Here is a 231,847-nt window from a genome sequence, read left to right as displayed (position 1 = left end):
GCATTGTCTCTACCCTCTGTATACTTTGCTTCTAACTTGACATAGATTGTGTGAATATCTAAATTCTTTGCAAATGAGGTGGACACGTGGAGATTGTGGAGTCCACAGCTCTACTCTGGCTCTGCCGTTCACTGGCTGTGTAACCTTGGACAAACCACATCTACTCTCTGGATTATTTTTATTTATTTTATTTTATTTTATGAGACGGAGTCTTACTCTCTAGCCGCAGCTGGAGTGCAGTGCGACAGTCTCGGCTCACTGCAACCTCCGCCTCCGGGGCTCAAGCAATTCTTGTGCCTCAGCCTCCCGAGTAGCTGGGGTTACAGGCGCCTGCCACCATGCCTGGCTAATTTTTTGTATTTTAGTAGAGATGGGGTTCACCATGTTGCCCACGGTGGTCTTGAACTCCTGAGCTCAGGCGACCAACCCACATCGGCGTCCCAAAGTGCTGGGATTACAGGCATGAGACACTGCGCCCGGTCACTGGACCTTATTTTGCCTCAATCTATTAGATGGGGGTAATAATCCCTGCTTTGCTTCTTTAATTCACTACAAGGTTGTTGGGAGGACAAAGGAAATAACAGATGCGTAAGTGCTTTGCCGACTGTAAATCACCCAGAAATGTCGTTTCACTGCATCTGCTTTTGAATGCAGGCACATCTTTTGCTGCTGGCAGCCCCCACCCATCTGCTCCTCTTTCGGTGAAAAATTGACTGTCGGGTGGCAGGGAACGTCGAGAGGGCCGCAGGATGGATGATGAGGAAGTAACTATGTCTCCTGAATGGCGTGTGGCACTCGGGCTTTGTTGTGGCGGGTGTTAGGTGAAGCGGGGACACTGTCTTCTGAAAGGCCGCTATGAGGAAGGGAAACGCCTGTGTCCAGGCAGCCTCGACTACCAGCCTAGTCCCAGGGTGTAGGTTACAGGCAGTCAGGCAGTTTGGGAAACTTCTCAGACTCAGAGCTGCAGAAGTTGACATGGGCTGCCTGAGGGAAGGTGTGGGCCCGAATGCTGTGCAAGCACGACATCAACTTCCACTAATAAGGGTCACAACAGCCCTTCAATGTAGAAGCGACCATCTCAGTGCCCAAGGTCAAGAGAGACCCCGAAGCCCGGAAATGCCCTAGGCAGGAATCTTCAGAGCCTGCCCATTGGCTTCCGCTGAACAGGAGGGTGGGCCCTGCAGCGCTCCGCTTACTGATTGGTTCGATGCCGGATTGGCAGGTCCCCGCCCGCAGTGCGTGTGGTGAGGCAGGACATGGCGGAGGCAGGAAAAGTGCCCTTGAGCCTCGGGCTTACCGGAGGAGAAGCGACAGAGTGGCCTCTGCAGCGGTACGCCCGCTGCATACCCTCAAACACCAGAGACCCACCTGGGCCGTGCCTGGAAGCTGGGACAGCCCCCTGCCCGACATGGAAGGTGAGGCCCGAAGGCAGAAATATCCCTGAGGTGCCCACAGCCCTCAGGAGAGGAGGCTCCACATATACACGGGGCCAGTGCCCCGAAAGCGATGCCGAGGGGACACCGAGTGACGACTGCCAGGCATGTTGGGGAATGGACAGGCCGACAACTAAGATAGGAAATACATACATAGCAGTAGGAGACATGGTTGGAACCCTTTACAGTCTCAACATAATTATGCAGGGGAGTAGTAAACATTCATATATTCAATGTGTATTTATTGAGCGTCAAGTATGTGCTAGACTCTATTCAGGGTGCTAGGGATGGAGCAGTGAGCAAGATATAAACGCTCCCCACCCTTATTGATGTTTTTAGTGGAGGATACACTATTTAACCAAATAACTAATTACAGAAGGGACAACTGAGTCATCCCATAACCAAGCATTCACACAGGACTAAATTTGAATCCTCGTGTTGCCAGTGAATTTCTGTGACCTTGCTTCAGTTTTCTTAACCTCTCTGTACCTTATTTACTTTGTCTTAAAATAGAGATAATAATATAATGGTACAGGCCCTCAGAAATATTGGGATTCGGTTCCAGACCATCACAATAAAGCAAGTTACGAACTTTTTGGCTTCTCAGTGCATATAAAACCTATGTTTGCACTATATTGTAGTCTATTAACTTGTCTAAAAGAATTATGTCTAAAAGAACAATGTACACACCTTGATTCGAGGATACTTTATTGCTAAAAAATGCCAGCACTCACCTGAGCCTTCAGCAGGTCAGTCTTTTTGCTGCTGGAGGGTCTTGCTTCATGCTGGTGGCTGCTGTCTGATCAGAGTGGTGGTTTCCCAAGGTTGGGGTTGCTGTGGCAATTTCTTAAAATAAGACAACAATGCAGTTTGTCACATGGATTACCTCTAACTTTCAGGAAAGATTGCTGTGTAGCATGCAATGCTGTTTAATGGCATTTTTACCCACAGTAGAACTTCTTTCAAAATTGAAGTTAATCCTCTCAAATTTTGCTGCTGCTTTATCAACTAAGTTTATGTGATATTCTAAATACTTTGCTGTCGTTTCAGCAATGTTCACAGCATCTTCACCAGGAGTAGATGCCATCTTAGGAAACCACTTTCTTTGCTCATCCATAAAAAGCAACTCCTCATCTCTTCAAGTTTTATCGTAAGATTTTAGCAATTCAGTCCCATCTTCAGGCTTCACTTCCAATTCTAGTTCTCTTGCCCTTTCTACACATCTGCAGTTCCATCCTCCATTGAAATCTTGAACACCTCAAAAGTCATCCGTGAGGGTTGGAATCAACTTCTTCCAAATTCCTGTTAATGTTGATATGTTGACCTCCTCCCATGAATCACAAATGTTCTTAATGGTATCTAGAATGGTGAATCCTTTTCAGATGTTTTCAATTAACTGCCCAGCTCCGTCAGAGGAATCACTATCTACAGAAGCTATAGCCTTATAAAATGTATTTGTTAAATAATAAGACTTGAAAGCTGACAATTACTCCTTGATCATGGGCTGCAGAATGAATGTTGTGTTAGCAGGCATGAAAACAACATTCATCTCTTTGTACATCTCTATCCAAGCTCTTGGGTAACCAGGTGCCTTGTCAATGAACAGTAATATTTTGACGGGAATCTTTTTTTCTGAGGAGTTGGTCTCAACAGTGAGCTTAAAATATTCAGTAAACCATGCCATAAACAAGTGTGCTATCATCCAGGCTTTGTTGTTCTATTTATAGAGCACAGGCAGAGTAGATTTAGTACAGTTCCTAAGGGCCCTAGGACTTTCAGAATGGTAAATGAGCATTGGCTTCAATTTAGAGTCACCAGTGGGATTAGCCCCTAATGCAAGAGTCAGCCTGCCCTTTGAAGCTTTGAAGCCAGGCATTGACTTCTCCTCTTTAGCTATGAACGTCCTAGATGGCCTCTTCTTCTAAAAAAAGGCTGTTTTGAATAGTTAAAAAATCGGATCAGGCTTTGGCTTAAGGGAATGTTGTAACTGGTTTGATCTTCTATGCAGACCATTACAAATTTTTCCATTTCAGCAATAAGGCTGTTCCACTTATCATTCCTGTGTTCACTGGAATAGCATTTTTAATTTCCTTTAAGAACTTTTCCTTTGCCTTTACAACCTTGCTAACTGGTGTAAGAGGTCTAGCTTTTGACCTATTTTGGCTTTCAACATGCCTTCCTCACTAAGCTTAATCATTTCTAGCTTTTGATTTAAAACGAGAGATGTGTGATTTTTCCTTTCACCTTAACACTTTGAGGCCATTGTAGGGTTATTAATCGGCTGGATTTCAATATTGTTGTGTCTCAGAATAGTGAGGACCAAGGAGAGGGAGAGAGACAGAGCGAAGGCTAGTGGATGGAGCAGTTGGACTCTACATATCATTTATTGATTAAGTTCACTGTCTTCTATGGGCATGGTTTGTGGCACTCCAGAACAATTACAATAGTAACATCAGAGATCACTGATCACAAATCACCATCAGATATAATAATAATAATAATGAAAAAGCTTGAAATATTGTGAAAATTACCAAAATGTGATACAGAGACATGAAGTGAACACATGCTGTTAGAAAAATGGCACTGAGAGACTTGATTGATGTGGGGTTGCCACAAACCTTCAATGTGTAAAAAATGTAATATCTGTGAAGTGCAATAAAGCAAAGTGCAGTAAAGGGAAGTGTGCCTGTACTTACTTCATAGGATTATTTTGACCATTGCATAAGCTAATACATATCAATCACCTAAAATAGTGCCTAGTATATGTTAAGTTAGGGGTTTGCTCTTATTATCATTTTGTTCTAGTGGTATGCTTTAACACCATGGGTTGCCAGTCATTCAGTTCCCTTTTGTCTGGTTTGACTATTGGATGAGGAACCTGGGATTTTGGATTATACACATACATGTACATCACATGTGTGCACACATGCATACATGTTTGTGTATTTTGGGCAGCAGTAGATAGAAGAAGAATTAAAGAGAATAAAGGTCCCAGGTAGCTGGGTGTGGTGGCTCATGCCTGTAATCCCAGCACTTTGGGAGGCTGAGGCGGGCGGATCACCCGAGGTCAGGAGTTTGAGACCAGCCTGGCCAACATGGCAAAACCCCGTCTCTACTAAAAATGCAAAAATTAGCCAGGTGTAGTGGTGCCGCCTGTAGTCCCAGCTACTCAGGAGGCTGGGGTGGGAGAATTGCTTAAACCTGGGAGGCTGAGGTTGCAGTGGGTTGAGATCATGGCACTGCACTCCAACCTGAGTGACAGAGCAAGACTCTGTCTCAAAAAAAAAAAAAAAAATCCCACAACATGTACAGAGGCCACAACATATCTGAAAAAAACCTCACCATGTAATGTATAGTGAGAAGGCTAGCAAATCTGATGCTTAGAGAATAAGGGAAATGGTAGCTTGAGATAAGCCTGTCTGAAGAGGTAGGCAGGTGCCTTGTGAACATTATTATAAATCCAGTGGGAAGCCACTGAACAGTTTTAAGCAGAGGCATTTTCATCTTTGAAAGATCACTCTGGCTGTGGTGTGAAGATGGAATTGGAGGGGAATATGAGTGGATTCAGAAAGATCATTTAGAATGCTATTGCAGTGTTATAGGCAAGAGATGATGATGGCTTAGACTCAGGGCGTGGCAGTAGAGATAGGGATATTGGGAATATATTTTGGAGACCAAAATGAAAAGACTTGGTGATTGATTGTATATGAGTGGCGAGAGTAAAGGACTTCTGGGTTTCTAGCAGAAGCAACTGAGTAGATGGTTGAAGAATGGGAAACACTGGAGGAGGAACAGTGAGGGAAAAATCCAAGATTTCAGTTTTGGATGTATTGAATTTCCTAAGATTGTGAAGCATCCAGGTGGAGATATTGAATAGGTGGTTGGGTATATTGGTCTAGACTCAGAAGGAAGATCTGGCTGGAGATATAAAGGTGTGAGTCATCAGCATAAAGGTCATATTTATAGTCATGGGATTAGGTGAGATTCGGGACCAAGCTTAAAGGCAATCCAACATTTGTAAGTTGGGTAGAGGGGACAGAGCCCCAAAGAAGATTGACAAGAGGCCTGGCACAGTGGCTCATCCCTGTAATCCCAGCACTTTGGGAGGCCAAGATGGGTGGATCACTTGAGGTCAGGAGTTCAGACCAGACTGGCCAACATGGTGAAACCTGAGGCTACTTGGGAGGCTGAGGCAGGAGAATCCCTTGAACCTAGGAGACAGAGGTTGCAGTGAGCCAAGATTGTGCCACTGCACTCCACCCTGGGCAACAGAGTGAGACTCCATCTCAAAATAAATAAATAAATAGGAAAACACAACAAGATAGCCAAATAGGAACAGCTCCTATCTGCAGCTCCCAGCAAGATCAACACAGAAGGCGGATGATTTCTGCATTTCCAACTGAGGTACCTGGTTCGTCTCATTGGGACTGGTTGGACAGTGGGTGCAGCCCATGGAGGGTGAGCTGAAGCAGGGTGGGGCATCGCCTCACCTGGGAAGCACAGGGGGTCAGGGGATCTCCCTCCCCCAGGCCAAGGGAAGCCGCGAGAGTCTGTACTGGGAGGAATAGTGCACAGATACTGCTCTTTTCCCATGGTCTTCGCAATCAGCAGACCAGGAGATTCCTTCTCATGCCTACGCCACCAAGGGCCCTGGGTTTCAAGCACAAAACTGGGTGGCCATTTGGGCAGACACCGAGCTAGCTGCAGGAGTTTTTTTTTTCGTACCCCAGTGGCTACTGGAATGCCAGTGAGACAGAACTGTTCACTCCCCTGGAAAGGGCACTGAAGCCAGGGAGCCAAGTGGTCTGGCTCAGTGGGTCCCACCCCCACAGAGCCCAGCAAGTTAAGATCCACTGGCTTGAAATTCTCACTGCTAGCACAGCAGTCTGAGGTTGACCTGGGATGCTCTATCTTGGTGGGGGGAAGGGCATCCACCATTGCTGAGGCTTGAGTAGGCGGTTTTACCCTCACAGTGTAAACAAAGTCACCAGGAAGTTTGAACTGGGTGGAGCCCACGACAGCTCAGCAAGGCTGCTGCAGCCAGACTGCCTCTCTACATTCCTCCTCTTTGGGGAGGGCATCTCTGAAAAAAAGGCAGCAGCCCAGTCAGGGACTTATAGATAAAACCCACATCTCCCTGGGACAGAGCACCTGGGGGAAGGGGTGGCTGTGGGCACAGCTTCAGCAGACTTAAATGTCCCTGCCTGACAGCTGTGAAGAGAGCAGTGGATCTCCCAGCACAGTGTTTGAGCTCTGATAAGGGACAGACTGCCTCCTAAAGTGGGTCCCTGACCCTTGTGTCTCCTGACTGGGAGACACCTCCCAGTAGGGGCCGACAGACACCTCATATGGGAGAGCTGTGGCTGGCATCTGGTGGGTGCCCCTCTGGGACAAACCTTCCAGAGTAAGGAACAGGCAGCAGCCTGTTCTGCAGCCTCCGCTGGTGATACCCAGGCAAACAGGGTCTGGAGTGGACCTCCAGCAAACTCCAGCAGACCTGCAGAAGAGGGGCCTGACTGTTAGAAGGAAAACAAACAAACAGAAAGGAATAGTATCAACATCAACAAAAAGGGTGTCCACTCAGAGACCCCATCAGAAGGTCACCAACATCAAAGACCGAAGATAGATAAATCCATGAAGATGAGGAGAAACCAGCACAAAAAGGCTGAAAAATTCCAAAAACCAGAACACCTCTTCACCTCCAAAAGATCACAGCTCCTTGCAAGCAAGGGAACGAAACTGGACGGACAATGAGTTTGATGAACTGACAGAAGCAGGCTTCAGAAGGTGGGTAATAACAAACTCCTCCGAGCTAAAGGAGCATGTTCTAACCCAATGCAAGGAAGCTAAGAACCTTGAAAAAAGGTTAGATGAATTGCTAACTAGAATAACCTGTTTAGAGAAGAACACAAATGACCTGATGGAGCTGAAAAATACAGCACCAGAACTTCATGAAGCATACACAAGTATCAATAGCTGAATCGATCAAGCAGAAGAAAGGATATCAGAGATTGAAGATCAATTCAAAGAAATAAAGCGAGAAGACAAGGTTAGAGAAAAAAGAGTGAAAAGAAATGAACAAAGCCTCCAAGAAACATGGGACTATGTGAAAAGACCAAATCTATGTTTGATTGGTGTACCTGAAAGTGATGGGAAGAATGGAACCAAGTTGGAAAACACTCCAGGATATTATCCAGGAGAACTTCCCCAACCTAGCAAGGTAGGCCAGCATTCAAATTCAGGAAATACAGAGAACACAAATTCAGGAAATACAGAGAACACCAGAAAGATACTCCTCGAGAAGAGCAACCCTAAGACATATAATCGTCAGATACACCAAGGTTGAAATGAAGGAAAAAATGTTAAGGGCAGCCAGAGAGAAAGGTTGGGTTACCCACAAAGCGAAGCACATCAGACTAACAGTGGATCTCTTGGCAGAAACCCTGCAAGCCAGAAGAAAGTGAGGGCCAGTATTCAATATTCTTAAAGAAAAGAATTTTCAATCCAGAATTTCATATCCAGCCAAACTAAGCTTCATAAGCAAAGGAGAAATAAAATCCTTTACAGACAAGCAAATGCTGAGAGATCTTCTCACCACCAGGCCTGCCTTACAAGAGCTCCTGAAGGAAGCACTAAACATGAACCAGTACCAGCCACTGCAAAAACATACCAAATTGTGAAGACCATCTATGCTATGAAGAAACTGCATCAACTAACAGGCAAAATAACCAGCTAACATCATAAAGACAGGATCAAATTCACACATAACAATATTAACCTTAAATGTAAATGGGCTAAATGCCCCAATTAAAAGACACAGACTGGCAAATTGGATAAAGAATCAAGACCAATCAGTGTGCTGTATTCAGGAGACCCATCTCATGTGCAAAGACACACATAGGCTCAAAATAAAGGGATGGAGGAATATTTACCAAGCAAATGGAAAGCAAAAAAAAAAAAAAAAAAAAAAAAAAGCAGGAGTTGCAATCCTAGTTTCTGATAAAACAGACTTTAAACCAGCAAAGATAAAAAGAGACAAGGGCATTACATAATGGTAAAGGGATCAAAGCAACAAGAAGAGCTAACTATCCTAAATATATATGCACCCAATACAGGAGCATCCAGATTCATAAAGCAAGTTCTTAGAGACCTACAAAGAGACTTAGACTCCCACACAATAATAGTGGGAGACTTTAACACCCCACTGTCAATATTAGACAGATCGATGAGACAGAAAATTAACAAGGATATCCAGGACTTGAACTCAGCTCTGGACCAAGCGAACCTAATAGACATCTACAGAACTCTCCATCCCAAATCGACAGAATATACATTCTTCTCAGCACCACATCACACTTATTCTAAAATTGACCACATAATTGGAAGTAAAACACTCCTTAGCAAATGCAAAAGAACAGAAATCATAACAAACAGTCTCTCAGACCACAGTGCAATAAAACTAGAACTCAGGATTAAGAAACTCAAAACCGCTCAACTACATGGAAACTGAACAACCTGCTCTTGAGTGACTATTGGGTAAAGAAAGAAATGAAGGCAGAAATAAAGATCTTCTTTGAAAGCAATGAAAACAAAGACACAACGTACCAGAATCTCTGGGACACATTTAAAGCAGTGTGTAGAGGGAAATTTATAGCACTAAATGCCCACAAGAGAAAGCAGGAAAGATCTAAGGTTGGCACCCTAACATCACAATTAAAAGAACCAGAGAAGCAAGAGCAAACAAATTCAAAAGCTAGCAGAAGACGAGAAGTAACTAAGATCAGAGCAGAACTAAAGGAGACAGAGTCTCGAAAAACCCTTCAAAAATCAGTGAATCTGGGAGCTGGTTTTTTGAAAAGATCAACAAAATAGATAGACTGCTAGCCAGACTAATAAAAAAGAAAAAAGAGAAGAATTAAATAGATGCAATAAAAAATGATAAAGGGGCTATCATCACTGATCCCTCAGAAATGCAAACTGCCATCAGAGAATACTATAAACACCTCTATGCAAATAAACTAGAAAATCTAGAAGAAATGAATAAATTCCTGGACACATACACCCTCCCAAGACTAAACCAGGAAGAAGTTGAATCCCTGAATAGACCAATAATAAGTTCTGAAATTGAGGCAGTAATTAATAGCCTACCAACCAAAAAAAGTCCAGGACCAGACGGATTCACAGCTGAATTATACCAGAGGTACAAAGAGGATCTGGTACCATTCCTTGTGAAACTATTCCAAACAGTATAAAAAGAGGGAATCCTCCCTAACTCATTTTACAAGGCCAGCATCATCCTGATATCAAAACCTGCAGAGACACAACAAAAAAAAGAAAATTTCAGGCCAATATCCCTGATGAACACTAATGTGAAAATCCTCAATAAAATGCTGGCAAACCAAATTCAGCAGTACATCAAAAAGCTTATCCACCACGATCAAGTCAGCTTCATCCCTGGCATGCAAGTCTGGTTCAATGTACACAAATCAATAAACGTAATCCATCACATAAACAGAACCAATGACAAAAACCACGATTATCTCAATAGATGCAGAAAGGGCCTTCGACAAAATTCAACAGCCCTTCATGCTAAAAACTCTCAATAAACTAGGTATTGATAGAATGCATCTCAAAATAATAAGAGCTATTTATGATAAACCCACAGCCAATATCATACTGAATGGGCAAAAACTGGAAGCGTTCCCTTCGATAACCGGCACAAGACAAGGATGCCCTGTTTCACCACCCCTATTCAACATAGTATTGGAAGTTCTGGCCAGGGCAATCAGGCAAGAGAAAGAAAAAAAGAGTATTCGGATAGGAAAAAAGGAAGTCAAATTGTCTCTGTTTGCAGATGACATGATTGTGTATTTAGAAAACCCCATTGTCTCAGCCCAAAATCTCCTTAAGCTGATAGGCAACTTTAGCAAAGTCTCAGGATACAAAATCAGTGTGTAAAAATCACAAGCATTCCTATACACCAATAACAGACAAACAGAGCGCCAAATCATGAGTGAACTCCCATTCAGAATTGCTACAAAGAGAATAAAATACCTAGGAATCCAACTTACAAGAGATGTGAAGGACCTCTTCAAGGAGAACTACAAACCACTGCTCAAGGAAATAAGAGAGGACAAAAACAAATGGGAAAACATTCCATGCTCATGGATAGGCAGAATCAATATCATGAAAATGGCCATTCTGCCCAAAGTAATTTACAGATTCAATGCTATCCCCATCAAGCTACCAGGACTTTCTTCACGGAATTGGAAAAAACTACTTTAAAGTTCATATGGAACCAAAAAAGAGCCCGCATAGCCAAGACAATCCTAAACAAAAAGAACAAAGCTGGAGGCATCATGCTACCTGACTTCAATCTATACTACAAGGCTACAGTAACCAAAACAGCATGGTACTGGTACCAAAACAGATATATAGACCAATGGAACAGAACAGAGGCCTCAGAAATAACACCACACATCTACAACCATCTGATCTTTGACAAGCCTGACAAAAACAAGCAATGGGAAAAGGATTCCCTATTTAATAGATGGTGTTGGGAAAACTGGCTTAGCCATATGCAGAAAGCTGAATCTGGATCCCTTCCTTACATCTTATACAAAAATCAGCTCAAGATGGATTAAAGACTTAAATGTAAGACCTAAAACTGTGAAAACCCTAGAAGAAGACCTAGGCAGTACCATTCAGGACATAGGCATGGGCAAAGATTTCATGACTAAAACACCAAAAGCAATGGCAACAAAAGCCAAAATTGACAAATGGGATCTAATTAAACTAAAGAGCTTCTGCACAGCAAAAGAAACTATCATCAGAGTGAACAGGCAACCTACAGTATGGGAGAAAATTTTTGCAATCTGTCCATCTGACAGAGGGCTAATATCCAGAATCTACAAAGAATTTAAACAAATTTACAAGAAAAAGTTAACCCCATCAAAAAGTGGGTGAAGGATATGTACAAAAGAAGACATTTATGCCGCCAACAAATATATGAAAAAAAGCTCGTCATCACTGGTCATTAGAGAAATGCAAATCAAAACCACAATGAGATACCATCTCATGCCTGTTAGAATGGTGATCATTAAAAAGTCAGGAAACAACAGGTGCTGGAGAGGATGTGGAGAAATAGGAATGCTTTTACACTGTTGGTAGGAGTGTAAATTAGTTCAACCATTGTGGAAGACAGTGTGGCAATTCCTCAAGGATCTAGAACTAGAAATGCCATTTGACCCAGCAATCCCATTGCTGGGTATGTACCCAAAGGATTATAAATCATTGTACTATAAAGACACATGCACATGTATGTTTATTGCAGCACTGTTCACAATAGCAAAGACTTGGAACCAACCCAAATGCCCATCAATGATAGACTGGATAAAGAAAATGTGGCACATATATATCATGGAATACTATGCAGCCATTAAAAATGATGAGTTCATGTCCTTTGCAGGGACATGGATGAAGCTGGAAATCATCATTCTCAGCAAACTAACACAAGAACAGAAAACCAAACACCACATGTTCTCACTTATAAGTGGGAGTTGAACAATGAGAACACATGGACGTGGGCGCGGGGCATCACACACCGGGGCCTGTAGGGGAGTGGGGGGCTGGGGGAGGGATAGCATTAGGAGAAATACCTGATGTAGACGACAGATTGATGGGTGCAGCAAACCACCATGGCAAGTGTATACCTATGTAACAAACCTGCATATTCTGCACATGTACCCCAGAACTTAAAGTATGATAAAGAAAATAAAACACAAACAAAAATAAATAAATGAATAAATAAAAGATTGACAAGGGACAGAGAGTTGAGAAGCACCCAAGGGAATGAAGGTTTATCAGTGCTAAAGAGAGTTATTTCCAGGGGAAAGAGTGATTAACTTTGTTGAATGATGCTGCAAAATGAAGAAACATGATGACTAAGGGATATCTATTCCATTCAGCAGCATGAACGTCCTTAATGGTCTTTACCAAGAGAAATTTAAGTGGAGTGAAGGGAGTGGAAGCCAGATAGGAGTAGGGTAAAGAATGGCTGATAGGTGAGGAAGTGGAGCCAATGTGCACAGACAGTTCTTCCGAGAGGCTTGGCTGTGAATGTGATTAGAGAAAGGGCACAATGAATTATTCACCACATTCTAGAATATTAGAGCCAGGGGCACTCTTTTAAGATTGAAATCAGTATATCTACGACCATAAAAAAGGCATTAAATTCCTAGTTGTACTGTTTTGAAACCCTGTATCCTGAGAAATGATATAGGCTGAAATACAAAATGAGGCGAAGAAAGAGTTAAATATAAGGATGACTGACCTATAATTGGATCTTATAAAAAGCTGGGAATGTTTGATGACATATTTAATTTTTGAGACTGCTCCACAGGTTCCTTGATACCTTCTCATAACACACTTTAAACCCTTTCTCCTAAAGCATCTGTGTTGGGTGCAGCTGAATAATTCTTAAATTCTTATCCTGCAACCCAGAGGCCAGGACATTTGACCATTCTAAGGAGTTGGTTGTTATTACAATTTTTTTACTTCTCTTTGCAAAGCTCTTCATAATTGCTTATAAGGAACAGTGCTTTTAACAGTTTTCAAATGTTTGGCATAAAGCCACAGCTACAGTGACAAGAGATGAGGTTGGCTTTTGCAGTGCTTTTGAAAACTGAACATTTGTACCTTCCTTTGAATCTGTGCCGAACCATCCTACCCGCTGTGATCAGTTTCAGCCTAGGTCTGTCATTTTTTTTTTGGAAAAAACGAAAGAGAAAACAAGATTTGTTCTATTTTATGGGCACTAGGACTATTGTGCAATAATAATAATAAAAGATGAGCCATCTAAAGAACTGTACTCTCTAAGTCTCATGTGAATTTTTTATTTTAAAAATATGTGGTACCTGCAGTAAAAAAAGAGGTTAGGTAAAGCATAAAAATACATTACTGTGGAGGATAGAGTCATTCTAGTTGTTTTTTCTTTAGGGAACTTTCGCATTCAATCTTGGTTGAACCTATTTTGAGTTCTTTGACTTTTTCTGATTATGGGAGAATCTGTTCTCCTGGTACTGTTCTCTATAGCTGTTTAATTACAGAGAAAACATTCATCACAATGGTTCTATATGCTGAGACAAAAATGTCAACTCAAGAGAAAAAATGAATAGTACAACAAGACTCCTAAGACTCGAAGTCCTAGTTGAGAGGGAAGATCAATTCTGAGACAGAAAGAATGTTATATATAAAATATCTAACATATTTTATAGAATAATATACTTCATTATGTATACTGATTTGATTTACTTCTTTGAATTGAATTAATCTTGTTAAAAGACACTATCTAGAGATAAACACAATTTGGAAGCAAATAAACTTTGTAAAACACACGCATGCACACTGAAAACCCAATGGTTTAGAGCTATGCTACCCAGACCTTAATGTGCATAGAAATCATCTGGGGGTTTTGTTAAAAATGCAAATTCTGATTCAGTCAGAATAGGTCTGGTATGGGGAATGAGATTCTAGTTCTAACAAGCTCCCAGGTGACACAGATGCTGTTGGTTCAAGGACCACACTTCGAGAGGCAGGGGTTTAGAATATCTTGAATGAAATGATAGCCATATAGTACAATTGATAAAATGAATTTATAGAATTATGAGGTAAGGCAATCAGATTCATAATAACTATGCAAATGTTTTATTAATAGGGTTAATATTTAAGCCATCTGTCATCATTTAAGTGGAATGAGCAAACGTTAGTTCCTTACATCTGTTGGCTCAGTCTTTCTGAAAAGATATAATAACAGATTGGTCCATTTTATGTATTTTATGTCTGAATATAATTTAGTCTGCTAATAAGTAGACTAATTTGAAAGGTGATGTTAATTGCAGGTTGCTTTTAAAGTTTTACCATGTTTTTCAGATTTCAAGGATTTCTCAGACATGCCCTAATTGGTTGAACCTGACAACTTCTTAGATTTTTTTTTTTTCCTTTCAAAGGGAAAACAAATCCTTTTTTATAGGAGGAACTTAAAATAATTGCCCTACTTAGAAATTAAGAAATAGAATGTGAAGTTTGTACTTGAAATGAACTTTTAAATGTGGATTCAACATAAGATATATTTTGGATCTTCTCAACAGTGTTCTTTTTTCTTTTGTATTCCTAGTGCCTACCTAATACCAAGTATATGATAGGTGCTCAGTAAATGCTTGAATGTATGATGTGGTAATTTTCCTTATGATAATGTGATAATTATTAAATGATAGGTATTATTTATCATTTGCTTTGGTATATTTTTTACAGGAGCCCTATGAAGCAAATATTATTATACCCATTTTATAGATAAGTGAACTGAAACTCAGGTTCAGTGGCTTTCCCAGGAACACAAAGTTGAAAAGAAAGAATTTAGACCCTCCTTTTCTTGTCTCTAAAATCTGTGCTTCTAAGCTCTATGCTGTTTGCCTTAAAAGTATTAATGTCTTATGTGGAGTGTAGCAATTCAATTATGTGGATGAAGAATTTTGAGATTAACACACAGGATAAAAATGACAAAAATAACAGGTTTTTTATTTGTTTTTAAGGAAAATTTAAAATAGTAAAATAGTTCTTTGTATGCTTGATAATTTTTTATTGCAGGCCTAATGTTGTGAATTTTACTTTGTTGGGTACAGGGTATTTTTGTATTTCTGTATTTCTGAGCTTTTTTTTTTTTTTCTTTTCAGATAAGTTATTTGGAAACAGTTTGATCCTTTCAAGTCTTGCTTTTAAGCTTTGTCAGCTGGGACCAGAGTGGCTGGGACTAGGGCCAATTTTTCCCACTTCTGAGGCAAAGTTTTTGAGTATTCTACTCAATGTAAATTGTTTTCTCTACTAAGAACAGGCACTATTCCCTGTCCTGTGTGAGCTCTGGGGATTATTCCCTTAAATTCTTTCAGGTGGTCCTTTCCCCACCCTCTGGCAGTTTCCTTACGCGCATATATATATATGTTGATCAGTACTCAGCTGAAGCAGAGGAGGAGGTTCTGCAAGTGTCTGGCGTTCTCCCTTTGTACAGGTCTCTCTTCTCTGGTGTTTTGTCTTGCAAACTGTAGCTGCGCTGACCTCCTAGGACTCCAAGCTTCATCTCCTCAACTCAATGAGACCTCACCAGGCTCTGCCTGGGTTTGTCATCCTCGCACTCTGACCTGGAAACTCGCGCCAAGAAGTAACCTGGGGCAGTGGTAAGGGCTCACTTCCTTCATTTTCTGTCATTTCTCAGGAATTACATCCTTTGTTACGTGATACCTATTGACTTGAGAGCTGTTGCTTCCTTTGATTTGTTCAGTTTTTTATTTCAGTTAGGAGGTATGAAATAACCTGTTAAGGAGGTACTTGTTAATTCCTGTTGGCCAGAAGAGGAAGTCCATAGTGAGTCTTTTGATTCAGTTCCACTTTGTTTTTCTACTGCAGGTCATCAAACAAAGCATTATTAAATTATCTGCTAAGTACTTGACATTCAACTAGGCATTAGAGATGCTATGGAACTGTGTGCTTCACATAGTCTTAAAATATTGTTACTTGAGTACAGGATTACAAGGATAGGTGGGGCTTGATCACTGGAGCCAAGATTCCTCCTGGTGAGCAGACAACTTTCGTCAGTCCTTTGGGGTGCTTCTTGAAAATGCAGCTTCATTGTTCCTGTGCTAGGCCTACTGAATCAACTTCTGGGGTGGCTCTCTAATTGATTCTATGAGCTGTAATCAGTCTTCATGGCCCAATTCTGAAGAAAGGGTGGTAGGGAAGAGGGGACAATTGACAAAGTGGTACTGATACTACATGGAACTTTCAATTTACAAAGTATTTTCATAAGCCTCTTTCCATTTAATTCTCACATTAAGACTTCCTGGGTCTCATTACCATCTTATAGACAAAAAGCTGAGGCCTAATTAGGGTAAATAGTTTGCCAAAGGGTAACATAGGTAGTGTAGGAAGTGGAAGAATGAATTCTAAAACTCAGGTTTTCCTCAAGCCATTGCTTCTTCTGCCATACACTAACACTTACTACATTAGTTATCTTCTCATATGCAGATATAGGAGTATCATCAAGAGTTATTATTCTTTCATGTAGCATGCTTTTTTTGAAGAGTTAACAGGTAATATTTTGCATTAGGATTAAGATAGGCTCTGAGTGACATGTAACAGTGGATTAAATAAGATGAAAGTTTATGATTTTCCACATAAAAGTCCACCGCTGGTGTGGCACTATAGTGATAGGTACTGAGGCTCCTTCTTTGTTCTCTGCATGGCCATGGTCTCACAGTCTGAGATAGAATCAGTATCCTAGACAGCTTGTGGAGGAGGGGATAAAGAAATGGACAAAGCTATATGATTGCTATCTCTTAAGGAAGATTCCTGTAAGCCACCACGACACTTTCCTAGAACACAGTGGCCAGAACTTAAGACCTGTGGCCATCCTAGCTGCACGGGCAGCTGGTATATATGGTCTGTATTCCACAAGTTCATATGTCTAGCTAAAAAACTAAGGGTTCTATTACCCCATAAGAAGGAAAAATGGATATCGGAGGGTAACTGGCAGTCTGCCACACAGTTCTCTTCTGAATCTAGAGACTGCTAAGAAATGAAGACTTATTCTTTGAGTCCCTGGTTGGAATAACAAAAACAACTATTTAATGAGTAATTATTGTATGTTAATACCTAGAACACTGCTTGGCAGATGCCCCCAAAATATTAATTGAAGGAATGAAGGCCAGACATTCTGCTAAGCATCTGATCTCACATACCATTTAGTCTTTCAGATGATCCTATAAGGTAGTATTACAATTTTTATTTTACATTTTACAGATGCGGTAATTATACTTTTTCTTTCTTTTTTTTTTTTTTTGGAGACAGTCTCACTCTGGCACTCAGACTGGAGTACAGTGGTGCAATCTTGGCTCACCACAATCTCCACCTCGCAGGGTCAAGCAGTTCTCCTGCCCCAGCCTCCTGAGTAGCTGAGATTACAGTTGCCTGCCACTACCGCCTGGCTAATATTTGTGTTTTTTCAGTAGAGACGGTTTCACCATGTTGGCCAGGCTGTTTTTGAGCTCCTGACCTCAAATGATCCATCCGCCTCTGCCTCCCAAAGTGTTGGGATTACAGGCATGAGCCACCGTGCCCAGCCCTAATTAAATATGCTTCTAAATGGCAAAACTGGAATTTGATCCTAGCTGTAATTCCAGATATTGTCTTTTATAAAGTAGTAGTCGTTAGTGCTGTTCACCAAATATGCTCAGATTGTACATTCCTGGCCTCTTGAAGTTAAGTTTTATATATGACTGGTTTTGGCCAATGAAATGTGAGTAGAACCAACTGTCATGGGCAGAAGCTTTAAGAGCCAGTGCATGATTCATCTTATTCTTTTTCTTTGCCAGTGTTGCAGATATTGGCTTCTCTCTTAGCCTAGGTCCTACAGTGAAAACATAGGTGGTGTGAGGTAGAGTATGAAGACAGGTAGAATAAGGGTGGATAGGTAATGTAAGTGAGAAATAAACCTTCGCTTTTGGGGGTTGTTAATTTCTGCAGCATACTGTAAGCTACAGCTGACTGATATGGAAATTTTTTTTACTTTCAATTATGTTTAATTGAATTATGTCATGTACATTGTAGAGTGCATGGGCTTTTGAGGAAGAATCTTATAACTGATGTTCTAACATTTTTTTTTTCTATGACAAAATTATTGGTTGTTCCAAAGCATTAGTTTATAAATGTTTCCAACTTGGGACCAGTCTTTGTTCTCTTTCTTCAGTAAACAAAATCTTAATTTTATTGTGTAACAGACATAGTTTTCATAGAGGCTATGGCTTGTTTATGAAACATGATTTAAAGTAGAATTTATCTGGACAAATAACTGAAGTTTTTTTCAGCTTAGTGGTTTAAGGAGTCTAAGAAGTTAGTTTAGAATGAGGCCCAAGAGTATTAAAATTCATTCATTTTTAGGATTTATTCTCTACCCAGTATGTGCCAGACACTATGCAAGGCTCTGTTTAGAGATGGTTGAAGCATCTCTACTCAAAGAGCTAGCCAATTAAGCTCAAGTACCTGCTTATTTCAATATAGGGTGTTTTTGACTTCACAAATGACAGCACTGTATCTGAGAAATAAAGTAAGGTGTTTCCTTAACTCAAATTTGAAATATAATTTGAATATTGGAACTGTTATGAGCTTAAGTGGGCTTTGTGAGTGAATAGAAGAGCATGCCTATGAAGATACCAAAGGTGAGTGTGAGAGTTGCAGAGACCTAGGATAGGTTTGGTAATGGGAAGTACCACTTTCTGGTATAGTTAGTGATTTTTATCAGATTTAGTAGTCTGGGAAATGTTTAAAGGATATTTTAAACATGTTGGAGAAATGTTGTGGGAGTATTTGTTATAGAAATAACCAGAGTGGCCTTGACTGGTAATTTCAAAGACATAAGGAACTTATTCTTCTGTTACATGGAAAGTGTTTTGAGTAAATGTAGTCTATTTATAGCTACTGATAGAGGTGATCAAGTTAATTCTAGTAATTGTGTTTAAAAAGACTGGATAATTTCATGACCAGTAATCTTAGGGATATGTGGTAAAAGTAGGGGAATTACATCTCATGCTTTGATACGTGAGATAATTTTTGTACATTGTAAAAGAAAAAATTCATATATATATATGATTACATTTTGGTGGTGGGAAGGTCTGCGTGTTATTGCTATTGTTTTTTTTATTGTTACAGTTAAAACTTTGTATTTCTGTGAAACACCAAAAAATGCTGAATTTTATTGTTTGGTAATTGGTATTTGGCAGGACCATTCTTATTAGCATAATACACTCTGCAAGTTTGTTGAAATAATTTATGAGACTCTTGCTACCAAGAGTCAGTGGGAAGGCAGTTGATAGCCTACTTAGCAATTTTGCACATTTTTCATATTTTATAGTGCATAAAATAGCAGCTTGAGCCAATAAAGCTGTGACACTTTTTGAGGGGTCTTAAAAGCAGAAACCAAAACCCTTAATCTAGTACATAATTTAATTCATCACAATCTGAATAATAATACTATTTTCACCTTTCATGTAGATATAATTTAGGGTAAGTACATTTGGAATACTTTTCTGTATTTTCATACTCTTTTGACTTTTTTCTACCTGATTTTAGATTTTTCTTATTTACACATGCATGTAAATTTTGAGAAGATTCTCTGTTTAACCAATATGTAGGTTGTGCTATTGTTGTTTAACTGATGTATCAGCTTGTGATAGGGAGGTTCCAAATAAAGCTGTGTGTGCTGCTGTGTTGATGGCAACATACTGCCATAGGCGGAGGTCATGTTGATGTCAATGTTAAGCTACGTTTAGATTGGCAACTGGAACGAAGAGAAGATATAAACTTTATGTATGTTCTCTGTGACCCCTTAACATTAATGTCTTCTGTTATGATTTGGTCATTAGAGATAACATTTTTCTTTTTCTTTTTTTTTTTTTAAAGACAGAGTCTTACTCTGTCACCCAGGCTGGAGTGCAGTGGTGCGATCTCGGCTCACCGCAACCTCTGCCACCTGAGTTCAAGCGATTCTCCTGCCTCAGCCTCCTTAGTAGCTGGGATTACAGGCACCTGCCACTGTGCCCGACTAATTTTTGTATTTTTTTTTTGTAGAGATGGGGTTTCACCATCTTGGCTAGGTTGAACTCCTGACCTTGTGATCCACCCACCTTAGCCTCCCAAAATTCTGGGATTACAGGTATGAGCCATCGCGCCTGGCCAACATTTTTCTTTAAGCTTTCCATATTGTGTTAATGTGAACATGCCAGTAGCATAAAGTTATCAGTCATTAAAGGTATTTCCCAAGGGCCAGAAATAAGCAATTTTTTTTCTCAGATACCTGGATTATGTTAGGTGTTATGATATTGGAATGTCTCGGTAGAATTAGGACATTATATTCAAATCCTAAATACAGTATCATTGTCCTTTGTGGTAAGCTGAATGCTTTTCTTAACCTTGATTCTAACTAGTCGACAAAGAACATGGAAGCCTCTAACAATTTGTATTCTAAAGCATTTCAAGCATAATCAAAGGTAGACAGAATAATATAGCGATACAAGTATGCATCATCTAGCTTTAAGAATTACCAATCCGGGCCAGGTGCGGTGGCTCACGCCTGTAATCCCAGCACTTTGGGAGGCTGAGGCGGGCGGATCATGAGGTCAGGAGATCGAGACCATCCTGGCTAACACGATGAAACCCCATCTCCACTAAAAATACAAAAAATTAGCCGGGCGTGGTAGCAGGCGCCTGTAGTCCCAGCTACTCAAGCGGCTGAGGCAGGAGAATGGCGTGGACCTGGGAGGCGGAGCTTGCCCTAAGCCGAGATCATGCCTCTGCACTCCAGCCTGGGCGACAGAGTGAGACTCCGTCTCAAAAAAAAAAAAAAAAAATTACCACTTACAGCTAGTCTAATTTCATCTATACCCTATCCACTTCCTTCTCATCATGTTATTTTGAAGCAAATCCCAGACATGATATCATTTTCATCAGTAATTATTTCAGTTCATATCTCTAAAAGAAAAAGGACTTTAAAAAAGCATAACCATAATACCCCAAAATTAACAATTCCGTAATATTATCAGTGTTCTTCAAATTTCAAGTAGTCTTATAAGTGTCATAATTCTTTTAAACATGGCCAAAAATTGTGATTGATTGGTGTATCTTTTAATTTTTAGGTTTCCCTGCAGTATTTCCCTGACCTCACCTCTCTCTCTTCCTTGCAGTTTAAGAAATCAGGTTGTTCTACAGAGTTTCTCAGTCTGGATTTTGCTGACCGCCATCTCTGTGGTACAGTTTAATGTGATCCTTTGTGCTCTGTGTTTCTTGTGAACTGGTCATTGAATCTAGAGGCTTTGTCAAATTCAGGTTGGATTTTCTTGTATTTTCTTTATATATCATCTGGAATATTTCTGTAAAGAAAAAACATCCCCTTATCTATTAGAGGTTACCTGGTGGTTGGTTTTTATAGCAGAGCTAGGATAAATTCTTGATTGTTTCTCTTCATTTACCACTTAAAAAATGAGTTAAGCTGGGTGCTGTGGTTCACACCTGTAATTCTAGCACTTTGGGAGGCCCAGGTGGGTGAATCACTTGAGGTCAAGAGTTTGAGACCAGCTTGGCCGACATAGTGAAACCCCATCTCTACTAAAAATACAAAAATTAGCTGGGTATGGTGGCGCATGCCTGTAGTCCCAGCTACTTGGGAGGCTGAGGCAGGAGAATCACTTCAACCCACGAGACAGAGGTTTCAGTGAGCCAAGATCGTGCCACTGCACTCCAGCCTAGGTGACTGGAAAAGAAAAAAAAAAAAAAGAGTTGGTTCCCTAGATTCCTTCGGTGTTGAAGGAGGATGTTTTTGTTTTTAACTAGAAGCTTTTAAGATCTTCTTCTATCCATGGAATTCAGGAATTTAATCCGGATATGTCTAGTTATTGATTTTTTAAAAACCCCCATCCCCATTAACGCCTGGAACTTAAACCCTTTCTGTCTTCAGTCTCACTTCTTTCTGCAGTTGTAGAATATTTCATTATGTTATTTTTAAAATCGGTTCCTTTCCTCAGTCTTTTTTTCTCCCTCTACTTTAGCCCCTCTCACTAACGTTTTTTCTCCTGGATCTGAATCTTTGCTCCATGTATCTTATATTGTTACACATGATTTCTTTCTCCTAGTTTTGCTCTACTTTTCTCCCACTTGCTCTTTTAAACTATTAATTTGGCCTCAATAGTGTCCATCCAATTCTTCAATTAGCTATTGAATTTTTGTATTCATAAAATAGTTTTAGCTTCGAGATTCTCCTTGTGTGAATAATAATTATATTTATTATTTAATAAGAAATATAGAAATATATATTTATTATTATTATTATTATAGTTATTATTTGGTTCAAGCTGTTGTCAGTCTCCTCTAGCAGTTTGTTCCCCCAGGAGCCTCATGTGTTGGGTTTTCTGTTGTTCTTCATTGCTTTAGCCCATTGGGTATGTAGCTATTTTCCTTTGTCTAACTTATGGCTCTTTTCACTCCTGGGTCTCACCTCCAAGAGTGGACACTTTCAGTGGTGAGTGTTGGGAGATGCAGAAGTCACAGTGCTGTGGGCCTCCTGTAGAGAAGTAGGAAGGACTCAGTTAACTTGGCCAACTCCTTTGTGACTCCTTGGAGGTTGAGAGACCACTAGGAACTTCAGAGCACACAGTCTGGTCTGCCCATCTTCATGAGGTCCACAAATTTCTAGGGACTAGGCTCTCACAAGAACTGCAGCATTGTCTTTGCTTCAGGGCTCCTTGCTTAGTACCTCCTTTCTCCTGTAGGGGGAAAACATCCTACTAGCTCTTTTTTTGTGGACCCTGAGACCTCAGTCTACCCTTCTGGCTCTCTTGGATGATTTTTTTTTTTTTTTTTGAGATGGAGTCTCGCTGTGTTGCCCAGTCTGGATTGCAATGGTGCAATCTCAGCTCACTGCAACCTCTGCCTCCCGGGTTCAAGAGATTAACCTGCCTCAGCCTCCTGAGTAGCTGGGATTAGAGGCACCTACCACCATGCCCAGCTAATTTTTGTATTTTTAGTAGAGACAGGGTTTCGCCATCTTGGCCAGACTGGTTTCGAACTCCTGACCTCATGTGATCTGCCTGCTTCGGCCTCCCAAAGTGCTGGGCTTACAGGTGTGAGTCACTGTCCCCTGCCAGATGCTGGTCTTAATTGCTTAAGGAAAGGTAATTGGCATTTGGATTAGATTTGGAAAGAGAAGACTTCAGGGATGCAATGAAGCTACCATTTTTTCTTGAACCCCTTGGAAGTTCTTAAAATGGATATTTTCTAACTATGTGAGCACATTATGTAGACCTTTTGGATGAGGGATTGCAACAGACGTCTGAAAAATCATAAGCCTGGAATTCTCCTCCCCCAGATAACTGGTTAACTCTCATACCTTTGGTCTTTGCTCAAGCCTCACCTTCTCAGATGCCTACCTTAACCTCTCTATTTATATTGTAATATCTGTGTCCTGTCTTTGCACTTTGATTCCACTTGCCCTGCTCTATTTCTTCCCTAGCTCTTAGCATTATCTCATATACTAGATAATTTATTTACTATGTTCAGTGATGTGTCTAGAACATCTGACACCTAGAATGAATATTTTTTTAACATCTTCTTCCCCTGAATGATGAAATTATTTTCAGAAATAATCATTAAGTTAAATGAAAAATATTATGCAGCAGACATTTTCTCTTACTGAGTTTTGTTATAATAATTATGCCAAATAAATAAGAAAAATACAGTATAAGGCAGGAAAAAAATCCACAACTAGCCCATTGTTTTTATTTTATGTTATGTTATTTTATTTTATTTTGAGATGGAGTCTTGCTCTGTCACCCAGGCTGGAGTGCAGTGGTGCGATCTCAGCTCATTGCAACCTCCGCCTCCCGGGTTCAAGCGATTCTTCTGCCTCAGCCTCCTGAGTAGCTGGGACTACAGGCGCGCACCACCACGCCTGGCTAATTTTTTCATTTTTTTAGTAGAGACGGGGTTTCACCAGTTGGTCAGGCTGGTCTCAATCTCTTGACCTCATGATCCGCCCACCTCGGCCTCCTGAAGTTCTGGGATTACAGGCATGAGCCACTGCGCCCGGCCACCAATTGTTTTTATATCTAGTTAATTGTTTGAACTTGGATTCTGCAGTTACAGACTGATATTTTATGTAATTGTTCATTAACTAATAAGTGAAGTTTTTTAAAGTAAAACTAAGCATTTCCAGCTGGGTTCGGTGGCTCATGCCTGTAATCCCAGCACTTTGGGAGTCCGAGGCAGATGGATCACGAGGTCAGGAGTTTGAGACCAGCCTGGCCAACATAGTGAAACCCCATCTCTACCGAAAATACAAAAAAATTAGCCGAGTGTGGTGGTATGCGCCTGTAATCCCAGCTACTCGGGAGGCTGAGGCAGAAGAATCGCTTGAACCTGGGAGGCAGAGGTTGCAGTGAGCCAAGATGGTGCCATTGCATTCTAGCCTGGGCGACAGAGCAAGACTCCCTCTGGGGGAAGGAAAACAACAACAACAAAAACCTAAGCATTTCCAAAACGTACAATTTACGCAACTATTAATAAAATTGCTGATATGTTTTATCCCCTCTTAATGTTCTTCAGTTTCAAAACACTTAATTTGAAGAGAATAAATTTCAATGTTAAAGATATTGTTCAAATTTAGTAAAATATTTTGTGAACTAAAATTTGCACTTATAAAATAAGTTACATCTTGCTATTCACACTTGTAACAGTGTTTTAAATTTTAGACACAAATACCAAAAGGTCCCATAAAAATGACAGAATTGGAGTGCCTCAAGTTGTTTCTTGGTCTTTACAATCACTGTGCTATCTTTGTTTTATTTTGAATCTATCATTTAAATGCACAAGAATGTAGTACCACAGGGATGGAAAAGCCAACTGCATCCTAAGAAAGGGTTGGAATTAAGAACTTCATGTTAAGCAGTCTTCAGGTTTAACAAAGCATGGTGCACTAATTTTGAAACAAATGTATGTGCCTAAGTTTGCATGGATGGGGGTTAGCTGTAACTGGGAGTTTCCCCAGTGAACTTATATGTAGACAACAATTTAAGAATAAATAATAAATCTGATAATTTGAAGCTTACATATATATTATTTAAACTCAGCAGTAACTGCAGTAATTATTTGGAACTTAGACCAACAAAATTTTTTTCAGGAAGGAGTATTTTTATCACTAACATTGATTAGAATTACTGGCACATGGTGGTAATAAACTGATTTTAGTCAGCTTTTTAATTGTTTATAAATTCTCTACAGACCAAGCATTCCTTTATTGCCAGCACCTGCAGTGTACTGCTCCCAACATCCCACCTTTGATATGTCACTAATTATATTTGTTGTTTATTGTCTGTATCCTTGCTCTGCATCACCATTTCATGCTTGCTCCATTAGGATGAGGATTTGTGTTCTGTTCAGTGATACTGCAACCATATTTGTTGAATGGAAGAAATGAATTAATGAAGTTAAAGTTCAGAGACTTTCTATGTCTTTTTTTCTTCTCCAAATTATAAGAGGGATCAGTACATAGTGGATACTTTGCTATTGTTAACTCACTGACTTAAATGCTTGGCATATAGTCTCTTTGGACTCTTGCATTTCTTGAAAAATTTGGAATTTTGATTGGGATTGGATAGATCAACTTGGAGAATTGGCGTCTGTACTAATTTCTTACTGCTGCTGTAACAAGCTATAAACTTAGTGGCTTAAAACAATGCAAACATTAGCTTATAGTTCTAGAGGTCAGAAATTTTAAATGGGTTTATTGAGCTAAAATCAAGGTGTCAGGAGGACTGCATTCCTTCTGGAGGCTCAAGAATCCTTTTTTTTTTTTTTTCCTGGCCTTCCCTAACACATAGAGGTTGCCTGCATTCCTTAGTTTGTTACCCACCTTCCATCCTCAATGCCAGCAATCACATTCCTTCTCTTTCTGCCTCCCTCTTTCCCTTATAAGGATGCTTCTGATTACAGTAGGTTCACCTGGATGATTCAGGGCTATGTCTCCAGCTCAAGATATTTTAACTTAATCACATATGCAACATCCCTTTGCTATGTAAGATAACATATTACAGGTTCCAGGTATTAGGACGTAGACATCATTAGGGGGACCATTGTTCTGCCTATTACAGCATTTTAATAATATTAAATCTTCCTATCTGTGAACAAAATATTTCTCTCCATATATTTAAGTGTTCTTAAATTTCTCTCAATTTTCAATGTGCTGGTCTTCTTTTGTCATATTTATCCCTTAGTATTTTGTATTTTTGATGTTGTAAATTTTGATGCTTTTAAAATTTCAGGTTCTAGTTCTTCATTAGTGTATGTAAATACAATTGGTTTTTATTTATTGATCTTATGTAACCTTTCTAAAATTCACTTATTAGTTCTAGTAAAATCAACTGGATTTTCTACATAGATGATCATGTTGTCTGTGATTAAAGACAGTTTTACTTCTTTCCAATCTGGATGCTTTTTCATTCTTTTTCCTGTCTGATTACAGTGGTAAGAAGTTCTGTTAACAATGTTGAATAGAAGTGGTGAAAGTGGACATCTTGTCTTGTTTCGTAGGGAGAAAGCTTTCAGTATGAAGTTAACTGTAGGTTTTTTTTTTTTTTTTATACATGCCCTCTATCAGCTTGAGGAAGTTACTTCTATTCCTGGTTTGCTGAGTTTTAAAATCAGGAATAGATGTTGGATTTTGTCAAATGTTTTTTCTACATTCTCTCATATTGAGGTGATCATATGGTTTTTTTTTTAATATGTTAACATGGTGAATTACTTTGAGTTCACAATATTTCTGATTTCCCTTTTAATTTCTTATTTACCCATGAGTAAATAAGAATATTTGGGTTTTTTTTTTTTCAGACCTTTCTGTTATTGATTTCTAATTTAATTCATCTGTGCTCAGGTAACATTCTCTTAAATCAACCCAAACTTGTTCTGTGGCTCAGAATATAGTCTTTGTGAATGCTCTGTGTATACTTGAGAAGAATGTGTTTTGTGTTGGTGTTAGATGGAGTGTTGAATAAATGTCGATCAATCATGTTGGTTGACAGTTGCTCAAGTCTACTATACACTTGGTGATTTGCTATGTGCTTTTTCTATCAGTTATTGAGAGAGGGGTATTAAAATCTGACTGTAATTGTGAACTTGTCTATTTCCCCTTACAGTTCTATCACTTACTGCTTCGTGTATTTTTAAGCTCTTTATTGGAGGAATACATGTTTGGGATGATTGTCTTTCTTGATTAATTGACCCTTTTATTATTTGAAATGACCTTCTTTGTAATCTTTTGATATTCTTGTCTAATATTAATAAAACCACTCCAGTTTTTATTTTTTATTTTTATCTTTTTAGTGAAAGAGTCTCACTGTGTTACCCAGGCCTCTGGGTGCAGTGTGCAGAGTGCAGTGGTGCAGTCATAGCTTACAGCAGCCTCGAACTCCTGAGCTCAAGTGATCCTTCTGCTTCAGCCTCCCAAGCAGCTGGGACTACAGGCATGTATCACCATGCCTGGCTAATTTTTAAAATTTCTGTAGAAATTGAGTCTTGCCATGTTGCCCAGGCTGATCTCAAATTCCTGGCCTTAGGCAAGCCTTAGACTCTTTTTTTTTTTTTTTTTTTTTTTTAAAGACTGTCTCCCTCTGTTGTCCAGGCTGGAGTGCAGTGGCGCGATCTTGGCTCACTGCAAGCTCCACCTCCCGGGTTCACGCCATTCTCCTGCCTCAGCCTCCCGAGTAGCTGGGACTACAGGTGCCCGCCACCATGCCTGGCTAATTTTTTGTATTTTTAGTAGAGATGGGGTTTCACCATGTTAGCCAGGGCAAGCCTGTGCTGAGATTGTAGGAGTGAGCCGCTGTGCCTGGCCTTACTCCAGCTTTCTTTTGACTAGCATTAGCTTGGTATATATTTTTTCTATCCTTTTGTTTTTAACCTGTTTGTTTTTATATTTAAAGTGCATTTCTTGTAGGCAGCATATGGTTTGTTTTGTCTTTTTATCCAATCTGACAACCTCTGCCTTTAATTGAGGTATTTACATTTAAATGTACTATTACATTTAATATGATTATTGATAGGGTTGGGTTTAAGTCTGTTATCTTGCTATTTGTTTTATAATTTTCCCATCTGTTCTTTGTTCCCTTTTAATTTTTTTTTTTTTTTTTTTTTTTTTTTTTTTTTTTTTTTTTTTGAGACGGAGTCTTGCTCTGTCACCCAGGCTGGAGTGCAGTGGCGCAATCTCGGCTCACTGCAAGCTCCGCCTCCCGGGTTCACGCCATTCTCCTGCCTCAGCCTCTCCGAGTAGCTGGGACTACAGGCGCCCGCCACCACGCCCGGCTAATTTTTTTGTATTTTTAGTAGAGACGGGGTTTCACCGTGGTCTCGATCTCCTGACCTCGTGATCCACCCGCCTCAGCCTCCCAAAGTGCTGGGATTACAGGTGTGAGCCACCGCGCCCGGCTTGTTCCCTTTTAATTTTGATCCTGCCTTTTTTTGGATTAATTGAATATTGTTTATCAATATAATCCCATTTATCAGTTATCTTTTAAAGATAAAATTTTTATGTATTTGCCCATGTAATTACTATTTCCAGCACTCTTTATTCTTTTGTGGAGATCTTAGTTTTTATATGGTATAATTTTCTTTCTTCCTGAAGGACTTCCTTTCACATTTCTTTCAGTGCAGATCTGCTGGTGATGAATTCTTTCTGAAAACATCTTTACTTCGTTTGAAAATTTTGCATTTTAATATGGTACCTTCGTTTAGAAGTTAATATTTACTTAACCATCCAACAAAATATTGGGTGTCTCTTGTGTGCCAGGTACTACCCTAGACATATGAATATAACAGTGTCCAAAACGGGGAAAAAAATTCTGTATCTTCGTGGAGCTTGATTTCTGCTCAGGGAAAACTGGTAACAAGTAAATATAACAAAGTGGTAAGAGCTATGGATAAAAATAAAGCTGGAGAAGGCAATAGGAGTAGTGTGGTTTAGGTAACATGGGGGAGTTTTCAGTTGGATGGTTAGGAAAAGTTTTACCTGAAAACATGATATTTAAGCCAAGGTTTGAAGATGGAGTGAGTCATGTGGTACCTAGGAGAAGAGAATTTCAGATAGAACAGCAATTGTGAAAGCCCTGAGGTTTATAATAATCAGTGTGCCTAGTGGGTTCAGGGAGCAGGAAGGAGGCTAGTGTGGCTGATCAGAGTGCACAGTGGGTGGGTGCTAGAGGACAAGAGCAGACAGGCAGTGGAGGGCCTAGACCATGGAGTGCATTGCAGGAGCTTCTGAATGAGATAGGGAGCTATTGCAGGACCGTAAGCTGGAAATGACATGATCTGACTTATATTTTTAAAGGATCACTGTGGCTACTGTATAGAGAATAAACTCTGTGTTGGAGAAGGGAAGCAAGAACAGAAATGGAAAAGTCAGTTAGGAGATTATTATAATAATCTAACTAGAGAGAATGATAATTTAGACAAGACCTGTAAGAAGTGATTGAATTATGGGTATTTTGAAGATAGACATGAAGGATTTGCTGATGGATTGGATATGGGTGTGAGAAAAGGAGCCAAGAATGATTCCATGGTTTAGCTGAAGAAATGGAAGGAAAGAATTAATTTCTTCAGTGTTGCATATAGAAACCTGAAAAAGAAGAAAATTATTTTCTGAGGTGAAAATATTGTGGGGTCAAATGTCTACAACAGCCTAGCACAGGGTAGGTACTTTGTAAATAATGAATGAGAAGGTTAGGAGTTCAAGTTAGGGACTGTTAATTTTGAGATAACTATTAAACCTTTACATGGAGATGTTGATTGGGTGATTAAATATAGCAATTTGGAGGGCAAGAGAGTAGTCTAAACTGGGGCTCTCCTGGAAGTTGTTGGCCATGATTTGAAAAAAATAAGATAATTTGGGAAAAATAGAAATCTTTATAATGAGTGTTTCTATCCAACAAGAGACATATGTAAGAATGTTCATAACAGCATTATTTGTAGTGAACCTAAACTGGAAAAAATACCCATCAGCAAAAAAAAAAAAAAGTGGTATCGTCATAGAATGTATTCAAGAATAATGAAAATGAATACACATGCAACAACATTGATGAAGCCAAATGTCAAATAATTCTTTATGATTCCACTCATATAATTAAAACTAAAGTATAGTGTTAGAAGTCAGGATGGGAGATTATTTTAAGGGAAAAAGAAGCAGATAGTGATTTTAAGACGGCAAACACTAGAGGACCTTCTGGAAATCTGGTAATGTTCTATTTCTTCATCTGGGTGATGTGTTTGCTTTGTCATCGTTCATTGAGCTGTACACTTATATTTTGATGCTTTTTGGTATATATGTTACATTTCTTAAAACATTAAACTATCATGTAACACATTGCCTTCCAAAGAATTCGTTGACCAGACTGTAGTTGTGAAAGCTGTACTTGACTCCTAGCTATGCTTCTGGTTCTAACTAGTCATAAAACACACAGGATAATTCATTTAAACTGTGACAGGAAGAGTGTTGTGCCACTGACCAAGTTCCAAATACTGGGAAAGAGGGAGAATTACAACCACTGAAGGAATTAGTGCAGGTCTTATCGTATCCCCTTTGATATCTAAAATGTTATTCACTTTTTAAGTTTGGAATTTAAAATGAATTAGAGAAAACACAGTAGAAATCTTGGATTTAAAAATAGCATTAAAACTCCAAACCCCACATATGAAACTATAAGAGCATTATTAGTAGAATGCAGTAACCTCATAAAAACATATCTAAGTTGAATTAGGTATCTGTTAATTATTTTGAACTTTGGGCATTAAGATGAGTCTATAACTTATTGTTTATATAAGGATGTTTACCTTACAGTGTTAATTAAGGATATGAAAGCCACCTATATAGTATAGTCACTTAAGACCCAGATCCCACTCTAATGTATCTATCAGTCATGTCCTTCCTGACATTTTGATTTAATTTCTTTGGTTCCTCACTACATCTCAATAGGTTGGAACTATAGATCAAATCTAACAAGATAAAATATAATGGGGCTAATCCAAGGTTTTATGTTGAGGTTCAAGATGAATAAAGGGAAGTATCATTTACCAACATAGGTAATGAAGTGTCAGGAGGTTATATTGATTTAAGATCAAACTCTTCAGTGTACTACCCTCTCAAAAAGTTAATGTGATTATAGGCAACACTATTGCAAGTAATGGGAGATAATTAGACTACACCAAGCAGATTACGGTAAGTTTATGGCACCATATTTTAAGAGTGACACTGACAAACTAGAGCTCATCCAAAGGAAAGCATCAGATGTTAAGGGGTTATGAAAAATGGATGGCCAGGTGCGATGGCTCACGCCTGTAATCCCAGCACTTTGGGAGGCTGAGGTGGGCAGATACTTGAGGTCAGGAGTTCGAGACCAGCCTGGCGAACATGGTGAAACCCCATCTGCACTAAAAATACAAAAATTAACTGGGCATGGTGGCGCATGCCTGTAATCCCAGCTACTCGCGAGGCTGAGGCAGGAGAATCGCTTGAACACATAAGGCAGAGGTTGCTGTGAGCCGAGATCACACCATTGCACTCCAGCCTGGGCAACAAGAGCAAAACTCTGTCTCAAAAAAAAAAAAAAAAAAAAAAGAAAAGAAAAATGGATTACATGGCGGAAGAAATTGGGACTGTGAAGTCTTACAGCAACTCTTTAAGGTGCTATCTCCATTTTACAGAAAGAATACTGAGGCTCAGAGAGAATAAATTATTTATTAAAATGTAACTAAAAAGTGGTTGGCTCAGGACCCACAACTCATGATTCTTAATCTGATATTCTTTCTGTTTCAAAATATTGGCTTTTAATTTTATTTTTTAAAAGTCTGGCTGTTAGCCTCTATATATGGGGAAACTTAAAGCTGTAAGGGAGGGGTTACAGATTAAATGAATGCAAAAGTGAAGAGAATGCTCGGAGTAGAAAGATCAATATGAGAAAACAGCTTGGTCATCAGTATTATAAGTTTATCAGTTATAGAAATGTATTCTCTTTTACATATTTTTCTCTTTCTCTCTTTCAAGGTTTTTGATTCCAATGAAGAATCTGGGTATCTTGTTCTCACCATAGTTATATCAGGTCATTTCTTCATTTTCCAAGGACAGACACTACTGGTAGGTTTTATGCATAATAGTTTAATATGGAAATATATCTTTGTCTTCTTAGCTTTGCGTGAATTTTTGTATCCTCAAGCTTCTTCAGTCTCACTGAAATTCATCAAGGTCAACACATTAAGCATTTATCAAATGTGCCATGACAGTGGGAAATACAGAAACGTACTGAATATTGCCTGACCTAAAGGGGTTTAGGATTTTGTTGGGAGTCAGAGTGGATCAAAAGATTGAAATTAACCAGTATGATAAAGGATTCTGCAGTAAGGGAGATTGAGTTAAGATAGGCTTGTTAACAGAGACAAGTGTGGAAGGTTTTCCAGATAGGGAAAACAGCATATGCAGGGGGATAGATTTTCAGAAATAAAGAAAACAAAAAGGTGTTATTGTTAATTGATAGAGTCCTCTATAAAACTCTAATTCTATGGTGATGCATGTGTTCTTTATTCTGAATATATGTACACTTTAGGAAATTTTGAAATGAAGAAATATGTAAAGAAAATAAGAATCAACTTGGTTGAAAGTTTAGGTTTTATTTGGTACATAGAAACCAAATGAAAGAACAAAAACAATTGGTAACTTCCAATCAAAGGAATTGTACAAGAAAGGAACATATAATGGAAAGTTATTATATCATTTAGCTGTGAATGGGGTCTACATTGACATACATTCATACAACAAATATTTACTATCTACATGGGCAAATTTAACAAATATTTATTGAGTAATTATATATGCTAGGCATTTTAAGGGATTCTAGGGACATAGCAGTGAACAGTGAAGACAGAAATCCCTTTCATCATGGGATATCATCATTCTAGTGGGGGAAAAACAGCAATAAGCAAATAGGTCAAATACATTTAAAAGACATTAATTTTTTTTGGATCGCTTACATGTTCTATCATAATATGGTAGGATCTCACATGTGTATATTGTGATGATTCATCTTTCCGCTTAAATATAGCCTTCTCATTGAATGTGAAATGACCTGCAAAGTCATCTTTGTATTCCTTGTGACTTTTAAAACTGCAGCATGAGTTGTACTATTTTGCTTTATCTGCTACTGTCAGGGTCTGCATCAGTTGCAAGAGATAAGGTTTCTTCAGCTGCTAATGAGTACTGGAAATGGTAGACTTCAAGGATACCTAATGCACAGCTAGTTCTCCCTGCCAATATCATGGGTCTTTGCTGAATGGTGGCATTAATGCAGTTTGGCTTCCTCAGGCATAGGAGACCACCCCATACTGTGTCTTTGCTCCATCTTTTTGCCCCAATGGTAACTATTATGAACAAATGGATAGAAATTTCTTTGTATCACACATAGAATGATTTTTGCGCTGTAGTCACAAAACCAAGTTTATCAAATTCCAAGATACCCACTACTGAGAAATGTAAGGATAACTCTGCAATTTGGTGCATGTTGCATATACAGTCATGTGTCTCATCACAACATATTAGTCAAGAGAGGACCACAGATATGATAGTGATCCCATTAGATTATAAGGGGGCTGAAAAATTCCTATCACCTGTGACGTCTTGATGATACTGGCCCTTGTAGGCATAGGCTAATGTGCATGTTTGTGTCTTACTTTTTAACAAAAGGTTTTTAAAATACAACAATTTTAAAAATGTAAAAATAGAAAAAATATTGTATATGTTTTAAGTTATTGTAAAACAGTCCAAATGTTTTTTAAATTTTTTTTGAAGTTTATAATGTAAAAATGTTACAGTAAGCTAAGGTTAATTTATGATTGAAGAAAGATACTTTTTAAAATTTATTTATAAAAAATAGTCATTAAGGAAATGCAAATTAAAACCACCATGAGATAACACTACACACTTATTAGGATAGTTAACTGAGTGTACAGTGTTTATAAAGTCTACAGTAGTGTACAGTAATGTCCTAGGCCATCACATTCATTCACCACTCACTCACTCACCCAGAGCAATTTTCACCTTGCAAACTACATTCATGGTAAGTGCCCTATACAGGTGTAATGTTTACTGTACCTTCTCTATGCTTAGATATACACATATTTAGCATTGTGTTACTGTTACAGTTGCCTACAGTGTTCAGTACAGTAACATGCTGTACAGGTTTGTAGCCTAGGAGCAATAGGCTATTCCACATGGCCTAGGTATGTAGTAGGCTGTACCATCGAGGTTTGCATAAGCGTACTCTATGATAGTCACACAATGACAAGATCACCTAATGACACATTTCTTAGAACATATCCCCATTTTTAAGTGACATATGACTATACATACATAACTTAAATATTGTAATTTGTTTAATCTTTTTTAAAATTATTTTTAAAAATCACTTTTTTGAGGTATAATTTACATAAAATTCACTGACTTTAAATGTTCAATTTGATATGTTTTAATAAATCTATATAGTCATGTAACCATCACCACAATCATGATACAGAACATTTCAATTAACCCAATTTCCTTGTGCCTCTTTGCAGTGAGCTTCTCTGCCCACCCTCAGCACCTAGAAACCGTTGATCTCCTGTCACTCTAGTTTTGCCTTTTTTAAAACAATTTTTATTTATATATATCTTTAATTGACATAAAATTGTACATGTTTACTGTGTACATTATTTTGAATTATATATACATTGTAAAATGACTAAATCTAGCTAATTAACATATGCATTACCTCACTGTAGTTTTGCCTTTTCTAGAATTCATGTAATGGAATCATATGATATGTAGTCTTTTCAGTTGGGCTTCTTCCATTCATTGTAATTTGAGATTCATCTCTGTTGTTCCATGTTATCAGTAGTTGATTCCTTTTCATTAATGAAAAATATTCCATTGCATAGGTAAACCTATTTTGCTTATCCATTCAACTTTTGAGGGACATTGGGGTAGTTTTCATTTTTTCAGCTGTTATGGATAACACTACTGAATATTTGTATATGAGCCTTTGGGCATGTTTTCATTTTTCATCGTTAAATGTCCAAGAGAAGAACCGCTGAGTCATATGGTGTGTCTGTGTTTAACTGTATAGGAAACTGCAAAACTGTTTTCTAAAGTTGCATTCTCATAAGCAACGTAGGAGGGTTCCACATGTTCCACATCCTCACCAACACTTGGTATTGTCAGTCTTTTTAATTTTAACTATCCTAATAAGTGTGTAGTATTATCTCATGGTGGTTTTAATTTGCATTTCTTTAGTGACTAATACTGTTGAGCATCTTTTCATGTATTTGCCATTTGTATATCTCATTGGTGAAGTGTCTGTTCGTGTCTTTTAACCATTTTTGAGTTGTTTGCCTTCTTATATTCGAATTAAGAATTCTTACTCTGGTTACAGCTCTTTTATCAGAAACGTGTTCTTCGAATATTTCTACCAGTTTATAGCTTACCTTTTCATTTCTTTGTGTCTTTTGAAGAGCAGAAGTTAAAAATTTTGAAGTTCGATATTTTTTTCTCTTATGGTTTATCCTTTTTGTATACTACTTAGGAAATTTTTACCTATGCCAAGATTGCAAAGTCGTTTTTTTTGAGTCAGGATCTTGCTCTGTTACCTAGGCTGGAGTACAGTGGTGTGATCACAGCTCACTGCAGCCTTGACCTCCCAGGCCCAAGTAGTTCTCCCATCTCAGCCTCCTGAGTAGCTGAGACTGTAGGCACACACCATCATGCCTGGCTAATTTGTTATAGTTTTTGTAGAGACAGGATCTGACTATGTTGCCTAGGCTGCTCTCAAACTCCTGGACTCAGGCGATCCTCTCACCTTAGCTTCCCAAAGTGTTGGGATAGGCATGAGCACTGTGCCTGGCTGCAAAGATTTTTAAAAATGTTTTCTTCTAGAAGTTTTATGCTTTCAGCTCTTCTATTTAGGCCTCTAGTTCATTATGAACTTTTTTAGTATTTAATATTAATATTTTTTATTTTTATTTCATGTAGTGGTCCTTCTTTCCCACAATTAAAGCAATGTGGTATTGATAAAAATTACTATATTATGGAATGTAATCATGGATCTTAGGCAATTTACTTCTGGAACCATTGAATTAATTTTAATATATGGTGACAGTTAAGAATTTGGGTTTATTGGCTGGGCGTGGTGGCTTACGCCTGTAATCCCAGCACTTTGTGAGGCCAAGGTGGGTGGATCACCTGAGGTCAGGAGTTCGAGACCAGCCTGGCCAACATGGTGAAACCCCATCTCTACTAAAAATATAAAAACTAGCCTGGCGTGGTGGTGGGCGCCTGTAATCCCAGCTACTCAGGAGGCAGAGGTGGGAGAATTGCTTGAACCCAGGAGACAGTTGCAGTGAGCCGACACGGTGCCACTGCACTCCAGCCTCGGTGACAGAGTGAGACTCTGTCTCAAAAAAAAAAAAAAAAAAAAAGAATTTGGGTTTATTTTTTGCACATGGATATCAATTATTTTAGTACCATTAATTGAAAAGACTAGCTTTCCCTCATTGAATTACCTGGGTATCATTGTTGAAAATTAATTTGCTAAGTATGTGTTAGTCTATTTCTGGACTCTTTTGTTCTGTTGATCTATGTGTCTATCCTTACTCAAGTAACACACTGTCTTCTGCTTTGTTGTAATTTTTGAAATCAGGTAGTTTAATTCTTCCAACTGTGTTCTTTTTCAAAGTTGTTTTGACTATTATAGGTCATTTGCATTTCCATATAAATTTTAGAATGACGTTTCCTACAAAAAAGCTTGCTGGGATTTTGATGGGACTGATTTGAATCTATAAATCAATTTAAGAAGAATTGACTTCTTTTACCATCTTCTAACTAGTGAATATATTTAAAACTCTCCATTTATTGATTTCTCTCATCAGTGTTTTATAGTTTTCACAATACAGGTCTTGCATATACTTTGCTGAATTTATCCACACGTATTTCATGTTTTTTATGTTCTTGTAGGTAGAATTTTAAAATTTCAATATCTAATAGTTTGTTGCTGATGTGTAGAAACATAATTGATTTTTAAATATTGACCTTGTATCCTGTGATCTTGCTAAACTCATTAGTTCTGCAGCTTTTTTGTAAATTCTTTAGGGTTTTCTACATACATGGTCTGTGTTCCGTAAATAAAGATGTTTTACATTCTTCCTTTCAATCTGTATACTCTCCCTGCCCGCCTCACCTGCTTCCCACAGATTATGCTGGCTAGGATGTCCTTTTCAATGTTGAATAGCAATGGTGAGAGTTGATGTCCTTGCCTTGTTTCCCCATCTTAGGGGAAAAGCATTTAGTCTTTTCACCATTAAATATAATGTTAGCTGTAGGTTTTTTTTGTAGACCCAATTCATAAAACCAAGGAAGTTCCCTTCTATTCCTAGTTTGCTAAGGGACTTGTTTTTTCCCTTTGAGCTTCTGGTATTTATCTATTTTTAAATAAAAATTATATATATTAATATATATATAATTAAGGTATACAATGTAATGTTTTGATATACATTGTAAAACGATGACTAGTCAAACTAATTAACATATCGTTACCTCACAATTACCATTTCATATATGTATGGTGAGAATACTTAAGATCTATTCTAGCAGATTTCAAATATACAGTATAGTGCTATTACCTATACTTATGCTGTACATTAGATCTCTAGAATTTATTCATCCTATATAACTGAAGTTTCATACCCTTTGACCAACATCTCCTCATTTCCTCCACCTTCCCTGGCCCACCCCTAGTAACCACTATTCTACTCTCTGCTTCTATGAATTTTACTATTTTAGATCTCATATATAAGTGAGATCATGTAATTTTTGTGTGTCTGGCTTATTTCACTTAGCTAAATGTATTCCAGGTTCATCCATGTTGCTGAAAATGGTAGGATGCCTTCTTTTTTGAGGCTGAATAATATTCGTGTGTGTATATGTACCTATATACATAACAATTTTTTGTCCACTTATCCACTGATGGACACTTAGGTTATTTCTGTATCTTGACTATTGTTAATAATGCTGCAGTGAATGTGGAGTACAGATACCTCTTCAAAATACTAATTTCATTTCCTTTGAATATATACCTGGAAGTGGGATTGCTGGATCATATGGTAATTCTATTTATAATTTTTTGAGGAAACTCCATACTATTTCCCAAAATGGCTATACCAATTTACATTACCACCAACATTGTACAAGGATTCCTTTTTCTCCATATCCTCACCAATACTTCTTGTCTTCTGTCTCTTTAATAGTAGCCATCCTAAGAAGTATCCCCTAAGAGGGGATAATGTCATTGTATTTCCCTGATGATTAGTAATGTTGAACACTTTTTCTTATACCTGTTGGCCATTTCTATGTCATTTGTGGAAAATGCTTATTCAGGTCCTTTGCTAATTTTTTTTATTTTTATTTTTTTAAAATGGAGTTTCGTTCTTGTCACCCAGGCTGAATAATAAATAAACAAATTTATTATTTAAAATAAATTTTAAATTTTATAATAAAAATTTTCAATTATTACTGAATCAACCTTTATTGTAGAAGTATTTGATTTTTAAAATTATGTACATGTGTAAGTGTGATTAAAAAAATATATATTTAAAATATATTTTGCCCCCTAAATTACAGAATAATTTTCATCAGTTCATGCCATTTATTCATAATCTTTCTTGGCCTCCACAAAAAGCAACACATAGAAGAGCAAACACATTTGGATTATAAAGCATTTATAACACATGTAATTTTATGTTGGTATTACATTTACACACCCTCTCCTCTCATACTAATCTGGGTCATGATACATTTTTAGAACTTTTTTTTTGAGACGGAGTCTCACTCTTTCGCCCAGGCTGGGATGCAGTGGTATGATCTCAGCTCACTGCAACCTCTGCCTCCTAGGTTCAAGCGATTCTCCTGCCTCAGTCTTCTGAGTAGCTGGGATTACAGGTGCCCACCACCACGCCCAGCTAACTTTTGTATTTTTAGTGGAGATGGGGTTTCACCGTGTTGGCCAGGCTGGTCTCGAACTCCTGACCTCAGGTGATCCACCCACCTCGGCCTCCCAAAGTGCTGGGATTACAGGCCACCGCACCTGGCCTTAGAACTTTTTTCATAAAAGGTAGAGACAGGACAGCCATGGAAAGTTTTAGCCATTTCTGTCTTAGTACAATAATTCAATCACTGGCATGGATCTAAATATCATATATTTATATTTTCAAAGTTGTGTGGAAGCTGCATCCACAAAACCCCTCCAAAAAGTAGTAACAGCCTAGTAACAGCTTCATGTGTGTGATATGTTTATGTAAAACTCAAAATAGGTCAACAAGGTTTTGGGCTTTCTGCTTGGTCCTGGGAAGTTATTTAAATTTAATTTCCCTTAACCATCATAGGTCTTTGATTGTCACTCCCTGTGAGATCCATGGGAACTTAATGCTTCAGATTAAACTGCATGCATGGTATCTAGTAATACTACAGATTTCCATCTTGCTTGTTCATATGGCACCTGCATTCAACTGGGGACGTCACTGCCAGAGGGCTCCATGGAAACCTACCACTAGACTATTCTATTGTCATTTATGTCAAAGGGTTAGTACAGCAAGAAGGCTGAGATATCTTGACCCCATCCTCAGTTTACCTTGGACTTGGGCTCAACTGACTTCCCCTTGCTAGTCTTGAGAGTTTGAATAGATTCTCCCTTGGCGGTTTAGGGCTTTACATTTTTTTTTTTTTCTAATTGTGGTAAATACAGGTAACATAAAATTTACCATCTTAGCTCCCCTCTTTTTTTTTTTTTTTTTTTTTTTTGAGATGGAGTCTCACTCTGTCGCTGAGGCTGGAGTACAGTGGAATGGTCTCGGCTCACTGCAACCTCTGTCTCCCGGGTTCAAGCGATTCTCCTACCTCAGCCTCCTGAGTAGCTGGACTTACAGCTGCATATCACCACGCCAGACTAATTTTTGTATTTTTAGTAGAGATGGGGTTTCACCATGTTGGTCAGGCTGGTCTCAAACTCCTGACCTTGTGATCCGCCCACCTCGGCCTCCCAAAGTGCTGGGATTACAGGCATGAGCCACCACGCCTGGCCTATCTTAACCATTTTTAAGTGTACATGTCAGTGGCGTTAAGTACATTCATATCATTGTGCTACCATCAGCACCATCCATCTTCAGAACTCTTCATCTTGCAAAATGAAAACTCTGTACCCATTAAACAACTGCCCATTATTTTTCCCCCAAGCCCTTGGTAACCACCATTCTACTTTCAGTTTCTATGAATTTTTGACTATTGTAGGTACCTCATATAATGGTGATATAGTTTGGATGTTTGTCCCCTCCAAATCTCGTGTTGAAATGTAATCCCCAGTGTTGAAGGTGGGGCCTGTAGGAGGTGTATCCCTCATGAATGGCTTGGTGCTGTCCTGACGATAATAAGTGAGTTCTTGCTCTGAGTTCATGCAAGATCTGGTTGTTTAAAATAGTGTGGCACTTCCCCCTTCTCTTGTTCCTGTTCTTGCCTTGCGACATGCCTCTTCCCCCTTTGCCTTCTGCCATGATTGGAAGCTTCCTGAGGCCTCATCAGAAGCTGAGTAGATGGTGGTGCCATGCTTTCTATATGGCCTGCAGAATTGTGAAACAAATAAACCTCTTTTGTTCATAAATTACCCAGCCTCAGGTATTCCTTTATAGCAATGCAAAAACAGCCTCTAATACAAGAGGAATCATACAGTATTTGTCTTTTTGGACTGTTTCACTTAGCATAATGTTATCAAGATTGCTCCATGCTATAGCATATCATAGATTCCTTCCTTTTTAAACAGAATAGTATTATACTTTAGGTATATACCACATTTTGTTTACTGATTTATCTACCAATGGACATTGGGTTGTTAATACCTTTTGCCTATTGTGAATAATGCTGTTATGAACATGAGTGTACAAATATCCCTTTGAAACCCTGCTTTCAATTAATTTGGATATGTACTCATAAGTAGAATTGCTGGATTATATGGTAATTCTATTTTTGATTTTTTTTTGAGGAACTGCCATACTCATTTCCACAGGGGCTGTACCATTTTACGTTCCTAGCAATAGTGCATGACAGTTCCAGTTTCTCCACATCCTTGTCAATGCTTATTATTTTCTGTTTTTTAAAATAGTATTGATCTTAGCGGGTGTAAGGTGGTATCTCCGTATGGTTTTGATTTGTGTTTCTCTAATGATTAGTGAGGTTGAGCATCTTTTATGTATTTGTTGCCCGTTTTTGTATCTTGTTTAGAGAATATCTATTCAGTTTTCTTTTTCAAAAAAAATATTTAACAATTTATTTTCTTTGAGTACTTCTGGTCAGGCTTTGGCAGGGCTCTCTGGATTCCTCTGGTCTTGTTTTGAGCTACTGCTGCTGCTGCAACTTTTAAAGCCTGTTTTTGCTTCTTCAGCTTTTGAGTCTCTTGGAACATCCGGAACGCACAGTCTTCTCAGTCAGGACTTGGCAATGGGCTGCTCCATCAAAAAGGTGTGCCCAATCCCCAGTGTGTCTTCTCAGAGACATCATATTGGTCTAACGAAGGTTTTTGAGCATCTTTTTCCTCTGGACAGTGCCCATCACCAAATAGTATTTGTGAGTTTTGTTCTTTCAGTGTTTCTGCGTGTGTTCTTCATAATTATGGGCTTTGGTCAAGGGAATGATTCGAGCCTCCAGGAAGCTGGTGTCCTTAGGGTTTGCCACGACTTTGTTAATCAGATGTTCTTGCTTGATATTTAGCTTCTCCTCTTGGTCGGTCATTTCCAAAGACAAGGATCTTTTCACTGTTTCATTGCCCTGCTCAATTCCAGGGATGGTCTGGTGGTCTTTGAGCAACATGGAAAGGAGGAAGGTCATGGTCCTGTCTAGGCCAGACTGGTTTCTGGATGGCGTATCTGCTGCAGCCTGGAGGAGGAGACTGCAGGCCCCTTCATTTGGGAGGAGACTGCAGGCCCCTTCAGCTGGAAGGAAGCCTGGCATTCCCTCAGCCCAGCAGCCCAAGGACTGGGGTCTGGGTCACTGCCTGGGTCCAGTAGAACTCGGCACTCTCTATGTGGCCCTCAGCATGGTGACTTCTGACCCCCACCAACTCCCCTGGGGCCTGCTCCACAGCCCCCCTTCACTGTAGGGAATGGGTTACATAGACCTCTTCAGTTTTCTGATTGGGGTTTTGTTGTTGTTGTGTTGTGGAATTGGTGTTGTTTTTTTAAAATGATAATTCCCTTTACACAGACACATGCACACATATCCTCCACCTAGTGAACATAGCTTTTAAAACATTTTTGGCCAGATCTCATGTGATCTTCTCCACTTCTGTTTCTTCTTTCAGCTTGGATGAGGTGTAGGATAAGCACTGTGAGCCCTTTTTAGGGTGGGGACTAGAAAGTGTGGCTTTTCTTAGAGCACAGAGCTCTGTGCCATGTTGTGCCCTCTCCCCAGTCACCCTTAAATATCAAGTTGCTTCTGCCACCTGCTTCTTTGCTGCCTGCTCAGTCCTCCTCGGCTTCTTCTGTCCTGGGGCTGGAGCTTCTGATTATTAGCAGGAGGTACACTTACCCTTCAGTGGGCTGCCACCTTTTCCTGGATATCAAATTCATTCTTTAAAAAAGTGGAATTCATAACTCCTTTGGGGATATTTCTCGAAATTTAAAAACACATTCTCTTACATATCATTGTAAACCTCTAAACATTTACCTTTTGTCAGCATCTTCCTTCTCAATCCAGAAGTTGCAGAAGCCAAAGTTTCAAGCCAGGTTCTAAATATATCCAAATGGGAGAAGTTATTTCCCAAGGCTTTAGCCTCCATTTCCAGCCATTCCTTTTTATCTCAGTTGGCTTTGGTCCAGCATGAGTGTCTTTACCTAAATATAATTATGCCTGAAACACAGAATGGTTTTGAGACAATTTTAATTCTATTTGTCTGGGAAACATGGGTCATTCTAGAAATGATAGAGTTCATCAAATTTTGTTTTGTTTTAGTTTCCTTTTTATTTTTCACACCTGGCCCAAATGTTCTTCCAACAGGAATTGTCTTTCTGTTTACCAGTGAAAATGCTATATTCCTATTTAAGTGAACTCTGAAACCTTTAAACACTAATTTTAACCCAATTTGTTTTAAAAAATGTCCAAATCAGTCTTAACTACAGAATCTTCTAAAAGGAAAGATTTCGCATAAACTTTTAAAGTCAAGTTATTCACCCCATTAAACTCTTCATTTATTTAATATTTATTTTGAGATGGAGTCTCGCTGTGTCTCCAGTGCAGTGGCACGATCCCTGCTCACTGCAACCTCTGCCTCCCAGGTTCAAGCGATTCTCCTGTCTCAGCCTCCCCAGTAGCTGGACTACAGGCGTGCGCCACTATGCCCAGCTAATTTTTGTATTTTTAGTAGAGATGGGGTTTCGCCATATTGGCCAGGATGGTCTCGATCTCATGACCTCATGATCTGCCTGCTTTGGCTTCCCAAAGTTCTGGGATTACAGGTGTGAGCCACCGTGCCCGGCCAACTCTTTAAATCAGAACCTGTCTATTCTTTGGCCACTGATATGGTTTGGATCTGAGTCCTACCCAAACCTCATGTTAAATTGTAATCCCCAATGTTGTAGGTGGGGCCTGGTAGAAGATGATTGGATCATGGGGGCGGTATCTCATAAATGGCTTAGTACGAACCTCTTGGTACTGTCCTTGAGATATTGAGTGAGTTCTTGTGAGATCTGATTATGTAAAGTGTGTGGCGCTTCCTCACCACCTTGCTCCTGCTCTTGCCATGAGATAAGCTCCTGCTTCACCTTCTATTGTGATTTTAAGCTCCCAGAGGCCTCCCCAGAAGCAGATGCTGGTGCTGTGCTTCCTGTACAGCCTGCAGAACTGTGATCCAGTTAAACCTCTCTTCTTTATAAATTACCCAGTCTCAGATATTCTTTATAGTAATGTAGGAATAGCCTACTACAGCCACTTTTTCAGGAAATAATGAGGGAAAACAAAGCTTGTCATAACTTTATCACCCCCTCCCACATTTAAAACCACTGTGATCAATTTAATTCCACTTTTGTGTGTTTTGTTATTTCTCATATAAAGACAGTTGGGTTAGCAAGAGTTAAAGCATTTTACTGTTCTACGTTTATACTGTCCTACATCTAAATAAACTTCAGTCTTATGCAATACTTGCTTGCAAATTTGCTGATTACTCAACTGGGAGAAATGTGAGGCGATCTTCTACCATACCTTTTTTCCTTTCTTTTTTTATTTTTTTTGAAACGGAATCTTGCTCTGTCGCCAGGCTGGAGTGCAATGGCGCAATCTCAGCTCACTGCAACCTCCATCTCCTGAGTTCAAGTGATTCTCCTGCCTCAGCCTCCTGAGTAGCTGGGATTGCAAGCACGCACCACCATGCCCAGCTAATTTTTGTATTTTTGGTAGAGACAGGGTTTCACCATGTCGGTCAGGCTGGTCTCGAGCTCCTGACCTCATGATCTGCCAGTCTTGGCCTCCCAAAGTGCTGGGATTACAGGCATGAGCCACTGCGCTTGGCCACCATACCTTTCTTATCTTCCTGGCTTTTCAGCTCCCTTTGGGAATGTGTGATGTGAAAAACCAGGGAATAATGCCTTAAGCTACCTTACCTTTCCCTCTTTTACCCATTGGGCTCAATTTGTCAGCAGGGGGTTCTTAGTCCATTTGTACTGCTATAACAAAATACCACAGACTGAGCATTTTATAAGTAATGGAAATTTATATCTTACAGTTTTAGAAGCTGGGAAATCCGAGGTGCCAGCAGGATTTGTGTCTGAGGTATCTCTACTTCCAAATGGTGCCTTGTTGCTGCATCCTCCATAGGGGAGGACTGCGGTATCCTTACATACAGAAGAACATAAGAGAGGTACTCTATTCTGGCCGGGTGCAGTGGCTCATGCCTGTAATCCCAGCACTTTGGAAGGCTGAGGTGAGTGGATCACCTGAGGTTGGGAGTTCACAACCAGCCTGACCAACATGGAGAAACTCCATCTCTACTAAGAATACAAAATTAGCCAGGTGTGGTGGCACGTGCCTGTAATCCCAGCTACTCTGGAGGCTGAGGCAGGAGAATTGCTTGAACCCAAGAGGCGGAGGTTGCGGTGAGCCGAGATCGCACCATTGCACTCCAGCCTGGAAAACGAGTGAAACTCTGTCTCAAAAAAAAAAAAAAAGTACTGTATTCCCTGAAGCCCTTTTCTAAGGACCCTAATCCCATTTATGAGGGCCCTGCCCTCGTGACTTAATCACCTCTTAAAGGTTCTACTTCTGTATACTATCATATTGGCAATTGTTTCAACATATTAATTTTGAGGAATACATTCAGACCATCAATTCCACCCGTTCCCAAAATTCATGTTCTCACATGCAGAATATATTCATTGCATCCCAGTACCCCCAAAAGTCTTAACTTGTTCCAGCACCATTTCTAAAGTCTTTAAAGTCCAGAGTCTCATCTTTAAATCAGATGTGGATGAGACTCAAGGTAAGCGTCATTCTGAGGTAAATTTCTCTTCAGCTGTGAGCCTGTGCTATCAAACAGGTTATATCCTTCCAAAGTACAATGGTGAGATGGGCATAGGTTAGACATTCCCATTTCAAAAGAGAAGAAATGGTCAGGAAGAAAGGGATAACAGGTTCCAAGTAAATCTAAAACCTAATAAAGCAAACATTAAGTCTTGAGAGTAATCTTCTTTGACTTCATATCCTACTTTTGTACACACTGGGGTGGAGTTGGGCTCCAAGGGCCTGGAAGGCCCTGCCCGTTAGAACTTTGTGAGCATGGCCCACACAGAAGTTCTCGTGAGTTGGAGTTGGGTGCCTGCAGCTCTTCCAGCCTAAGATCACACTCTGGTGGCCCTACAGTTGTGAGATTTCAGGAGTGGCCCTGCTCCCATGGGCTCACTAGACATTGCCCTAGTAGGGAGTCCTTGCAGTAGCCCTGCGTCCATGGTTCCACTAGGCATTGCCCTGGTAGGGGCTATCTACATTGGCCCCACCATGTGGTATTTTTTTTTTGCCTGGGCCCCTGGGCCCTAAGGCTCTCTGAGCCATCCTTTGAGATCTAAGTGAAGGTAGCCATGCCTCCACAGCTTGTGCACCCTACACACCTGCAGAATTAGCACCATGTGGATGCTGTCAAGATTTATGTCTTGTGCCCTCTGGAGTGGTGGCCAGAGCTGAACTTGGGCCCACCTTAGTCACAGCTGGGGTGGCCAAGGAACACTGCACCAGAATTCTGGAAGCAGAGACTTGAGGCAGCCTGGAGCAGTGAGCCCCAAGGTCAATGGGCACCCTGGGTCCCTCCCTTAAAACTGTTCTGCCCTCAAGGCTCTGGCATTGTAGACCTATGATGGGTGTGGTAGCCTCAAAGGTCTTTGAAATACTTTTGGGGTTATTTTCCCATTGTCTTAATGAATTGTATCTGGCTTTCTTCTATCCATACTATTCTTTTTATCAAATAGTTGCTTGGTCATACCTATAGGGTTTTCTTCCAAACACTCTTTTATATTCTTTACAAGGCCAGGCTGAGAATTTTCCAAATCTTTATGTTCTACTTCCATTTGACTATAAATTCCATCTTTAATTTATATCTCTCTTCTTGCAGTTTATTATAAGCAATTAAGAAAGTCCATACAGCACCTAGAGTATTTTGCTCAGAGATTTCTCTACTAAATATTCTATTTCATTGCCTTTAAATTCTGCCTTCCTCAAAGCGGTGGGACACAAACACAATTCAACCAAGTTCTTTGCCATTGTATAACAAGAATGGCCTTTCCTCTAGTTTCTAATAAGGTATTATTTATTTTTGTATAAGACCTTATCCAAATGGTCTTTACTGTCCATATTTCTACCAACATTCTATTCACTACCACTTAGATTATCTCTAAGACTGAGGCTTTCTTTATAGCCATCCTCTTCTAAGCCCTCACCTGAATCATCTTTAATGCTGTGTTCACAGCAATATGGGACTTTTCCAGCATTCACTTCAAAACTATTCCAGCCTGTACTCATTACCCAGTTTCAAAGCTACTTCCCCATTTTCAGGTATTTGTCGTAACAACACACCTTTCTTGGTACCAATTTCTTAGTCCATTTGTGCAGCTATAACAAAATGTCACAGACTGGGTAATTTATAAACAATAGAAATATATTTCTTACAGTTCTGCAGGCTGGAAAATCCAGATCAAGGCACCAGCAGGATTGGTGTCTGGTGAGGGCTGCTCTCTGCTTTTGAGATGGCATCTTGTTGCTACGTCCTCCACAGGGGAGGAAGACTATGTCTTCACATGGTGGAAGAGTAGAAGAGAGTGAACCCATTTTCTGAATGCCCCCACCCCCACTTTTTTTTTTTTGAGACAGAGTCTTACTCAGGCTGGAGTGCAGTGGTGCGATCTCAGCTCACTGCAACCTCCGCCTCCCAGGTTCAAGCAATTCTCCTGCCTGGGCCTCCTGAGTAGCTGGGATTACAGGCAGGTGCAACCACGCCCAGATAATTTTTGTATTTTTTTAGTAGAGATGGGGTTTTATCAACATGGTCAGGCTGGTCTTGAACTCCTGACCTCAAGTGATCTGCCCACCTCAGCTTCCCAAACTGTTGGGATTACAGGCGTGAGCCACCATGCCTGGCACCTGGAGCCCTTTCCTAAGGGCCCTACTCTCATTCATGAGGGTTCTGCCCTCATGACTTACTACTTCTTAAAGGCCCACCTCTTAATTATATTATTATTAACTTATTATGTAAAGGCCTACCTCTTAATTCTATTATATTATTATTAACTTATATAAGTTTCAACATTTGAATTTAGGGGAACACGTTCAGTCCATAGTGAGGGGAGAGTCTGTACTCTTATATGGCTACTCCAGAAAAAAAAAAAAAAAAAAAAAAACTCAACTCTCTAATCACCTAGCCTTCCTCAGGCAGCAGTTCCTTTATTTGCCTTCCTAGCACTCCTTCCAAACTCTTAAAAACAGTGGTGATTTATCTGTGCCAATCTCATGTCTGATGCCAACTGTAGCATTTCAGGTAGTGGAAGGAGTGAGTACACTCAAACACAGTGGAGTTCCTTGCTTAATTGTAAATGTGGAATCTTTTGAGAGTGAGGTGACCATCCATGACTGGAGTAGGTACAGTGAATCTCAGGATAGCTTTTGCTAACCCCATTTTCTGATGACACTTTTTGCTAGGCTGTAGCCCTTATGTACTTGGGAGCTAGGTCACCATTCCAGAAGAATTTCACTAATAGCTTCGGATTAAGAGAATGTTTACAAGCACTGGATTTACATTTGCCTTGTTTTCAAAGATAGAAAGTTGTCAGTGCTCAGATGTCCATGAAATTATTCTTTTGCCAAGCTTTTCACCATTCTGGAAATTTACAGTGCTCTTCACATTTTCTGTTGGGATACTGAGGTTTTGTTATATATTATTGGCATTATCTCTATAGAATAAGAATATCACGTCTTTGAATATATGTTGAAATAGTTTTGCTTGGTTTGTCATTGACTATTCTTAAAATGAGTTTTATTAGAGTACAATTTATATATAATAATAAAGTGGCTGGGCGCAGTGGCCCATGCCTGTAATACCAGTGCTTTGGGAGGGTGAGACAGGAGGGTCTCTTGAGCCCAGGAGTTCAAGACCAGACCTGGAAACATAGCGAGACCCTATCTCTACAAAAAATTAGCCAGGCATGGTTGGCATACACCTGTAGTCCCAGCTATTCAGGAGGCTAAGTTCAGAGAATTTCTTGGGAGATGGAGGCTGCAGCGAGCCCTGGTCGCACCACTGTATTCCAGTCTGAGCAACAGAGCAAGATCTTGTCTCAAAAAATAAAGAATTTATATATATAATATACTCACTGAGTTCATTGAATTTTGATAAATGTATTCAACTATATAAACCATCACAATCATGATATGAACATTTCTTTCATTCCTTCGCCCCCACCAAAAAAAAATTCCCTCATACTCGCCCATCTTCATCCCCAGACAACTACTTTCTGTCTGCTTTCTGGCACGACAAATTAGTTTTGCTTTTGCTGGAAATTGATTAAATGCAATTATTGTAATATGTGCTCTTTTTGGTCTAGCTTCTTTAATTCAGCATGATGTTTTTGAGCCTTGTCCACATCATGCTGAATTAAAGAAGAACATTGTACATGTTCTTTTTTTGTTGATTTGTATTTCATTTTATGGATGTACCACAATTTGCTCATCTATTAACCTGTTGGATATTTGGGCTATTTCCAGTTTGGGGAAATTATGAGTAGAGCTGTTATGAACATTTATATATAAGTCTTTGTGTATTATCTTAATTTCTTTTGGGTAATACCTTAGTGTAGAATTATTGGGTTGCCCAGTAAGTGTCTTTATAAGAAAGAAGTAACTTCATAAGAAACTTTTGGGGCCAGGCGTGGTGGCTCACGCTTGTAATCCCAGCACTTTGGGAGGCCAAGGCGGGCAGATCACGAGGTCAGGAGATTGAGACCACAGTGAAACCCCGTCTCTACTAAAAATACAAAAAATTAGCCGAGTGTGGTGGCGGGCGCCTGTAGTCCCAGCTACTCGGAGAGGCTGAGGCAGGAGAATGGCGTGAACCTGGGAGGCGGAGCTTGCAGTGAGCCGAGATAGTGCCACTGCACTCCAGCCTGGGTGACAGAGCGAGACTACGTCTCCAAAAAAAAAAAAAAAAGAAACTTCTGTATACTTTTTCAAAGTGATTGTATCAGCCAGATGTGATGGCTCATGCTTGTAATCCCAGCACTTTGGGAGGCTGAGGCAGGTGGATCACATGAAGTCAGGAGTTTGAGACCAGCCTGACCAACATGGTGAAACCTTGTCTCTACAAAAAAATATAAAAATTAGCCAGGTATGGTGGCATATGCCTGTAAGACCAGCTACTTGGCAGGCAGGAGAATCTCTTGAACCTGGGAGGCGGAGATTGCAGTGAGCTGAGATCATGCCACTACACTCCAGCCTAGGTGACAGAGTGAAACTCTGTCTCAAGAAAAAAAAAAAAAAATGATTGTACCATTTTGCTTTTCCACCAGCTTTGTTTGACAGTTCAAGTTGCTCTATAATCTTGCTAACAGTGGTACTGTCAGTCTTTATAATTTAAGTTATTCTTGTGTTTGTGTAGTGGCATGTCATTGTCATTTAGTTCTCATTTTCTGAATGACTAGTGAAGCACATTTTTTATATGCTTATTGGCCACGTTAAGAAACAGAACATTTTTAGTATCCCAGAAACCTTTCTCATATTCCCTTCCAGTGACTATTACACACCCCTCTCCCCAAAGACTAACCACTATCTGACTTCTAATAGCATAGTTTCCCTGTTTATATACTTTATATAAAATGAATAATATAGGACTCTTCTGTCTGCCTTCTTTTGCTCATCATTATATTTATGGGACTTGTCCATATTATATTTATGGGACTTGTCCAAAATGAGATTGTTCATTCTCATTTTGTGAATATATAACAATCTATCCATTGATGGGTGTTTGAGCAATCTCAAATTTTTAGCTACCACAAATAGTGCTTCTGTGAACACTCTTGTATATCTTTTGGTGGACACTTGTATGTGGTTTTGTTGGGCATATAACTAGGAGTGGAATTAATGAGTTATACGGCAGCGCTTCTCAAATATTAGCATGCATATGAATTATCTGGGCTCTTATTAAAATGTTGATTGTGAATCACCATGTCTGGGGTGTAGTCTGAAATTTTGCATTCTAGTAAACTCTTGATGATGCCGATTATACTGATCCATGAACACACTTTGAGGGACAAAGTCATAGAGTATGCTTTGGTAGATATTGCTGGAGTTTTCCAGAGTTATTCTGCTCAATTTATACTCTTACAAATAATGCATGAGAGTTCTCCACATTCTTGGCTATACATTCCTGATATTTTCTTTTTAGCCATTTTCGTAGGTTTTCATTTATATTTTCATAATTAATAGTGAGTTTGAACACTTTTCCTTATGTTTACTGGCCAGCTGGATATCCTCTTTTGTGAAGTATCTGTTGCAATCTTCTGCACAATTTTCTCTTGGGTTATCTTTATTTAGTTTTTCTTTCTGCCTTTTTTTTTTACTCTTTATTTTATTTTTTTTTTTTTGAGGCAGGGTCTCACTCTGACACTCTGGCTGGAGTGCAGTGGTATGATCACTGCTGACTGCAGCCTTGAATTCCTGGGCTCAAGAAATCTTCCAGCCTCAGCCTCCCAAGTAGCTGGGACTATAGGCACATATGCCACCACACCTAGCTAATATTTCTTATTTTTAGTAGAGATGAGATCTCACCATATTGCCCAGGCTGCTGCTTATTATTTGTTCGAGCTCCTTGTTTATTTCTTCTTTACTCTTAGCGAAACCTCTGACTGTTGCTTATTATCTGATCTTTACTCTCTTTTTTCAAAGAATCTGCATTTTTCTGAATTTATTTAGTTTTTTTTGTGGTGCAATTTTAATTAAAATTTACTTCTATTTCTAGTTTTGTTTGTTTTCAAAACTATGCCCTTTTCTGTATCTTGAGGGTTATGTTTTCCCCTTCCATTTTGTTGCAGAATGTTTTCATAGATCTGTTACTATTTTTTCTTTTTTTCTTCTTCTCCTTCTTTTTATGTTATTCATCCTCATGCATGGCGATGTCTCATATGTAGAGGCCTGAGGGTGGATTCATCTGCAATAACCTCACTGTCCTTAGAAACTAATAGTTTCCTTTCAAATATTACATAAGAGACCTGGCTAATGTAAGTTTACATTTCTGTTCATTGATCTAGAAGCCCGAGAAGAGTGAACTTAGAGCCTGTCCTAGCAAAGGAGTTATCTCTAATTTCTTCTGTAAGGAATCAGTTTTTTGCTAGCCACAATGCCAGTTGAATACTGTAGTTATTCATCCACCCTTCTGGTATATCTGCCTATTATTTCTCACACAAATTTTTTATTTCTCCGATTATTTTCTGGTATGCTGCAGTACACATTCTGGGGCACAGTTATTTCAGATGACCTTGATTAGTAGTGGTGAAACAGATTCCAGATGAGGGCTTTCTTATTTTTTCTATGGCTCCCCTATTCAGTAGCTGTTGCCCCTCTTGGTAATGGCGTTTCTGCCAGTGTCTTCTCTTTCTCTCTGAGTCACAGAACTCCTTTCTCAGGAAGGTGCATCACTAGTTGGCTCTTGGCATCTTTCTTCCATCACAATACCATGTCTTGCATAAATTATTCAACAATTTTGTCATATGAATGGCATCTATTCCTAGTTTCTAGTATTGATATAGTTCTCTACTATTTTATATTTGTTTTGACATTTTCATTTTGATAAGATGAAGGTATGAGTTAAAAGTTCAAGATACACCCAGGAGGCAGAGATTACAGTGAGCTGAGATCTCGCTACTGCACTCCAGCCTGGTGACCTGTCTCTACTAATAATAAAAAAATTAGCCAGGTGTGGTAGCACGCGCCTGTAGTCCCAGCTACTTGGGAGGCTGAGGCAGGAGAATCATTTGAAGCCGAGAGGTGGAGGTTGCAGTGAGCCCAGATCATGCCACTTCCCTCCAGCCTGGGTAACAGAACAAGACCCTGTCTCGAAAAAAAAGAAAAAAAAGTTGAAGATATTTTCTTACCTCGAAGTCTAAAAACCTTTAAATTATTTTTCTTTTTTTCTAAAATGCTTTAAGTATTAAAAAGAAATGTACCTTTTCTCACCATAGGATAACAGTTATGCAACTTTCTGTGAGGTTTTGTTGTTCGTGGTATCTCAGATGACGTTATATTTTTGCAATTGGTTGATATGCTATAAGTGGGCCAGAATATCCAAATATACATCAAGAACATTTATGTAGATGTAAATAATCCACTTTCTATAGTGGATCAGACAGATGCACTCTAATTGGGTAGCTAAAATGGAGATCTTTGACCTAAGCCTTGTTATACTAAGTGTTTCATGGAAAGTTAGCGTATATATCTAGCTTCACTGATATGGTAATAGCTCTGATAGGGACCCGAAGGGCTTATCTAGCCTGGTTTGCTTTTAAAACTGCAATTACACTTTTGTTTTGTTGCACTTACATTGTGACTTTTATATGAATTTCTTGTCTGTCTTTCATTAGTGACTAATTCCTGACAATTTTTAAAAGAGCTTCTGCTTTGTATTTAGTATGAAAATCTTAAGCATGTGAAGCCAGTATACCATTTTATTTCTTCTCCTCATCTTTTCTCTTCTCTCTAAAGTGAGTCATGACTTTGGAATAATCTTTTGAAAGGGTACTAACTACTCACAAAGAGTAATTTTGACACTTTAAACCTAACTGCCTTTCCCACCCTTCTTTTTTCATTTCCTAGTATATAGGAGTCAAAGATATTTGCCAGATTGTGTAGACTGTCTTTATTTTTAGAGCTCTTGTTTACTTTACTGGATTTGTAGTTTCGAAAAAAAGTACCTCTTCGGGACTAAGTTCTGGTTGGTTCATTTTGGGTATGTTGAAAGTTTGCATCAATATGTAGCTTACTAGTTATCTCTGGTATATTCTATCCTCAGTGTCATAACCCAAAACAAAACATAAATACCACAGTCTTAAAATATTTTGCACTGCCAGTTTAAAAAAAAAAAAAAAAAAGCAAGGGAACTTTTTTTTTTGCTGTGACAAAATAAGTCTTGATTTAATTTATATCCTTATTTATCATCTTATCAAATTACAGGCATAAGAAGCTTAGTTATAGTACTTAGCCAGACCTCTAGATTCCTTCTTTTATTAAGAGGCTATAGAATTTAGGGTCTTTTCAAAAACACATCTTTAATATAAGATTTTTTTCTCACAGTATTCAATTAAGTCTGTACTAGGTTCAATTGGCTTAGCTTTACTTGGATTCCTTTAAAATAGTAAATCTTTTTATTGTTGGAGAAAAATTGTTATTTTTTTGTATCACTAATCATTAATGAAAGGGAAATGAGCACATTTTACTTTGACTATTACTAATTAAACTCTTCTTAAATCTTTAAATTAATTTAATATTTGGGAATATTTAATCCTTCAGTGGACCTTATTGAGCAGATAAAATTTTCACACTTGAAACAAAGAAAATGCAGTTCCAAAAGATGGGAAAGATGCTCTAACAGCATAACATTTTTTTATTTAAACTTTTAATTTAGAAATAGTTTCAGACTTAGAAAAAAGTTGGCTGGGTGCAGTGGCTCACGCCTGTAATCCCAGCACTTTGGGAGGCCGAGGCGGACAGATCACGAGGTCAAGAGATCGAGACCATCCTGGCCAACATAATGAAACCCCATCTCTACTAAAAATACAAAAATTAGTTGGGTGTGGTGGTGAACATCTGTGGTCCCAGCTACTCGGGAGGCGAAGCAGGAGAAACGCTTGAACCCGGGAGGAGGAGGTTGCAGTGAGCTGAGATCGTGACACTGCACTTCAGCCTGGTGACAGAGCAAGACTCCTCAAAAAAAAAAAAAAAAAAAAAGTTGCAAAAGTAGGCCGAGCGCGTAATCCCAGCACTTTGGGAGGCCAAGGCGGGCATATCACTTGAGATCTGGAGACCACCCTGGCCAACATGGCAAAACTTCGTTTCTACAAAAAATACAAAAATTGGCCAGAGGTGGTGGTGGGCACCTGTAATCCCAGCTACTTGGGAGGCTGAGGCAGGAGAATTGTTTGAATCCGGGAGGTGGAAGTTGCAGTGAGCTGAGATCACGCAACTGCACTCCAGGCTGGATGACACGGTGAGACTCCATCCAAAAAAAAAAAAAAATTGCAAACGTAATATAAGGAATGTGTTTATACCATTCACCCAGCTTCCCCAAATGTTAATATTTAGCATAGAATGGTAATCCAAACCAGGAAGTTAACACTAACACAATACTACTAACTGATCTACAGACCTTATTCAAAATTTGAAGTTGTCATACTATGTTTTTTGCTGGTTCAGGATCTAACCTAGGATTCCACGTTGTATTTAGTTTTTTTTTTTTTTTTTTTTTTTTGAGAAGGAGTCTCGCTCTTTCACCCAGGCTGGAGTGCAGTGGCGGGATCTCGGCTCACTGCAGGCTCCGCCCCCCGGGGTTCACGCCATTCTCCTGCCTCAGCCTCCCGAGTAGCTGGGGCTACAGGCGCCCGCCACCTCGCCCGGCTAATTTTTTGTATTTTTAGTAGAGACGGGGTTTCACCGTGTTAGCCAGGATGGTCTCGATCTCCTGACCTCGTGATCCGCCCGCCTCGGCCTCCCAAAGTGCTGGGATTACAGGCGTGAGCCACCGCGCCTGGCCTGTATTTAGTTTTTATGTCTTCTTGGGTTCCTTCAATCTGGGATAGCTCCTCAGTCTTTGTTTTTTTTTATAACTTTGACACTTTTGAAGAGTACTAGCCAGTTATCTTGTGAAGTGTCTCTGAAAGACAGAAGAGATGTTCAGTTCATTATCACAGGAGGTACATGATATCGATATATCTTGTTACTAGTAATGTTAACCTTTATCACTTGGTTAAGGTGATATCTGCCAGTTTTCTCCATTGTAGTTACTCCTTTTCTCTTTGTAATTAACAACTATGTTGCCAGGAGATATTTTGAAGTATGAAAACACCTTCATTCTCACAATACTCTTGTCCACTAGTTTTAGTTTTAGCATCAATTGGTGATTCTTTTTTTTTTTTTTTTTTTTTTTTTTTTTTTTTTTTTTTTTGAGACGGAGTCTCACTCTGTCGCCCAGGCTGGAGTGCAGTGGCGCGATCTCGGCTCACTGCAAGCTCCGCCTCCCGGGTTCACGCCATTCTCCTGCCTCAGCCTCTCCGAGTAGCTGGGACTACAGGCGCCGGCCACCACGCCCGGCTAATTTTTTTATTTTTAGTAGAGACGGGGTTTCACCGTGGTCTCGATCTCCTGACCTCGGGATCCGCCCGCCTCGGCCTCCCAAAGTGCTGGGATTACAAGCGTGAGCCACCGCGCCCGGCCTCAATTGGTGATTCTTGCCTGCAACAGTTACTGCTCTGGTGTTTGCCAGATGGCAATTTCCTATTTCTGTGATTCCTTCTGCATGTACTAATTGGAATTCTACTGTAATAAAGGGTTGTCCCTTTTCCCTTATTTATTTATATATTTATTTGATTCTATCAGTATGGACTCATAGATACTCACTTCATTCTGTAGGTTATCCATCACTATCATTATCTGTCACTATCACTAATCTCCCACTGATCACTTTTCTTTAGTCTTTTAGTCTCTAGCACCATGCTATCAGTTAGAATATCAGGGTTCTTACTCTAACTTCCTATGTGCCATGAAATTCACCTTTAGGCAAAATATTCAACTATTGTTACCCTGAGTGCCCTCTCTCATAAAATGGGAATAATATCTGCTTGCGGTATATAAATAGATTTGTAAACTATAGACTGTGAAACATATAGTAATATTGTCATTATTTTGTTGCTAAATGCCACAATGGTATTCAGAGAACAGGGGCTCTTTTCAGGGGCTGACTTAAGAATTAATTCTTTTAGGGTGTCCACTTATTTCTATAGGGAGGCCCAAGAATGAAAGTGGAGAGGAACAGTTGTATGGAGATGAAAGGCAGAAGGAAGCCAAAAGTAAGTCACAGAAACACAGAGCAGCATTTATTTTCACATTCTGCTGTGTACAGTAAATAATTACTGAATTCCCTAGAATATCATGCAATAGTAATCTATTTCTTTGACTATTAGTTTTCAAAATTCCCTTGTTTCATGTGACAAAATATTTTTAAATTAAATGTGGCATATAAAAACAACATTAACTTAATTTTTCCTGTACCTCAAGCTATTGTTTGATTTGGAAATGTTATCTCTGGTATACTTTAAGGATGTGTGAAGCACACAAAACCATAAGGTGTTATGAATGTTATTACTCTTGTTTTTTTTCCCAGTTTTCTTTGTGAGTCTTTTTAGATACCTATGACAATACTGTGTACAGAAGTCCTTGATGTGACTTTTTCTCATTAAATTTCTGAATCAATACATACATCCACTGCCCGAGATCATTTGTTTCTCCATCCTCTTTGCTGTAGGTATTTGGAGAATCTGTTGAATGCTAAGTTTGTGATTTAAGGTAGGGGTGTGTGTGTGTGTGTGTTTCCTTTTTTATGTTTTATTTTGTCTTTGGGGATGGGAGTTTTATTTCTTCCTGTCACAATAATTGGGCAAAAAATAGTAGATTAAACTGCTAGATAGGTCGACCTGCCTGAGCACCATGAGGTGGCAAATTCTAATAAGATTTCCTGACTTCAGCAATTATCAGTGATGGGAACAGGGAGTAGAAATAGCAGTATTTGAACTTCAAATATCCAGGGAAGAATAAATGAGTTTCTGCTTTGTTCAACATTTGTAACTAAAGAAAGATTTTACATCACAAGGTCTTTTTCTATTTCATTTTAATGAATATTACCAAATAAAGGCATGAAACCAGAATTAGAGAATAAGATCACAGTAAATTATTATATTAATGGATTTAGGCTGTGTAGTAGACACCTTCTGTGTTCTCTAATACAGTAAAAGATTAGAAATAGCCTTGCCTCCTTGTTGCGTATGTGTATAAAAGTGAACATTAGGCGTTGAAGCTATTAAGGGATGCTATTTCGTGTCAGTTACTTTGGAGATGGATGTTTTGTAAAATCCTCTTAGACATTAAAATCAACAAATGCTATGAATGAACTTCAGACCTTTGGCTTTAGCTTAACTTTTGGTCATAGGTTGAAATTTCATTTTTTGTTGTTGTTGTTGGTCTTTGGCTACTGACTTGTTTGCAGAATGGTGCTCAGCTAAACTCTTCCCCATGTCATTGGTCTACCAGGTATCTTAAAACTCTCCAGATAACAATGGCAAGCGCAATAGGCACTGTAAAGAAACACCTCTTAAGGCATTAACACTTCTGAATGAATTACTCTGATTCCTTTAGGTTGGTGCAAAAGTAATTGCGATTTTGCCAGCAGAAAGTGCAATTACTTTTGCACCAATCTCATAATTGACCTGAAACCAGTTATGAGGAGGCAAGTATTAGGGAAAAATATTTTTCATTCCTGCAAGGTCGTGTGGAGAGTGTTCTAAATAGCAAAATTAAGTACTTATTCACCAGAATCCAGTTTGATCACTTGCTGTCTAATTAGCCTTTTGTGTTAAATCTTTCAGTTTGGTTGAGGGACAACAGGGTAGTTTTTGACAAATCATATTAAAACCAAGTAGTTTTAACATTTGAGTTCCCTACATCTTTATTACCATTACCTCAGTTTAGTCCTCGTTATCTCTTGTCAGGGTTACTACTGTAATCTCCCACTGATCACTTTCTTTAGTCTCTTATTAAGTCTGTACTAATATCTGAATAATCATTTAAAAATACAAGTCTGGTCAGATAATTTTCTTGCTTCCAGTTTCTTCAAAGCTCCCAATTGCCTTAGAATAAAACCAGGCTTTCTTAGCATGGAATGCAAGGACCTTAGTGATCTAGTCCTGGCCTAACTTTTCAGTCCTGTTTCCTTACAACTTCCCTCAAATGACTTGTGGGTCCCTGAAAACTCTGCAGTTTTGCTTCTCACCCTTGCTTTTAATGTTTCTCTGCTTGGCATGTTATTGTCTTACTGACTAGCTGCTATCCATGCTTTAAGACACAATTTAAATTTTAGAAACTTTTAATTATGGATATTGTCCAAACATACACAGAAGTAGAGAGAATAATATAATAAACCCTATGCATCCATCACCCAACTTTAGAGTATCAACATTTAGCAAATTTTTCAACCATGATTTTTTTTTCCAACTCAGTCTTTGTTGGAGTCCTCCATGACCTCTCTAAGCAAAGTGAGCCACTCTTTTCCTGTGTTCTCTTTAGCACCTTGACCATCCTGCTGTTAGAATGCCTGCAAATATAATTCCTCATTTACCTGTCTCTCCCTCTACAATGTGAATCCTTAAGGATAGGTACCAAGCTCTTTTCACCTGTTCTCTATGCCTAACATAGATGCCAACACATCATAGGTGTTAAATATATGTGAATGAAAGTAATAAACCAACCTCTTATCTTCTTCATCCCCACTTGCTATCACCCTTTCCTTCCTTCACAGAAATAGAAAAAAAAAAAAAAAAAAAAAAACTTGTTTCCCCAAAGAAACCAGATACGACGAAAGGGTGTGTATGTGTGCACATGTGCATTTATTTTTACTTTTTCAAGAAAGGCAAAACTAGTCTATGGTGATAGAAGTCAGGATAGTGGTACCTTTGGCAGCAGTTGAGGTGGAGGCATTGTTCACTGGGGAGAGCTCATGCATGGAGGAGCCTTCTAGGTTCTAGAAATGTTCTATCTTGACCTGGATGGTGGATAAATATATGTGTGTATAAAAATGTATCAAGTGGTAAAGTTAAGATATGTGTATAATACTTTGCTGTATATAAGTTACAGCTAATTTTTTAAACATCTGTTTGTTTTTTAAAGCCTGTTCTCTTCAATTACTGTTTTTTTTTTTTTTTTCACTGCTGGTAACATCATTTTCTTGATTACCCAAATTGCAAAACTGGGAGTTTCTCCGGACTTCTCCCACTCCCTCCTCTGAACTCTGATGAATCCATTTTATAAATAGCATTTGATCTTTCCCTTCTTATTCATCCTTAGAACCTCTGTCCCCAGGATATGGACCAGCCTGTGATGGGCCCACTTTGTGTCAGGTGTCCCCATGGTCTTATGTATTGAGGGAGGAGTCATCTGGCTTACTACCCACTTAACAGGAGTTGTGAGTGGGACATGGCTCAAAGGCCTTGTTTGGGAAGGCAGTGATTCACATCACTTATATACAGTATGTGAGAATTTAAGGCATATCCATTAAGCCATTTTTAGTACCTAGGTAAGTGTATCCATGTAAATGAGGTTATGATAATTTGAAGTAAAATAACACAATTTTTACTAACTGTATATTTTATTGTAACACATCTGTGAAGGTGTGCCATTCAATCTCATTGGATAAATGTTAACTAAAGTTTAAAAGAAACAAGTTCTTATTACATGTAGTGTGGAAACGTGTAGCACAATTTAAGGCAAGGTGCGTTTTACCTAAGTATCCCTTGTCATTCTTCTTCTATTGAAGGAAAGGTGGTAAAAATAAAAAGCCATAGAAGGGTTCCAAATGGTGATAAGAGTTTATCCTGTGAGCCTTTTCCAGTTTTATCATCATCAGCAGCATTATTATTATTTTAGACAGAGTCTTGCTCTGTCTCCCGGGCTGGAGTGCAGTGGCGCCATCTCAGCTCACTGCAGCCTCCGCCTCCCAGGTTCAAGAGATTCTCATGTCTCAGCCTCCAAAGTAGCTGGAATAACAGGTATGTGCCACCACACCCAGCTAATTTTTGTATTTTTAGTAGAGCTGGGGTTTCGCCATGTTGGCCAGGCTGGTCTCCGTCTCCTGACCTCAATTGATCCACTCACCTCAGTCTCCCAAAGTGCTAGGATTACAGTTGTGAGCCACCATGCCTGGCCACCAGTTTTATTATTAAAGAAGGACAGAACTGACTCACTTTTAAGCAAGCTGATTTTATGTTTGATTCTTGAGAATAAATGTTTCATCAAATAATCAGAACAGATACAAAGATGCAACCATCAGAACAGTGAATACTTAAATGTGTGCAGTTCCTGAGTAGAGTTTATTTTCTTATGTAATGATATTAAGATCATATTCTTCTGAAAATAAACTGAGTATTTAAGAGAGTTCCATTGTGGAAAATGCAACTCAAAGAGTTATGAGCTGGGCACAGTGGCTCTCGCCTGTAATCCCAGCACTTTAGGAGGCTGAGGCTGGAGATAGCTTGAGCCCAGGAGTTGGAGGCTGCAGTGAGCTATGACCACACCACTGCACTCCAGCCTGGGCAACAGAGCAAGACCTTGTCTCTTAAAAAAAAAAAAAAAATGACAGAATGCCAGGAATTTTAGATACAGAATGTAACATTTGTATACTTTGTATTCTTCATATCATTGTTAAATAACACATCTTATAGAAAAAAACAAAAATATAAAAGCTGAGAATTAAATTTCCATGGTAACATCACCTTATTACACTACAGTTGATCCTTCAGCAATGCAGGGGTTAGGGGCACCAACCCCTTGCGCAGTTGAAAATACAGGTATAACTTCTGACTCACTGAAACGTAACTAATAGCCTACCGTTGACTGCCTTACCAGTAAAATAATTTTTAACACATATTTTCTATGTTACATGTATTACATACTGTATTGTTATGATAAATTAAGATAGAGAAAATAATCATAAGGAAGAAAAAATATATTATTAAGTGGAAGTGGATCATCATAAAGGTCTTCATTGTCATCATCTTCATATTGAATAGGATGAGGAGGAGGAGTAAGAGGAGAGATTGGTTTTGCTGTCTCATGGGTGGCAGAGGCAGAAGAAAATCTGCCTATACATGGATGTGCACAGTTCAAACCTGTGTTGTTGAAGGGTCACATGTAATTAGTTTTAGATTCCATTTAAGTAAGTTTTAGTGCTAAAATTGTTCAGAGCATAAATATTTGAAAATTTTATGTTGATTTTATGGAACCTGGCACATTCTTTAGAATCCTGTTACCTCCAAAACTTATTTGTAGACTATTATTTGCATAAAGGAGAATATTTTTCTATGCATGCTTCAATTCTTACTGAATTGATTGCATTTATTAGTGAAATACAGATTAAAACTCCAATGAGATACCACTACATATCTATTAGAATGGCCAAGATTAAATGAACTATAATACAACTGTTTGCAAGGATGCAGAATAAATGGAACTGTCATGCTTTGCTGTTGGAAATGCAAAAGGATACAGCCACTTGGCAAAAAATTTAGCAATTTTTTGTAAAGTTAAATAGTCACTTACCATATGACCCAGTAATAAAGGCTCTTAGGTATTTATTCAAGAGAAATAAGTTACTTTCACACAAAAATTAGCTCACAAATGGTTACAGCAGTTTTATTCATTATCACCCCAAACTGGAAACAATCCAGTTCATACATTCCCCAGTGTTTCAACTGAGTTGTGGCACACAACTCATAGAACTGTATACTAAAAAGGGTGAGTTTTACTGTATGTTTATACCTCAATTTTTATTGAGGTATAACTTCAATAAATCTGACTTAAATTTTTTCCCTATCTTTTAAGGATGTAACTGAAATATTTACAGAAAAAAAATGATACAATACCTGGGATTTGCTTCAAAATTATCTGGCAGTAGAGATAGGGATAAAATAAGATTGATCATGAATAAATTATAGTTACATTATGGGGTGGGTACATGGATGTTCATTTTATTTTTCCCTCTACTTTCATACATGCTTGAAATAAGCAACATTAAAACAAATTACAGGTTATCTGGGGGATGTGAAATGGGATCTCATGTTTTAAAATTTTATTTTCCTGTTTATAATAAGTTTTAGCATCTTTTCATATTGGCAATTTGGGTTTCCTCATTTATGAATTTTTGTTTTTGTTCTGTGCCTATTTTCCTACTAGCTTGTTTGGCTTTTACTTATTGATTTTAGACCTTTATATATTCTGGATACCAGTCCTTTGCCAGTTACACAGGTTGTAAATCTTTTTTCCCAGTCTGTTATTGGCTTTTCAATTAGTTTATGTTAGCTTTTGTTGTATATAAGTTTTAAACTTTTATGTAGATGGATTATCAACCTATTTATTTGTGCTTTTATATCTTAGAAATTCTCCCATAGGAATTTTTTTTTTTTTTTTTTTTTGAGATGGGAGTCTCGCTCTGTCACCCAGGCTGGAGCGCAGAGGTACAATCTTGGCTCACTGCAACCTCTGTCTCCCAGGTTCAAGTGATTCTCCTGCCTCAGCCTCCCAAGTAGCTGGGACTACAGGCACGCACCACCATGCCCAGCTAATTTTTGTATTTTTAGTAGAGACGGAGTTTCACCATGCCCAGATGGTCTCGATCTCTTAACCTCATGATCGCCCTCCTCAGCCTCCCAAAGTGCTGGGATTACAGGCGTGAGCCACTGCACCCGGCCTGAAATATTTTTATATTTCTTTGTTTTTCACATTTCTCTAACCCTTCCGGAATTTATCTTTTTGTATAGGAATTCAGTATTTTTTTCATATTGATTATCAGTTGTCCTTATACTAACCTTTCCTACTGATTTGGAATGCAACCTACAGTTCTTTACCACTGGGCTCCCTACTGATGTTGGATCCCATCCTGGACCGTGTTCTTGTTTGGCAAGAGGAATCCTAGCCCCTCCTTCCTGCCCATATGACCAGCAGTTGCTTCTTCTCCTCTGGGTTTCTTTAGGAGTAGTTATAGATTTATGCTGCTTTGGCTTTGCTTCTCTTCCAGGTTTGGAAATGGGTCATTTTAAACTTTTTCTCAGGAATATACTTGGTGGAGGTTGAGGTAGAGAGGAGCAGGCAGGCGCAGGCTACAGATTTTATATGTTGAACTAGTTTGGAATGAGTCTTTTAAATTATTTTTGTTACTTATTAAAAAAATGACTTCATGAATTATAAGTTGTATAAAAAATTTTGTGGGTTTTGTTTTAATGGGTTTTGTTTAAAAATATAGACGTTTTATTGGATTCTATCTTAATTTGGGTTAAGAAACCCTGAACCTTGGGCTGCTTAAATTTCTGCAATAATAAACTTGCATCCTCTTCTCTAGCCAAACTAAATTACATTCTGTTCCTTGTTCATGCCATGTTCCTCTATTCCTCTGTACTTTTGCATTTGCTGTCCTCACAAGTGACATTTTTTTTCCTTATCTGCTTGGGAAACATGTACATGTTCCTGTTTATCTTCTTCACTAGTCTGTGAGCTCTTACTATGTCTTATTTATCTTTTAATAACTGTGCACAGCACCTAAAATTAACTGTGCACAGCACCTAAAATTTAGTCAGTGCCCTGTAAATGTTTATGTGCAACCTTAGATTCACTATGTTTGTGATATTCATGTATAAAAGTTTTAAACCTTTTCTATAATTTAGTTTGATATTTGGTCAGTGTAAATTTACCAGTTTCACACATGTGGATTGTTATTGGTCAGGCTCTACCATGTGTACTCAACCTGTTGGCCCCTGATTTGCTAAATCCACCAAGATTCTTATGAAAACAGTTTTTTGTCCAGTTGGCCCATATGTAGATTTTTCTACCCATCCCTTTGGCACAAGCTAGTTAGGATGCTTTTCTGTTCTACCAGTGCCCTTTCCCCTGTGTAGGGCCTTTTCTTATCCAACATTCAACTGTACTTCTCCTTCCTTTTTTTTTGTTTTTGAGATGGAGTCTCGCTCTGTCGCCCAGGCTGGAGGGCAGTGGCGTGATCTCTGCTCACTGAAAGCTCTGCCTTCCGGGTTCATGCCATTCTCCTGCCTCAGCCTCCTGAGTAGGTGGGACTACAGGTGCCCGCCACCACGCCTGGCTAATTTTTTGTATTTTTTAGTAGAGACGGGGTTTCACCGTGTTAGCCAGGATGGTCTCAATCTCCTGACCTCATGATCTGCCTGCCTCAGCCTCCCAAAGTGCTGGGATTACAGGCGTGAGCCACCACGCCCGGCCTGCACTTCTCCTTCTTACCCTGGTTATAGTTGGTAGAACATTTCCTGATTACACCCTGATTATTGTAGCTATTGTGATGTCATGCTCTTAGTTTGAAAAGGCTCTCTTATTTTTATTCCTACTAATGGAGCAGTTGAAGAGGGCATGCCTGAGAAGTGGGATCTGCAGAGCACATCCTTTCTGAACTGACAAGAATGGAGATACCCCCTGCTTTTTTTCCTTTTTGTAAACAAATGTTTTCATATTGATTTAGCCATTTTATACAGAAAGCTTCTATAAAATGTTATTATTACTTATTTATGGAATAGGCTCCATAAATGAAAAGTTTAAAAAAGCTTTGCTATTTCTTAGAAGATAAAAGCTTTACTTTTTTTTGTATCTGATATTCTATCACATATATTTTCTAATAATGGAAGATAGAACTGAGAAATAGGTTCTGAGTTGTGACCTTTCTATTTTTTAAAAGCTCTGTTGTCATGTTGTCTTGATTCTGCTTTTAACGTCACTTAGTATTGTCTAAACTGTACTGAAATAGCAAGAGGTGGCATTATACCTAACTCAGCTGGTTCACTGTGCTGTTATAATTACTACTGCTTGTGAAATCTAAAAATTGAAAATTTAAAAAGATGCCTGCGGTGCTGATAAAACATGGGTGAAGTGCCACGAGAAATGAATGCAAGTAGAAGTGCTATATATAATAATTCAGGAATTAGATCAGAAATTGTTAACTATAAACAATATAAATATGCTTGGTTTGCTAAGGATTATAGTTTAATACAGCCATATATATGTTCATCAACACTAAATGCAATCATTTGTAGAACCATTATTACAACTGTAAATCTTTTGTGGAGATAAATGTAAATGAATGAGTTTTATAAGTCTCATCTCTATACTCAAGAGGCAAATAACTCCATCAAACTTACAGGCCCCTTAGAAGATTAAGAGCAATACAAGTCTGAGAGAAGGTACTTGTATACATCTGTGTACTGACATTCTGGCCTTAGAAAGGATTTTTAAATCACCAAGGAAAAGATCAACAGATATTAACTACATAAAAGTAGAAAACTTTGGTATATCAAATAAAATCCGTAGCCAACTAAAAAAAATTAAAGTCTTGGAGTGACAAGGCCTTGTTAAATAAGATAGAAATGCTCAGAATCTATAAAAGATTGATAAAGCTTGCTACATAAAAAAATTCAAAACTTTCTGCATGGAAAAACTACCATAAAGTTTTAAAAAAAGACAAATCAACTCAAGACTAAGTGTTCATTTCCTGTGTATATAAAGGATATCTACAATTAATAAGATAAATTATAACCCAATTAAAAATGGGCAAAGGATATAAACAGACTGTCCACAGAAGTGGAAACTATGTATGTATAACTTAAATAAAAATATATCACATATATATTTTTGCTTGCACATGCATAGAATACGTCTAGAACAAGATTGTCCAACATGTGGGCCAGGATGGCTTTGAAAGCAGCCTAACACAAATTTGCAAACTTTCTCAAATTATGAGATTTTTTTTTTTTTTTTTTAAAGCTCATCAGCTATCGTTAATGTTAGTGTATTTTATGTGCGGCCCAAGACAATTCTTCTTCCAAGGTGGCCCAGGGAAGCCAAAAGATTGGATACCCCTGTTCTGGAGGCTTTATAAGAATTTGGTAAAATTTCAATGGTTATCCCTAGGGAGGGGACCTGGGTGGCTGGAGGACAGAAATGAGAAGAGGATTTACTCTCTAAGATATTTTTTACCTTTTGATTCTGTACATATGTATTAAATATTAAATAGATACTATATATGGGTACACATGTATGTGTACATGTATGTACACATATATAGTGTTTTATGTGTATATATGTATTTTTAATGTTAAAAACCTAGAAACAATCTTTAGAGCACAGAATGACAAATTTTTGTTTTAACAAAGAGCTCACACAAATTAAAAGCAGCAACTTATAAATAAGTAAGCAAATGAACAAACAGTTCACAAAAAGAATGAATAAACAGACATACAGAAATATGTTCAATCTCAGTAGTAATCAGAATGAAGCTTGGACATAACCTTCTCAGAAAGCCATTTCCAAGTACCTAAGGTCATGAATGAGTGGGTTTTATGAATCCGGTCTGTATAAACGAGGTGGATGCTAAGGTCAAGGTAAGTGCCATTTTTGGTGCATCCCTACAGCATCTTGTATTTGCTGGGTTGTGGCACTTAATCAGTGGCTTTTGTTGGTTGGTTGCTCTTCTTGTTTTCTGTCTTCAGCTCTAAACTATAAGCTCTCTGAGGTCAGAGATTATGTCTTCTGTTATTTTTTCCAAGTCTGCCATCATGTCTGGCATCTGTTTGTTGAATGAATAAATGAATAGAGTAAATAGATGGTAATCAAAGACATAGAAATTAAAGTAAAATATTTTGGTTTATTTAATAAGAGGAAATTAAATTTTAATATATTGTGTGTTGATAAAAATGTAATGAAGTTAGTATGTTCATTTACTGCTGGTGACGTAGCACACTGTTTTTCTAAAATGTTTTCTTCATCTGCCAGTATATATATCAAGACTACCCTCTACCACAGCACACAGTTTTTAACCTTTGACCCAATTCTATTTCTCCAGATCTGTCTTAAGATAATTTAAGATACAAAAAAAGTATACATCTAAAAATGTCTGTCACAATGTTATTCCTAATAGGGATAAAATGGTAGTATTCATAATGGACAACATTAAAGTAATGGTTTTTATAAATTGTTGGTTCTATATGATAAGCATTAAAAATTATAATCCTAACAAAAAGGTAGCAGTTTGAAAAAAATGCTTATGCTAAAATAATGTTAAGTGAAGACAGCAAAATTCAAAATATAAGTATGCTTTAATAACAATGATAAGATATAAAGAAAGACTAGAAGAAAATACTTTAAAAGGAGAAAACAGGAAGGTATATTTATTTGCTGTAATTGGAATAATTTTAAGTACAGTGGCTAAGACTCCATTCTCAAAAGTGCTCTAATGGGCACTACTGCCTTTAACACTCCGATTTTTTTTTTTTTTTTTTTTTTTTTTGAGACAAGGTCTCACTTTGTTGCCCTGTTGCCCAGGCTGGAGTGCAGTGATGCCATCCTGGCTCAAGTGATCCTATGCTCAAGTGATCCAACCTCCTGTGCTCAAGTGATCCTCCTGCCTCAGCTTACAGAGTAGCTGAGACTATAGGCATGCACCACAATGCCTGGCTAATTTTGTGTAGAGATTGGGTGTCTCTCTGTTGCCCAGGTTAGTCTCAAACTCCTGCATCAAGCAACCCTCCCACCTTGGCCTCCCAAAGTGCTGGGATTACAGGCATGAGCCACCATGCCTAGCCAGATTTCTTTTTCTTTAGATATATTTAATACATCCAAATAACTTATTGTATTATCTTTTATCTTTTGGTAGGAGTCTGGGAGATTTCTCCAACAGATCATATGATTATTTTTTAAAATAAAAATGTTTACATATTCCAGCAAACATCCATATTCTTACAGGTTGCTGCAGTTATTGTACTGGTGATGTTGCTTACAAATTTTCAAGGTATTTTGGCAGACGACTCTTATGGGCTTTTAGGGCCTGAATTGTGTCTCTGCCCACATTCATATGTTGAAGCCCTAGCCCACAAAGTGATGGTGTTTGGAAGTGGGAGCCTTTGGGAGGTAATTAGGTTTAGATGAAGTCATGAGAATGGAGCCTGTGATGAGATTAGTGCTTTTATAAGAAAAGGAAGAGAGAGAAATCTCTCTCCCTTCTCTTGGTGCATCCACTGAAGAAAGGCCATGTATGAGCACACAGCAAGAAGGCGGCTGTCTACAAGCCAGGAAGCAAGCCGTCACCAGACACTGAACCTGCCAGTATCCTGATCTCAGAACTCCCAGCTTCCAGAAATGTGAGAAATGAAATATCTGTTGTTTAAGCCACCTTGTCTCTGGTATTTTGTTATGGCAGCTTCAACTGACTAAGACATGGGCTAACTTTTATGAATATGGGATGTGTTGAAGGCACACTACAGCTACTTTTATATTTTGCCCATAATCCATTTTACTAACAAGGAACTGAACATGAAGGCCAGTCTCTAGCATTTTTTTTTTTTTTTTTTTTTGAGACAGGGTTTTGCTCTTGTCACCCAGGCTGGAGTTCAATGGCACGATCTCGGCTCACTGCAACCTCCGCCTCCCAGGTTCAAGTGATTCTCCTGCCACAGCCCCCCAATAGCTAGGTTTACAAGCACCTGCCACCACGCCCAGCTAATTTTTGTATTTTTAGAAAAGACAGGGTTTCACCATGTTGGCCAGGCTAGTCTCGAACTCCTGACCTCAGGTGATCTGCCCGCCTTGGCCTCCCAAAGTGCTGGGATTACAGGTGTGAGCCACCTTGCCTGGCCTCTAGCTTTTAACTATTAATAAAATTAAGGTTCTGATTGTTAGTGTTCTAAGCATCTGGGGGTTTTAGAAAGATACTCACCACTAGCCTGAAAATAACCCACCGAGAACTTTTATGATCTTCAAAAGTCTAGAACAAGAGAAACAGATTTCACACAGAGAGTTAAATGGTAAAAATCAAAGCCGAGGTATGGAAAGATCTCCCAAGGAGATAAGATTGCTCCCAGGCTGAGTCCTGAGAAGTAAATTGACATAGGTTTGCAGAACCTTGGAGGTTGTATTGATGAATGCAGTACTCCATGCTATGAAGTAGACAGCATTCTGGGCCAAGTCTCAAAGAGAGGGGCTATAAAGCTATAAATGATTTTTTTTTTTTTTTTTGGGATGGAGTCTTACTCTTGTCACCCAGGCTGAAGTGCAATGAAGCAGTCTCGGCTCCCTGCAACCTCTGCCTCCTGGATTCAAGCAATTCTCCCATCTCAGCCTCCCGAGTAGCTGGGATTACAGGCTCCTGCCACCATGCCAGGCCTATTTTTTATTTTTAGTAGAGATGGAGTTTTACCATGTTGGCCAGGCTGGTCTTGAACTCCTGATCAGAGGTGATCCACTGGCCTCGGCCTCCCAAAGTGCTGGGATTACAGGCATGAGCCACTGTGTCCAGCCATGTGAAGGATTTTTATATGCTATCCATAGTTGGAGTATTTTGTAAAACACTCCATCGATTTCATTCTTCCCAAAATGCATATTAGGGAAGGTGAGGAGGGAGTTGACAGAACCTCACTAGGACACAGGCTTGTTCTGTGTCCGTAGACCTCTGTCTTAAGAGGTTTCAGGTCCTAGAATGTCTTTATGATTTATTGGCAGTTTATGATCTTCAAGTCTTTTATTTAGCAATTAGGTGTGCAAGTGTTTATATACTTCATCCTTCCCACTTCTTTGTAGGTCATATAAAAGATTTAGTTTTTAGCTTGAGAGAAATAGGAAGCTGTTAAAGAATTCTAAGCAAGGGAGTGACAGAGTCAGTTACGTTTTTACATAAAAAAGGTATCTCTCAAGCAAAGAAAAAAAAATTTTTTTAAAGGTATCTCTCACAGTATTGTGGAGAAGAGGAAGAGTGGGCAAGAAGATATCTGAAGCCTACTTAGGAGGCTGTTTTAGTAAATAAAGAAGATGACAGCTTGGACTACAATGGAATAGATTTATTTAAAAGATATTTAAGAGCAAAAACCAATTGGACTTAGTGGTGTTTTAGAAGTGAGAGGGGGAAAGAAGTGAAGGAAAACTTTGAAGTTTCTGGCTTATGCAACTCAACTGAAGGTAGCCTCATTTACTGAAGTTAGGGACTTCAGAGATGAGCCAGGCCTGGCAGGCATGTGTGATGACCACCGCCCTGGTGTCAGACAGTTTGAATTGGAGGTGTTTTTGAGACACTCAAGCAGGGATGTCAGTTCTACTTGTCCTCATTTACTATTTAACAATTAGCCCTTCTGGTTCTTTGAAGGTCAAAGAAGGCTGTGCTAGAGATATGATTTGGGACTCACAGATATTTAAATAGCAATTGAAACTGTGGATCTGGTGACTATAGCCTGGGGGAGGGTAAAAGAATGAACAAGGGAAAGAGGAGGTTGAAGAGAATAAGATCAGAGTAGGCGAAGAAGGAACTGCCACATGTAGGAGGAAAACTAGGAAAGGGTGTGATCATAAAAGCCAAGACAAAAGTGTTTCACAAAGGAAGCAGTGGTTAACTATGTTGAATATTGCTGATGTTGATAAAACATTCAGATAAAAAACTAATTTGTTAATTGCTATGTTAAATGAGGAGATGTGGAGTTTTTAAAATGGCATGGCAATTAGATAGGGAAATTTGGATAATTGAGCAGTTAAAGAGATGAATTATGTTTGCTATGATACTTCTTAAGCTGGGTATTAAACTCTTTGTGTTGCAAATAACAGAAACCCAACTCAGGTTCTTTTAAACAAAATAAATAACTTATTCCTTCATGGAATTGAAATATCCAGGATAGGAGTGGCCTCCAGCACAATTGAGTCAGGGGCTTAATCAATATTGTTAGCTGTGTCTCTCCCTGTCTCTGTCTCTGTCTCTCAGCCTGTTTTCCTCTGGAAGGATCTCTGGTGGTTCCTGGCCACATCAGGCTTTTCTGATCCTTACAATAAATAACCCTAATGGGAAGAGAGCTCCTCCTTCCTAGTTCTAGCAGAAGTCCCAGGATTTACTTAAATTTTACTAATTTAAATCACATCCTTATTCATAACCTAGTTACTTTGGTCAGAAGTAATTAGATATGCTGACAGGCCAGGCCTGAATCATCTGCTCACCCCTGGAGATGGGCCAGGTGAAAAGTAGCCTTGTCTGAATCACATGGGCTCTGAATAGGGGGAGGGGTGATCTCCCAAAGGAAAATGAAGAATGCATGCTGGGGATACAAAAACAACAGACAGCTATTTTAGCCGTAAAAAGAAGCCTTTGGCCCAATACGTTTGAATAACTGCTTCTGCAATATACTTTATAGGTAATCTTTTGGCCTAAAGGATGAATGGATGTATTTGTTGTTGTAACTTTAAAAGAGCTACAGGGTCTGATTTTTAAGACTAAAGAAAGGTTGTAATTATTTTTTGCTGCATGTGCTGCTACTGTGGGGCTGAATACTAACTAATCTTAAAGACACATTGAGGCCAAAACAAGCCCATGAAAAATGTTCAGCATCAGTAATCATTAGAGAAATGCAGATCAAAACCACAATGAATTATCACCTCACACCCATTAGGATGGTTGCTATAAAACAACAAACAAGTGAAACAGAAAGTAACAAGTGTTGGTGCTATGGTCTGAATTTGTGTCCCCCTAAAATTCATATGTTGAAACCAGTCCTCAATGGAATAGTATTATAAGCATTACATAGTATTAAGCACCCTTAAGAGGTGATTAGGTCTTGAGGACTCTGTCTTCATGAATGGAATTAATGGCCTTAGAGACCCCAGAGAGCTAGCTAGCCCCCTCCACCATGTAAGGACACGATGAGAAAATGTCATCTTTCAACCAGAGAGCAAGCCCTCATCAGACACTGAATCTGCCAGCACCTTGATCTTGGACTTGCCAGCCTTCAGAACTGCAAGCAATAAATTTCCACTGTTCATAAACCACCAGTGTATGACATTTTTGTTATAGCAGCTAGAATGGACTAAGACAGTTGGCAAGGATATAAAAAAACTGGAACCCTTATACATTGTTGATGGGATTGTGAAATGGTGCAACCTCTCTGAAAAACACTATGGCAGTTCCTCAAATAATTAAAAATAGAACTACTATCTGATCCAGCAATCCCACTTCTGCATCTATATCCAAAAGAAGGAAAGCAGGGTCTCAAAGAGATATTTGTACACTCATATTCACAGCAGATTATTCACAGTAGGCAAAAGGTAGAAGCAACCCAAGTGTCCATCAGTGGGTGAATGAGTAAACAAAATGTGGTATTTACGTATAATGGAATATTATTTATCCTTACAAAGCAAGGCTGTCCTGTCATGCTGCATAGATGAACCTTGAGGACATTATGCTAAGTGAAATAAGCCAGTCTCAAAACGACAAATACTGTATGATTCCTCTTATATGAGATATCTAAAGTAGTGAAACTCATAGAAACAGAGTAGAACAGTCATTACTAGGGGCTGGGGGAAAGGAGAAATGGACAGTTGTTATTTAATGGGTATAGAATATTAGTTTTTTTGCAAGATGAAAAAGTTCTGGAGATCTGTTGTACAACTGTGAATGTATATATCATATCCCTGAATTGTACAGTTAAATATGGTTAAGATAGTTTTATATGTGTATCTTACCACAATTTAAAAAAATTCATGACACATTGATTCAACAAATTACATAAATAGATGGTCCTTATGGACTAATTGTATCTCTTTTTTTTCGTTTTGGGTTTTTTGTTTGTTTGTTTGTTTTGAGATGATCCCTGTCGCCCAGGCTGGAGTGCAGTGGCACGATCTTGGCTCACTGCAACCTCTGCCTCCCAGGTTTAAGCAATTCTCTGCCTCAGTCTCGTAAGTAGCTGGGATTACAGGCGTGTGCCACCATGCCCGGCTAATTTTTGTATTTTTCGTAGAGACAAGGTTTCACCATGTTGGCCAGGCTGGTCTTGAACTCCTGACCTCGTGATCCACCTACCTCGGCCTCCCAAAGTGTTGGGATTACAGGCGTGAGCCACTGCGCCTGGCCTGTTGTATTTCTTAATAAGGATTGGTGCACATATCCAAAGGCAAGGGATTTTCGGGGGTTGAATTTGTTAGAAGATGTACCTAGCACCCCATCACGAACCTCCCTGCCCCATTTTGCCCTGGATGTGCCTCTGAACTATGTGGTTGTTGTACTTTGCAGTGGTATTAATAGATTTGTATGATTAACCTTATTTTTCCTGGTTCTCTCTTAAATAGTCCATTTATGTTATCAGTAACTATCTTTTAAAAGAGTATTTCTAAATCTTTCTAGGAGTTTGCAACTCATTATATTTGTTTATTAGAAATTAACCCACACTTTCTTTTGCCATAGATGGGATTGCTGTTCTTCATTTTTTCATTAATTCATCAAACAGACATGCCTATTGAATGTCATTCTTGAGATACGGAGGTTTGTGACATAGACTTTGCTCTCAAGAATCTCACAGACTAGGCAGATATGATTCACAAGACAGGGTAGGAAGTGCTGTGACAAAGGTGTGCACAAGATGTTACAGGGACATAGAGGATGAGTATCTCTTTCAGGATGGGCTGGAGTATAAAGAAAGTCTTAGCAGAGGTAATGACTGGGTTAAACTTTATTTTAGCATTAAAAATACTTAAGAAACGGACAAATCCACAATCCTGGTGAGAGACTTCAACACACCCCTCTCAATAGCAAATAGAAATGCAGAGAAAAATCAGTAAAGATGTAGAAGATGAAACAAAACAACAACTGACATACTGAACACTGTACCTAGAATGACACAATTCACATTATTTTCAAGTACACATGGTATACATACCAAAATTGAATAATTGTTGGCCTAAGCTGTGCTTGAGGACATTCTGTAGTTGTACAAGCATATTAGAAAAGATGTAAGAGTGAAAATCAAGGATTTAAACTTCTATCTCAGATTGAAAAAGAACAGTAAATCAAACCTAAGGAAAATAGAAGAGAAGAAATAAAGAAGAGAAATAAGTGAATTAGAAAGCAAATGTATAACAAAAAAAATGAAGAAAGCCCAAAATTGGTACTATGGAAAGATTAGTAAAATTGATGAACCCTTACAAAGACTAATTTCTTGAAACAGAGAAGATATAATATTAGGAATGAAAAGGGGGATGTCACTGTAGAGCCTACAAACATTAAAAGAAGATATTTTTATCATCTCTATATCATGTATTTGATTGGATGAAATGCACAAATTTCTTGAAAAATACAACTTACCAAAGCTAACGGAAGAAAGAATAGAAAATCTAAGTAGTAAAATGTATATTAAGGAAACTGTTTCTGTTATTTAAAACCTTTCCACAAAGAAAACTGTAGGCCCACGTAACTTGTCTGGTGAATTCTTTCAGATGTTTAAGGAAGAACTCAGATTCTTCTAGATAATAGAAAAAGGGAATAGTTCCTAACTCAAATTGAACACATAAAATGGACAGTACATTACAATGAAGCAGGTTTATTTAAAGTATGCTAGGGTAGCTTAATGTTTAAAAATCAATGTGTTTCACCACATTGACAGGAAGTAGAAAAAGCAGACGATCATTTTGATATGAATTTTTAGCTTAGCGGAAAAGGCCCTTTTCAAAGAGTCTGCCTGTCCTCCAGCCTCGTCTCCTTCCACTGTCATGTATACACACACACTTCAGCCATATATGGAATGGTTTGTACTTCTGAGGCATGGCATGTTATTTCTTGCCTCTCTGCTTTCAAATGTATCGTACTACCTGCTTCTTTACTCAGTAACTTACACTTGTCCTTCAAGTCAGTTTAGGATTCTTGGAAGATGTTGCCAGCATAGTCTTTCCTCCCCCTTTTTCCATCTTTATTGAGATATAATTTACATGCAACGAAAGGCATCTGGGTAACTACCACCACCACAATCAATATGTAGAATATTTGTATTACCCTTAAAAGGGTGCCCCTTCTCTGTAAATATTCCCCACATTGATCTATCTGCTTTCTTTTAGTGTAGATTAAATTTATATTTTGTGAGGTTTCATATAATCTGTATTAACTCTTTTGTGTCTGGCTTTTTTCACTCAGTATGTTTTTGAGATTCACCCATATTGTTGCTTGTATCTGTAATTCATTTTCTCTAACTGCTGAGTTGTATGCCACTATATGGATATACCACAAATTGTTTATCCAATACATATTCACGGACATTAGAGTTTCTTCTAGTTTTTATTTATTAAGAGTAAAACTGTTATAAACATTAGTATTCAAGTTTTGTGTGGACATATTTTCATTTTCCCTAAGTAAGTACATAAGAGTTAAATTGCTCAGTAATATTGTTGGTATATTTTTAACTATGTAAGAAACCACCAGAGTGTTTTCCAAAGTGGTTGTACCATTGTACACACCAGTCAGCAATGCATGAGTGTTCTGTTTGCTTCATATCCTCAGCAACACTTGCTATTGTCAGTCTCTTTAATTTTAGCCATTCTGCTGGGTGTTGGTGGTATCTCATGATTTTAATTGATGTTCCTCTGATGAATTATATTGAGTATCTTTTAATGTGTTTATTGGCCATCAGTATTATCTTCCTTTGTGAAGTGTCTGTTGAAATATTTTGCCTATTGAGTTGTCTATAAGAGGTTATATATATATTTTTATATATATTCATATACATATATTTATATATATATATTTATATATATTTATATATATATTTATATATATTTATATATATATATTTATATATATTTATATATATATATTTATATATATATATGTTCTGAATTCAAGTCCTTCATCAGATATGTGATAAAAGAAAAACTTCAGCCGAATTAAATTTAAAGGAGTTTAATTGAGCAATGAATGATTCATGAATCAGGCAGCCCCTAGAATCACAGCAGATTCAGAGACTCCAGCACAGCCACATGATGGAAGAAGATTTATAGACAAAAAAAAAAGGGGGGGAGATGAGGTACAGAAACTGGAAGTGAGGTACAGAACAGCTGGATGGGTTACAGCTCAGCCTGTGCCTTATTCGAACACAGTTTGAACACACAGCAGTGAATGAATGGTTGAAGTCTGGCCGCTGGGATGGGCCAAAACTTAGCTATTGTTACTGGTGCATACTACTAAGTTAGGTTTTCAGTTTTGTCTGCCTATGAAGCTAGGTTACAGTTCATTCACAAGGACACAAATATAGAAGTATGGAGTCTTTCTCAGGCCACATTTAGTTTGCTTTAACATATATATGTTGTGAATATTTTTTCTTAATCTGTGGCTTGCTTTTTCATTTTCCTAACATTGCCTTTGGAAGAGCTAATACTTTAAATTTTATGAAGTCTGATTTATGAAATGTTTCTTTTATGGTTCATTTTTGTGTCCTCTGTTTCTACCCCAGGGTGGCAAAGATTCTCTCCTATGTTTTATTTTAGAAATTTTATAGTTTCAGCTAGTACATTTAGGTCTATGATTTATTTTTAGTTAATCTTTGTGTATGATGTGAGGTAAGGGTCAAGGTCCCCTCCTCCCCAACTATGGATAATTTGATTGTCCCAGCACCATTTTTTGAAGAGATGGTACTTCCTTCATTGAGTTATTGTGGTACCTTTATTGAAATCAATTGACCTTGTACAAGGGGTCTTCAAAAATTCATAGAAAGTGTATATTTTGAAAAATCTATACAAGGATTTCATTTATTTTGCACCAAAATAAACATCTACTAACTTGTTATAACATGTCTGAACAGGATCTAGTTTGAGGCACTAAGAAAGAGGAGACATCAGTTTGAAAACGACCCCTATTAGAGCAACATGGATTTTGCTAAAATTGAAGAAAGAACAAACATCACATTTATGGTGAAGCTTGGATGGAAGAAGAGTGAAATCAATGATGCTTTATGAAAAGTTTATGAGGACAATGTTCCCAAAGAAACTGGCAGCTTATAAATGCATAACTCATTTTAAGAAAGGATGAGACAATGTTGAAGATAAAGCCCATAGTGGCAGATAATCCACATCAGTTTGCAAGGAGAAAATGAATCTTGTTCATGCCCTAATTGAAGGGGATCAATGATTAACAGTACAAACAATAGCCAGCATCATAGATATCTCAATTGGTTCAGCTTACACAATTCTGACTGAAAAATTAAAGTTGAACAAACTTTATGTTGATGAATACCAAAACTCTTGTGCCCAGATGAACTGCAGACAAGAACAGAGGTTTCTTTTTCTTTTCTTTTCTTTTCTTTTTTTGGAGACAGAGTCTCACTCTGTTGCCCAGGCTGGAGTGCAGTAGTGTGATCTTGGCTCAGTGCAACTTTCACCTCCTGGTTTGAAGTAATTCTTGTGCCTCAGCCTCCTGAGTAGCTGGGACTAGAGGCACCCACCACCTTGCTAGGCTAATTTTTGTATTTTTTGAATAGAAATGGGGTTTTGCCATGTTGGCCAGACTGGTCTTGAACTCCTGGCTTCAATTGATCTGCCTGCCTCAGCCTCCCAAAGTTCTGGGATTACAGGCAGGAGCCACTGTGCCTGGCCCAAAAGCAGAGCTTTCAATGGAAATTTTTAACAAGTGGGATCTAGATCCCAAAGCATTTCTTCGAAGAACTGCAACAGGAGATGAAACATGGCTTTACCAGTATGATCCTAAAGACAAAGCGCAATCAAAGCAGTGGCTAGAAAGAGGTGGAAGTGGTCCAGTCAGAGCAGATGCGGATCAGTCAAGTGCAAAGATCATGGCAATAGTGTTTTGGGATGTTCAAGGCATTTTGCTTGTTGACTTTCTGGAGGGCCAAAGTGCAGGGATTACAGACATGAGCCACTGCGCCCAGCCAAGTTGTACTATTCTTACTATCTTTTTAGTGCCTGTGGGATCTGTTGTGCCATCTTCTCTTTTATTCTTGTTGTGAATTTGTGTCTTCTCACTTTTTATTCTTGATCAATCTAGACAGAGATTATTTTTTCAAAGATCTATATTTTTGTTTCATTAAATTTCCTGTTTTCTATTTCATTTACCTAAGCTCTATATTTATTTCCTTCTACTTATTTCCGGTTTAGTTTGTTATTTTCTAGCTTCATACAGTAGACGCTTATATTATTATTGATTTTTTCTAAGTATTTAAAATCATAAGCTTTCATTTGAGTACTATTTTCACTATATATCCCAATTTTTTTCTATGTTGTATTTTCATTTTCATTCAGTTTAAAATGTTTTATTCTGTGATTTTTTTTACCCATGGGTAATTTCACATTGTGTTATTTAATTTGTAAATATTTGGAGATTTTCCAGTTATCTTTATGTAATTTTTTTCTAATTTAATTCTGTTATGACCAGAAAGCCTACTCTGTAGTATTTCATTCTTCTTTTAAAAACCTACTCTATATTATTTCAGTCTTTATGGAAGGCATGCATATGGTATATCTTTTTGAATGTTTTGTGTGCATTTGAAAAGAATGTATATTCTGCTGCTGATGATAGGTATTCTATGAATGTCAGATCAAGTTGGTTGATTGTGTTAAGTGTTCCATATTCCTAATGTTATTCAGCCTACAAGTTCTGTCCATTACTGAAAAAGGAGTCTTGAGGTTTCCAATTCTAATTGTAGATTTATTTCTCCTTTCAATTGTGTCAGTTTTTGCTTCATGTATTTTGAATAGCTGTTATTGGGTACAAGCACATTCAGGATTATTATGTTTTCTTGATGAATTTAACCCTTTATCATAATGAGATCTTCCTTTTTATCTCTGGTAATGATCCTTGACCTGACATGTTTGTCTGAGATTGACATAGCCATTCCAGTTTTCTTATTATTAGAGTTTAAATGCCATATCTTTTTATCTCTTTTTGTTTTATTTGTTTCTTTACATTCAAAATGAATTTATTCTAGATAGAATATCGTCTGATCTTGCTTTTAAAATCTATCCTGACAACCTCTTTTCAGGGTTTAGACCCTTTGCATTTAATGTGATTTTCTGTGTAAGTTTAAATCTGCCATCTCGTTGTTTTCTGTTTATCATATCTATTTTTGTTTCTTTTTCCCTCCTTTTGGGTTAATTCAGTGTTTTTTAGGATTCCATTTCATTTTCACAATTGGTTTATTAGCTACTCCTCCTTTGTCGCCACCCACCATGGCTGTTGCAGGGTTTACAATATACATCTCTAACTTATCACAGTCTGTCTTCAAATATATGCTGCTTCCTGTGTAATGTATGAAACTTAACAATAGTGTACTTCCATTTGTCCCCTGGACAAACGTGCTGCTGTTGTCATATAGAGCATATTCATGAAATAGCTTCTTCAACACGCTTTTCTGCTAATTTTATCATCTCTTGAATTTCTGAGTTTGTTTCTGTTGACTCATTTTTCTCAAGGCTACTAGTCATTGTTGCTGGTTTTTCGTATATATAGTACTTTTTGATCAGATGTCCGATATTGTGACTTTTACATTGCTGCATGCTCACTTTTGTTGTATTCCTTTAAAGAGTACAGAATTTCAAGCAAGTAGTTAAGTTACTAATAATCAGTTTGACCCTTTTGAAGGTTATTTTACTCTAAGGCTGATTTAGCAATACTCCTGATGTATTTTTTTTTTTTTTAAATAGAGATAGGGTCTCATTATGTTGCCCAGGCTAGTCATGAACCCTTGGCCTCAAGCAATCCTCCCATCTTGGGCTTCCAAAGTACTGGGACCATAGGTGTAAGCCACCGCATCTGGCCCTCATGTGTGTTTTCTACTGAATGTCCTGTGTATTCAATGAAGTCTCTCTACTCTAGCTAGTTGTAACTTAAACATTCCCAGACCTGTGGAATTCTAGGACTGTTTGACTTACATTTCCTGGTGATTCTTATTTTTCCAGAAGTTGTTCTTGCTCAGTCTTATGGTATTTCATTCTGCATATGTACAGATAGCTATTCAGCCAGAGAGTCAAGGAACACATATACAGGTTTCTAAAGCTCTTCCTCTGTATTGTCTTCGTCTCTTAAGTGCCCTGCCCTGAAAACTGCAGCATCTTGGCCTACCTGACCTCCCATCTCTTTCTTCTTAACTCACTGGGATTGCAAGCTCTGTTTGGATTTCCATTCTCTGTGCCAAAGTCTGGAAATTAATTTTAGGAAGAAAGCCTGGGTGATGGTAGGGCTCACTTTGTCTCCCTTTTATCAGATATCACAGTCCTGTACTGTCTATTTTCTACTGTCTGAAAATAGTTGCTTCCAATAGTTTTGTCTAGTTTTCTAGTTGTTTATAATAGGAGTATAAATTTTGACCCTCTTATTCCCTGTTGGTCAGAAATGACATCATAGCTTTTGTATTTTCTCACATCTCCCCATAAAAATAGACAGTTCAAACAGGGCTGCAAAACCAAAGACCCGTGGATAACATCTACAACTAAAACTAGATGACTAGGCATTCCTGTGACCTTCCAAATATGAGTGGATGGAGCTGAATCACTGACAGCTTGAAGACCTGTGTGATGTCGTTATCTATACAGGAAAAAAAAAAGGCAGCTCAGCTTCTGATACCTTGAGATTACTAAGGCTATATCAAAAGGACAGGGCCAACTTGAAAAGGTCCTCATAGCTAAAGAGAGGCAATGTAAAGATCAGTAACTGCAAAGGATCGAAATAGCAAATATATTTAAATTTGTAAGTTCCAAATGACACTTTTTAAAAAAAAACTCTCATTGTAATCTTTGGAGGATACTAGAGAACCACCTCATTATTTTGAAAGCTGACAAATACAAGAAATGAGGTGAGCATTTATCCCACCTTTCCTATTTTTACCTGGTATAACAAAATAGTTGATGAGGCAAAATTCCTCTTTTGAGATGTATTCCGTCTCATAAAGAATGAATGAAAAAATTTAAAAATCACCATTTTGCAACCCCAGATGAATTAATGAGTGTAGGCAGTGATTATCAATGGCTGCTAATATCACAAAAAGAATAAAAAACCATTATGTACCTACTATGGAATCAAATACCTGTCACTTAGGAAGTAATCTTATAAAATCTCAGAAAAAAAAATCCAACCTGAATATGCAAGCTTCTTGATCTACCACTTTTTGAGAATTATAAGACAGAGTTACATATTAAAACACACCATGGAGATACAAAAACAAAATTTAGTGAGGGGACTTTAGGGCAGGGGTTAGCACACAATGCGTGGGACATATCTGGCCCATTGCCTGTTTTTGTATGGCTTTTGAGCCAAGAATAGTTTTTACATTATTAAATGGTTGAAAAAATTCAGAAGAATATTTTGTGAATCATAAAAATTGCAGCGTTCATAAAAAGGTTTTGTTGGAACACAGCCATGCTCATTATGTATTGTCTGTGGAGGCTTTCATGCTACAAGGGCAGAGTTGAGTAGGTGCAGGAGTCTGTACAATCAAAATGCCAAAATATTTACTCACTGGCCCTTAACAAAAAAATTGTCAATCCCTAATCTAGAGGACTAATGACCCGGTTTCTTTAACAAAAAAATTCCAAGAAAAAGGATGAAAGGAAAAATCAGTAAGACTTAAGAGACATAACAATCAAGTATCACAATATGTGGACCTTATTTGGATCCCTATTCAAAACACAATGTTTAAAAACCAAGATCATCAGGAAAATGTGAACAGCAACAAAGATATTTGATGATATTAAGGAATTGTTAATTTTTAAAGGTGTGATAATTTTGTGATTATATTTTAAGAGGTCCTTAGCTTTTTATTTTTATTATTTATTTATTTTATTTTTTGGAGACAGAGTCTCGCTCTGTCGCTCAGGCTAGAGTGCAGTGGCGTGTTCTCGGCTCACTGCAAGCTCGGCCTGCCAAGTTCATGCCATTCTCCTGCCTCAGCCTCCTGAGTAGCTGGGACTACAGGCGCCCGCCACCACGCCCAGCTAATTTTTTGTATTTTTTTAGTAGAGACAGGGTTTCACCATGATAGCCAGGATGGTCTCGATTTCCTGACCTCGTGATCCGCCCGCCTTGGCCTCCCAAAGTGCTGGGATTACAGGCGTGAGCCACTGTGCCCGGCCGGTCCTTAGCTTTTTAGAGATAGATTCTGAAATATATACAGATACTTGGATTTGCTTCAGAATAATCCAGGGAGATGGGAGTTATTGAGTGTGGATGTAAGTAAAATAAGATTGGCCATGTTATGAAAATTGTGACTGGAAGATGGGTACGTAGTGTGATGGCTCATCACACTGTTTTACTATTTTCTCTAGCTTTGAATGTTTGAAAACTTAGAGTTTAAAATAAATCAGTTATTTCAAAATAAGTTTAAAAATCAGTTCAAAGGCCATTTCCACTGGACCTAGTAATCGAATGCCTCTTTTCTGTGCTTCTGTAGAATCATGGAACTTACCACATTGATTATTGTTGGGTGGTTATTTGTTTAATTTCCCCTAGACTCCCAGCTCCTTGAGGGCAGGGACCATTTGACTTTGATCTGTAGTGTCAGTTATAGGACATAGCACGTAATCTGGTACATACTTCTGGAACCAATATAATGACTTTTCATGGCATACCATGATTTCTAGATGATAAAAATTGTAAAACACAGTCATCCTTTTTTGTTGACGTTATTTATTTTTATTTACTTTACTCCTTCCAAATAGCCTATAGTTCAGCATGAAACCAAACTGGTTATATAGCTTTTATAAATCAGGAAAAATATAACTCCAAAATAAAGTAAGTTATAGAATGGGCATCTTAGTTTGAGCTGTCTCAGTCTGAGACATGATATTGTTTAAGTGTGGAATAGGCACTTTGAAGTAAGGCAGGTATTTCTTCTCCTAGCACAATATTGTATGTTTCTGAATATTGCAGAAGTATCCATATTCAAATCTAAGACCAAAATCTAATCAAACCAGCTACAAATTATTTCTATCTTATTATTCCCATTTGTTAGCTTAATACCTTAATTATTAGCTTAACCTAACAACTGGTTATGATTGTTGAAAATTTAATTTTTGCCTGGGTGTGGTAGCTTATGCCTATAATCCCATCACTTTGGGAGGCCCAGGCTGGAAGACTGCTTGAGACCAGCCTGTACAACATAGCGAGACCCCATCTCTACAAAAAAATTTAAAATTAGCTGGGCATGGTGGTGCATGCCTATGGTCCCAGCTATTCAGGAGGCTGAGGTGGGCGGATTGCTTGAGTCCAGGAGATCAAGGCTGCAGTGAGTTATCATCGTACCACTGCACTCCATCCTTGGCAACAGAGCAAAACCCTGTCTCCAGAAAAAAAATGTAATTTTAGAAATCCCAGTCTTTTGCTTTGTTTTCCCTCTTCACATTGTTGTCTTCATATTTGTAGCAATTCTCTTATCATGGATTTTTTTTTTTCTGTTTTCAGTGAAATTTGATCCTCACAAACTGAGCTCCAAGATAATGAGTCAGAAACACAACCCTGAAGCTTAGGCCAGGGTCTAAGTTTTAAATAAATCACCTGGCACCAAAACACCTTCTCACATTCATCAAGAAGACCTTTTGGTGTTCTGGGCTTGGGGACAAGGTGCATTGTCAAATGATTAGTCATCAAGTTATTTTTGTAGCCTTATTCTCCTATGCTGTTTTCCTCTGAATCAGGGTTTTTATAGCAGGTGTGAACATTTATAATTGTCATTTTCATAAAAATAAAATGCTGTTTTCTTCAAAGCATTTACAAAATCATAACGGGAAGATTTTAAAGCTAATTTACCTAGCTAAATGCCAGTGACACCCCATGATATTCTCCTGGCTTCCTTGCCCAAACTGGTAGGTGAAGTCAGAACTGAGGGGTGTCTAAGGTACTAACGGAACTAGCTCAATGGTAGAGTCAACAGCAAGGGAAACAGACTCAGTAGGGTTAAGGGCCCAGGTAGTTTTTCCCATCATCTTTGGACTTCGGATTGTGTACATCTTATCTCTGCATCCATTTTCTTAGGTACTTTTCTCCCTTCCCTTGATGGCTTCCTTTTTATCTCTTTGGCAAGTCTTCATTATGTATGATAACAGGGGCCACGGAGTGCATGGATGACCACAATTTAGAAACGCACTTCATAATTTATAATGCATGAAAACCAAAGCTTGAGATTATATGAAGTGTAGTGTGGCGCCCCATCTTGGTGGCATATTGGCCACTTCCCTTCAGGGAGGCTGTGCCAGAACTGGGCAAATTAAGGGATGGGTCACAGTGTGTTAGGAGGAAATGGGGATGTCAACCGTGTGCCAGAATTTGGCCCTCTTTCATTCAACAGACATGCTGGGCACAAAGATGAACGTACCCCAGTTCTTGATCTCATGAAGTTTGCAGTGAGGTGTAGGGGCTACAAAAAGAAGGCAGGGTAGAAGCAACAGCCAGCCATTGCAGGGCACAGCATCTCCTGCTGCTAGACTCCATGCAGATTTGACAGCCCTTATTTCTACTCCATCCCTGTGCATCACCTGACACCATTGACAAGTTTCTCTGCTGGAAACTCTTCACCCCTCTTAGCTTCCACATTACTCTGTCCTGGACATTCATTCTTGGTATTGGCTCTTGTTCTTTTGTCTGATGGTGAATTAGCATTTCCTAGAGTTCTCCACTCTTTCCCATCCCACCCAGTGCCATCAATTCTGAACCTCAATTTTTCTGCCTCAGCACTTTCCTGGGTTATGACAGACTCTCATCAGTTAACAGTAACTTCCTTTGGCAGTGATTCTTGACCTGGTGGGGGAACAGTATCCAAAGCTCCAGTAGCAGAAGCTCCCTGGGTGATTGGCACATTTCCCCCTACTCTTGGACAGATTCTGTGTCTTATATTTTATCCCCTAGCACGGTGGCCAGCTATGGTAGGAGCTCAGTGATGTTAACCACGTGTTTAATGGCAGTAAGCACAGCATGCTATGAGAACACAGAGCAGGTCACTTAATTGTGAGAAAGTCAGGAAAAGCTACAGAGAAGCTATCAGTTGAGCCAAACTGAATTCTCTAGATGGATAAGCCTTAAAGAGATTCAAACAGGTGGATTTTCACAGCAAGGCAGATCAGTTATTGAACTTTATGTATGGCAAGTGGTTAGACACACAGGCTTCTTTCCTAAATCTCAGCATTAAGAGGAAAGAACTCTTTCTGAATTTTGAACATTAGCGTAAGTCAAATAAAAGTAAGATGTTGTATATCACTGGATAGGTAATAGATTTGTGGCCATCACTGCTCCCAAGAAATGATACTGGTCCTGGCATGAAATAGTCTAATTAATTTTAAAAAATAATTTCAATTTTCATTTTAGATTCAGGGGTACATGTGCAGGTTTGTTACCTGAATATATTGTGTGATGCTGAGGTTTGGGATACAAATGATCCCATCACCCAGGTAGTGAGCATAGTACCCAACAGATAGTCTTTTAATTAATTGTAATAAAGAGTTTCATTTATTCACTCAATAAACTTATTGAAGCACCTTCTAGTGTTAAGCACTATAATAGGTGCTATATATTCATTAGCGAGCAAAACGAACTTAGCCCCTTCCCTCATGGGGCTTATAGTCTAGTGAAAAAATAGACATTAAGGAAATCACTATAAACACACAGACACAATGATAAATGCTGTGAGAGAAAGTGGAATGTTAAGGGAAAGTACAACAGAGTCACCTACTTGAGAGACTAGGCAAGAAGTGAACAATGATCAGAGGTTAATTAGGCAAAAAAATTAGGGGGAAGAGGCAGAAGAGATACAGGAAACTCCATGGCAAAACGGTTTGAACAAATTGATGAAGAGCCATAAAGCAAGCAGCTCAACTAAGAGTTGCTGTTGAGGAGAAAGGGCACACCCCTTCTCAGGTCCTGCTTCTGCCTCTTCCTTGAGTTCATGCCATATTGTAGTGGGGGTATTCCCCCATCAACTCCAGCGACAGTGGTCTCCTTGCAGGTTCTCAGACAGGCTATGCTGTTTCATGCCTTTTAAAAATTGTGGTAAAAAAACACGCGACATGAAATGTACCCTCATTTTAAGTGTTCAGTACAGTATTGTTAACTATAAGCACAGTGTTGTCCAGCATAGATTTAAGCATTATGCATAACATAAGCATTAAGCATAACATTACGCAACAATGTTGTCCAGCACAAATGTTTGCACAAATTTTCTCATACATGCATAAGAAGCTTACACAGCTCAAAAATCAGAGCAATGTAAAAAAGGCATAGAGAAAGCTTTTATTCCCACCCCTGCCCCATCTGCACTGTTCGCCTTCACTCCTTGCAGGTAACATTTTTATTAGCCTCTTGTGTATTAGTCCTCCAGTTCTTTATGTAAAGAATACACATTGTTATGTTCTCTCTTATTAAAAAAGTACCATATGATGGACATTGTTATGTAGCTTGCTTTTTTGCCTAACAATACGTGTTAGAGTTCAGTTTATATAGAGCTGCACTGTCCAAGAAAGTCAGTAGGAGTCATATGTGGCTGTGGAGCACTTGAAATGTGGCAGGTGCAACTAAAAATGGAATTTTAAATTTAATTTAAATTTAGATTTAAAAAATGAAAGCAGTGAACAATATTTTCCTATTAATCTCAACTTCATTGTTTTAGTAGGACTACATTTCACTTTAACCATTGAAAATCCAACATCCAAATTGAGATGTGGTATAAGTGTAAAACACACACTGGATTTCAAAGACAGTATTAAAAAAATGCAAACTGTAGGCCGGGCGCGATGGCTCACGCTTGTAATCCCAGCACTTTGGGAGGCCAAGGCGGGCGGATCACGAGATCAGGAGATTGAGACCACGGTGAAACCCCGTCTCTACTAAAAAATACAAAAAATTAGCCGGGCATGGTGGCGGGCGCCTGTAGTCCCAGCTACTCGGAGAGGCTGAGGCAGGAGAATGGCGTGAACCCGGGAGGCGGAGCTTGCAGTGAGCCGAGATTGCGCCACTGCACTCTGGCCTGGGCGACAGAGCAAGACTCCATCTCAAAAAAAAAAAAAAAAAAAAAAAAAAAGCAAACTGTCTCATTAATGTTTTACATTGTTTACAATCTAGTCATCAATTTGTTCAATGTTTTTTGATATAGTTGGTTAAACAAAATACTAAAACCAATTCTGCCAATTTATCTCTTTTTAAAAGTGATACTAGAGAACTTTAAATTACATATGTGGCTCAAATTCTTTTTTTTTTTTTTAGACGGAGGCTCGCTCTTTCACCCAGGCCAGACTGCAGTGGTGCTTATCTCGGCTCACTGCAAGCTCTGCCTCCCGGGTTCATGCCATTCTCCTGCCTCAGCCTCCCAAGTAGCTGGGACTACAGGCGCCCGCCATCGTGCCCGGCTAATTTTTTGTATTTTTACTAGAGATGGGGTTTCACCATGTTAGCCAAGATGGTCTCGATCTCCTGACTTCATGATCCACCCGCCTCGGCCTCCCAAAGTGCTGGGATTACAGGAGTGAGCCACTGCGCCCAGCTCAAATTCTATTTCTACTGGACAGTGCTGATATATAACAGTTACTACTTTTTACACCTGTATAGTATTCCATTGTATAGAGTACCACAATTTACTTAACCAATCCACCTTTGATGCATACTTGAGTTGTTTCCAATCTTCTGTTAAAAAAAAAAAAAAAAACAGAAACGCTTACCCTTCTCCATGCATCACTTCATACATGTGCAGGTTGATCTGTAAAATGAATTCCTGGCATTGGGATTGCTGGGTCCAAATGTAAATACATTTGTAATTTTGATATTGCCAAATTGCCCTCCATTAGCATTGTACCAATTTGCACTTCCACCAGCAATGTGTGTGAGTGCCAGTTTCCTCATATATTGCCACTTGAAACTACAATTAACTGTATTTTTGGATGTAATAATCAACATTTCTTTTTGCTAATTCTGAGAGGGTTTTAAGAAGAAATCATAAATGGTTTGTCTAACTTCTTTTTCCATTTGGGAAAAAAACCTGCCATTGATAAAATGCTTAGAGGTAGCATTTCAGAACTGACTTTTTTTTTTGAGACGGAATCTCGCTCTGTCCCCCAGGCTGGAGTGCAGTGGTACAATCTCGGCTCACTGCAACCTCCACCTCCTGGGTTCACGTCATTCTCCTGCATCAGCCTCCCAAGTAGCTGGGACTACAGGCGCCCGCTACCACGCCTGGCCATTTTTTTTTTTTTTTTTTTTTTTTTAAATGAAAGCATCAAAGAATTAACCCGCACTGTTTCCCAGGTTGTAAATTTCTATGAAAGTTGCAACTTTCACCATACTGAGATTTAGGTAGAGGGATTTTGTGAGGGTTCAAATGGATAAGGGACTACATTTTCTTATGTTTTTTTAAGAGTTGGGGATTTCTCAGATTACTCCAGCAGCCTTCCCTGGCTGTGGTGGACTAGTATTTAAGGGTAGACTGGCAGTTTGCATGCAGTTTTTGCATATTGTCAGTAATCTCTTGGATTGGTTTTACTGTATGTTAAACATATTCTAACTCAATGGGTTGCTTAACTGAGGAAACCACTGACAACATAACTGGCGCTTAAGAGCTGCCATAATCATCAGATAGTTCATTCCACTGACTTTATTAGTAAATGGCAGAGAAAGTTTATCTTTTCACTGTATGGATCCAACTGTTGTCCCTCATTTGAGACTTGTGTGCCCTCTACTGCCCCCTTTGCCCTTTTTTGTTTTTTCAGATGGAAATGAAGAAGTAAACATACAGTATCCAAAAGCAAACTGCTTTAAATTTTCCATTCATAGGAATATGAAAATAAGATTCTTGTGAAGAGAAATCTTACTATGGAGTTAGAGACGTGCCAGATAAGTTAATAAATCAGTATAATGGAACCCTTGATTTGGGGGAATATAAAATATTTTGGCAAATCCTAGAGGCATAGAAAGGCATTTTATATCAAATATGACTATGGACACTTAACTATCTTTAGTATTGTATTGATTTTCAACATAAAAAGATTAAGAAAAAAAGTTGTCGTATGTTCCTCATGCAGGAGAAGCACCAGGACATTGAGGACTTAGTATAAGGGTCATCCCTGGCAACTGGTTTTATTGAGTCATTGCTACTATGTTTGAGTTACACAATACATAAATATACAACTTTCTAACAGGAAGTAGCTGCAGCCGTAGCTATTCTTCATATTTTTGCTTCTGTTGCTGATTTTTGCTTAATTTTATTTCAGGAAGGGTTTTCACTCATTGGTAGCAAGGACTGGTTGAAGATTGTAAGACGCGTGGATTGTCTGTTGTTTGGAACAACGATAAAGGCAAGATTTAAGCTAATGATCATACTCTTCTCATCTTCTATGTGTGTATGTTGGGGAGGTGTTTGGGGGCATCTCTTGGTAGGTGACGGGTACTGGGAAGAATACAAATGTTTAAGAAAGGTTTGTACTATGAGCAAAACATGAAACAAGGACTGTAGAGAGGCAGAAGCCTCATTAGCAGGAGGACATTGCTAAGGAGTCAGGCTCTGATGGATTTATCAATATGCATCTGATGGAGCTGTGCAGCCATTCTCTATCCCCCAAGCACAAATCGGAAGTGGAGTACATCATTTGTCTTGCTATTTGGATGTTTAAAAAGGTGTATATCTTCAAATGATTCAGTGAATATGTATTTTCATTTTTTCTCTTTTTAATATTAAAAAATTTCCATTTTACTTGCTTTCTAGCTGTATTAAGTGTAAAGAATGATCCTCATCAAAGAAACATTCATATTAATCACCTGGATCATTTTCCTTCAAAAATAACTATGAAAACCAATCTGTTAACGTTCACGGAGTAGATAATATTGAAATTTAAGTGAACGATAGTAATTTTTGAGGGACTCAGACTCTGAGAGTTAGACAATTATCTAGTGGAGGGGTATTAACCTGGGGTACACAGACCCCAGAGTCTCCATAGAATTCAGGGTCCAGGAACTTCCATGGATTTCCACTGACCTCTAATTGAAATTTACCATTTCCTTCCACTATGAATGTAAGGCCAGCAGACCACAGTAGTTTTAGACCTTCTCACTAATGGAAATCACAGATATTTTCATATCACATTTCAGTTGTTTCTGACATCTCAAATGTTTATGCTCATCACTACCTCAAAATTAAGGTGTTTATTAGTCCTCCTACTAGATCTTTATTATCCAATACATTAATAAAGAAGCATATATATTAGTTCACAAATTAGTGCCTTAATATTTTAATAAACTAATTCAGTATAATTGGTTTCTTTGTAAACTTGTGCATTTTGTGTGATTAAAAACATTGTTCGGAGAAGGGGTCCACTGGCTTACCAGATTGCCGCAGGGATCTGGAGCACACACTCCAAAATGTTCAGAACCCCTATTTTGTTTCCCATATAAGGAAAGTGACTTAAGCCAATAGCCCATGTTATGACTAGCTATCAGAGAACCAGGCTGCCCTTTGATCTTTGGACTTAGCTCCAGACCATATCATACTGAATGAATGTATAGATCTCTGAAAAAGTTATACCATGCTGTATGTTTGATATTTGAGTTTTAAATTTTTCTAAATATAAATTATTACTAAAATTTTAAACTAACTACAAAGAGCAAAATAAAAGTCAACCATAATTTGACCACTGAAAAATAATTATTAATATTCTGAAGGTTTTACTAAGCATATATACTGTATCAGGATTGTGTTCAGATGCATGTAAGAGAAAAATCAGCTATAATGGCCTAAAAACCAGATTTCTTTTTTTTCACTTAAAAGGAAATCTAGGCTGGGCATGGTAGCTCATGCCTGTAATCCCAGCATTTTGGGAGGCCAAGACGGGTGGATCACCTGAAGTCAGGAGTTCAAGACCAGCCTGGACAACATGGTGAAACCCCATCTTTACTAAAAATACAAAAATTAGCCAGGGGTGGTGGTAGGTGCCTGTAATCCCAGCAACTTGGGAAGCTGAGGCGAGAGAATTGCTTGAACCTAGGAGGCAGAGGTTGCAGTAAGCCAAGATCGCACCACCACACTCCAGCACGGGCGACAGAGCAAAACTCCATCTCAAAAAAAAAAAAAAAAAAAAAAGAAAAAGAAATCTAGAAATAGGCCCTTGCTAGCATCCTCCAGCAACTCAACAGTGTCCAAGTTGGCATCTCGGTAATTCCGGCCTCTCCCTCTTGGGTGCAGAATGGTTGCTGCAGCTCTACTGTATTTCCACTGAAGGAAGGTCAGCATCACCTGGCCCTTTTATAAGGAAAGCATCCACTTTCCTATATAGCTCTCCACCACCCACAACCCCCAGAAGATGCCTGCTTATGTCATGGACCAGTGTAATATGGCTGTCCCAAACTGCAAAGATTAGGAAAATGGGCATTTGACGTTTCCAGCCCCTCTCGTGGATTGGCTTGTGCTAATTGAGTGTCCACCATATAGATAATTTATAAAATGGGGATTGTAGTACTTTGTATCCTGTTCTTTTTATCAGGAACATTATACCAAGTCATTAGATAGTCTCTGAAAGAAAACACTCATAATGGCTTGGTAGCATGTTATTGTTTGGATGCACTAGGGTTTAACTCATTGCTAATTTTTCACTATTATAAAAATGTTCAGATTTTCATAAGGATTTATTTACAGGGTTCTTCAGATAGAAGTCCTAGAAGTACACACTTTTTTTTTAATTTTATTTTATAAATTTGCCTCCTGATAGGTTGTCCCTGCTTCTACTGTACTGGCAATGTGTAAGAATGTTCATTTATCCAAATCCTCTCCAACATGGTGATACAATTTAAATTCAAAAACTAGTTTCTGGCTGGGCGCGGTGGCTCCCGCCTGTAATCCCAGCACTTTGGGAGGCCGAGGCAGGTGGATCACGAGGTCAGGAGATCCAGACCATCCTGGCTAACACGGTGAAACCCCGTCTCTACTAAAAATACAAAAAATTAGCCGGGTGAGGTGGCGGGCGCCTGTAGTCCCAGCTACTCCAGAGGCTGAGGCAGGAGAATGGCGTGAACCCCGGGGGGCGGAGCCTGCAGTGAGCCGAAATCGCGCCACTGCACTCCAGCCTGGGCGACAGCGAGACTCCGTCTCAAAAAAAAAAAAAAACAACAACAAAAAAAACTACTTTCTAATTTGACAGGCAGAAATGAGCATATTCCTTTAATTTGCATTTCTTGTTAAAACCGATGAGAATGGTAATGTAACATTTGTATTTCTTCTGTGAATCACCTACTTCTTTTGCCTAGTTTTTCTCTTCTTCAAACTCTGTATAATTTGTGTAGCTATATAATTTTATATATTTGTGTATATACTGTATGCACAGACTTTTTAAACATTTAAAACTGGGAAGCATTTGCCTGTTACTGTGAATGGTTTTTTTTTTTTTTTTGAGACGGAGTTTCGCTCTTGTTGCCCAGGCTGGAGTGCAATGGCGCGATCTCAGCTCACTGCAACCTCCTCCCAGGTTCAAGTGATTCTCCTGCCTCAGCCTCCTGAGTAGCTGGGATTACAGGCATGCGCCACCACGCCCAGCTAATTTTGTATATTTAGGAGAGATGGGGTTTCTCCATGTTGGTCAGGCTGGTCTCAAACTCCCGACCTCAGGTGATCTGCCCGCCTCTGCCTCCCAAAGTGCTGAGATTACAGGTGTGAGCCATCATGCGTAGCTGTAAACGGTATTCTTTATCCCAAATATATTTTCAGCTAGTTATTATTGGATTTTTTTCTGAATTAGTTTAAATTTAACCTCCTTACTAAACTTTTATTAACTGTTTGTTTTTTTAATTTCTAGGAAAGTGTTTTTATAATTTACAGACAATTGTATTTCTTTCCAATGATTTATATTTTTTATTACTTTCCCCACCTTACCGAATTGTCTAGATCTCCCAGAATGCTGTAATCATAGGGTTATAGTATCTTTGATGTCTTCCTGACTTGCATGGGAAGTAGTGTTTAGACATTTTTTTTGAGAAGAGTCTAACTCTGTCACCCAGGCTGGAGCACAGTGTTGTGATCTCTGCTCACTGCAGCCTCAACCTTCAGGGCTCAAGCAATCCTCCCGCCCCATCCTCCTGAGTAGTTAGGACCACAGGAGTATGCCACCATGCCTAGCTAATGGTCGGATATTCTTTATCATGTAAGGGAGATTCTCTTTCAATTATAGTTTATTTAATACCTTTGTCAGGATTACATATCATTTTATCAAATGCTTTTTGACAAGTATTAAGATAATTGGTGTTTTCCTCCTTTGATCTATTGACTTGATGTAATATTTTGACATTGAACCAACAGATTCTTCTTTTGCCCTACCTGGCAAAGAGTATCTCTGGTGCTTCTTGGCTTGGATAACTTTTAGTTTTCAAGTATTATGCCAAAACACTATTATTTAATTGACAAATGGAAGAAGTAAAATTTTCACTCCTTTTATAGCAATTTAATATAAATTCTGTGAGTAGTAAACATTATATTTCTTTTCTCTCTGAACTGAAATAAGCAGGTTGAATAAATTCTGCCTACTTATAAGGTAGGCTTCCCTTTTTCTAGCAATTCTGAACAAATAGGTTCTGGCTAATGGGCTAACAGTAGACATATAATTACTTATCTTAAGGGCACTTTGGCTCAAAGAAGGAAACCCAAACAACCACTGTCCTCTTTACTTCTCACTCCCAGTAACTCACTGAGGAGTTTTTTAAATGATTTCGTCTAGCGAAGGCTTTGAGTATTGCCTTTTAGTTTCAAAGCAAAGAATCAAATAAAATGCTGAAGTACCTTCTCTGGTTAAGACCTTTTTCTGTACTTCCACATTTTCTATAGTAGAGGAATTCACAATTAGTGGTAGGGAAAACTGCTTCAGTTGGGGTCTTAGTGGTAATGGAAAATTTCGTACTGATCTGGGTGACGAATCTAAAACCAGCGGGAAAACCCACTGGGTTTTTATGAGGCCTCTAGTGTCTCCTTGGCTATGTCGTGTTAACTGGGCTCCACATTTTCCAGGGCGTGATGATGCCTTGGAACACCTGCTGTGGAGCCTGTGGCCTAAGCATCTCTGTATGGAGATGCTATTCATACCTGTGAGCCAGCACTTAGTAGGCCTAATCCCTTTGTGAGTACACGTAGATAAGTGAAAAGAGATGAGCACTTATCCTTAAATTTGCTTCCTTGAGTCTGTATTAGTTGTTATAACTTGAAATTAAGTGTTCTGAAGGAGGGTAGGTGCAACTTTACATGTAAGCCACCACTTCAGATACAGTAATTATGAGCCCATCTTCTTAGGTGATAGAAACTAGAGACTGTATATTTGGCGAAGTTCGTGATTGTTGGTATACTTGAGAACTTTTCACTTCACAGCAAGAAGCTCTTTCTGACTTTTAATTATGGCATAAAAATAAATCTCATCAAGACTTTTCAGTCTTTAGCAGTCCCTCTGGTTAACCCAGTGGAAAGTTTTCCATTATGTTAACCTATGGCATTGAGGTTATAGGATGGAGATACAACTAATTTTCAGATTTTTCCTGATGTACCTGGGTTTTATCTTTGATCCACATGCATTGAAGTGGTATTTCTGGCTTTAGATGATAAGCTCAAATTCTAAAATTTTTACAGAAGCAAACATGGAACAAGACTTCAGTTAGGCTATTAGACATGTAACCTACTCTGTTGCATTTTTGGAATTATACTCCAAAAACCCCTAGCTATCCAAACTGATTATTATATACATTCACATATAGATACCTGTAGACTTATATAACTGGTCTCAGGTTTTTGCCCTGCTTGTATGCTTAGTGTCTGCTTGTGCGTACAGCTTTTTAAAGCTAGCTATGAAGTACAGTTGCTGATGTCACTGTCAGAAGGTGAATCGCAGAATCCTAATAGCTAATCATATAGATGTCTTCATATAGAGTCTGTTGGAAACAGCTAAGTAACTGTAAACAAGAAATCAGTTTAATTTCACAAAAGAAGATTCATAGTAGTATTATAGACTGAATGTATAGGTCTCCTATCAGTTCTTTTCCCTTCCTCAGGGAAGTTTAGCTTTCAATGACTCTTGATAATTTGGGGATTATCCATCCAAGAGGAAAATGGCTAAGGGCATGAATGGGTAATACACTAAAAGAAAAAATACAAATGACCAATAAGCATAAGAAAGATAGTCAACCTCACTTGTAATCAAAGAAATGAAATTTTTAAAAAACTATGTTAACTTAGTATGTTGACAAAAATTTAAAAACATAATCTTCAGTGTTGGAGGGAAATGGGCACACAGATTCTTGGTGGGAGTAAATCAGCCCTGTCCTGCCACAGGGGAGTTAGGCATTATGTACCAAAATATGAATTACACACATCCTTTGACCCAGCAAGTCTGCTTTTAGGCATGTATACACAAAGATGTATGTATAAGAGTGCTTGTTAAAGCTTTGTGGTTTATATAGGAACAAAGGCTGGAAATAACCTAAATGTTCATCCATAGGGGGCCAGTTAAATAAAGGAATACTCTTCAGCCATTGAAAGTAATGAGGTGTACTTCTATTTTTATATATTTGATGTTAAATTAAAAATTATGTTATAGAACAGCAATGTATTATATATACACACACACAATATATATATATAACCTATAAAAATATATTTATCAGTAAACTCATTTTCGATAAAGGTGCCAAGAACATAACCTGAGGGAAAAGACAGTCTCTTCAATAAAGAGTTCTGGGAAATTGCTGAGGCAGGAGAATCGCTTGAACCCGGGAAGTGGAGGTTGCGGTGAGCTGAGATTGTGTCATTGCACTCCAGCCTGGGCAACGAGAGCAAAACTCTGTCTCAGGAAAAAAAAAAAAAGAGTTCTGGGAAACTGATATCTATGTGCAGGAGGATGAAACAAGACTCCTATCTTTCACCATATACAAAAATCAAATAAAAATGGATTAAATACTTACATCGAAGACCTCAAACTATGAAAACTACTACAAGAAAACATTGAGGAAACTCTCCAGGACGTTGATCCAGGCAAAAATTTCTTGAGTAATACCCCACAAGCGTAGACAACCAAAGCAAAAATGGACAAAGGGGATCACTTTAAGTTAAAAAGCTTCTGCACAGCAAAGTGAAGAGACAACCCACAGAAGAGGAGAAAATATTTGCAAACTACCCATATAACAAGGGATTAATAACCAGAATGTATAAGGAGCTCAGACAACTCAATAGGGAAAAAAAATCTAATAATCTGATTAAAAAATGGGCAAAAGATTTGAATAGACATTTCTCAAAAAGCAAATGGCAAACAGGTATATGAAAAGGTGATCAACATCACTGATCATCAGAGAAATGCAAATTACAACTACAATGAGATATCATCTCACTCCAGTTAAAATGGCTTTTATCCAAAAGACAGGCAATAACAAATGCAGGAGAGGTATGTGGTGAAAAGGGGACCCTCTTAAATGGTTGGTGGGAATGTAAATTAGTACAACCATTATGAAGAACAGTTTGGACGTTCCTCAAAAAACTAAAAATAGAGCTACCATATGATCCAGCAATACTACTGCTGGATATATACCCAAAAGAAAGGAAATCAATATATCAGGATATCTGCACCCCCATGTTTGTTGCAGCACTGTTCACTATAGCCAAGATATGGAAGCAACCTAAGTGTTCATCAGATAAATGGACAAAGAAAATGTGGTACTTGTACACAATGGAGTACTATTCAGCCATAAAATAGACATACGCAGAATGGGTATAACTGGCTAGCCATACGCAGAAATACAAAAATTAATTCAAGATGGATTAAAGACTTAAATGTAAAACCAAATGCTGTAAAAATGCTGGAAGACAACCTAGGCAATACCATCCAGGACACAGGCACAGGCAAAGATTTCGTGACAAAGATGCCAAAAACAACTGCAACATAAAGCAAAATAGGATCTAATTAAACCAAAGAGCTATGCACAGCAAAAGAAACTATCAACAAAGTAAACACAAAAGCTATAGAATAGAACATTTTTGCAAACTATGCATATGACAAAGGTCTAATATCCAGCACCTACAAAGAACTTAAAATTTACAAGAAAAAAACAACTCCATAAGAAAGTGGGAAAAGGACATGAATAGACACTTTCTTTTTGAGATGGAATCTTGCTGTTGCCAGGCTGGAGTGCAGTGGCGTGCTGTAGGCTCACTGCAACCTCCACCTCCTGGGTTCAAGTGATTCTTCTGCCTCAGCCTCCCAAATAGCTGGGACTACAGGTGGGCGCCACCATGCCCAGCTAATTTTTGTATTTTTACTAGAGACAGGGCTTCACCATGTTGGCCAGGATGGCCTTGATCTCTTGACCCTTGTGATCCTCCCGCCTTGGACTCCCAAAGAGCTGGGATTATAGGCATGAGTCACTGTGCCTGGCCTGAATAGACACTTTTTAAAAGTAAGACATACATGCAGCCAACAACTATATGAAAAAAAGCTCAATATTACTAATCATTAGAGACATGCAAATCAAAACCAGTGAGATACCACCTCATACCAGTCAGAATGACTATTACTAAAAAGTAAAAAAAAACAGATGCTGGCGGGTTGTGCTTATATACTGTTGGTGGGAGCGTAAATTAGGTCAGCCATTGTGGAAGACAGTGTGGCAATTCCTCAAAGACCTAAAACACCATCTGACCCAGCAAGCCCGTTACTTGGTATATAATCAAAGCAATATAGATCATTCTGTAATATTGACACATGCACATGCATGTTCTTTGTGGCACTATTCACAATAGCAAAGACATGGAATCAACCTAAGTGCCCATCAGTGATAGACTAGAAAATGTGGTACCTACACACCATGGAGTACTATGCAGCCATAAAAACATGATATATTCTTTGCAGGGACATGGATGGAGCTGGAGGCCATTATCCCTAGCAAACTAACACAGGAACAGAAAACCAAATACCACAAGTTCTCACTTATAAGTGGGAGCTAAATGATGAGAACACATGAATACAGAGAGGGGAACAACACACACTGGGGCCTTTTGGAGGGTAGAGGAAGGAGAGGATCAGGAAAAATAATGAATGGGTACTAGGCTTAATACCTGGGTGATGCAATAATCTGTACAACGAACTCCCATGACACAAGTTTACCTATGTAAAAAACCTGCACTTGGACCCTTGAACTTAGAATAAAAGTTAAAAAAAAAAATTATGAGATCTTGTTACTTGCAACAACATGGATGGAACCTGGGGGTCATGTTAAGTGAAATAAACCAGGCACAGAAAGACAAACATCACATTCTCACTTATTTGTGGGATCTAAAAATCAAAACAATTGAACTCGTGGAGATAAAGAGTAGAAGGATGGTTGCCAGAGGCTGGGAAGGGTAGTGGGGATGGTTAATGGGTCCAAAAAAAGAATGAATGAACAGGACCTAGTACTTGATAGCACAACAGGATGACGATAATGGAAATTTTTAAATACGAGTATAGTTGGATTGTTTGTAACACAAAGGATAAGTGCTTGAGGGGATGGATACCCCATTTTCCATGATGTGATTATTACTCATTGAATGCCTGTATCAAAACATCTCATGTACCTCATAAATATATATACCTATGTACCTAAAATTTTAGAAATTAAATATACATGAGTGTTTGTATATATTCTTTTATACACCCACAGATATATATGACTTCATATTTTTTCCAATGTTGGATAAGATAATGAATAATGGATTACTTTTATATTCAGGGGAAAAAATTAAATGAATTAAAATATAAAGAGTACCAAATACTGGCAGTGAAAAGGGGTAGTGGTGCCTATTCTTCTAAACATGATAGTTTACCATTATCTTAGCCATGCCAAGAGTTTTCTGTAATCTAAATATATGGCTTTACTTGATGGGTTTATTTAAATAGTGTAAATTGTGAACAGGAAAATCAAGGACTATTTGCTTATAGGAACTTACAGAATTTTGTTAACTGTAGTTAGGAGTGTTTTCAAGGTAGCAACATGGTATATATATTTCATGAGGAAAAGGACTGTCACTGCTAAGCTTAGCATCTACATTTCTTTACAGAAGAAACTGATGAAAGGTATACAATATATACAGTCCTGTTTCGGGAGGCTCTTATGTAGGTTGACTCCTCTAAACTAGGCATAGTAGATGACCAGAAAAAAAGGGAAACTATTCTAAAATGATTTTATGTTATTGTTACAATCTAGATGTTTTTACACTTAGATGTTTTTATACTTGTAATCAAATAAGTTTGATGTAGTTGACAGATTTTTAAAATTTTTTAATTGCATCTGTCCCACATTTGCTAATTTGCCAAGGGATGTGACTCATACAGCAAATTAAAGACAGCCTTTCACTATGCAACTTGTATGGTAGTCTGGCCTCTTTAAGGATAAAGGGTACTACAGATCATTAGCATGAGATCTATTAGCTTTGAGCATCTGCCTGTCACTCTTCCCCAGTATTGTTTAAGCTCACTGCCTTGTTTAACATAGTATCTACCTGGTTTGGTATTACTCAGTTCAGGAAAGTTTTGTTGAGCAGGACTATGCTGTATTATTATCCTCACAGATTTTTCACTTAAGGAATTAGAAGCTATGAAATCTTTATTCCAAAGCATGATAAAACACTGATCTGCAATCAGTATAGTGATCTTCCTTGTCTTTATGATATGAGCTTTTCCATTATTGCTGATGTCACTTCCCAGAGGGAAGTGAATTTTAGTATGATAAACAACTCTCAAAAGGGGGAAGAAAATGAATTATTGGCTTTTTCTATGCCTGCATCAATAAGTGAAGATGACTGTTCCCTTATCTATACCTCTTCCTCCGCCAAGCAAACACTCAGTGGAAGACCCCAAAGTAAATAGTTATATGACGAGGGTCTCTCACGATAACTTTTGATTTGTCAAACAGGACAAGAGTCGCCTGTTTCGAGTACAGTTCAGTGGAGAGTCAAAGGAGCAGGCGCTGGAACACTGCTGCAGTTGTGTTCAAAAGCTGGCGCAATACATAACCGTTCAGGTGCCTGATGGAAACATCCAGGAGCTTCAGCTGATTCCTGGCCCACCCAGGGCAAGTGAAAGTCAAGGGAAGGATTCTGCAAAGAGTGTCCCACGGCAGCCTGGAGTAAGTAGGCTGATGTGTTGGTTATACAGGAAACATGACAATGCAGTGCACGATGAGTGGCCAAAATTGACAGTGGAGTTTGTCAAGTCTGTTAGGTTTGTAGTTTAAAAAACATCTATGTTGGGTGACTTTTTAAAATTGAGGTCGACACTCATTGTAGCTCCCTATTCAGAAATTAGGGAGGGAGGAGTTCCAGCTGCATTCTGGGTGTCACTACAGAACAGTGCTTCTCAGAGTGTGATCCATGAACCCCTCCCTAAGACCCTTCCCAGGGGGCCCACAAGGTCAAAATTATTTTTCTTAATATTTAAAGAAATAGTATCACTTGCCTTTTTCACTGTGTCAACATTTGAATTGACACAAAGGCATCGTGAGGCTGCTGTCATCTCATACAGATCAGGCAGTGGCACCAAACTGTACTAATAGTCATCATGTTCCAATCATTCGCAGTAAGAACAAACTAACTAAATAACCCTGCAGTCTGCAGTACCATGGCTGTCTCAAGGGCATGCACCTGTGTGACATTTGTATTTTGAACTAGCCTCTTTTTTCATAAAATACCATCATTATGTGAGAGAACAATAGACTATGGTCATTCAGATTTGGGTATTTGGCAGACATTTTCTCAAAAATCAGTGAAATGAACTATCACTTCAGGAAAACTGATAGTATTTATTGAAAATGATAAAATTTAAGCTTCCAAGAGAAAATTAGAATCTTGAAAAACTTGTATCTGCCACATGAGCTTCACAACTTCCCAACCCGGAAGACTTTTCTAAAGGTGCTATTAATAAATGTGATTTACTTTTTTATAAGTAATTACCTGATGAAATGTGTCAATATTTGAAAGACGGTATATTCAGTGAACCAGTATTGTCCAAATGACCGATGCCTGAATGCCACAAAATTATACGTGGATAAAGAGCTATCCAAAAGTGTAAGATAGGCTAAAAGATTGTAATATAACATTATAACAAGTTTATTGCTATGGTTTCTGATTCTATATTGCAACTTTAAGCAACTCACTCGTTGAGTTTTGGTGTTATATCAAGGAATATCCACAGTTATCTGAACAGGCTATTCTAAAATACCCCTCCCTTCTCCATCTACAATTTGTGTGAAGCCAGATTTTCTTCATGTCTTCAACCAAAGCAGCACATTACAGCAGACTGAATGCAGCAGCATATGTAAGAATCCAGTCACTTTCTACTAAACTAGGTAGTAAAGAGATTGGCAAAAATCATTACATTTTGTTTTAGAAAAGTTATTTTCCATAAAAATGTTTTCAACATTAACATAAAGTGGGTTTATTATTTTTAATGAATATTTTTAAATTCCATGTTAATTTCTAATATGATAAATACCAGATAAATGTAACTCAGACGAAAGTTCTCTGAAGGCCTCATAAGGGGTCTTGCGACAAAAAAGTTTGAGACTCATGACTATAAATTTCTCCCAGAAATGTGTTCTGTATTTCTTTGGCACAGTTTCAAATATTGTTGGAATAAGCACTTACCTCTGCTCTTGAGATGAGATTCTACTTTCAAGCTGGGTTTTGCATTTGCTTTGAGAAGTGATTTTTCCAAACCTGGTTTTCCATTACTTCATCATGTTAGTTTTCCTTAGCCAAAACACCTCATTTTTGCTGTTTTGTCACTTTCTTTTTTTTTTTTTTTTTTTTTTTTTTGATACAGAGTTTCGCTCTTGTTGCCCAGGCTGAAGTGTGCAATGGCACGATCTCGGCTCACTGCAACCTCGCCTCCCAGGTTCAAGCCATTCTACTGCCTCAGCCTCCCAAGTAGCTGGGATTACAGGCATCCGCCACCATGCCCAGCTAATTTTTGTATTTTTAATAGAGATAGGGTTTCATTATGTTGGCCAAGCTGGTCTCGAACTCCTGACCTCAGGAGATCCACCCGCCTCGGCCTCCCAAAGTGCTGGGATTACAAGCATGAGCCACCGCACCCAAGTGTCACTAAGTTTCTTGTTACTCATAATTTGTCTAAGGTGAACATAAATTGTCATTATTTATTATAAAATCTTTTTCTTTAAGCAGGTGCTGCATGATTTCCTCTTGAATGTATTTAGTTTGCCAAACAGATTTTTGGTGTTTTGAGTTCTTTCCCTTCGTTTGATTTTTGTGAAGATGTCTTAATGCTGAAGCTGCTTGCCTCACAAACCCTGGATCTAGTTTCAAACAATAATGCTTATTCAGCTCCTGCTATATTCCTTAAGAATCCCCTCCCTACAAATGGGTTGGTTGTTATAAGGTATTCTATTGCTTACGATTCTTTGCCCTTTAGATTTTCATGTTTCACTGCCCATTAGATTCAGATGATAGTATAGTATACCCAGTGTATGGAGTGTAACAAAAAAACCCAAAAGGGTTCCAGAATTTGGGAACTCAGTCTGGAATTCCTTATAAAGGTAATGAAGTCACATCACGCTAGAACCTCATCAGGCTACACAATTATCTGAGTATTACAAATGCAAATAAATTGAAGTTGTAACATGCAGTAACAAATGCAGGCTGAGTTGTGAGCTACAGCCCCAGATGAAGGCTCCAGCTCTCTGATGTTAAAGACTGGTCCCAAATGTCTAGGTAGAAATACCTAAGAAGTGGTTAGGAAACTTTCATGCCTTTCTTGATTCTATTTTCAGGGACTCTTCTGAACTGTAATTGGGTGATTTGACTAAGATAGCATGATGTTGTGCAAAGACTACAGGCTTTGGTATCAAAATGGATCTAGGTTAGAATCCTGGCCCTATTTCTTAGTAGCTGTGTGATCTCACGGAAGCCAATTAGCCCCATCTGTAAAATGGTGAGATTAAAATGCTGTGTAGAAAGCACCCAATACAATGCCTGGCAAATATAATCACAAAATCCATCATTACTATTATTGCCACCAGTGTTACCCTTTCAGATGTGCCTTCCCTTGCAAATGAACAAATCAGCATCCTGGTCAATTAGCAAGGATCAGAACCTCCAGAGCCAAGAGAGGGCATGATAAGACAGTGTCTGAAGCTGCAGAGCAGATGACAAGTTAAAGGCATTGGATTAAATTCCACCAGCATACAGACCTTGTGAGGCACCACCTAGAACATTCTAGTTTTCCTAATGGCAAAACATAAGGTTTGCCCTTAACTACTGTTGTACAAATTTTGGTAGCATGTGCTCTTTCTCAGAATCCGTCTTAAGAGGTACAAGCCATGGCCAAGTTCTGGTCATTTTGCTGCTCTTACATTCAGGTGTGTCATTTTTGTAATACCTATATATTTTTTAGTATAAAATAGTTGTTTCCTTCTTTGCAAATAGAGATAATTCTATTTCAAGTTCTTGAGTCATTTACGGGCTCATATTTTAGTTTTTGCTTTTCCTCAGCCTTGTAATTTTGTTAACTGTGGCTTAACCAGGCATTTCTAAACCTTAGCACTTCAAAGGCAACCAGCCCACCCCAGGGAGGGGGATGGGAAAGACAGTCAAGAGGATCGCAGTTCCTATGTGGACTCTTTCCTGTTAGCACAAGTAGTCCAGAAGAAAGTAGCTAGGGGACTCCAGCTACTGTGTGCACAGACTCTTCTGTCTCTATGCAGTTGCAGGGGTGGACCATCTAATCCTAGAGCCTGCTAGCCTCGGGTGCTTCAGCTCCACTTAGCTATTTTCTACAGTGTTTATGGCAGACAATTTTGGTTGACATCTTAGTTCTTTGTGTGAGCTGAAATGATAGGTATTCTAGGAAAGCATCAAATGTCATTGCTGAAGAAACACTAGGCACTAGAGTCTGCCTTGTTTTTACAGAGGAGAAAACTGAAGAAACTGAACAGAGAAATGGGGCTTGTCTAAGGGCTCTTGATTATAGAGTCCTTTGGCCATTTTGCTCATTTTTTGTTTTCTTGTCTTTGTTCTTTCCTTCCTCATTGTACCTCCACACCTCCTTTTTATTGTTGTTGTTTGATGCTTCCAGGTCTGGTTTTCTGCTACCTACTGACTAGCAACCATTAGCTTCTCTGTAGGACAGAAGACAGAATTTGGCATCTCCTGCCTTCTGGTAGTCAGACTTGTTGCTGAAGGACGGAAGCGCCCTCCAAAGAGTGCCCTGTTTCCTCCCTGTATTGCACCATCAGCTCATACCTAGTGCAGGATCACCACTGCTCGTCTGGAGATTAGCACTGCAGCAGCCTCAGGTACCCAAGACATATTGGGGCCTGCAGACATGTGGCTAGGAAGGAACAGAGGTAGGGCCCTTCATGCCTCCAGACCCCCTGCACCTTGTTCATTCCATTTGCCTGGAAAGCATCCCATGTCCTACCCGAGAACAACTTATTACCATAGATTCTCTCCAGACAGCATGGACCTTAGAGCATCCCTGTACTTCCTGCTTAGCATACAGCCCTCCAGTTTACCCACTTCTCTGTGAACCTCCAGCACTTCTTGAGTTGCAAGATAATTCATGGTTTTACTTGTTAGGTTCACACTAGGTTGTGGGCTTCCAGAGGGCAGGACTATCTTGTTCTTTGTAGCTCCTATCCCTGTACCACCCCAGTGTCTAGTACGTAGGAGGCATAAAACAGTCGTTGAAAGAAGGTATCTGTAAGTTTTACTTACAGAAGAACTCGTTCCTTCAGAATATCTAAAATGAGATTAAAAAAATCATTTTATTGAAAACATCAGTTGTCTTAAAATTATAGGAGTTTTCCCCCATTTTGCATTTCTGCAATGAACATGTATTACTTGAGCAGTAGAGTGTGACAAATCATGATCAGAAGCTGGGGTCCATCCACTGCATGCAGGCTGCCATGGTAACAGCACCTAGCCCACCCTCCAGCACCTGGTCCTGAATCCTAGGCTGGGCCTCTGACAACAGAGGAATGCCCCAGTGTCTGACAGGAAGAAGCACTAACAAACAGCCTGCCAACTGCTGAGGAACGTCAAATAGAGGTCAGGAGCCGCAAATTTAAACTCAGTACTTCTGCTGTGGTAACTCAAGTAACCCTCCGTTTAAACCAGGACAGACCTATGCTGACAACCATTTTTACCACTCTTAGTGGTATTTTCTTTCTTTGAACATGAATGCATATTTCTGTTTCTTTAATGGCCTGTGGTATTTAAGATTACATTCAGCTAGTCTCCTTATTGCATGTTGTTTTATTCCAGTCCCACCAGCACTCAGAACAGCAAGTGTGTGTAACAGCGGGCACAGGCGCTTCAGATGGAAGAACCTCACTGACGCAGTTAGCTCAGGTAGAGCTTATTTCTGTGTTCAATTTTCTTGTCATGAGAAGCAGTGACCCCTAAGAATTTGTATCCCTTTGTTCACTTCTTTGTTTTAGGAGAGAAACTTCTAAAGCATTACTCTAAAAGGTGATAAAGACAGAGACAGGCCATTTTCATCTACCCCTTGCAGAGTAAGTTTTATTACAGTAAGTTGTGAGGTGAGACATGATGGCTGCAGGCACATAAAGATCTACCCTCCTAAGGAAATAAAAAGAGGAAAAGTGGTTGAATGTCCAAGATAGAAAATTTAATCACCACTTTCCCAAAAAATAATAAATGGAGGACTCCATTGTAATTATGGAAATGAAATTTGGGAACTATTTTAAGACAAGTATCGAAATGAATGTGGATTCAGATCTACAACAGTTTCTATATGGGCAGATTGTTAGTACTCAGCTAAGGATGTGTAGAAACCCAGGAGGATTCAACTGTTACCTCAGACTTGCTTTCAGACAGCCCCTTGCCCCCTGCTGCAAAACCTCTTCATTTAAAACTATGGTTATGTGATATCCACTCTCCTGGGAGCTCTGCAAGGACTTTGTCTCCCCCTCACTGCATTCCTCATTGCAGGTGTTCAAGCCAGCAGCTTCTGCTTTCCACAGAATTCTGCGTGGAGTTCATCAATCTTCAAGTATGATTTCTTTTTTTTTTTTTTTTTTTTTTTTTTTTTTTTTTTTTTTTTTTTTGAGGCAGGGTCTCACTCTGTCACCCAGGCTGGAGTGCAGTGGTGCGATCTTGGCTCACTGCAACCTCTGTCTCCTGGGTTCAAGTGATTCTCCTGCCTTAGCCTCCTGAGTAGCTGGGATTACAGGCGTGTGCCACCATGCCCAGCATTTTTGTATTTTTAGTAGAGACAGGGTTTCACTATGTTGGCCAGGCTGGTCTTGAACTCCAGACCTCAAGTGATTCCCCCACCTTGGACTCCCAAATTGCTAGGATTACAGGTGTGAGCCACTATGCCCGGCCAAATTCTCTTTTAATCCCTCTACTAAACTGTGCTATCAGTAGTTTAAAAACAAAACAAAACAAAACAAAAAAGCGTTTTCTCCATCTGGCTTGCCACTAACTCAAAATAAATGGACAATCATATAGAATAAAAAACTCAAGAGGTAGGAAGACTAAGAATTCATGTTTATTTCTTTTAATAACCCAGTAACTATGAAAAAAAATCTGTCCAGCAGCAGGACTGACTAATGCCCATATTTGCACTGGGGTTAGGGGCTAACTGAATCAGAGAAGCTGAGGAAAACAGAGCTGCAATAAAACAAGCAAGGCAGGGTGTGATGTCCTTATTTAGGAAATATCAATTGCTAAAAAAAGGCATACCTTTGCCCAGTTTATTTACATAGTATGGAAGAACCATATACAAATCAGAAAAAGCATGAAGCTTGGAGCTCAGATACATTACTTATTTGCTCTTATCTTTTGGACATGTCATTCTATGTAAGTTGGTAAAACCTTTTGGAAGGCAATTTAGCAGTACATATCAAATTTAATTATTATGTTAGCTATAATTTCAACTACACAAACATACATGTTTATCACAATGCTTAAGAAATTGGAAATAACATAAATGTTCATTTAATAGGATATTAAGTGAGGTATAACCACAGATGGGATGGAAATGCAATTATTACAAGGGATGTAGGCTGCACATGGTGGCTCACACCTGTAGTCCCAAGCACTTTGGGGGACTGAGGCAGGAGGATCATTTAAGGCCAAGAGTTCAAGACCAGCCTGGCCTAACATCATATTGAGACTCCCATCTCTACAAATAAACAAAACAAGTGCTGTATATCCCAAGTAAATTTCTGTTACAGAGAGTTCCTAGAGAAATATCAGTTATGTACTTACACACTAAAACATGCTATCTACAGAAAGAATAAAGCCACCTACCTCACAGAATTAATGTGAGGAGTCGATAAGATGACCGAGTCAGTGCACCAAAGTAAGTGGACCACACAGAACTGGAGCCCATCATCGTCATGTGGGACTGTGGATCCAGTGTTGCCAGATCTTCCAAATTGTCAAGATTTTTATTTGAACTCTCCTAATATTTAAATGTTGACAACTTATTCAACTGGTTTTAAAACACTGCAGGTTACCAAAGAAAACATACAGATGACAAATAAGCATGTGAAAAGATGCTCAACATTATTAGTCATTAGGCAAATGCAAATTAAGACCACAATGAGACATCCTGCAAACTTATTAGAATGCCTAAATTAAAAACAAAAACTGACAATACCAAACCCTGGATGGGTAAGCAACTAGAACTCTCATCTACACTGCTAGTGGAATGTAAATGGGACAGCCACTATAGATGACAGTTTGGCAGTTTCTTACAAAGTTAAATATACATTCACCACATGACTCAATCCCAGGTATTTACTGAAGTGAAATGAAAACCTGTGTTCACACAAAAACCTGTAAGTGAATGTTTATAGCATCTTTATTCATAATCGCAAAAAATAAAACCCAAATGTCCTTCAACTGGAGAACAGATAACCAAACTGGCACATCCATGCAATGTAATACTTATTCAGCAATAAAAATGAACTACTGCTATACTCAACATCACAGATTAATCCCAAATGTATTCATTATGCTAAGTGTAAGAAGCCAGATTCAACAGCGTATTATGATTTCATTTATATGACATTCTGGAAAAGGCAAAACTATATGGAGAAGAGATCAGTAGTTACTAAGGGTTAAGGGTTTGATGGTAATGGTTAGCACAAGAGTCACATAAGGGAATTTTTTTGGGAAGTGAAAGAAATGTTCTGTGTTTTGATTGTGGTGCTAGTTACACGACTATTTGTCAAAACTCATAGATGGCCAGAAAAACACGCGTGTGAACTAATGTCCTTTGGGCAGTCTGTGGCCTCTTTCTTACATTCAGCATGCAGCTAGCACATAGTAGGCTGCTCACATCCACTCTGCCACCTATGCTGTGGGGAAGATGAACTAAGCTAGTGGAGCTCATTCATTCATAGGTTTGTTTTCAATCCACAGGTTATCAGCACAGTATTCTTCATTAAAGTAGAATCTCAACTTTGCAAACATTTCATCAGTACATTTGAAATTCTTTCCTTAGGGCAACAAGATTATCTCACATGCTATGGGTATTCAGAAAACATATTAATATACAAAATTGTAAATGTAACAGTAAAACTATGTAAAGGAAGCCTGTAAAGCTAATTAACACTAATTTTTTTGATGTGTATTTCTCTAATCTTTCCTTAAAGCACTATTTGCCTGTGTTCTATTAGCCAGGTATTGCTTTTACCTGTAATCTGTAACGACTTTTCTGGTATCCCTGCAGACTCTTCTGGCCTCGGAGGAGCTGCCCCGTGTCTATGAACAATCTGCATGGGGTGCAGAAGAGTTAGGCCCCTTCCTACGTTTGTGCCTTATGGATCAGAATTTCCCAGCATTTGTGGAAGAGGTAGAAAAGGAACTTAAAAAGCTGGCAGGTTTGAGATATTAATGCTCTATATACATATATAACTAAGGAACTTCAAAGTATTGAAAATGCTTCCTCCTAAAATTAAAGAAGATATTAGAATAAAGAGTATTATCCAAACAAACACCTTTTATCAATGTTTTATTCTTAAAAACAGGTGAATCCACTTTTTTATACATCATTGCACTTCAATAATTACACAAAACACACAAGTACATGCATCTACGCACCGCATGAGAACCCTGTTAGGTTATAAAATCTATCAACCAGTAAATCAATGTGAAAAAATACAGTGTCAAACCAAAAAGTGTAACTATATAGTTGCATAGAATATCACCATGCTATAACATTTCAAGGTCATTGGAAACAAAAGAAAAATTATAAAAGTTTGCCTTGATTGAATGTACAAGAATAAGGTTCAACACATCAGTGCAAAAGGATTTATGAATTTACATGACTTAACAAAAGAAAAGATAATCACTTAAAAAGCAATCATACGTATATACTGCAATTCATTATACCCATTCAGTGGACTGTTCCAGCTTATTAAAGTCACAGGTTAAGCCCTTAAAATTATAGATTTCAGTTTATATTACTCATCTTTATGTACCAGAACTGCACAATTTCCTCATCTGACAACATACAATAAGGAATGAATATCAGCAGCTTAAAAATGAAACAAGCATTTATTTTGGATTTCTCCCACCCCGAAAAATATAAATATATATATATATATTTATATACTGTATATATCTGTAGGTTTTGCTGTACTTTACAAAAATGTATCACTAGATGGCAGCAGTGCATTTTAGAGCTTTGCCAATTTAACAGCTGCATTAAGTAAAAAATGGCGCATGCATGATCTGATCCTCAGAGGACCTTTTCACTTCTATTTAAATATTTTAACAAAGGAAAAAAAAAAAAGCAACATTCACAGCACATCAAGCCCAAAATAGTTTACACCTTCTACACTGAAGCATTGTTTAAAATGTACCTGGCTAGATCACCCTTACAGGAGAGGCTAAATAAGGCATGCTTTAGACAGTCATTGTGGTGTTGCTCACTTGAAAGGGGAGAGAACCAAAGAGGTCCAAGCAGAAAATTTAGCAGGTCATGTTGCCACCAGTTTCAGGAACCTAAAGATCTGTAAAGAAATATGTATTTGGAAATTATAAAGGGATTATGCACTGTCACTCACAACTACACCATGTGCCACACAAACTTTGGTTCAAACAGCATGCTCAGGGATGTGGTGTGAAATTCTGATTTCCATGTGCCTAACAAGATGATGACATTCTGGCCCTATTGCTACCTGGCCATTCTTGTCTTGCCCTCAGATGTGAGGTAAGACTAGTAGGCCTCTGGGAATAATCCACCTAAGAAGGTGACAATTTTCACCTCTTTGTAAAGATATAATAGTAGTGGAAAGTATTTATTTTAAAACATGTCTTCTGAAATGGCATTTACATAAATATGTGACACAGTGCACCTGATGGCGGGGCACACTGGCTCATGCCTGTAATCCCAGCACTTCTGGGAGGCTGAGGCATGCGGATCACTTGAGGTCAGGAGTTCAAGACCACCCTGGCCAACATGATGAAACCCCGTTTCTACTAAAAATACAGAATTTAGCTGGGCGTGGTGGTGGGCATCTGTAATCCCAGCTACTTAGGAGGCTGGGGCAGGAGAATTGCTTGAACCCGGGAGGCGGAGGTTGCAGTGAGCCAAGATCACGCCACTGCACTCCAGCCTGGGCAATAGAGTGAGACTCCATCTTAAAAAATCCAAACAACAACAAAAAACAACACAGCTGAAAAATGTTCCTTTCTAGTACCTAAACTGGGCAGACAGAACTGGCTTCATCAGTATCAGCTGCTCTGAAATGAACTAAAATATCTTACAACATAACACCAATTACTGAAGAATTTGTAACAAGGTCAATAGAGGAACATTCATTTGAATATAATTTTTAAGACTGCTACAGAAGGCCATACTTACATTGTAAGCAGTACTTAATTTGTGTTTCTCTGGCGCAAGTTTTTATCTTTGTGATTGTTGGTAGAGTTGGTTTTCCTTTGGAGGAAAAATTGCATTACATGAGTTAAACTCAGTCAATAACTTTTGAAAGTATAACACATGGACATACAGGGACTCTTTCACTTACTGCCATCCCTGGTGTAGTGAGAAATTTTGTGGCACAATATGAGTGCATAAAAAAACATTCCTTGAGTAGCTACAGGTTAAGTATCCCTCATCTGAAATGCTTGGGATCAGAAATGTTTCAGATTTTGAATTTTTTTAGATTTTGGAATATCTGCATTATACTTACCAGTTCAGCATCCCTAATCCGAAAATCCAAAATTCAAAATGCTCCAATGAGCATTTCCTTTGAGCCTCATGAGCACACACAAAAAACTTCAGATTTTGGAGCATTTCAGATTATGGATTTTGGTAGTAGGTAGACTCAACCTGTATATACCTCATTTTATCCTCCGTTTGACCACCAAGGCAGACAAGTACTTTCCCTTTGATTCCTGAACTATAATTACAAGTGAGAATATGTAAAACTTTTCTCCACTGAACACACCACCACTGTCCCTTCTTGATAAAAGATAATCATAAGCTGGCAGTGCTGGGCCCTCTGGTACTTAACAAATTTGGGTGCTGTTTGTCTGTTTCTCACTCTTTAGTCCAACTCTAGGAGATTCTGCCGACCTTAGATTGATTCCATACCTGCAGTACCCTCTCTTGGATACGAGCAATTGTTAATGGGGCTAGAGAGTTTATCCAGGCTACAGTTCAGCCTCAGATTGCATTACATGAGTTAAACTCGGTCAGTAACAACTTTTGAAAGTATAACACATGGAAATACAGGGACCCTTTTACTATCATCCCTGGTGTAGTGAGAAATTTTGTGGCACAATATGAGTGCATAAAAAAACATTCCTCAAGTAGCTACAGGTTAAGTATTCCTCATCTGAAATGCCTGGGATCAGAAATGTTTTAACATTGACAAAACCGGAAGCCTCAGATATACCGGCCATTTCCCCCATATTTTAAGTATATTGAATACGCAAAATTTGAAAAAAAAGTTTTTTGCATGGTATTCCACTTTGTATGGCCACTGAAAATAAGACTGTATAACCTAGCCTGAGAATCAAGTGGTTTTTAGTCAGATCTGTGTCAAGCTAAGAAATCTACACTGCAACCTTCATTTCTACTCACTGTCTTCCCCTCCAATCTTAGCTACTCCATTTGATTAAACTGCAAACACAACATAATTCAATCAGATACTGTTGAATCAATGTCCAATAAAGTACTTACATTGGTCCAGCTGGTTCATCATCTACATGGTGTTCAGTTTTTTAAAAATCCATGAGAGATAAGAGAAGAAAGGAGAAAACTGTTAGATTCTGCATAAGGATTAATAGAACAGCAAACTGCAAGTGGCAATCATGGCTACTCACAGCATTTATTAAAGGCCATTCCATCTGGAGGTGCAAAACACTCATGGAGTTATTATTTCTAGATTCAAGTTTAAATGGCAGGTATGTTGTTTCAATGGTTTTAGTTAACACTTTGAATGCTTGTCATGAAAAACTGCAACTGTAGCGGACAGATAGGCTGCAACATTGTTATACTCATCTTGTCCCCAAGTTCCAGTGGTTCACTCTTAAATAGATGAGAAGACAAACCAACATTTCAGTTGTAAAATCCTGCTGTTTGTTTTCTTGTGGTGAATGCATGCAGTTTTGGCTCAATCCTGCAATGTGAATGGATGTGTACAATCTGTACATTTAGCCACACATCCTCACTTCCCCAAAGGGCACTCTGTTTTTCTTGCTGTTTTGTAATCTTTAGAAGAGTCTTTAGTCTGGAGAATGAGATTGAGAAGAGGCAACCACAATAGTTCAACCTAAATTGGGTCAGCCATGCTGGGCTATGCCAGCAACAAGTGTATGTATACCAGAGGATGTTCTGTGACACACCAAGGAAAGCTGAACAGTGGTGACATCCCTCTAGAAAAGACTTCAGAAAGACAGGCTCACTCCTGTGCCCTGGCCAAAACCAGAAGCCAAACCCAGGGGAGCCATGAGATAACTTTTTTAAAATCAAAAAGCTGACATTATGAGTTTAAGCCTTCTTAAATTGATACTTTATGATTCTGATTTATAAGTCTTTCGTGTTTCAACTAAGTGCAACTTGATCCCCTTTAAGCTGAGATATACATTCACAGAAAGAGAATGTTTTAAAAAGACCCACAAGGGAAGGGAACAAGTAAGTGCTCTTAGTTTTTATTATACAAAAGTCAGGTAGACTAAACGATTCAGAACAGTTTGATTTCACTGAAGGCTTCTAGAAAAACTCTCAGCAGGATTCCACAAGGGGGCTTGGTGCACATGAAGCAGTTATGGAGATTACAGTCTCAGTGTAGGCATCTGCAGGAGCACACGTCGGGAGTAATGTCTGTCAGAGGGAGACATTGCTCCACCTGTTCCTTCGAGGCAACGGAGAGGCAAAGCCACCGCCAGCACACACAGTGACTGGAGCAAAAAAGGATTTCAAAAAAAAAGAACTAACCACAAACCAATGACTCATCAGCCAAAACAATAGGCTAGCGACACACTAGTGTCCACAGGAGTCCACTACTAACAACAGTATACACTATCAAACGGGTACAGAGAACAAACTAAGACTTAAGGACACCCAAGACATCTGTGTGCTGTGTATGCAGTGGAGAGATACAAAGACATACCAGGTACTAAGACACACAAGCCCAGCCTAAATTCTCCCCTCACAACATCCTAATGCTCAGCATCCCAGCCAAGCCAGCTCAGCTACATGCTAGGAACTAAGCACTTTGGGGATTTAAATGAAAAGACACAGGAGCAAACTTGGAATATTTTTAGTGCTCTGGCTGTGCACTCGAAAATACAAAATTCTAATGCAAGATAGCCGAATCAAGAATACAACAATCTACTCCCAAATTTAAAATAAAAAGCAGGGGAGGGAGAATCGCAATAGCCAGGCTAATCTTTTCAAAGCATGACACTGTAGGCACCAACCCAAGCACCTCACACCACGGGCTGTTTTTCCTTTTGGAGTGTGGGTATTCCCTGGTGTCTGATTAGTAATGTCACTTTCCAGCCCAACAAGCTGGTAACATGCAAAGGGTTGCATGGAGGTGTTTTAGCGACAGTGCCTCCGGCGTAGCTGCCATGCCTGCAAGTGGGAACAGCTGAGATTCACAAGGGGGCAAAATCCCAGGAGCCCTCTTCATCTGTCTCCCCAAATCCACTTTCACACTGACAAAACAGCCTCATGTCTCCCCACTCTCCTGGACTGAATCACTATCTGCAGCACCACTCTCCCCTACAGGTCAGACAAAAAAATGACTTGACCCCTAACAGGGAAGTCAGGGGAGAGGGAAAGAACAGAATTACAGAAAAAAGATACAGAAACCAAAGTAAATGAGGATTAAACAGCAAACTGAAATCCAAATTAGTTGTGAAAGTGAATGAAGTAAACTTGAAGAAAAGTGTTAACATTATGAACTGTGCATCGTATAGACTGAAGCGGAGATTAAACAAACTCCAAAAGCATGCATATCGCTCACTTACCACCATGTTTTAAGGGTTTGATGCAATTGAGGGGGGAAAAAAAAGAAGTCATAGTAACCGACAAATATCAACATACCCCAAACCCTCAGGCCAAAAGATAGCCAGCTTAAACAATGACTGTTCTCTCCACCTCAGTATTACAGCCACTGGCTAGATGAGAGGAAGAGGACTGGGGGGAGAATGGAAACAAGATGCTTCTGGAATCCACCTTATGAGAGTGAAGTTACCGGTGGAGCTGTAGCACACACTGATTTATCTGCGTGTTCCATCTTCCCAACCGAATGGACCACAGCCCTCACTCCCCCTATATCCGCCTCATCATCTAGAAGGGGTGCTCTGCAATGTCTAGTAAATAACGGATTGCCTAATACAATATCACCTCCAAAAAGATGGCTTTAAAGTCCGAATAATGAAGAGTTGACTCTCTGGTCAAAGGTCCTTTGTCACTGCATTCATCTCACTAGAAGGTTTTATGGTTTCTAAATCCACTTAAATTTTGCCTGACCTTAGCAGGTTAGCATTAAACCCAAGAGAGACTGAGTTACTTCCTATTTCCTTCCTTGTTTGGTCCTATTGCATTTTCTCCATGAGGTAACTTGTTACTGACCCAGATGGCCCCTAGATAACAGACCAGACATTGAATGCATGTTTTAGGTATCGTTTTAAAAGTCACATTTCTTTTCCAATATCCCTAGCCTGTATAAAGCTTCATATGCTACCAAATGTTTTGGCCAACTAATAGATTTTGGAACATTAGAACAGCTCTTCATTCTAAAGCGTCTAAAAGAGCTTGGATATAACAGAGCCACTAAAAATGGCCCCCCAAAAAACCTCAAATATCTTCTCCATCAGTAACTTAAAGAGAGTCCCTTTGACTTGCTTATAAAAATTATCCCAATGTAAAAACAGAAAGTTCTTTTTTGCTGCCAGCACTTCTTTTCTTAAATCAGCTCCTGTTTTAATTTGCTGTCTGTGAGGTCACTAAAATATCCAGAAGAACTGAAGTCCTCAGCAACTAAGTGGGTTCACTCCCCATTCCTCCAGGGCCTGGGGAAGGGAGACTTAAGAGCACACACTGACTGCTCCTGGATTGCAGTCGGCAGGACACCAGCACAGAAGGTGCACCCAAGCAGGTGCCCAGCTGTGACATGGATGGAAGGCTAGAGGCTGCTAGCTTGACCTGGTCTTTTTAGAGAATTATCATTTAACATTTTCAGGGAATACAGTCAAGTGGTGAGTAAAGTGAACAAAACAAAGCTCTTATTTGACTCCATCATTCACTTGTTCCTGAAAATACTGAAGGTAAAGGTGATCTGTAGATTAGTCCACCTACAAGACAACCTAGTGGGCACTGATCCTCAAAGAGACCATACAGGGGACTAAAGGAATGCAGGTGGGAGCTTTCATGTAGGAAATGGTCTGAGAATACTCCAGTAGGTGAAGAAAAAAGACATGGGGCCTTTTTTTTTTTTTTAAAGGAAGCAGCTAAACCTCAATCCTAAGCATTTTCAATGTGAGAAATCTAAATTAATATTTGATTTTCTAGTGAAACATACTTAAACTAAACTATGTAAGTTTAAATTTGTGCTTTTATACTTTTGTATTGTTCACTTAGTGCTTTTGTAGTAAGGGGATGAGTTACCAAGAACTCACAGACTGCCCAAAATATGAAGACTGCATTCATATAAAAAAAGTTCAGTGAGTCTGAAATGAGCCATGGGTGTATCTTGATAATAAAGTGTTATTTGGCAAAGTAGAAGTATGCCAGGCCTATAAAAAAATTCCCATTTTCCTAATGGTATAAAAAAAATCCAACACAGAGCCACAGATGGTTATCTGATAGGTAAACACTTATCACCTCTAACACTCCCAAGTTTGTGTCAAATATAATGTACCTCTTCATTTATTCCAAAAAGGAGTGTATGTATATATCTATATGAAAATTTGGGGAGGAGCACACGGGAAGAAAGCAGACAGGTAAGTTTGTCCTTCCTATGGAGTGCACAGGGGTTGAGGGGAACCAGCTAAAGAAGGAAAAGGCAGAGAAGAAGGAAAACTCACCAAAGAACATTTCAACTTTTTCTTTTGTTTAATGATTACTTCCAGGAAAGAAGAAAAGCGGGCAGGGGTGGAAGCAGGGAGGAGTTTGAGAGAAAGAGAGAAAGAGACGGAGGAGAAAAACAGAATGGAAATACTGGAGCAAGGGCAAGGTGTGAAGATGGAGAGTGGAGCCTGGCCCACACTGGCTGTCAGGAAGGGAAGGAGAGAAGGCAAACATTGCGATCATTCCAGCATCTCAGATTTTTCACCCCAATGCAACAACAACAACGTAAACGCTGCTTTCATTACAATACTCTCCCAAGAGACTAGAGCAAGGAGGTTTTACTTTGCACTTACCCTGCCGTCATCTCTTTTAAGGGTAGGATTCGTTCACTGTCTATAATAACTTAGTTTAAAAGAGGTACTTTCCCTCCAGGAAGCTGTTCAGATTTGCTGGCCACAGATGTCTCCTATAACAAACTGGTCCCCCATTTGAATTCAGTAACCAAGAAACTCTTACAAAAAGAGAGCTGCTTCCCTGGGCAGGTGTCTGCACTTGTCCAACAGAACAATCCTAACCATTTCTCAAATCTAACCTGCCACATGCACTGCGATAGCAACCTCATAAGCGTGGTGACTTCTTAGGGCAAAGACTAGACCTCTGCTGGGAACACGCTAGGCTGCTGCATCACTCTCATCAGTGGCAGCCAGCCTTGCCTTAAAATTTAAAAATCAGGTTCTGAAGCCCATCTCTGCCTTCTCTTACCTGACTTTTTAGCTTCTCAACCTTTCCAAAAGGCAGGCTGAGGAAGGTGGTATTGGCAAAGCAAAAGCATTCTGGGGGGATAAAAAGGCCCTTTTCAGGAATGAGGCATAACTGATCCCACAGAGCCAAAGCTGGAAACACACGAAAGGCAACTCTTTCCCTTTACTCCCAGGTCTAAATAAAGGTGCACTGTTGCCTTGGGAGTCCTAATATGTAGCAGGAAAGAGAAATACCTGGAGAGAAAAAGCATTAGGAGTACATGAAATCCCAAAGAAAGCAGGTTCACTTCATAAAGTAGGAAAGTAAAACTCCTGGGGACACTCCCACGTTGCAGGAAACTAGAGATTCATTTGCAGAGGCTGTCTGCTCCCAGCCAATGTCCCTCCCACGCCTCTGCCCAGCTCACTGCTGAGTGCACATCTGGAGGGCGTCACCAGATATTGTCAGTGTCATCAACAAACCTCCTCACCAGCCACTCAACTTACTGCAGGCAGAGAGATTTAGAACTGCTGAGAAGAAAGGAAAAGATGGGGAAGGGGCTGTTGCTCTCAAACATGTCCTCCCAGAGAGTCTAAAGCCACTGGCATGCCTCTGGGGCCACACTCTTTCTGAGGGAGCACCAGACGTCACTTTGTATTCTCCACTGGACAGCCAGCTCTGTGGGGCAGGATACAGCACCACAGGTGCACAAACACAGGCTCCAGAACAGCTGGACTATGGCTGGCAACCCCACCATCACCCCGGGTCGGCTACCACTGAGCCCAGGGGCACATCCGTCTAGTCTAGCCAGGGACAGACTAGTGGTGGTAACAGTCGGCCAATTAATTTCTGTACGCTGGTCATGTTATAGGGTGGGGATGGGGAGCCAGCTGGGAACCTGAAGTACTGCAGATACAAGTCTCCATCAGCAGCTTCCCCCTTCACAGGAAAAATCGATCACCAAAAATTTCCCAAGGCTTTTCTGACTCTAGGCATATCCAATAACCTAAGACTTCAGCTCTTGCTCTTTCCGGTGCTCAGTGGTGTGCTGTGGTTCTGCTGCTACCATCTCCTCCCTTCTCTGACCCTAGGCCAGCTTGAGGGCACAGCCTCGGGGTGTGAACTCCACTTGTTCCGCCTTCGCTATCTCTGTCTTACACTAGATGGGTGGATACATCAGACTCTCCTTTGTCTGTGAGACACAGATGGAAAGCCACCCAGCAGAGAGCCTTGGAAACCTATCAAAGGGACCAACCAAGGAACCAAAGGCTGGCTCGTTCCAATGGCTTTTCTGAGAACAGTCTGACTGGGCTGGGGCAGTTACCTACAGGGGCTACACCGGGCAACCATGTGACAACCAGTTAGATACCTTAAATCTGCCTGATAGGCCAGGTGGCCTGCCATCTTGGGGTGGCTTCTAGGCTTGACTTGGATTCTCCTCAAGCTCAATCTGCCTGATGATCTGTATTGAAGGAGGACAGAGCTGAACAAAGAGACTGACAGCTGCCCATTCACCACATGGGGCCTGAAAGGCAGATGGGACTAGGGTTTGGAAAACACCCAAACAGAGGGAGAGAGCTAAGGACAGCTCTAGATGGCTAATGCAAAAAATAAAATAAAATAAAAATAAAAAATAAAAATAAAAAACTCTTACGGGTAGGGGGTTAGGAACTGGTATAAGAATTTTCCTTCTTTCCTTTAGGGATTGAATCCCAACATCCCTATAGTCCTCTTTGGGTACTTGGAAACCACCCGAAGGAACCAACCCCAGCAGTACAGCTATTTTGTAGGGATGCTCTTACCGTCAGGAACCTCATCTGGCCTCTTCCTCTTCTCATACACAACAATGATCACCACAAGGATGATAATTTCAGCCAGAATTCCCAAGAAAGGCCAGAGTGGGGCCAGGTGGCTCCGCACCCTGAGGACAGTGACAACAGAGGCGGAGCCAATGGCGTTGGTGGCATTACATTCATACTCGCCAGGGTCTTCCGTGATCTGCAGGTTCACAATGTTCAACTCGGTGTAATTTTCCTTGTTGATGATGAAGAAGCGGCCAGAGGTATTAACAATGTCCTGCAAAAAAGTGAGAATACACAAAGGTGAGAGTGAGTAATTGAGCTAATGTTCAAGAGAGGGTGACACTGCTCTCCGTTCTTTTCAGGCACCAGCCAGAACAAGGAAGCAGTGTCTAAGAGGATTTCATTAATGATTTCCCTTCAGTATCAACAACAACAAATCAATACACTTCTGACAAAGCCAGGCAAGCCTCCCTTACCATCGGTCCTCCAGAATTCCCCGACTTCCACGAGATGAGTGCAGGTCCTACTGCCTGGAGACTCAGAAAAGTCCAACAACCTAGTAAATGCTGCCTCAAACACCAGGTAAGAAACCACAGCAGAAAGAGGACGGCGGCAGGAGGGGTGCAACCCCTACAGTCAGGCATGCCTCCGGGACCTCAGGCCTCTCTGATGACCTCAGAGTCAGCACACTGACTTCACGCTTGGTGAGTTCTGAGGAAGTCTCCTTAAACTTCCTCCACAAACAATGCTAAGAACTCACTCCTAGTCAGACTGGGGGAAATTCATAACTTTCCTTTCACTTAAGGACTACAGGGTTAGACGAAAGGTTATTCAATCAATCAACAAATATTTATGGCTGGGCACAGAGGCTCATGCCTGTAATCTCAGCACTTTAGGAAGCTAAGGTGGGAGGATCGCTTGAGCCCAGGAGTTCAAGACTGGCCTTGGCAACAAACTGAGACCCCATCTCTACAAAAATCAAAAACAACATTAGCTGAGCATAGTGGTGTACACCTGTGGTCCCAGCTACACGGAAGGCTGAGGCAGGAGGATCACATGAGCCCAGGAGGTTGCTGCACTCCAGCCTGGTAGACAAATCAAGACCCTGTCTTAACACAAAACAAAACAAACAAATAAAATAGAACAAATATTTACTAAAATATGCTGCATGCTTTATATCCTACTAAGAGTAGGTGGGAGGGAGAAGGTGAGATAGGGAGAAGACAGATCTAAAAATGAATAAGGAGCTTGGCCTCAAAAGGGAACCAGACATCCAAAAAGGGATGACTGATTACAAGAATGTGTTAAGAAGCTCCAACAGAGCATGTGTATAGAGTGCTGTAGGGCACACTGAGTGGCCACAGCTGGAAAGAGTCAGGGAAAGCTTCACGGATGAGCTAACATTTGCACTAGACTGTGGAGGAGGACAGCTGATCAAACAGGGAGGAGCAGTGCAGGCAGGGATTCGCATGGGTGCGAAGGCAGAGGTGCAAGAGTGCACAGGCAGAGGTCAGGACTCAGCAGGATGGCTCACTGCACTCAGCTCATGAGATCCCGGCAGGGAAAAAAACAGACTCATGTGTCTTTACCCTGCAACAACTAAGGCACAATCAGAAATAGGAGAGGAAAAGGGGAATATTATCCTGGAAATGATTCTAGATATGGCATACAATCTTGTCAGCATGTGAGTGCAGGTACATCTGAAACGGGGAACTCATAGCTTTTAAAACAGCTAGTCTGTGATGCCTCAAGCTTCATCTTTCAGATTAAAACACATACTGAGTTAATTCTAACCTGCTTTGGCAAAAGCTCAAGGGCACTCCTTCCCAGTGACCAGCAGAGAGAAATGGACATTTCCTCTCCAGTGCCTTAGGAAGTTCAGTGTCTTGTAAAAAAGACTCAACTCAGCATCTTCACCTCTCCAATCCTCATCCTGCTCCCTCGTTAACGGGTCTCTGAAATCATCGCTGATGTTGGAGTCATTATCACAACTCAACATTTTATTATCAAGATGTCATGAAGTAGGAAGAATAATGGACTTGAAATTTACAAAAAACTAGATACAACTCTTGGTTTTGCCACTAATTTATCTTGGCTACTATGGAACCCTTCCAAAGAAGCTGGATTAATGATCTTTAAGGTCCTTTTGGATTCTGAAGACTGATAATCAAGGAGGATCCATGGGATCAGAGGAATGCTTGACACCCTCTCTGACAGAAAAGGTAATGGGTCAACAATCATAATGAGAGAGAAAGTGAGGGTCTAAAGCTCTGACTCCCCAAACACCATCATGAATCATCCCACTGATCGTAAAAGATGTTCTCTTTGACCTTTTCTGGGGCAAATACCGTCAGGTTCCCAATATCTAAGGCTGCCAAGGCTGCCCTTGGGCCTCCTCAGGTTGCCCCCATTCCTTATCAGTATGTTCTGTGTTGCAGGAATATACTGGTAATTGCCCTCAGTACCTTGGGCCTCCTCAGGTTGCCCCATTCCTTATCAGTATGTTCTGTGTTGCAGGAATATACTGGTAATTGCCCTCAGTACCTTGTTTCCGACCAAAAAAACAAGGCAGGTTCTCTACGACCACTTCAAGAACAGTATTTTCTTCAGGATAAATGGACAAGAATTAGGCTCAGTTCTTTCAGTGTCCTATCCTGAAGGCAAGTGATATGGTTTGGATTTTGTCTCCACCCAAATTTCATGTTGAATTATAATCCCCAGTGTTGGAGAAGGGGCCTCGTGGGAGGTGACAGCATCATGGGGGCGGATATCCCCCTTGCTGTTCTCCTGACAGTGAATTCTCATGAGAGCCGGTTGTTTAAAAGTGTGTAGCACCTCCCTCCTTCACTCTCTTCCTCCTCTCCAGCCACCTAGGACCTGCCTGCTTCCCCTTCACCTTCCACCATGATTCTAAGTTTCTCTACTTACAGGGATCACTTAGGAAGAAATAAACAGCAACTGCAGTCTAAAAAATAGGTAAGTTTCAAGGATCAAAGAAGCCTGAGGGAGAGGCTAATTCTTTGGATTTAGCTTTATCTTAACTATATTACCTACCTGTCAATGCCTCACCTTCAGTTACAGTAATCTGAAAGCAATAAAACTCAAAGCAGGCCAGATGTCACTATGTTGTCTAAAACAGGAAAGATCATCTTTCCTGTGTTTCCTGAGGCTTCCCCGACAATGCTTCCTGTAAAGCCTGTGGAATCATGAGCCAATTAAACCTTTTTTCTTTATGAATTACCCAGTCTCTGGAAGTTCTTTACAGCAATGTGAGAACGGACTAATACAGCGAGCAATCTAATCTCTTACCAGATGGACAGCTTTAACAAATCATGTATAGAGATTTTTGTGCTGGAAGAGACTGTCAATGACCTCTTGATTCATGCTGTAAACCGTTCATGACTCTAGAAAGGGTGACCCTCGCCATGCACACATCCGAGGATACAGCTACTACAGTAACTGACCCACATGTCTGGACCTCTGCAGGGAAAACTCCAGCAACCACAGACCCGGGCCTGCCTCCTACTCACCATGGGCATGCCGTTCTCCTTCTTGCGCCATATCCAGTCTGGGTGGGGGTAGCCAACTGACTTGCAATACATCGTGGCATCCTGCCCTTCATTCTTGTTCTCACTCCGTTTATGGCCAGTGATGTCAGGAGCGGCTGTGAGAAAGCGTTAGACGCAGTTACCATGGAAGCCTACTCCAAACAGGATACAAAGGCCCCACCTTCTGGCTCAGAGCCCTGCTTGTAATGTAGTCAGTCTTTATGCTTACTTTCATACTTAGCTTTGATGAAGAGCATTTCAGGTCAGAATAGGGTAAAGGTACCAACCCCATCCTCTATCTCCCACCCGCTAAAGATGCCCAGGCAGATACCAGGCTCTACTAATGTAGGTGATTCTCCAACCTACTGGAAAAGGATGCAGGTCCAACTGCCCTCAATTAAGCCCACCTTTAAAGAAAATGCAAACAAACGCTATTATCTCTTCTATCAGCCCAAGTTTTTTCTTAAAATACCTGCATGAACAACAATTATGCATCCTGTCAAATATCACACATTCCCTTAAGGAAATGAGATTCTGAGATAAAACAACTATAATCAAGTCCTATTACAAGGTATGTAAAAACAATGAATGCTTGGAGAAGCTACTCAATGAATAACAGTGACCAAGGCTCTCCCAGGAAAGAGGGAATCCAGAAACTGGTCTTCACAAGGAGGAAGAAAGAAATGAAGAGGAAATTCAACCAGTGTCCCAAGAGATTTTTTTTTTTTTAATTGAATGACTGATTGAGATGGGGTCTTATTCTATCATCCAGGCTGCAGCATAGTGGCATGATCACTGCTCACTGTAGCCTCAAGCTCCTGGGCTTAAGTGATCCTCAGCTCCCAAGTAGCTAGAACTACAGGCACATGCCACCACACCTGGTTAATTTTTAAATTTCTTGTATAGACGGGGTTTTACTATATTGCCCAGGCTGGTCCTGAACTCCTGACCTCAAGTGATCCTCTCACCTTGGCCTCCCAAAGTGCTGGGATTACAGGTGTTTGCATCTGCACCTGGCCCTAAGACCTTTTATTATTAACAACTTAAGAATCTGCCTTGGACACCTGATTTGCAACAATTTCCTAGACTGAACCCAATATAGAAGGAATTTCAAGACATGCTAGAGGCCGTTGGTCTTCTCTATTTATAGGGATCACTTAGGAAGAAATAAACAGCAACTGTAGCCTAAAAATTAAGTTTCAAGGATCAAAGAAGCCTGAGATAAAGGCTAATTCTTTGGATTTAGCTTTATCTTAACTATATTACCCGCCAATGCTTCACCAGTTACAGTAATTTTTTTGGAGACAGAGTTTCGCTCTTGTCGCCCAGGCTGGAGTGCAATGGTGTGATCTTGGCTCACTGCAACCTCCACCTCCCGGTTTCAAGCAATTCTCCTGTCTCAGCCTCCTGAGTCGCTGGGATTATAGGCATGCGCCACTATGCCCAGCTAATTTTGTGTTTTTAGGAGAGATGGGGTTTCATCATGTTGGTCAGGTTGGTCTTGAACTCTTGACCTCAGGTGATCTGCCCGCCTTGGCCTCCCAAAGTGTTGGGATTACAGGCGTGAGCCATCATGCCCGGCTAATTTTGTATTTTTAGGAGAGATGGGGTTTCACCATGTTGGTCAGGCTGGTCTCGAACTCCTAACCTCAGATGATCTGCCCGCGTCGACCTCCCAAAGTGTTGGGATTACAGGCGTGAGCCACTACACCTGGCCGGGTTACAGTAATCTGAGAACAATAAAACTCAAAGCAGGCTGGATGTCACTCTGTTATCCAAGATAGGAAAGATAATCGATATGCCTTGGTCCCAATTCCAGTTTTGTTGGTTCTTTCGTTATTCTGGGCTTTGCTGCTATAGCCATTATCAAATGGAGACACCTCGTGTCCTTGTCTACCTCCCAGTGTTCCTGCATAGATGAACAGGATGTCGAAACATTCATCTTGAGACTGTAGAAGCCTGTACAATTGCACTGGGGCTAATCTCATGTTCCACCTTTGACTGGCTCGGCTTTTCTTGGCTTAAAAACAATGCAAAGCCCTACTAGTCACAGAATGTGCTTCCCAGGCACAAACTGGTTTTAGACTCATCCTCCAGAGACACCTGGATGGGTATGCACTGGGCAAGGCCCCAAGCTGTCTCTGTAACCAGTCCCTGCCAAACTGAGGCCTGCTGGGTAACACTCAGTGTGAAGTGTTTTCTAGATAGTACGTTTCAAAGGAAGTATCTTTTTTTATTTCCAGGCCAAGTTTCTTACTACAGAAGGAAGTGGTCAACCTGGCTCTATCTCATTCCCACAAAACCAGACTTTTCCCACAGCTACTCAGTCACTTCTTAGGCTGACTGTTCAACCCGGTCACCCTTTCTCAGAGCTTACTTCAGTCAATAAATTCCAAGCACTCCAAGGAGCAGGCTCCATAGCCACACATGACCCAGCATGTCCGAAGCATTACCATGTGCTGCTCCAGCCAGCCATGCTTCATTCATCTGGCAAACACCTGCTGAGCACCCACTACACACCAGATATGTCAGACTGGTTGGGTAAGGCTTTTGTGATGAGATGAACTTTAGCATGGTCGTGAAGAAAGTAAGGGAGTATATACAAGTTTCCTGACCTGTGGTAAGTAAAGAATGTCACTTTTTTTTTTTTTTTTTTTGAAATGGAGTCTCTCTCTGTTGCCCAGGCTGGAATGCAGTGGTGTGATCTTGGTTCACTGCAACCTCTGCCTTCCGGGTTCAAGTGATTCTTCTGCCTTGGCCTCCCAAGTAGCTGGGATTATAGGCATCTGCCACCACACCTGGCTAATTTTTGTATTTTTAGTAGAGATGGGGTTTTACCATGCTGGCCAGGCTGCTCTCAAACTACTGACCTGAAGTGATCCACCCGCCTCGGCCTCCCAAAGTGATGGGTTTACAGGCGTGAGCCACTGCGCCTGGCTAAGAATGTCACTTTCTAACAGGCCAGGAACCCCAAGTTATCTTGGGACCTCAAGAGGAGAGGAATTTGCCCAACTCATAAGTATTTGAGGGTACAAACCCATGGCTGGGCTCAACTTTTTGAAAGTCTTTTCTGAGATTCTTCATGGAACAGAGTTGTCAAAGCCAATTTAAAAAGCCTAAGTGAAAAATAACTATTCTTGCTGCACTTTATGCAAATAATCAGGCCAAGTACAGTAAGAATAAGTTTATTTTATAAATAAATCAGTTCTATCATGATTTGTTTTTAATAAAAATGGGGACTGGAGAGAGAAAAATTATGCTTCAAAAGAAAAACTATAGTATACTGTTGTTAGCTGTTCTTGAGGTTTTTTTCTGCAGTTTAGATGAAATTCTAAATTCTTTGTGGGTTGGAAGGCCCCAAACTAATGCTTTCAAATCTTTGCTTTTAAAATTGGGAATTGTACTCCTCATCCTAGTACTCGTTATTTACCTTATAGTAGGCTGTTCACTTAAACCCTGTAGTAAAACTATTGATGAGAGTAGTAATGTTTTTCCCACACAAGCCTTGGAATCCTAGCCAGGCCTGCATGAGCACACTCAGACAATAACAAAGCAGTTCCACTCTTCTCACCTTGGGGTTCACTCCCATTCCCACTACGTCCCCTATCAGCAGGAAAAAGCCATAGTGATCGACGGCCTTTTCCCATCTTCAGAGCCTACACCTTAAGATTAAGGTGTTATAAAACCCAAAGGGAGGGACTGAAACCGTCTTTGCAAAATTATGACTGAGACAGTGAAAGAGATCGAACTTAACTGCTCCATCTTACTTCTAACCTCCAAGCTGTCCTTGTTCACTCCTGGGCGCAGGCTGAACTAACTTTGGGAGAAACTTAGTTTATAGTTTAAACAAAGATGGTAACAACCCTTTCCCAAAACAGACCCCCTTCTTGTCTGGGGACTAGATTGCCTTTGTAGGACTAACATTAGCCACAAGATTAGAAATTATGGTTTAGGAGTCATGCAGCTGGAGGCTACAAGATTCTGACCCTGCCTAAACTGCTCCTAAGATCAGTGCTTGAGATATTTTGCAGACCTTGCATTTGATGGATCAGCTGGCCCCACCCAGATCAATAAACAGGCTCATCTGATCTTGTGACCCCCACCCAGGAACTGACTGAGCACAAGAAGACAGCTCCAACTCCCTATGATTTCATCTCTAACCAATCAGCACTCCTGGCTCACTGGCTTCCCCCGACCCACCAAGTTATCCTTAGAAACTCCGCTCCCTGAATGCTAGGGGAGACTGATTTGAATAGTAATAAAACTCTGGTCTCCCAGCAAAAAAGAAAAGAAGGGAGTACGTCACACGTATCTGTAGGAAGAACACTCTAGGTCGAGGGAAATGCAAAGGTCTTGAGGTAGGATTGTGCTTGTTATGTACAAGGAACAGCAAAGAGGATTTGATTGGAACATAGTAAGCAAGGAGAAGAGAGCAGGAGATAAAAGAAATTAGAGAGACTGGGGACCCAGATTAGACGGGACTTTGTAGGCCACCATAATGACTTTGGCAGTTATAGTGAGTCAGCCGGGAAGCCACTGGTGAATACTATGTGCAGGTATAAAATGATGGGTGTGTTTTAAGAGGCTCCCCGTGGCTACTATGTGAACAAGAACTGCAGAGACAGCAGTGGAAGCAAGACCAAGCAGGAGGCTATTAGAGTAACCCAGGCAAGGGAGAGGCTGGTTTCCATGGGGGCCGTAACAGTGGAAATAACGAGAAATGGTGAGGTTCCAGATATATTTTGGAGGTTAACATATTCGCTAATGGATTGAATGTGGACTGTGAGAAGAAAAGGAGTCAAGGATCACACCAAGGTTTCGGCCTGAGTAACTGTTAGAACGGAGTTGACAGTTACTAAGATGAGGAAGATTGCAAAAGAATAAGAGTGTTTTTTGTTTGCTTAATCTTAGTTTGTTCTGTTAAAAGACAGAGAAACAGTGGTGGTAAAAACCAGAAGGTCAAGGTCTAGAACATGGTAAGTTTAAGATACTTATGTAACATATGGCTAGGTGCGGTGGCTCACGCCTGTAATCCCAGCACTTTGGGAGGCCGAGGTGGGCAGATCACCTAAGGTCAGGAGTTTGAGACCAGCCTGGCCAACATGGTGAAACCTTGTCTCTACAAAAATACAAAAATTAGCCAGGCATAATGGTAGGGTGCCTGTAATCCCAGCTACTTGGGAGGCTGAGGCAAGAGAATCGCTTGAACCCGGGAGGTAGAGGTTGCAGTAAGCCGAGATCATGCCATTGCACTCCAGCCTGGGCGACAGAGTAAGATTCTATCCCCCTCCCAAAAAAAAAAAAAAAAAAAAAAAAAAGATACTTACTTAACATCCAAGTATTGGGAGGCCAAGGCAGGTGGATCACGAGGTCAGGAGATCAAGACCATCCTGGCTAACACGGTGAAACCCCGTCTCTACTAAAAATACAAAAAATTAGCCGTGCATGGTGGCGGGCACCTGTTGTCCCAGCTACTCAGGAGGCTGAGGCAGGAGAATGGCACGAACCCGGGAGGCGGAGCTTGCAGTAAGCTGAGATCGCGCCACTACACTCCAGCCTGGGCGACCGAGCGAGACTCCGTCTCAAAAATAATAATAGTAATAATAATAATAATAATAATAATAATCCAAGTAAAAATATCAAGTGGGCAGTAAAACAGCCAAGTCTGGAGCTCAGGGAAATGTTCTATGTTAGAGATATAAATTTCAGATTATCAGCTTATATGTGGTACATTTTCCCATTTTCATTCTCCTTTGACCCAAAGAGGACACCCACTTTGGGCCAGTTATTGGCAATAGTACTATGAATTCAGTACTATCAGCTTTTGCTTTGGGGACTCATTTCCAAGACTGTACATTAGAACCATCTAGAATGCTAAAAGTTGAGTCGACAGCTGCACTGCCTCTGAAGTCACTATTCTGAAAGGACCCAGACTTAAAGGTCAAGATTGGGAAGGGGGCTAGGAACAGTCTTCACTCCTGCCTTGGTGTGTGGGAGGAGAAGACCACCACTTCCCCTCTTTATTCGACACTCTGGGAAAGGGTGGCCACCATACTGGGGGACACTCAACCAACCAATGGAGGGGCCGGCACACTGAGGAACTGAGGGCCACTGCCAAGAGCCGTGTGAGTGAGCTGTACACATGGAGTGGATCCTCCAGCTCTGGTCAACCTTTCAGATGACTGCAGCTCCAGCCAACAGCTTGACCAAAATCTCAGGAAAGGCCCCAAGCCAGAACACCCCACTAAGCTGCTCCCTAATTACTGACTCACAAAAACTGTGAGGTGGTAAGTGCTTATCATTTTATGCCACTAAGTTTTGGGGTAATTTATTATGCATATTTGTATGTATAGATACAAATATACCAATTGATGAAGCAGACATTACCCCCATTTTAAAATTGGAAAACTCAAGTTTGGAAAAGTAACTTAATGTTTAAATGGTAAAGCTAGAATCCAAGTTCAGGGTTGTCTGAATCCAGAGACCATGGTTTTTGTACTTTAACATACTGAGGGGAAAATAAACTAGAACAGAGTCCACAAAAATAAAAATATACAACATGCGAGGAGGGAGACCATCAGGACAAATACCTAATGCATGTGGGGCTTAAAACCTAGATGATAGGTTGATAGGTGCAGCAAACCACCATGGCACAAGTATACCTATGTAACAAACCTGCACGTTCTGTACGTGTATCTCAGAACTTAAAGTAAAATTTTAAAAAAATATATATATTTATATATGTATATATTTATATGTGCATTATACATCATGCATTACTGGTAACTGCAGAGCAAAGAGCCCAAAAGTTATCTTTACTTATAGATGTGCTAAAACACCTTAGACCCAAAGCAGAACTGATTTACCGGTCAGACTTTACTCTGTATTAGTGTAGCATAAAGACAGAGCTTCAGAGCTGAAAACATGGAAATCTGGACTTGATCTCGACTCTATTACTCACCAACTGAGTAACCCAGGGCAGATCACGTCAAATACTCTGAGTTTTAGTATTGTAAAATGACAGTATCACTCACATGTTTCAGAGGTCTTGTGAGGATTAAATTACATCTCCGTACTAATCTAGAACATGGTTGGAACTCAGGGTCAAGCATTTAAACATCAGTCAGGGAAAGGAAAGGCTAAGGCTTGGACTCTGTCATTAGTTCTAAGAAATCAAAGATACTGATTACTATGTGCTCTCCCCATTTGCTGATACAAACAGGACTTTTGTTTGTAGCTCTAAAAATAAGGTTTAATCAGGTCAGATACTGATAAATTATCTGATTAATGGCCTATTTTAGTGCCTCACCTTCTATGGGCTTGCCATTTAATAAGGGACTGCTTAACCAGATTTTGTTGGTCTAAAAGCAGGTCTGAGCATCTAACTAAGCCTTCATATCCTGAAGGAGACAGAGACAATACTCTGTGCTTCCCTTTACCCTCTTAGTGGGGCACAGACTAAGTGGCAAGAGCAAGGGGTAGGAGCAACAAAGTAATAAAAAGACCCTTAGAAGAGATCTCTGATCCACTCAGGAATTCATTCATTCTCTGGCCTTGTTAGTCATATATTCTAGTCACACTGGTTAATTGATATTCCTCCAGTATCCTAATAAACAGCAACACAGGGGTCCCAAAAGAGTCTCAGTTACCCAACAGCACCTGACCCAATTTCATTATCTGGGCAGTCTGGGACTCTGGCTGAGGACAAATACATGTTCCTTAGTACCCTCTGCTACCCAACCTGGTGCACTTAGAGCAAAGGGTCAGCTTCTAGGCCAGGCTGGATGCTGTAGAAACTGTCAACTCAGGCCATGGAGGCGCATTTCAGATGATATTAAATAAAGTTAACAGAACAGACTTAAGAAAGTGATCAAGATATAAGGCCTCTTTACAGACACTGCTTATATGGTGCTCACTTTTTTTTTTTTTTTTTGAGACGGAGTTTCGCTCTGTTGCCCAGGCTGGAGTGCAGCGGCGCGATCTCAGCTCACTGCAACCTCCGCCTCCCGGGTTCAAGCGATTCTTCTGCTTCGGCCTCCCGAGTAGCTGGGACTACAGGCGGGCACCGCCACGCTTGGCTAATTTTTGTATTTTTTAGTAGAGACGGGGTTTCACCATCTTGGTCAGGCTGGTCTGGTCTTGAACTCCTGACCTCGTGATCTGCCTGTCTCAGCCTCCCAAAGTGCTGGGATTACAGGCGTGAGACACCACGCCTGGCCTTGGTGCTCACTTCTTAAAGCATGTTCATAACCTAGCAACTTATTTTCAAAGAAAATCTATCCTTAAAGGTGTTGTCAATGAGTAGGCTGTTTCCAAGTAAACACAGAGATTCTGCATTTACAGTCTATTTGCTTCCTTCATGCAACCTATCAAATCCCAAAAACACCTATCTTTGTGGTGGACAAAATGAACACTTGGCTGAAGGCAGTGGGAGAGTGAAGATTTACTGCTTGCCAAGAGCTATGCCCAAGAAGGAATATGAGACCGGTCAAGACAGAAGCAAGAAGGATGCAGGCTTTTGGCTCAAACAAGCATTCTCCACCCACAGCAGATTCATCATTGGTTGTGAACACTAAAGCAGTCTAGGACAGGCGCCTCCTTCTGCAGGTGAAACCACTGAGTAAGAGGTGCAGAAGTTTCCTCGAAGACAGTGATCCTCAACCCTGGCTGTATACCATAATCACCTGATGTGCCTTAATCTGATGCCCAAGCCACAGTTCATATGAATTAAATCAAAATGGAGAACCATTGTTCTATCACCTTTCCTGGCACCAGTACTGGAGGTCAGATACCCCCCACAAGACAGGGAGATGAGTGGGTAGAGGTGTGGGAGTCATTCAGGTGACTTTTCCAAGCTGAGAAACTGACAAATTGAAATTTTCCAATAACACTAGGAAAATGGACTTGGAAATCACTTCCTTCAATAACCAACCTCTCCCAGCCTACATCTTTCTCCCGTGCTGGATGCTTCCTGCCCTCAAACATCGGACTCCAAGTTCTTCAGCTTTGAGACTCGGACTGGCTCTCCTTGCTCCTCAAGCTTGCAGGCAGCCTATTGTGGGACCTTGTGACCATGTAAGTTAATACTTAACAAACCCCCACATATGTATCTCCTATAAGTTCTGTCCCTCTAGGAAACCCTAATACACAACCTCTCATCTCTGTCCACATAAGGGAACCTAGACCGTCAGAGCCACACAGAACAAAGGAACCTTAAAGATGAGCTATCTCATTCTACTTCATCAGGCACTTGAGGAAGCTGAGACCCAGAGAAGGGAAGTGACTGGTCAGAGTCACTGTGTTTAATGGCAGGACCACAATTAGAACACATTTCTCCTAACTCTTAGTCAAGGCCTTTTAAATGTTACATGCTCAACAGAGCACCATGGCTTGGTGCTTAGGAGCACAGGATCTAGTGCTAGGGTGCCTGAGTTAGAACCCTGGCTCCACCAGTTAGCTCTGTGACACTGGGCCAGTTATTCCCTCAAGCCTCAATTTTCTCACCTGGGAAGTAGAGATAATAATCACACTTATCCCATAGAGTTGTGGACACTAAAGGAGAGAAAAGGAACAAATAATGCACCTAGCACAGTGCCTGACTCACATAAGTGTGCAATAATGTTAGCTATTCTTACTAAGGAAGGTCAGGGTGGCACCTTGAAGAGAGGAAAAGAAAGTGCAGGTATGGTTTTTGGGTTGAAGTTAATGTTCAAAATGCCCTAGCAGCTTCATATTATTATGCCTTCAAACACTTCTCAAGTCACGGCAATTCTGAGTCAGAAGCAGGTTGCTCTGACATCAGTTCTGACCTAAAGGATGTCACAACCTCTACGCATCCTCACCTATCACACTAGCTGCCTTTCCTGACTGTCAGTGAAGAAAGGACGGTGGAGATGCTGTGCATGCTGAAAGTGCTGTGTGAATGTGGTCTGTGTATCACTGCTCTTCACAATGATCTTCATCCCCACCACACTGCCTTAGCCAGTCTGGATTAATATGTCACTTGTAATGCACCATGACAGAGTAGGAAATAGGAAGGCAGGGCAAGGCCACTTATAGATATCCTAACCTTTATTCTTAATAGTCAAATATAGAGAGAGCTAAGGAGTAGGGAGGAGAAAAACAAGATCAATCCTGGCTCTCACAGCAACCAAAAGACTGAAACTCATTTGAAATGTCCAATAAGGAGGGTGAGATGAACCTAGTAAGACAGCAGCCTCAACCCCCTTCTGGGCTGGGATGTGCCTCTCACAAGAGGCAGTGACATATTTGTTGCAAAGGATTGGATGACCAACAAAATCCTTTTCCAAAAACAGCAATAAAATTCAAACTCTTTCTTTCTTGTACTAACCAAAATGGTTAAGGGATAAGGATACTGCTTGGGAGTCATGAGAGCAATTTTTTTCTTTTTACTTTGTAAATGATATCGGGATTTTTAATTTGCTTTTTTGTGAGCACTTTTTTTTTTTTAAATTTTAGAAAAGGAAGGAAGGAGAAGAGGGAAGGAGTAAGGGGCAAAAGGTTGAAAAATTATAGGGATAGAAAATTTCAACATCTATTCATTCACGGATTCTCTGTAAGGTGTGCACTCTGGTACCACAGCCACTGAAGAGTCACAAGCTGAGGACAGAGATGCCCTCCTCAGTATTAGCTGAGTGGATCCCAGGGGGGTGGGGCTTTGGGCTCCACAAGGCCTCATCACTGCTGTCTTCCCTCTCCTGACCAGCCCTGCTCCATCTTCATTCTCCGCATATGTGCAGATCACCTGCCGAATACCTGAGAAACATAACCCTCAACTGTATCTTCCTGTTTATACTATGCCACATTGTGTCCTTTAAAAAAAAAAAAAAAAAAAAAAAAAAAAAAAGGAAGAGAATTTAAAAACCTGCTTCAGATACAAGGCCTCCCCCACTACATGTAGATACTCCTATCCTCCAAATTCCTTTCTTGACGGTGATCTACAGGCTTTGGTTAAAAAACATGATCATCTTGGCTCTGTTCCCAGGCCACTGTCCCTCTGTCTGGTTCCTTCAGCCTTCTTTTCTTTTGTAGACTACAGATAACTCAAGATTTGGTAATCTGACAGATAATGACCAGTCCCTGGCTAGGTTAAATCCTTCACTTCCCACAGTGCCGAGCCCAAACACCACCCCAGAAATGTTCTGAAAGACAGGAAAAGGCAGATGGGAAAGAAATGGCTGAGAGCAGAATAGACGTTGAAGAAATATATATGCATGGTCTGAATTATATGCCCTGTTGTGCCACACAGGAAGATTCTGAGAGACTCCTTTCAGCCAAGAGGCCACTGATGTTCTCGGAACCTCTCTGTTCTCAAGTACAACTACCTCTTAACTCTCTATTACTCAGCAGATTTTTCAAATCACTACAGCTATAAAAAGACAACTGTCTCTTATCCCCACCCTGGAGACACTAAGGGAATAAAATGAGGGTTTCTATTAAAATGTTTTCAGAACTAACATACAGACATGTACTACACTCCAAATGCAAGGCAGTTTTTCTACCCCAACCACAATTGGAGGTTAGCCTAGAATATGATCCTGGGCCTATGGCAAACCTTTTAAAACTTATACAGAAAAAGCAAAGTGTTCATAGTCTTTACCAGACTCAACTATCCATAACTTGGAAGACAAGACATTAAACATTGAGCTCTTTTCTATCCAGGTGTTGGGGGGAGAAGGAAAGACAGACTAGAATTCTTTACAAATTTTCTTGAGAGATAAACACACAGTCTATCTATCCAAGGTGGTCCAGAATGTGGTTTAGGATATTTATGAAACAGAATTCCCTCAAGGTCTACTTCTGTAAAACCAAGATACCACCACCTGCCTCACCTTCTACACAGGGCTATTTGTACAGTGAGAATGCAACAGTGCATAGTAAGCACCTTGAATATAACACGTAAGTTGTAACTTGCTCTGAAAATACTCCTGGCCTACAGCATCCTACTCTGACCCTGGCAACTGCTGCTTCCTACCTGCTGAAGAGACTATGAAGAAAGATGCCTCTAGGGCCACTAAACCCCCACCTTCGTAAGCAGCCAAACAAATGGAAAAACCATTTTGATTTCCACTCTTGAAAGTGCTATTTAGAAATCATTAACTCAAAGTCACTAACGATTACAGTTAGTTAGGACTAATTATCTCTTAGGCTTGGTGAGCACAATGAACTAGACACCCCACTGTTTCCTTCCCTCACCCACCCTGCCTCTCTGCACTTGGACTTTGTGCCGAAGGCTCAGCCAGGAACGCTGCAGGGCCTCAAGTCTCACAGAGAGGTCTCCCCACACAATTCAGCTCACCTAGGCTGGGGAAAGCCCTCACTGGCTTAGAGAAAATGTTTTCCCACATCCTTCATCCTCATGTTGAATACCTGTGGCATTCTTCTAAAATGGGTAGAAACCAAGGTTTCTCCAAGAAAAGCCACTAAAAAAATCAAATGCCAAGTTCTCTGGCCCACTGTGACCTGTAACTGTAACTCCTTTAGGCATTCAGAATTAAACTGGCAGCTGCAGGAGGCAGTGGCCATCCCTACATCAACCCACAAGTTTAGGACTGTGTCACCAAGATACTACTTTCTTTTAATAACACCATATAAATGGAAACTTTGAATGTGTCTAAGCCTTTCTTGAATCTGCATTTTTAACCTTCCAAATATTTTAGGAAGACCTGAATACCTATTATACGGGCCCTTCCTTCTGCTAAATTTGTCCTTCTAGCTTCCAGGGATAACTTTATGGATTTAAAGAACAAGTCTGTGTCCTTACTAAGCAAAATGAGAAAGACTGAAAATAAAAAACCTGACCTCAAACAGTAGCCCTGCCTTCTCATGATAATTTTGTGAGAGTAGAAAAAACATTGGATTGGGGGTCAAGACCTGTGTTCTAGACTAGCTCTGCCACAAACTCACTGTGTGACAGACAGCTAGAGGTTTCACTATTCTGGGTCTCAGATGCTTCTTTGAAATAACTTAGGAAAGCTGAAATTTATGATGTTGGCTGACTCCAACTTTTATAGTTCTGTTTGCCCTTCTTGGAACTTTCTGCTACTGCCTCATCTTTCAAAGGTTCCTATTAAAATTCTAATGAATTATCCACAAACAGCTGATGTCCACTCTGCACAGTGTACTTTCCCCTCAATCCTGCTGGCCCACAGAAGACCTATGTAATCATACTTGTAAGGCACTGATCTAAGAGCTTTACAAAGCCTTGGGCCACAGGAGCTGCCAACATTCAAACATTTTTGACATATAAAAACAGCAATTTTATGCAGTTCAATCCATTAACTTATTTAATCCTCCTAAAAGACCCATGATGTAAGTACTGCTGATACCCTCATTTTAAAAATGAGGAAAAGGAAGCAAAGAGAAGTTAGTAAACCACCAAGGCCACACAGCTAGTAGATGATGGGGTTTGAATTTAAACCTAGGCAGCCACGCTCCTGAGCCTGTGGCCTAACCATAACATTATATTGTGTCTCGACATGGAAAGAAGAGGAGCTTGAAGACTGGGACTCCAGACCAAAGTACTGTCTTGGAAGGAGAGTGAGAGGCTCACACCACAGCCTCTGCTGGGTTGTACCTTTCACTTCAATGGTGGCGTTTGCTTTAGGAGCGCTGACAAAGTGATATACGCAGTGGTATTCGCCTGAATCCTCAGCTCTCGGCTTATTGATCCTGCAGAGATGAGAAGAAAAACCAAGTGAGGAAACTGGGAACGGTCAAAATATACAACAGAAGGAGAATCAAAGGGGTAATCAGGGATCCTGCTCTCCAAACCCTTAAAGCAACTCACCTCCTTCTAACTAAAAGCAAAAATCTCTCTCTGTGCATCCTAAAACATTAACATCTTGCTCTTTTCCAGGTGCCAAGAATACAAAGATGGAACAGCAACATGGTCCCTAACCTTAGGATGCTCTGGTCTATTGGGAAAAACAAAATGCAAAAGAAGTAATCAAAATAGAAGGATGTCCAAAGTACTATAGTTTATATTCAGATATACAGTATAAAACCATCATGGCTGGGCATGGTGGCTCACCCCTGTAATCCCAGCACTTTAGGAGGCTGAGACGGGTGGATCACGAGGTCAGGAGTTCAAGACCAGCCTGGCCAAGATGCTGAAACCCTGTCTCTACTAAAACTACAAAAATTAGCTGGGTGTGGTGGCACACGCCTGTAATCCCAGCTACTCGGGAGGCTGAGGCAGGAGAATCACTTGAACCCGGGCAGCAGAGGTTGCAGTGAGCCAAGATCACGCCAATGCACTCCAGCCTGGGTGACAGAGCAAGACTCTGTCTCAGAAAAACAAAAACAAAAATCACTAAAAACCTCTTGTTCACCTGGTGGTTCCAGTCAAACAAGAGAAACAAACAAACAAAAACAAACAAAAAGCACAAGCTTTCTGAGCTTCTCCAAAGACCTTGTTTTGGTAGTTCTGTTCTTCCTACCTTGTCTTTTAGTAGCATGCGTTTCCACAAGTCTACTCGCTAACAGGACCCAGGCATAGTTTAAAGAAAGAGAAAAAAATCTGCCATCAGAGCATCAGCCAGAGACACGCAGCAAAAAGTCTTGTGATAAACCCCAGGGACCTACATGATCTGGCCCCTATCTATATCCCTAGCTCCATCCCATGCCACTGTCCAGCTCTTCTGGTCTCTCTTCAGTTTTTCAATGCACCAAGCTTGTTCCCACCTCAAAACCTCCACACAAGATGTTCCTTTACAGAGAATGCTCTTCTCATCACTCTTAAGTCTACCTAACTCCTTTTCCATCAGGTCTTGGCTTACATGTCAGTTTATTCCAGCCCCAATCTAAATGTCATCCCCTTCCACAACATTCTCTCTCACACTACTCTGTGCTTCTTCACAATACTTATCATGTGTCTGATTATATATTTATGTGATTACTTGATTAATGTCCGACTTCCCAACAGACCAAGTTCTATGTGGATAGGCACTGTTTATTCAGCATACTATCCCATACCAAGCACCTAGCCTGGTGCCTGGAATATGGCAGGGGAATGAATAAATGAATGAATTACTGAGTGAACACAAACACAGAGTATCTGTGCACAGATTCAGATCAAGTTAAGCAGAGTGACAGGAAGGGCTGTAAGAAGAGTGTATGGGTCAGGCGTGGTGGGTGGACTGCTTGAGCCCAGGAGTTTGAGATCAGCCTGGGAAACATGGCGAAACGCTGTCTCTACAAGAAATAAAAAAATTAGCTGGGCAAGGTGGTGCGTGTATAGTCCTAGCTACTCAGGAGGCTAAGAGGTGGGAGGATCACTTGAACCTGGGAGGTCAAGGCTGCAGTGAGCCATGATCATGCCACTGCACTCCAGCCTGGGTGACAGAGTAAGACCCTGTTGTGAAAAAAAAGAAAAAAAGAAATAGTAGTATATATGGCCAGAACAGCACTTCATCTCAATCACACACGGTGATCCCAAACAAGCCTCCTTGCCCCCGAGGGTCAACTACACATCAACTCAGTACACTCTGGCCTACAAGCACATACACCAAACACATGCCGAAAGGTCAGTGAGTAATTACAGAAAGAAGAAAAACATCAGCCTCCAGATCAGAGGATAAATATTTATATAGGGCTGAGCTCTAGCTTTTTTGCTTAGCGGTTAAAATATGATACTTGTGATGGTCAAATCTCTACTGCACTATTTAATGTCTAAGAAAGACTCCTAAACTCGACCACTCTGGCCTAATGCATTTATCCATCTTATACTGCTCATTCCAAAAAGGAAACACAGGTTAAGAGACTATGGGCGAGGAGAGACATAGCCTATCCCCAGGGCTGTCTCAAGATATCCACATGGCAGCACAATATTCTGTGAGAAGCAGTCAAGGTGTCTTCTCAATGTGACACCATGCCTCTTCTTAAATCAGTATGTTCCCAATTGGAAAACAGACAAGTCAGCTGCTCTTATCAACAAGTGTTCCAGAGTTTCAGGAAGGAGCAGCAGCTCTTTCTTCAGGGCTTAAATTGAAGTTCTTTGAGTCTAAGCCCTGAAGAAAGAGCTGCTGTTCCTTCCTCAAACTCAGCCCTGAACTTAAGACTGAAGTTCTTAGATTTCTAAGTTCTTTGGGAAATACTTGGGAAGATAACTCCCACTTGAGTCCATGTCTATAGGCTCAAAATCTCCCCACACCATTCCCTTGGACTAGCTATTAGGAAGAAATTAAAGCAAAGGGATAACGTCCCCTACAGGCTGGGCAGAAGCAGGGTTCTGAAATCGGCTCTTCAGGCTGACTTATTAGGTAGCCCAAGGAACTCATCAGTTGTTATTTCATGAAATGTAGAATCCCTGAAAAACTCTAGAGATACACAACACCCTTGGAGAGCTTCAAATAAGCTGAGGGGAAAAAAAAGAGAAGAAGCATTTTATAAAGTCAGGCTGAAGCTTCATGAAGTTAAAGCTCAACGATTTGCAGGCAATAGTACAAGACCCAAGAGAAACATGATTGGATGTCTGCTATCTTAAAGGAGGTATTATAAAAAACAAGTCTAAGGCTGGACGCAGTGGCTCACGCCTGTAATTCCAGCACTTTGGGAGGCCAAGGTGGGGAGATTGCTTGCACTCGGGAGTTCAAGACCAGCCTGGGCAACATGGCGAAACCCAGTCTCTACAAAAAATACAAAAAAAAAATTACCCGGGTGTGGTGGTGTGCACCTGTGGTCCCAGCTACTAGGGAGGATGGCTTGAGCCCGGGAGGCAGAGGTTGCAGTGAGCTGAGACCGCACTACTGCACTCCAGCCTGGGAGGCGGAGCCAGACCCTGTCTCAATAAAATAAAATAACAACAAAAAATCAAGTCTGTAAAACTAATGGACAGAACAAGAAAAAAATGCTTTTCATTCCACCTAACAACTTTATTTGATTAATCCTTTCCAAACTATGAGGAAAATCGCTGAGGCTAAATTTCTAATTTTTTTTTTATCAGAAGAAACTACAGTGGAGATAGGTTAACTACCCTGCCACTAAGTGGATGGCATAGCAGGGAAAATAAAAACAATTCTAGAAAAATTTCTAGAAAATCAGAAGACCTGGAACCTAGCCTTGGTTCTAGAACTTACTAAAATACAGTATTTGGCCTTAAAGCAGTCAAGAGTCACTCTTCAAGTCCTAGTTTCCCTGCTTGGGAAAAAAAGGATCCACAAACTCATTTGGATCAACTAAATAAGGGATGTGAAAAGATCTCAATGCTGCAATATCCTGCAGAATGCCCTTGCTATCACTGGATACACAGGCTTTCCTGGTCTCACTTCAGTGCTCCCTTTCTTTGCACTGCATTAACCTTCTAAGCAGGATTAGCTGATTCTTTTCCAGACAGTCTTCAACCAGGAACAAACCATTCCGCAAGATGGGGTGCCATGTGTTCTAGATATTCCAAAAAGCACCAAATATTTGGGTGCTGGGTAACTCTAGCCAGCAAATATCCTTCTTTTTTCAAAGGATATTTCCAGGCTACCATCCTCAATCCAGATCATTCAAGAGCCCTGCATCTGCTGGTCCTTATCAGGTTACAATGATGTTACACACTCCTAAAAGGGAATTCACTAGGAAATCTACCCAGTGGAAAGATGGCTTAGGGAGATGTCTTGCTCTACAGTCACAAAGCAGACTTCAATCTGTTTCTTCAAACCTAACTTCAATCTGACTGGATTAGGTCAAGAGACTACATTCTAAGTGTGACTCTCCCATTGATTAGCATTGTTACCCTGAACAAATCACTACTTCATGGCCTCAGTTTCTCTATGATTATAGTGAGGGGATCATCTATGGTTCTCTAATCTGGCTGCTCATTAGACTCCTTTGAGAATCTTTTCTAGACTACTGGGCCTTACCTGAGATATACTGGATTGGACTCTCAAAGGGAGAACCAAGTATATCTCATGTCCCTCCTGCATGGCACAACTATGGATTATGAATGTCAAGTAAGCTCAGCCACACTCCCTCCCACCTTCCCAGGAGCTGCCCACCCCTCTCACCTGTACTCCATGTTGCTGGCATTCTTACGAGTGGCACTCAGTTCCACCCCATTCTTTGTCCAGTAGCTGTATGTAAGGGTGTGAGAGCTGGAGGTGAGGTTACACTGCAGGGTGACAGGCAGAACAGGGCTGTCTCGAATAATGACCTCTTCACTGGTGACAATCCTTGGCTCTGTAATAAGAATGCACAATGATAGGGGGCAATAGCCTTCCATCCTCTGTAGCCCTGGCCTGAGAGTTGGACGGGGTAGGAGGGGGGGAAACTAGAAAAAGAGGGAGGGCAGACAGGACCACATGAGGAATTTCACTTTACCACTTTGGAGGAAGTCAAGAAAGGAAAAACAATGATTATAAGCAAATGACCACTAGCGCAGACAACAGCCTGAAGACCAGTTGGCCTAGACGTGAAAGAATGGGAGTATTACAGGTGCTTGTACTGGTAACAATCCACTTACGCTTTTGAATACCACCTTTTTATAAGAACCACCAAACAATTCAGCTTCAATTAGAAAACCAGGCTCCACCTTGCCATTCTGAAGACAAAGGCCATATCATTTATATACCTATTATAATAAACTCCCTATTGTACCACTGGGCCTTGGAACAGTAATAATTACATAATACATGTATAGCTTTCCCCACATTTAAATGTTAAACCTATGGCAAACCATAGGCCATTATTTATGCAGAAAAAGACATTGTGGATTCTAAAAGCAAACTTCCTATTGGAAGTCACTTGCATTTTCCAAATTTTGTGGAGGCAAAATTCTTGAGAAAGCATCATCAGTTCCTCCTCTCCAGCCATATCTATTCCCAAAACAAGTTGTTGTTTTCAGAATTGCACTTTAAAACACATTCCATTCTGAGAAAATATAACTAGAGTGCAATATTGTGTTGGTATTATGGGCTCCTAGAATTTTAGAAAGGCCCTTAGAGTTCATTGAATCCCACTTTTTTTTTAGGAGCTGGAAAAGTGAAATGATTTGTGCAAGGCCGTAAGTATTACTAATGGCAAAGCTGGGCCTAGAAGACATATCTGACTGAATTCTCTATCCTTGCCACCCAGCCCCAAGACCACCCCCACCACCTTGTGTCCTGGGCAAGGTATATATACTTCACCTTCTGGTTCTATTCTGTGCTTAGATAACCTGGGATCACTAGCTTATCTACAAAAATAACCTACTTGAGTCAAATATTATAATACATTGAACAGAAATGTTTAAAGTCACTCTATATTATTCCTGGAAGCTTCATCTTTAAAGCACTTTGAAATCTATCACTGTATTCAAGTCAAGACATTTCTATGTTTGTTGTCTTTTGTTAATGTGCTTTGTCTTTATTGTTTCCCCAGGCTTAGTTTTCTCTACTTTTGATCAAACATTTCCAAGTGAAGTCTACACTAACCATCTTTTCCCAACCACAATAAGAGGTATTTGCTGTTTGATTTCCAATTCCCTCTCAGAAACCCTTGACTGACTTCCCATTTCCCTGTGTCTAGCCACTTCCTATCTACAGCTCTGCAGCAGCTCCCCTCACCATTTTATACAGTATTGTGCTGAGCCTTAACTTGAGGAAAGAACTCTCTCCCTCCATGGGAACTAAGTTGCTTGCTGTTCAGGGAGGGGGAAAGCATGGGGAAGTCGTGGGATACTTGGGAAATGTAATGTCTTAAGGACCTCCTAACCGATGTAACATTTCTGACTTGTAGAGTTAATGTCTTTGAAGAAACTTGTAATAATGCAAAACCTTAAGTTTGCTCAATTAACAAATTAGTTCTATTTTCCAACTCTGGCAAAAGGATAACGGTTATCTTCCATTCAGCACTGGTCCTTATCAGTAACATCAAAAACAGGGTCTCTATGTACAGATAATGGAGGCATAGCAGCCACTAAGACAGAAGCAGATGCATGTAAACACGTTAGCGCAGTGGTGTCCCATGGTTTCCAAGACACACTGGACAGAAGCCAAATCCCTGGGCCTTAAGAAGTCGAGCAGAATGGCTGCAAACCCTGCAATGGAAGGCGCACACACACCATCAGCAGAAAGCATCACGATTCCAAGAAAAATCAAAACCAAGCAAAAACAAAAGAGAAAAAGAACCAGTACTCCACAGAAGAGAAATTAAAAAAATATAAAGGCAACATTAAAACCCAAAAACACTTTTAGGTTTTTACTGAATTTTTATTATCGAATTTCATTTTCTGTCCCACTTGGGACTCTCCTTCTGGCTATTCCTCTCAGACTGCACTGAGAAAGGGTAAACTCTGAGAATGAGGCCAAGAGCTTCCAGATGTTTAAATACAAGGAGGCCAAAGTAAACGCTACTCTTACCTGTGGCGATGCAAATGACCACTGCAGCTCAGGGAGATTAAGAAGTTGATGAAAGCAACCTGGTAGACTTTCTGCCAAGAATTCTTGGAAGGCAAAGGAAAGCACTTTTTCCCTTAAGTGTTAAAGATCCAGGAGAGAGTCAGCTGGGAGCAAGTGGATAATTTAAATAGGTTTAAATATGATTCTGCACCATAGGAGGGTTGTGGGGTAGGGTAACCTGCCTCCTGTGATTGCTGTATATGAAAAACAGTGCTAAACCAAGTTCCTTGGCCATGGTGCGTCATCTGCATTCTGCACCAGGATGAAGGTGGGGCTTTTATTTTTGTGGCCAAGCGCTGCCCAAAGTCCAAGAGAGATGAACATTTAGGAGAAGCTCAAATGTGTTTACCTGCCACTGATGTCTATTTAAAAGCAGTGGATAGGAGACCCTTACCCCAGCCATCATGCATATATAAAGAACATGCTATGGCCAGAGAGATACCTAAAAACTGGGCACACTTCTCTTCCTGCCTTACATACTAAATGAGCTTTGGGGAAAGTACTACCAGGAGGTCATTCTTAGAACACCTGACGTCCCCATAGAGCAATGTCTTTTGGGACGCTGAGACCATAAAACAGTCCAATTAGAGTTGGATCCAGGATGTTTAAAAAAAAAAAAAAAAAAAAAGCAGCAGCAGCAGCAACAACAACCTCCTGGCTCTCCAAAACAGCTAACTCGGGCTAACTGACTGATGGGGAAGTCTGAAGAGAGTCTAGCCAGGATTTGGATTTGGTTCAACCACATGCAGACAATTCTAAGTAAACTGGGGGAATGCTATGTATTCTCGGGATTGGTAGGTAGGTACCCCAAAGCCTCCTCTTTTTCTAGCCCCTTGGCATGGCCATTCTAGCTATGAGTCAGGCTCTTGGAAGTATAAGTGCAAATGCCCAGCCCAGCCCATACCTGTAAACTTCCACAGACCTTTGTGGCCATGTAGGTAATTCTGCTTTTATAAGGAAAGGAGCAAGGGGGCAGGAGAAGGAGGCGTGCAGGGGAAAAATATTGTTAAAAAAAAAATCACTGGGTTAATGTTCCCCATTTTCACATAGACAAGGTTTTCTTTTCCTCTTTCCAGAAGCAGGTTCTCTGATTCAACAGTGCCAACTGCAGCAGCCTCTCCTACCACTGCCCTACAAAAGAGTCTTTTTTTACCCATAGGATCTTCAAGTGGCTACAAAGAACAGACACTAATTTGCTATTTTCCATGTAAGTATATAGATTCAAGGCCCATGTCTTACTACTTTATGTATTACCAAATTCCTCATCAAAGTAAGATTTTACTATTCTTACTTTCTCTAGATCAATCAGCTCTTTAAGCTAGAACTGGCTATAGATCTCTCATTGTGTCCTCAAAGAGAAGGTGAAAAACCCAGAGGATCTTTCCAAAAGTGAATGTCCCCTCAATTATAACCAGGTTTGATGTGGGGCCAGAACTCTTCTTGGCCAGGAACGTTGGTTCTGTGGTGGCTTCTCCCTCCCTCTGCTTCCCAACATAAGGTAGCAAGTCATTTTCGAGAAAAAAAGAGAAGTGGCCACAAAAGTCTTGGTGGCACATGTCTCACACATACCTGCTACAAGGAGAGGATTCTGAGCCAGCTGGTCAGCTCACCCCATCACTATGAGAAACCAGGTTGGAAGTTAGTTTCCTCTTTTTTCAAGTCACAAAGAAAAGGCCAGTGTGAGTGGTCCCCACACTATGTCTGGAGTTCCCATCCTCTGGGATAAGGCACACTGTGCCAACAGCTACTCATCAGAGTCAAACCATGAACAGGAATCAACTGCAACTCTGACTTCCAGACAGTGTGATGGGCTAAAAAAAATAGTAATTTGCAGCTTAGTGTCAGCTGGCTCCTAACAGCAAAACATAAGAAGGAAGTCCCAGGCTGCTGCTTTTAAAGAGGAGACTAATTAGCAGGCCCAGTGAGGAGTACACTGCTGCAGTAGAGGGCTGTTATCAGAGAAGCACATGCCACGGTTTTAGAAAAGAAAGAGCTGAACTATGAAAATATCCAAGCTTACATGCCACCCAACAACCAAAACACACCACCACACTGCACCCATGGCAACATTCCCATCACAACAAGATGACACCAAGTCACAGTTAAGGGAAGAGGCTGGGCAGACACAAACTTAAAACCATAGAGGTGAAGGCAGCTACTTAGCTTCAAACAGAAGAACAGAAGAAAGAAAAAGTAGTTAGACTGGGGAGAGAAACAAAAATAGAAAGGCACCAGAGAAGAAATCAGCAAAAGTATAGCAGGAAACCTACTACAGAATCAAAGGGGAGGGAAAACCATTTCAACACTACCCTCCTTGGACTGCCTGGTTTTATGAGTTTTAATTTAAGCTTCCCAGTTCTCCCTCCCCAACTCTTCCCGACACAGATGATTTTGGACAGTCACAGATTTCCTCAAGTTCTTTGTTCCTGAGAAGAAACACAGAGAAGGGTTGCGGGATAAGGGAGGCAGAGAGAACGGCAAAGAAAAGAAGAAAAAAAGTTGCCACAGATGTTTTCATACACTACAACCAGAAGGGTCATGGGATTGAAAAAAAAACGAAGACAAGGGGTGGGGTGAGTGATCATACTGGGGAAGAGGGAAAGGATGCAGAAGGGAAGGGTCATTGGGCCACCTCTAATGACTACAGTACTACTACTGTAGGGTGCTGGACTCACTCTGAAGGACGCTTATGGTGGCCTGGGCTCGAATCCATGTTATGGAGGGGTTTTGCCTCAAGTCATTCCTCTTGGGGTCGTTGCTGGCCCTGCACTCGTAAGTCCCAGAGTCCTCCAAGGTGAGCCGGGTTATTCTCAGCACACTCACGCCGTTTGACCCGTAGGCGGTGTTTACGGTGACACGGCGCTTCCGAGCACCGTCCCACAGCTGTCTGAAAGACTCTGCCCGGTTGACTTCTGCGTACCACCACTGGATCTCTGGCGTGGGGCTCCCGACCACGTCACAGTACAGCTCAAAGGCGTCCCCCGTGAGCTTAGTTTCTGACATGGGCGACTTGACAAACCCAGCTAGAGGGAGGGGGAGCAGGAATGCAGTGACAGGCCAATCAGAAAAAAAAAGAATCAACAGGTGTTAATAGTAATTTAAAGAAAAGAAAAGAAAAAAGCAAATGAGTTGCAAAGAACAAAAAAGGATTCATTTTTAAACTATAAAGAGACAGTACAGCAATTCATACAAGCTTTTAGAAGAAGAACCACACCCTGGGAAGCTTATGAAGCAAAGGCAGGCTAATTACAAGCTGGGGCAGCCCAGGTGCTGGCCAGGCAGAAGCAAGCCCACTGGAAAGCATTTTAGCAATGGGCCCAGCTGGTAGGAATGAGAAAGCCTCAGGTCTTGGGAAGAGCCTCTTTCCTTAGAACACAAACCATGTATTACCTTTTTAAACTCAGGCAAGTGATGAAAGATAACCAGAAGAGGCAGTAGTTTTATATGCCAAATCAGGATCTCTCTTTTGGATGGGTAAACGCTTTGTTAGAAATGCAGTGTCTTTTGCAAGCCTCAACAAGAAGTATTAAATGACCTACTGGTGCCTTCTCTTGGGATTCAGAGTCCAAATTTCAACTGAAAGAGTAGCAAATTTCTCTCTCACACAGGATTCTATCCTGGGTTCGATTAGACTTTCTCCACCTCCTATTCTTCCCTGGGACTATGGCAAACAAACAACCCAGTTGTTTAGGGTTAGGCAGCCTCTTCCTGAATGCAGACCCTCAGTCTCAGGAGAACAAGACAGTCTGTACTTCACACCACAGTGAGATATTAATACTTTGTGGGTCAGCTCAGAAGCGAGACCAACAATACCAGCAACCCAACTCATTGCCAGCAAATGGAGGGACTGTGCCCTCCATAACCCCATAGATCCATTACCTAGAAAAATCTGAAAAGCTATGGTATTTGACAGGCTCTATACAGTTGAATTGCCTGGCTTCTAGAAGCCAGCTCAGAAGAATGAGAAATGTACCCTGATGAATTAAACTAAACACTAGGGTGAAAGCCAGGCCTCAACCAACACTCTCAGGAACTGCCCAGGAACTAAAGTTGATGCCTACCTCCAATTGCCCATAATTTGCTTGAGGTTACACTTCCATAAGACAAGGTGGAAATGGCAGAAAGAGTTAAAAAAAAAATCAAGGCTTAATTTAAAAACTTGGAGTTAGGTCCATAGGAAACAAAATCAGAGTGCAAGCATACTCTCTCTTACCCTTCCACCCCACCTAGGGTTCATTCAGCAGTTCTACTGATTCAGACAGTATCCGAAAGTATAAGGCAAGACACTAAAAGAGCGCATTCTGACTGGCTTCGAAACTTCCCCTGGGAGGCCTGCTGCATAAAGCCAAGCCAGCCCCTCTGCAGTGAGCAGGGTGAGGTCAGGATCTGCCAACATCAGATTAAGAACATTCTAGAGGAAAGGATGAAATAAATGGAACTGTTTTCCTACAGTCCAGAAGCCAAGGATGTAACAGGGCTAGCTGAAAATCGAGGTTACTAAGTGGAAAAATTCCTGTTTACATCCATAGCAGTATTTGCCTTTGGTGATAACCCCATACCATGGACTAAGAACATTAATGGAGGTACTATACTTACTCAAGTAGAGGCCAAGACCTCCAAATTCATACTAGTCTTTCAATTCCTGACATTTTCAGACTCTGGGGAGCACAGGAATGCAGTGATTAACAGGCTTAGACTAAACGTTCTGCCTTTAATATGCCATTTTAAACTACCTCTTCAGATCCAGCATGCATTCCTTGTAAGGAAATATCTACCAGAGGCCTCAAGAAGCCCAACAGATGTCATTCTCAGATGCAGGAGAAGCTTTAGAATTACAGAAAGGAGCCCCCAAGCCCCTGCATGAAGAGCTGAGCTCACTGCCAAATAAAGTGGTATCCAAGGAGCCATGTCTCAGTCTCACAAACTACCACCTGCCCACCTGTCAAAGTCAATGCCAGCTAATATAAACAAAGAAGTAAAGGAGGGCTGGGCGCGATGGCTCACACCTGTAATCCCAGCACTTTGGGAGGCTGAGGCGGGAGGATCACGAGGTCAGGAGTTCAAGACCAGCCTGGCCAGTATGGTGAAACCCCGTCTCTACTATAAATACAAAAATTAGCCGGGCATGGTGGTGCTCACCTGTAGTCCCAGGTACTCGGCAGGCTGAGACAGAAGAATCACTTGAACCCAGGAGGCAGAGGTTGCAGTGAGCCAAGATCGTGCCACTGTACTCTGCCCTGGGCGACAGAGCGAGACTCCGTCAAAAAAAAAAAAAAAAAAAGGAAGGAGGGGAGGGAGGGAGGGAAGGAGGAAGGGAAAGTAAAGGAAGCTGTTTTTATTTATTTTACTACTGGCTCAATCACCAGAGAAAACTGGGTATCAGTACATCCCTGAAATGCAGTAAAAGTATTATTCTGTTTTAATCATATTCTTGACCGTAAGTGGTAATCACAAATGGTCTCATCACATTATCTGTGAACTTGGGGAGTTACAGCCTCTCAAATGCTGTAATTATGTACTTGATTATGCCCTAGAACTGTTGGTGGATTTCTTTTTTACTTTTTCCCTTCTTCTGTATTGTACTTCAAAGCAGCCCTAGACTTAAGCCTGTTTATCAATCTGTTGACAATGCTAATGTAAAAAAGATGCCTGAAAGTATCCTTTCACCAAGAGTCCATCCAATTCCACCGTAACCCCAAGTCCTAATACCACACAATTCACAGGTAGCTGAGAAACAGTCTGACTATGATTCCCACTGCACACAGCTGGGCGAGTCACTCGGCCTGATAATGCCACCCTGGGCAAGACTTCCTGCTAAGAGGAAGGAATGCTGATCTGAGTCAGTTCAATTTTCTAACTGTATCAAGGAAAATGGGACCAAGACAAAAATGTTCTTTACATTAGTAAATTATATGATGTATATTTAAATGAACTTTTAAAACACAAGATAAAAAATCCTTTAAAATGCCAACAATGGACATTTTTCTGTGCTCTCTTTGAAGGCCATTATTGTTATTACCATTATTAGACATATAGAGTTAACAGGTGACATTTTCTAAGTATGCATTATATGTTTAGGCAATGTGCTAAGCACTTTATTCATTATCATATTCAAAATTCATTTATTCATTATAAGTGCCATTATAATTTTCTTAAAGATGTGGAAACTAACATCCAAAAAAGTTAAATATTTTGCCCACAGTCACAAGCTAATAACAAGAGTCTGGCCTGGAATCCAAAGTGAAAGCATGGTCTCTTAACACTTACCACAACTGCAGTCAATGTGTCTCACTGGCCTGAAAAGGTTTTTGTAGTTACTTAAGTTAAAGATATGCTTTGTCACCACTTAGTTTAATAAATAAATTAATTAATAGTAATTCCTGGCCACAAAAAGCCAGGAATCTTTGACCGATTGTGCAACATACTATGATCACTAACTCCATAAAATTATAATCTTACTAGAGAATGGAGATAGAGAAGCACTGGGTCAAAAAGTTCTTAAAGCAACTGGGGGAGGGTGAACAGTGTGAAAAGATAATATGATTCTGAGGCAAGACTGCCTCTAGTTCTGATGATTCCAATGCCCTGCTCTGGAGAAGGCTGGCTTCAGAGAAGGAAAGAATTTACAAGACACTGGAAAAACTTCTCTGATGCTGTAGTCAGGAGCCAAATTAATAAAGGGGAGCACCTGAAAGTTTTATGAAACTTCGCAGTTTGAAAAGTGCTTCCACATACATCACATCTCATTTCATTCACACGGTTCCACAAGGTTCATACATAGGGCAGGTGCGGAGACAGGTTCATGACTTGCCCAAGATCACTTAGGCAGTTAATCCTGAGTGGGGCTGGGACTAGAATGCAGGTTTTAGCTTAGTCTAGGGTTCTTTCCAATAAGCTGTGCTGCCTCTAAACAAACTAAGGAATTCCTTGATAGCTGAACACTCATCAAAAACCATGAAAAGAGATCTATTCTGCCTCCAAACAGCATGGAAAAGAAAGAAAAGAAAAAGAGAAAAGAACCCTCTTTACAAAGTACTGTGAAATCACAATTAGTAAGGGAAAGTTATTAGCAACCATCCCCCTCATTATCCATCCAAAATTAGCTTCAATTCAGGAAAAGAACTGGCTCTCAGCAGCAGCAGCAGGAGGTTCAGAGCCTGACTCACTGCCCTGCCTTTCGTTACTAAGGGCTTTCGAACAAATACGTACCTTCAACAAGAAAGCACACACTGCCTAAAGTTGGGAGGCCAACAGAAGCATCTGTTTGCTCTCTAGGTCAAGGGTCATCCAATATTTTGGAAAAACCCTAAATTTTATAAGACAACCTCCCACCCCACCCTCTTCCCCACCATCATCTCCACCCACTATCTTAAGTGACTGGGCTCAGATCTGCAAGAGTTTTGGGAAAGTATTAATATCAGTGCATTCAGAGCAACAGTGATAAAGAGGGAAACTGAACAGTGGTTACTGGCTTTGAGGGCGGAAGAGACTAGAAGCTGGGTGGAGGGGGTAGCAGGCAGAGCATTAAAAATGGAGGCAGCAAACCCAAGAGAAGCATAATGTAAAATTGCATAACTGGGGATGGGGGATGGGAGGCAAAGATGACAGCTGGGACTAGCAGCCGGAGAAAAGGAGGAGCTCGCTGGCAGGAAAAACTGGATGTGTAGATATGTAGCAGAGGGTGAGAAGAAAAAGGGAACACAGAGGAGCAAGTTGAGCCCAATCCCAGGAAAATTGCTTTCATATATGCCCTAAGGAAGTAAAAAAAGCTAGCCTAGCCCTATATAGGAGAGACTATCATGATTTTTCACATTTACCTCCAGGGCAACCACAGAACAAGAAATCAGACTAACTTTCTCTCTCCCTCAGGACTACTGCCAAGGCCAGGCCTTTAAGTCTTGCCTGCTTTTGTCACCTTTTTTAAAAACAGCTGTTCCTTTCAAACCCCCTCTACCTCTAATTCCCTGTGGCTGGCTTATGCTGTTCTCTCCTTCATTCCTCGCAATAAAGAGAAAATGACAGCCAAGATCATAAGAGCGTTTCTCTCCTCTGTCTCTCTCTCTCTCACACACACACAAATTCAAATCATCTACCTCAAAATAAAGACTGGGCAAGACCCACTGACATCTAAACGTGAATACAGGACTATGAGTATTTCAAATATCTAAAGGACCCTTAACTGCTGTGAGGCTGTCACAGACTTGAGCCTACACAAACTACTGTAGAGCCTGCCTATCCTTCCTGTTAATCAGGAAACAGATCATTCATCACTATTCCTTAACACCAAAGGCAAGTCAGAAATCTATATGCACTCATTCTGTGTGTACTGACCAAGCGTAAGGCAGGCTTGAAGCCCTGGGAGCAGTGGAAATGGGGTAACCTCATTCTCTGCAGCAGGAAGAGGTACCATGGATTAGTCTCATCTCTAGGTAGAGATGGCAGCAATTACAAAACATTTTCCAAATTCAAACCGGCTTCTTCCACAGCTACCTTGATCAGGTAGATATGACAAAAGTTTGGAAATTAAGATCATCCCCATCACTAGCTTCTAAACCAGGGTCCACCCTTTATTCTGAAATTATACCACTCAAAATGACCAAAGGCATCTATACCAGCCAGCCTTCTGCTTTGGAGAAATAGGGGAATCTAGTTTATGCCAAGAGAAACTACATAGTTTAGTGTTCAAATGCAGCAAACTCTAAAATCAGTTGTCTGGATTCACATAAGGCTCTGTCACTAACTGTATGACTGTAAGCAAGTGACCTAACCTCTCTGAGCTTCATCTCCCTAATCTGTAAAACGGGACTAATAATAGCAGCTACAACACAGGGTTATTGTGAGGATTATATGAGATAATATAGCTTAAAACAGTACCTGACACATAGTAAGCACTCAATAATGTTAGCTATTATTATATGTCTCCATAGAAATAAGTGCTAAACAGGCCATGGGCAGCAGCCTGCAGCACTGTTCCACAACAGGCTGGGAAGCAGAACTTCACATCCAAAATGAGCTTAACTTAAAATCCAAGCTCTTCAAGAAACAACAAAAAACTAACCTTAACCTTCCAAATAAAATGAGAACCAGAACAGAAATGTTAACTGCAGAAGAGAATGAAAAAGAAGAGAATTCTTCATTCCTTCCTATCTTTAGAGCAAACTAGAATGAACAGAGTGATAATAGCAGACACATGTATGTGGACTCAAGGAATTAGCAAGTGTTTTCAGAGTTATAAACCATTAAATCTAAGATATTATGAATAATCTGGAAAGTCCAAGAATAATAAGAATAAAGAGAGGCAGTACAAATTCTCCTTTTCAAAAAAAAATTCTTTTAAAGTAGAAAATAATCCTATCAATTATAAATCAGGCTGCTTAACAATATTTGGGAAGATACTGGATATTGAGCAGGCCAAACTGTTAATTTACAAAATATAAGATGTAGTTATGGAATTTGAGATCATGTCACATTTGCTTAATTTCAGCCTAAGAAAAGGTGTCAGGTTTTGAGTCAGCACCTCCACAACATAAATTCTCTTAACTTTAAGCAGTTTCTTCAAATGGGAATGATGCCACTTACTTTATAGGGTAGTTGTGAAAATCATGTTACATTATGTGTAAGAGTTCTGTAACCTATAAAGCTCTATGCAAATATTAAGTTACTTCAGGACAGACAAGAAATAAGCATTTGGTATGACGGATCTCCCTCAACAAAAACTTTCATTCAGTCCTGTTGCCAATTCCTATTGACAAGCTAAACAAGCATGATCTACCTAGATCTACAGGTTTAAAAAAAAGTCAATGACAAAAAAGAAAAAGACTTAAAAGTGTGATTTAAAAAAAAAAACATGGGCCACTCACACCTGTAATCTCAGCACTTTGGGAGGCCAAGGTGGGCTGATCGCTTGAGTCCAAGAGCTCGAGACTGGCCTGGGTAACACGGCAAAAGCCTGTCTCTTCAAAAAAAAATTAGCCAGGTGTGGTGGTGCATGTCTATGATTCCAGCTACTCAGGAGGCTGAGGCAGGAGAATCACCTGAGTCCAGGAAGCTGAGGCTGCAGCATGCTGGGGTCACAACATTGCACTCCAGCCTGAATGACAGAGGAGACCCTGTCTCAACAAATAAAGAAAACAAAAATTATGTGAATCTCTCATCTCAGAAAAATATAACCAAAGTTTTGCATATTTCAGGGGTCTTCCAGACCCTGAGTCTAGATTGTACTACTGTTAGATGAGTGAACAGTTAAGGGTCTATTAAGATGAGAGCTCACCTTATAGGGAAATGAGCCACGGTTTAAAAACCCTGGGATGGATTTTTCTATTTCTTCAACCTCAGTTTCCTCATCTGAAAAATGGGGACAATGATTCCTATCTTCTTCAAAAGGTCATGGCAAGATTCACATGAACAATGTATGTAAAATTACTTTGTAACCTATAAAGCTATAAATGTAGTAACATGTCAGTTTTATGCAAGCATTCTACTCTATTAAGTAAAGAATGATCTAAGGCCAGGCGCAGTGGCTCATGCCTGTAATCCCAACACTTTGGGAGGCTGAAGTGGGAGGACTGCACCAGTCTGGGGGCAACATGGTGAAATCCTGTCTCTACCAAAAATAGATGAGCGTGGTGGTGTGCACCTCTAGTCCCAGCTACTTGGAAGGCTGAGGTAGGAGGATCAATGAGCCTGAGAGGTTGAGGCTGCAGTGAGCTATGATACGCCACTGCACTCCAGCTTGGTGACAGAGTACAGACCCTGTCTCAAGGGGGGAAAAAAAGAATGATCTAAACTAGTCCTGCGTGTTCTGTTAACATCCCTCAAAAGGAGTGTGGAAGAAACTGGGGGGCAGGGCTCATACACATCCATGAAGGAGGGGGATGTCTACTGGACTGACTTTTTCCAAATCTTTCCATTTTCCAAAAGAAAAAAGCACTGCAAACCACTGATCCAGAAAATTAACATGTTTCAAATAGAAAGTGACATTAAATGAGGTAAGGTTGCCAGAAATTAATAAAAATGATTTAGAATAAATTCTGGTTAAAAAAAAATCTTACAAAAATAGAACCTGACATCAGACCTGAGAAACAGAAAGAATTGGAAAATGTCGGCTGGGTGCAGTGGCTCACGTCTGTAATCCCAGCACTTTGGGAGGCCGAGGTGGGCAGATCACCTGAGGTCAGGAGTTTGAGACCAACCTGAACAACATGAAGAAAACTCATCTCTACTAAAAATACAAAACTAGCTGGGCGTGGTGGTGCATGCCTATAATCCCAGCTACTCGGGAAGCTGAGGCAGAAGAATCAGGTGAACCCAGGAGGCGGAGGTTGCAGTGAGCTGAGATCGCACAATTGCACTCCAGCCTGGGCAACAAGAGCGAAACTCACCTCAAAAAAAAATTGGAAGATGTTAAAAGCAAAGAGAAGAATCAGCTCAGAATTGAACCCCTCTTGCATTTCTTCTGTACGTCTGTCTTCCATGGGTCATTCCTATGATCCTGAATATCTTCACATGGATTCTTAACAGATTGAAAGCTCTGCCTGTATGTTATTTACCAGAAAATACTATCGCCATCATGCGGTGGCTCACGCCTGTAATACCACCTACTTGGGAGGCTGATGCACGAGAATCGCTTGAACCCAGGAGGTGGAGGTTGCAGTGAGCCGAGATCACACCACTGCACTCCAGCCTGGGCAACAGAGCAAGACTGCTTCTCAAAAAAAATAAAAAGAAAATGCTAGCCACTTGTAGGCTTTTACAGTACTCAGGTAAACAGCTTCATTATCAAAGACACTGCTGGAGACTAACATTTCTTCTTCACCCCAGGAAGGAAAAAGGTATTTAATTTACTCTTGAGCAGTCAGATCCAAGAAAGTGAGGCCAAACACAGTAAATCAGGGCCCATTTTGACTTTGACATCAAGATGACCATGACTTTTTTAAAACTAAGGATGTGTCTGTCCAAGGAGAAAAATGCAGTAGCCACAAACTATTGTCAAGCTAGTCTTTTCAGAGGAATTTTAGGTAATTCACTTCCCAACTTCACAAATAGTACTTAAGCTGCTGGTCCACAAGAGAAAAAGCTGGTTTTGCTAGCCATTAAAAACCAGGAATGTGCCGGGCGCGGTGGCTCACGCTTGTAATCCCAGCACTTTGGGAGGCCGAGGCGGGCGGATCACGAGGTCAGGAGATCGAGACCATGGTGAAACCCCGTCTCTACTAAAAATACAAAAAAATTAGCCGGGTATGGTGGCGGGCGCCTGTAGTCCCAGCTACTCGGAGAGGCTGAGGCAGGAGAATGGCGTGAACCTGGGAGGCGGAGCTTGCAGTGAGCAAGAGATTGCGCCACTGCATCCCAGCCTGGGTGACAGAGCGAGACTCCGTCTCAAAAAAAAAAAAAAAAAAAAAAAAACCAGGAATGTCTCATGCAGGGGAAACAGAAAAATGCACACAAATAAGCTATATCTTAAAGAGAGTTATTAATGAAAGGTCTGGTTCAAATATGCAAGTGAAACCCTTACATATTTAAGCAAATGCTCATAAAAGCTCTCATCACAAGAGATTGTCAAAAGTAGCTATGGGCAGGTCTAGAACTATACCCAAAATGGAGCTTTGAGGCCAAAAACAATTTTAATTAATTAAAAGAAAAATAATACCAGTTATAAAACACGTAAAGAGTGTACTTCAACAGACTCTGCAGTTAGCATTAAAGCCAAAATGAAAACAATATACTAGAAAGCTTTAATACTTCAATTCGACAAAGATTCTTTGCTTGACCAATATTTAGGCTTCTGAACCTTCTCCTAGGCCCATCTGTGAACTTCCTTATAAAATTCAGTTTTAGCAAAGAACCTTGCTAAGTCAGTTTAGCAAGAACCCCCATCCTTGATCATCCTCAATATCAGATTAGGTTCTTCAGCCTCCACCATTCCCTAGCTGAGGTCTGATCAACCTGGCTTATCCTCAGTGAGAATGTTTAGGTTGGCTTAGCCAAATCCTCCTTACCCCTAATGTTTCCTCTTAGTAACTTTCCATCCACTGACCCCCACTTGCCTATGCTGTATTCAGAGTTGAGCCCATCTCGCTCCCCAATGCAGAATCTCACTGCAGTGGTCTGGTCCCTACATCTATCACCATGTTCTAAATAAAGCCTTTCTTACCATGCTTTAACACGTATCTTTTTTTTTCCTTTAGCAAGTTGAATAAACCATTCTCAAAAGCCATAGGTAATTACTGCTGAAAAGCTAATCTTTGCCAATACTTTTTCTGTGAAATGCACCTGTCTATAAATTCAGCATAACTTCTGATAACAAGCTTACTTTCTGTCTCTGACAACACAGTAACAATCAGGACTTAAATGTTAACAAAATTCATCTCATTCTTCCATCATCATATATCTCATGAATATGACAATGAACACAAGCAGCCCAAGCTGATAGTCTAAGTATAATCCAGAAGACATTTTAACTGAAAGAGGTAGTAAGCTACTTCTCCCCACCTTTTTTTAAACAGCCATTCTCAGAAACCACAGAGTCAAAAACTCTGCCCAGAGGGAAATTCAAGTTTTGAATCACATCTCAGGATGTTAGGTAACGGTAGTCCTAGTCTTCCCAGCTGATGAACTATTAATATTTCCAAAGCATAAATAGCTTATAGCAGAAATCACACTGAGAACTTTGTCATTATATACAAAAGGCAAAGCTTTCCTTAGATGACAAAATTCTAAAGCAGCAATTCTTAAATTTTACCATGCAGCAGAATCATTTGGAGGGCCTGTTAGAACACAGACTGAGGCCTGAGACTGCACTTACAAGTTCTCAGATGATGCTCGTGCTGCTGCTCCAGGAACCATACTCTGACAATGTCTTGGAGAATCTGAAACTGTGCAAATTTTGTGCAAATTTTCAGCTTGTTTAAATGGAAGGAAAATAAAGGCATAAGAGCCACACAGATGTTTCTGAAATCATATAAAAACTCTCCCATCAGCTGGGTCTGTGATCCATGGCCAAAAGGAGTAGAGTAGCAAAAATAGTGCTAAAAAAACTGTGTCACTACGATTTCAAAACAATGATTTTTATCTTGGACTTGTTCAGTTTTCCAGTGTATACATTGACAGGATGCCTTCAATTTACCATTTATTGAGGTCCTGTTTACCAAGGACTGTGCACAGGGATAAACTTTGTTCCTAAATAGATTTCAACCTTACAAGACACAAGACAGAATAATCAAAATACAATACCACTGACAACAGCACTTCTATGACACGTATGCACAACAGGAATATATATAAAAAATAATTTTGTTGGACTAACGTATACCTAGAAAGCTCATGCACTGAAATCTAAATCTAGCCTTGTCAGTTGCGGGGAGAGATGGTCTTGTTCTAGACAAGAGGAAACACCATGAGCACAGTATTACAATTAGTAGGAATGAGTTCTAGATAAAGGTGAAAAAATTCAACATTTTTTGAGTGCTATTATATGTCAAGCACCTATTAAGTGCTCATGCTATTCAGAAAAATATCCTCAAGACCTCACAACATAGGGAGAATGACAGGTATCCTGTAAGCTATGAAGAGCATATTCTAAAATAAGCAGCTTGGGCTTCTTTCCATAGAACAAGGGGTATGACTGCTCTGACTGGTGGCAGTACAAAGGCTGTCAGAAATAAGGAAGTCAACAAGGAGTTAAGAAGCTCCTTCAATAATTCAAATGAAAAATAGTCTGAACTAATTAAGAGTGGCTGTGGGAATGGTGAGAAGGTAACAGACATGAGAAACGTTTATGAGATAGAATCAAATGAACTTATTGACGTAGAGTAGGCAGTGATACTGTAACTGTAATAAGGGAAAGCAGGCTGAGCTGGCTTTAGAGACATCTGGAGATATCCAAATGTAGTTAAAAATAAGGATCTGATATGCAGGAGAGAGGTGGAGGCTGGAAATATGCACTCAGGAATCATCAGCTTATGGACGTTGAAGCCATGGGAGGAGATAAGCTGACTCAGGGAGGATGAAAAAGAAACAGAATGGAACTTTCTACATAATTATATTTCTTTCCAAATGATTCACCACTGAATGCAATGCACTTTCACTAGGATAAAATACCCCAAGTTAGGAACTAATTCCCTTCCCATATCTAGACAACACTTTTAATAATGTCAAGTAAATATTTTATTATTTTGCTTCAGAAGACTTAAAACTCCATGTCAATGACTCAGTTATAAGGCACAGTATCCATACCAGAAGGTCTCAAAGCAGCATTAGACTTCACTTGAGTAGAGTCTGTAATGCTATTAGCCTTTACAAAGAATCCTGGCCGGGCGCAGTGGCTCATGCCTGTAATCCCAGCACTTTGGGAGGCCAAGGTGGGCGGATCACCTGAGGTGGAGTTGAAGAGCAGCCTGGCCCACATGGTGAAACCCCATCTCTACTAAAAAATACAAAAACTTAGTTGGGGGTGGTGATGGGGGCCTGTAATCCCAGCTACTCGGGAGGCTGAGGCAGGAGAATCGCTTGAACCCAGGAGATGGAGGTTGCAGTGAGCCGAGACGGCGCCATTGTACTCCAGCCTGGGCGACACAGCGAAACTCCATCCCTGAAAACAAACAAAAAAAAAACACACACAAAGAATCCTTAACTTCTGAGAAAAACAGTATCCATATGGTTCCAAAGATTACCTTTGGAAATGCTTTTTTCCCCTTATTTATATGACACATAATAATTATATGACACATATTATGTATATTTATGGGATACATAGTGATGTTTCAATATATATACAACGTGTAATGATCAAATTGAGGCAACTGGCATATCCATCATCTCAGACACTTATCATCTGTGTCATGGAACACTCAGTATTTTCTATTTTAGCAACATGAAAATATGTATTACTATTATAGTAATCCTGCATCTAGTATTTTCTAGCTATGAAACACTAGAACTTATTCCTCCTGTCTAGCTTTAATTTTGTGCCCTTAAACAAATCCCTCTCTATTCCTTTCTTCTCTCACCTTCCTGTTGTACTTTTTACCCTTTTTTTTTTTTTTTTTTAGAGACAGGGTCTTGCTCTTGTCACCCAGGCTGGAGTGCAGTGGCATGATCATAGCTCACTGTAACCTCGAACTCTTTGGTTCAAGCAATCCTCCCACCTCAGCCTCTAGAGTAGCTAGGACTACGGTGTGTGCCACCCCACCTAGATAAGTTTTTGAGTTTGTTGGAGAGATGAGGGTCTTGCTATGTTTTTTGTACAGTATGCTGGTCTCAAACTACTGGCCTCAAGTGGTCTTCCCGCCTTGACCTCTCAAAGTACTGGGATTACAGGCATGAGCCACTGTACTGGCCTACTTTTTACTTCTGTGAGATCAACTTTTTTTTAGCTTCTGCATACGAGTGAGAACATGCAGTGTTTAAATTACCGTTTCTGAGTTACTTCACTTAACATGGAATGCTTTCTGTGGAGAAAAAGCTAACACATAATCCCAACCAAATTTTCTCAACTTTTAAAAAGGAAAACATGCGGAATCTCAGCCTAAAGCCCAAAGCTAAACCAACTCCCACTCTGCAGTAAAGAGCACTGAAAAGAAACAAAGCCAATATGCCACAGACCAGTGATTCCAGAGAAAATATTAACAGAAATAGTAACCCCTATTTTAGACTGTGATAAAAGTTCATGAAATATTACAATGTTTATGCCCCTTTTCCTACCCTTCTGGTCCTCTCCAGGATTTCTGTAAAGATTAAACAAATATGATTTTGGAAAATAAGGATATGATGGTGATACACAGGCAAGTGAACATGAGACTCTTCACTTCCACAATGGCATGAAATGGGAACATTTTCCCCCCTCTAGGCCCCAGTGGTTCCTCAATTTAAAAAAAAATTGAGGATGCTCAGCAGAACTTTACGGAGTCTTATTTTGAATCTTGAAAAATGAGACAAATTTGACTCCGTTACATATGGACCATATGGACAATGTGCTGAAACTGCAAACATTCCCACTACTTAAGTTGTGATAGTAGCAAAAATTATTTATACAGTTACACTGAGCCAGAGTCCAAAGAATATTTGATATTTGGTATGACACAGTTTATGAAGATCCTGTATTTGTCCCTGAATTCTCAACAACTCATATAATTACTGTTCATTCAGGAACACAGGGAAAATCATTCTTAAAGTAATACGCAACTTCACTCCCATTAAATGGGAATTTATCACATATTCAACTCACTGTTAAATAATTAAAAGTTCCCACTTGTGGAATTCAGTATGCCAATCTCGAAACAGACTATCAAGAACACTTTCTTAAAATTAAATATGCTCCCAAACAGTAAAATACTATTCAATGCAAAAAAAAAAAAAAACTCTCAAGCCATGAAAAGCCAAGGAGAGACCTTAAATGCATATCACTAAGTGAAATAAGCCAATCTGAAAAGGGTACACAGTAGGATTCCAACTACATATATGACATTCCAAAAAAGGCAAAACTACGGAGACAATAAAAAGATCAGTGATGCCAGGAGATAAGAAAGAAGGAGGGATGAAAAGGTGGTACACAGGGGATTTTTAGGACAGTGAAACTATCTGTATAATACTATAATGATTAGCATATGTAATTATATATTTGTCAAAACTCATAATCAAGAATGAACCCTAAACTCAAAGTCCTAAACTATGAATTTTGAGTGATGATGTGTCAATGTAGGTTCATCAATTGTAACAAACGTACCACGCTGGTGGGAATGTGATAGTGGGGGCTGTATCTGTGTGGGGACAGGGGGTACATGGGAACTCTCTGTACTTCCTGCTCTATTTTGCTGTGAACCTAAAATTGCTCTAAAACTGCAGTCGATTTTTTTAAATTAAAAGTATCATCTGAAAAATACTTATAATCATGTACTGAGGTTTATTTGCACTTGACACTGAGCATATCTGATTGCAATTTTTTAAATGGTACATAAATGCAAAGCTACTTTTGAGCAATCAGAAATCACTTCTGCTCAGACAAGCTAGTAATGTTCACCTATCTTGTGTTTCTGATGCAAGCACAGAAAACATGGGACAGGTTGGGCACAGTGGCTCACGCTTGTAATCCCAACATGGGAAGGCCAGGGCAGGAGGATCGCTTGAGCCCAGGAGTTCAAGACCAGCCTGGGTAACATAGGCAAACCCTGTGTCTTACAAAAATGTAAAGAATTAGCCAGGCATGGTGGTGTGCACCTGTAGTCCCAGCTACTCAAGGGGCTGAGGTGGAGGAACACTTGGACCCAGGAGGTCGAAGCTGCAATAAACTGTGATCACACCACTGCACTCTAACCTAGGCCCACAGAGTGAGATCCTGTCTCCAAAAAAAAAAAAAAAAAAGGAAGAAAAGAAAAGAAACCACGGGACTCATGGGACTCTTAAACCTTAAGATCTATCAGACTGGCCAGGCGCGGTGGCTCATGCCTGTAATCCCAGCACTTTGGGAGGCCAAGGCGGGCGGATCATGAGGTCAGGAGATTGAGACCATCCTGGCTAACATGGTGAAACCCCGTCTCTACTAAAAAAAATACAAAAAATTAGCCAGGTGTGGTGGCGAGCACCTGTAGTCCCATCTACACGGGAGGCTGAGGGAGGAAAATGGCGTGAACCTGGGAGGCGGAGCTTGCAGTGAGCAGAGATGCGCCACTGCACTCCAGCCTGGGCGACAGAGCCAGACTCTATCTCAAAAATAAATAAAATAAATAAATAAATAAATAAATAAATAAATAAATCTAACAGACTTCCACTACACTATCTTAATTAATGCCCTCCTAACTCCATTAAACAGAAATCTCCCATCATAGGGAAAAGAATGTCATAGGAGGAAATCTCCTAAGCCTTTATCACGTTAAATGCCCAGGAGAATAAATTACACTTATGGGTAAGGTAACCATATAATTTGTCATCTAAGCCTGAATCCTTCTGAGAGTGAAAGGGGTGCTGTTAATAATTCTGACAGGGCAACAGGCACAAACTGAGAATTATGGTTACTCGACTTACAGGGAACCTGGAGGATGTATTATGTAAGATTAAGCAATTAGAGTGGAGATATCCCAGAATAAAATTCTAGGTCAATAAACTTCCAATTCTAAATACAGTATATTTGTGATTTACAAACTTTCCCCAAAACCTGGAGCAATAATTTTCCAAGAATCCCTTTGATTGTTAAATATCTGAGCTTCAGATTCAAATATATCAAGTCCTCCAAAGCACCTCCAACATTTCTATTTTATTTTTATCTATTAAAATTATAAATCTTCCACCTTATTCTTCTACATTCAATATTAATTGGTAACTATACCACCCTTAGCTAATTTTTCCATTAACTAGAACCTATTGTCTTAGTATAAAGTACACAATGCAAGGCCCTACAGCTCCAAAAGAAAATGCCTCTCTTGATTTTAAATGGTAGTATACACAGATCAATGAACACTAATATTTACAAAAGGTAGTTCTCCACTTGGTAATTTCAGATGATCATATTTAGTAAAATCACAAACTCTGGTTAAAAAAAAACAGGCCAAGATTGTGTCAGCTAGCAACGACTCTCTAGAATTTATTATCGTATACTCTCTAATAGTGTCTCAGAAATGAATACGAAGCTACACAGTAACAAAATGCTGGACATATCTTTTTTTTTTTTTTTTTTTTTTTGGGAGACAGAGTCTCGCTCTATCGCCCAGGATGGAGTGCAGTGGCACAATCTCAGCTCACTGCAACCTCTGCCTCCTGGGTTCAAGTGATTCTCCTGCCTCAGCCTCCCAAGTAACTGGGATTACAGGCACCTGCCACCATGCCTGGCTAATTTTTGTGTTTTTAGTAGAGACAGGGTTTCAATATGTTGGCCAGGCTGGTCTCGAACTCTTGACCTTGAGTGATCCGCCTGCCTCAGACTCCCAAAGTGCGGGGATTACAGGTGTGAGCCACCATGACTGGCCTGGACATACCAATTTAAATTGTAACTTTTTGAAAAGTATATTTAAGCCAGGTGTGATGGCTCATGCCTATAATCCCAGAACTTTGGGAAGCTGGGGCAGGTAGATCACTTGAGCTTAGGAACTCAAGATCAGCCAAGGTAACAAGACAAAACCTTATCTCTACAAAAAATACAAAAATAAATAAATAAATAAATAAATAAATAGCTGGGCATGGTGGTCTACACCTGTAGTACCAGCTACTTGGGAGGCTAAGGTGGGAGGATCATTTGAGCCTCGGAGGTGGAGGCTGCAGTGAGCTGAGACTGTGCCACTGCACTTCAGCCTAGGCAACAGAAGTAGACTCTGTCTAAAAAATTTAAAAAAAAAAAATGCATATTTATAGAAATCATTCCATTTAATAAATACATACACATATATTAAAACCTGAAACCTCAGTTCCCTGGTGTATATAACCAGAAGACTGGAATGGACAATTTCTAAGGTCCTTTCAGCTTTAATATTCTGCAAATCTATGTATTTGTAGATGTAATTGATGAATTAATTCAAATGCCATGTTCTATGAATCCATGAAGATGCATAAGGTAAGAAGAAAGAATATATGTTAACAGATTATAAATTATTTGGAAACCAGGATATGTCTCTAATGTTTTTCCCCCACAGTGTCTTGCTGCACACATTATACTCAATATTTGTTAAAAGAAAGGTGAGGAATAAGATTCTTATTAATGAAGGATTAAGAAAAAAATCCTTTCATTAAATTTCAACCTATTAAAAACTTAAAATGTACTAGTCATGTTAATAAATGTATAATAAATGAAACCATCTTTCTTTGATTAGTGGAGTTTTTCATAGAAAGGTGGCCATCAGAGCCACCTTTCTTAATATCAACAGAATCATATTAATACAGTCTAAAAGACTAGACTTTGATATACTTGAATTTACCACAGATACCTTAGAAGTTATCTTTTGTTTAAAAAAATCAAATCCCTAATGTCAGTTTGTTTTCTAACAAGCAAGGGAATAAATTTGAGTTTAAAATAGATTTCTTATTTGAGTTTTTACTTTACAGTTCAGCTTCAACTTAACCACTGTTTTCCAAGTTAGGTAGTGATGCTGCCCATCACTAAGTCTAAAAGAGATGGATGTTCATAGTCTCTGTGAAAATCCTAGCATCAAAAACAAACAGCCTAACAATCTTTTTTTTTTTTTTTTTTAAGATAACCTTGAAGAAAACCATGGTGGACCAGGGATGGACAGGGAGTAGGACATTTTTTAACTATTCTTAAAAAATAAAAAAGAACATTTCAAAAAGATTACTGAGCACATAACTAATGTCTCTGAAAGGAAATTCATTATTACAGCAGCTAGCCTTTATTGATCATTTGTGTTAGACATAATGCAAAGTATATCATAATTTAATTTGCTACATAAAGATACAGTCTACCTCTTAAGGTTGCTTTTGCCATTCTACACAGTACAGAGGAAGGATGCACACCTTGGCAGTATACTTCCAGAGCTTGCAACCACTACACTATACTGCCTCACTGACAGCAAAACTTTTACTATAAACAATCAGAACTAAATAATATCCTATATACATTATTTAATCCAAACACATTTTATCTTAGAATGACTGTACACAGTGAGTTCCACTTCTCTGTCATCAAGGTTAACAGTTCAGGCCTTTATCACTACACTTTCATCCCCAAACTGAATTACCTATACAAAAAGTCTATGTGGGCCTATGAGTTTAAAAAGTATTGGCCGGGCGCGGTGGCTCACGCTTGTAATCCCAGCACTTTGGGAGGCCGAGGCGGGCGGATCACGAGGTCAGGAGATCAAGACCACGGTGAAACCCCGTCTCTACTAAAAATACAAAAAATTAGCCGGGCGTGGTGGCAGGCGCCTGTAGTCCCAGCTACTCGGAGAGGCTGAGGCAGGAGAATGGCGTGAACCTGGGAGGCGGAGCTTGCAGTGAGCCGAGATTGCGCCACTGCACTCCAGCCTGGGCGACAGAGCGAGACTCCGTCTCAAAAAAAAAAAAAAAAAAAAAAAAAAAGTATTTGGCATTACTAACCAAGACCGATTTTTAAAAGCTGATGTTCCTAACTAGTAAACTGGAATTTGGTAGTAGGTTTCCAGTTCTTACTGACAGATCTCCAAGATGGTTACTAAAATGACACACCCCTAAGATTTTCTTCCCACCAAGAAAGGATGAAAATAGCAGGTTCATCCTCTCTCCAACCAGAGACTTAATAGCACATTTCTGCACTCTATCACGTACATATACCTGGATTTCAAAACTCAGGTAAATGACAGGTAGCTCTTTCTTCCCCAGAGGTTGGCAAGCCTTGTAACAAAAATTATTTTACTGAATCCATTTTGCATAGGTTAATTATATTTGTGCTATTTTATACATTCTATCTTAAATGGGTCATCTTTTCTGTTGGTCTTATTTCAACAATGGACATATATATTAGTATAAGTATCTTAATTCTCAGCTTTACAAAGTATGCACAGGACCTCTTCCATGCAGGTATCAAGACTGACCAAGTAGATTATGAACCAAAGGTACAAAACACTCTTATGCAAAAACTTTAAAAAAGTAGGTCTTCAAAGGGGTCATCCATTTTTCAATTTAAAAACCCTGCTCCACAGACCCTAAGGATTCTTTGGAACACTTATGGGACTCCCTCTACCCCTCAAACAGCTCTACTTGTATCTAATTAACAACAAACTTTCTGCAGCTGAAGGTTGAAAACTCCTAAATCTAATTCTTGCCCCAAATTAATACTCAGATATATCACGGGCCAAAGAGGCTATACTTTAGTTGCAGAACCCTTAACTAGAATTCAAATATTCTGACTCCTGTTCACTAATGCTCTATCCACTAAAACCTGCTGTCTCCTCAGTCCCTCAGGAAATCCCAAAATTCAGCCAACTGTCCAAATCTATTCTATTCTCCCTTCACAATTACTTCTTATTTCTGCTCTCCTCAACTTGTTTCAGGTCTGTATTACCTCGTAACTACATGATTAAGTAGAATTTTCACCTCTGCAGTGAGGTAGAGTCAGGTTATACTACTTACCTAGTGTCCCAAACACCAGCAAAATGTTGCTTGTGTCCCTTGAAAAGGGACAGCAAAATTGTTTCCAGAATGCTTTCACTAAAAATTAGCAGAGCTGTCCCAGGAGTTACCCACATGGCTAAGATATTAAATGTGTGAACACTGAAGACTTCAGCCAAAAATTGGATAAAATTGTAGTAGTATATTTTTCTATTCCATTTAATGAACCTTTTCCCTGCTTCCCTCAGTAGACCAATTTCAGTATCAAGAATGTAGTCAGTATCAACATAATTCCCTCTGGTGACAATTAGTAACAACAGATGTATTCCAGCAGTTCCATACATTTACATAAATGAAAATATCTGTCACTCTAATTACTATATTCAAAAAAAGACTATAAATACCAAGATGAATTATACTACTAAATGCAATGCATCACAGTATGTAAATGATATGCCTACATAAACCAAGCTTTGAAAGGATACACAACAAACTACTAACACTGCTAACTAAAAAGTAGGAATATCAGGAGTAAAAGGAAGAACTTCAACATTTTAAACACCTAAGTATTATTTGAAGTTATCATGTAAGCAAATCCTTTCATAATTTTTAAAAATCCAGTAACTTTTTCCTTCTTTCAAAAAACTGAATGAAATAATTCGGTGTCAAAATGTTGGCTAACCACTATCCAATGCAGGAGGATTCATCCTTCCTAACTAACCACTGGTATTCCCTCCTGTCGTTAGTTACAGCTATTCTTTGGAAATTTGACCCAATGAAAACTTCACTAAATTCTAGGCACAAATGGCTGACAAGCTGATGTATCTGGTTACCTCAGGCTCACCTACTACTGGGCCTGTCAAGTTTTTCCAGTGGTGTATTTTGAGAGTTCAAGACTTGACACAATTCTTTACTTCTTTCCATGACAAACAGTGTTGCAGAATGGTAAGGTGACACTCTACTAAGACACTACTAAAAACACATTCCACTCAAACTCCCATTCTGGCTTTACAAAGCTGCTGAAATATACACACCTGTTACTAAAATACAAATGCCAGGAAAGCTCATTCTTCTGATAACTTCTGAGCAATTTTCACTATAACCTAATGTTCCTACAGCAAGAACTACTACTTTGTATACTCTACTGGTGTTTTTTTCTCCCTTTAATGCATATCAAAATTTGCCCTTTCATCCTCCAGCTGTAAAGTCTGACTACCCCTAGCACCACCCCCACCCCATAATTGAATTTTAATGTCTACTTGCCACTGAGTAGCAAATTACATGCTCCATGGGCAGACGTTTCAGAACGTTTCATGTACACTACTCCACAGTAAGTGGTAGCTCTGCAGGGAGCCAAGTACCACATAGCTCACAATCAATATTCATTACTAGCCGCCTGCCTGGAATTCTTTCTGCCTCGATGTCCTCACTTCCATCAGGAATTAATTTCCTTTGTGACTAGGCCTTGAAGACCAGCAGAGCTGTTTCTCAGAAACATGGGCATTATGACCCTTTGGGGATTAGAAGATTAAAAAAAATATATATGCTAGAAAGATCTCTACCATACAAAGAAAGTCATTAAACAGCTACTAGGAAATGCAAAAATACCCACTCACAATATGGAAACACTCCTGCTCAAAAACACCAGTCATCTAAACTTTTATATTACACTTAGAATATGGAACCACTACCTCTCTGCCTAAAAAGGATTAAAACAGAATTTAAAAATTTTAAGTGGCAAATGTTTATCCAGAAACAACTGAAGATACCAGAAGAAACAGGATCAAGAAGGTATGTGTAAGAAGAGAATAATATTAAGATAGGAAAAATAAAATGACTTTATAAGAAATTACAGGCCGGGTGCAGTGGCTCAAGCCTGTAATCCCAACACTTTGGAAACCAGCCTGAGCAACAGTGAGACTCTGTCTCTATGAAATATTTTTAAAAATTAGCTGGGCATGGTGGCATGCACCTGTGGTCCCACTACTCGGGAGGCTGGGGTAGAAGGATCACTTGAGCCCAGACAATGGAGGCTGCAGTGGGCTGTGGTCTCACCACTGACTCCAGCCTGGATGAAAGAGCAAGATCCTGTCTCAAACAAAACAAAACAAAAACACCTCCCTGGGCAACAGAGTGAGACACCATCTCTACAAAAAAGTTTTTAAAAAAATTAGCCAGGTGTGGTCGTGCACGCCTGTAGTCCCAGCTACTCAGGACACTGAGACAGGAGGATTGCTTGAGCCTGGGAAGTTGAGGCTGCAGTGAGCTATGATCATACCACTGCACTCCAGCCTGGGCGACATAGCAAGACCCTGTCTCAAAAAAAAAAATGGTAACAATAAATTAACTTAAATTAAAAAATTTAAACTAAGGCATAGAGGTCTTTAAAAGGATTCCAAATCATATTGTAGAGGAAAACAAAGATGGACAACAGAATTATGGTGATGGGAATAAAGCTTCTATTGCTTTAACTATTTAGATCATTGTCTTAATTACTGATGTTTAGAAAGAAAACTTTCTGCTGCTAAAATCTGAAAACAAGATGTACAGCAAGCTATGTACGTCTCTACAAAATTTTACAAGAACCAAGAAAACATAAAACTTTCAAAACATTCACTGGAAAACTGAAAGAAAATAATATACCATAGTTTCCTAGTAAAACTCATGCTGCTAAATTTCTAAGTCAAGCAACAACTACCAAAACATGTCACTTCTATGGAACAACTTAATTTTGATGGTGCAATACATTACTGTAGTATTAGCAAAATTACCTGCTCCAAGACAGCTTCAAAAATAAAGACCACTGCTAGCTGGATACATTAATGTTAAAAGCTAACCTGAAAGACCAAGGAGGGTGATCTACTGAAATAGTTTGGAATAAGCGTATTTAGTGTTATAAGCATCAGGTTCCACATACCCTAAATGGTAAATAAGTTGTGTGTTAACCAAAAAAGTTCATTTTAATTACTTTCTGGCTTAAGAGGGACTAATATCCTCTGTATTAAAGATTTCAAATTTTATAATCATTTTACTATAGAACACATAGCTAGCTTTAAAACAAGAGATTAAAAAGTAACCAAGATAACTGAATGGGTATTAGGGCAGAGAGAAAAGTTCGCTAAACACATGTATCTTGTGTCATGTACTGTACTGGGTATTGTATATATGCAATCTCATTCTAACCACCATCCTGTGAGGTGTGCGTTATGTCTAATAAGCAGCTGAGGAAACAGAGGCTAAGAGAGATTAAGAGATTTGCCAAAAATCAGGGTTTCAACCTAATCTCTCAGGCTCCAAAATTCATAATATAATCCTTTGGTAAAAGGGACACAACTTAGAGGCCCACTGATAATTTTATTTCATCAGCACAGTGTTTTTAAATCCAACTTTCAGTGTTTTCAAAACATGTATTCTCTAGTTTAGCAAATGGTACTTGTTTAGCTCTTGTGGTACATGAGTTTGCAAACTCTGCTTTAATGCATGTTAACAAAAAGAATAAAGGCAAGTCAACAGCTGTTCTCCTTGCCTTTCCATTCCTAGAAGGGATGTGGCTTTGACTACTGATAGTCCTAGGGACTAAGTACTATAATCCTACATCAGAGGACACTTACAAGTACAGGAACAAAATGAAGATATTCTCAATGGGGGCTGCCCTGCCTTTTATAGGGCATTTTGGAAATTTCTCTATTTTTGGTTGACACAATGACTGAGGTGAAACTACTAGTCTTTAGTGGGCAGGCACCAAGGATTCTCAATATTGCACAAAGTAAGGAAAAGTCTTGCACGGTAAAGAAGCGTCCTGTTTCCTATACCACTTTCAAATGACATTCAAGATGAAAAACTTGTTCTGAGCCCAGAACCCAACTCTGTTTTAAATATAACACAAAGTATTCTTGCATGATTTTAATCATCACTTAATTTTCCAGGAATGTAATTACTGTGTAAAGTGAAAATAGACTGTTCTTTGGTTCATCTGGAACTCTACCAAGAGCTGTTCACCTTTTCAGAAAATCACATTATCAACAGCAACACTGCCTATAGTATTTGATTCACCATTACAGCACAACTGTATCGGTCTGAATTTGTAGCTTGGTTTCTAATATAAACAATGGGCTACTTCAATGTCTTTCTGTGTAGCCATCCCTTAGCACTTACAGACTGATCTAAACATTATATTATTATAGTTACTTTCCCTTATTTTCTCCTTTATATTACATTTAGGACATCAGATTGTTTTTTCTTCAATAACATGTAGGTAGGTCAAAACATCTATGAATTTTATTTCACGATAGTAAAAGGGAGTTACAAAAATTTGCTATAAAAAGGAAACAGACAGACATCTGATTTCACTTTCAGTCACCTATCTCGGGGAGGAAAGGAGAGAATGGGGATGAAAAATAACAAGGGTCCCTGTGATTAAATTTAACTTGAAGTGAGAGCAGTGAGCACACTACAAAGATTATAGAAATTCAATATTAACCTTCCCTAGTAGAGAGGAATAATTAATTCAATGAAAAGACTGGCCTATTAACAACCATCTAAAATGCACATTTTAATGATATGGTCGTCATTTGTCAAAAGAGCCAACCTTGAAATAATCTGGCCTTTCTCATTAGTACTTTATTTTTCCTCTTAACTTTCTTATGAACTACCAGAGTTGCAGTTAACCTATTAAGGGTAAACACTATAAATACCATGTCCTATAACTCAAAGCTAAACAAGCATGCCATTTAAAAATACAGCAGTTTATTAAGCACTTTAGCATACATTATAATTTAATCCCATAAAACTCTATGGGTTAAGTATTACACTAATTTTTAAAATAGAAACCAGAGTACTAAAATGCAAACAGACAGTATTTCAGGGCTACTGCCAAATCGTGTTCTTTCTACTTAACTTCACTGCCCGACAAGATGACCTTTTCAGTATAGTTCTTATTCACATTTTATATTTACAATGGCGATTTCCTACTTTCATAAAAACTACAAGTTACTTTTAATACTTTTTAAAATTACCTTAAATATATTTCAAATAAATATGGGTAAGTATAACTAGGGTTATGTTTCATGTTCCTTAATATCATTCTCCCTGGAACCTATTACACTGTTCAATTCCTCTTACAGGCACCACTCCTTGCCTCAGCCCAGAACAAAAGGACGAAAGGGAGAGCTCTTACAATGAATTACTGATAAACAGGGACAAACCACTACTAAAAACTCATCAAACCATGATTTTCTTGGTACTGAAATTTAGGTATAAAGTAATCACATCCCATGGGAGACTGAGGCAGGAGAATCACTTGAACCGGGAGGTGGAGGCTGCAGTGAGCTGAGATAACGCCACTGCACTCCAGCCTGGGTGACAGAGTGAGACTCCATCTCTGAAAACAAACAAGAAAAGTAATCACATCCCTAGTCTGTCTGCATTGTTAACATCCACTTTCTGACTCTCTAAATCAGGTGGTTAGAATTCAGCAAGTGAAAATTATTTTGAACCCATTAGAAAGAAAAGGGTGTGGTCAATCACATCTTCGTTTATACCTTTTTCTTCTTCCAAACCAAGAATACAAATATATTCCAAGCCCCCACGCACAAATATGGAAAAGGGCAATCCTTAAACGAGAAGCCCCAGAAACATCCTTATCATATACCCTTTAGGCAGTAATGCCCTAAATTTTTAAATATTTTAGGTAAGAAGAGGGAGAATTGTTTAAAAAAAAAAGCCTGACGCCCTCAGCCCACCTTCTTCTAGAAAACAGCTTTAATTTCAGAGAATAAATGAAAAAAATTACTGTCAGATATAAGGTAGCTGAACTGAAGAAAACACATATAGAACTGTGAGGTTATCAAAATAAAACAGTGCAACTCTAACCCCTATTTTCTCATACAAAATTTGCAATGCAACATGATTTTGTCCATATTAAATCTACTTTAGGAAGATTTCTTTTAATACACAAAAACCTCACCAAATTACAAGGCTGTCTTTTAAGTTCTAACTGGAAGGCCAAAATAGCAAAGATACATTCTTCCAGGGTTGCCATATTAAGTAAATAAAAATTCTTCATTTTTGATCTGAAATTCAAATATAACTGGGCATCCTATATTTTATCTGACAACCCTACACTCTTCAAACTAAAGTGAGCTCCCACCTCCACCAAGGTATTACGGCACCAGCTCCCACTTCTAAAGACAGGCTGTGGCTTCTATCACAGCAGAATTTTAACTAATGAAGTCTTAGGAGTTAGGATGAAAGTGTCCTTTTCCAGGTTTTTAGTAGCATACATTTACCATATAAAAGAAAAAGCTTAATTTCTAATGGCCAAAAGTTATACTTTTACTAGGTTTCATATAAAGTCTAATGGGCTCTTTATTATCTAGGCTTCTTTGTATCAAACGCATATTGGAAGGATTTCATAGTTTAGCTTTTTGATAACAAAAAGAAGTTGCTTCTGAAGGTTATAGTAAATGAAATTCTGTTCTAATATCACAGGCAAGTCCTAAAAGCTACCTTAATGGATTCCAAAGTTAATCTACCATTTTACTTGGATTCATAATCATAGAAGTTTAGAGCTAGAAACACTTATTTCTGATCTTTAAAAACTTCTGGCTGGCAGGGGGGGCTGTGGCTCATGCCTGTAATCCCAGCACTTTGGGAGGCAGAGGCAGAAGGATCACTTTAGTCCAGGAGTTTGAGACCAGCCTGGGCAACACAGGGAGAGCTCATCTCCACAAAAAATTTAAAAATTAGCCAGGCATGGAGGTACATGCCTGTGGTCCCAGCTACTTGGAAAGCTGAGGCAGGAGGATCACCTGAGCCTGGAAGGTTGAGGCTGCGGTGAGCAATGATCACGCCACTGCATTCCAGCCTAGGCAACAGAGCGAGACCCTGTTTCAAAACAAAACAAACAACAGAAAAACACGCTAACTTTTGAAAAGCCCATTTCATTTCACATTCATTTCCATAAAGATTTTTCTCTCATTGAGCTCCTAAACAAGCACAGTACTATATAAGAAAGAGATCATTTCTGGTTTTGAGTGCCCTCTCAACCAGCTCTGTCCTACTTATAATGGTTCTGACAATGAGTGCAAATAACTCTATTCTTCCACTAGTTTCATTAAAATCATCTTAGTACCAAACCTATGCTTTCTTCCCTGTGCTCTAGGCCATTGCTCTTTGATACAGCCCATCCATCTTTGGAGACTGCCTAATTCCCTTACTTCATTTACACTGCTACCTTGAAAGTATTAATAGATAATCACATCCCCCTAGCGCTCCCTTTTCCTAAGTTTAGCTCCTTCAGGCTTTTTTCCTAAATCTTAAGCTACCATCAACATAGATTCTGTCTCTTCCAAAATGTGGTTAGAAAGTATTCTTATTTGGAGTTCAATCCTAGTAAGAAAACAGTAACGCTGTTAGGTTAGCACCATACTTTTGATACGTGATCACTATGTTATTTGTGTAAGGGTAATTCAATGACAGTTCACTGCAAGCTATTTGAAACCTCTTTATACTTGCTTTTTTCCAGGTAGCAGTTTCCTGGTTTGCATTAAGGCCATTTATTTCATCTCCCTTGATGCATGATTTGAGATTCAGCATTAATGAATATAATTTCAATGCTGGAGCTCCTTGTGCTATTTTTTTCCAGTTGTTCCACAATGATTCCCAAACTGCTAAACTCATATAATCAAAAAATCCCAAGTTAAATTTAACACATTCCTTCAATCTATGAATTTATAAGTATTTCACAGATAGTTGCCAACAAAGGAGGACATCTTGTTGCTTTTTTTTCCTCCAGGAAGCAGTGTCTAAAAACTAGGAAATAATCCCATTACTCTAGGATCTTAAACGTGAACAGCAGATGATTCTTTAGTAATGGTTCTGCTGACCCTCTCTCTCTCTTCCCTTGGCCAGTATTCAAGTCAATCTGTACTCAACAGAAATGTGCCTCAGACTACAGAAACCAAGCAAAGCATTCGGCTTAAAATAAACATTAGTACTCCCAGCCCTGCACTAAACTCAAAGGCTCAGGAATAAGGAACACAAGGTCTAATTTAAAAGGAAGGTCAACTGAATATACTGGAAAAGTTATGTCTTGATTACGATATTCAAATTACTGTGGCTTCCCCTTTTTCTAAAGTTCTAAAAGGAAAAAAAAAATCACTATATATAATGGCTAATGTACAAATCCAAAATGTTATGTTTTCCTTACTCGTAGTGACTAACAGTATATGCTGATATTACTGACAAATGTCTAGTGAAAATCCTTGTGTTAACAAAAATCATAATTATTCCAGACTAATATGGCATGTAAAAAATAAAAACCCCAAACTACTCCATACCTGAAAATGCTGTTTTTCAAACTGAGTTTCATGGCCCACGAATGAACTGTGAATTCAATTTAGAAGGTCACTATGGTTCTCTTAACTACCTCACACAGATTAAGAATAGGTAATGTTTCACAAAATGTTACATATTTGTGTAATTTTGTTACAAATTTCTATTAGTCAAAAACTACTTCTCTATTGGGGTCACAGACAAAAAAGTTTGAAGCCTTTTTCTAAAGAGCTTTTTTTTTTTTTTCGAGATGGAGTCTGGCCCTGTCGCCCAGGCTGGAGTGCAGTGGCATGTTCTTGGCTCACTGCAAGCTCCGCCTCCCGGGTTCACGCCATTCTCCTGCCTCAGCCTCCTGAGTAGCTGGGAATACAGGCACCGGCCACCACGCCTGGCTGATTTTTTGTATTTTTAGTAGAGATGGGGTTTTGCCGTGTTAGCCAGGATGGTCTCGATCTCCTGACCTCATGATCCGGCCACCTCAGCCTCCCAAAGTGCTGGGATTACAGGTGTGAGCCACCGCGTCCGGCCAAGAGCTTTGAGCTTTATTTTTCAAGTAATTTCAACATGATTACATGTGAACCAAATATTATCTTTTACTCATATAAACTAACCCCTACTGACTACATTTCAGGTCCTAGAAAATTCTACTTTGCAACGTAATTTTTAGGTTATTTTTAAATTAATAAGTAGCAAGGATGTAGCTGAAACTAGATGATGAATACACAGGTTTATTACATTACTTAATCTATTTTTGTACATGTTTGAAATTCTAAAGATCTCAAAGAAAAAAGGAAAAGAAATGGACACAATAGATAACAAAGTAGTACAATGAATGTTTACAACCTGAGACCTTTAAACACAATGTTTCTAAGGAATAACAATCAAGGAACTTGCCTGGATTTAATTCAGTTAACACTTGGGGTTGCCTTCTTCCACTATAATGGATGGATTTCCAGGTCTTAAAAAATGCATAAGGGACTGCAGAAACTAACTCATACATAGAAAACAAGCTTTCTCAAAAGATAACATAAAAATACAAATAGTTAAGTGTGTTTCATTGTCTCTTTATTAGTCAACCACTTTCAGCCAACAGAAAGATCATAAAATACCTACCTACCTGGCAGGAATATTCACTTCTTTATTCACACTGGCAATTTTCCCAGCAAGTTTAATATAAGATCTCTGTATAACAGACACGGTTCTGCCTCCCTTGAAACAAGAACTGCAAAGGTTGTCTGAAGTAGATTTAGAGGCAGTTAGATTTCAAAACAGTGCATGCCTCAAAGTTAATTTTCATTATATCCAAAAGTAAGTTTCTAAAAACTTTTAAACAGAAAGTGTTATCATCTCTGAGCCTTTAACCTATTGGAGACAGTATCTAAGCTATAAGGGCAAGATAATTAGTAATTTTTAGAACTGAAAGGAAATTTAGACATCAGCTAGTCCAATGGTTTCCAAATACTACCATCAGGAAGAAAAGAATCTCAAAGGCATAACAATTTATATATGCAAAACAAACTCTTACTTAGTTTGTTTTCCTGTTATCTTCCCGCACATTAAATACTATGCCTTATTAGTATCCTATCAGGAAAGGATGTGACATTTCGTTATGTATTTTATATTTAGTCACATTTAGTATGTGAGTATCCATTTAGGTATGATTAAAACTATTGGTACGACTTGGGACTTAAATGTTTTCTAATTACAGAAACTTACATAATATATCCAACCCTAACACTTTCAGAGTGATTTCTTTTTTTTTTTTTTTTTTGAGACAGAATCTCGCTCTGTTGCCCAGGCTGGAGTGCAGTGGCGCGACCTCACTCACTGCAAGCTCCGCCTCCCGGGTTCATGCCATTCTCCTGCCTCAGCCTCCCGAGTAGCTGGGACTACAGGCGCCCACCACCACGCCCGGCTAATTTTTTGTATCTTTTTTTAGTAGAGACAGGGTTTCATCGTGTTAGCCAGGATGGTCTCAATCTCCTGACCTTGTGATCCACCCGCCTCAGCCTCCCAAAGTGCTAGGATTACAGGCGTGAGCCACCATGCCCGGCCTCAGAGTGATTTCATACCATCTCATTTATATTTCATTGTCTAGTAAATTTGAAGTAATACCTGGGTGACCAATGATTTTTAATAAGGCAAGAGAAGGATATCCAAATTGGCATATTTCAGCCAGGCACGGTGGCTCACACCTGTAATCACAGCACTTTGGGAGGCCGAGGTGGGCAGATCACCTAAGGTCAGGAGTTCGAGACCAGCCTGGCCAACATGGTGAAACCCCATCTCTACTAAAAATCCAAAAATTAGCTGAGTATGGTGGCGGGCGCCTGTAATCCCAGCTACTCAGGAAGCTGAGGCAGACAGAATTGCTTGAACCCAGAAGGCGGAGGTTGCAGTGAGCTGAGATCATGCCACTGCACTCCAGCCTGGGCAACAGAGCAAGACTCCATCTCAAAAAAAAAAAAAAAATTGACACATTTCTGGAAAATACCATAAAGTATATCATAAAGCTCCAGTAGTTAAGATTATTTGGTAGGAGGGCTAGTCTTAAAACATTCCATAATTATTTCAGAAATGCAAGAGAATATCATTTAGTACTTTTTAGTACAAGAAACTCAATACAAAATGTTTCCATCAAGCTGACCACATTCTATTTTAATGAACGGACAAAACTCAGTTTATTTATTTGAAAAACAAGAAACACAACAAAAAAAACAGCAGATATCTGAGGAATATTAAATGTCTCCCCTAACTTACTGTGTGCAAGTAAATTTACATACGTAGGAAATTCTTTAAATATTTAGAAAACCCCATTTCTATACAGAGAGACAAAAGTTCTGAGCAATCAGGTCAAAATAATCTCAAATTAATAAGATTTGATTGATAAATGTTTGCCTTTGTATATACACAAAAGCAAACAAAAGTTAGGCCTACTTTCAGTTTCAGACAATATAATAAATTGAAATTAAATACAAATTTTGACTCTCCTTCCTAAACTGAATAGATCCTTAAAAAGCAGATACATTTTACTTGTGTATTCACTCTTTTAAATTTAGACATCAATATCACTAGAATAATGTTTTTATACAAGATCACTTTTAAATTCAGTAAGAAGTTTCGTTATGTAACCATTTATAACCAATTAATTTTACTGGAGGGGTTTCCTGTCTTCCCGAAGCTAATCCTTACCAACTAAAATTAGGAATTTTGAAAAAAAAAAAAATCCATAAAAATTTCACAAACAAGCTTACAAATGCATTATCTAAGGTGCTTAAAATTAAACTCCATATTATGAACAACATTTTAAAAATTTGTATAAAATGATAATGTTTTGTTTAAAGAGGCCTACTGAAAGCTAAGCCAATTGTTCACAGGAGGTGATACTCCACCATTATTTTAACTTTGATGTATGAATTTACTTTAGAGGTCCCTGATCTATTTACTGTTTCTGACAGCTTAGATTTTTCCAGATGCTCCTCAAACGAAGATTCATTCCTCATTCTTGCATCCTGCTTTTCTCCTTGTACTACTGCAGCCTTTCTTCTGTCTTTCCCTTTCTCTTACAACTTCATTCTCTACTTCTGACCCTGTCCAGATTGTACTCTCACTGCAAACAATAAGTTGAATAGAATATATCAGAACGATTTTCATAAAATTCACTTTTCCAAAACTACTTTGCATAATTTTATTGAAACTTTTGTTGAACATCTCTTGTATAGTATCCAACATGGTCACTCACTGTTTTTCTACATACTTCATTTTAATAGATATTAGCACTTTATCTCCTTCCCGAATCGTTGTAAAAAACCTTTACACAGACCCAGCAAGTTTCAGAGTTTACATACAAAACATCTTACTTTTAAAAAGTACCTCAGACTAATGAAAAACAATGTTCAAACTGATAGAGCACTTTTCTAATTACATTTGGTCATCTTTTAAGGCCCAATTAAATATTTTTTTAAATAATTATTTTTATTTAAACTTTCTTTTAAAGTTTAAAGATAATATAATGTTGCTTTTTATTAATGTCTAAAGGTATATTCCATAAAAGAAACTGTTTCACATCAAATCTGTATTGATGAGAAAAAACAAAGGGATTCCCTCAAAACAGTCTAATTTCTCATAAAGATCTGTATTAATCAAGCAAAGTCAGACCTGTAATGAATTCCAACCTCACATCTAAGGGTTTTTATTTCCTTCTAAAATCTTGGTATATTCACAAGTTAAGGTCTACTGAGTCTGGCAACACAAAAACCCATCTGTATCTCTTTCTGATTTGGATCCAGTAACCTTGTAAAACAAACCCAGGGAATGGGTCCTGATGTAGTAACATGGCCTATCCTCCCAGACCGAACCAATTTCTCATGCCTGGGTGCTCCATTATATCAGTAGTGACATTTTAGCCAGTAGCCTGAGAGACTGAAAGCCTGTGATCTCCTTAGGAAGGGCTTTATTTCAAGGCAAACTATTTCTTCTGGTCAAATCTTATTTGGATTATCTCAAAATTTTTTGCTTGACATTTGGCATGTCATTTGTGCCACAGCTGCCATAGATGTGTCTTCTGTTGCTCATTTCAGTTCAAAGAGGAAACACACAATCAATTAGCAAATACACCTCTAAAAATGTACTCAGGGAGAGAAAATTGCCAAACCACTGAAGCAAACAGCCCTTGACAGAAAAGAAAAAGATCCATGAATCATCTAATGCAAATACTGGCATTATTACAAAGCACAATGTTCACAACTATCTAGTATCACCCAAGCAAAATGGTTTCTAAAATTTAGGTCGTTAAAAATAAGATTCATTAGATTCCTTATTTTCCTCTATTGAACAGTGTTAATTATGTGATGTCATATTTTCCATATGAATATATTACGTTTTTACACACCACTGCACATTCATTAATTCAGCTAACATCTATAACACTCTCACTGTGTGCCGGGTACCACATTCTATTTCTCTTATTCACAACAATAATACTCTATGAGAAAGTGATACCTGGCCCATTTGAAAGATTTGGTTCACTGAAAAAAAAGAAAAAAAAAAGCCATAAAGTCTCTCCCAGAAACTCAAATAAAAATATTAACTTCCTCACCAGAATTGGCAATTGCAGACACAGTGCAGCTGGTCACTTTTCTGAGAAAGTTACATAAGCAAAAGCACAAATCTCTATGTGGGGCCTTCAAATGGCCTATTTACCATGACAGCAGCATTAACAATCAAGTTTTCAATATACACATGAAGAAAAATACATAAAAAATAATGCTCCTCTTTAAAGGATAGTAGTAATAGCTAACATGTGCTGAGACTCAGGCTGAAATCTAAGCAGCCATTATCTCATTTAATCCTCACATCATCCCTAGAGAATGGACATTATTGTAATCCCCATTTTACAGATGATGAACTGATGAAACTGAAGTTTGCATTACTCAAGGTCACTCAGCTACTGACAGCTGGAACTCAAACCTGAGTCTGTCACCGTCCAAAGCCTGCACTCTTGATCATCACATTATACTGCTTTGTTTACACTCACTCAATTGTAGTCTAATGCTTTTGAATGTTTTATAAGGTTACTTTTTAGAACAAGTTCCTTCTTTAAACTACCATTTTGATGATACATATAAAAGTCAACAAATAAGGATTTTACTTGGAATTGGTCTTACAAGTTTAAATACTTGGATGAGAAACAAAATCCATCTGAATGAAAGCCCTGAATGCCCACAGCAATGGGTCAGAAACTCACTGGAGCTCCAAGAGACCTTGAGAGTCATACAGGCCAAATTCTTCATTTTAGGAATAATGAAACAAACGCCTTTTGAAAAACATCTATATTCAATCTAAACTACTACATTCCCAATTCAGAGATACCTGTGAGTTTTTTTCCTCCAATCATTTAAGTAGAAAATCTAACATTTCTAACATTTCAACATTATGTACAAGCAAAGTATCCCTTTTTGAAAGCACTGTAAGAAAATACAAACTCCATGACAAGAAGTCAGATCACTGCAGGGCTATTTATTACCAGCTAAAAGCTTGAATATTATAAAAAGACATGTTATAGAAAGCTATAAAATGGCATCCTTAACTATACGAACTCAAACTCAAAAATAGCCATTTCTTCCTTGAATTAAATTTACATTCATTTGGGTCAACCAGCAGCTCAGCTTCATTTCATCGGTCATGTCATGTGACTGAATTCAAGCTCATTTCAAGGGAAAGGCCGTTCTGTGCTGTATTTAGAACACATATCACTGAGCAGACAGATGAGTCTTTATAGGCCTATCCAGAAACCTTGCTTTAGTTGCTAAGAAACTACAATTTTACCGTATTATAAATCATTGGAAAAAAGCTATGCCAGCAGAGATTAAACATGTTAAGATCAAGAATCTCTCACCTATTGTGCAAAATGAAACTATGCTATTACCATAAACTGAATAGCTAAAATTAGCATTAGGCTTCTTTAAGTCATGTTGACACAGTCGAAAAACTGATAAGACAAATAAGACTAACTCCACCCTGCCTTCCACAGTGGACTCATGCTTAGAGGAAAACAGGAAAAATACCCAATACACTTAGCATATTCAATGCTAGAGACAGAAAAAATGTTTCCTTCCTGACCCCTGCAGTGATATCCAAGGCCATGCAGCACACATAAAATTTGGTACTACAAACACATACTTAACTGATGGATACTGTCAATCCTTTATTCATTTTAGGAATAATGAAACAAACTCTAACATTCAGCATTTTAAACCCAGTTTCTCAAAAAACTCCACTGGCTCTATCACTGATTTTTTAAAATTTAAATTGCAGCCTCTCTAATAAGAGTAATAGTAAATTGTTCTAGCATAACAGTAAACACTGAAAGATTAGCAAAAATAATTTATAGTTCACTCTCCAGTACTGACTTCTCATAAATTCCTTCATAGAAAAAATATTCTTTAACCTCGTAATGGCTGTTTCCACAAGCGCAGAAACAGGTTCACAATCCTAGACTCACTTCTCAAAGATCAATTCAGCAGGTGAATGGTAACACATGCCTTCAATCATAATCTGTTCTGTTTAGGTCCCTAAACCCATGATTCCCCACCACTTCTCCATCTTCTCAAAGGAGCTTCAATTCAAAACCCAGTAATTCTCTGGTTTCTACTGTACCACCTCCCAGGGGCCACTTTCATGTTCCTCGGAAATAACGTCTCTTCTGTCTTGAAACTTTTAAATCTCAAAAATCCACTTCCCCATCTCCCTGTCGCCAGTCACTGCCCTCAATCCCACCACCGCAATTAGTTGCAGCTATGTGTCCCTGTTCTCCCAAAGGCCCGACCAGTATCATACAGCATTTGCCACATCCCAACTCCTCCCTTCCCTAATTTATCCTCCACACTGCAAACCAACATTACACCCCCGACTTCCTGCATTTTACTCCCTTCCCTTATTTTTTGTCTTCCCCCACCCCCATCTCTATACCCAGGCCTCCTTACTTCTCTAATAAATATTCCCCCACCTCAGTTCCAACCCTTTCCCTCCATCCTCTGCTCGTTTTCCTCTCCTTATTTAGAAACTCATTTTTGCTCTCCCAACCACTACCCTAGAATGCCCAGCACTCCACCCTCTTTAGCAAACCCAGCCCTCTTCCCCCAGCTCATTTGGAGACACTGCTGCTTCTCTCTCCAGGTCCCCTACTGCAGTCAACCCACTCCCTTATCTTCCCACCCACCTTCCCTCTATCCCCAGATCCAAGGTTCCCTGATTCTTTACCCCCTCCTTTGGTCTCTAGTACTCAGCTCACCATTAGTGTTCCTCAGGACTCTCTTCCCCCCAATCTCTCCCTTATTTTTAAGGATGTCATCAGTCCTACGGGGCCTCAGTAGAATCCTGGACGACCCCAGCTCCCGGGACCTGGACCGACACCACCATCCCCGTCGCCCGGAACACAAACGCCGGTCTTGTGCCACCCTCCCTAAGAGCTGCGCCCCCTCCTCATCCGCCCCCGCTACTCCAGCTCCCCACGTCGGCTTCCTCCGTGTCCCCTCGCCGACCCGGCACGACGAGACCCACGACGTGGAGCCTCCGAGTCGGCAACACCTCGGGCTCACCCCGGACGCCCCCGCCGCTCGGACGGGCGCCTCCGGTCCTCACACCCGCGCCTCCTCAAACCCGCGGCCGGTACCTCCTCCTCTCGGACCCGCAGCCCCTCAGACGCCCACTCGGCCCCCTTCCCCGAGCTCCAGCGTCTCCTCAGGCCAGAGCCGGGCCCCCTCCAGCCCCGGCGCCCCTCAACCCCCGCCCGGCCCGCCCCCGGCGCCCCGCTTACCGTTCTGAGCGGCGCCTGGCCCTGGGAGGAGGGAGCCAGAGACCAGCAACAACGAGAGGGCCAGGGCGCTGGGCAGCGACGAGCCCGACATCCTCCCTAGCAGAAGACCCAACAGCAAATGGGCCGGGGCCAGAGCCGGGGCCGGGGAAGGGAGGGGAGGGAGGGAGGGGGCGGGCGAGTGCGCGAGGGAGTGAGCGAGGGAGGCAGCCGCGGCTCGGCTCCGTCCTTCCCCGTCCTCCTCCTGCCGCCGCAGAGCCCAAGCCTCGCGAGACCTTCGCTCCGGGTCGTGGGCGGCTGAGGAGCGACCGCCGCAAGGCTCGCGAGAAGAGGCGGCCCCGACAGAGACTCCCGCCCCGCGGACTCGGCGGCCCCGCCCCTGCAGAGGCTGATTGGCCTAGCGCGAGGTGGGTCACGTGCCGAGGGCGCCTCTGGCCATGTGACGGGGCGAGGCGGGACTCCGCCAGCTCTCTGGGCAGCGGGGATCTGGCAAGTCCTCGTTCGGTTTACTCCTCTGTGGCCCGGGAGCACCCATAAATAAGAGGAAGCTTTGGAACACAGTACATTTCCTCCACCCATCCTGCCTTTCATTTGTTAGCGCTCTTGGCTACAGAGTTTCATACACCGTGCCTCCTTTCCTCCTTCCTCTCATTGTCCCTTGTCCTCCTGTTTCTTCCTTCTGGACTTTGAACATAGACTTCTACTGCTAACTGGCTCCAACCTCCTTCTCTCATCTGCTGTTTTTTCCTTCCAGGAAAAGTGGTGCGCCCCCTGTGCCCCCGTTACCTTGTGCTTTCCTGCCTGGACATCTGCTCCCTTTGGCTAAAATGTCCTCCTTTTCCGCCTCTGCCTACTCCCCCTCCCACCCCACATCTGGGCCTTATTTTAGCTTCATGGACTCTCAGGGCCTGAAGTTCAGCTAGCCTAATTGCATGTTCATAGACACAATTCTACAAGGAAGTCATGTATGAACTTACATGAAGACTCCTGAGAAGCGTCTTAATGCGGAAAACATTTATTGAGAATGTGCTGTGCACCAGGCACATAGTGAAACCCACATGAAAAGATAGTCCCCGCCCTCATGGAGTGCACTGCCTAGGCTAGCAGAGGAGTGAGGAAGGGTCAAATGGCCCATAGGAAAGGATCTAGCAAAGCACTCAGGAGGGTGATTGGCAGTGTGGTTACTACTGTTTGCATAGAACTTTGGGAAATGCTCTTTTTAGGGGTATTTTTTGTACTACCCTCAGCGCTTGTGGTTGGCAAAGGAATTTCTATGGCTTAGCTCATCCCTGACTCACAGCAGACGTCCTGGGAGTGTCTGTGGAAACTCCGAGGAGCCAAGTAGACAGTCCTGGTGGCCTGACTTGATTTAATGAGAGGGTTTGGAGGACCTCGAAGAAGGAGACCCTCGCAATCTCTATCAAGCTAAGGTGGTCTGGAGCTTTCAACAGGAGCTGAACAGCTGGTGGTTCCAGACCGAAATTTCTAGCAAGGGCCAGGACCACTATGGCATGTTGTTGATTGAAGTGAAATCTATATCCTTCAAAAGCTCAGGTGTGTGAGTGACAAAAAGATTGGCATATACCTTCATCTGGACAAAGGCCATTCTCTAAACAGACCTGTAAGGAGGGCTATAGGGCTGCCTGTGGTGGGATCAAGATTTTCAGCTGATGGAAGCTTTGGTTGGATGCAACCATTCTGCCTCATTATAGCTGTAACAAATATGGCTCTTTGATCCTTACAACAAGAGATTATTACAAAATGATCATGCTCTTTTTGTGGATAGGGAAGCTGAAGCCAAAGGAGGACACAAACGGCTCCAGCTCTCAGAATATTTGTATTAATCATTAATGCCAAACAGTCTGGTTTGCTTGTTAATAGGCTCATGGTAGAAGTGCATTTTCTTGTCCCCTTGAAGTCGAGAGTGGCATTGGATGTGCTTGGGCCAGTGAAATGTGTAAAGTGACGTGCATTGCTTTCAAGCAGAAGCATTTCATTTCCAGTTTAGACTCTTTCCCATACTCTTTCGTCTTGGTAGTGATTACTGATCATGACGATGAAAGCATATATCAAAACAAACCTTGTGTCAGCATTAGTCCCTGAGTTAGCATAATAAGCTTAACCCCCCTGCTAACCCATACAGAACAGGTACCCTCTGTTGAATTAAACTGTGAGATTCAAGGGGTATTTGTTCCTGTGACATAACATGGACTGTTCCGGCTAAGGGAAAGATGAAATTCAAGTCCACAACACCAACATTACCATCCAGGAGCTCTGTCACCTTAGGCAAATGACCTAATCTCTCTGGACCTTATTTTCTGTCAAATGGTGCTAATGATAGCACCTACCTTACAAGATTATAGAAGGAATAAATGAGTAAATTTATGTGCAATGTTTAGAACAGTTTCTGGTGCATAGTAAACACTCATGTTGACGTTGATGATGCTACTACAATTCTGACTCCAGCTTTGTATTCTTCTTCTTATCTCACGCTTGCAAAAAGTGATCTGGGAAGAATATTTTTAAGTATAGATATTACCAGTCAACTCTCAAAACCTGCAGTTATGAAAAAACCCTTTTACCCAGGGAGAAATGTCACCAAATTCCACATGATAGTAGCTGTACTTTGTCACTTTTCGTCGAGAAAATACATAATAACTAAGACCTTTTAATAATTCTGTAACTTTTTTTTTTTTTGAGTTAAAGTCTTGCTCTGTCGCCCAGGCTGGAGTGAAGTGGCGGGATCTCAGCTTACTGCAACCTCTGTCTCCCAGGGTCAAGAGATTCTTGTGCCTCAGCTTCCCAAGTAGCTGGGATTACAGGCATCTGCCACCGTGCCCAGCTAATTTTTGTATTTTTAGTAGAAACGGAGTTTCGCCATGTTGGCAGGCTGGTCTCAACTCCTGACCTCAGGTGATCTGCCCGCCTCAGCCTCCCAAAGTGCTGGGATTACAGGGGTGAGTGAGCCACCATGCCTGGTCTAGGTCAGTAACTTCCTTTTTTCTTTTTTTTGAGACAGAGTTTCGCTCTGTCACCCAGGCTGGAGTGCAGTAGCGCGATCTCGGCTCACTGCAAGCTCTGCCTCCCGGGTTCACGCCATTCTCCTGCCTCACCCTCCCGAGTAGCTGGGACTACAGGTGCCCGCCACCACGCCTGGCTAATTTTTTGTATTTTTAGTAGAGACGGGGTTTCACTGTGTTAGTCAGGATGGTCTCGATCTCCTGACCTTGTGATCCGCCTGCCTCGGCCTCCCAAAGTGCCGGGATTACAGGCGTGAGCCACAGCGCCCAGCCTAAGTCAGTAAAGTTTCAAAAGAATTTAGGAATTTGTATTTTTTTGTTGTTCAAGATTTACATACACTGTAAAAAAAAAAAAGAATCTCTACAAGTGTATGTGGCTGTGCCAGAGGATGGCTGAACTCTTTGCAATACCTTAGAAGAGCCCTAGGGGTCCTCAGAGCTCAAGCTGAGACACACTTTCCTGGCCTCCAGGGACTGCTTGGAGTTAGGCTCTCCGTTACTGATCGCGCCCCCTGGTGGGAAGGTCTGTAATACAGCATTCCCAACTGAAAGGCTTCGCGTGGTTTGGTTTGAACATGGTTCACTCAAGGATGTTAGTCAAAAGGCTTGTACTGTTCCTAGAGTTGACCTTGAACTTCCTAATGGTTTCCTCCCTCTTGTAAAGATCTCTGCCTCTTTAAAGCTCTTGCTATTCAGATTACCACCCCACTCATCTTGATTGTTGTCATCTTCCGACCTCCCAGTCAATGTAATCTTTTCCCTGCCCCTTCCGATGCCTGGCACCATCCTTGAACTCCATCCATGGGTGAGTTCAACATCCATGTTCGTGACCTATTCAGTATCTTGATCTCTTAATCCTTTTACCTTCTCACATCCAACAACTTTCTCTTCAACTAAACCAACACTTCCGAGCTCACACTGTCAATAATTTAATCACCCAAAAAGTACTTCATCTTTGAAATATGAAAATGTAATACCCCACTGTCCATTCACTAACACCTAGCCTTTCAGTTCCTTGTGCTAGTACCCTATTTGCTGTAATTATTCAACCTCACTGAGACCACTAATCTGCTAATCCCACCAATTTGTCTTTATCCATTCTTCATTTCTTTCTTGGTCCAATTTAGAACCCATGATTCATCATTATAATCATTCCCTTGCCCACCTCAACTTTCAACATACTTTCCTGGAAAAACCATGACCTGACTGAGCACTATAGTCTGAAGTAAGTTACCATGCCTCTACCTGAGCAGCTGAGTGTTGCCAGAGAAAAATCATACAAAACTTCTAAATGACTTCATTTAAAATTCATGATCTCAAACTTCAAAAGGATATTCAACACTACTCAGCAATCTTACTCTTTCATGTGTGATAAGCATGAATTTGCAACTACAACGGTCACTTGCCAGAAATGCCTCATTTTTTTCTTTCTGTAAATCAGATTTAATCTATTCTGAGTATCTTTCTGCTGAGATGACAAGAAATTCAATGTTGGCCTTTATGAGCCTCCGTGACTACTTCCCAGGATAATATGAAATTCCTGGTATTTTACACAGCCTAGGACATTCCTTTTTATTTGCTTTTTAGTTCACCATGGTGACTGCTGGTAGGAACATTGACCAGATCCACGTGATTCCTTGAAGGTGAATGGCTCAGTGCTTCCCACCACTTCCCCCAGCAGCTTCACCCCACACCACACTCCCTTTCAGTTCTTTGTGATGGCTCTGCTTCATCTCACCTTGGGGGCCTTTGCATATTTTGTTCTCTTTGCCCCAAATACCGAACAACCCATCTTTTTTACCTGGTCTACTTCTCATCCTTTAGATCTCAGCTTCAACTCATCTCTCCTAATATGAAATTTTAACCACAGTGAGGTGCCATTTCGCATGCACATATTTAGTTCAATAATTTTTTAATGCTGGGCACAGTGGCTCATGGCTGTAATCTCAGCACTTTGGGAGACCAAGGTGGGTGGATCAATTGAGGTCAGGAGTTCAAGACCAGCCTGGCCAACATGGCAAAACCCCATCTCTACTTAAAATACAAAAATTAGCAGGGCATGGTGGCGCACATCTGTAATCCCAGCTACTCAGAAGGCTGAGACAGGAGACTTACTTGAACCCAGGAGGCGGAGGTTGCAGTGAGCCAAGATCGCGCCACTGCACTCTAGCTTGGGTGACAGCATGACATTCTGTCTCGCAATAATAATTTTTTTAAACCTGAAAATACCAAATATTGATAGGGATGTGGAGCAACAGGAACTCTCATACATTGCTAGTATGCAGATAAAAATGGCAAAATTACTTTGAAGAACTGCCGACAGTTTTCCATCAAGTTAAATACATATCTAATCTATGACCACCAATTCTACTCCTGAATCTCAGTGCCCAAGGTAAGTGAAACATGTGTCTACAAAATGAATTGTACAAGAATGTTCATAGCAGCTCTATTCATAATAGCCAAAACAGGAAACAACCCAAATACTCATCAACAGATGAATGGATAAACAAACTGTGGACTAGTTATATGATAGAATACTACTCAGGAAAAATAAATAAATAAATAAATTATTGACACACAACAACATGGATGAATCTCAGAAGAATGATACTGAGTGAAAGTGAGACAAAAAATGTATTATATATATATATATAGCAGAGTTCTACAAATTTATAGAATAGGCAAAACTAATTTACATTGACACAAATCAGATCAGTTTCAGTGGTTTTCTGGGACAGGGAGGGTATTGGCTGGGAGGGACACAGGGCATGTTCTGGGTGATAAAAATTTTCTGTATCTTGATCTAGGTGATGGTTACGTTACTGTATACATTTGTCAAAACTTATTGAAGCTACGCCTCAATTTAAAAATGAAAACAAAAACATCTCCTTATCAAAGCCTTTCCTGGGCTCCACAACTCAGTTAAACCTCATTCTTTCTTTCTTTCTTTTTTTTTCCAGACAGAGTCTTGCTCTGTCTCCCAGGCTGGAGTCCAGTGGCATGATCTCAGTTCACTGCAACCTCTGCCTCTAGGTTCAAGTGATTCTCTCGCCTCAGCCTTCCCAATAGCTGGAATTACAGGCGTGCACCACCACACCTGGTTAATTTTTGTATTTTTAGTAGAGACGGGGCTTCACCATGTTGGCCAGGCTGGTCTTGAACTTCTGACCTCAGGTGATCCACCCACCTCAGTCTCCCAAAGTGCTGGAATTACAGGCATGAGCCACCATGCCCAGCCTAAATTCTTAAATACACTGATTGTTCCATGCATATCTTCACGGCTCTTATCACAGCTGGGATTTTACATTTATTTGTATGGTTATTCAACTTGCATCTGAATCCTTCGCTAGACCTCCAGGAGGAGGGAACGATGACCAATGGTATCAGTATTATTTACCACTGTATCTCTGTTGCAGGCTGAAAGAGTGAGGGTCATGATAAACTCAGTATACCATTAGAGGCTCTATGAGTAAACAGCAAACTGTTCTCACGAAAGCAGGATGTTGGCAAACTGACAAACTGCGTCTGCCGCCCAGAAAGAATGCTGAGGGCAGTCACGCCCCAAGCAGTGTTTCTTGTGGTTAGGCACATCTGAAGCCTGTTAGCAATAATGTGAACCTGTGATCAATTAAGCAGCTGACCAGTGTTATCTCCTCCTCCCTGCTCTTTCTACCCAATAAATACGAAGGGCTGTAGAAGCTCAGGGCTGCCTTTGCTCACTAGAAGTAAGGAGCCTTCTTCTTCCCCAGACCCCTTCTTTAAAACAGTTTCTTTTGTTTTAAGTTTTCATTTCTGCATTCATCCTCCTTCATTCAGTCCCATGGTAACCGTAGTAACCATGGCAAACTGCAGCATATCTCCAGTACCTACTACAGTGCCTGGCATGCAGTGGGCATTTAGTGAATATCTCCTGAATGAATAGACAAAGCATACAGCTAGACTCAGAATCCCAGACTCTTGTCTCTCAATTCAGTGCTCCTTTCACTCTATCACTATGATGTTAGAGTCCAGTTCTGCCTCAAGGCCCAACTCTAATTCCTTTTCTTCTGGAAAACCATCTCTGTTCACCATTCATTCAGTCCTCATTCATTTCACAAATGTTGGGTGCATAGTCTGTGCAAGGGTATGGTATACAATGATGACAGGGAACATAGATACTGAACAACAATTATACTATTGCTTACTTAATGATAATTTTGGTCCATGATAAGAGTAGACATATTGGATGCTAAGAGAATATGTTACAGGGAAACCTAACTGTGTCTGAGGTGGGAGGAGTGGTCAAGAAAGGCTCCTGGAGGAAGGGACAGCAAAGCTGGGCTCTGAAGGATGCTTAAGAGTTAGCCAGGCTGTCAGACGCAGTAGCTCACACCTGTAATACTAGCACTTTGGGAGGCCGAGATGGGCAGATCACCTGAGGTCAGGAGTTTGAGACCAGTCTAGCCAACACCCAGTCTCACAGGGTGTGCAGAGAAGCGTTTGCTTCATCAGCTTCTTTACTAAAAATACAAAAATTAGCTGCACATGGTGGCACACACCTGTAATCCCAGCTACTTGGGAGGTCGAGGCATGAGAATCACTTGAACCCAGGAGGTGGAGGTTGCAGTGAGCTGAGATCACACTACTGCACTCCAGCTTAAGTGACAGAGCATGACTCCATCTCAAAAAAAAAAAAAAGAGCCAGGCTAAAAAATAATAAACAACAAAAAATTATATCTAGAGGCAAAAATAAACTAAAAAATAAAAAACAAATGAACAAAAAAGAATTAGCCCGGCACTGATAAGATAGGCCTAGGCAGGGGAGGTCTGTTCCAGGCAGGTTTAAAGGGTTGGAAGCAGGAAGGAGATTGTCAAGGTCTGCAGAGGAGCCCAGTGTGCCTAGAGCTCAAACAGCAAGAAGGGGGGCAAAAGGAGCTGAGGCTGAAGGAGGGGCATTGGGGCCATATCAGGCAATGCCTTGAGGACCATGTTAAGGGTTTAAGATGTTGATCATCTATGAGGTAACCTGTAGCTTCCTTTAACAAAATTTAGTCCAGAACCTCTTTATTTGTCAATAAATCTATCTGTAAATACTGTAATATATTAAAGCAGAATGAGTCTAAGCTGTGCTACCTATAAGCCTGATCACGTGCTACTCTCCATCATCATTTCATTCTATTAGTAACATTTTACTTAGCTGTTCCTCCAGGCTCAGCTGTGCTGCAGAGAATTAAGGGAAGGGCCATTTGTCCTTTGGGTCAGAACATAAATGGCCAGGAACCCTCCCCTAAGGTCATGGTGTGATGGCTGTTGTCTCCAAGTAGAAAGTGAATGTAGCACAGAGAACAATGCAATGAGTCGTGAGGGAGGACCAGTTCTCCCTCCACACAAGGAGACTCTCTAGCAATTGCCAAGGCTGCATGTCCAGCCCTCAATGCTTCCTTCTGCCTCCCGATACCTATAAGGCTCCTCCCTATACCACTGAAAAATGTTACCAAGCCTTGCATGACAGGCTGATTTGGCACCTCTCCACATCCAGTCTCCCCATCTAGAACACGGGTTCATTATAACAACGTCTTACATGCTACAGCTTTTCACAGTTTACAAAGCATTTCCCATGATAGGAAAAATAAAGGATTCATTATCCCAGTATTTCACTTGGTTATCACAACAACCAATCTTGTTCATTTCATAAACAAGATAACTAGGCTTCAGAATGGAGAATGCCTTGTTCAAGGTCCCCAGCTGGCAGGTAATAGAGCCAGAATTTGAACTCAAGTCCTTTGGACCTCAAAGGAAATATGCTGAGGGTGGCTGATGATCTTTCTTGGGGAAGATGATCTCTTGCAATGACCCTCGTTAGACACCATGAGTCTTGTCTGAGGATAAAGCACTCTCTTTGGGCAAGTTCTCCATTCCAGATCTGGTAAGGCTGGTATAATGTTGTTTCACCTCCTGGCCCCAGGAGTTTGAGGTGCTCGTAATTTCTTCAGGGAGCATCTTGGGTACCAGCTCCACTATGATGGCCAATGCTCAAATGGGGCAGGGCAACTAAACAGCTGAGGTAGGCTCTCCCCACTGTTGGGGTTGGGGTTTTAGTGGCTAATACACGGCATTCTTTTAATCCCTTCTCAAACTTGGAAACAACTGAGAGACAGACACAGGAGTCAGGCATATGGAGGTCAAAATGGTGGAGAACATGGCTTAGTCTGCTGGCCAAGTGAGCTTGCTAACACTTCGCCCCTGAATTTGGCAGACTTATTCAGAGACGCTGGCAGTGCAGGAAAACCACAAGTCTCCCATGGCCACTGGAAAACTTAGGGCAGCATGGAGAAGCAGAACCACTCATCTGCTCTCTGTAGGACACCAGTCCCAGGCTTGCTCAAGTCCTTCTGCCTCAGCTGTCCACCAGAAAACTCATTCCTGAGCCCAGGAGGAGAAGCAAGTAAAAGGAGGCCACACATGTTACAGTAATGAAGTGATTCTCTGCCCCGGCTACACATTAGAATCAACTAGGGAGCTTGAAAAACACACCAGTGCCAAAACAGATATACACAACAACGTCCAGATTCCAGCCCCAGAGATTTAAATGCAATTGATCTGGGGATGGGGTCCAGCTTGCATAGCAGAGTAATGCACTTTAATGTGCTGTAATGCACTGCTTCTCGAATGTTGATGCACATTGGATTACCTGGGAAACCTTAAAAAATCCCAACCCTAGACCACACCAGTTAAATCAGAATCCCTGGAGGGGAGACCCAGGCATCAGTATATTTTTAAGACTCCCCAGGTGACTCCAATATGCAGCCAAAATTGAGAACAGGTGCTCAAATGTGGTTGTTGTTGTTGTTGTTGTTATCATTTCAAATTTGAGTGTTCAGCAGAATCACAAGAAAGGTTTGTTAAAAGATGGACTTCTGGGCCTCACCCCCAGAGTTTCTGACTCAGTAGGTTTGGGTTGGGGGCCTGAGAATCTCCATTTCTAACAAGCTCCCAGGTGGTGCGGATGCTACTTGTTTGGAGACCACACTTTGAGACCTGCTCCTACACAGGGTGTGCAGAGAAGCGTTTCCTTCATCAGCTGAGAAAGCCACGGTAAGACCTGATGTGATAACTTTCATCCCTGAAGGTCCACAGAAAAATATCCCAAAGTCAGTAGCATTGGCCTACATGATGTTTTAAAGAGGGTTCACAGATTCTGACTTTAAAAAAGAGCTGCCTCATCGTGGCTAATGTCAGAATGCCCAAGATGCTCTTTATTTTGGTGCTGTCCTTCTCACAGTTGGGAAACTCATTTCTGTTTTTTTCCAGGTTAATGGTTGGTTATAGTTGAAACAGAGATGCCTTCTGAGTATTGACTTTTTCTCTTGAGAAGTGCTCCCATCTACATAGCTCTAATTGGACCACTCCATTCTTACAAGTCCCTGTTTCCCTGTTTAGCTCAGGGGTGGTCACCAGACTCAAGTCAGGCCATCCAGAAGCCCTGGAAAATTTTGGGGTTAAAACTGAGGAAAGAGAGTCAGTTTCTCTCTTCTCCATGTTATAAGCTATGAGATGTGAGATTTGGGGTGAAACTATGTTTCCTCTCTACTGTGAGCTCCTGAAGGACAGAGTGTTATTTACTGCCATATTTCTCAGTGTTTAGCATAGTTAGTGGCACAAAGCAGGGCATCAAATAAATATTAGAAACAGTTTTGATGAGGTATAAGTGACATACAATGAATGGTGCATATTTAAAGTATTCAATTTGATACGTTTGACATATTTATACACTCTAATAAACAGATTTTCAGATTGAATTAAAAAAATAAGACCCGACTATATGCTGTCTCTGAGATAGCCATTGCAAATATGAAGCCACAAATAGATTTAAAGTAGGAGAATTGAAAAAGTATCCCATGCAGACATTAATTAAAGAGAAGCCAAAATGACTGTATTCATATCAAAGTGGATTTCAGAAGAAGAAATATTATCAGGGAATAATGGTGATATTACATAATGATAATGGGGTCAATTCACCAGGAGCACGTAACAGTCCGAAATGGTGTGTACAACAGTGCTTCATTATGCATGAAGCAGAAACTGAAAGGCAGAATAGACAAGTCCTCAATTATAGCTGGCTATTTTATCACCTTTCTTTCAGTGATTGATAGAAAAAGTAGACAGAAAATCTGTAAGGATATGGGAGACTTATACAACACAATCCATCAACTGGATCTAATAGCACCGTCTACCTAATAATAGCAGAATATGCATTCTTTCCAGGTGCACATAGAGCATTCACTAAGATAGCCTATGTTCCAGACTATAAAATAAGTCTCAACAAATCTAAATGTACTGCCAGGCACGGTGGGGCATGCCTGTAGTCCCAGCTATGCAGGAGGATCCCTTGAGCTCAGGAGTTTTGAAACCAGCTTAGGCAACAGAGTGAGACCCCATTAAAAAAAAAAAAATTAAAAGTAGTGAAATCATGCAAACTATGTTGTCTGACCACAAAGGAATATACTACTAAAATCTTTTCAAAGAGAAAAAGGTATCTTGAAAATCCTCAAATAATTGGAAATTGAACAACACACTTCTAAAAAAAACCCAAAGAATAAACAATAATGGAAATTTAAAAATATTTTTAATAGTCCATTACAGTAAAGAGATTTGAAAATAAGAAAACATATTTAGGGCCAGGCACAGTGGCTTATGCCTATAATCCTAGCCCTTTGGGAGGCCAAGGCAGGTAGATCACTTGCTCTCAAGAGTTTGAGACCAGCCTGAGCAACATGGTGAAACCCCGTTTCTACAAAAAATACAAAAATTAGCTGGGCGTGATGGCTTGTGCCTGTACTCCCAGCTACTTTAGGGAGCTGAGGCAGAAGATTCCCTTGAGCCCAGGAGGCAGAGGTTCCAGTGAATGGAGATGGCGTCACTGCACTCCAGCCTGGGTCACAGAGTGAAAGCCTGCCTCAAAAAAAAAAAAAAAAAAGAAGAAGAAGAAGGAGGAGGAGGAGGAAACATATTTAGTACACTTATATTCACATTTATTATTTCTCTTTTCTTTTTCTTTTTTTTTTTTTTTTTTTTGAGATGGAGTCTCAGTCTGTGGCCCAGGCAGGAGTGCAGTGGCCCAATCTCGGCTCACTACAACCTCCACCTCCCGGGTTCAAGCAATTCTCCTGCTTCAGCCTCCCAAGTAGCTGGGATTACAGGCACATGCCACCATGCCCAGCTATTTTTTGTATTTTTAGTAGAAATGGAGTTTTGCCATGTTGGCCAGGCTGGTCTCGAACTCCTGACCTCAGGTGATCCACCTGCCTCGGCCTCCCAAAGTGCTGGGATTACAGGCATGAGCCACTGCGCCCGGCCACATTTATCATTTCTATACTCTTCATTCTTATGTGTGGATGCAAATTTCCATCTGGTATCATTTTCCTTCTGCCTGATGAATTCTCTAAACTTTTGCCTGAGAAAGTTTTTATTTCACCTTCTCTTTTGAAACATATATATATATTTTTTTTTTTTTTTTTTTTTTTTTTGAGACGGAGTCTTGCTCTGTCCCCCAGGCTGGAGTGCAGTGGCGCAATCTTGGCTCACTGCAAGCTCTGCCTCCCGGGTTCACGCCATTCTCCTGCCTCAGCCTCCTGAGTAGCTGGGACTACAGGCGCCCGCCAACACGCCCGGCTAATTTTTTTTTTGTATTTTTAGTAGAGACGGGGTTTCACCGTGTTAGCCAGGATGGTCTCGATCTCCTGACCTCGTGATCCGCCTGCCTCGGCCTCCCAAAGTGCTGGGATTACAGGTTTGAGCCACCGCGCCCGGCCCTCTTTTGAAACATATTTTGGCTAGGCACAGCGGCTCACTCCTGTAAACCCAGCATTTTGGGAGGCCAAGACAGGGGGTCCAGGAGCTTAAGACCAGCCTGGGCAACATGATGACATCTCATCTCTAAAAAAAAAAAAAGAAAGAAAGAAAGAAAGAAAGAAAGAAAGAAAGAAAGAAAGAAAGAAAGAAAGAAAAAGAAGGAAAGGTATTTTTTTTTTGTCAGGTATAGAATTCCAAGTTAACAGATTCTTTTTTCAATTCTTTAAAGATGTCATTCCATTATTTTTTGCTTGGCATAATTTCTGGTGAAAATTCTACTATAGGCCGGGCGCGGTGGCTCACGCTTGTAATCCCAGCACTTTGGGAGGCCGAGGCGGGCGGATCACGAGGTCAGGAGATCGAGACCACGGTGAAACCCCGTCTCTACTAAAAAAAATACAAAAAATTAGCCGGGCGTGGTGGCGGGAACCTGTAGTCCCAGCTACTCGGAGAGGCTGAGGCAGAAGAATGGCGTGAACCCGGGAGGCGGAGCTTGCAGTGAGCCAAGATTGCGCCACTGCACTCCAGCCTGGGCGACAGAGTGAGACTCCATCTCAAAAAAAAAAAAGAAGAAAATTCTACTATAATCCTTGCCTTTGTTCCGTTGAACATAATACATCGTTTTTTTCTGGCTGCTATTCAATTATTTTTTTTTATCACTGGTTTTTCAGCAATTTGATTATAATGTGCCTTGATGTTTGTTGTTTTCTTTATATTTGTTCCATTTGGAGTTCATTGAGCTTCTTGGATCTATAGGTTTATAGCTTTCCTCAAATTTGGAAAACCTTATGCCATTATTTCTTCTCATAAGTTTCTATTCTACCCTTCTGCAACTCTAGTTACACTTATTTTATTTTATTTTATTTTTATTTTATTTTTGAGATGGAATCTCGCTCTGTCGCCCAGGCTGGAGTGCAATGGTGTGATCTTGGCTTACCACAACCTCCACTTCCCTGGTTCAAGTGATTCTCCTGTCTCAGCCTCCCTAGTAGCTGGGATTACAGGCGCCCGCCACCATGCCCAGAAAATTTTTGTATTTTTAGTAGAGACAGGGTTTCACCATGTTAGCCAGGCTGGTTTCAAACTCCTGACCTCAGGTGATCCACCTGTCTTGGCCTCCCAAAGTGCTGTGATTACAGGTGTGAGCCACCGCACCCAGCCTGTCACATGTATTTTAGATCACTTGTTATCATCCCATCAAATCACTAGGCTTGTTTTTTGTTTTTGTTTTGTTTTTGAGACAGAGTCTCACTCTTGCCCAGGCTGGAGTGCAGTGGATCACAGTTCACTGCAGCCTTAACTTTCTGGGCTCAAGCGGTCCTTCCATCTCAGCCTCCCAAGTAGCTGGGACCATACGCATGTGCCACCACACCCAGCTAATTTTTGTATTTTTTATAGAGATGGAGTTTTGCCATGTTGCCAGGCTGGTCTCAAACTCCTGAGCTCAGGTGATCCACCTGCCTCGGCCTCCCGAAGTGCTGGGATTCCAGGCGTGAGCCACTGCATCCGGCCACATTTATCATGGAGGAGGGGGAGGGGGAGGGGGAGAGGGAGGAGGAGGATCTGCCCACCTCAGCCTCCCAAAGTGCTGGGATTACAGGCGTTCACTTTTTGTCATTCTCATTTTTCTCTGTTTTCTTCATTTTGGGTAAATATTGCTATGTCTTCACATTCACTGACCTCTTTTTTCTAGTGTTTAACCTTCTCTCAATCCAAACTTGTATAGATTTCATTTCAGATAATTGTGTTTTTCATTCTAGAAATTCCATTTGGGTCTTTTAATATATTTTCTTTGTCTCTTCATTATTTTTATGTTTTCCTTTTCATCTTAAGCATATTTGTAAGATTTAAAAATAGCTTTAAAATCCTTGTCTGCTAATTCTATCATCTTTGTCATTTGTAGGTTTTTGGCTTTTTTTTTTTTTTTTTTTTTAAGAGACAAAATCTCTCTCTCACTCTGTCACCCAGGCTGGTGTACAGGGTGGCACAATCATAGCTCACCGCAGTATCCAATTTATCGGCTCAAGAGATCCTACCGCTTCTGCTTCCTAAGTAGCTGGGACTATAAGCATGCTCTACCACACCCTGCTAAAAAAAAAAAAAATTTTTTTTGGAGAGGTGGGGTCTCATGATGTTGCCCAAACTGGTTTTGAAATCCTGGCCTCAAGCAATAATCCCGCCTCAGCCTCCCAAAGCGCTGAGATTACAGGCATGAGTCACCGTGCCCAGCCCATTTCTAGTATTTTCTAATGATGCATTTTTCTCTTCGCTATGGGTCATCTTCCTGCTGATTTGTACGCCTGGTAGTTTTTCACTGGATGCTCTACATGGTAAATTTTACCTTGCTGATTGCTACACTTTGTTGCTTTTCTTTAAGGAGTATTGGGCTTTGTTTGGCATGCACTTAAACTATTGCATATCAGTTTGATCTTTTTGAGGCTTGTTTTTCTGCATTGTTATGGAATCAGAACAGCCATTTTTCTAGGTGTATTTATGTCTTCTGTCAAGGCCTTCTGCTTCTGAGAATGCCCCCTATATTACAAAGTCTCTTTACTCTGGCCGTTGGGAACAAAAACTAGTTCTAGCTGTCTGTGAGCTCCAGGAATTATTTGAACAACTGTTTTCCAATGATTTTTACCCCACCCTCCTGGAGTTTCACCCCAGGCATGTACAGATCATCACTCAACCAAAGACTAGTTTAGAGGATCCTTTTGCAGATCTCTAGAGCTTTCTGGTGTGCAGCTTCCTCCTTCCCTGTACACTGCCCCACAGGTTCCAGCCACCTCAGCCTCCCCAAATTCCAGTCTCTGTCTTCTAAACTCAACAAGGCTGGTGGTTCTGGATGGGTCCCTCTCCCTGCACTACAGCCAGAAAACTGCCTGAAGGCAACAACTGCAGAACTCCCAATACCTGTGCCCCTTTGCTCAGGGATTGCAGGCCTGTGCTGCCCATGTTGTTTTATATATTTTGCCTGGTTTACTAGTTGTTTATAATGAGATTGCAATTTTTGTAGCACTTAATCCTTCATAGGAAGAAGTAGAAGTAGAGTTAACTACTTTTAACTGTTTCTCTTTTAGTTCTTCTACTAGTTGCTTTCATAAGTTTAAATAATATTCTGAAGCCAACATTTTTTTAATCTTTCAACTTCCTTCTATAAATGATGATTTAGCCTACCCTTCACTTTCTCCATCCCTTTCCCCAGTTTGAATAGTTATGTGATGTTTTTGTTGTTGTTGTTCTTCATTTATTGTGTAACTTTCAGTAGTATACTTGATAACGTATTTCTCATACCATCATCTTTTTTTTTTTTTTTTTTGAGATGGAGTCTTGCTCCGTTGCCCAGGCTGGAGTACAGTGGCACAATCTCAGCTCACTGCAAGCTCCGCCTCCCGGGTTCACGCCATTCTCCTGCCTCAGCCTCCTGAGTAGCTGGGAATACAGGCGCCCGCCACTACGCCCAGCTAATTTTTTTGTATTTTTTAGTAGAGACAGGGTTTCACCATGTTAGCCAGGATGGTCTTGATCTCCTGACCTCATGATCCGCCAGCCTCGGCCTCCCAAAGTGCTGGGATTGCAGGCATGAGCCACTGCTCCCAGCCACTCCATCATCTTTTGATAGTATCTTTGGATCTTCAATTACTGTGTAAGATGAGGTTATTGGCTGGGCAAGGTGTCACGCCTGTAATCCCAGCAGTTCCGGAGGCCCAGGCAGGTGGATCACCTGAGGTCAGGAGTTTGAGACCAGCTTGGCCAACGTGGTGAAACCCCGTCTCTACTAAAAATACAAAAATTAGCTGGGCTTGGGGGTGCACGCCTGTAATCCCAGCTACTTGGGAGGCTGAGGCACGAGAATCACTTGAACCCGGGAGGTGGAGATTGCAGTAAGCCCAGATAGCAGTGAGCCAAGATTGCACCACTGCTCTCCAGCCTGGGTGACAAAGCAAGACTGTCACAAAAAGAGGTTTTTTTAAAAAAAAGATCTTGAACCCGGGTGGCGGAGGTTGCAGTGAGCCAAGATTGCACCACTGCATTCCAGCCTGGGCAACAGAGTGAGACTCCATCTCAAAAAAATGAGGTTAACACCCTACCCTTCCCTTCATTTCTATTTCCTGACTTCCAACTCCCTGCTTATTTAATAACCTATACCCTTTATTCCCACACTGCTGTAGTTCCTACCATTTATATTTTGTTGTGTAAACATATTTAAATCTTCTGTGCTTTGCCTAGGGATTACTTCCAAAAGTTGAAAACTAATAGAAAATAATGTATATTATTGTCATTAAGAAAATATTTACTGGCTGGGTGTGGTGGCTCATGCCTGTAATCCTAGCACTTTGGGAGGCCAAGACGGGTGGGTCACCTGAGGTCAGGAGTTCACGACCAGCCTGGCCAACACGGCGAAACCTCGTCTCTACTAAAAATACAAAAACTAGCTGGGCCTGATGGCGCGCACCTGTAATCCCAGCTACTTGGGAGGCTGAGGCAGGAGAATGGCTTGAACTTGGGAGGCAGAGGTTGCAGTGAGCTGAGACCATGCCACTGCACTCCAGCCTGGACAACAGAGTGAGACTCTGCCTCAAAAAAAAAAGAAAAGAAAAGAAAAGAAAAAAATATTTACTGCAGAGCCAAGCTGTGTGATCAACTTACAATTCCTTCTTTATGAGGTCAATAATACAAACCCGTAATACTTGAATGAGTCGAGGTCAAATGGATTCTATTTTGCTTCGTATTTGGACCATGACTTTGTTGTACACATTCTTTCTTAAAATTTCTAATTACCTTCCTCTTGTCGAGAAAACTAATGTAAGACTAAGCCACTAAGCTCTTCCAGCTTCTTATCTACCATTTTTGCTAAGAATCAATTCTATTCTTCTTCTTGAAGACGTTCTTGTTGGATTCCACTGATCTGTTTTTATTTTTCTTTTTTTTTTTGAGATGGAGTCTTGTTCTGTCTCCCAGGCTGGAGTTCAGTGGCGCAATCTCGGCTCACTGCAACCTCCGCCTCCCAGGTTCATGCGATTCTCGTGCCTCAGCCTCCACAGTAGCTGGGACTACAAACATGCCTGCCACCACACTTGGCTAATTTTTGTTTCACCATGTTGGTCAGGCTAGTCTCAAACTCCTGACCTCAGGTGATCTACCTGCCTCGGCCTCCCAAAGTGCTGGGATTACATATCTAATTAGATATGACACCTGGAATTGTGGCAGCCATCTTGCTGTCAGCTTGAGGCTGAAGCCAACACTAAGAGGTGGCAGAACAGAGATATGGAAAGAACCTGAGCTCCAGATGATATCATGGAGCTAATGACTCAACTAATTCTGGAAGCCCTGCATCTGGACTTTCTGTTTCCTTATTGCTTAAGCCAGTTTCCTGTCTCTTAGAACCAAATATTTTGTATGTAAAAAACACTGTTGGTTGCTTGCGCAATACTTTTTCTCCTCTTCTTTATTACTAGGAGAACTTCATTTTTTCCCACAGAGAGGCATTATACAAAAGAAAAGAAAGAAAGAAGGCAAGAAGGAAGGAACGAAGGGAGGGAGGGAAAGAGGCTTTGCCTTTCAGATTCCTTTTTTCAGCTAGAGATGACTCTAAGACCCATCTAATTCTAGCAAATAAGATACAGATACAAATTTCTGAGTAGGGCCTCAGGAAAACCTTTTTAATGGGAATAAATTTAGTCTTCATACTTCCTCTTTCCTTCTCACTGAGAATGGAGATTTGATGCTTGGAATTACTGCAGCCATCTTGTGATAGGGAGGGTGAAGACCAAATGCTAGGGATGGCAGAAATGGAAAAAGAAGATGTCAGGAAACTTTAGGACATCCCTGAGCTGCTAAGCCAGTCATAAAATGCCTGTAACTAGACATTCTGTGATGTGGGAGAAATAAAACCTTATTTCTTTAAGCTGCCATTAATTGCAATATAGATAATACATCAAGAATCCAACTGCTTCCTCTTCCTCGGTTTTCACCTTCATTTTGCTTTATGATATCCTCAAGATTCTCTCTCTTAAAAAGTATGTGAGATAGATGCTTTATTAGCCTTTGTCTGTCTGAAAATTCCTTATTTTGTTCTCATACTTGATTGATAGTTTGGATGTATTATATAGTGCTAGCTTAAAAACAATTTTCCCTCGCAACTTTTAAGACATTGCTCCATTTTCTTCTGGCATTTAATGTTACTGATGAGAAGTCCACTCTTAATTTGATTTTGCGCCAATGCAAGTGGTTTAAAAAATTGTGGGGGGGAGCTTTTAAAAAATTTTATTTTTGGTGTTCTGAAATTTCACAATGATATGTCAAGATATGGGTCTTTAGGCTGGGCGCGGTGGCTCACGCTTGTAATCCCAGCACTTTGGGAGGCCGAGGTGGGCGGATCACGAGGTCAGGAGATTGAGACCAAGGTGAAACCCCGTCTCTACTAAAAATACAAAAAAAAAAATTAGCCGGGCGTGGTGGCGGACGTCTGTAGTCCCAGCTACTCGGAGAGGCTGAGGCGGGAGAATGGCGTGAACCCGGGAGGCGGAGCTTGCAGTGAGCCGAGATCGCGCCACTGCACTCCAGCCTGGGTGACAGAGCGGGACTCCGTCTCAAAAAAAAAAAAAAAAAAAAGATATGGGTCTTTTTCACTCATTATGTGCAATACTTGCTGGGCTCTTTCAATCTGAAAACTATTATGTCTTTATTACTTGAGATAAATTTTGACCTTCTGTGCTCTTTTATTCTCCTTCTGAATGTTTGACTTTCTGGATTGATTGTCTCTTATATTTTCTATCATATTTCCCATCCCTTTTGCTTTTTCCTCTGTGTTCTAAGAGATCTCCTTAATCTGCCAATTCTTCTATTACATTTCTAATTTCAGCCATTACAATTAAAATTTTAAGAACAATTTCTTGGTTGGGTGTGGTGGGTCATGCCTATAATCCCAGCACTTTAGAAGGCCAAGGCAGAAGGATTGCCTGAGTCCAGGAGTTTGAGACCAGCCAGTGCAACAAAGTGAGACCTTGTCTTCTTAGTAAATAACAACAACAACAAAATTAATAATAACAAGGAACAGTCTCTTATTCTATGATTGTTCCTTTATCATAGCAATCTATAATTGTTTATGGATATGTCATATTTTAAAAGTCTCTCTAGAAATATAGTTTGTAATGGTTTTCTGTTCTCTGCATTCTTTATTCCTTTTGAGCCAGTTTTTTAAAAAATATATTTTTATCATGATCTGTTTCTTTTATTTGTATGTGCAATGATATACATTTGCTTTTTTATATTTAAGAAAGAGAGGCCGGGAGCCGTGGCTCACGCCTGTAATCCCAGCACTTGGGGAGGCCAAGGCGGGCGGATCACGAGGTCAGGAGATCAAGACCATCCTGCCTAACACAGTGAAACCCCGTCTCTACTAAAAATACAAAAAATTAGCCAGGCGAGGTGGCGGGCGCCTGTAGTCCCAGCTACTCGGGAGGCTGAGGCAGGAGAATGGCGCGAACCCCGGGGGGCGGAGCCCGCAGTGAGCCGAGATCGTGCCACTGCACTCCAGCCTGGGCGACAGCGAGACTCCGTCTCAAAAAAAAAAAAAAAAAAAAAAAAAGAAAGAGAAACCATGTTGATTTTTCTGGGTACCAGTTTTGAGTTTCCTGGGTACCGCAGCTAGGTCTGTTTTCCCATTTAGTATCTCCCGGAAGGAAAAGGTTGGCCAGGCCTAAGAATGAAGTTTGTTCATGAAGTTTGTTCCGGGCATAAGAATGAAGTTTGTTACTATAGTGAGACTGGGCTAGGAGTTGACTTTTAGCACTGGGGGAAGGGTATTCTCTATGGTTAGTCCCATCTAGCTGAGCTCTACGTGAGTAGAGATAGCAAAGGGCGTGGTCTAAGGAGGGCATCTTGGGAAGTTATGGAAAGCCTTCCACTTAATCTCTGCTCTCATAACTCTTCTTTCCTCACCAGCCAGCTCTTGGGCTCTGCTGGGTGTACCCGCCCCTCAGCTTCCTTCACTTACTCTGCACAGTGGGCCCACTTCTACTTCTCATCCATCAGCGGCTTCTCTCCACTTACTATTTTCTACAAATCTCAGAAAGTCTCTTTTTGGTGATGGTCTACTCTCATTCTCTGCTCTAATCAGATCATTTTCTTTTACTTTTTTTTTTGAGAAGAAGTCTTGCTGTGTCGCCCAGGCTGGAGTGCAATGGCATGATCTTGGCTCACTGCAACCTCCACCTCCTGGGTTCAAGCCATTCTCCCACCTCAGCCTCTCAACTACAGGCGTGCGCCACCAGGCCTGGCTAATTTTTTATATTTTTAGTAGAGACAGGGTTTCACCATGTTGGCCAAGCTGGTCTTGAACTCCTGACCTCAAGTGATCCGCCCACCTTGGCCTCCCAAAGTGCTGGGATTACAGGCGCGAGACACCACACCTGTCCTCATTTTCTTTTACTGGCATTCTAATTGAGTTTCAGGAGGGAGAGAAGGCAAATGTTTGTGCTTGGTCCATCATCTTTGCTAAAATTTTATTTTTAATTTTTCATCCATCTTCATAAATGAGATTGTTATACAGCTTTTCTTTTCCTTTATGTCACGTTTCTTTGGTTTTGGGTTCAGGGTTACAGGAACTTTAAAGAATGGTTGGTTCACATTCCATGTATTTCTATGCCCTGGGATAGTTTAAATTCATCCACACACTGATCCAATAACTAACTGCATTACAGTCACCTGGGAATATATTTTAAAGTACATATTTCACTTGTCTTCGTATAATCACAGGAAAAATATGGAAGGATGTATATAAATTGTTACATTTATACACAAACTAATAAAATTTGTTTCAGCAGGAGTAAGATCAGGGAGAAAATGGGGAGACAATTTTTCTTTTATATATTGTTGGATGTTTTTTACAACCACTAAATGTAACTTCAGAAATGAAAAAAAAATCTTTATGAAAAATATAGATTCCCAGGCCAAATTTTGGAGACTTAAGTTTGTTGAGTCTGGGAAGCCAGGAAATCTATACATGTTTTTAAAAATGTACCTAGGTAATTGTGATATGCAATCAAGTTTAGAAACCCCTAGTATAGATATTATAGGAATTAGTTTTTTCTTGAAATTGTGAAGTACTTACCTATAGAACCCCATGGCCCTGTGACTTGGTGGGGGAGGGCAGGGCAGGTGGAGGGAATGTCATTCTTTGACTCCTTTTTACAATTTGTCTCGTAGAGATCAAAATATGCCACTCCAAAACATGCCACTTTGGCATACAATTATTTCACATTCAATAGATGCAGAAAGAAGCTGTCTCAGGGCTTCCCTTAACTCATAAGAAGCAGAAACTTCTGAGAAATGAGGACTGCTGTAAATCTCCTCTTCTAGGGAAGTTTTATGGCCACAAAGAAGATGGAGTTGGCGCCAAGGTGGATCTGCACAAACAAACCTTACTCCGTTAATTTCCCTCATATATTTACTTTCCCGTGGTTTACTGCCTTTGGGAGCCTAAGATTTTTCTTTTTCCTTTGACTTGTCACTTCTCTACGAATTTATTGTTCTTTGTTAAGATGCATAAACCCACATTCTAACCACCTCTTTGAGTTTTTCATCACATCACTGAGTTTCTCCTGGGTACATGCCCACTGTACATGCTAATAAACTATTTGTTTTTCCTCAGTTAGTTTCCAGAGCCCCAGCCAGATGTGGGTAGAACCTATGTGGGTAGAGGAAAAAGCTCCCACCCTCTTACCATCAATTTTGGTATTTTATGCATCTCCTGGGAAATCATCTATTCTATTAAATTTATTAGTGAAAAATTAGATCTACTAATTTTTTGTTAGCTGTACACTTACCCTTTTTATCTTTATTTTGAACTCCTTTCTTATTCTTAGTATTTGTGATTACTCTGTTTTTCAAAAAAAAAAGTTTTATTGTGGTAAAGTATATATATATAACAAAATTTACCATTTTATCCATTTTTAGGTGTACAGTTTAGTGCCATTTTGTTCACTCATAATGTTGTACAACCATCACCACTATCCATCTTAGAACTTTTTCCATCATCCTGAACAGAAATTCTGAACCCATTGAATAGTAACTGTCCATTCCTTCCTTCCTTCCCTAGCCACTGCTAACCTCTGTTCTACTTTCTATTCCTATAAATTTGCCTATTCTTGGCACTTCTTATAAGTGGAATCTTAAAATAATTATCCTTTTGTGTCTGGCTTATTTCACTTAACATAATATTTTCAAGATTTATCCATGTTGTATCTGACTTTCATTCTTGTTAAAGGTTGAGTAATATACCATAAAGTATGTATATATCACATTCTGTTTATCCATTCATCTGTTGATGTCCATTTGGGTTGTTTCCACCTTTTGGCTATTGTGAATCATGCTGCTATGGACATTGGTGCACAAGGATCTATCTGAGTCTTTGCATTCAATTATTTTGGGTACATACCTAGAAATGGAATTGCTGGATATGGTAATTTTACATTAAAATTTTTGAGCAACTGCCAATTGTTTTCCACAGGAGTCACATCATTTTATATTACCGCCCACAAGGTACAAGGGTTCCAATTTCTTCACATCCCCACCAACACTTATTTTCTTCTTCTTTTTTTTAATAATGGCTATCCTAACCGGTATGAAGTGATATCTCATTGTGTTTTTGTTTTGCATTTCCCTAATAGCCAGTGATATTGAACATTTTTCATGTGCATATTGGCCATTTGTTTATCTTCTTTGGAGAAATTTCTATTCAAGTCCTTTGACTATTTATTTATTTATTTATTTGAGACGGAGGCTCCCTCTGTCGCCCAGGTTGGAGTGCAGTGGCGCAATCTCAGCTCACTGCAACCTCCGCTTCCCAGGTCCAAGCAACTCTCCTGTCTCCGCCTCCCCACTAGCTGGAACCACAGGCACCATCACCACGCCCAGCTAATTTTTGTATTTTTAGTAGAGATAGAGTATCACAATGTTGGCCAGACTGGTCTCAAACTCCTGACCTCAAGTGATCCACCCACCTCGGCCTCCCAAAGGGCTGGGATTACAGACCTGAGCCACCGCGCCCGGCCGTCCTTTGCCCTTTTTTTTTTTTTTTTTTTTTTTTTAAGGCGAAGTCTCGCTCTGTCGCCCAGGCTGGAGTGCAGTGGTGCGATCTCAGCTCACTGCAAGCTCCGCCTCCCAGGTTCACGCCATTCTCCTACCTTAGCCTCCCGAGTAGCTGAGACTACAGGCGCATGCTGCCACGCCCGGCTAAGTTTTTGCATTTTTAGTAGAGACGGGTTTTCACCGTGTTAGCCAGGATGGTCTTGATATCCTGACCTCGTGATCCACCCGCCTGGGCCTCCCAAAGTGCTGGGATTACAGGCGTGAGCCAACGCGCCCGGCCTGCCCATTTTTTTTAAATTGAGTTGTTTGTTTTTTTGTTATTGAGTTATAAGAGCTTCTCTATTTTTTTTTCCTATGGAGACAGAGTCTCGCTCTGTCACCCATATTGCAGCGGTTCTCCTGCCTCAGCCTCCCCAGTAGTTGGGACTGCAGGCACGTGCCCCATGCCCGGCTAATTGTTGTATTTTTAGTAGATTCGGCGTTTCATCATGTTGGCCAGGCTGGTCGCAAACTCCCAAGCTCCAGTGATCCGCCTGCGTTGGCCTCCCAAAGTGCTGGGATTACAGGTGTGAGCCATCACGCCTGGCCGAGTTTCTCTATTTTTAATTAATTAATTTATTTATTTATTTTGAGATGTAGTCTCGCTGTTGTTGCCCAGGCTGCAGTGCAATGGTGCAGTCTCGGCTCACTGCAACCTCTGCCTCTGGGTTCAAGCGATTCTCCTGCCTCAGCCTCCTGAATAGCTGGGATTACAGGCTTGTGCCACCACACCTGGCTAATCTTTGTATTTTTGTAGAGATGGGTTTCACCATGTTGGCCAGGCTGGTCTTAAACTCCTGACCTCAGGTGATCTGCTCACTTCGGCCTCCAAAGTGCTAGGATTACAGGCATGAGCCACCATGCCCGGACTATTTTTGAATGATCTGTTTATTATTCTATGTCTCCTGGATTTATATGAAGCATCCATTGGCTCTTCTAGACTTGTGCTGTTCAGTACAGTAGCCACTAGCCACAGGTGACTATTAAGATTTAAACTTTAGTTAATTAAAATTAAGTAAATTAAAATTTTAGTTCCTTGGTGACATTAGCCACATTTCAAATCATCAGTAGACATATGTGGCAAGTGGCTGCCATACTGGACAGCACAGAATGAACAGTCATGTCATCACAGAAAGTTCTATTGGACAGCACTGTTCTAGCTCTACCTTCCACAGCTCTTATTTTTTTCTCCAATATTCTGCATCTCTATTTTTATGGTCTTCATTCTGAGAGATGTCCTTGATTTTATTCAGATCTTTAATTGGCATTCAATCATGGCCATTGCATTATTGGCTTCTAATATTTAATTTTGAATTTTATTTGGCAATTAGCTTTATAAATGCCAATGTTTCTTTTGTTTTTCTATTGCTACCTTTTCACAGCAGCATATTCTTATTTTATTTTTTATTTTTATTTTTCATTTATTTTATTTTATTTTTGAGACAGAGTCATGATCTGTTGCCCAGGCTGAAGTGCAGTGACGTGATCTCAGCTCACTGCAACCTCTGCCTCCTGGGTTCAAGCGATTCTCCTGTCTCAGCCTCCTAAGTAGCTGGGATTACAGGCGCACGCCACCACACCCGGTTAATTTTTGCATTTTTAGTAGATACGGGGTTTTGACATGTTGGCCAAGCTGGTCTCAAACTCCTGACCTCAGGTGATCCGCCTACCTTGGCCTCCCAATGTGGTGGGATTACAGGCATGAGTCAGCACTCCTGGCCAGCATATTCTTATTTTGTAGGTGAAGTTTGCTCTTGTTTATCCCCAAGGACACTAATTCACTTTAAGAAACTATTTTTAAGGTCTTCTGTTTTCTGAATTAACTGTTTCCTCCATAATTAAATGTCCTATTTGTTCATCTTGGATTTTTTTCTCTTCCATACTGTTGGTTTCCTAAAATGTCTATTGATTCTTAATTGTCCATTTATATTTTATAAATACAAATCTAGGCTGATTCACAACTTACATTCATTCTCTTAACAATTGAAACTCCATTTCCACAGCTGACATTTCTCCTTAATTATAAGATTGATGGGAGGCTCTCAGTGTGCCAAGGTCAGTAACAGTCAGATCAGCTCCCACTGTTGCTAAAAAAGGAAGGTTTTACTCTAGAGGTGAGTGCTTTATTTCAATCATGGGTGAAGCTGCCTTTCTATTTTTCCCTTTCTTCCACTTACATTTTGAATTTACAAAATTATCTGGGTCCTGATGTGATTCTCTCGTCCCAAGACCTGACTAAGAGTCCCCCAGGCAGATTCTCCAAGTAATCAGAGAGTGGTAATCATGGCTTTATCCTGCAGTGAAACATTGCAGCCAGCTGCTTTATATAGAATGATGACTGGCTCAGTTGCTCCAGGGCAGACCTTTAATTTGTGACTCCAAGTTCCACCTCTGCTCCTTGCCTTTGCTGACTCCTGGAAGCTCTTTGAGGAAAAAACATCTCTAACTTATATTTCAAATCTCTGCTACATCTATTTAGGATGTGAATTTCTCTGCTGTGATTTCTCTGTCAATTAAATACCACTTTCTTTTTTTTTGAGACGGAGTCTTGCTCTGTCACCCAGGCTGGAGTGCAGTGGCGCGATCTCGGCTCACTGCAAGCTCCGCCTCCCAGGTTCACGCCATTCTCCTGCCTCAGCCTCTCCGAGTAGCTGGGACTACAGGCGCCCGCCACCACGCCCGGCTAATTTTTTGTATTTTTGGTAGAGACGGGGTTTCACCGTGGTCTCGATCTCCTGACCTCGTGATCCGCCCGCCTCGGCCTCCCAAAGTGCTGGGATTACAAGCGTGAGCCACCGCGCCCGGCCTAAATACCACTTTCATTAATTAATGTTTGCTTTTGTGGACCTCTAGTGCATTCGATTGAATTAATCTTCATAGCAATCAATTATCATCAATCTATAATGTTCCTCTCTGATTATTATGTTATTACTAATACTATTACTTTATTTGTTTTGGTCTTCATGCATGACAAAGGCAGTCTCTTTTCACCAAAATGTTTGTCAGACTCCTCTGAGTCTTCTACTTAACTGGCCCATCCTTGGGCTTTTCTCTCTGTCCTTGAAGAAACCAGTTTGAGCTAGAATCCTCAAGTCAGTTTAATGAAAATTCACCATGCCTGATATCTGACCACCCTGGCCTATCTTCAGCAAGAATTCTGTTGAGTAGCCATGATGTTTCTGCTTAATCATTTTCCATTCCCTGATCTCCACCCTGCTCCTTGGTTATAAATTCCCGCGTGTCCTTGTTAGAGTTGGGGTTGGGTCCAGTCTCTCTCCCCTACTGCAAGACCTCATTGCAGTGGTCCCTATACCTATCACCATGGCATCCTTGACAAGTGCCACGGATCATCTCTTCTTTAACGTGCACCATCGCAACTCCTTTTCCTCTTCTTAGGATGAATGTATTTTTGCCTCATGTATGCTTGTATTTTTAACTAGTGTAAATGGTACTAAAAGCCTTGTTTTCTTTTTTCAGTCAACATTGTGTTTTAAATATACATCCATGACATCTTATAAATTTCTAATTAATGCTTTAAAATGTACAATCCTACTGTGTGTACAGAAGGAAAAAGGCCTGGAGATATTTGGGGAACAGCACTAATGACAACCATTGTTTGTCCTTCTGGTCAACAAATATTCAGTTTGCTTTATTTCCCCTCAGAAAAAATACACTCCTTCTGTATCTAAGGGAGTTGTCTGAAACATCCCACGGAGTCCTCCCCACCTCCTCTCCTGGGGATGCACATGGTTCTTGCTTTGGCTCTGATTTCCTGCCCTGGGAGTAGCTACTTTGTCCTTTGTTCTCCTTGTTGTTCCTCTGGCTCTACCTTCTGGAAGATTGTTTCTTCTCCATTATCTGAAGTAACCATCAGCCCATTTCCTGCCCACTGGTGGTTGGGTGCCCTAGGCCCTTTAAGACTCAAATTTAAACTTTTTTTCACTCATAATTTCTTTGGCAACACTCTTAAAATTTAGTAGCCTTCTTATTTATTTGATTCCAGTCAGTTCCATATGGCAGAGCTGATCTATAGTTATTTTCTAGATATATTTCCTGAATTTGCTACATTTCTTGTTTCTTCCTTTCCCCAACCCTTCCCCTTCACTTAATTGCAGGTAAGTTGTTAAGCTTATCAGGCTTTGGGGGAAAAGCCACACATTTAGTCTCTTTTCCCAGAACCATTTTGTCAAATTAAAAGGAATTATTGAATATCTCACCCTTAGTTGACATTCACTTTGAGACATCTTCATCCATTCAAAGGTTTTTATCACTGGATGAAACAGCCATAAATTTGATCTTTGTTGAAAGCCTGAAATTTTAACTGGTCTTTGTCCTTCAAAGTCCTTCTCATTTTTCCTTTTACTTGTTAGGGTTGAGAAGCAGTTATTCACAACTTCCAACTTTGCAAGCCTCCAGTTTTCTAGTCTTTCTCAATTTCCTTTCATTCCTACTTGGAAATTTGCCAATTATTTTCTAAGCTTATCTCAAATACAGTCAATAAAAACATATGCTCCCTCCTGTCTTCCTTTTCAGAGCTACCTTCCAAGTTTTTGCAGATCTACTTTCCAATATTTTGCCACTGCATAACATGAATCACTGGCCAGGCACAGTGGCTCACGCCTGTAATCCCAGCAATTTGGGAGGCTGAGGCAGGTGGATCACCTGAGGTCAGGAGTTCGAGACCAGCCTGGCCAACATGGTGAAATCCTGTCTCTACTTAAAAATATATATACACAAAAATTAGCTAGGTGTGGTGGCACACGCCTGTAATCCCAGCTACTCGGGAGGCTGAGGCAGGAGAATTGCGCTTGAACCTGGGAGGCGGAGGTTGCGGTGAGCTGAGATGGTGCCACTGCACTCCAGCCTGGGAGACAGAGCGAGACGCCATCAAAAAAAAAGAAAGAAAGAAAAAGGGAAGGAAAGAGAAGGAAAGGGAAGGGGAGGGGAGGGGAGGGGAGGGGAGGGGAAAGGAGGGGAGGGGAGGGGAGGGGAGGGGAGGGGAGGGGAGGGGAAAGGAGGGGAGGGGAGGGGAGGGGAGGGGAAGGGAAGGGAGAAAGAAAGACAAAAACATGAATTGCCATCGTTCCAACATTTGCTAACAGTTTCCTTGCAACCTGATGGCCAGCTCCTAAGCCTTCAAAGCCATATTTTTGATTATATTACGGTAGGTAGGACTCCACTTCTGTATCAACCGAGATAGATGGATTATGCTGTGGTGACAAACAACCTTAAACAACCATAAAATCATAATGGCCTGACAGCCCAAAGAGTATTTCTTGGTCATTGCAAGTCAGCAGTGGTCTCCTCTCATAGCCACTCAGGGACCCAGGCCAATGGAGTGGCCACCATCTCTAACATTGCTTGTCATCACACCAAAGGGAAAGAAAATGTGGTAAACAGCACATTGGCTTTTAAAGCTTCTACTTATAAGTGATACTTGTCACTTAAATTTTATGGACAAAGCAAGTCCTATGGCCACACCTAACTTCAAGGAGGCAGGCAAGTGGGCATATGTCCACTAATCATAGCCATGTATCCAGGAGGAGAACCAGAAATATTTGTGGAATGGTACTATCTCACATAAGTTGCCTATTTTTTATTGTTGTTTCTGTCTTTTTTTGTTGATTGTTAGAGTTCCTTGTAGGATCTAGAAAATGTTATGTACTCCCTCATCAGTTTTGTTTTGTTTTGTTTTGTTTTGTAACAGAGTTTTACTCCTGTCGCCCAGGCTGGAGTGCAATGGCGCGATCTTGGCTTACTGCAACCTCCGCCTCCAAGGTTCAAGCGATTCTCCTGCCTCAGCCTCCCGAGTAACTGGGATTACAGGCATGTGCCACCATGCCCAGCTACATTTTTTATATTTTTAGTAGAGACGGGGTTTCACTATGTTGGCCAGGCTGGTCTTGAACTCTTGACCTTGTGATCCGCCCACCCTGGCCTCCCAAAATGTTGAGATTACAGGCATGAGCCACTGTGCCCAGCCCCTCATCAGTTTTAAACATTGAAAATATCTTCTGTCCATCCTTCATCTGTTAATTTTGTCAATAGTATCCTTCCTTCACGGTGTAGAAATCCTTTATGTTGGTGTAGATCCATTCACCAATTTTTCCAGATGAAAGTTTTTGCTTTTGGGGTCTTACTTTAAAAATCCTTTCCCCATCCCAAGGCCACAATATGTAATTATATACTTTCTCCTATTAACTATGTATTCTACTTTCCATATCTAAATTTTAATACAGCTAGAGTTCACCTTTTTCTTAAGGTGTGAAGTAGGGATCTTTTCTTTTAATCCATAAAAGGAGCGAATATTCTCAATACCATCAACTATAAAATTAATAATTTCTCCATGATTTATGGTTCCATCTTTATAATATTTCAAATTTATGAAATTCGTTTTTGTCCCAGTAGTCTATGTGTTTGTTCCAATTCTTTCTAGTACAGTACTATGGTTTTGTAGAATATTGAAGCAGCATGTTTTCCTGACCCCTTCACAGGCCTTGTGAAAGGGGTGTTTCACTTACTCAGCCCACCGTGCTCCACCCCTCATGGGAGGGGGAGCACATGTGAGTGGGTGCAGGAACCAGGGTGAGTGCTTTTGGGTGCTGATAGGAGCAAAACTCCATGTGGGCCCCGTAGCAGTGACTGGGGGAGTCATCCCTGCAACCCCTGAAGCCCCAGAAGGAGGGTTACAGTGCCCTTTTAGCTTTGCCATCTGTGGACTGCTTAAGTGTTAACAGCTCAGTGGAGGGTCAGTGTGGCAGCCTTTGGCACCCACACTTGAGGCACCTGAGTTCTCATCTGGCGTCCAGGAGGAATGATGTTGCACAAATGAATTGAAAGTGGTAAATGTGGGGAATTTTATTGCCAATGAAAGTGGCTCTCAGTGGGTAGGGGAGCTGAAAAGGAGACAAAGCGGGAAGGTAATCTTCCCTTGAAGTCCAGCTGTCCTTGGCTGGACTCCTCTCTGAAGCTACACTGTCAAGCTGTCCCTCTGAAGTCCAGCCACTTCTCTCTGACTTCCAACTGTAGTCTCTGACACCCAACTGCTTCTCCTGTCTCTACTGGCTGAGCCTGGAGTTTTTATGTGCACAGGATGGGGGACAGTGGGGGCCATGGGTGGTTTTTGAAAAGGCAACATTCAAGCAGGAAAACAGGGATGTAAGTTTTCATTTTGGGCTGCAGGTTCAGGCAGAATTTCTCTGCCTCCTGTCCCTATCAATATCTTTGCTTTGTAGAGAATCTCTGCTCTTCTTCACAGTTGTCTTAATTATCTGTGAATTTCTATTTTTCCTTATGTATTTCAGAATATTTTAAGTTGCTAAAACCTTTTGACATAAATTGTACTAAATGTATAGATGATTTTGAAAGACAATTAACTTCTTTTGTGATGTTAAAATTTTTCATTCTTTTTTTTTTTTTTTTTTTTTTGAGATGGAGTCTTGCTCTGTCACCCAGGCTGGAGTGCAGTGGCATGATCTCAGCTCACGGCAACCTCCACCTCCCAGGTTCAAGTGATTCTCCTGCCTCAGCCTCCCAAGTAGCTGGGACTACAGGTGTGTGCCACCACACCTGGCTAATTTTTGTATTTTTAGTAGAGACAGGGTTTCACCATGTTGGCCAGGTTGGTATTGATCTCCTGACCTTGTGATCCACCCACCTTGGCCTCCCAAAGAGCTGGGATTACAGGCATGAGCCACCATGCCTGGCCCATTCTTAGTTTTGTTTTTGAGATGGAGTCTTGCTTTGTCACCCAGGCCGGAGTGCAATGGCGCAATCTCGGCTCACTGCAACCTCCGCCTCCTGGGTTCAAGCATTCTCATGCTTTGGCCTCCTAAGTAGCTAGAACTACAGGTGCCTGCCACCACGCCCAGTTAATTTTTGTATTTTTAGTACAGATGGGGTTTCACCATATTGGCCAGGCTGGTCACTCCTGACCTCAAGTGATACACCCACCTCAGCTTCCCAAAGTGCTGGGATTACAGGCGTGAGCCACTGTGCCCACCCCAAATGTTCCATTCTTTAACATGACATGTCTTTCCATTTTTTCTAGTCTTTATGTATTTTATTAGAGTTTTAAAGCTTTTCTTGTATATTCTTTGATAGGTTTATTTATATTGTTAAAATAGATAATTGGGACATCATTAGGATGAGACACTCCAATGCCTGAGGTTCTTACCAGAGAATCCAAACCCCAACTCAATGTAAACTGTAAAATGAAACAGGCTAAACCAATCAGAAACTGTTAGCCAAACTTCTAACGGACTTTCCACTTTAACCAATTAAATATTTTATTTGTCTTGCTTTCATGAGCACCTTATAGAGGTTTCTCCCTTGTTTCTTCTCAGTAGAGCAGTGACCTACTTATAGTCTGGTGTTGACTGATGAATTGCAGAATGCTCAAATAAGCTCAAGATTTTAAGGTGTCTAAGTTTATCTTTTCTTTTCTTTTATTTATTTATTTATTTTTTAATTTTTTTGAGACAGAGTCTTGCTCTGTTACCCTGGCTGGAGTGCAATGGCATGATCTTGGCTCACTGCAAACTCCGCCTCCCAGGCTCAAGTGATTCTCATGCCTCAGCCTCCTGAGTAGCTGGAACCTGCAGGCTTGTGCCACCACACTCGGCTAATTTTTGTATTTTTAGTAGAGATGGGGTTTTACCATGTTGGCCAGGCTGGTCTTGAACTCCTGACCTCAAGTGATACCCCTGCCTCAGCCTCCCAAAGTGCTGGGATTACAGGCGTGAGCCACTGCACCTGGTGGTGGTGCCTATGTTTATCTTTCAATACTATATAGTATAGATGGGATTTTTTTTTTTTTTTTTTTTTTGCTGCTGTGAATGGTATCTCCGTTTATATTATATTTTCTACTTGGTTATATCTGATGTAGAGGAATGCTACTTATTTTCAAATATTTTAAAAGATTGCAACTGTGCTTATTTTTTTAAAAATGATGTTCTGTTGAGTTTTCTATGCATATGATCACATCTATCACCTGAACATAATGACAGCTTTGTCTCTTCTTTTCAAATCTTTAATCTTCTTCATTTCTTATTGTCTTACTTCAGTGTCCACATTGACTAGGGGTGGGGCTATTGTCCATCCTTGCCTCATCTGTAACTTTCAAGGCTTTTTGCCTTCATCAAGCATGGCATTTTTTATTGAGGTATAAGTTCCATGCAGTGAAATTCATAGATCTTCAGTAAACTATGTACTCAGTTTTGGTGGACACAGAGCATCTCCTTTACCTCAGAAAGTCCCCAGTCCTCCTTTACAGTTAATCTTTCTGCCTTCCAGAAGCAACCACCACCCTCATTTCTATCATTATTACATTAGTTTTGCCTTTCTAGAGTTTCATGTAAATGGAATTACAGCAGAATGTACTTTGATGTGTCTGGTTGTTTTCCATCAGCATAGTATTTTTGAGACCCATCCCTGTTGTTACTTGCATCAACAGTTTGTTCCTTTTCATTGCTTAGTAGTATTTCATTGTATGAATACACCACTGTTTGTTCCTTCTCCTTTGGATGAGCATCTGGATTGTTTCTACTTCAGGACTTTTATGAATAAAACTGCTATGAACGTTATTCTGCAAAGCTTTTTTGTGGGCATATGCTCTTATCTCTCTAGGAATGGAAATGTTGGGTCATAGTGTAGATGTATATTTAACATTTTTTCTTTCTTTTTTTTTTTTTTGAGATGGACTCTTCTATGTCACCAGGCTGGAGAGCAGTGGTGCAGTCTTGGCTTGCTGCAACCTCTGCCTCCAGCGTTCAAACAGTTCTCCTGCCTCAGGTTCCCAAGTAGCTGGAATTACAGGCACATGCCACCACACCCAGCTAATTTTCATGTTTTTAGTACAGAAGGGGTTTCACCATATTGGCCAGGTTGGTCTCGGACTCCTGACGCCAGGTGATCCGCCTGCCTCGGCCTCCCAAAGTGCTGGGATTACAGGCATGAGCCACCAAGGCCTGGCCAACTTTTTAAGAAACCATTAGTTTTGATGTAGTGTGGGCAAGGCCTCAAACTAGGGCTTAGCCCAGGAGGGTTTGAGGCTTTGCCCAGGAAAGAATTCAAGGGCAAGCTGGTGGTATTCGCAACTTTTATTGAAGCAGCAGTGCACAGCAGCAGCAGAGGTACTGCTTCTTGCAGATCAGGGCTACCCCACAGGCAGTGTGCCCAGAGCAGCAGCTCAGAGGCAGTTCTGCGGTCATATTTATACATGATATACATATTATCCAGCACTTTTAATTACATGCAAATTAAGGGGCAGAGTATGCAGAAATTTCTAGAAAAAGGGTGGTAACTTCTGGGTCATTGGGTAGTTGTCATGGCACACTGGTGGGCATGTCTTAGGGAAAGCTGCTTCCATTCTCTTTTAGCTACTCCTCAATTTGGTCTGGTGTCTGAGCCCTGCCTTCGTAGTTGAGTCCTGCCTCCTACCTCAGTTTTCCAAAGCAATTATTTCATCTCACACTCCTACCAGCAATGTATGAGAGTTCTAATTGCTCTACATCTTCTCCAGCATTTAGTGTTATAAATCTTTTTCATTTTAACCATTCTATCAAGTATGTAGTGGTGCCTAATTGTTGTTTTATTTGCATTTCCTTGACGAATAATGATTTTAAGCACTTTTTTCATCTACCTATTGGCCATTTGTATATCTTCTTTTATAAAGTGTCTGAGTTTTTTGCCCATTTAAAAATTGTAGTTTTTTTTTAAATTACTGAGTTGCAAGAATTCTTTATATTTTATGGATGCAAGAATCTTCATTAGATATATGTGTTGTGAATATTTTCTCTTGGCAGCTTTCCTGTTTATTTTCTTGATGGTGGTTTCTAATGAAGAGAAGTTTTTAATTTTGACGAAGTCTAACTTAGTAATCTTTTCTTTTATGATTTATGCTTTCTGGATCCTCCTTAAGAAAACTTTGCTTACTCTGAGATCACAAAGATATTCTTCTGGCAGTTCTAGTAGCTTCATTATTATTTTAGCTGTTATGTTTAGGTCTGTGACCCATCAAGTTGGGTTTTGTGTATAGTATGAGACAACGGTTGATGTCCTTTATTTCCTATATGGACACTCAATTCTTTAAGCACCATTGGTTGAGGATTTTTTCCTTTCCCCATTGAATTGTTTTGATACTTTTATTAAAAATCATTTGATTTTATGTGTATAAGTCTGTTTCTAGGACTCTCTATTTGATTCCAGTAGTTTATTTGACTATCCTTTCACTAATAGCCCATTATCTTTGTTGCAGTTTTGTTTGTCTGAAAATATCTTCATTTTGCCCTCATATTTTGAAGGGTATTTTTGCTAGATATAGAATATTTGCAAGTTTTTTCTTTGAGCATCTTAAAGATGTCATTCAATATCCTTCCAGCTGCTAAAGTTTTTGATGCAAAATTATCAAATCTTACTGTTTCTCCTTTGAAAGTCATGTGTCTTTATTCTCTAGTAGCTTTTAAGTTTGCCTTTTAGCTTTGGTGTTTGGCTTTTTGACAAGGAAGTGCTTAGGTGTGGTTTTCTTTGTAATTATCTTGCTTGGGTTTGACCCAGCATCTTGAATCTGTACATTGATGTCTTCAATCAGTTTGGGAGGGTTCTTGATCATTAGCTCTTCCACTTTTGCTGCTGTCTTATTCTTTCTCTCCTCTGTTTGGGACTCCATTTACACATACATTCAAACTTTTGATTGTTTCTTGTATGTCTGATGTGCTCTGTTATTTCCATCCTTTTTTTCTCTGTGGGCTTCAGTTTGCATAATTTATATTCAAGCGTGAACTTTTGAGTTCACTAATCCTGTCTGATTAAATCCATCCAAAGAATTTTTATTTTCAGATACTGTATTTTGCAGTTCCAGAAAGTCCATTTGCTATATTTATGGATTACAATTCTCTGTCAAAGTTTTCTTTTTAACTATTTTGTTGCATTTTCCATTATCATCTTTAAACATATTTGTAATAGTTATTTAAAATGTTTTGTCTGCCCTACAATATCTGAGTCATCTGTGGGTCTTCATCTATTCATCTCCTGAGAAAGTGAGGTTATATTTTTCTGCCTTTTCACACAACTTATAATTTTTTTTTTTTTTTTTTTTTTTTGAGATGGAGTCTCGCTCTGTCCCCCAGGCTGGAGTGCAGTGACACGATCTCAGCTCACTGCAACCTCCGCCTCCTGGGTTCAAGCGATTCTCCTGCCTCAGCCTCCCAAGTAGCTGGGGTTACAGGCACATGCCACCACGCCTGGCTAATTTTTTGTATTTTTGGTAGAGACGGGGTTTCACTGTGTTAGCCAGGATGGTCTCGATCTCCTGACCTGGTGATCTACCCACCTCAGCCTCCCAAAGTGCTGGGATTACAGGCATAAGCCACTGCGCCCGGCGCGTTTTACCCTTTTCTTATTAGGCAGGTAAGGTAAGAGACCAATCACAACAATATGATCAGAAAATAGACTAGATTGAGGTTGAATTGTAGTTCTGCTAGACTCAGTCTCTGGTTTGATGGAGAGCTTGTCAAGTCTCTACCTCCTCAGACATATCACACGATGGGAAATTCATTTATGCCTCTTAGAGGTTTGAGCTCGGCTGTTTAGCTTCCCACTTAACACGGCTTCAATTTTGGCAAATAGGAGAGCAGGACCAGCTGTGCGTTTGACACAAGTCCCCCTTCCTCTGCAGATTGTTGTCTCCTAATTACTGTGAGGGTGGAAATTTTCACTTTGTTATTCTGTGTCCCTCCCACAGCCTCCCATGCCCCTCAGGCACTCGGCAAATGTTCCATGGGAAAAGCTGGCCATGCTTCAAGGGCTCTGTTCAATCTGATACCCTACATCTTTAATTATGAGAAATAATTGGACATTGTGTCTTAAAATATTTTTCTGGTTATTTCTTTTTCTGAGACTCCTGTTAAATGGATGTAGGCCCTTATACTTTTGTCATCCATATAACTTTTTTTTTTTTTTTTTGAGACAGAGTCTTGCCCTGTCACGCAGGCTGGACTGCAGTGGCGCGGTCTCAGCTCACTGCAGCCTCTGCCTCCCGGGTTCAAATTCCCCTGAGTAGCTGGGACTACAGGTGCATGCCACCATGCCCAGCTAATTTTTATATTTTTAGTAGAGATGAGGTTTTACCATGTTGGCCAGGCTGGTCTTGAACTCCTGACCTCAGGTGATCCACCCACCTCAGCCTCCCAAAATGCTGGGATTACAGGTGTGAGCCACCACAACGCCTGGCCCACTTTTCTTTATATTTTCTATTTTTAGACCTTTTCTGTTTTTTGTTTTGTTTTATTTTGTTTTGTTTTGTTTTTGAGATGGAGTCTTGCTCTGTTGCCAGGCTGGAGTGTAGTGGCACAATCTCGGCTCACTTCAAACTCCGTTTCCCGGGTTCAAGTGATTCCCCTGCCTCCGCAGGCTCCCAAGTAGCTGGGACTACAGGCGCGTGCCACCACGCCTGGCTAATTTTTGTATTTTTAGTAGATGGGGTTTCACCGTGTTGGCCAGGATGGTCTCGATCTCCTGATCTCGTGATCCACCCGCCTCGGCCTCCCAAAGTGCTGGGATTACAGGCATGAGTCACTACACCTGGCCCCGATATTTTTGATTTTGGTGATTGTCCTCTGCCTGATCTTCCAATTCTCTAATTTATTTTTTGGCTGAATACATTCTGCTATTTACTCCATCTACTGAGTTATTTGTTGCAACGGTTATTAAATGTTGTCATTGACAACATTTCTAGTTATTTTTAAATCATTGCTTATCTTGCTTGATATTTACAGTGTCCTCCCTTATGTCTTGGAGGATGTATATTGTCCTTATTGTAAATACCTCTTCTGCCTAGTCTGTTCATATGACTTTTTAAAATTTTTTTATTTTTTTGAGACAGAGTCTTGCTTTGTCACCCAGGCTGGAGTGCAGTGGTGCTATCTTGGCTCACTGCAAGCTCCGCCTCCCAGGTTCATGCCATTCTCCTGCCTCAGCCTCCCAAGTAGCTGGGACTACAGGCACCCGCCACCACACCAGACTAATTTTTTGTATTTTTTTAGTAGAGACGGGGTTTCACCCTGTTAGCCAGGATGGTCTCAATCTCCTGACCTCGTGATCCGCCTGCCTCGGCCTCCCAAAGTGCTGGAATTGCAGGCATGAACCACCACGCCCGGCCCATACTACCCCTTTTGCTAGTCATTCATTTGGTGGTTGTTTTGGCTCTGAGTTCATCTTCCCTTAAAAGTGTCAGCTATCTTGATGAATAATGTATACGCTGTGGGAAGGAGTGAGGTTAAAGACAGGGCTCCAGCTTTGGCTCCTCTAGGCAAAGGTATGAGGGGAGTGCCTCAGGGTGCAGAGCCTCTAGCAGCTATTCCTCATTTGCCACCTGTCCACAGACAAGCCAGAGTGAAGTGCCTCACCTTCCAGAGAACCTCTGCCCTAGTCACTGCTCTTTTCCAAGAGCTGCCTCACTCTGCTTTGTCTTTTATCCCAACCAAGGGTACAAGAGGAAAGAGAGGCTGCTCCATGGCTCCTGGCCAGCCTTCATCTATTGAATCTGTTTTCCACCAGCCAGTTCAGCTGGCCCCAGAATTGCCTTGAGGTTACCTTGCTATTTTCGGCTGGTGCTGTGTTGATATTTTCTGCCCACAGAGGTGAAAGGGCAGGCTACGCTCCACCCAGAGAAGTATGGGGGACAGAAAAGCAACAAGAAAGCCCTCTCCCAGATTTATATCGACCCATGACCTCTGGCTGTCACCACTCTAGGCTGCGGTGCTCAGCCAACTGGGACCCATCTACCTTTTGTTTCTCAGGGTCAGATTCTGGATACATCATCTCTCTATCCCTTATACAGTGTCTCTAGGGCCAAGTCTCGGGGAGGGAATCTGCAGTCCACTCCATCCAGCACCAAGATAAAAATCTGAAGCCCCATCTACTTTCCGTCTTCTAAAAATTCTCCAATATTTCTGGTTTGTTAATGGTTCTTCATTTTGTTTTCTAGCCCTGTTATATTTTGATTGTTTTTAAAACTATTTGTTTCTTTTCTGCCATTTTCAAATGTGAGAGCATGCTCTGAGACCCTCCCTTTTCTTCTTAAGAAGAATCTCCCTGGCCGGTTGCTTACACCTGTAATCCCAGCACTTTGGGAGGCCAAGATGGGTGGATCACCTGAGGTCAGGAGTTTGAGACCAGCCTGGCCAACATGGTGAAACCCCGTCTCTACTAAAAATACAAAAAATTAGCCGGGCGTGGTGGCAGGCAATTGTAATCCCAGCTACTCGGGAGGCTGAGGCAGGAGAATCTCTTGAACCTGGGAGGCGGAGGTGCAGTGAGCCGAGATCGCGCCATTGCACTCCAGCCTAGGCAACAAGAGAAAAACTCTGTCTCAAAAAAAAAAAAAAAGAAAGAAAAAAAATAAGATGAAGAAGAATCTCCTACTTAGTAGAGGCAGCGATTTTTGTGCAACTTTGTAACTTTCATTCATCCCATTCACTCTTTCCTGTTTTCTTGTCTGTAAAATGGGAATAGAGGAGTAGGTGATGTTTGAGGGCCTTTCGCCTTCCCCGTGCTGTGGCTGCAAGGATCAGGCCCAACTATTGTTTGCTCATTTTCTGCTGTACATTCTGTGTTAGTTCAGGAACGTGAGTGGTGGCACCACTTTCTTTCTAATTTCATTCTGGTCATTGGTATTCAGAGAGCAAAATGTAGAGCTGAAAAATGAAGATTGTTTCTTCTTAGAAAAACAAAAAGCACAAACCATCTACAGAAACCTGTTCCTATAATAAGCAGCTGAGGCAGGTGAACAGAGGATTGTCCTGAGAAATGTGAATGAACCTGCCTCCACGGAATGGGTTATCTAGAGTGGGGGGTGGTGCGAGGGTTTTTTATTCCTTCCCAAAGCAAAAGCAGACTTTTAATCATTTTTATCTTGCACTCTGGCCTCTTTCAAATCCCCTGAAGCCCCCCAAAGTTGCCAATGACTAACGTGAGACTATAACTCTCTAGGAAATAGGGATTTCTCTGCCTCTGATGCCAGAAAACAAGGTAATAGACAGAATGACCTCCAAGAAACTTGCCTATCAAATACAGCATCCAGTCATGTCTCTTTGTAGAGGCAGAAACCATTCATGCTTCTGGGAAGAGCTAAAAACCATTTTGAGAAAGGTTGGAGGAGTTGAACACTGGGATGCTGGCTTCCTCTTCACCTTCCACCATGATTGTAAGTTTCTTGAGGCCTCCTCAGAAGCTGAGCAGATGCCAGCTTCATGCTTCCTGTACAGCCGGCTGAACCGTGGACCAATTAAACCTCTTTTCTTGATAAATTACCCAGTCTCAGGTGTTTCTTTATAGCAATTTGAAAACAGCCCAATACCCCATCCATGATTTTAGGTACTATAAAGCCATAGACTATTGGGCAAGGCCTTCAGCTCAACCCTCATATACAGATAGGGAAATAGGCTGAAAGAGCTCAGAGACTTCCCTGATATCACCACAGTGAGTCAGTAGCTGAACTAGGAGTAGAACCCAAGGCCTCTTACTGCTGTGTAGGAGTCTGATACCTGTACCTGGATGCCTAAAGTAAGTTCCTGAAGCTTCTAAGCCCCCCACTGCTTTTGAAGGAAACGCTAGGTCAGGCATAGAATAAGGGCTAATTAAATGTGCAGTACTGTGGCAGATGCTGTCGATCCCCATTGCGGTTGAAGGACCTAGCCCTCCAGGTGCTAGGAGGACTGCAGGAAGACGGCTTTTTGCTGTAAATCCTCTTTGGGAATTGCCTTTGCTGAAGAAAGCAACCTGGATCAAAATAACTTCCCCCTTTCCAGAAGATCCACATCCAATGACTGATTTGTGCTTGAGTATTAAAGGCCAGCTCTGTCCCTGACACAGGACAACTCGAAAGAGGTTGTTCCAGCTTCAGAGTGCCCCATGCGGTTGGCCAAGGTCTTTGCTGAGTCTGTACTGTGGCCTAACTTCTCCCCTGCCCAATTCTATTTTTCTCCGTTTTCTTCCCCAGGTGTTGAGCCGCAGAGCACTCCCTATTCTAATCTCAGAGTCTGCTTCCTGAAGAACCCATCCTGCCACACTTGGATTGAATTACAGTCATGAGGAAGCCTGCACTTGGGAAGGAGGCAGGGTCTGGTGGCTTCAGTCGTGGTGGGGGAGCAGCTGAAGAGAGATGGGTCATGAGGTGGGGCACAGACGCTGGACCTGGAGGCCTGGATTCCTGCCTCTCCATAGCAGCTCACCTGCCCAATTATGATTTTGCCTGCAACCCTCCAAGCAGAGCCGGGAGAGGCTGTGTGATTATTACTGTTCCAATCACTGCTTAAAATCAATGCCATGTGTCCTAGGAGACCAATCTCCCCCATTTCTTAGAGCCACTCCCCTAAATCTTCACCCCTCTTCTCGGGCTCTGCTCACTCTCACCTCCCTCACTCTCAGCAGATGATCTTGCCTCGTACTGTCCTTTACAGGAGAAACGAAAATGAAGCCATTGGGAAGCTTTCATCAGTTTCACATCTCATATCCTTGTTACCCTATCTTCCCCTCCTCCCATCCAGCCCAAGGAAGGGTGGTCCTCCCCAGGCTCTGGGCCCTGCCCCTTTCTGCTTCCTTAGAGATCTCTGCATGTCAATTATCATACCCCTTCTCCCTCATGGGACTTACCTGTTTCCTCTCTCCTGGTACCTTCCCGTGGGTACATAAATATGTTTAGGTCTCTCATATCTGGAAAAAAGCACCAACCACAGATAGAAGAAATATTTGTAAATTATATGTTTGATAAAGGACTTGTATCCAAAAATATACAAAGAACTCTTAAAACTCAACAAGAAAACAAACAACCTTATTAAAAAATAGGCCAAAGACCTTAACAAACACCTCGCCAAAGAAGACATTTAGGTGGCAAGTAAGCATATGAAAATATGTTCTACGTCAAATGTCACTGGAGAATACAAATTAAAACAGTAAGACGTGACTACACACCTATTGAAATGGCCAAAATCCAGAACACTAACAACACTAAAAGCTGGTGAAGATGCAGAGGCACAGGAACTCTCATTCATTGATGGTGGGAATGAAAAATGGTACAGCCTCTTTAAAAGACTGTTTTTGGCAGTTTCTTACAAAACTAAACATACCTTTACCATAGAATCCAACTTCCTTTGTTAAATACCGAGGAGCAATCACGCTTCTCGGTATTTAACAAAGGAAGTTGAAAAGTTATACCCAAATAAAAAAACTCTGCACATGAATGTTTATAGCAACTTCATTCACAATTGCCAACGACATCCTCTTGTCCTTCAGCAGGTGAACAGATAAATAAACTGTGGTACATCCAGACCACAGAATATTATTCAGTGTTAAAAAGGAATGAGCTAGCAAACCATGGAAGGACTTGAGGAGACTTTAAATGCCTATCACTAAGTGAAAGAAGTTAATCGGAAAAGCCTAGATACTGTATGATTCTAGCTATGTGACATTCTGGAAAAGGCAAAACTAAGAAAACGGTAAAAAGGTCAGTGGTTTTCAGGAGTTGAGGGGAAGAGAGGAATGAATAAGTAGAATATGGGATGTTTAGGGCAGTGAAACTACCCTATATGATACTATAATAGTGGAAACATGTCATTATATATTTGTCAAAACCCACAATTTGTATAACACCGAGAATGGACCTTCATGTAAACTACAGACTTTGGGTGATGATGATGTGTCAAGGTAGGTTCATTGATGGTAACAAATGTACCCCATAAATTGATTATGGGGGAGGCTGTACCTGTGTGGGACCAGGGGGTATATGGGAAATCTCTGTATCTTCTGCTCAATTTTGCTGTGAACTAAAACTGCTCTAACAAATGAAACCTATTTTTAAAAACGACACCACACTACTGGTCTTTTCATTTAGCCACACTCATGCCACAAGCAGTTATTAAGCAATATTCTAGGTGCAGGAATACAGCAGTGGATAACAAAGTCATAACTCAGATTCTATGGAGGGAGATAGACAATAAATGCATAACCAAGTAATATATAATATTGTCAGAGGGTAAATAAGTGCTAAGGAAAAAAAATCAAGCAGAGTAAAGAAGTTGGGGATGACCAAGGCTGGGGATAGAGGGCACCACTTTATATAGGGTGGTCAGGGAAGGCCTTCCTGGAAAGGTAACACTTGAACAGAGACCTGGAGAAAGTAGGGAAAGAACTCTATGGACATCTGGGGAAAGAATGTCCCAGTGAGAGGGAAGGGCAAGAGCAAAGGCCCAAAGGCAAGCATGACTGGTGTATTTAAGGAGCAGTAAAGGAAGCGAACACAGAATAAAGGAAGCAAGTGGGGGAGAGATGAGATCAGAAGGAAAGCACAGAGCCAGATCATGTAGGATCATATAGAACGATTGAAGGACTTAACTTTTACCCTAGAGAATTCTGAGCAGAGGAATGATTTGATTTGCTTGCATTTAAAGAGGTCACTGTAGCTGCTGTGTAGAAAGTAAACTATAGAGAGAAGTGGAAGGAAAGAGACTAATCAGAAAGCCACTGCAATACAGGTAAATGAGGATGGCTTGGATTAGGGTGGTGGCAGTGGAGACCAGAAAGGTGGTTCTGGTTCTGGATATATTTCGAAGGTAGGAGCCAGTAGGATTGTTGGTGCGGGTTTTGCAAGAAACAGAAAAATCAGCTGGGTGTGGTGGCTCATGCCTGTAATGCCAGCACTTTGGGAGGCCAAGGCAGGTGGATCACCTGAGGTCAGGAGTTCGAGACCAGCCTGGCCAACCTGGTGAAACCCCATCTCTACTAAAATACAAAAAATTAGCTGGGCCTGGTGGCAAGCGCCTGTAGCCCCAGGTACTCAGGAGGCTGAGGCATGAGAATCCCTTGAGCCCTGGAGGCAGAGGTTGCAGTGAGCTGAGATTGCTCCACTGCACTCCAGTTTGGGCTACAGAGTGAGACCCCATCTCAAAAAAAAAAAAAAAAGGAAAAGAAAAACAAAAACAGAAAAATCAAGGATGACAGCAAGGTTTTTGACCTGAGCCAAAAGAAGAATGAAGTTGCCATCTCCTGAGATGGGTAAGACTGCAGGATAAATGGTTTGTTGTTTGTTTTAGTGGCAGTGGGTAGGCAGGAGGATGAAAATCATGAGTTTGATTCAAGACAAGTTAGTGAAGATGTTGAGTAGGCAGTCGGGTATACAGAATTAAAAGATACAGTCCAAGCTGGAAACTTGAATTAGAGCGTTCTCAGCACACAGATAGTATTAAAGCCGTCAGACTGGATGAGATGACCGAGGGAATGGGTCTAGACCCAGAAGAAAAGAGTGTGAGTACTAAGTCCTGGAGTTCCTGTACATTAAGGGGTTGGGGAGAGGAGAAGGATCCAGCATAGGAGACTAGAAGGAACAACCAGCAAGGTGAGAGGAAAAGCAAGAACTTTCTGTTCTACAGGCAGAAAGTGTTTCAAGAAAGGTACTGAATGATTTGGAGACAGTGAAAAGATAGATGATGCAGGAGAGGAGAATTGCTGGTGTGATGTCCTTGAGTAGGCAAGTTGCGCAAAAGGAGGGCTGACCTGAACGGTAGCACAAGGAGGGAAGGCAGAGGGTGTGGCCCAGGTGCTCTTTTCTCTGCTCCCAGATCTGCTCTTCTCGAGGTGGCCTTCCCCTTCTGCCTCCTGCACTTGACCCATTTCCTGGTGCCAGACTCTGCAAGCAGCACTACCAGGGTAATTAGATCGATGTCTTCCCAAGTGTGTGTTGTCTTACAGAAGGTCAGACCTGGGCGGGTCCCTGATGCCTTTCACTTATTGAGTTCTTCGCATCCTTCAAGGTCAGCTATAAGCCCAGCTCCTCTGCAAACCCTTCCCTGACCTCCATAGCCTCAGTCCACACAGCTTTCCCCTCTCCTTCCCTCCCATTTCCTCCTTCAAGCTGGGCATTGAGGAGCATCCTTGGAGACCTAGGACAGGTGAGGACAGGAGCCCATTTCAGCCGCATTTCCACTTATCACCAGGAGGGGGCTCAGAGTGGCAAGTGCCTATGTCAACCATGATGGAAAGAACTTGAAAAGGAGTAGGGAAGTTGGAGACTGTTAGTTCCTTTCTGGCTTTGCAGGCTGCTTGTCCATGGCACTAGCCTGCTTCATTAGTTCTGTCTGCTGCAGGGCTGAGGAGGAAATTCTGATGCTCTCAGTGAGAAATGGTGGCTCAGGGCTGCAGAGGAGCTTTAGGAGGACTCTGCGAGGAAAAGGCCCAGAACAGTTAAGCTACCTCCTTCAGCCACATGGTTAGTTCGTGGCAGGGATGAGAGGTGAGTCCTGGTGTCCTGGTTTTCAGCCTGCTGTACTGTCAATGCCCCTTCCCGCCAGCCAGGGTCAAGGCATTCACTCCAGAGTTCAAGCCCTCATTCAGCTATAGCATCCCAGGTGGGAGTGGGGAAGCATGAGTGAGGAGCCTGGAGGAGAATAAGCCAGAGTTCCTGCCCTAAGGGAGCCCTCAAAGTGCCTGGGGAGATATGACACGTGGCTCGGGCCAAGTGGAGAACACTGCGGGCAGCACACATCAGAACAGACCAAGGTTGAAGCTGACACCTGCTCCTTGGAGGAGGCTTAGGGAAGTAAGTGGATTGGTCCAGTTTGAGAGAACAACCTCTGATAGACTCCCTCCTCCTAAGCTGGGAGGAACCGGACTGCGTGAATATTTATGGAGTGGTGGAGGGTGATGGAGATGGGCCGCATTTTGACAGCAATGCTGACCCCAAAGAATAATGAAGGCCCGGTCAAGGAACTACTAGGGTAAGGGGAGAAACTCCAGCTGGAGTCATTCCTCAGAAGCCACACATCTGGCTGCACATCTCCCTGAGTGGACGATGTCAGTGCTGCCGCTCAAATTCCTGTTTGAAAACCCAGAGCCCATCTCTGTTTGCCTGTGAAGGTGCTAGGTTCTTGCAGAAAGTCTGCTTATAAAGGATTTCTTTTGAAGTTATGTTCGTGATGATCTCATCATGAGAACTGAGGAAGGAAGAGGAGCCACATATGTCATTTTGCTGAAAGTCCTGTTTTAAGAAAACAAATGCAAGGTTGTATTCATGAGCAACTGCTAACCACAATAATGGAAGAAGCAGTTAAGCTAATAAGATATAATACCCCATACTTCATGTAGTAACCTTGGGTGAGGTAGGCCAGTGGGCAGGAAGCCCCATGTCTGGTGGCAGAAGCAGGATGGGAAGGAAACTGCAAGAGAACTGAGCCTTGGTCACTGACTGAGGATGCTGCAACTTACACATCCTGCTTCGTGGCCTGGCTTGTCTCGAACTGGGTTCTTCCCTAGCACCAGTAACCCAAGTGGAAACCTAGCAGCAGCCAAGACATGGTCCCAAGTAGGGTCACTTTCACTGCAAAATACCTGTCTCCAGGAGAGAGGGGGAGTGGACTGAGAGAAGCCAGGGAGAGAAAAAGGGCAGGGATTTGCAGTCAGTTGTCCTGCCTCAGGGATTAGGGTTGACATGAAGAACTGCCAGTTAAGAGTGCTCCATTAAGGAAGATTGGATAAACTGTTCTCACCACTGGGGCAGTTAAACCTTCCCTTGAGTCCATTTGGTAAGGTGCCCTGAAGATGCCTAGACATAATGTCACAAGCCCAGCTGAAAACAAATACCACAAAGAGACCCTGTGACTCTGAAAACAGCAATATTTGCACTTAAGATTCAGCACCTGGCTTACTCCTGTAGTCCTAGCTACTAGGGAGGCTGAAGAAGGAGGATTTCTTGTGCCCAGGGGTGAATTCAAGGCTGCAGTGAGCTACAGTTGCACTAGGGCACTCTAGCCTGAGTGACAGAACAAGACCCCGTCTCTTAAAAAATAAAATAAAACAAAAAAGGATTAAACTCCTAGATTGAAATTCGTATTTCTGGATTCCATGTGGTTTATCCATTATCTTCCTTAAGAGGGCCATCACCACTGGCTTGCGAGGCTGGGCCCCTTGTTCTCCAAGCCAGGGGCACTCGATCTTATTCATCTAGCAGGAACCCTTAGTTGTTTTGGTCAGTGCCTGCTTCTCTGAGCCTGTCTTGGGGCAAGCCTAGAAGCAGGGCCAGGACAAGCATGAGGTACCTGCACCTATGATGCAAAACTGAAGGAGGTGCTCATTTTCAGGTCAGTGCAAGGGTGGAGCCTGTTCAGTTATTTGCATGTGAGAGCTATTAGAAAAAAACAACTCCCAATGAGATAGAAGAGTTCCCCTGGTAGCATGGTGCTGTTTTTAGTTTGTTCTGTTGCTTTGTTGTTTTGTCTTTTAAACTCTGTCCAACCGTCCTATGTGGAGGACCTCCCACCTTCCTTCCGACTCACCAGCAGCAGGACACAAACTCTGAAATGGCTTCCTGGTATTGGGAATGTTGTCAGCCAAGGTTATAGTAAAGCAATTGGAAAGGGAAAGGAGATTGAATGGTTCAGTTTCACAGGGGATGGGGAGGAAGACAGATAATGGAAAGGGTGAACAGGGAAGAACAGAGGCTGGTGAGTCAGATAGAAGCAGCTAGTTAGAAAAGACTGCTTAGAAGCTCTTTCGTTATGTTGTTGTGTGTGTATTAGAGTCTTAGGGTTGCAGAGTGTTCCCAGGTGATCCTCCCTGGAGGACCCGTTCCTCTCTCATTAGGCTGCTCCTGTTATTTTGCTTGCCAGATGCTTCCAGCTGGCAGTAGTTGGTTCTAGACATTTGAAGCCTATTCCAAGACTCAATTCCCAGGACTAAGAAACTAGGAAGCCGGAACCTGCAGTGGTTGCTATGCACCATATTCAGTTTTACACCGGATTCAGTCATTTGAGAGAAATGTGGTTGCCTTAAGTCTAGGCTGGATGGAATGGTTCCTGATGGCACCCTATGAGTCCTAAGTGAGTGGGCAGAGTGGAGTGCGGGTGGGTGGCTTTTGCCAAGACATCAAAGATTTGAGGCCTAAAAATGCAAACAACTTGGGAAGTAATATGCACCAACCAGCCTGAGGGAAGGGAGGCCAGTGCCAAGATGTTGGCTTAGTGTCACAGGGATCCTCGATAAAATCCCCAATCCCCACTTGGGCCTTAAATCCCTGACACTGCCAAGAATTGATTTTTGTTTCTTATGGAAGCAGTCAAAATGAATACATTTTCAGTATCATTCTTAGGAGAGGCATCTCAATGTTTCTGAGCCGCTTTCTATGAGATGGACTGCTTAGCTGCTCTCAAAAGACAGAAATATCTCCATAGCTTACACTGTACAGTTTGCTTTATCTAAATGTATTTAAATAGATGAGACAGACACTTTCCCTTTTGCATGTCAAAGGAGGCAAAAGGAAGTTGTCTTCTAATTTCAGTCATAATTTCTGCCCTGAAGAAAGTTATAATGTTCTATTGTATGGATACACCACATTTTGCCTATCCATTCATCTGGAGATGTAAACACTTGGGTTGCTTCCACATTTTGCCTATTGTGAGTAATGCCACTAAGAACATGAGCGTACAAATATCTCTTTGAGACCCTGCTTTCAATTCTTTGGGGGTATGCCCATAAGTGGAATTGCTGAATCATATAGTAGTTCTATTTTTATTTTTATTTTTTGAGACAGAGTCTCACTCTGTCACCCATGCTGAAGTGCAGTAGCATGATCTCAGTTCACTGCAAACTCCGCCTCCTGGGTTCAAGTGATTCTTCTACCTCAGCCTCCCGAGTAGCTGGGACTGCAGGCGAGCGCCACCATGCCTGGCTAATTGTTGTATTTTTTTTTTTTTTTTTTAGTAGAGATGGGGTTTCACCATATTGGCCAGGCTGGTCTTGAACTCCTGACCTCAGGTGATCCGCCTGCCTTGGCCTCCCAGAGTGTTGGGATTACAGGTGTGAGCCACCTCACCTGGCCTATTTTTAATTTTTTGAGGAACTACCAGACTGGTTTCCATAGCTCAAGGCTGCTCCTTTAACA

General features: G+C 40.5%; 2 protein-coding genes and 1 long non-coding RNA gene across 9 annotated transcripts; 1 reads left to right on the top strand and 2 right to left on the bottom strand.

The window, feature by feature from the left end:
* Positions 1–1,234: 1,234 nt before the first annotated feature.
* REC114 (REC114 meiotic recombination protein) lies at positions 1,235–109,619 on the top strand. Of its 3 annotated transcripts, none has more exons than XM_055277859.2 (6): positions 1,235–1,415; positions 32,110–32,199; positions 89,494–89,577; positions 100,178–100,390; positions 105,546–105,632; positions 108,991–109,619. In XM_055277859.2, the coding sequence occupies exons 1-6, from the start codon at positions 1,257–1,259 to the stop codon at positions 109,153–109,155; spliced, it is 798 nt and encodes a 265-aa protein (XP_055133834.1). In that variant the 5' UTR covers positions 1,235–1,256; the 3' UTR covers positions 109,156–109,619. The 3 variants fall into 3 exon arrangements, with proteins under 3 accessions (XP_055133834.1, XP_055133835.1, XP_055133836.1); XM_055277861.2 differs by lacking the exon at positions 108,991–109,619 and adding an exon at positions 105,722–106,132 and having other exon boundaries at positions 1,257–1,415; XM_055277860.2 differs by lacking the exon at positions 89,494–89,577.
* Positions 66,861–109,037, bottom strand: LOC129482289 (uncharacterized). The gene is made up of 4 exons (XR_010121022.1): positions 108,955–109,037; positions 107,562–107,759; positions 69,233–69,280; positions 66,861–67,087 (listed from the first exon to the last, which is right to left on the bottom strand). It is a non-coding gene; the product is annotated as an uncharacterized lncRNA (long non-coding RNA).
* NPTN (neuroplastin) lies at positions 109,256–183,239 on the bottom strand. Of its 5 annotated transcripts, none has more exons than XM_055277855.2 (9): positions 182,945–183,237; positions 145,947–146,294; positions 140,902–141,073; positions 136,485–136,579; positions 122,870–123,003; positions 119,340–119,613; positions 112,456–112,465; positions 111,130–111,204; positions 109,256–110,275 (listed from the first exon to the last, which is right to left on the bottom strand). In XM_055277855.2, exons 1-8 carry the CDS (start codon positions 183,033–183,035, stop codon positions 111,144–111,146), a joined length of 1,185 nt encoding a protein of 394 aa, XP_055133830.1. In that variant the 5' UTR covers positions 183,036–183,237; the 3' UTR covers positions 109,256–110,275; positions 111,130–111,143. The 5 variants fall into 5 exon arrangements, 4 of the variants coding, with proteins under 4 accessions (XP_055133830.1, XP_055133829.1, XP_055133831.1 ...); XM_055277854.2 differs by having other exon boundaries at positions 112,456–112,477; positions 182,945–183,236; XR_008657649.2 differs by lacking the exon at positions 109,256–110,275 and adding an exon at positions 118,907–118,999 and having other exon boundaries at positions 112,456–112,477; positions 182,945–183,239.
* Between the last annotated feature and the right edge of the window lie 48,608 nt (positions 183,240–231,847).

The sequence above is a fragment of the Symphalangus syndactylus genome, chromosome 5, assembly GCF_028878055.3.
Source record: "Symphalangus syndactylus isolate Jambi chromosome 5, NHGRI_mSymSyn1-v2.1_pri, whole genome shotgun sequence".
In the NCBI taxonomy this organism is placed as follows: domain Eukaryota; kingdom Metazoa; phylum Chordata; class Mammalia; order Primates; family Hylobatidae; genus Symphalangus; species Symphalangus syndactylus.
The sequence above is the reverse complement of the archived record's forward strand: the minus strand, read 5'-3'. Positions and strand labels throughout refer to the sequence as shown.

Bases quoted from the DNA above. Each gene is read 5' to 3' on its own strand.
- REC114 (XM_055277859.2), top strand. From the start codon at position 1,257: ATGGCGGAGGCAGGAAAAGTGCCCTTGAGCCTCGGGCTTACCGGAGGA. The intron at 32,200-89,493 runs GTAGGTTTTATG...ATTTTATTTCAG, and splicing joins TCCAAGGACAGACACTACTG to GAAGGGTTTTCACTCATTGG. The intron at 105,633-108,990 runs GTAGAGCTTATT...GTATCCCTGCAG, and splicing joins CACTGACGCAGTTAGCTCAG to ACTCTTCTGGCCTCGGAGGA.
- NPTN (XM_055277854.2), bottom strand. From the start codon at position 183,035: ATGTCGGGCTCGTCGCTGCCCAGCGCCCTGGCCCTCTCGTTGTTGCTG. The intron at 123,004-136,484 runs GTACAACCCAGC...GCTTTCTCACAG, and splicing joins CGCCACCATTGAAGTGAAAG to CCGCTCCTGACATCACTGGC. The intron at 112,478-119,339 runs GTAAGAGCATCC...AACACCATGTAG, and splicing joins GCCAGATGAGGTTCCTGACG to ATGATGAACCAGCTGGACCA.